This window comes from Dromaius novaehollandiae, chromosome 4 (genome assembly GCF_036370855.1).
Source record: "Dromaius novaehollandiae isolate bDroNov1 chromosome 4, bDroNov1.hap1, whole genome shotgun sequence".
NCBI classification, from domain to species: domain Eukaryota; kingdom Metazoa; phylum Chordata; class Aves; order Casuariiformes; family Dromaiidae; genus Dromaius; species Dromaius novaehollandiae.
The window spans coordinates 56,021,041-56,309,398 of record NC_088101.1 but is presented as its reverse complement, the minus strand read 5'-3'; the positions used below and the strand labels follow the sequence as shown (position 1 = coordinate 56,309,398).

Genomic DNA, 288,358 nt, shown 5'->3' with positions numbered 1-288,358 from the left:
AACTTTCTAATGTTCACCAGATTTGATATCTAAACACAAAAGCACAGGCACTCTAGTTACAAGAACTTAACACTTCTTTCATTTAAACAATGGAAAGCAAAACATAAAAGGCATTAAAAGCAAAATTGTAAAACCTTTTTTCTTCAATATGCAAGCTAGACCACATGTAGTAATGCTTTAGCAGCTTTTGGAAAATAAGCACTTCTTGTTTCTGTTGCAAAATGTGCTACGAGATTAATTAGTCACATTCCCAATGCATTCACGCTTTAAACATTTTTGAACTTGAATAGATTTTAGCTCTGGAATAGCACTTGCTGCTATTCACTCCATCTCATCCTTGCAACCTTCCTGGTCATCCAGATTTAAAGTAGCTGCCAGGAAACAGGCTGGAATTCAGTGAGTCAAACAGCAGCCACTGCACTGGAGAGCAAATAAACCACAGGCCCTTGGCAATTGTTAGATAGCTTCAAGGCAGCATTTTCGCTGGCAAAAAAACCCCAAACCCAGCAAACTCCCAACAATCCAAAGGGTGTTTTTTAAAGCTGCAAAACTGAAACAACGGAAAATAAAGCCTGAAGCTTTGCAAAGATTTTTCTCTTTTTTTGCAGATTAATTTTAATTAAGCCCAAGCAAGGAATCTGCACTTCCAGCTCACAGGTGGAAATTCAAGCTGTCCCTTCTCCATGCTTGGCAGGAGCTTCCTGCTCCCCAGGAGTGGCAGTGTCTCTGTTCTGACACTGTCTTTGCTGGAACTAAGAAACAGCTGTGATGATTTTTCTTGGAAAAAGCACTAAATTAATCATGGCTATGGGCTCAGTCTCATTATGGGCAGAATGGAGGCAACCTTTTGCTCAAGCCATGGTTGAAACAACCTCTATGCGGTTTTTGAGCACATCATCCTTACAGAAAACCATGGTTCTGGTGATAAAATATTTAAACCTGGCTCTCAAAGGGAGTCTAATTCTGCCTCCCCACAAAAGCTCTTCAGCCATTTCAGCTATTCTGTTAAATCTCCACAGAACTGACTGATTTTTACTGCCTTTCGGTGGCGAAACTCTACACCATCCTTCCGCGGTGCAAGCTGGATCCTGGCAGCAGAATGCCGGAGTTCAAACTTAAAGGTGAAGAAAAAAGTCTGAGTGTCTAATGCTCTGCTAACAGCTCTCTTTTGGCAGCTTGCAACCCAAACACTGTAAGCCAAGAAATAAACCAAATCAAAAGAAAGCCCGGCCAACCAACCCAGCAGCAGCAAGGACATACGTTTCCAGAAATATTTCTGGTTTTCCCTTCTGGCTCACTCCTCCCCACGGAGAGGGGGGCACGCAAGCCCCCCGGGGCGGGTTACTGCACGCCCCTGCACCGGGGCGGCACTGCTGCTGGGGCTGCGGCGCCGGCGTTGCACGCTGCCGTGGTGGGGGCTCTCGGCCCGATTCCCCTCGCTGCCGGCTGGTGGCGGGGTGCAGATATGAGACAGCTCATCTTCGAAGCTGCAAACTTCAGGGGAAACATCAAATCATTTTTTGTATCAATGCATCCTAGGAGAAGTACTGTGGCACTGTATCCAAGAAAAATAACCTTGAAGAAAGATCCAAAGCACTATCTCTTAAGCTGATCTTTTATTAATTTTTCACCTACTTTATACATTTATTTATAAGCATCTTGTAAACACTTTTGTCGGGCATTTAACCGTACTGCATACACGCATTGATTTTGTGAAAACTGAACAAACACATTTTCCTGTTACTGTAATTAAATTTTAACAACATGTAAATTTGAAATTCTAGCAAACAACTCAGCTTAATTGATAAAAATATCATATATTTTATTTTATATTATAATTATCAGAGCTACTTATTTCTAGGTTATAGGGATGCTTCTCTGCGTTAACTTCCCTTTGAGGTATTCCCTTATATCACTCAGGATTCACAGACCTACATTTTTCCTTCTTCAGTTTTTCAAAATAAAATATCTAGTATGGCCAAAAGACTCAATATCTCTGCTTTCAAGGTATGATGAGCTGACTTGGGCAGAAGTCAAAAGCCTAAAAAACGGCCCTAACTAATAAGCTCTTTCTATCACATCCCTAAAGACTAAAAATTGCAATAGTCAAAATAATCACATATCATGTGAAGTTAATAAAACATGCAGTAATATGTCTTATTGTCAGTCTGACTTAACTATTCCCATTTAACATGGTCATACACTTTCAGTTCATCCACATGTATTGAGTAAATTACAGTCTAGACTGAATATGCTACGATCACTAGATCACACATCTTTCCTTTAATACTGATCATTTACAGAGGATTATGCAAATAAATAAATAGAAATGACATCCTACCAAATCAGCCAGCTTTATTGCCTTTATAGAAACTTCAGAAGGTTCTTCGCGCTGATGTTCTTTGAAAAATTAATGTTCCTAGAAAATAGAACTGTATTTCTGCTCCATAGCTAAATCTGTATTATTTGTTAATAAAAGAACTAGCAAATAGAAGCCAATATTCATGGGACTGCAGCATAGAAGAGGAAGCAGCACATGGTTTCAAAAATCTGCTCCACAAATACATGGAAGAAAAATCCATTGAGAGCCATTAAACCCAAAGATGCCATCTTTTGCTCAGGAAATCCAAGATTCAAAAATTGCTGGAGCCTGGGGAAGTATTGCTCCACTTTGCCATGATTCTTAACCTTTTTCTCCACGCATGCACTCTCAGCCTCTGCTACAACCAGGAAACTAAAGGAACAAAAAGATACAGCTAAAAGGGCAAAATGCTAATGGATAGAATGAAGACTGCTTAAGATTATATATTTTCCTGCACATTGCTTATCCGAAATGCCCTTAAAAATGAAGTAAGCAATCAAACAAGGAATCTGTTGTGCTGAAACAGCAAAGTAAAAGAAGCTGTTAGAAATAAAAAGAAATTTCACAAAAATTAATGCCATATCCTAAAAGAAGAAAAATATGAAATAGCATAAAATATTAAATCCATTAATACATATTTATTTTGCTAAAAAGAAAAACCCTAATAATGCGACAGAAAAGCAATTTCAAGGAACATCTTGTCAGAGGCACAAAAGTTACTAGGGAAAGAAACTTTTTCAAATATATCAGAAGCAGGATTACAACCACAAATTAAGGCTAATAGACAACTGAGGTATAAACAACTGATCTTAAGAAAGACAAGGCCATAGTATAAAAGTTAATTTAATTCTTTTCACTGGTACACAAAGAATGAGGAGGAGGAGGAGGGAGCGACTGTCTTACATTGAAGTGTCAGATGTCAGAATAATTCAATAGAAGGCATTGTAGCAAATCACCAGTACAATACATCTGTTAACTAGGGAGAGCTAAGGAAATTCAAATATTAAATTGCTGAAATATTAAGGCTGGTAAGCAATCCATCAGTCAAATCAGCTTTACTGAGGGACAGCAAGAGGTATCCAGCTATTTCTAGACAAAATAGGTACTTGATTTCAAAACTGAGTAAATACTATAAGAATGATAGAATTATTGGACAGTAAAGTAAATAAAATAAAACGGAAAAGGCCAATGTGCTCTATGTGAAGGGAATGTGATTTGCAACATAATTTTTGCTTCACAAATCTACTAGAGTTCCTTGAGGGAGTCAGTGGTGTGGGTGAAAGACATGTTTAGAACAGCACGCTAAAATTTACAGCTGACTGAAGAACTGTGGAAGCATCTTATGATATTAACTCTGTAACTGGCAATAAAATGGCAGATGAAATTCAGTGTCAATGAGTGCAAAATAATGCATTTGGGGGGAGAAACAATAACCCTACTATAGATGCACAATAATGAGCTTTGAAAGATCTGTAGCCATTTACGAATAGCTTCCTGAAAGCATCAGTTCAGAGGCAGTTAAAGTGGTAAATAGAACTTAGGAAATATCAGGAAAGTAATAAAGAATAGAAATTGTCATTATGACTCTGTATAATGTCTGGTGAGTCTACATCTTGACTTCTGGGTGTCATTCTGATCATGCCCGTTAAAAAGATACAGCAGAACTAGGGAAGTTTCAGAGGGGGAACATATGTCAGATCAAAAGTATGGGGATTAAAAGTACTGTCTGCTTTGGAAAAGAGATGACTGATAGGAGGAGGATACTATAGGATTATGTAAAATCTTGAACAGCACCGATAATGCAACCAAAGAAGGTTTATTTTCTACTGCTCATAAAAAAATTGTTAGGGAACAGGTTCAAAAAATAAAAAGAAGGTCTTGTTCATAGTAAATAAATAGAGTGTAGTAACACTTGTCATGGAACGATAGAGCTCAAAAATATAAACACGTCTAAAAAGGAATTAAGAAATTCACAGACAGTAGTACTCACAAGAACCAATAAAAGCACAGGTCCAGGGGCAATCTCAAGCCCAAGAAGTCGTTAAACTACTGGTTACCAACAGCTGAGTGACTGTACCTGGAAAGGTACAGCTTTTGTATACTTACCCTGTTCACCCTCTCTCTTGACTCATCCACTACAGGTTGCGCCTGAGACTTGGTTATGGGGTTGTTGGGTCGGATGCAGAAGAGATGTAATATTAGCTTTCATGCTCTTTTTTTGAACCTGTGTCTCCAACTATCCTTCCTTTTTGATTCGCAGCCTGTAAATGCTACTCATCATAAGAAAGATGTGTCAATAGATAGGAATTTTCAGAAGGATTTTAGCAATTGAACACAAAGGTTCTCCCTGCCTGCAGCTTCAGGAACCAGTAGTGTCTTCTGTATAAATCAGTCACAGGACTCTGAGGTGGCAGTTTGCTTACTGTATGAAGCATCCAGTTTGGACAGTGAATTTTTTAAAATAAACATTTCAGACAGAAAGCTTTGTAATTCTTTTAAATAGGGCTCTTGTGAAGGATGTGAAACAGAATTTGTTTTGACAGATAATTTACTGATCGCATTATCTAAAGCTTATCCTATTCCCCACTGAGTTTTCTTTCAGAAATGGTGTGAAACGAGCCACTGAAAAAGCACACTCTTCATTTGTCCAATTGAACTTATTAAATAAATAAGGACACATTGAAATAGCATGAATTTAACTAACCTGGGAAAATTCTATCCATTATTGAAAACATTAGTGTTTATAAAACAACACTGTATGTTCATATGAGAAAGGATTTTTTGTATATGATTTTTTTCCTCAGACCTGTTGTAATGTAGCAGTATGAATCACTAAATGGCTGTCGCGTGCTGCCTTAGAGATAGCTTTATTTTAGTGCTGAGTTGGGAATTTCTGAAAATTCTCAGCTGGATCATGCTTTCCAAATGCAAATGTGCTACTGCACAGTGGAAGAAAAGGAGGTGCTTATTATATCTGTTCTTGTATCTTCATGTTTAATGTTATCAACAATTTCAAGAGAACGAAAAATGGCTAATGCAGCTTGAAAGTCTCACACAAAAAATGGGGAACAGTAAATTTAATTAATCGTTGGTGATGACAAGTAATTGCTGAAAGCAACCTGATCGTTTCTTCAGCCAGGTACAAGCAAACAATATATATTTTAATCCCACCAAGTATGTGGCTGCACAACAAAGACAGAAAAACAAAAGCATTCAGTTGCAGAGCAGTGGCTGTATACGAGGAAGCAGTGAAAGAAAAGATTTTAGGATATAGCAAGAAGGAGGGGAAATAAGGTTACCTGCACAGGAGCTAACCATCCAACACCCCTCCCTTGCCCCTAAGGGCCAAAGTGGTTTTGGAATGTAGAAATAAGATTTTGATACCAATCTAGCAATTATTAGAGTAGTGGTACATTTTAAAAACATCTTCAGTGGTAAACAAAGGTCCACATGTTTTAATCTTCATGGACAGCATTACTGAGACGGGAAGAATTTTCTTCTTCAGGACAGAAGAAATTAGTACAAGGTCTGGCTAGGCTACAAGATGTGCACAACCCTGGTCTGAACATGAAGACTGTGTAAATAAGTGACCATGACACCATTGCACGATGAAGGGTTGGGCTACCTCAGCCAGTAGCCAGTAGCAAATTTGGGGCAGGAAGGGATTTATAACACATGGTTTTTGTAAAATTCATACCTTATGTGTGAGTACGTGTGTGTATATATGCATATATATGTATTTCTTTTATATATATATATATATATAAAAAAAATTATAAGTATATGAACTTTTTATATATTGTGTGTGTGTGTGTGTGTGTGTGTATTTAAGAAATGTTGTGCTTTGATAGAGAGCACATCCATAGTACCTATCTATACAGGTTAGATTGACATGGATACTTATTGCTTCTTTCATCTTACGAAATGGTAAAATATTACTGAAAATTACTGAAATATAAAAAAGATATATTTTCAGGACTGTGAATATGCAAAAAGTAAATATATGCTATTAAAAGGAAGTATCGGGAATTCTTTATGCATTGAACAACATAACATATAAAACATATAAAATGAATCTTTCCTAACACTGCCTCACATTTCCACACATTTTAGCTTCTCAACATCAGTCATCAGGAAAGCCAGCTGCTATTGGTGAGGCAATAACACTGCTACAAACTTCTCTCCAGTGGAGTCCCATCAGTGGCAGCTGTTGATTCAGAAGTGCGTGCTGTGACTAACACAGCAGTATCAGATCACTCTCTTTCTTTTTTTTGCCCTCCGCTTGGGCTCGACTGCTCTTCAGACCAGCTTCCCTAGCATAGTGGAAATTATTTTAATTTTATCTGGAAGAAAATTAGCAATTCAACCAGATGGACTGCAGCCTTCTAAACCAGCATCATCTCCTTATTGCCTTTTGATAATGAAAGCTTTCAGATGTAAAATCTCCAATTGTTAAAAGTGAGAAAAATGAAATCTTTGAAGAACTTTCTGAAATCTTTTTTGTATCACTGTAGACTCTTGACTATGAAGCGACAATATAATGTCTGAATACAGTGTCTGAATTTAGCAACGGAACATCATAAATCGTAGCTACTTAAAGTGGACCTGATCAGTATGTTTGAGATTTCATTTGCTGAAGCTCTGAAGAAAGCTGATTCTGTAAAGCTAGATAATATATACACTAGAGAGACTTACAGGATAATTGACTTCAGTGCAGCAAAATATCTGTTTATTACTATCTTTTCCTATATGTTCACAATCACAGACTCAGCTGCCATTATATTGAACACATTCTTGGTTTGATCACAGTGAAGAGAGGAAAACACAGTAAAGTCTCTTCAGCTCCAATTTTTATTACCACATGTTATTTACCAAAATAAAATCATGTTCTTCTTTGCCTACTACTCCCCACTACTGCAGTGGTGCTGAGTCAGCACCAACAAAGTCTTCGTTATAATATTTTTTCCAGACTTTTCTCTTGAGCCGAACAGGATACTGAGCCATATTCATGTTTTTCAGGCCTTTCGAAAAGTTGATCTACTGGGGTTTGAGTTCTATATTCTGATCTATATTTAACATTAACCCAGTGATTATTCCATTCTCATTTATTCCCGTGTGTTCTTTTAATGACTTTTACTAATTAAAATGAACTTCCTGAATAAATAACGTGGCAGTAGACTGTACGATTTTCTATGGCTAGAAACAGAACCTGTCTGTCATATTTTACTCATTGGATTGAATATATTCCCTTAGACAGTTCTTAAGTTCTTAAACTAAGATATTCTGAGAACTTCAGTGTTTTCCACTTGAATGCACTTTAAAGTTACAACCATAGGAAAACAATTAAAGACACTCTCTGTGTCATGAAATTTCCTGGGGTTTTGGATGTTTTGAGGCTTTCCCTGATTGAGAAGGTGAATCTAAATGACTTTGGGGTTCACAAACTATACCTAAAAGAACAGTGAATGATAACATCATAAAATGATCTCCATACCAGATTAAATTGAGTCAGTATCAGAATAAATATATAAATACACATAAATAAATAATAAATAAACATATTAGCACTATCACTCACTCTGCATAACGATGGGTGGTAAGAGATCAGAAAAGAAACCATAAAAAATGTTTTCAATTCTAATTATGATGTCAGCAGGCAGGCAAAAGGCGAGAAGCTGGCTGAAGCTGCAGTGGCTTAATACAGATATATTAAGAAAATATATATGCATTGTGTATGTTGATACTGCAATGTATATTGTTGTATATTTTTCACTTGCTAAGTGTGCAAGATTAGATTTCTGTGTTGCCTGGATACAGTGATTTTACTCATAGTGATGATACAACAGGTTCCAGATTATTATGAAAAAAATAAATTCATGAAAGTATATTTTCCCTTGTTGACATATTGGTTACACAAGCACACCCCTGCTTGCCTTCATTAGTTCCAGGCTTAAAGCCAACACAAGATTTACTTCCCATTCGGTGCTATTTTTATTTATTATTTTTTCCAACTTGTCTCTTTTTATTTATAGCCAGTAAAGCTTAGCCTCAAACACTCTAAAAGTTCCCCTTACACACTTACCTACCTTGGTGACGGTTTTGATGAAGCTATGTGACAGATTCAATGCACATTCCTGGCGCAGTTTAAGTGACCTAATTCCAACCTGCATTGCTACAGTTCAAGAAAACGGCAAAAACAGATTTACTCCCCTGTTCATTTCTGGGCATGGGTGCTGCATGTAAATGGCTGTGCATCCATACATTGAGAGGTGGCACCGTGCATGCCATCCACTTGACTTAGTGATTTGCTAAAGGCTACAGGAAGAACCTGCCCACTGAATGGAAAATTTCCAAGGCCAATTTCAAAGCAAATTTACAGGGCCTAATTCCCAGGATATGATTACAAAACATATGCCTAAATCCCGCGAACAGTCAGATTTGGCAGGTGTTCTCGGTGCCAGCATAATGGTCACCAAGTAACACACCGGGTGGTTTTATGGTAGAGTTTGCTGTGGTACACAGGAGGTTTGCTTTCAGAGCACGGCAGCCAGGTGAAGCACCACTGGTGCTACCAGTATTTTGTAGAATTATATCACTCGGCCAATCCGCATGTCAGGAGGCATTAAAATCCACAACACATGCAGGTGTTTCTTCATTAGCGTTTTATTTTGGATCAGCAATGCACTTTTGAGAGAATCTCCTAATTGTCTCCACTCAGCGCACATTGGGCACCGCTATCTTTCCACTTGTCTCTGCTGGCAATCCTTAGGGAAAGCATTTTCTGGAGCCCTGTTGGCGGGCAAGAAACCACATGCCAGGAGCATCCTTAGACACTCATAGCCGCTAATGGGCATCAGGCCTCAGGGTCAGGCTAGAGCTGGCCTAAAATAAGTTCCTGAAAAGCCTATACTATATATATCAGTCCTCAGCATTGTGTGCTTTGTTCTTTAGATCCACTCCTACTAGGCTGCATTTCGTATTAGTGCAGCCATAGCCTGACAGGTCTGCAGGCACCTTGCACGGGACCTGCAAAGAATTCAGAATTCATGACACATGCGTGTGCACAGGACAGTAGGCTAGTAGTTAGCATACTTCAGGTAAAGCTGTGGTCCAAGTACCCGTTCCCTTCTCTGAGAACAGTTTCTGTACTTTTACAATGCCAGATTAATGGCACATGGAAAAGGAGCAGGGGGCCCGATACGGAACTCATGCCCAGGAGCGCGCTCCAGCCAGCATAGCTACAGAGCAAAGACCCAGCTTGTTCTAATTCTCCCAATAACGTTTGGTTTCCTTACTGAAAACGGGAACAAGCTCGGCGTGTTGTGGATGGGAACAACCCCCCACCATCTGGAGCAAGCATTTCCAATATGGACTGTCCTCGCTCAGCCTTCAAAAACGGCTAGCTCTGCCATGCTTCCCTGGTCACTGCCGCCGGCTATTTGGATACCAGAGACACCTGACTGTGCTGTGTAATCTCTGCTTTTAAAGATCACTGAAAGGTTTCAGAAATTAAACTGTAAAGCAGTTCCTCTGATCTGCAAAGAGTGCTGGGTTAACTTCTGGACGCTTTCTGTTCCACAGAGAGAGTCACGCTCATAGATTTTCCCTTAGACCGTTGTTTGGCGTCACTTGGGCTCCCTTCATATCAGATGAATGGCAACAACAGAATTAGAATCTCTAAACATGTCCCTTTTAAGTCAGATATAGTTATTACATAAGATAAGCACAAGACACTAATAAATCTATTGCAACAGTCTGAGGGGTGATCATAACAAGTATTGACAAACTGTCTCCAGGAATACACAGAGACAGCGCATCAGTTCCAATGCAGCAGGATACTTTGGATTTCCTTGAAATTCTCTTTTCCTTGAAGTCCAAAGTTTCCCTTTCTAAACCTCAAAAATAATTAACAGAGCCAAAATATAAAATATGAATAAGACTATTCCACATATTGGGCATTTAAGGAGACAATAATTTCTCAAGCCACTACCTATATCATGGGACTTATCTGCTCTGACCTATTTCCATGAATGATACTCAAATAAAATAAGCAGTAAAAAGTAATTTAATGAGGATTATAGGTAATCATAAAAATCAAATTTAAAAGGAATGTGACAGATATAAAATATGACAGACACGCATATTGTCAGTCTGCTAAACTTATTTGCTATTGTGTAAGTTCCCAGAGTCCAAGGAATGTGCTGCTGACAAAAGACCTTGACTTAAACATCTTTCTATATTAATAAAATAATAACACTCAATATGGCTTTTTGATTTAATTACAGTCAGATGAGTGAAAAATGGACTGAAAAATCACAGGCATAAGTATAAAAGTTCTTTTGTTGTGTTGACTCCGTGCAGTACAAAGGAATGCTATTGCCTAAGATTAACTGATGATTAATTGATTAATCAATATTTTATGGTGGCTGTTCTTGCGTCCTTCCAATGATATTAATCCTGAAGCTCTGATACAGCAATAGGAACATCTGTGTATTTCATAGCATTGAGTCAAATATCACTTGCATAGTCATACAAATACAGTAGGGGAGAGTAATGAGCATTAATAACTAAAATATGATGTTAAATAATTATACTGATATTCCCATGAGAGAAGAAGTATCAGCTCAGAGCCTGGCTTGAAAAAAAGTAAGTAAATAATCCAGCTGAGATAGGAATGGCTAAAAGTTTGGAAACACTATTCCTGTATTTCCTTTCTGTTTGATGTCCTGCTTTCTGAGAGTAAATAGACATCAGCTGATGTGAGCTAATCCTACTTGTACACAGCCTTCATGGCTGACCAAACCAGCATACTGTGAACTTCCATACTCCGGTCTACTCGACAGAGCAAGAGAATCCCACCTGTGGGACTGCTGGCTGACATGTGCAGGACCATTCCCAGTGCTGCAATCCTTCAGGAAAAAGCTTTTATCCTTTCAGAGACTTCAGTCTCTGTGCCTTAAAAATAGATATCTACATATGTACATGTATGATACATATGTATCTACATCTGCTTATCAGTAAAATAAGACCTCTTATATCCAGAATGTGCTAATAATCAAATGAAATGCATTATTAAAACCAAATAATAAATTAACTAAGTTTAATTTCACAGTTGTGTATATTAAATTATTAAACATATGTTTAATCTTCTTCGTACAACTCAATGAGAGGTGTATTATCATTTTCTCCTGTGAAGTAAATATTTGGAAAATCTAAGACTTTCAGTTAAACTTGGGATTTTTAAAGAGAAGCCATCTTTTAGATCATGGCAAAAAAAGAGCAATTGATCAGTGCATTCTACAAAATTATACATTACAATGAGGATGCAGAGATATTGTAGGTTATAAGCACTAATATTTCTTGTACTGAACCCTCCCCCCTCCCTCAAAAAACTCCTCTAAATTAAAGGCCAGTTTAAAAAACAGTATAACATGACAGTAACACTTTCACCGGGTATTCTATTATTATGTTAATTAGAGCATGTAAAGGAGAGAAGTCAGGAGAAACTATCGTTTTCTCTGCATAGCACCAGGGATCTCCAAATGGCAGATACTTTCAAGATCTAGTTCATTATCATATAATATCTTGCATCCAGAAAAAGCCTCCATTAAGTGAACATTAAGGTAGCAAAATACAGTATCAATAACTAGAAAACAGAGGAACTAAGGTTAACCTGGAAATATTAGTCAGGCTTTTCTGCATTTGCACTATTGACATGGTTTGATAAATACACCACAGACTAGAGGTGACAGAGAATTTGAAATACTCTGAATGTTTCAAAATAATGCAGGTACTTAGTAGACTGCAGTGCCTGACTTACATCTGAAGAGCTATGTATAAACCAAACAGAACATGAGAGATGCTGGGCTACATGTAACTGCTGAATCCTGACTCCCAGTGGGGAGCCAAATTGAGACCACATAAATAAGAGTGTAGACAAAATTACCCTCTTGGTCCCAAATCGTGGTCCTGAGCATGTACTTTTCTAGGCCATAAGTTCTCAGAACAGGGGAGCAGACTGCTTGCACATACGTAACCGCGGTGCTGCACACGTTCCTTGTGGTCTTCCTAAAGGTCACACTGCAATTCAAACCAAAATCCTGGACCTGGAGAAGAACTTGTCAGATGATATGACTCCGTTTTAGCTAAAAAAAAAAAAAAAAAAAAAGATTAGAATCATCACCTCTGGTCGTAAACCCATGCAATTCCTGTCATATTGAACTTGAAAAGAAGAGTATGGGAATTATACAGGTTTTCTAGTTATGTGTAAAATTATTATATCTGAACATCTAAATGATCACTTTTAAACATCATAGGTGAAAATGGTTTATACATAATATTTATACATTCTTTCTTTAAAGAGCAGTGAGGTATTCTCCACTCCCCCGCTTCTCTCCCTTCTTTTTGCTTTTTTCTCTCCATCTTCATTTTCCCTTTGTCTCTTTTCCCTCCTCTTCCTTTTTCTTACCTTCATTTTGAGATGTCGATGAGGGTGAGCTCATCCAAGGAAGTGATATTTTCACTTTGCTCTGCAACCAGGGAGATTTGTGGTCATCCTAATCTCCACTGGTATTGAGTTTGAAAGCCGGGTCCAGCCGCTGAGGAAGCCATCTCCTGCTCTTGGGGGCTTCTCGCTCGTGGCTGACAGCCCCTTTGCTCCTAAGGAACACAGCTGCCAGGGCACAGCATCATTGCAAGAAGTACCAACAACCCCCAAACCAACCAGACAAACAAAAATGTACTCTCCAGCGCGTCTGGAGGTAATACCTTGGATAGCTCTAAATCACAATTTAGTTTAAGACGTATGAGTTCAAGCAAAATAGAATCCAGTGTGCTCTCTTTTAGCACAATTATTTTGAAGTGTGTGCTAATAGAAATAAATGAGCAGCTACCGGAGGTTTTTTGTGACTGTTTTTTTTTTTTTTTTTAATTGATGAAATATGCAGCTATGAGCTGGAAGAGATACATACTTATATGGGCCAAATCCTTGAATAAGAACATGCTATTTTTACATCCTCATTTCCTGACTGCAGCTGCACCTTCAAGCCAAAATCAGGAAGCCTGTAAAATAAGTGTAGAGTTTAGCTCTTAAATCCATATCTTAGGGCCTAATAAAGAGCCATTTGGGGGGTTTCTTTTTAAATTTTGAGCTAGTGGAAGTATTATGCTTTTGGGACTCAGGATGTTACTTTACGTGCCCAAATTTGGACCTAAAAACCAAACACTGAGCATGCTGCTTTAAAATCTTTGTGCAGATATGAATTTCTTTAGATTTCTTCTCTGGGTTTAAAAAAGATCACAGATGTTGCTTCAGTTTAATTCTGAAATATTAGATTGGTTTTGGTATTTTTGAGACACTTTCTGTCTATGGACACGTTACAACCAAATTAGGGATCGAACTGAACAACCTCCCCTCCCCAACCTTTACTGCTGCAAATGGCTAAAGAAAATACTTGAAGTGCTTCCTTTTCCCCAATTTCTATTTTAAACAAAGCACCGCTGAATGCTTTCAAGGCCGTTTGCCTTGGAGTGCACATTTTCACTGTGTTTTGCGCAAGAAAATTTTAGCGCTCCGTTCCCCGTCCCTCCCCACGTTGGACGACCACGGCAGCCCTTTGCGCGGCAGCCCCGGGCCCCAGCGGCTCAGCTGCAGCAAACGTTTGCGGCAGCAGCGGCAGCAGCTGCTGGCTGCTTGGCAGCCTCCCAGCCGGCCGCCGGGCCCCGCTGCCATCGCCTCCGCGGGCGCCCCGTGGCCATGACGCCGAGGGGGGCTGCTGCAGAGGCCACGGACCCCTCCAGCTCCTCTCTGCAGCAGGAGACTTGCTGCACTTGCCTCCACCCCCATTCAAGAGGCTTCAAAAAAAAAAAAAAAAAAAACTTGGAAAATTTTTACTGGTACAATAAAAATAGGGTCACTGCCCAGTGATAATAATTTCCTTACAGTGTCCGAGCCTCCAAGACTTAGCCCTCCTTGAACACGAAACTTTCTTTGCTCGGTCGTCAGGCAAGCAGGCTGTCTGCCAAGCCAAAAAAATGTTGGTTTTGTGCACTTTCACACCTGACCCATATATTTGTGACTAGGTTTTCAATTATGCCCCAAGGAGCTGTGATTTCCGCGGTTCACTGCCGCCTGGAGGAGTTTGGGTTAAGCTGGAAGAACATGTCTACTTTCAATTGCCTTATAACAGTTTGGAATAGCTTTCACATGTCGTTTGGCACCCCAGACAGAGCAATTGGACTGGAAGCTAGCTTTAAATATAAATAAATGTGTACGTGGGGGGTAGTTTTTGTTTAAATCAGCGTTTATTAAAGCAAAAGAGCATTGATATAAATAAAATATGACTTCTTTTCTCAGTAAACTGTGTCCACATTGTTTTATTACTTTTAATCACACAGTACAAACACAGCTGTTTTTTTTTTTTTTTTTATTTCACCAGTTTCCTCACTTTAAAATGATCCTATTGATTTTAGTATCATGAATAATATTCATGGGATATGTAAAAGCTTTAGCATTTTACAAGCTTTACTGTATTTGTTTACTCTAGTCATTTGCAAATTCAAGCAATTTTAGCAAATACTAGAACTCTTAAGTCTTTAGTATCTTGAATATTCATATTTGATCAAACTTCTGGCTACCTAATAGCTGTGATAAGGTCCATAGTGTTTTCAAGTATGATAACAGACATTCCATTAAAAGTTATTTCCTCAGCATTCCAGAGACACTAAGAGTAACAGGTCCTATTTAATAAGAATTTTCCTCCTACTTTATCTTATGTCTTGCTAGTTAAATGCAAATTCTGTCCTGATGCTGTGATGCTGCATATACACTCCCAGAGTACTTCTCTAAGTAAATATTTACTCAGTAAGTATTACTACATTCTGAGAGCACAGCTTATAATTCAAATCATAGACTGGATACACATTGATTCTCAGCAAAGGCTTTCATGCAAGATTTTAAAAATACACTGTTAATGATTTAGCTCTCTATTCAACAAATACGATACACGTGCAAGTAGCTCCAGCTGAGCACCCTCGGAGACAGCCCAGATGGACTGTGCAACCATTTGGCAAAAATCCACATGAGGCCGGCATGCTTCTTCAAATAAACCTGTTAAATGGCACAACATAGAAGGTCCCACTTGGATTTATCTCCAGATTCACACATAAGGTGCTGCTGGGAAGGGAGAAGGAAATTCATCTTGATGCACGCCTGTAACCTACTATTTTGTCGTCACGGCCAAACTTCAACGGGTCTGGTCTTGGGTTCAGTCAAGAGTATGCATCCTCACGTTTTGAACACGGCTCCAGAGGCACTGCCAGAAGCTCGTTCAGCCCAGTGGATCCCTGCAACCCCTGCATCCAGGGCGTAACCCAAGACACACAAGATTTTTTTTTTTTTCTTTTTTTTTTTTTTTTTTTTTTTTTACAAAGAACTTGACTGTGGAACTACAGTATTTGCAGGATCAAACCATCTTGGTTCCTAAGCTTGCAAAATTGAGCCAATGAATCATACAAGAGCAAGTAGTCCCACCTACCAGATTTCCTTCCTTCTGTCTGTATTAGATTAATCTATTACAAGGACTAACCGTCCAAACTAGCTTTCACTTTTAGGCATTTTATCCATAAGCACTCAGAAATAGTAATAGTGGGGAAAAAAAGTCTTTCAAAGCTGAAAAGAAGCTATTTGACCTGAAATACAAATTCAAAATATCCCTAATTTTCACAATTTAGAAAAGTTTCCTCTCTTGCAAAACAAAGTTCACATAAAAGATGAACATCAAACAGTAAATAAGTTTTGCTGGAACAGGTTACATAGAATTAATCAATACCTTTTTCAGACCAAATATTAATATTCTATTTTAAAACCCTCAGACCAAATATTAATATTCTATTTTAAAACCCTCAGGCCAAATCCAAAGTTAATATTTTATTATTTAGTTTCAGAGCTATATGGTCTGAGAAGTTTTCCTTTTGTCTATAGCATTACCTTAGCATTACTTCTATGTTGTTCATTATATCACCCAACATTAGACTTGACCAGAAAATCTGAAATGTGTAGATACAGCTGTTGGAAGACTCACCTGAGAAAAAGTTTTCAAGATCCAGTTGATTAAACTGTTTTCTAAGACTTCTAAGAATTGGGTAGCTGCAGTTCATCTTCAAAATTCTTTACAAGCAACTAAGTTCACAATCTGAATTTAAAAATTGCTGAGAATCCTGTCAGTTCAGAAGAAAGTTCATTAAAACATACCCTGGCAAATTAAAGCAGCCCTCCATCCCTCATCTAGAACTTAACTTCCTGCTATATTTTTCACTAAAATTTGAAACAAACATTACGAAATCATTATGATCAACAAGTCAATTATATCCTTTCCTCCATAAAAATAGGTCCTTTTGCTTGTTTTTTTCATCTAAAATAATTCCTCTCAAGATCTTTCCTTCTTTGTAAATGAAGCATTAATTTGTATGTCTTTATCATACTTTGTAGATTTTCTTTAAATTTCTGTGCATCACAGGCTTTCTTTTCTTCTTTTCTCTCTTGAAATGCCTCCAGGCTTTTCACTCTCCTTTTCCATTTTTGGAGTTTTTTTTCCTGCTTACATTTTTAACTTCTGTGGAGTTACTCCACCCTCTTTTTTTCTCTCCATCTCCATCTCTCCATCTCTCCATCTCTCCATCTCTCCATCTCTCCATCTCTCCATCTCTCCCCTCAGTTCTCTGCAGCTGTTGCTACTCATTGCCATTTGGCTTTATCTTGGGGGAATTACCAACACTTGCAATTTGCCATTGGCTAGTGTGTTTGGGCAGGGAGAGAGAGAACTAAGAGTTATATTTAAGATTAGTTGAATTAGTTCAACCTAAAACTAGAGCACAGGCTGTGAATAGCCAGATTATCCTGCACTCACCTGGAACTGACCTTGCCCCCATGCTGTTGCTGGGAATGATGAACTATTGCGTGTTCTGAGTAGGTATCTTCCTCTGGAGTCGTTTCTGAAGAATGCCTTAAGACAAAGTGCCTTAAGTGGTGAGTCTAGAGCCAGGAGCATCTACAGTCAGAAGAGTAACTCTGTTTTCTAGACAGAGATGTGCAGTGTGAAGTCTATCAGCAAGTACTGAAGAACCACAGGTCTCCTGTCACCTTGCACTGCCTGGGAAGGTGCCCCACCTCCTGTGGGAGAGCAGAGAGCACTCCTGCAATCACTGCCCTCCACTCACTGCCTGATAAAGAGGCTGCTTGTCAGGCAGATGAAAATACAAAGGGGACAGGGAATTTTCCTGAGGTCAGACCTTATACTAGTAGATGTAACAATAGTAGAAAGTGATGGGAGAAGAGGGGTTTTTGTTGTTGTTGTTTTGGGGTTTTTTTGGCTCCTTTTATGCAAGGGGGAAAAAGAAGAAGGGGGAGCAGAGAAAGTGTGTGCAGAATGTTATTATCTAAGCAGAATGTTTTTATATAAAGCTAAACTTAGCAAAATAGTGGAGTTAGTTGTTCTTGAGAAAACTTCCAAGGGAGCTCAGATAACCCCAGGCAGTTCTTTTTGACTTACTAATTTTTCATCTTCATGGGAGGGCATTATTCAAGTATGTAGGTAGGGGACTCTGGCCTCAGGTTTACTGAACAGAGCATGAGAAACCACTGAATGGGAATTGCTGGACGTAACAAATCTCAACATGAGATGCTGACAAAAGCCACAGATAGCACTGTGAGGAATGACCTGGTTTCAAAAATTGTTCTAACTCCACAAGGAGAAGTTAGGTGAGAAACACCCGGTCCTCGCAGGCAATTAGAGGGGAGTAGAGAGGACCGTTTGGGAATATAACCTTGCATGGCCAGCTATACCCAAGTAAGTGTATCACTAATACTAAAAAACATTATCAAGGTAACTGTATCAGTAACAGCCATGAGTAATAATACTGTATAAGTCTGAGATTACCCAGGTAACAGTATCAGAAATACCAAATTTGGTCCAAATGTAGCAAAACTGGGACCAACAGGGAAAAACTAATGAGGAGCAGGTTCTTTGTTTGGAAAGAGATAAGGGCAGAAAAGGGGAGGGGGAAGAGCAAGCATAGGAAAACAGGGAAATGGGGGGACAAAAGGGCCTGGTTTACTGTAGTCAGTCATAAGCATGTGTCTATTAGCCTGCTCCTAATGGTGTAGTACATCATACACATGGAGAAGTGTGTGTGTGTATATATATATATAAGATATATGCACACATGCACACTCACATCATGTAAACAAAAATTAGCTCATCTCTCTTTTTCTCAAAGTTTTGCAAGGTAATACAGAAGCAGAGGAAGATGACTTGAAATCTATGAGAAGGAAACCTACTCTACGAAGTCTCAAGAAGAAAATTGATTTTCTTCTATTGCTACAATTGCATATTACAGATTTGATAGAGAGCTTTGTCTCCTGATATGATGTGGTCTGTGTGACAGCCAGTGATTTAGAAACAGGAGAATTAGAATGGTAAGTTTGCCAACATGTATGTGTTTAGGCTATATAGATAGTTGATTTTAGAGAGCATGTCTGGGAAATAAGTTTTCATATAAAGCTTGAACTTTTTACCAATTTATATATTGTATAAGATGTATATACTACCAGTGGAAGGGGAGTTGTTTTTGTATCTGTATGTTGATATACATAGACACAAACACACACATTCAATCACAAGTACCTATAAGAAGCTTTTAATTGCTATTTATATTAAATGTACTTCCAGTTACAAGCTTAAAATGGATTTTTAAAGGGTTGTCTAAGTTTACATCTGCCGTTGTCTCGAAAAGTTGTAAAATAAAATCATTTTAAAAAGGAATTGAAAATATTTAAAAGTACTGCTTATGTACCTATAGCTGTGGATATCGAGAGGCAGAAGATAATCTTTGTACTTTTACTCCATGTGGCTGCTATTATACCTAGATGAGTGGATTCCTTTAATCTTTCTTTCTAACATCAAGGGCTTAAAGATTGTTTGTTGAAATATCAGGTAATTTCAATCAGGTCTGAATGTAAGTTAATCAAAATTCTTACCATGTATCATGTATCCCTCAATCTTGGCTATATTTGAGAGTCCTGGATAATGAAATTACACTTCCAGTTTCTAATTTATTCCATCTGGAATGCAGTGGAAAGACTAAAGGATTAGTTACTAGCTGTAAATTAGGGAATCCCTGTCAGCTATACCCTCAGATTAAGCTTGATACAACACAGCCAGAGCTCTCTTTTATATTTTATTCAGTGCTATAAATCATATAAACTCCTCTTTACTCGCAAAGCTTGCTCCTGCCCTTCCAAATTGTGGTTAATTTCCACTTCTTGAAAGCTAATCATGTCCATTTTAAGGAAAATAGCAAAATATGGACTGCATAGATCCCTGCAGTTTTCAAATAATGAAGTTTTCACAAACCAGAGCTTGTGATATCTGCTTATGTTCAATGTGATACTGGGGCAGAAAATAAGATTTCCCAGGAAGATAAATTTAACTTAAGATAGACTATGTATCAATAAGAGTTGATAAGCTTCAAAATATTTTTTTATATGTCATGAATCCAATTGGTTTTTAAAATTGTCATCACCTTTTTTACTGAGTTAGTTACCTTCAAGATTTGTGATTGACAGAAGCCCTCTCTTCTGTAGAGTTCATCTCCATGCAAAGAGCTATTTCAAAGGCGTTGTATCACCTTAGTTTCACATAAGGTCTACCTGAGGCCACAGTGAGGTCAGCACTAATGAAAACTTCTCTAATCCTAATGCATCTCAACTCTGACCTGGATGATCCATAAAATTGAATAATCAGATTTTCTAATTATTCTAACTATTCAGTTAGTTTGTAGAGGCCAATCAGTTTCAAACAACAACTCTGCACCGTTCAGCAGACCTGATACTGTTGGTTCATTTAACATAAGATCACTTAGTTTATCATTATAGATTTTCTCATGTCCTTGACTATAGAAAATTTGAAGCTTTTCTTATACAAGTACAAAAGACACAATGTTATCTAGAGTCTTTGTATTTCCTTAACATATAACTAGCCTGATGTTAAAGCAAGGTGCTTCCAGAGAAGAAACTTGCAAAAAGTCTTGAATGTTGCCTCATTAGTAATTGTACATTTCATTTCATTGAAGACATAGTGAACACTTAAAGTCGCTGGAGATATCTGTGTATATTTATATCTGAAGCAGGGGTAAAGACTGTGGAAACATGCAGATTTATTTGCTGAGCAACTTTGTGTCTTTTAATTTAACTCAGATACTTAAGTATTATAAAATACATATACATGAATATGCATACATTCATGCACATGCTTATATGTATGTGTATAAGAATACACTTTCTTGTTTTGCACTGGTATTTGCATCAAAGTTAAATGATTCATAGGATGAGACATCAAAGCTGTTGAAATCTTTGGCTGAGTATGAAAAAGATCACAAACTTACAAATTCCTTTCATAGTGTCATTAGATGCATAGAATATTATTCCAGATTCTTAAGGATATGGCATAAAGATAACATAGCAGTCTCTTTGAGACTCACTTTTCTAGAGAAGAAAGATTAGGGCATACTTATTTCCAAGGTACTCTCTTTTGACCTTTTCTTTATAAGTTACACTAGGAAAAGTTGTATTATTTAACTTTTCCATCACTCATTTTCTTAACATGAGTTGAAAAGAAGAAAAAATTATGTCTTTTTCAAGAATTAGCATCTGTAATAGCAGTATTAATGCTCGATTTGTGTTCCTTGGGTGTAAAGCATGGGAAAAACTATTACATTCACCTTTCAGATTTTAAGAGCTATGTTTCTCTAAACCAAAGTAAAAATACATCTAATGAACCCATTCTACTTGCATGTGACATTCTTTTCACAGTGAAGAACTGTTACAAAATGTAGCATATTATTTACAAGTGACAGTCTCTGATTAGAAAGGCACAGGGCTGAGATCAGAATAGGAGATGAAGGTCAGGACTGAGATACATTCATTCATAAGGATGCAATAGAAAGCTTGAACCTCATTTACTGAGGGCTTTGGGTCATGGACTTCGTCCATTCTGGACGCAAGTGTCCAGCGTGTGTCAATGAGAATGTAGCGCAAGAAATGAGAATACAATGTTCTTTATGTCCAAGGAGAGTGCTCCTACATTTTCAGGAGTGCTGGATTCATTCAAACAATGAGAACACATAGAAATAAACTAGCAAACCATCTTTTTTTCTTTTTTAAATCTATTTCATTTTCTCTCAGAGCTATTCATATCAGCATCACCTAGGATACCCTAGCAAGATGCATCTGCTCACAGTTCTGGCTAAGCCCAGGTGGGAAAAGTTGCAGAAATTTGGAGGCAGGGATAGTCATCGTCTCTCAGGCTAATATCAGCTTTTTTTTTTTTTTTTTTTTTTTTTTTTAGGTTATTTGTTTCCTCTGTTCTCTCAAGTACCCACCAGAGTTTCAGATTTGAAGGAGCAGGTGACACTGCATATGGGAGTAGTGCTGTATCAGTACAATTACATCAGACTCCTCTGTAAGGAAAACACCGTGTATTTCAGAGAATTTAAGTAAATTCCATGGGCTTCAAGATACAGCATATGCTCAAAGTTAACTGTTGTTCAAACATTTTCTTCTGGCAGAAGGACTCATTACAATGGTAGGTGCTATGGGAGGCCTCTGAGGTCTTTCTGTTAGCATGGGAATAGTGTATATTACTTTAACATATACTATTTTGTTGCTTGCTTCAGAGAAGTGAAATTGGAAGGCAAATAATTGTAAAAAGCTAAACATTTCCTTCTGTCTTACCTTCCCTGTTTGGAGTCAGAGTCCATGTGGAGTGGAGTTGAGTTTGAGAAATTCATGAAGCTGAGGACCCTGCTTGTCGTTTGTGACCACTGCTGTTCAAAGACCTGGATCACAAGGTAAGTAATCAACTTTTCTAATAATCTATCATTTCTCTGAGTTTATGTAGAAAAGGAAATACCCCAATATTTTTCAGATGAAGAATAGAAAAAAGCCCCACTGTTGTTGTTGTTAGTTGTTATTGGTTTTTTATGAGTAGCCTAGAATCCACTAAGATTAAATTTAAAATTTTAGTTTGCTCCTAAGCTTTTGCTTTTTAAAATAACTTTAAAAGAACAACACGGAAATATGATACCTTTAAAAGGTATCCAAATTAATACATTAGTTCTGCAGTAATTCATGTAAAGCAGCATGAACCATAAACAGTGAAGAGATCTAAATATGTGGCAAATACCAATTTATATTGTTCCAGTTCTATGGCTTCTTTTCAAGCACTCCCTTTTATTTTGATAATATTCTTTGTTAATGATATGCCAACAGGCTCCAGTGATAAGAGGCAGTTATGTCTTAGAGACCTCATTTTGATACAAGCACCGTCTTTTGTTGCTTAATAACAATATGTTATTGCTGAATGAGCAAAGACCAGCCTTGGTTTTAATATAAATTTAATATAATCTTAAATTTTTCAACCTCTTTTTGTTTTCAGTAGCAGGTTGTGGCTCCATATTACCTTAAAAATAATATATCCTACTGCTCATTGAGCCCAGGTTGCTCTTTAACAATGTCTGTCTTCTACTCCAAATAAAGTTAAATCCTGATTAGGATAAACTTACAGCCTAAGCATTCACCATTTCTAGGATAGAAATGAGCATTGTGCAACCATTATGCTGATTTCACCATATGATATATATGTACATTTGTCTGTTTACATAGTGAGTGTATAAACATATTAACTTCATGTTTAAATTCAAATAACAGCTTCACTTATTCTGAAGTAACTAAATAGAGCCTTTCATTCACTCTGCTCAGGAGTGAAGATTTGTTAGACCCCTGTGGAAGTAAATCCTGAGAGGGACAGATTTTCTCTGGTACTGAGGTTTTTGGTGGAGGGTGTTTTTATTTTTCTTTGTCTTTATTTAGCATTTTGTTGGTACGCTCCTACACAAATGCAATTACAATAAATATAAATATACAGAAAGCATAGCCAGAAATAATATAAACTAAGACAATATGACAAAAGGAAACTTTAAAAACACAATCAAAACATCTCCTATTCTTCTCACTTCTCAGTTACAAGATTGTACTGTGTATTTCTACAACACATCAAGTCCTGCAAATACATACGCATGCAATTTTACTGAGATAACTAAACCAATCTACCAGGATGGAACTCACTAAAGCACAAAATCTCTTGCATGTATAAAATGGTACATTTTGGGACATACATTCTCACAAATTCTTGTGAGAGACTGATTTTCAGAAAAATCTGACACTTTCACTGAGGTTAGAGGTTTTATAACCAGAATGCAAAGCAGCAGAATTCCAGCCATAGCCATGAAAAACTGCTGATCTATGAAGAAACACAGATAGGGAAGAAAAAGATGAAAATTTTTCATGAGGAATTACTTCTCACAAACAGCTCTATAGAGAAAAGGTAGACCTTTGTGGAAAAGTAGGATTTATGCCCCATAAGGAGTACTTAGTCTTTGGAAAGACTTTATTTATCCTGAAATATGACAATGCTGACATACTAAAGAAATTATACTACAAATAGTTTAATGAAGATTTTTTTAAAAAAAAATGATTCCAATACAAATTTTTCAAAATGTCAGTCTGCTTAACATTTCACAACGTCATTTTGTTTTGAATTTTCACATATAAAATCAAAATGTTTAGCTGAAAAGCACATTCTTAATATTAAAAACTATTTAGAGAAATCTACATATTTTTTGTCAGAAAAAATGGTGATGTATAAAAATTTCTAATAGCCCTAGAGAATTATCTGACCCTGGAAAAATCCAAGAGCATTGTTGAGTTCTGTGGAAGATATGACTGCTCTAAATACTTCACACTCATACCTGAAGAGCCTTGTAAATGATATGTTATGTTGACACAGACGGTGACAATCAAATTGTGTGAATCATACATGCTGTAGGTTTAGGCATATAAATAACTATGGTCTTCAGGTAGTAATATTCTGCAATGTGTACTTGCACCAAGTTTTTTGACAAAACTTTTCCAGAAAGGTATTTTGTATGCTAACCCTGATGACTGGAGCCCTGACACTCTCTTGGCTGAATCTTGATTAATTGTGTGGCCCACCCAGTCTGCGCTTCCAACCATTATTATTTCAGTGGCAGTCACTGTGTGGGCACCATTCATGTGAGAGACAAAGAAAACTCATTTCTCAAGAATTGACACCTATTATTGAGCCCAAAGAAATTACTATGAGCTAGGTATTTGCAACGCGGGAAGCATCTAACCTTGTCTGGCAGTAATAACTTCTCCGTATGAATAGATCCTCGTGTACTCATTCAGAAAGAGCCAAAGCTGGCACGCCACGCTTTGTGACCCCAAGAGAAAAAGACAGTAGGCTTCCTGGGAGGAAATGATCATCCCTGCTTTTTACTCTCTTCTCCTCCTTTTTCCTTCTACTGAATTATGAGCGATGTTAAAGTGTACTTGGATGATGTAGTCAATCCCCTAGCTATTTAATTAGTTATTTAATTAAACTAATACTTGGCCACTGAGATTAGGTTACTGCTAATTTATTAGAATCTAGGAGTAGATTGTATCCTGTTTTTCATTAACTTTATTATAAAACAACTAAAATAAGTTCCCATTTTACTACATGTAATAGAAGGTCAGTATCTTACTTAGCTTCCATTCTAAGCAAAAAGGAGTAATGAATAAATAAAAGCAAGTATTATATTCTGTTTTGTAGATGGAAAATGAAGATTGCAGTAGTATTCTCTCTCAAATCTACCTTGGATGGTACTAATAAGAATGTATTTGATCTATCAACAATCACACACTTCACTGAAATTGATAGCTTGGTAGATCAACTCTTTTTCAGGTTAAATGAAGGAATAATTAAATGCCTTCTTATGTGGAGATAGCTGAAACAATAGAAGTTAGTGATAAAGTCACTGGTCTTCAAAGAAAGAAAAGAAACTCAGAGCTCAGAAAAGTAAAGCTTTTTCTGGAGCAGATAATAAATGCTATGGCAAATGGAATTTATTCCAACTTTGTCCAGAGATGTAGGAAATAGTTTGTTTTAAAAAAAAAAAAAAGAAGAAGAAGAAGAAGAAGAAGAAGAGAGAGAGAAAAAGATAGTCACCCAAAATATGTTTCTGACTGTATAAATCTGTTTAGTTTGTCATCTAGTCTGAAACAGATCCTAATCACTCGCTGGTCACTTAGACTACAGGCAGTTATTTCATTCTTTTGCCTTACACTGTATACCATACCATGTCAGATAGGTGACAGATGATTGCCTGGTAATTTTCAAGCACTTAGTAGTACTCTTAAGCTCCCCTGGGAGAAGGAATATTATTTCAGTTAAACCTGACATTTTGAGGTGCCAATATCCATTATTTTACATAAACTCAAAAATTTCATTCATGGCTGGGGTTCACTGACAGAAGGAAACACAGAAAGGTTGTCATGTATGCCCACTGAAACCTCAAAGTTGGCCGCCCAAGAAATTCCCATTCTGGTTTTCCCACGTGGTCTCTGACAGACCTCTTGCTTACTCTAAAACACAATGTGAAGAGGGGAATTTAAATTTTGTTTCAAAAATGCTCAGATTTTTCAAAGAGTTGGTAGGGCGGAAAGAACATTTTCTACACTGGTCTACTCTTCAGTTCAAGATCACTTAAAGGAATAAACACTATGTGTAAGCATTTGTGGGACTGACCCCAGGTGTAAAATACCAGCAGACAGGCCATGTGAAAAAAAACAAGCACAAAAACCCTTAAAGTTTTATGCTGTTTAACACACTGTGAAAGGGGATAACACATAAAAGTCTAAGCGACATTTCCAATTTAACTTTAACTTGATGCAATTCTTGTTTCAGCTGAGTGGATTGCATAGCTCTGTGTGTCGCACTGGGAGCAGTTAAATGTTCCAAGCTATAGCTGGAAGCTCGCAGAAAAGTCTTTAAAACAGATGAGAATTTCTGAAAGTTCTTCATAAGCTCATAATATTTCTAAGGTTAAATGTGTTCTCTGAACCACAGAGACCACAGAGCAGGTCCAGACTCCTAAGATCAATTTCTGACCAACTCTGGTTTTAATATTTACTTTTAAAGAATTACACTAATGTAATTGTAGATTTCTTAGCAAAGAAGACAGTGCCTTCATAATGCACCATTTAAAATAGCTTATTCTTTTTAAGTTTTGTTTGCCTTTAACAATGTGTAAATCAGATTATTTTTAAACCAGTAAGACTGGTACAAGCTGGATTGTAATACCTTTATTGCATTTCTAAATAAATATTTCCTGTATTTTCATTACAAAAATCTATGTAATGCATAATAAATTCACAAACCTATTCTTTCTTTCCACAGGATGAAAGCATAACCCTTTATAGGGCCTTGATCATGTCAGCACTCCGTAATCCCAATTAAATAATGCAGCACTATTTCCATGAGTAAGGCTTTGTCCTGTTGTCATAAGACTGAATCCATAATTATATAAATATATTGGACAAGGTCTTTTTCCCTCCTAAATATGACTATACTACGGGCTGTTCTTTTTATTGTTTAAAAATGTCTTCAGCCAATAGCTTTTGTAATTGATTTTATACATGTATCTGTGTAAGTTAATTTAAGTACTTCTTGCAGCCACCTTCTGGCTGGCCACAGTACCTCAGCTCTTGGGCATAAACTGTAAGGAATATAAACTAGATCATAGAAAAGCAATGGAAAGTTAAATGCAGAGGTGAACTGAACAGCCTTCTACTGCAAAGATTTACCTGGAATTCTTTTCCTACTGAAGTGGATCTTTAAATGATTGGACCTGTTAATAATCTTTGATTGAACTGCTGAAATGTAAGAACCAATAATTCTTAATTTATTCTATTTATATCTGCACGCATATTTAAAAAACAGCTATGGCATTTCGTACTAAGTATTGCTTGGCTGCCTATTTATTGATGCTGCTTTCAGGAGAAAATGGAAATTCTGTTTTGTTTATGCAGCTGAAGCAAATCAGTTTTGATTTTTTAGCAAAGATATTTTAAAATTCCACATGTAAAATTTCAGATGAAGAAGTTTTAAGATGGGTTCTATCAGTTTATGAAAAGAGACTCTATGGCAGTTATCTGCCATAGAGGATTCAGTGACGCAGAAGCCCCCCTTAGTCTTGTGCATCTTGACAAATGTTCCAGTACAAAAATTCTTTTTTCCTAAAGTTAAAATCTTGCCATTTGATGAAGTAAGCGTTCTTGACAGTGCTTATTGTTAGCGTTTTTCTTAAATTTTCAGTGTATAAACATTGTACTCAGTCCTGCTGCCCTTATTCTCAGAAATAGTTTCTGTATAATCGAGCACACAATAAGGTCCTAACTGACCAACATGCCCTCAAGTGCCTAGTTTCATTTTTGATAAGTCCTATTGATTTCAGTAAATGATTTAAACACACAAAATTAGCCACAAGCTCAGGTACCTGTAGAAACTGTGATGAAGGGAAAGCAGCATAGCTTAAGAACGTTCCCTACGTTGTCCCTACAATTAGATTCTATACATAATTCATAGCATTCTACTAGCATAGCCCATCTAGTCTAGTCTACTAATTTCCCTAATATATCTCTTGAATACATACATATATATATATATAAGTATATAGTGTATCATAGGATTATAGGATAACTCAGGTTGGAAGAGACATTTGGAGGTTTCTACTCCAATCCCCTGCTCAAGCAGGGCCAGCTGTGGGATGAGAGCAGGTTGCTCAGGGCTTGATCCTGTCTGGTCTTGAAAACCTCCAAGGATGGGGACTGCACACCCTCTCTGGGCTCCACTGCTGCACTGCTGGACTGTCCTCATGGGAAAACAGTTCTTCCATATATTCAGTCTGATCCTCTCTTGTTTCAGTTTCTACCCATTGTTTGCCATCCATGTACCACCAAGGGGAGCCTGGCTCCCGCTTCTCAATGCCCTACCCATATGTACTGGGGGGCTACTGTTGGGTCCCCCCCAAAGCCATCTCTTCTCCAGGCTGAGCAAGCCCTGGCCCACAGCCTCTGCTCGGAAGGCAAGTGCTCCAGCCTCAGCCACCCTGGTGGCCCTCCCCTGGACTCACTCCTTCTTACCGATGTCTGTTTTGTATTGGACGAGATCCCAGAACTGGACTCAGTGTTTCAGGTGTAGTCTAATGAATGCTGCATAGAGAGGAATAGCCCCTTCCCTCGCCCTGCTGGCCATGTCCCTGTTCATACAGCCCGGAAGACTGCTGTCCTCCTGTGGCCGAGATGCACTGCAGGCTCACGCTCAGCTTGTGGCCCTCCAGCACCCCAGGGCCTTTTTGCAGGGCTGCTCCCCAGCCCAGCAGTCCCCAGCCCCTATGGCTGCAAGGGCTTGTTTCTTCCTGGACTTTGGATTTCTCTGCTGAATTTTGTAGGGGTCCTGTTGGCTTATTCCTCCAGCCTGTCTAGGTTCTTCTGAATGACAGCCCCTACCGACAAGCATATCAACTGGTCCCCTCAATTTGATGTCATCTACATATCATGTGTGTGTATAGTGTGTATATATACTACATTTATACACTTACATACTTAATAGTCTACCCACCGGTCTATCAGATATAATATTCCATATGTAATATTTAGCACATAATTGTGCATGTTAGTTATAGGACTCTAATTACACTTTTGGCATGTGTCTGTCACCTTATGCTCTCTCTGATCTTGCAAGGAACACTAGTTCAGCTTTGACTTCTACAGGATTTATTATGATTATTATTATAGGATATAGGATTACTATGCTCAAGATTTTGTGCTTTAATACCTTAAATATATTTACAAAAATACTTAGATACCAAATATAGTACCTTTTTTTTTCCAGGTCTCATTAAGATGTATTTAAACATCTGTTGGAGTATAAGGGGGTCTAAATTAAACCAGAACTCAAAGTAAATATGACTCATGCTCTCAAAAGTCAGGTGCAAGTTCAGTTTATTAACAGTCTCTAAATGTTTTCTTCTTTACTGCACATCCTGCATGGTGTTTTCTTTCACAAATGCTGGTTTTGCCAGAGTTGGTGGAATGATAATTGGCACATCATTAAACGGTGAAAATTTTAAAGCTATGAAATGGCAAGCCGTAGTCAGATCTATTAGAGATAAGTAGAAGACCTGCAAGACTCTTGATAAGTCAATTCAAATTTTCACAAACATTCATTAAAGTTCAGTAGGCCACCAATGTGCCATCAGGAATTTCTTGAATTGGGTGAGAAATTGAAAAATTTCTTGAAATTTCTTGAACTTGAATTTCTATGGGCAATCCTGAAACATGTACTGCCTTGTAGAAGGTAAATCACAAGTGCACATTTTCACTCTAATTAGAAGATCTATAGCTGCACAGTCAAAGAGTATATTCTTGCTGTAGTCAGCTGCTGGGAAAGATGAGCTTCCCAAATTAGCTTACAAGTGTGTGCTGACTTTAAAGAAACACTTCCTTCCAGTCTGTCTCCAAATGCTTAAGAAATATCCAGAAGCCCTAATAAGTTCATCTGATAGGTTTACTCATATAAATAGATACAGTTACTCTTAGCAAAGTTTTTTATCTTCTACAAGCATATTTTTTGTATTTGATCATGTTCTGAAGTCTCCTTGTCCTCTCTTATCTGCACTGATTTTAAGAAAGGAAAGGGTTTCTAGTTAAACGCTGTAAAGTTGGAATTCTAGCTGCTGCAAAGTTGTCTGAAGACTTTTTATCATCTGCAGATGACCTGGATTTTCAGTGATTCTGCACATTTTCTTCCATCAAGGAACTGCTTGTTTTCTTTTCTTGGTATCCTTGAACAACTCTGAGTAGAAGACAAAATGATATATTTATCTTCCTCATTCTCTTTCCCCTCAGCTGAGCTGTCAAATCATAGCTCTTGTCCTTTATATTGTGTTTTTTGACTTTGTACAACCCAAAAGAAAAGAACCAGTAGGAAGGGGACAGAGACTTTCCAGAATTTGCGCAAGGGGTCAGTAAAATGAAACCAGACATCCAGTCAGATACTGAGTTAAGAAGAAAGGTTATAAACGTGTTGTTAAAGACAGCTGTGTAGAACCAATAAATGATCAAAGCAACATTTAGAGATCTGTCTACGGATAGAGATGGCTCTGCCAACCTGTGCCACAAGCTTCACATTTCTGTTCCACCAGCAAATAAAAGCCAGTCAGCTGTTGACTGAAAGATGTTCCCTAGCTGTAGAGATCCCAGACAGTCTATCTGCTGGCAGGCTGCTGAGCATTTTGAAAACGAATGTGATGAGGTCATTCATCTCAAACTCTGAAGAGTCTAGATGACATACACCATATACTGCGATCATGCCATGGAGACTACAGATCAGAAGACTGTGTGCGTGCATGTGTGTTTGTATGTATAGTAGTACCAAAACATCTCATGTTCAGGTGGAAGCTTATATTTAATATGAGAGCAACAATGTACCATAGATTTTATGCAAAATGCTAGATGATTTACTAATGGCTCATCTTTAAAGAAGATTAAGGATAATCTAAATAGTACTCATAATTTTTTGCTGTTTCTTGGTGTTATTTTATTACTGAATAAAAAGAATACATGGCATTCTATTTTTATATAAGAAACATATGTATCTGTGTGTCACAATAAAAAATTCCAGAAAAGAACCAGCTCTGGCCTGTATTTCAGCAGAGTTAAATGATGCTGAAAGAAGAAAGAGCTACAGAATTATAGTTGTTATTTTGTCAGTTTCTCTGTAACCCAGCTGCTTCATTTTTTTTTACCTCTTTTCCACAACTCAGTACTTCAATTCTGAGTTCTTCATTATTTAACATAATTTTGTTCTTTTAATAAGTTTTCTTCAGTCTTCCATACACTTTCTAGATTTTTCCTTAAGCTTTTAATATCAAGCTGAAGTTTCTGGAAGACTTGATTTATTTTAGCACTTTCCAAATCCTTTACATTGTGTTTCTGTTCTTTCTTCATGACTTCACTCTTTGTGCCTAATCGGTCTATCAGGCCATCTTAGGTATTTTTAGATAGCTGGTATCTAGGCACCCTATTACTATTAAAGATATTACACAGAGTGCTCTAAAATCTCACTGTGAAGAGAAATATCAACTCATCAGGAGGAGCTGTGCTGCATCTGTAGTCACAAGTAGTGCTGACAAAGCGCTGGTCATTTAAGTTCTCATACCCTCCAAACCTGCAGGACTTTAAGTGCCTCACAATTAAATGAAGCAGAAAGTAGTGATCAGACATAATTCCATTTTTTTATTTGCTGGCACTTCTGTAAAGATGGAGATAACAGGCATTCTGCGTCTGTGGGTCCACACAAGCACAGAGCGGATGTTGGGGAGGTGTATGGAGAATCTCACCATCCCACAGAACTTGGAGGGAGCTGTGAAGCTGGTCAGTGAGGATGCGACATGTTCTCATTTTCTCACCCAGGCCATGTCCAGTCTAGGTGAAAGCTGCTGCCCCATTCTGCTCGTGGGGCAGCTCCTTCTCACAGCAGCACCCATTCCAGAGCTGAGAAAGCTCAGTACAGCTTGAGATTAGACACTTCTGTATACATAAAGCTGTGGTAGCTCAAGAAGGGAAATACATAGTGCTGAACTAAATGGAGAAGCTTTAGTTTCCATATCATCCTTATTATCACCTGCTTTTCCATGCAAACTGGTCAAAAGTGTTCATAATTTGTCATCAAAGAAGCTGCCTCACACAAAATCAATCCTGCTCTTTCTTTTCTTTTTGCTCCCAGGACTCCATTTGCAAAACTTCCTGATAATATTTCCTACCTAGAAGACCCCAGGAAGGATGAGATTCCTTTCATTTTTCACTACTTTTAAGTACTTCACAAGAATAGCACTACCCATCCTCCCACTGCTTTAGTCTCTCAGTTGAACTTAAAGCTCTCAGAAGCTATCGTTGTGGTGCTAAGACCCTGAAGCTTGAACTGGATAGATTTCTTTTCTAAAGCTGAGGCAACTACTGCTTCTCATTGCCTTTTTTCCAGCTTGCAAAACAGATGAGATGGAAAAAGACATCATGGGCTTGAGGTGATACCAGTGAGTAATTGTTACCTGATAAAATCGCACTCAACCGCCAGCTAGTGCTGGTAAGAGGTCGAGAAAGAGACAACCTGGCAGAAGTTTTGTGCTGGGAGAGCTCTGCTGCTGTTTCCTGTATGTTTTTTCACTGGAGATGCAGGCTCCTCTGCACAACCAAAGAATTGGCAGCAAAGTGTGAAATCAGACCCACAAACCTTCAGTCACAAGGGTAAGTGTGAGTTCAAGAGGCTCTGAAGCACCTCAAAACACCATCGATTCACCCAATGAAAAGAAACAAGGAAGATACGTCTGGCAGAAATAGGTTTCCAACACCATGTCAAATTATAGTTTGACCACACACATACAAAGAAAGATTGATTCAAATAATTTAAAGCAAATGTCACTGCCAGTTCCTTCAACGTTTTAGAACTCTCTTAAATCTCACTACCATGTACCTTCTTATATTCTGAGATTGAAAGGGGGAAAACAAGATTTTTCTCCTTTTTCTACTCTTATTCAGTTTTCCAGTTTTGATTGAAGTTGTTATTGAACTGAATTAGTTGAAAACTGAACTAAACTGACTAAAGAATATATTCTTTCTGCACCTGCAGAAGGGGCAACATGTGTCAAAAGATGGATTAGCACTTCAGTAAAATAATTCCAGGTCTTAGGCCAATAACTTCTTCTACCTTATTGTTTTTAGCATTTAGAGCAAATATTTACTGCTTGTTCTTTTCTTCTTATTTAAATGACAGTTATATTAACATAAGTTCATACAATTGAAAAATTAATTTTACCTACCTCCCTTTTTATTTTTAATGTCTGTTGATTTTTACCTGTTTCCACATTCATACAAAATTCCCTGTTCCTATTGTACATATTTGTAATTTTTGCTGCTCTTTGTTTATCTGTTTGGTTTCTATTTTCTTTTGGCCTCATACTTCCATATTCTTGTTTCCCAGTTTGTTGCAGTCAGGAACACTGCTGAAGTAAGTCTTGAAATTTGTAAACTAAGTTTGCCCTTTGAAATTCATCAGGGCCATGACTGTCTTGTCTGGTTCTGTCTTATGCGTAGTGTCTTTTGGAAATGATTGTATTAGAGTCTGGAAGTATGTTAACAACTAAGCAGAGTGACCAATGAGTGGTCCAGTGCTTTGACTCACTCTCTCACCTTGCTTTATTTAGCAATGTAAATGTAACTATATTGAAATAAGGCCATGTTCTGAAATAATGTTCTTTAATCGCAGTGTGATGTGGAATCATGCCAGGAAAGACTGTCAATGATTTCCTGATTTCTGGCCTACTTCTATGGATAAGTCTGGATAGGCACCGACCAGTGTGTTCTGAGTATTTACCTTACCTGCTTGTCCCTTCAACCTTGGACTAGCTGATGCTGCATCTCTGTGGTGGTGCTCACTGTCAGCCTTTGAATTCTCATATCTTGGACATACATCTGCCTCATTCAGCAGACATATCTACTTTCTTCCTGCCTTGTGTAGGTGTCGTCTCGTTTGGGATAGGCTGTTAACATTAATGATTAACTTTGCACTATTGTAGAAAGTATTACTTCTCGTTAAATCTTGCATAGTGCCTGTAATATTTCAAGAACTAGAACACATCATGAGAACTGACTTGCTGGGACTCAGTCTAAAGTGCTCAAAGTGTGCACAGAGGTTGTACCTTGCTTCGCTTGTTCAAAACATGATTTGGCCATGCTCTACCTTGTCAAATGTCTCATAGAAGTTCGCATTCACTAGTGCTGGTTCTCTGGAGTTCATTTAATTAACCTGGTAACCCACTACGATTTCACAGTCCAGAACAATCCAGATATTGTTGCTGCTGTTTTTAAGCTGATACAAAAATTGGTATGTCTATCACCTGGCAATTCTGTACTTGCCTAAAGATGAAGGCAAATGTGGCAAATAATCCATATAAACATTTGTTTTTGTAGATGAGGTTACTCTAAACATGCCTAAGACATGCCTAAACTGTCAAATCCACAGGTCACCCTCATCCAATAAAAGTTATGCAAGCTGCCTTTTTCTACTTATATCATGACATACTGCCTGCAAAAAAGCACTTCAGATTGTGCTTCTTGATCCTTTCTAAGTCATATTAAAGTGTATAGATTTTGGAGGTCTATCTTCAAAACCATTTCCATCCAATGCTGTTTGTGCTGCTCTCAGTGAAGGGTAAGTAATGAGCTACATGTGTTTATTTTACTTAGATGTTTCTATCAGGCAAATCAGTCAGTGTATAGGGAGATATAAAATAAAGTGAACAGAAAGACAAATTGTTAGTGGATCGGTCACGTACAGCAGATGACATCCATTCTGTCAGTGATTTTTTGCTATTCTGGGAAGGTCAGACAGTCCTCAATTAACAGTAAAACCTCTGTTCTGAACAAATTAAGAGTAAACACTTTTTTGGAGGTGCGGGAGGGAGAAGAGAAAGGTTTGATCTGCATAAAAGCCTCAGAAGGCTACAAAAAGGGAACGGTTATAAAAGCTAACATGCTTCTCTAGCAAAGGGATAAATACAACTTTATAATATTAGGAAACCTTAAAATGTCCAGACAGAGAGCACTTATTGTTCCAAATATCCACATACTAACAGCCTCCATAAAAAGTATACTAGTCCTTTAGGTAGGTGCCACTGAAAAGACCAGCAGATGAAGAGGTACCTTCTAGTGACAACCAGGAAAGCTCTCTGATGTGCTACAAACCCAGATAAATTATTTAGGATTCTCTATTGGAGATACACAGTATGATTCATAATGCCGTTATCAAAGGCAATGAAATAGATTATTCCAATGAAATGGACTATTTTACCCACCCACTGAGGAGGTCTGCTCAGCGCTTATTAGTTTCTCTTTGCACTGTTCCAATTACATTCTATTTTGTTTCCTTTTTTCATGACAAACTCCCCTTTCAAATTAGGGCAATATTAGCATACTCTTCATCTAACTGGTTATATTTAAATGTTTTGAGACTAGAGTTTTTCCCCCTTTTTGAGCTTTTGCTCTCTGCCTCTAGGTTTTTTTTTTGTTGTTGTTTTTGTTTTTTTTTTTTTGTGACCAGTGACTTATTTTCTCAACCACATACTTACTTACATCTCCACCTTTCTCCTCAGCTGCAATTAAGAAGGTTTAGCTACTTCCTAACTCCTAGAAACTGTTTGCTCATTTATACAATCAACAGAGCCAGCTGCTACACATTTGCAGTTAAGAAAAAAGACATTGTAGTTTGATTGCATGTATCATCCCACAGAGGGGGGGATCGAGAGTCATGGATCTGGACATGTGCATCCATGCATGAATGCGTGCACATGCTGATTACCTTAAGTACTGTACACACAGATGTGATGGGAACTTTAACTTCAGAACCTGATGTGCTGTGTTTTTAAATACTGAAAATGCATATTCAGACTAACTACTACAAAATAATTCATAAAGCTGAGTCAAGAGTTCATGTTCTAAGTTTTATTTAGAATAGGTTAAAATATGAATCTTTACATTTCCATTTCCTCTCTGATGTACTTAAAGCATCAATTTTTCAGGCAAGAAGTTTCATACATTTTATTACTGCTTCTGAATATATGCTTCTTTTCAGGAGTCCTGTGAACTCTTAGAAATTGAGGGAAACTGGGCATAGCGCAACTTCAAAAAAAGCTCAAAATTCCAAATTAATTGCTGTCTATTGGCTCTCTCCAAGTCCTGAGAGGTCTGAGATGAGTTGTATTTCAAGGTTTGGCTGATCTTGTCTCTCCTGAAATAAACCATGATTAATGAACATTGTGATGAAGTAAATCTTTATTAAAAGTAACAGTTAAACAATTAACAGAATGAACAGCCAAAAGCAATACTGAAAGGTAGAAAAAAAAGAATCTCTATGACTGAGCATTCTTATAAATTAAATATGAAAGGGAGCAGGTCATTAGAAGATAATCAGTTTTAGACTCTTGCCTTATTATTCATAATCACACAACTATTGTCCTGGCTGTATGAGCCCCCTATCAAGGCTGGAGTAGTTGCTACTGAATTATCTTCCAAGATGGCCAAAAAAAGAAAAAAATTGCAATAATCTGGAAGAAAAACTGAAAACAGAGCAATACATGAATTATGATGCATACCAACAGCCTCACCGTTTCAATCCACTCAGTGCATTTCAGTGTGGTTGCTGTATATACTATCCACTGCCTCGGAGAAATTTCTGTGCGAATCCACTCTTCATAGATATACTTTCATTATTTATGTTATTTATGAGACAAGAGTACTATAAATTCCTCTAATTACATGAGAAATGGTATCTGCTCTTGGAAGGTTACCATCTAAATAGAATAGACAGGCAAACAGGAGAACAAAGGAAGTATTGGTAATGACATATTAAAGATTAGAACCTGAGGCACAGGCTGAGGAGATGTGGCAATAATATTTTGGGAGGCAGGAGGGGAGAGAAAAGACAGAAAAAATGTCCATTGGAACTGACCAGAAAGAAACTTCTTTTTCAGTCAAAAAATTAAAAATATTTATCTTATATATGTGCTTCATTCAACATGAAAAAATAATATTTTTTGAGAAAAACCACAGAAAGAAAACTCAAAATTTACCAAATGTCACTGCATTTCTAAGGAAGATGTGTTACTGCCTTCTACCCTTTCTGTTAGTAACTGTAGAACTCTCCTAGAATGAATTTTCTCTTTGCCTTATCTCCATCTTACCAACCACATTCCCAATCACAATACTCCTTAGTAGCTTTAGGAAGGATGAAATAAGATAATTCTTTTTTTTTTTCTCTCTCTGTTGACTTTAGTTCCACTTTGCAAAAATACCTAAAACACTGGAGCTAGGGCTAGAACTCCACTATTTCTAGTCAGCATTATAGTTATTCTTTCCTGTCTTCAATGGATATTAAAGTATTCCATGCAAGACAGAATGGCTTCAGGGGAAAACAGTTGGAAGCCATCTACACCAAGGTATTATGTAGTACCTCAGAGGATAAAAAGATGTGTTCCAAGTTCCCCAGATGAGAAGGGAATTGAGAGAGGTCCCACTAACTCCCAGGAAATTATATGTTATATAAATGGTGTCACTTCATTTCTGATGGGTTAGGAAAAGCAGGTTTTACTTTCTCTTACTTTCATCAAAAAGGTTTCAGAATTCGCCAGAATAAGCCATTTTGATGTTTGGGAAAATCTTCAACCATTCCATCTACTCCAAATAGCAACTTTTGATAAAAAACATTCAGAAGTTTTAAGAATAAATAAGTTGATTTGCTGAAAGCCATATGTGAGGCTTCTGGTAGGGACAGAAGCTGAACCTGGGTCTCCTGTGCTCTGATCGTATCACTTGTCCACTGACAAGTGAATTCAAGGTGCAAAAAATGTGAAATATAACTACCAAAAAAATCTGTAATTTTATGAGGTTTTTGTTAATTCAGACTCCTCGCAAACATCAACTATCATTTTCATTTTCAATATCTTGTTTTCTGTTTCATTTGGATCTTTCATGTCATATCACAGAGAATCATGTTTGACTGTAGAGCCAAAATACAGGATGACTGAGAAACGAATAAGGATCTATTTTAACGTCAAGGTCTTGAATAACATGAAATTTTGTTTCCAGGGAAACTGCAGATTCTGCTTTGGCAGAGGCTACACCACAAAGAATCAGGTGCAAAAACCAAATTGTCTCTACAGATGAAAAATCCATGCACAAGATTCCTTTGTTTGGTAGTCTTCTCTTTCCCACAGTGGAAGGAAAATGAAGCTGTTTTCTTTCTTCCCTTATATATCAACCAACAAAGAAAAAAATAGTTTTCTAGTGTCAAAACATAGGAAAATCAGAATTCAAGTATTATTGCAATCCGTGAAAGATAAAACTAAAAACTGAAACTATTTCTAGAAATCCCAGTGAAGCCCATTCTGCTCTATTAAAACAATGAAAATCTAGAATATCTTCATCAGTTTGACTGAAGTCACATTTTTGCTTTTAGTCACAGATTTTTATATGCTAGGAAAGAGCTAGGAAAGAACCAGTAAGAACTTGTGTCACCCCGCTTCAGTTTACTGTTATTCTTATTCACATCAGCTGAAAAGTAGACACCTAGATTGTGATGTCTCCAGTATTATTCAAAATAGGGCTACTTTATAGCATAATGCCACTAAAACCAAAGGTATAAACCTAAGGAAATATGATATTTTTATTTTCTGCCACTTTTCTTCACAAAAAGAAAGGAAAAAGTAAATTCCCATAGTAGACCCTCTCTGCTGACAATACATTTCTTCCTGCATAAACTGTCACCATCACTTCTACAAATTGCTGATGAACTGTTTATTTCTGTTAGTACATTCATTCTTATTACGTTTAGTAACATAATTTGACTAATAATTTTTAGCTTTTGAATTTTGACAATATATTAATTTCCCAAAACTCATTCAGTTAACATGAGATTACAGCAATAATTAAGAAAAAGATGACTCAGTGTCTCCATTTTTAGTGCAGCATAGTGGGATTATACAGTGCATTTCGCTTTTATAGGAAAATTCCTATTTTTCTTAACCTCTATCATGTCCTCCAGATTATTAATACTTTGGACTTGATGAACCAAACTCCCGGATACTGGAAATGATTACTATGCCTTAATGGAGTAGTGCAGATTTACACCATTACTGGTATCAGCTATAAAATCCCAGTCAGATAAGCCTCCTTGGACTACTCAAATATTCTTGTATTCCTCTAAATTTAAATAAAGTCTGCTGTATTTTGCATAGAGAAACTACTACATAAATCACATGATTTCTAAAGTCTGCCACTTTTACTATGAACTTCACATTCCCCTAATGACTGCTTCAACACCATCAGCATATTATACTCTTCATTCTGTTCACTGCTCACCATACTTGCACGTAAGCTTTGTTTCAAGTGTGCATTGATGGTAACTATTGCTTTTATTAACTCAGAACAGAGAACAACTATGCATAACAGGATTTAACCTTGTGCACAAGCAATAACTAATGAGAGAAGGTCTTCAGAAACTCCTATCCTTACAGCTAAATGTCTGCCCTCTAAGCTTCTGACATTTTAGTGATAGATACCAAGTCCACTTATCATTCAAGCCAAGAACCTTCATTATTACTAGCACTGGGAATAAACATTCATCATCTAGGCTTTATTGTCTGCAAGAGCTGCTTTTATGTGCTTAGTTTTAGAGCCCTCTTTAAAACAATTTGGCTTGCATTGCAAAGTGAGAAAAAGCATTACCTTTCCTATTAGATGGCAAGGGCCATATTTTGAAATCTGGCATCTAAGCCATACCTTTCATAGGCTTCACTGATAAAGATGTAAATACTCTTCTAAAGGCGATGCGTGCCTGAAGCAGATTGAGCAGAAGTCACTGTGTAACAAACGGCAATTACAGTGAAGTCCTTGATGTTGGGGTGGTTATGGCTGGAATGCATGTAGTTCCCTGAATACCTCTAGGAAAGATACCAATCTTCAACCTGTGCCTTTCTCCCTGGAATATGGTCAGCAAATAAAAAATAATTTGTTATATAGAATTAAAATGTGATTTCATTCTACACCTTAAGTGATTCTTTGGGCTAAAGGATCAAACTGCACCTTTACCCCTAAACAGCCTGATGATTTGGGCCCCCTGATGAGTCCACATGACCTAGGTTTAAATCACTATTCCAGCAATTGTTAGTGGAGACCATTAGCACACATCTCCTATATCACAAGTAGGCATTACTTGTCTATTCAAGGATTGCACTCCTTTTTATGAAATTCCTGCAAAAACATCCTATATGAAATACCATCTTCAACAGATAACATCTGGCATGGAAATAACTATATCAAGCTGTTGCTGTCTTCCATATTCCTATTGGCACTGTCGACGGCTTTCACTGTATTGGATTAATGGAACTTCTTTTTTCTACAAAGTTTCGAACCCAGGCAGTTACACAACACTATGAAGAGAGACAGAAAGCCTCAAGGCCTTAAAAATTTAGAGTCAGATTTTAAGGGGAAGAGTTTTAACATAACGCTCCATTAAAGTCGTATGGAACAGCACATGGATAACTTCTGGGACACACTACACATCCTAAAAAAAGTCATTATGTGACAGAGAGCATTAATTTCAAATGACTCATTTGCTGATTTCCTTGTTCCTTTCTCTGTTAGCTCAGTGTATCTTTCTAGCTTGGCACCAAAGAACAAAGATAATGTTTTAAAAAGTGTTTCGAAGGACCTGCCTGATTTCTTGGCTGAATCAGCAGCCCAGGTGGGACCAAATCTCAGGCAGTATGGTGACCTTGAATAACACAGAAGCCACAACATAATTTTATGTGAGTAGAAATCCCAGTGAAGCACTCCTGCAAGCTCTGTTCTTTGCTACAATTTTAAATGCTTCTTTAAAAACAAGATCTGCCATTCATATTAATTTTATTGACATTAGCTGTAGCTATAAATGAAACAGTTGAAGAGATGGAGGCGTTCTTCTGAAATTACTGTCAGCTGTGAAGAATGTGGTAAAGCCTGTGAAACTGTTCGCTTTAGTGATTTCAAGACCTGCTTCTGAGAGAATGAAGTGTATCTTGCCCTGTCCAAAAAGGGAAATAATTTCTGTGTAAAATGCTTTGAGAGGAGATATGTACTATGATGGGTAGCATATGATTCAATAATTTCTTAATTATGTAGAGGTAAAAGATATGAAAGTAAGTGAGAAGAGCAGATAGAAATTGCTATCAGTCTATGTTGTAGATTTAATTTAAAACACAAGCCTGATCTTTACGTGAACGAGATGTCCATTTTATTGCAGCTAGAAGGCAGGTGGCCCATTTATCGTAACAGTTTTCAGAAGCTTGCTAAGGACCATTTCAATGATTAAAATGGCTTCAACAGTATCAGAGTTACTCTTTTTTATTCTCAACTGCAAAGATCCTCACCTGAGTTTCTCTCAAAGCAGTCAGTGGAGTGCCAGCCTGTAATGTCCATTCCTCATGTACACGTGAGCGCGATGCAATCCAGGGAGAAAGTACATCGGTCGTGCTATTCCTGCCTGTAACGCCTACTCATTCTTGTATACCTGCGTCCTCTACAGCTTGTCTCTACCTGACTGCGGAGAGCTACTTTGAACTGTTTGAATTTTACAAAGTGGCTTTATGGGCCAGCTAGGCCATAGTCCAACACTGCTAACAGAGAAGGATTGTATAGGCAGCAGTGTGTGATGATAAAAAGGAGTTCTCTAATCAGGAAAATAAGATCCACCAAAATGTAGGTTGAAGATGATAGTAAATATATGGCTTAATGTTTCATATTTCAATGCTACAGAGCAGTGGATTTTTCTACTGAAGCATTTTTAAATTTTTCATATACTATGATAGTTATCCCTTATATCTCCTCCTTAACAAAGAAACCTCTCTTAGAAATAGAGTCCCTAGAGTTTTGAGGAAAAGTTTCCACTTTTCATTTAAGAAGTAAGAAAGGAAATGGCACAATGTTTGTAATCCAAGGGGAAGAAATATGTGCTAATCTCATCCCTCCAACTCTCTGCCTTAGTGCTGCAACAGATTCTGAGAATAAAGCACCTCAAGTATGCCTCAAGGTGATACTTAAGAAAAAAGAGTTGAGGTTCACTGACTGGAAATTTCAACAGTTAACATTTCCCCTGTTTGGCAATGCCATTATCAAACTTGCAACATGCCCTGGCAGAAAGTGTTTTTAAAAGTTCCTGGGCAGAAGAATAACTAGCAGAATGAATAATGTAAAAAAAGAGAATGTATGTTATCTTCTGGTGGATATTGACAAAATGCTAAGTATAGAAATATTTTAACCTTTTTTTTGTTTGTTTTTTTTTTTTGCTATGTGAGGAAAATTTGCTCTAGCAGTGCTTTTGTGAATTTGTATCAGAATTCCAGCATTTTAAACAGAATTCTGTACAGATGTACAAAAGGTACATGCTTCCTCATAGACCATAGTTTATGTTTTTGGGAAGGCAATTAGGTTCTTTTCTGTTTTGAGATTTTTTGACAGTGTATATGCACGTATACAGAGAGACCAAAAAGCAGGCCAGAAGTTTACTTCTGGCTGTATGGCTCTTTCTAGTCAGCAGCAGAATGGGAATGATATAGCTAACATAGCTACCCATCTTCTCTGTGCAACAAATGTAATGAATGAGCTTTATCATAGAAGAGACAGAGTCGGTCAGACAACGTGAAAAATATAATTTATGAATGCTTGTTACGAAGCTCCATTTCCCTGATGTTGTTCCTATCCATAGCTTTGTGAAAATCAGGACAATTTGTTTGCAAAAGTATGAACTCTCATTTGAACAGATACAGTTATAGCATTGTTCTGTATATCTGTTTGTAAATGATTTTTTTTCCCCTGAGGATCTATTACTTGAATAAATGCTCACAGGTTTATACAAGTATGAGACTTCAGGCAAGAGCTGTTCACACAGTCTTTCTATGCCATGTGTAGATTTAGTACCAAGGAACACATGAAAAAATGTTTGCTTTAAATGAATACTAGTGAACAATAGGGCTTGGATAGAAAAAAAAATATTTTCTTTAGAAAAACAACTATATGTGCAAAAGTTACAACACATAGAGTAAGATGGTTGGAGGACGGCAAGCTATTGAAATAGAAGAAATTAACTCCTAGAGGTTCCAGCAATTCTGTATCTGCCCTTGCCTGATTATGACAAAATTAATCAAATGAGATAAACAACATACATCCACACCCTTTTTAACTAGAAGGACAGTATTTGCATGGCATCCAAAATTCTTGTAGTGGTAACAACAGGGATGCTAAAAGTGCATGCTAAGAGCTGCTAAGAAATGTTAAGGGAATTCTAGAAAGCTGATATATGAGACATAATTTAATCATTTCAGGAAGCCAGGTTGATAGCTCAGTCCTTCACAAGTAAGACTTCATGCATATGAGCACAATTATAGAGGAATCAACACAAATGCACTGCTCCTGGGTATCTAGTGGTACAGCTGACTCCTGGTCTGTACCTGAGGTTATATAACCTTATTCCTGATTATCCCTCACCCTTTCTTTGTTATCAGTCTCCACAAAGGTAGTTTAATATTTTCTACAGAAGAAACATAAGTAGGATATTGAATCTACGTGGCTAAGGTGCAGTAGTATCTCACTAGATTTAATGTGTCTTCCCTGCTCCATATCTTTCAAATTTGGTATACTCACAGTATCATATTCTTTCACATAGACTCAGAAGCCTGTATTTACAGCACTGAAGATACATATTCCTTACATCTTTAAATATTCTTTTTGTGACAGCTCTTTACACTGAACTTCTGATTTTCATAGCTGGTGCTGAGTTTATCTTCTATTGCCAGTATTAGACATTCTGGACATGGAAAAATTGAATGTCATCCAGTTAGCTCATTACATCATCTGCTGATGGTCTGATTTGATTGTACTGTGATTTCTTGCATCATCAGCTTTCCTGTATGAGATTTTTCTGTTGTGCCAATTCATTTAACAATTATTCTTGTATTTTCCCATATGAAAATCCCATGTGAAAAGAATACAGAGGGAGGAGAGAGGGATGACTAGCTGCAAGATTTATAGTTGTATACATATGAAATTCTTGTTCAGCAGAATACTGCCTTTTGCATAAGGTACATCTGCACCGCCCTTCAGTAAATCACCTCCTGCATATTAGTAGAAGTGGAATGCTTACTATGTGGTTATTAATTTGATTAATCAAAGAGTCAAACACATTTTTGAATCAAGGCTTGGGGTATTTCTGAGGTTTCAGTCCAAAATAGACCTTTTGTGTGATTATTATTCCTACATCTTGCCCTCTGTAGTCTCTCCTCTCCATGAGCAAAAAGTCTTCTTGTGGCAGCTGTTAAGAGCTTTCAGAGACCTAGTTGTTCATATACCCTTATGGATTATATACTGATTTGTACATCCATCTTTAATTTAAACTTAGTATGGTGAGATTTCTTCCCTCTTGTAATCTTTACAAACACTTGGTCGAAACCTTACTGAGCTGTTGTAGCTAAAATTGTTGTTGCTGTGGAGCTAGCATTGCTGTTTGCTTCCACACAAATTTTATTTATTCTCTATTGAAGCTTCTCATTGACCCTACAGATTTTTCAGAGTTTTTCATATTGTCTTTAACATATTCTAACCTTTTTCCATTTTCCTGGATGTTTAACTACTTAGATGTTCTCCCACAATTTCAAAGCACCACTTCCTTTTCCATTTTCTTTCAGACATGTAAGTTGTCTGTGGGTTGATCAGATATATTGTTGCTTCTGTGGTAGACCAAAGCCTACTTAAAAATTTGCATGTAATTTTCATTCTTACTTAAATATGAACAGAACTTGCGGACTGTTTCATGCGTTCTAGAAACATTTACTATTCCAGTTAAATAAAACTCAACAATAATTCTTGGATTTGGGAGAATCTATTTCAAATATTGTGCTAGCTAAAATAATTTTATACATATCATAAATACAGGTGTCTTTTTTTACTTTATCATTAAACTCAGGTGTTCTGACATCTCCTACTTAGTTACAAAATTGTGCAAGTCACACAATTTTTATCTTTCATGCTGATGCTAATTTTTATCTCTTCAGCTGACACATCATACTAAATGTCTTTACCTTTTTCTGCAGTAATGTCAGGCAGGTAACAAAATCTATCTCTGGATGCCTGGATTTCACAAGTCATTCTGTATGCTAATGGAGTAACTTCTACATCCTTAGAAGACATGTTCCCACGGTTTATGCCTAGCAGTCAGGTTTTAGCAGACTTGGGTTACTTCTGCATTTTTAAAGGATTGTGTAATGCTTTGGTATATTTATTTGGATGTTATGATAATTTAGGTACTGTATCTGTTAATTCCTCTGGAGATTATGGTCTCTGTTTTCATTATAAGAAAAAAGCCACATATTAATCTTTCTTTGTTTTCTGTTTTTTATTTTCTCTTTGAACTAAAATTATGAAGCGAAACATAAAACTATGAGGGATAATAACAATGACTTAAATGTTAAGGTAAGCTAGATAGTACCTCCTATTAATAGTTCTGGGAGACAGCAGGGAAAATCACCTTAGAGAAGTTTCCTACTAAATGCCTGTCATTTCCTGAGGGCGGCTTGTTAATGAACTACATCAGAGCTGGAATACAAAGTAAAAGGCCAGGAACTGTGGCATTTGCTATTTTCAGCAGCTTCAACAGACGAGCCACCTGAACTGCTGTAGGGACAAATGTGGAATTTCTCCCCTTCTGAAAGATTCTTAAGAAGGATCCTTAAGAAGGATTGTGCCAAAGAAAGAGGTCTACCTACTCCAAGCTGGCACGACTGTGCCTGACCACAGATTAGAGTTCCCAAACAGACAACTGAGAGTTGAGCACCCAGGTCTTCTGACAGCAATTTCATGCATAGGTGAAAAAAAATGGTATTCCCAAGCAAGGGCCACACATCTTCAGGTTTTTACCATAATACCCATTTTCACATAAGAATCTGATATTCCCTGATCTCTTAACTTTGTAGTAACAAAGATAATTCTTTTTTTGTATTTTCTTTACAAGAACTAATTTGAAATAATGAATATTTATAGCAGATTTGGTCTACAGAGCCCAAATTACCATTTGCTTAAACTGTACATAAATGGATTTTGGTTCTTGTTTTTAATTACTGCATCTTTAAAATATTCAGTTTAAAATAATTACAGAGTACTTTCATTTCCTTAGTCTTTATACTTATGCCATGCACTTACTTTATTGTGCAAAGCTTAACATTTCTAGATACTGATGGTTTTAAAGTTATTAGAGTACTTTCTTGGAGATCTCTTCTGATACTAAACATATCTTTATTTAAATTTAATTAGACTAAAATTCTAATTAAAACATAGATATGTCATTTCAGGAACAAGACAGTTTGTGGGCAAAATTTTGCACACTGTATGCTTGCCCTAAGCACTTGCTACAACTGGGCAATTTTTCTCTTCTGATATGCAATATACTAACTTTCATGTTTTTTTAAAGAAGGGAACACAGAGGCCTCCCAGAGTGCAGCTTACTGAAATATAAACATTACTGTCATTAAATTTACAGTGGAACTTAGAATAAGTGTAAGGGAATTGATATTTTTAGCAGAAGTATAAAAATGTTATGTAGTTATAGCAAAGGAATTTTGAAAGATCAGACGCTATTTTGACTTTGTATACCCAAATTGCCTATGGAGTGTGACTGTACTTGATGGATTGGTTCTTCAGTAATGGGAAAGGAAGATTTTAAACAATACAGGCAAAGGTGACAACATACACAGATGGAGTAGAGTACAGGGTGATTACATGTTGCATTTTTACACTACAGAGAATCAGACACAAGCAAGTAAAAGAACTGAGTAAAAATCCAAAATATCTTTTTTATGTTGTTTGTTGATGACTATTAGAAAAAGACAGAAACCTTGACTAGAAGAAAATGAAAATGAATGATTATGTGTGTTAGCAAAAGTAAACACATCATAAGCCATATTGTTCAAGACTTTTATAGTCCACTTAGAGCTCAAGTAAGAACATCCATTACAATGACATCAATTAAGAACTTTTGACCTTTGATATTTAACAATACAGATCAGATAAACATATTTTTGAGATGCTTGAAAAGTGTATATTTATTTGGAAAAGAGTATAAAAATTGCCTTCCTGCCTTAGTGCTTAGCAGAAGTAATGTTAACAACAGTTCAAATCAAAATGCCTTTTTAAGGATGATTTGCTAAGTAGTGCAGAGAAGCTATTTAAATCCTTACTGTTCTACACAAAGAAATGCTCCTGGAATCAAGAGACTGATTCTTTTGAACCTGATAAATTGATGTTCACATTTTAAAAGTGCCAGCTTACAGTTCTTTCCTACGCAAAATATAACTTTGAAAATGCAGGCTAGCATAAGTTAAAAGCACAGGCAGAGAGCAAATTATTACCTTTCCATGAAATTAACATGATTTTCCTGCTTTCCCCACTAGTAGTCACTTCCTTCAGGGCTGACATTTAAGAGCTATGAAACCCATATCTATATTATTGTGTTCAAAATCTTATTTCAGCTCTCTGTAGTTCCATGAGCGCATAGAGACTTTGCAGAAATGAAAAATGAATCAGCAGAAGCTTTATTATTATTAGCCTTTGGGTTTTTTTAAGTTTCCTTCCTGGGGGGATAGACCGTTGAAAAGAGACCTAGTACATTGTTGGGAGAAGCTTCACTCTTCCAGAAAAGAAGAGTTAAGTGGTAGTTGATACTGGTATCTTAGTGTCACAAATTCCAACCAGCCTGAAGCTTCTCTGAGACATTTAGCTCCTGGGATCATATGTAGTTAAATTAGAATTTTACATTACGTGACAGGATTCTATGGTGAGAAAAGAGAACTAAAAGATGTGGTCCCACATACTCAAGAAGACGAAACAAATTTCCCTCTCTCACAAATCTACTATTTAAATCTCTTAATTTTTAGTGCTAGCCTTAAAATTTTTAAACAACTGAGATATACATGTCCTTTTTATTTTCTCCTTGGCTTCTCACAGCTTAATCCACCATTAAGAGAAGTATTCAGATTATGGAGCAGGTAACTGTTAAAACAGGGCATTATGTATATAATTCTGTATTCAAGATTATTATAACACCAAGAACTGCTTCCTGTTTACAGGTGAATACAAGAGTGACAGTTTGGTGTATTGCAAGTTTCAGTACTACAATTGCATTGCTGAGCTGGAAAAGACATTTTTGTTCACCTAGAAATAAGTGGTATGGTGAGAGAGAGTGAACATCTCTTAGCAGCCTTGTGGGGTGGGTCTAGCCCTCTCCTGCACTCTGCTGGCCTTTGAGAGGTTGGCTAAAAGCTTTATTTATGTTGCCTATGATGAGATGGGAAGGGATGGAGTGTGAATTGGGTGTTTTCTTGTGCTCGTAGTTATGAAATGAGTACTTGATGAACAAGACTAAAGCAAGCAGATGACATGAAGAAGTAGGTCATGTGGAAAGCCTGCAACAGAAAAGAGAAAAAGAAACAAGATAGAAAGGAAGTGAAATGGTTATCTACTGGAAATTAGTGAAAGCCAATTCTACAGAAAATATCATCTGACCAGTCCTATGGAAGAAGATCCAATGACTAGAGATTCAACTAGGGGTATCAGTAAGTTTCAGGCATGACAAAGGAGAAGAATAAGAAAGTTATGCAATTCAGATCTACAATACAAGGTCTGTAGGCATCTACTGAGTGTGAGGCAATGTAATACATTTGGAGATTCTCTATTAATAATAGCTGATCATCTAAAGAGGCTTCGGAGAGTGAAATGATGCAGGAGTAAGTATTTGGGTGTAGCACAGGAGCTGAGAAGGAACATTGGCTAAGCAAGGAATTCACTGATCATCCTTTATGCTGGGATAAATTAAATTACAGGAGCAAAATCCATATGCCCAGTGAGGACAGAGGCTCAAAAAAAGTGACAATCTAGGTGATTTTCAGTCACATTTTTCCAAGCCCTGTCAAAGATGATTACAGATTGACAAGTTCAAGGATCAGTGTTGTAAGGAGTATGTGACTACTGGGACCACTGGTGGAACAAAGAAAGCTTTTTTGATGAATTGATTCTACCTCACTTATTAGTCATTTAGGATTGAAGTTGGCATGAAAGAACAGCTTTTACTAAGGAATATAGAGAGTGGGATGAGATAAATTAATGATTTCCATTTTTGGCTGTAATGATCAAGATAAGGCAAAACAGATAAATGAGGATACACTGAGGAATTCAGGAACAAAAATAGAGGTGAAGCGCAAGACCTGTTATAGTAATGTGGATAACCAATGACATAATGATAAGACATTACAAATAAGATGATAAAAATAGAATTTGAGATATAAATGAAGGTAAAATTGGTGGTGTCCCATTGCATGGTAATGACATAAAAGATTCTAGAGTGATAATGTGGGCAGTTTAAGATCAGTTTGGGCCAAAGTCACTTTGGAGATGAATAATTAAAGGTTCTGTGATAGTAGATATTGGTAGGAATTGCATGAGTTTTTGCGACATTGAGTTCACATGCAGATGGAAGCTTCTTTATCAAAGATATAGCCAGTGCTTGCAACTGTCAATATGCATGGAAAACAAATGTGACAAGATTGGACAAAAATCTCAGTTTTATTGCTCCAATTAACAAGAAAAGACTGTCAATCACAGGAAACTGAAAGATTTAGTATTGAAAATGAAAGTTTGAAAGGAAATATTTTTCATTATTCATGAGCCTGCATGACTGAAAAGTAGTAAATATAGTCTTTACATGTGGTGGAGGGCATGAAAAAGAAGCTAACGTGGAAGGTTATAGTCTTAACAGTTAGACCCTGCATGCAGTGATATAGAATAAATATTGAAGGCTTACTTCAGTGTGGAAGTAAAAGAAAATTAGAAAAAATGCAATATAAGTTTTATCAAAGATAGTTCATATTAGAAATGATAGTAATCTTTGACTTCGATAGAACAATTAAGTTCTTCAAGACAAGGAAAGACCTCATACTATCTCTTTTAATATCCGCTTAGTAAAGCTTTTGATGTGATACCACATAGACACATATATATAAACTACCAATTTTATGTGGCTATTAAAGGCCTGAAAAACAGTAAATTATTGCAGATGTGCAGCTGACAATACGTTAATGAGTGGGATGTCTGTAGTCCATTGAAGGCCTAATGACGATCTGTGCAAGAAAGATGTAATATACAGTGAAGCTGTGCAGACCAGGAAATATAGCATATAAAGACTTGGCATTTGACCATGAAAACATGCTTAATATTTGGATAATCTAAATATCTATTAAAATGCATAATACATGCATGACAGAAGATAGTATCAAATAAGAAAACATATGGATATAAAGGATAGTCACGACTTGCAGTCCTTGGTAGCCAGCTGCTGAAACCTCTTGTGTGCTGTTTAATCATTGCTACACAATGTTAGGCTTGTTATTTGCCATACTGTGGAATAAAGGACACTGAGCAACAGCTTTGGTATATAACCAAGCTTTGTGACTGGACAAGGTTGAATGAGTGTCATTTCCAGACTGACATTAGAAATAGCTTCTGAGCAGTCAATTGTAATCACTGAATAAGGAGTCCCTGCAGCGCTAGTAATGACCAATGAGCCACAATGGCTAGTGGCCAATAGAAGAGAGGCCCTGAAAGAAGCAACCAGCAAAAAGAGATATTTCCATTAGTGATAGGGATGTATAAATGTCATTGTTTAGTGCCATTTTCTATCTAAAATTCTGTATAAAGTTCCAATTCATTCATGTGCAAGAGGGAATTCCAGCTGACACAAAGCGGGGCTAATAGGACGACCAGAGAACAGGCTGTCTAGAATGTAAGAATAAACACAGAGGCTGGCAACCTTTCAAAGATAATTAAGAGTAGCCTCGCCATGACATTGGCCAGCTCCCTTAGCACTCACGGGTGCCATTCTCTCATGTCCAGGGACTTCTGCCTATCCAGTTTGTTTAAGTGTTCCCTCACCTGATCCTCCTCCACCAAGGGTAAGTCTTACTTGCTCCAGACTCCCCTGCTGGTCTCAGTGGCTTGGGATTCCTGAAGGCTTGTCTTACTAGTAAAGTCTGAGGTAAAGAAGGAAGTCAGTACCGCTGCCTTTTCTGGGTCCTTTGTCAGCTGGGCCCCTGCTTCATTTAGTAGCAGGCCCACATTTTCCCTAGCCTTCCTTTCACTGCTTATGTACCTGTAGAAACCTTTCTCGTTTCCATTCACATCCCTTGTCAGTAGCAACTTCAGGTCAGCTTTAGCTCTTCTAACCCTATCTCCACATGTTTGAACAGTATCCATATTCCTCCTGGGTCGCCTGTCCCTGCTTCCACTTATATCATTATTCTTTACAAGTAAATAATTAGCTTCATTCATACTGTGCCTAAAATATTTATCTTTTGTTTAAACTGTGAACCAAATCCTGACTTTTGCGCCTTTACTTCTGTAATATCATGGAGATAACTGTTGTCCCTTTCCAGCTGGCCCAAATTATGATGTGCCACTCAAAGAAGTCACCAGTAAAAGCAAAGAGATAGCAGAGAGAAATGCAGCAAGCTCTAGGAAATCTTCAGCTCCTTAAGATACATTACTATATGGAAAACCTGGAGCTACTATCATACCGTTTTGTAATCCACCATAAGACTAAATTGAGCATAATGGAAACCTAGGGCCTAGGGCAAATTTTATCTTGAGAAGATTGTATAGCAAAGAGTCAGAAGCTATATACAAACTCTACTATGATTTCTGTGATGTTGTCAGATGAGTTTTACCATGCTATGTTTATCATTGTCATTCACTGGCTGTGGAGATCATTAGTGCATATTTATTGACATATCTGTGTAAAAAGTTCACTATCATATTGCTCACCTACTTCAATTGCTTAGTGACAACACACAATGCTATTAAGATTAACAACCTCCTGATTAATATCCGGGAGAACATTTGCAATCAAATGTTCTATATCAATGAGGCATGTGGAGAACATTTTGTCCATGAGTTCAGCAGTTCATGGAGTGGTGCCATTACTGAAATAAAACCACCCGTTCTTCAGTTAGAGCTCTGTTGTAGTGTTTCAGAAAGCTTAATCATGTATAAAACACTATTTCTCATGTCTTAAAATAAACGCTTGTAATATGGTTCAGAATTTGCACATTGGCAGCCAACCTTGACCACACTGCGAAACAGAGTGCAATACAACACGATCTCTGTGCCATGACTGCAGGCAGAGAACTACAGAAGAAGGTCAGTGGACGTTTTGCCCATTATTCAGATGAAGACACAGATGTAGAAATGAACAACTGCTGTGTTGCTTTGGAAAATGAATATCACCATTAGCACAGTACAAGACTGGGGGTTTTGCTACTTTTGCTATTTCTGACCTTATCTTTAGAGACAAGTATTTCATACTGTCTTTAAGCATAGTTTGCAAAAAAGGTGGCTTTGAAAAGCAATTTAATTGACTTTTTTCACAAATAGAGAAGTTTCTATGCCATTTTTTGAAATATGCACAATTTCCTTTTAAATTTATTCTTATAAACATGGCAGTTTCCTGGTTTTGAAGCAATTAGTGATCATTTTTTCATTATTAATTGGATCATCAGTTTAGCTTTAACCTTACTCTACTCTCCTCAAACATTTAGGAAAATGCCTTTGAATCATGAAGGTACACAGTTCTGCAATATTTTATGGGACACAGAGGCAGATTTTAGAAACAAGAGATACTTTAACAAGAAATATCTTAAAGAGTAAAGAGTGCACATGCTGTGCAATCTGTCCTGGCTGCATTCATGATCTCAGTTACTGCAACTGGTTCTTTTCTGTATGCATATAAGGAACACACAATGTTATTACAGGGCTATTTAATAAAAAGAGATGTCCGTATATATGTAAACAAGTAGGCAATAGATCAAAATAGAAGTATCTAGCACTGAAGAAAAAGCATCATTGTTCCTGGGGTTAACAAAGCCAGTAGATCCCATGCCAGCTCTGCCCATGCAAATCTTTCCAAATGTCTCCAATGACACCTTCTCACCAAAATCCCTGCTATAAGCTCCCCCACCCACAGGGGTTTAGTTGTCTGGGTAGCAAGGATCCATGGCCTAGCCCTGATGTGGCCCAGCTGTGTAACCTTAGTTCAGACTGCACAGAAAGAGCCACGAGAAAGTCGGAAGAGAGGATAAAGTGTAAAAGTAATCCTACAGAGGTAGGGTTGCTGAAACAGGATCATTAGTAAATCAACAGGGAAAACAGCAATGAGGAATGGTATAAAGTCCCCAAGGAAAACAGGTAAGCTGGTTAATTTTGTTGGGAAGTGTTGTGTTGAGCCATCACTGCCACGAGCTGATGGGAGATGGCAGCTCAGTAACATCGAGGCTCTGCCTCCGGGAGCTGCAGAGGCCAAACCTTCCCCTCCAGACGGGCACTTGCCTGTCCAGAAAAGGCTTTTGGTGTGCCGTATCAGGGAAGGTGTCATCAGGGTAACGCTTGGCCAAACAGCTCCCTAAATCTATCTGTGTTTTGTGTGTGCTAGCCAGTAAAAATTGCTTTATACTTTAAAGTTGTGTGTACCCCACTTGCAGAGTGCCTTTGCGCCTGGACAAACAAACCCAACAGAGGGGCCACAGCAGCAGGGAGAACGCCCTTGAGCTGCATCCTGAAGGCTGTACGGCAGCCTCCTGCTAAGGCGTAACTTCTCGGAGCATGTGGCTTTCAGTTCATCAGGCAGGATCCTACTCAAACAAAATCAGCAGGTCTTTTCTCACTGCGCCTTACCAAAGTCCGGATTCTCAGAGCAACAGGCATTTTGTATAGTCATAACCCAGCTGATGCCACTCCGTGGCTTGACACTGTGCCTACCACCCACACTCTAAGGACTCTTCTGCATGAGCTAAACTGTAAGAGCTCTGCAAACTGCACTGTCATTTTAAATGACAGGAGTGATGGTTTTCCAGCACTGAGCAAGTAGTACTCTTTCTCATCTAGAAGAAGGAGACAGCTGGAGAAGTGTGATTTCATTTAGCACATCAACACAAAATGCTGGGACTGTTTATGGAAGTTTTAAATGAAGAATAAGAAAAGATGAAATATATGTATATAGTTTTTTGGAGCAACAGTGATTGAGCACTGGATATTTTTCTGAAAGACAAAGAAACGGTGAGAGAGTTGTCTGCAGGAGAATAAACTAATAATTGAATGATGACATTACACTAAAGGTTTGGGGGCCTGGATTATGAAGTGGCTGCAACTTTGCCTTGTTTATTACAGACAAACTGCTGTAGCCTGGTATAAAGCAGTATAAACATGACATATTTTAATTTATAATGCACAGCTGTGAATTGATGTTGACCTTAACCTTGGCATTTGGCTTTAGCATTTTATTTCTCTCCCTTGTTGCATTAATGATGAAGCTTTTCTCCCTTTGTAATTATCATTGATAACTGATTGCACACCCAGAAGAAGACAACTTTTTTTTTTTTTTTTTTTTTTTTTTTGGACACTGACTGGAGCTGGAGGCTTTATTTTTTGCCTATTCAATTCATATAATTATAATATGTATATATCTGCCTCATTAACATAGCAGACCATCTACTTTATTGTCACATTTGAAAATGTCAATTTCCAATTCAATCTTAAGATCCTTCTAGCATAATATTTTCTCTTTATGAATAGATATAATTAATCAGAAGTGTCATAGTAAGTAATAATGTCTTCCACTGTTCTGTCTTCTCCCTGGTAGCATGATATATTCTCTGCTGCCTTATTTACCCCTATAGAATATATCTCTTCTTCTTTTTGAAGAAAAAGAATAAAAATATATATCTGTAAATATTGTTAGCTAATTTCAACGTTGTTAATTTTGAGGGGAGGACCTTTGCATATTCTTTCTCATGCATCCAAAGACAAATATGTCCTATTCAAAAATCATAATGACACACACAACCACATCAGGCTAACCTGGATTTGTAAAATGAAGACAGTAGTAAAGCATGGTTGAAAGTCTCATCATACAGCCAAAATATGGATTTGCACAGACAACGTGACTCGCACAAAGTGATGACGTGATGTAAAATATTTGTGATTATAGCTGCTTACAACAGATACTACGAAGGAATTTCAGACTGTGGCATGCAACCGGATTAATGATTAGCTTTTGACCTGCTTTTTGTTTACTGCTTGAGATGCCACAGCTCATGCTTGGCCACACTGTATGCCACTGGCACACCGTAACCCAGCAGGGAGAAAGGGCCACGGCAGAGCCATTCCCAGCCGGCACCTGTTCTTGTCACAGGTGAAAATTATGGGGAAACAGGCTGGCTGTTTGCAGAGAATCACTGCGTTTGCCTTCTGCCTCCCCCTTTCCCTTTTAGAGAGCCTTAAAAAGGGTTATAGCGGAGACCTGTGTCTGGGTAGGCTTGTTTATGATGTGTCAGAGCAGAAAGAGTTGGAGCTAATCTATCCTTCTCTGCAGTGTGCTGCTGTTGCCTCTTCCTTATAGGGAGGTGCTAATCTAATCACTTTGGTGTAGAAATCTAAATATGGGGGCAGCATGAGAAACCCATGTTCTATTCTTTCTATAGAAAGGATTATATTTTTTCTTAATAGGTCCTTGCCCTCAAGGACCACAGCATCGTGGCTTGGGAATCACAGGTGACAAGTTTGTTTGTTTCTGTTTCATTGGCCTGTGGGCTAATAGCCCACAGATAGCCTAGCTAGCTATCACAATGCTGTTGGTATCTTTCAGCATCTTGTTTTGGTGAGTTAAAGATTTTTCTTCAGATTTATGCACACAAGAAAATGCATGAAAACATAAAAATACCTTAGTGTTTTTCTTATTCTTTTGACTATGTTATTGATTCTAAAGTATGTGTCCTTATTTATAAGGCCTCTGGCAATATTGGGCCCAAATTCTTTAAATTTTTTTTCTTTCTCTTCCTATTGGTATGATTGTTAGGTCAGAATTTCTTTATTCATGTTTTTTTTTTCCTATATATTATTTAGAGACTGTGGGTGTCTGAGCTTTTACTGTGTGTATCTCGCAATAAAATCACATTCCTATTTATATTTGGAAAGCTCACTGTGAATTTGGCTTTCAAAGCAGAATTTTAAAGATGCACTTTCTGTGTAGCTTTTACTTGCTTGGGATGCAAAATCCCTGGGAATCTGAGAACGGCACTTTATAAATGAGATTTACTATTATTGTTGTTTTCACCACAGCAAAAGCTATTGTTAGTGACAATCGAGTTGCAGCCTTATAGCTCCCTGTCCACTGTTATAACTTTCCAAAATTCTCCTTTTGGGCTCAAACATCCTTTGTTTAGGTTAAGCTGAAAAATTTTGTTTGGTTGACTGAAGTTGGTTCAGCTGTCTTTCTGGTAGCAAAACATGTTCTGCAGTACAGGAATCTGTATAGAAACAAAACAGGATCTATTTACAAAATAGGATCTGTTTTACAAAACTGATTTTTGTTATAACACAAAACTTGAAGTTGAAATATGAAGGTCAGATTTTTAGCTGCTGTAAATGTTGTAGTTTCATACACTGAAAAGAAGCTTTGCCTGTTTATAAATGATAGTCCTGAAGTGTCTAATCTCTCACATGGTATATCTCAATGAGGAATTATCATTTGTGATGGACTGATCCTACGTGGTGAGTGGGAGTTAGTGGGATGTGTATATGTGATTGTGAATGCCATATGCAACTCAGAAACTTAAATCATATAGAGTATTGAATTTTTATAAAGTTTGTTAAAAGTTGATTTACAGTTAAAGGGTAGCTTCAAATTAGAATTTTTGAAACAGTGTTTTCTCTCACTCCATTATTACTTACCATTACACAGCAAGAAATTCAAAGAGTATACTATACTACAAAATTCTATACAAAACCATTTAATGCATTGAAACAGAGCCTTTAGGTTTATGGATTACTTTTTAATGAAGTAGCATTGTTTCTCATGGCTGTGATTATTTGTGAGACTGCTACCTCTATGACTCTTTTATGACTTACTGTATTCCAATTGTATATTGTTGTAGCCTGCCTGAGTAGCTGGAGAGAGATTATAAAGCTTTGTTAAGAACACTGAAAGACAGGGTAGTCTGCTGACGTAAATCAGCGTTACATATCCTGTTTCATACAACTTAAGAATGGCTGGAATATTATTTGAGGGAGAAATTGCTTAGCTACCTATATTCAGCAAATATTTTCCTTCATAATAAAATAATTCCTTAAAAATAGTTCAGCTGACCTAAAATTACTCAATAGTTTCTTCTGTGAAAAGGTGGGAGTGAGTAGATTAGTAAAACTTGAAAGAAAATGATACAGATTCTGTTTCTTCCTCTTCCCAACTAGTGGTTAGGGCATTCTTCTAGAATGATGGAGGCAAAAAATAAATTTTCTCCTCTGCTTGAAAGGGATTAAGCCCATATTGCAACAAGGAGCCTTTCCCACACTTCTGTGATATATTATGGGGTTGTCTGTGACCTTGTAAATATTAGAGATCTGATGAGAAAAGAAGACTGGCTCTAGAAACTGATGTGTTTAAGGCTGTTTCAGTCATTCTCTTAGGTTTGCTAGACAAAGTCTTCTGCACCTGGTGGAACACTATTAATTGCAGAAATTGAGGGAATGATGCTTTGGAATATCTTATAGCCTGGTGATTTGGTCTAAAACATCCAAATCTCATTCAGAACAAGAATTTGAATTAAATATGCCCCCAGACTAAGGTATTGTGTTCTCAGCCATTGAATATTTAAGTAGAAAAGCATCAGCTGGAGAAACTGAAACCAGCTTATGCCAGGGTACTTTATTATATAGTGCTTGGGACATTTTGGAGGGAGATGAAATCCAATGAGCCAGAGGGCAACATTGACTCTGGGTCAGCCACCATGGTGGGGAGTTGATGGCCGTACATATGACGGGGTTTGGGGTAAGAGAGAGGAGGCTCATCACCAGCATCACCATAAAATCCTTCAGTTCCACAAACCGTGTTCAGTTAGGGTCTTTTTGTAATTGATATTTTCAATAAATATTTTCAAAATTGAAAAAAAATGTATTTCACAGTACAGAAAATACTTTATTCCATCTACAGTTATTAATATCTCTTGCTTGCCATTTCTGAATTTTAAGACCATGATAGATGGCATTTTTTTTTTCCTGTTCGTTGCCTGTTGCTGTGCTAGATTCCATCAAGTGAGGAATGCCTGGATTAGGTGGAAGCGGCTGAAGTGAAAGGGATTTTGCACATTGCTACTACACATTTACTCAGTTCCCAGCTCCCGCGTGCAGATGGTACCAGCCAAGTGTGCTGGGGAGGGAAAGCTTCCCAGGGGATGGTGAATCTGACAGAAGAAGAGGCTGGGTCCCAGCAAGCTGCAAGCCTCTAGTACAGCACAGACCTGGAAAGGGAGGAGAGGAGTAAGCAGCAAGTGTAGGACATGATGTGACTTCTAGGAACCAGACAAGACTGTGTAGAGTTGTGTTTCAATTGTGTGGCCACAACATAAGAAGTCACTGAAAGGTTGCCAGACTGAGGGAAGGCCTCAGAAAAAAGGACTACCCTTTAGGGACATCTGAGCGGGTGCACTCAGTGAATCCTGAAAGAAGGGGTTCTCAGAGGTTTATTTAGCCTGGTAACTATGACAATAGCTTTCCCAAATACTTTCTGCTAATGGAGAGTCCAAAACATCATATCTCTTTAGGATCTTTCTATGTATTCTGTGGATATCACTGGCGCTTTCATTTCAGGAATGGAGAAACTAAGGAGGAGTGTGGTCCTAGAAGCCTTCACCTGCGTTATTTCTTCAAACCTTCCTTCCTATGAAAGGGATATGAAAATCTGAACAGAAAATCAGGTTTTAGCACTGCTTGTAAACTGGACCATAAAGTGGCACACATGGGGCAAGGGAGCAGAGAAAGACAGGACTGCGTAGCAGAAAACAGGGGAGAGGTAGCGTAACTCCTTGTCTAAACAAAATCACAAAAGGCAAATCACAAGCAGACGGACTGAACATAAATAGATCACACTGACCTACAAAGACATGGAAAATTCAATAGAGGAACGGGGAAACTCCTTGCTCCCCCTCCCTCCCCCAAACTGTGCCCTCTTGAATTGCACTTTTAATAATAATCTGTAGTGTACTCATAACCTCTGAGCAAAATCAATCCCAAAGGGTTTGTTAGCATCCATCTAACACAGAGTGTCTGGTGTGCTTTATTTACAAACCAGAAAGTTTGCTCTTTCTGAGAGATAATGGGAGAGAGTACCTGTAAGTTGTATGTGGAGGTAAATCTGCAAGGTCAACAGAGAACCTAGGAGAAAAATAATTGCAACTTGGGTTCAAGGTCTCAGGAGGAAATGCTGGAAAGGGCATATCATGGTCACCTGGAACATGCAGGAATCCTCTAGCAGCATTTCCGTGCCTGCTGGACCTACTCCAACAGACTTTGTCTCAGCAGGGCGAAGGCTCGTAACCCCGTAGTTGCGCAGGATGAGCAGGGGGTCTCTCAGAGGCAATGTAAACATGCAGTGCTAAGCAGCGTACGATGGAAAGACTTCTCCAGCCCTGTGCCAAAAGAGAAATCCTCAGCGTATGGTCTAAGTACTACACTGGACTTTACTTCTCCCAGCCCACTGTGTGGGAACACAGTCTGCAGCTGCGGCTGTGGTGGCGGCTGACCATCAGGTGAAGGCATGCTGTATGACTGCACTGAGACTGGGCTAATGGTCATCTGTTAACCACAGTCGCTTCAATTAAAATCCAATAAAATCTCAGTCCTCACAAAATTTCCTCCCTGATAATTGTACTGCAACATGCAGCCACCTGCTTCAACAGCTGAGGAAAGCAACAGTCCTTTTCCATGCCTGTCTGCAAACGTCTAGTGTATCAACCTTCTCTAGCTCTTTTAAGCAAATTCTCTAGGTGTGTTCATGTATAAATATATATATTTACATAAGAGTATGTAATTCAGAAAGGTAGCCTTCCTTTAAAAACATTATTGAATACAGAAGGGAAATGATACATTAATTATCATAGTTACATTTTGTATGTTTATATGCAGCTAAAGATGCTAAAATTTTTGGTGGATGAAAAAATGCGTCTTTTTTTAATCTTTATTATTAATGGTAGAATGGCTTGGATGATAGGTATCAAAGAGGGCTTTGATGAGGAAATTACCAAGTGGGAGGGGGAAGACAGGAAGAAATGAGCAATATTTCCATGATGTTTGAGAGGAGCAAATGACATTCCATCTACTAGGGACTTTTTTCCCTGTTTAAACAGATGCTGTTGTCATTTGGCAAAGTACCTCTTCATAAGGTCAGTACTAAAACATTAGGATTATTGCTCTTGATTCGTACTGTTATTGCTTTCTGTATAAATAAAGCGATGGTCTCTTCTTCCAGTCAGTGTGCCACTAGCTTAATGAATTTTGAAAGCAGAAGGGGGTGTTGGAGAGAGCTGATATTAATGAGCTGTACTAACAACATTAGCAACTGAATGAAACTAGTTGTTAAAAAAAAGAGTAGGGCTTACTACATGCTTTTGAACAGCTGCAATGCGTAAATCCAGACTAAACCCAGAATTTTGATATATGCCTATCTGTATATAGTGTATCACAGGAAAAATTCTGATCCTAACCTGAGTTATGTGGCTTGGTTTTATTCATTAAAAAACTGTAACAGTAAAACTTCTGCCTATAAATGACTTCTCCATTTTGAAAGCTAAAATTTCACTTTTAGCTAAGAGGTTTTGCAGGTAAAATTTGCAGTTTGATGGATCCACCCTTTAGGGATCACTTCATCTGTGCATAATTCTATTTCCTTCTCCAGTTTTATAGCAGAAGTGCCTAAGTATCCCAGTTAGACGTCCATTGTGCTAGGTACCACATGTCCACGGACACTCATGTACGGGGAGAAGACAAGAAGGAAATAATGACCCAACAGCAAAAATGAGCATGAAACTCAAGGACAGTCAAACTGCAAATGCCAAAATAATAATAATAACTCACAGTGTTTGAGTTCCAACTGAGGGGTAGCAGTCCTAACATCTTCAAAATAGAGGAGCTGGGATTCCTACTACTACTGTGAATTTAAACAGCTCTCCAAATACATCATGGCTGTGTCTTGTATTTTTTTCAGTTTGAGTTTCTTGTGAGTTGGCAATATAGACTATTGCCTGTTTAACGTTCTGTATTGAGCTGCTGCTGCTCTATATGACTTCATTTCTTACATATCCATGTGACTTTCTTCACTGTGCTCTCCATTTGGGATGATAAGGTATGTTTTAAGGTTGACGTTGGTTTTAAAGATTTCCCTCAAGCTTTTTGGCAGTGACCCTGAATGTGATTCCTCTTTTTCTTATTCATTACCTGCAGCCAGAAATTTTTTCTTTTAGTAATATTTCTTCCAGCAAATATTAACCCTATTTACCAAGCAGCAGGAAATGTTTGGTCAAGCTGAGCATGAATTAACTTTCAGTAGTTTGGAGTGACTCTAGTAAGAAGACTAATTTCTTCATTATCCTGAGCAGAGTATAAAAGGACAGATCATTGAAATGAAAGGCACTAGGCCAAATGCTGCCTTTACTTCCACTCCTGTGAACCCAGAGTATTTGCAGTGTAACCAAGAGCAGTGCTTAACCCAGTCCTTCTCCCTGCTGGGTGACAGACACATTCACAGCTGAAGTCATGGTACAGCACTAATAGCTGAAAAAAAAATTATTTCTACTCTTAGCTGGGAAATAATTTTCATAGGCATCAGGGAAGAAGGTTGTGTAGTGACAAAAGGAGATGAAGATACTAAAGAAAACTTTTGCATAGGTAAAATAGTTTATTACTTCAACCTGTTATATCGCAAAAGGAAAGAGTGCCAAATTCCAGAAGAGAGGCAAGGAAGAGAGATCCATCTGTCTAGCCACTGTGCTGAAGGGGAAATTTAAATCCTGCCTGGAAGGGCAAGTATGCCTCACTGAGTCTCTCTGACCTTAGCAAAGCTTATTTAGATAGCATTAATGTAGAAACCCCCTCTCTGATAGTAAATAGACAGTTTTAGATAGCTGCACCATATATTAGTTATAATTAGTTATCTAATTATATATTAGATATATAATTTATCTTCATTTTGCTAATGCAGTAAAATGCTTGCTCTTTTTAAGTAAAACTTAAATATTTCTGACATATATCCAGACCCCATGCATTAAGTGAAATCTGACTTCTTACAGGAGCGGTAGGTATTCTCAAGAACAGTCGCTAGTACGAGACAATAGTGTGCTTATCATGACTTAGATGGGAAAGGTATCAGAAAAACATCTTCAGTCAACAGCATGAAAATAAATGTACAAGTAAATTTTAAAGCCTGGAAGTGGGGTATAAGCAGAAATAAGCTGTTACAACACAGCTTCAAAAAGCTCATGTATGAAGAGAGAAGGGGTAATTTACTTTGGCCACAGCAAAAATGAGATAATAAAGATAACATTGATCAACACAGGATTTTCTCTGTCTGCAGAAAGGAAAATGTAAATACAGCCTTGCACAGAGAAGCCTGAGAAAATCTAGACTGACTCAGGCATAACACATGCAAAAGAGAAGAGCAACTATTCCACAAGTGAAATAACTCCCACAACAACCTCAATTCCATACGTGCAATGGTCAAAATTAAGCTGGATGTCAACAACTATTCAGTGTGCTATGTAATGCATTCAGATATTTCCTGTTCTAAGTAGTATAAATTGTTATATTCATTTGGTGGCTAATGGTCTCGGTGGGGCTTCTGGAAAGAAAGAAAAAGAAAACTAATTACGTGTTGTATAATCCCTTGCCATGACCTTTATCTTTTGGTCTTAGTCATCCAATTAGGCAATAGTTCTAAGAGTAGTTAATCTCTTTTCAGTATTGGACCACCTCCTTTGCCTTGGGGCTAAAGAGGAGAAGAAAAATGACAAATTCTTATTGTTTGTTACTTGTACAACATACCTGCTAGCTCTACTCTGACATTCATGGCTAAAAATTATCACATAGTTACAATTTTACCATCTGCAGAAGGATACCATTACAAAGATATATTTGCTAAATCTTAGCAGATGAGAGAAGTCACAACTTTTCTAAGTATTAAACTAAGCTTGCAAACCACCATGAGGGAAGGTTTTGTAGATACTGTATTTTTGCTTTATTTATCCTTGCATGTGATATGACGTATCAGCTCTGCTCTAATGTAGTTAAATCAATTAAAACAGGTGGTGTCACTGCAGAAAATAAAAGTCATCATTAAGTATAAAAATGATTTTAAAATTCTGTCCTTACTTCACTGAATGCGCATTGCTAACTCTGAAATGGAAATGACTCTAGTAAAATAGAAGGAATAGACAATCAAAGATACTTGAGAAAAAACGTTTGTACATAACTTTATCACTCATATGCTGATGTTAGTGCTACCATCTTAAAATGAAGAGATTTTTGTACCAAATTGTGTTTTCTAGTGTAAATCCAGAGTAAATGAAAGCTGTTGGAACGAGTCTAAGATTTATCTTCAGATTGTGTGAATCCACACACTCTTTGGCCCTCTTTACTGTGGCTCCAATTTCTGTATATAAATAAATACAGTGTATTCTGGAAGGGGGAAAAAGAGGAAATAGAATAAATGTTGTATGATCTATTGGTACATCAGGAATCATCAATATGACCTTTATTTTATAGTCCAAGTCATCCCACTTGATGATCTTTGGAATTCTAATATATGGCACAGATTATTTTCATAATGATTTCTACTGATGGTGAAATTGTAAATAACTGTATGTAAGAAAGAATGTATCCAATCCAACATAGCTATGTATAATATTGTGTGTAGTTTTTAGCAATATCATCTGCAGCTAGCATTTCATATTTTCAATTTTTTTGGTTTCAAACACCTATAGTACCTAGAGTAAGTTCTGAAGTTACACTATTGAATTTTGGTCTGTTGTTAAATGAGTGACTCCTGTCTATTCTAATACAATTTGGTATGACAGGACCTGGAGAAAGTTTATCTGAGCACCTCGAATGGTGAGTTTAAAACTGATATATCATTCACAGCACCAGCAATGCAATCTCCTATGAGTGCGAAATAAGAATCAGTTTCTGTCAAAATAGATTTTTTTCTGAAACTCAGGATATATTGTCACCAAGACTTGCAATATCAGAAACTATATGAACGTTGTCTGGCTTCATTTTAAAGGCCATAAAATACATTTATCACCTTTAACATCTTTTATGTCTCTGCAATTAAATAATATTGTGCATGTGTTTTTCAGGCACTCCCTATATGAAATCCAGGGAGGTATAATGAATACTATTTATAAGGGCAAAATTGCAAGATTATTGGAATGAATGCTGTATGAACCATACAGTTTAAGGGTGAGTGAATAAAATTTTCATCAACAGTATTCATAATTATCTCAGCTTTGTTACTTTAGGAAAGAGCAAATTACTGAAATATAGCTTTGTTTTGACTCAGCATTTAAGTCAAATATATTGACTTCAGTAAGTCTGGGCACAATAGTTATTTCTCCTCAACAGAATAGGCTGGGCACAGCAGAGGAATGCAATTGTCAGGAGTCTGTCAAGGCTCCCTAATTCTCTTCCGTGGTCTAAACTGGGGCAGCCTAGGGACAGAAGTAACTTTTCCCGAATGGATTATGTTTCGGTAATGAATTGGATGGCCAATTCTAGTTCCAGTCTCCTCCATATCCTCTCCACCATGAGCCGCAGGAAATAAAAAAACAAAACAAAACAGTGGATCTTTTTTAGTTGCACATGTCCTTTAAGAGGACTTATCTTAGTGGGGGAAATTCCAGAACTGCTCCAAAATCTCATATAGGAAGATGTTCCTAACTCTCGAAACTAGAACACTTGTTCAAATACTCTTCAAGAAACACTAACAATATCCTATTTCTGCTTAATGGCTCTTCTTCCAGCATACACAAGGCAACAAAAGGTGCTATAGCTAAGTATAAAGTATCTTATACTCTAAAAGTATAAGATTTGGACAAAAGGTTACAGTATCCAAAGTTAGGAGATGCTCTGTTTGTGAAGTAAAATTGAAAATAGTGAAATAGTCTGCAGAGCATGCCTGCATGACCTGCACTATCGTTCTGAATTTGTTTATAAATAGGAAGGGGCTTCCTGCACAGCTACCTCTGGGATTTTGTTTGTCAATCTCATTGCTTGAAGCCTTTTCAAAGTTACTCTTTTCTGTTTAAACTATATTCGTTCTTTCCAAAAATTGTTTTTGATTCTTATATATGACTTCTCCTCCCCATTATTTATATTTCCTTTGTATTTATTGAAAACAATCCAATGTCCTTCCAAACTCTCTTTTTCCTAGGCTAAACAAGCTTAGTCCTCCCTTCAGCATTTCAGTAGTCCTTCTCAGCGGCTGTTCTGGTACAAATTCATCTCTTTTGAATAGGGGTGACCAAATTTATATATGGTATTCCAGATGGGGCCTTGGCAGGTCCTTGTACAAAGCAATAATGTTTCTTTCTAATAGAATGATCTTACTCTTTACGGTCTCTACACTGTCTTCATGGAGTATCACTTTGATACCTACTAGTTATCCTGCAGTCATTTACACGGCTTGCAAAACTTGTAAGATTTGTAAATTGATTGCACACTGGCTGAACAAAGGATTTCTTTTTTCTCCTGCCCTGTTGTTTCCAGGTGACAAATGCTCACTGGGAGAAGCCAATAATGAGACTATCTGCTATGCTGCAAGAGCTTTGATTTTCTAATACTAAATTCCATCCTATTTCTACCGCTTAGCTTTGGGGTTAGTAAGTTTTTCCTATAGCATACTCTAATTCAGAGTATTGATGACACCTCTGAACACCACCAACTTCTCAGTAAATTTCAGGTATGCAGTTCTTTGTTTTACGTTATTGAACAAGATCCATCCCAGAACCAATCCCTGTGCAACCACTCATTGCCTCCTTATAGCCTGACACTGCCTGTTTACAGACATCTCATGCTTATGCCCAAGGTCCTGCTTCCTTAACAAGTCCACAGTTGCAGTCTATAGTTCCCCCACTTCCCAGGCTAACCAGGAATTTCCCATGTATGTATGTAAAGGACTTGTTTACACAGATTGAATATCCTATATTTCTTTTTTTCCTCATAATCAGTTGTTTTATCAAAAAGATAATACACTTGTCTATCACGACTCACTATTGGTAAACAAATGTTGCATTTCACTTCATTTCCCATTTGCTTATATAACTTTAATTACCTTTTTTCAAACATCTGATAGAAAGTCTTTAATACTGCAAGGTCAAACTTTCTACCTTCCTAGTCCCCAGATGACCTTTTCTGCCTTACTATTACCCGTCATGTGAAATCATTACTACTTTGATGGCTTTATTAAAAATGTTTTTTGCTCATAAGTTCTGGCAGGGTTTGAGGATGGAATTATATTTTTGCCCTGTCATGTTCAGCCTTGAGAGCACTAAAGTCTGAGGTTTCCTTCCACCTGACTCTAAGCAATGCAGTTACCTTTAGTTATCAGTTTGTCTATCTTGCCTAAAAGCATATTCCTTATTGAAAGCCAAGATACAATACTGTTTCTGGCTTCTGAACAAAACCCAGATTACCTTTAAACTTCAACCTTTCCTTATTTCATAGTGAACACATTTCATTTTTTTCTTGTTCTTTTTGTTTAAATAGTTGCAAAATTTATTAATATTTTGCAGGATCTAATTGCCTTTTTGAGTTTCTCCTTAAGCTCTCCATTTCCTTTCTGTGATGAACTATTTTTTTGACTTCATAGTATCTCTGCCATTCCTAATGCACTTATAAGTAAATTAGGTCTGGAGGCTTTTCTTATAAATTTTTTCTCCTTTGTTAAGAACAAACACAGTTTCTGGAAAAGATGTGTGCCTAAAAGCTTGCATGCTAGGATCTCTTAAGTTCTTCAGTCATTTCTTCAGACATCTTTCATTGATTCCTTTAATTTCTCAAAATTTTCTGTCTTGAAGTCAATATTAGGTTGCAGACTGAACTTTCTTTGATTTAGTCAACTCAGTCACCTGAGGTTGTTTTGTACCTTTTTTCTTCTGTAAGGACTTCTTTAAACATAAAGATAAAATCTGAAGTAGCATGATTTCCAGCTGGTTCAGTGAAGAATTGCAGCAGATACCACATCTCAGAATAACCAGTAATCTTTGTTTTCCAGTGTCTGTTTGGACAGTACATTTGCAATAGTGAGAAATGTCCTGGTAATATATATGGCCCTAAACCCAGAATATTAAAAGAATATATAAATGAGACTTTATTTTTTCTTCTGTTGAGGATTCACTGTCACAGGGCAACATTTGTGCAGGGAGAAAAGGAGAAAGAGCCTAAGAACACTCTTTTAATCAACAATATTACTGTCACAATAATTAGTAAGTAAGAATAACTGCAAGAATAGCAATGAGAACTTTTTTTTTTTTTTTTTTTTTTTTTTTTGGAAAAAGGAATGCTAAATCCTTAACTGAAGTCCTCATTGAACATAGATTCTTCCTGAATAAAAAATGTTACTGTTTTCTGAAGGAAACTACACATTAGAAGTAGAGAAAAATACTGATGAGTTTGCTATCAGAAGTTGTAGTTTTCCCAAAACCAAACTGTTTTAATGGAACTATTCCAATTTATGACCAGCTCTATCATATACACTTACTTGAGGAGCTGAAGGGTCTGGTCTTTCTGCATACTAAGCAGCACTGGTCTCCAAAGATTTTAATGGTAGTGGAATATCTTGCAGAATTTGATCCTAAAGTGACTATTTACCTCCCTATACTATCAACAGAATAAAATCCCAGTGCTGAGTAATTTTCTGAAGATCAACAGAAAGAAGAGGCTCTGCCAAAGTAGGAACAGAAGATAGATATTGTCTCATGAATTCCTGGTCCAGCAGAATTCTAGAGAAGAATAGTGAGTCTACTGTATCTATGGCTAGAGGTCAATATCCCTCAGTCCAATAAACTAGTTAGGTACTGAAATCCACAATTTTACCCATCAAGACAGTCTGCTCAAGATATGAATTAGAACTAAAAATGCAGTCTGATTGAAAATTTCCCTTTAAAACTATTCAAAGATAAAAGGAGTACCCTGGAATAGAAATGAAAATTGCATACAGAACATTTTCAACTAAGAAATATTAGTCACATTTTTTGTTTTCATTAAAGAAAAGTGTAAAATCCAGTAATAAGAAACTGAAAAATGAAATTGGAACAGTACTTTAAAAAAGAAAATGAATAAAAATCAGTAGTGGTGAAGAGACAGTGTATTGCTTGAAAATATTTTAATATAATTCTTTCTTATAACTCATCTGATTCTTTCAAGGCATCCTATAAATTGAGTAAGTAGTTGTTTTCTGGAGCAATGAATAACAGTGATATCATCTCTAACATTGTATGGAACATACTGGCGTTTAAAATAGTGGCTTCTGTAAAAGTAGGATTTGGATCATTACACTGTGATTTAGTAGAATCTTATTCCATGAGTGTTCCTGTTTGGCCAGATTGTGAACCATTTATTAGCATTCTTGTTCAGTAACTCACATGTGTCATCCCACCTAAAGGTTTCATAATCGTAGCATTGTGTCAGTTTTGCTGTCAGTGCAATATGGAATTAATCTATAAAAGTAGTGATATAAAAATCTGATTTAGTGTGGCATGGCTGAGTGTTCTGAACAATTTAGGTCTGAGATAAAGTCTTCCAAGTCCAGAAAAACACTTCTGGCAGCCGCACTAGGTCCTTTGGGTAGGCTGAGTGAACAGCCCGGGTCTCCTGACTCGCTACTACACACTACCCACCAGATCATACTACTGCTGTGTGGACATATCGGGTGCACAAAGCCAACGCAATTAGTTCCACAACATCGTAGTCCAGCCTAATATAAACACTGCTATATACCCACCGCATCTGCATCACTATTCGTATCAGAAAAAAATCTATGTGACAGAAACATTGCATCCCAGAGTCCGCTGTCCTACAAAAATGCCCATTTTATCTATAGGAGGGGGGTCAGGCTCAAAACCAGTACATTTTCAATTGCCTTGCATGTGTTAACTCTCTAGTGTTTCATCTACACTGGAGAGACCTTATTTAATATTAAATGAATGAAAATAATTTGAGTGATTAAATTCTTCCATTTTCTTTTTTTCCACCTCCCACCAAATCTATTTTGTTACCCAGTAAAATGGATTATCATTATTGCTATGTAGTGGATATCAGTTGATGAAAACGAGCAGACAACACATAGTGGTCTTATGAGGGTATTTTATTTTATTTTAGAATGCCTTTTATGACAGCATACTCTGGCAGAGCATATTGATTATGCAACTGATCATGTCACATTGTAAAACACTGAGATTCTTGGTACTTCATAAGGAATTAGGTCTAAAAACTGAATTGGACTTCAAATCTGAATATAGTCTTATTGTAAAAACTTCAGAGCCCTATTATTACCTATCCTTTAGGATAACTATGCAGCATGCACTACCTAACTTTGTAGACAGATGAAAAGATGAAAGTGAGGTCTAATCAGATGTCTCTAGCTTTCTGGTAATAATGATTTTTTTTTTCTTTGTAATTCTGATGTCATGTATGAGTTCACTGTATTGAAAGAAAGCTTTTATGCTGCTTCAGTTCATTACCCTGTGCTGATCTTATCACATGAATGTTATTCACTCCTTTCTTTGATAATTAGTATTGATTGGATGCAAGTCCATGAAATAGTAAAATGGCCTTCATTCCTAGTCAGAAGAAAATCTACTTAGAAATTTAATAGGTTTTTTTGCACATCTCTTTTAGCTTGTTTAATGGTGCACTTCTGCTCATAGGCAGTTCTTACTGTAGTTAGATGAGGCAACTAGCTCTACTGGTGCCGATTCACAATTTCATTTGCCTGCTAATGCTTCCACCTGAATCTTTCCAAGCTGCTTTCCTTGAAGGAAGATACAAGAACATGAATGGATTTTTTTTGAAGCCCAGAAAGACTTTTGTAGACTCATTGTTTGATCATTTACATTTTTTCCTCTTAATGCTCTTCTGTCAAGTATGCTATATCCTAGTAATGGGAACCCAACCAATATTCTGGAGTTTTTGCTTTTCAAGAATGCCCTAATAGGGCTGTCTTTAGAAAAAGTTTGCTCTGATCAAAGTAGAGGAGGGCCTGAATAAAAATCCACCTCTAAAGACTTCTGAATTGTCTTAGCATTAACATATGACTCCTAACTTTTTAGTTAACTCCTACTTCCATCATGACATTGTAGGAAAATGTATGACTCGGATCGTATAAACAACGATCTCAGTACACCATAGTGACAGAGTATTTCATATAACAGAGAAAAAAAGAAGAAAATATGGAAAGAAAGAAATTTTACAAATCAAATACTATGATTTAAGGCATAAAGTTATTAGTACTAGAGAAATGCTTTATTTTATCATTTTCAATTGTGCAATTTGCAACATTTTCTTGTTCTTAAACCAGAAAATCCTCTAGCTAAGTATGTTTAGAAAGCAAGGCATGAATCTAAGGAGCTCATATGATCTTATGAGCCTGACCAAGATCAAAAGGCATGACTTTAAAAGTGGAGAGTAAGGATGTCCTAATGCTATTCCTGTTTTGCCACGCACAGATTTGAAATAGGCTCTTAGAAGATTGTGTCACTTTATTTAAATGTCAGAGAATGGTGGAGTCACCAGCTAAGCAGAGCTAACATTTTCCTTAAGAAAAAACTCTATTAAAATATATTTAAGTAGACAAAAACATGGAGCCAATGAAAAAGAACTTTAATTAATACAAAATACATTTTAGTACTTGTGTTTACCACCTGTGCTCATTTCCCCAAAAGAACACCATCATTTTACAAATGGAAAGATGCAGTTTATATTAACATAGAAAAATCTAAGAAAATCCATTCACATTCTTGTATCTTCCTTCAGGGAAAGCAGCTTGGAGAGATTCAGGCAGAAGCATTAGTGGGCAAATGAAATTGTGGATTGGTACCAGTAGAACTAGTTGTCTCCTCTAACTACAGTAAGAAATCTGAGAAAGAGATCTAGTGGGTACCTTGCAGATTTGCGGTCACATTTACACTCCTAATGCTGGAGCACGTCTGTCAGTTATGTATGAACACTGTTAAGAAAATTTTTGCCTTTGGCAACATGTTTATTTCTGCTTTTCCCACACATATAGATCACCTGAGGGACTGAACCAAGTACACTACATTAGCATTTAGCTAGGCAGAAAATGATCCTGAGAAAATGTAGAATGGCTGACAAAAGGAAAGGAAGAAAACTTAAATAATACAGCAGCATATAGCACTAATACTTTTTTTTAGTAGGTAACAGTGACAGACAGACAGTGGAACACCTGGCTGGCCTGGGTTTCCAGGGGCACTGTGCAAATAGCTGACATAATTGCAGGTGTTGTGGTTGCTGTTAAAGTCAGCAAATGCCAGCAGCTTCCACAGAGTAGTAGCTAAGGAATTTTGTTAATTCCAAGTTGTCAATTCAAACGTTGTCATCAGCAGAAATATTTTTTGTGTTCATTTTACTGGATTATATGCATGCTATTCTCTTTTACTCTGCCAGCAAATTGGCTAATCTGCCAACAGAAATATTCTCATGCAGGAGGAAGGAAAGAATAAGAGCTGCCTGTCAGCTGCTCGTGTGAGAACAAAGAGCCCACATAGCTATAACTCACATCAGAAGACAGCAAATGTCCAGGAGGGCACCTATATTGGTCATGATCCTGCAAAGCACATTTAAAATACTGACTCAAAAGTCTTATATGAGGACCACTACATTTTTATGAAGATCAGTTCCACATCAGACCGAAGGGAGCAATGTATTGTCTACAGAAATGTAATTCTAAATTCACTCACAGATTTTACAGCTAGAAGGGATGTTAAGAACATCCATTATAAGCTCTGAGTTAGCAAACACCACAGAATGTCACAAAGTCATTTATGTTATCCCAACATCATCTGAGTGGACTAACACATATAGCTTAGAAAGATATCCTGTTGTCTTGACTTAAATACTCCATGAAGTTGAGAATCCACCTCCTCTATAGATAAAATGCTCCAGAGATTAATTATTCTTACTGTTAAAAAGTGTATCACATTTCTACTTTTGATTTTTGTATCTTTAGCTTGATTCTTGCTATATCTATCTATAATGGAGCAAACAACCAGATCAAGGCTAAATTTGAATTTGTAATTTAGCATATCTCTATTAAATAGATTTAGGACTAATAAATAACTCTCATTTACAAATTCTATCTTGTGGAAAAACATCCGTTCAATCCCATATGCAGAAATAAGAAAAGTGATGCATAGAGGGTCAAGGGCACAAAATATTCCTACAAGAATCCCAAGTTCCAGAAGTGATGTTATGCTTCAACTAGATGCCAAACATTTCTTCCGCTTCCAGTTAATCCTGACGAAGGTGAGCGCATGACATATATACTTACAGTTGCATTTCATTGCTGGAGAATTCAAGAGAAACATGGGACTGAAATTTAATGAATATTAGTGTTTTGCCAACAGGTCCATGGATCTATCTATTAGGAAGCTGAGACTAACCTAATGAAGGAAGCAACAATAGGCCACTATTTGGGACAGTACAGATTAAATGCTTTTCCAAGACTGACTTCCTGGTTTTCACCTTATGTTCTAGCTGTTTGCATAGCTACTCCTCCTGCCACCCTCATGTATTTGTCCTCTGAATCCAGATACAGAGAACAGTGTCAGAGTACCTCTGTGTAATGATGTGATTGCAGATATATTGATTGGTACTGGAAGCTGTGAGGCTGAAATGCAGGCTTTTCACTTTAAAACACTAGATCATCTAGGGAAAATATTTAAAGAAAGATATACAAAATGAAATGTGATGAAGTGGCAATTTGGAAAAGCTGTGCTTCCAAGTGGAGCTATTTCTGCATAGAAGTGTTTATGTGAAGTATTTATGCTGAGCTTCATGAGTGCAAATAGACCCAGTGTGAGAGGAAATCCTTGGCTCTTTGAAATCAATGGGGTTTGAAGATAGATACCAGTAGGACAAGATTTTTTAAGCAAATTTAAAAGAACTCTCAGCCTGTGAGCTGCTGAGAGAACTGAGACAAAGAAGTCCTGAAGGAACACCTATGTTTGCAGCAAAAAAAATGTGTCAAATTTTTATCTTTCATTATTTGAATTTGAATTGATAAAGCCTGTCTCAAGAAGACTGTTTGTAGTGGTGAAAGAGTGTGGGAGCTTCAACTGCTTGAGTTTAGTACAATATAGGAAGTTAAGAAAGCTCAGCAATACTAAAATTAGTCATCTGACAAAAGTATTTTTATCCCACTATCTTACTATTCAGGCACTCTTGTGAGAACAAGTTTGTCCTAAGAAATAGAAGATAAGGCTGTGAATCAGCTGGCAATTTTTTTTAGCCAATGAAAATACTGACTGAGCTATCACTCTTGGATTTTATACTCCAAATATACTTGCATTCCAAATCAACTGTTATTAAGTAAAGAGCTTATTGAACTCATAGCTAAACAAAGGAATCTGCTCAGCATACATATCTACAGAATTTATAGGCTTGCAGCAGGATTAGTGAAATATCGTTATTTGTTTCATCATCATTTTGTGCCATGAAGAAAACTATTCCTTTTTAATTTAGAGTTATTCATTCCTATTTAGTCTCAAATAGGAGTATTTTTCTGTCACTTGTATAAGCTGATATGACATTATTCAAGGCATTTCACTATGTAAAACTCCAAATATTAAGGCCTGTAACAAACAAGGTAAGCACTTGACCATTCCAACTAAAATAGCCTTTGCTATCTGAATTAGAGCACCACATCTACAGTGATTTAGTTTTTTTATTTTTTTGTTTTTTTAATACAAGCATGATGCTATGAAAGCGAGTGTTGAGTTCTGCCTCACTGATATGCTGAAAGCTGAAAATTAGGACAAGTCTTCCCATCAAGAATTGTAAATCTACTACCACATGTGGTATTTGGAAAGTTGGTTGCTGGCTCAAGTGTCCTATCATAAAACAGTTTTCAATTCAGTACACTGACACTTTAATTTGTCTGTTCTTTACCGCTCAGGATTAAGGAAGAGGCATCATTCCAAGCTCCAATATCATTTAGAAGCAACATGCCTTTTGACCTCTGAGTTAAACTGCAAATCTCTTTGCATGCACAGTATTTTGCAGTGCTGAATTATTCCTTACATTAAACTCACAGCTGGTTTATTTTGCCACTGAGAAAACATAAGCACTTGTTCAGCAAAAAGGAAATTACCATGAAATAAATTACTGTTTTTTTCAAGGAAATTAAAGGTTTAGGGAACACCTTGATCTAATGTAGAACTGCATTGCTATTCTAGAACCTGCTAGTCAGCTCAGCACAAAGCATCTTCATTTATTTTTATACATAACAAAGAATATCAAGGTCAAAGCTTCTTTCAGGAATGAAATGATGTGGAATAGTTTAGAGTTTAATTTCCCACAGCCATGTTGAATATAACCTATTATGCCTACTCTTAATGCTCTGACCAAAGACCTTCTTGAAACATCTGTTCTATCCTCTTTGGAAAAGAGCCCCAGTCCTATGAAAAGACTCTTGTAATCAAGCCTTGGTATCCACACAGAAGATTTCCCAACTCAAAAGAATGTAATTTATCCTTATAGAAAAGTCCTATAAAACTTTAACGGTAATATCACAGTCATGGCTTGGTCTTACTTAGTCATACTAGAGTCAATACCAAAGTTGTTGTTATTTTTCAAGGGGATAAGAATAAATGCATGTGTCTATAGCTATTTCTCTAAGTAACTTGGGGGAAAGAAAAATAGCAGTGAATGACAATGTTGTTCTTCCAGAGTTTTGAAACAGACCACAGAGTGGGGCACATGACTCTCTGCCTCTGGACTTTCCAGTGGGGAGAACTCCATCCTTGCCCTTCTCTGCCTTCTCATCATTCAGGAACTAAAGGATGTGCAACTGTTAAGAGTTCAGTTAACCTCTCACAGCCATGTGTGAGACAATTGATCATACCTACTTTAATGTCTAAATGTTGATATCTTAACAAAAGGGGTAATAGGGGATATGATCTGCCTAACAGTTTATACACAGGTTATACAGCTTATATGAAGAAAAAGTTATTTTTTAGGTCACATATATACCTGAGGCTGTAAATAAGTTCTCAACAAGGAGGTGGATTTCTAGTGCAGTTCCTGTTCAGTGGTCACCATCTGTGTGCATAGCAGAGACCGTAATGGAGGAGCTGAGGCCTACTTAAAAAAACACCTATATCCTTTTTTCTAGTCTGCAGTGTACAGACTCTTTCCTATGTTCCAGCTCTGTGCAATTTATCTGTGGTCCCAAAAGATTGCCCATAGCAGAACTCAATATGCATATTTTTGTCACCTGTCTGTTTAGTTTGGAGCTATTCTAAAAAATATCTATGCATTTATGCATGTGAAAACAGCAGCAGTCACTGTTAACGAAACTGCAGATAGCAAAAAAAAAGGGGATTTCTTAAGTGCAGCACAGCAGCAGAGTCAACCTTGAACAAGCTGATGATACTCAAAAGTTTGAGAGAGACTCAACATCCATTGCAAGTCTGGTAGAGATAAGTGCGAGAAGCTATGTGAACTCTGAGACACCACAATCAAATACAACCTTATTTGATGCTTGTGAAAGTAATACTAGCTATGGCTTGATCTGACACCAATTCAGTTACACAACTTTTGTTTGGTTTAAAAAAATGCTTGAACTGATATTCCATGTTGTTGTAGACTCACATCTAAGCTACATACAGTCCTGAGCTGGTAAAATCCACATACTGCTGTACTATGTCATGTAGAGTTACTCAGATTTGCATTAGATTCGGCATAACTTCACTTTTGTGTATTCCTGGGAGCAGATGTCCAATTTAGGAGGACTTCAGGAAGCACTAAGCAACTTAAAATTCTTGTGTTAACCCTTACTATAGATCCAGATCTATTGCCATTAAAGGGCCTATATTTAGTTTTTTCTAAACATTTCTGACACAGTCAACAGGGACTGACAAGCAAGGCAGTTAATATATACATCTAGGAATGTATCTACAGCCACAGAATGGTTTGGGTGTTTTTTTCTCTTGACTGAAACGTTCGGTTCCAAAAGCTTCATCATAAGATACTGAAAATTCACCTTGGTGGTCATAGGCTGGGGTAGGCATGGACCTGTTGGCTTGGGATTGCAGGAGACATGATCAGATGATTGAGGACCATGAAGCAGAAAGAAAGGTGGTATTTTTTCTTCCTTGTATAATCTGTTAAATGGGATGTCCTCCATAGGTTCTTTTACTGAGTATTGTGCATTAAGAAAAAAGTCTAAACTACATACGTGGTCCCAATTAATGGCACATTGAAAAACTTCTGTATACTGGGATCACATCTCTGGATATGATACAGTCAGTTTGGGATTTCTCTCATGTATAAACTGCAAATGTTTTAATGAGTAACCATCCAAAGTCACTCCAAAGGACAGAGTTTCAAGCAGGTGGTAGTTAAGATCTTAATTGCCCTCTGTATAGACACACAGACATTTTCTATCACCACTTAATTATCCTTCATGGAAGAGAGAATTAAAATCAAGGATAGTAGGGAAGACTTCTGACTCTAAAGCTCCAATGAAAGCCTTTACATATGAAATGAGGCATTGCAAAAGATGCATTTTATCTCATCAATTGTACTCATTCAAACTGCTTATGATTATGCCTTACTGAATGCGTTGTTCTGTAAAAAAAAAACTAAGGCAAAAATCCATCTGTAACCTGTCAATATTCAGATAAAGCTAACAGAGGAATTATCTTCTGCTTACTGGTAAGAATGGGGGACTCCACAGAAGCACTTGCTTTATCAGTCTTATTCTTTCCCTTGAAATTAGCCCCAGTATTTCATCTACCATTACCATTTTATCATTCAGCCAGGTTAGCAGGTAAACATAAGAGGTTCTATGGCCATCTTCACCTTTTGTAGGTGTCCCATCTCTCTCTAACAAGGGAATGGTATAGATCACTACACCGAGGGATACACTTCTGGTTAAGACAAAATATTTTTTCCATCATTATTTGAAATGATGCTGGAGGTTAACATAAATTAACTGGACAATGCTAAAACTAGCATGCCTCCTGCAGTGTAGAAAAGACAATTGGCTTCTGGCATTTGGGAAGCCAAGAGAATCTGCAAGTATCACTCAGTAAGTCAAGTTTAGTTACATATTGGCCACCACCCAAGCCCAGCAGCATTTCATTAATTGAGGTATTGGATGTGCGTCTGAACCGGATATCACATTCAGCTTCCAGAAATCGATTAAAAAAAATCAGATATGCTGATAAGGTTCCGGAACTAATGTAATTCGGCTATAGGATTGCCTGTGTAGCTCTATAATGACTATCTGTAGCATCTTCCATAATTTGCCTTTTGCTGTGTTCCATAATTGTTCAAGATTTGAGTCATTTGTAAAACTCTTTCAGGTTTCAGGTGTTTCTGCTATAGAAGTAATCACATCCAAAATCTTTTAATTGACTATCTAACTTCTCCTTGCTGCCCGAGAGCTGACTATTCCCAAATGGTACTTCTGGTTCTTTCATCAGACTTCTGACGTTCCAGCTGCTTTTGAAACAAGCTGCTTGCAACATGCCTTCTATGTCTACCCCTGTTTCTGGATGGTAACATGATTAATCTGAGCCCTTTGTCATTTTCTCACTGGCAAATTTCTTTGCTAGCTTTCCCATAACCTCAAAAGCCTTTGGACCAAGAATTCATTTTCTCAGGAAAAAACAATACCCAATTTCTCATTTCTGTATCAATAACAGGGTAATCTCATTAAAAAATTGATTTGAATACTGCTGCTGACTGTAGATTCTTCCTGTGAAAGAACTGAAAATGTTTTAAATTTTCTTCTATTTTAGCACATGTTGTATGTACCACATTCTGACTTGTAGTCCCATGCTTCTCCAGGATTCCTGAAGGTGGGTCAGCAGTCCCTGTGGATGTTTTCCAGAGAATAACTTAAAGGGTGAAAAACCTGTAATATCTTCCAAAGAGTGAAGATCTCTACCAGTTCTGTGATCATCTAATTTTTAAATGTTTCCTTTAGTATATATCTGCTATATGTTGACACAGTATCATAGGCAAAAAATAGCTTCAGTTGCGAACACTAACAAGCAGCAGATAATTGGGAGTACATGTGTGTGTGCACGTGTGAATGTCCAAAATTAAAAAAACATCCCCCCCCAAACACACACACACCCCAACACTAGAGGAACCTGATGTAGAGGCAGCATAGTAAAGGCAAAGGGGGTACAAGAATGGCCTTTGCAATGGTGTTGCATGAACTTGTGGCATCAGCTACTCCAGAGCTGTCAATCAGCTGAGTAGCACACACATACCCAGGACTGCCTCCTCACACCAAGGGCCACTCACACCATTTCAGCCTGAGGCACCATTAATGGACTGCCAGCAATTACAATAGGCTCCAGGTGAGTGTAGCCAAACCTGTGACTCTTTCTACTAAATCCAATCAGGGAGTGAGATACAAGAAGTAGGACATAGTCAGAACCGACTTTTGTAAATCTAAATTTGTGACCAGCCTGCAGGCACCTAATTTTCTGGGTGTACTTAGTCCATTTCTTGTCTGGTGAAACACCACAGTAATTACTTCTGTTCCTATAAACTTACATATCAGAAAGTAAACAGTTTAAGCAAATTGAAATTAAATTACTTTTTCTATAGCAGGAATATCTTCATAGGGGTAAAGAGGAGAAATGAATGTTTAGCTATAAATTCATAATCATTCATAGTCTGAATTCCATGTGTATCCATGGGGACAAGCTTTAAAAAGCAAAATGCTAGTTTGCTTGCAGTGCATTATATATTATGATATACTCAATTATTGGATGATTGCCATCTGCTGCTGGTGCTGTGTAGAGCTGGATGTCGTAGTTCATGGAATAGCAGTTCACTTTCGAAAGTCTCAGTTTAAATGGATGGAAAATCATGTAACTGATAAAGCACTTGTATAACAATGACATCTTCTTACTCAAGATTTGCTCTTCAAGGGTTTTTCAGATTTCCATTGTATTGTTTCAATGATAAAAATAAACTGTTATTACTCTCTACACCTGGTAACACTACAGCACCAAAACAGCTACAGGGCTGAGATAAATAGCTGGATAATGGGCTAGGGAGGGTTTTCCATCTCACACATCTTCAACAGAAGTGTTAGCTAATTTCCACTAAGGGTGTCAAATTCTGCCTTCAATTACACCTATGAAACCCAAAAGAGGGAATAGTGTATACAAAGAGAATTTGGCCTTGTAGAATCTTTATTGCCAGTAAATATATGTCAGACAAAGAATATATCACATCTGAGATCTTAGGCTGAGCAAGCAGGGCTGCAGCTGGAAAAAAATTAATTTTTTACTGAGAACCTGAGTAAATCTGATATCAAGTCACTGATCATAATAAAGTTTTATCTGCTGTTATAAGGACAGAAATCAAGACTGTTCTACAACTTGGGAAATAAAGATAGCTCTGTTGTGTTATGTTGATTGTATTCGAGCTTAAGTTAAACGGTATAATTTCAAGAAAAACAGTTATTTCATGCATGTGTCATGAACCCAACTCACACATCTCAAAATCTACATTTTCTGAGCTGTTACATCATCACTTCAGGACTGGCTTGTCTGATAAGAGGGAAATGAAATTTACTGTTTCTGCAAAATGGCAAATAACAGGCTGAATATATTTTGTGGCCCCTCTGAAATATATATCTGAAGAGTACATTTCAGAAATTCATGTAGGGAAGAATGGAGAGACCTCTGTGCTGCCATGAAATAAGAAACTATATTGTGAATCTGTTTTCATAAGCAGGGCAAGATTTCTTAAAAATGCTGAAACCTTGGAAAAGAAGGAATATTTACCTGCTGAATCAGGCCTAAAGTAGAGAGAGGGGAAAAAAAAAAAAAAAAAAAAAAAAGCTTCTGTAGAATAAGACTAGTTTTTGCTATCAAACATTTCTGGAATATTTGACTTCAAAGCTACCTAGAGCAAGTATTTTTGAAGTCATTATAACTTTTCACATGCAACTCCCAGGATAATACTACAGGAAAGCTTTGGTACCTTGCAGTTTTAGTGAAAGTTTTGATGTAGCTGCTGTATTTTTTTAAAGCCCTACATTGTGGATTCCAATGATTTTAGAATATTTTTAGTATGTACTTAAAAAAGAATAGGTGTTCTCAGCTCTTACTTACTATGTTTCAAAGATCTTGCAAATCTAAATTCCAGGTGTTTAGAGTGTAATTAAAAGATACCCATATACTATTTTTAGAAAAACATGATTTTCAAAGGTATAAGCTTGGAAGTGTTGAACATACAGAACCCTTCCCTTTCATAGAGGCAAAGCTGATTTTACATAAACATTTCAACTTATTGTTGATCCAAAACCCATGTAGAAACAGCTAGCTACATGCAATAACAGAACCAAAGAACAACAACAACAAAAAAAAAACTTGCAGCACATAAGAAAAGCATTATAATGATAGAGACTAAGTATTGAATCATAAGTGCAGAGATACTACACAAAAGTAACTTAAAAGAAAATGCATTCAGACAAGAATTTATAGGTGAACAATCCTATGAAGTCAAGCACACTCACCACAAGCCAGAGAGAAGTACATGGAGATAGGAGTGTGCTTGGGTGCTACTTCCCCATAAAGTGTTCTGTCCAGTCCTAAGGGCTGTACACAGCACCTCTGCCAAGGAGCAGCAATACCTATGCACAAGGCCAACCCTGACCTGACACAGCCCTACCACCCTGCATGGTACTTCTGCGAAACTGGAGTATGAGAAGGAGCTGCAGGAAGCTTTGTGTGAAGCCTCCACCCACACACCCACTGTTCACTGACTCAGGAGCTGCAGTAAAACCCTTGCCCCTGGCCCTTCCTTCTTGCTTTCTGTCTTAGAGATGTGCCTGTACCTGATCTTGCACTTTCTTGATCCTGACCCTGGTTTGCCCTCAGGCTTGCCCTGTTACCACCTGACTTTTTTAGTAATTGCTGAGCTGTAGCTGACTCTGATTGCTATTGCTAGACCTGCTCTTTGTATTCAAGCTCCTCAGGGCTGTAGCCCTTGTCAGTGAGTCTACCTCACTGTCATCCTCAGTTCCTGGTTTATCCTTCTTTGTGGAACAACCCTGCTTTTATTGCTTCCTGGCACTTCCTTGATAGGTAGGTGTTTTGGATGTGTACAAACAGCACAGTTCATAGCCAACTGGGTTGTCAAATAACTAAGGAAATGCTGAAGCTACAGTTTTGTAGTATGACTTAATACAGAAGTAGAACTTTTTGATTGCCAAGTTGTAAGTAACACAGTTGTTAGCAAATAAGGTAACTAGTGCCTATAACATTCTGCAAGACAGAAAGCCATAAACACTAACATCAGAGAACTGGAATTTCAGCAACATCTTTATTTGTTTTCTCCAGTTAGTAACTATGCAAAACAGCATGAAAAAAATCTTTGTTATAAGCAATCAAAGGAGATAACATAAAAGTCAATTCATAATAGCTAATTCACATTAAGATATTATTTAGGATTGTATACAGGTCTACAGAACTACATAGGTCTATAAGGTTTATCTATAAACATAGATGATAAATGAATTTATCTGTTAGCTTACATCATTATTACATATTTAAATGTTTAATGGCACTTCACAATATGCTTTTTGCAGGTGTAATGTTACTATCTGAATAGAAACACACTAGTGTATAAAAACCTTTTAAAGATATTAGCATTTTAATGTATGTTCCTAAGAAGACAGACTTTCTGTCACTAGTAGAAGAGTCAGAATGCCTAACATTTTTTTCCTGCTATAGGTTTTTCCCTCTAATGAATGCCTGGAAATGCTTTAAAGATTAGAGGAACAGAGAGTGTAGTTGACTGTTGATAGACTCTTAATTGTTATATTTGACCTGTATAGTTTATGATGATGAATGTAGCAGTAAGTACTCAGTACAGTTTAGAAATTATTTCTTTTTCTATTGTGCTGGGTCGAGACTTTATGTGTAGCTATGAATCAGCTTTTATATTTCTATTCCTGCAAGTCCTATTTTTCTAAGTGGAAAAAATGCTCAGATCCAGGAAGTGTCTTGTGTTAGAGTTGCTGTGCATGACAGTAAGCTTATTAAAATCTGATAGATAGATCATACAATCAGCTGCTTATATTACCGGTAAACGGGCATGAAAATCAAAGGAAGCAAAAAGTCTGAACAAGCTGTCTATAGTCTCTGCAAATATTCTTGTGTTATACTTAAGCTGAATTTTGCTTTGGGTTAAGAAACTGTAGGAATGAGTTGTCATTAAAGCTGCAGAAAGCAAGCTGAGCAAGCCATTGCAGTATTAGCCTATACTCACCCAGCCGAAACCACAGCTACTACAACTGTTGACATTTCCTTTCACGCATCTGTGTCTGTTACTCTTCAGCAGGACCCCCACTGTCTGCTTGAATATTGCTGCATATGCACATTGAAGATTATGCACTATCATGCTCTATTTCTAAATTTTATTTTAAAGTAAAGAAAAACCCTAAGGCCTTCTGGATGCCTGCCTTTAAACAGTATAAAGCTTGGTTTAATGATGACTAGAAATTCATCTCCTCTAATACATGTTTCCTAGTTTGTTAACAAACATATGTTGGTTAGGAATACAAGTTCACCACCTTTTTTTTTAACTAAGTAGTACAGATGACAGTGTAATTGCTGTTTGCTTCTCAAAAATATTCTAATTTATCATAATATTAGAAAAAAGGAATGTGTCAAAAAAACAAAATTATTGAGTGGGTCAGACAATATTCTTAGAATTTATAAGTTTTCCAGAAAGTGTTTAGCATGGAGTATGAGAAAATGAGCTATACTGTATCCATTAGTCTGACAAAAAATGCAAGCCTTCATGAGACAAGTGGTTAGGCAGACTGGTTTTATGTTAATACTACTAATTAGTCTTTATAAAAAATACAATTACATTAAAAGGGTTAACTGAAAAATGAATGCGAGCTGAAAGAATGAATATATTCAACTGTCTAACTCATTAAATTCATCGCAGCATTTCTGCCTTTCTGACAAGGCTAATGAATGTGCTAGCTAAATTTGGATAGTGAAAGTGGCCACCCTCAGTCTTTATTTGCCTCTAGAAAGGAGGATTCTGGATTTTCACTTATTGAGTTTTCTCAGACCCCTTTAAATGTTTTTTTTTTTTTTTTTTGGGGGGGGGGGGGTTGTTCTTATGTATATCTTGCAGAACTGAGTATGTTTCAGTGCATAGGATTCATCCTTCCCATACTAGGAGAACCTTGTAAATTAGGGGTTAGGCTGAGGGAAGGCTTCAGTTGCAAATAATCACTTCTGGCCCAGCTGACCCCTGGGCTAGGAGTTTGGCTAGAGAAGTTGAGAAGAGCTGTTTTTCTCCCTTTTGTATCCTCATGCTGACTGGTATAGCAGAAACTCAGATTATAACGAGATTGGCATGTTAGCCTGGGTTTGAGCTCACAAGACCAAAGCTGTTATTGCACATTCTACATATACTTTCCATCTCACTTTAGAAGCAAAATAGTCATCTATGGGGAGAGTCTTCCTATGGAAGAAAGGACAGAAGGTGTCTTGCACTTCAGTCAGGAAGTATGGGCATGATCAGCACTCCAGGATGGAGCATGGAAGGACTGGAGTGTTACCATTGATCAGGCTCTTTGAAACACTTGCTATTCACTCATTTGTCTTTCCTTATACAGCTTTTCTAAGTCCTTATCCAAGGAGATGGTTTCCTAAAGAATGACATCAGGTTAGGTAAAACTAGAAAAGCATGGCATTCAGTGCATGTGTCCTGGCTCTAGCTAACAATACACCACTGTCTATCACCAGACTCTTGCAGGAGATGTCATGCCAGTCATCTCCTCAGACCTTCCTGGGAAGTCACCTCGTTGCTTATGGAGCAAATGATCTAAAGAAGGTTCCAATATTTTAGGGTTGAAATGAGGACTGGGAAGGAGCCTGATCTTTCCCAAAGGATGTATAAGGACTATATAAAAAGCAGGCAGCACTAGTTCAAGCTCTGTTTCTGGAGCAGGAAGTCGACAGGAGTAAACCATGCCATTAGTATCTGTTGCCCACTTTGATATACTGAATTGCTTGCCTTCTGGATTGGAAGTATCTCACATTTGCAAAGTAGGGACCATGGTCCTGCTCGTTTCTCTTCTGTATGTGGTAAAAGTCTGAAGTGTCTGAATGGTCCTGAGCTTGGCTTTCTGTTTTTTCTCAATACCAGCAATCAAAGCAGGCAAAGTACTTGCACAAAAAATATAGTGTGGGTATTACAGAGCCAAAAGAGACTGGATGTGATGAAGACACACAAGGTGAGGTGTATGTGTTAGACTGATAGTGGTGGAACATAAATTTGTAAAGGTTCACTGAAGTTTGTTCCTGCAAAGATGGAGGGGATCTAAACTGACATCAACCTGGGTGCTCAGCTGGGCTGGCAAACAGCCCAAGCTTGGGCACACCTACCTTGAGAGGCAGCTCATGTGTAGCCAGTCAGATAATCCACAACATGTGCACGAAGGAAACCAGCAGAGTAACTCTGTATTGTTTATCAGAATCCTGGAGGCTTTTCCCATTGAGTGATACAATAGCAGACAACATAGCCTCATGGCATTTTGGTTTACCCTGCATCTCTTCCTGAGTGTTGCTTTTCCCAAAGCAGTAGAGATGAAGATGCAGTTCAATCATATTTTATGCCTCAAAGAGAAGGGAAAATGAACTGGCATGGGCAAAATGTTTTTTCTACTACAATGTTAAAATGCAATGTAGACTTAAAACTGTCTTTTTCCTTTAGAAAGTTTTTGCTGTACTATATTTCCTTCCATTACTACAATATAAAGTCTGCTAATCTAGTACAGTGCAAATACTGCAGGAATAAACTTAATTTCTCCCACACAGGACAGGTCATAGTATACTAACTTCTGCAATATACACAAGAAAACATAGATGCTATTTATTTGCCACATGTCCTTTCAGGAAATAACAGTAGTTGATTTTGCTAAAATATATATTTCACAGAAGTCAGTGCTAGCAGAAAAGTACCAGACTTGCAGCGACTGGAGTCATGTGCTTACCACAGACCAGGTAGATGGCTCTCATAGCAGCTGTGCATGCGTCTCCTGATCATTCACTGTATGTGCAGCACTTGAATACAAAAGTGTCCATATCTAATTGCATCCCTCTGACCCAGGCATCTCCTCAATAATTTAGTATGATGGTTGCCACTGGTAGCAGTGTGTTCCATGATGAAATAACCTTTAAAACAGCGAGTACTTCAGAAAATTAACAGCCAAAGGGCTTTACATTGTACAAGATTGCTTCAAAGACAACTCCAAAGTTTTTAAAGTTGTTCTCTGGGGCAGGCATTTTTCTCTTTATCTCTGTGATATTCAGTATGAAAAGCACTGGCTAGCACACTCTTTCTCCCACTAACAGAAGTAAGAGAAAAAATATTAACAGCTAACAATATAATAGATAACCCCGTTCTGTTCTGTAATCAACACTGAAACATACTACACAACTAAAAGTAGGGGACTGGAAACTCTAGAAGAGGAGGACAAAAAAAGCTCTGCCTAGTGTTATAATAGCCTTTTCATTATTGCTTTATGCTGTACACAGTTCATACTAATCCTTAACATCAACTTAAAAACGCATCCTTCCAGGCCTATCTTCCAAATTCTCCAGCTGTCATCTCATAAAGCAACTCTATAGCTGTTAATTTTTTCTCATGATTAAAATATGATTAGCATATAGAGAGTAACAGAACACTGAAAACACTCTGAAAATGTATAGATCAGAGATGTTGTTTCCCATTCTGTTTGACCTGTACTACATGGTTCGAACAGCATACAGCAGGAGAGAAATTCATTGAGTACTGTCGGATGCTTCATAAAACTTTTAGAAGGGGTTTTCTAATATTCTAGCAAATTCCTTCCTAATATCAACATGAAGAAGACTTGACAGGTGGATCTAGTAATAGCTATTTTTCTTTCTTTCATTTTCAAGATTTACTGAATATTTATCTATACTTTGAATTCGAAGTGCCTAGTTAATAGGATACTGAACCACTTAGCATTACTTAGCAAGAAGAATTAAGCATTTCTCTGCATTAAGAGGAACATGTTAACTAAATCAAGAAAAGTTCATTTTGCAAGTAATCTCAAGTATCACACTTGGAGCTTTGTGGGTTTTTTTCTATAGAACTTTCCAACTTTTTCCCCTCTACTGTGACTTTCTTACTTCTCAGGGAAAATAGGGCTTTTTGGTTTTTTGTTTGTTTGTTTTTGTTATCATATTATAGCATTGCCCTCCTGTTGATTTTTCACTTTTCCAGATGGAAAGACTTGCTGATAACTGTAGGGCCAATTCGTTGCTGAGAAATAACAGCTGCCACAATGCAAAAGTGAAAGAAGGAGCATTACGTAAAGGCTTGATTAGAAACTGAGGCTTGGAAAGGAGAATAATAACCATGTAAGGCTAAGATTATGTAGGAAAAGTCCTGAGGGGAGAGAAATAAATGGAAGAGTTTAGGTTTAAATGTTGCAAGACTTGGGATTTTGGAAATCTGAAACTGAACAAGAATTTTGGGGTATTCCTTCAAGATAATCTTCACATGATGTTAGAATAACGATAATGTTTCAAGAGCAAAATGAGGGAGTAGAGCCCAAGAACAGATGAAGGAAAAACGAAAGACAAGCCTTCAGAAGGCTAGAGGCTTTCAGAAAATTCTGGGATGAAAGATTTGAGTTATACCAAGCTCTGTGAGCTTGTAGTCCTCCCAGAATTTAAATTGGGTTTAAGATGCTGCTCAGACACATCTCTAGCTAAAGGTGCTGCAAACTGATGAGTGACTAACAGACAAAGAAAAACCTGAGACAAAGGCATGATCCTATGCTGGGTTTGAAGAATCCTGCTGTTTGGTGATACTCAAAAGAAATGATGCATATTGAGCTGATCAATGTGATATCCTTGGTCTCTTTTTTTTTCTAGTAGAGTGAAGTAAAGATAACTAACTTTGCATAAATACAGGTTGTCTCTCTTGACTCTGGAAGGATCAAAGATTATTTTCATGTCAATATATCTAAGTGAAATGTTTGAGTAAAGCTTTCCAAAGGAAGACCTCAGCTCAAATATCAATGTTATTCAAGGCTTTAGCTTATTGAATTCATTCCCTTTTAATATCCACTGGAATGAAGGTGTAGCTAAAACTATTTGTTAGTGTTTAACACTGTTACCCACCTCTTTCAGTACAGTATTTGGCAAAATCTGACCTGTAACTGAACATAGTTTCGACTGTCCTTCACTTTACAATAGTTTCTGTTAATCTAGTTAATTAAACTAATTAGTAGGTAGTAGTAATAGTAATTAAATCTAGTAAAGCAGCATTCCTCAAACTGAGGTATGATTCGATAAGAAGAGCAAACAAGGTGAAGTGCACTGCAATGTGCTCTAATTCAGATGTCATTGCTACGTAGCACAAAGTTGTTCAAATCGACTGGAGTAAGGTGTGGGTCAAAGTGTTAAGGGACACTTAGTGATAGTACACGTTTCCTCATTTTCACTTTAATTTCACAGATCATCTCTGTCCCCATTCCAGTATCTTCTGATAGTGGTACTTCTAATGAAAGTAACAATAATATTCACATATTTGTCTAATAATGGTCATTACCTTATAAATTGGACTAAGGTGTAAGAAAACATGCAGTTTAAAATTCTGCTATTGTCAACACTAATTCTGAGGCTTGTAGGGAACACTTACTAAGGGAGAAAACTAAGATACTGCAAAAATATGAATTGAATTGTTGGATGCTGAAGAAGGGTAAACAGCTCTTCTATACTAAATACTTTGTGATTCAAAAGAATTTTTCTCTATCTGAGAGACAGGCTTAATGGAATTTGTCAAATAAAGGGCACTAAAAAGTCTTTTGACTGTTTTTTCTATATACTTATCCTGACTGGAAGTACATGAACTTCTGATGACTCTACCTCCTCAATTTCAGAGAATACAAGGAGAACGGTTATGTATGTGTTAGAGCCAGCCCTGAATTGCTTTTTATACTTGGAGGTACATTTGCACACACTAGATTTCCAATTCTAAATGTAGGGCCCTATGAACTCAAGGTTTTGGTTTCAGTTAAATAACTTGCTACAGTTTGTGATGAACACTTGGAGTATCTGGTACTTGCCAGCAAGCATTAAATATGATCGAATGTAATTGAGAATGCAAAAGAACCTGTATAAAAGTCTATAGAAAAAATACTGCAATGTAATACAGAATTCACTCTTACAGCACTGGTGGTAATACTCAGTCCACAGCTGCAATTAAAAACTTAGTGAAGAACAAGAGTTTCTATTTTCAAAAATGTGGGAGAATTATGTGCTGAAAGTATATGACAAGAATATTTGAACATCCAACTTAACATGAAGTGTTCTGAAAGCTTATTTGATTTCTGTTGTGGCCTGCTGGCCTGTCTTAGTGTGATGGCATAGATGTGCTGGACGGATATAATGGTAAACCATGGTCATAATTCTCTTGCCACATGAATGCAAATCCCATTGAAGTGAATGAATTTCCTGAGAATAGGATTTGGGTTCACATTCAGAATTCTATTCTCCTGATTTATTTTTGGGTATTTTTTTTTAAAAAAAAAACTTTTAAATGTTTTAAAAACCCACTCCCTCAATTTTGCTATATTCACCTTACTTTTCCTGAATACAAAAGGGAGGTGTAGAAAAAATATTTACTTCTATGTTGTGCTATCTAAAAACTGGGTGAGAGGCAGTAGCATTCAGATAGTGAAAAGGGGTTACAGTCTTAAGGGTTTTTTGTAATGTAAATCAGTAGAGGAGGGAAATAAATTGTTCTACATTTCTTTTCTTCAAAGACTTCCCTCCATCTTTTAGGAAGAAAGACATAAGAGATTATTGTGCTATAAAATCCATGAACTGCAATTCATTTCCTGAAAGTCTATTCACTGCACAAAAACAACAATCAGACTGCCTTTCTGTGCCAAGCACCAATTCCCTCACCAGCCTCCTTAGTGGATGTTAAGTTCCTCATTGTTCTCGGAGCCTAGCTCCCTTTTTCCCTGCAGCCACTCAGCAGACTACTGCTACTGCCTGTCTGGGGCATTGGCAGGTATTAAATGGAATTAGAGCCCACCACCCTTCTGAAGGACTCTGATACAAAAGTCAGTGCTTAAAGTGACATTCCAGGCTGGGATAGCCTACATCACTTGGCTTTCTCCCTTCTATTTTCAGATGAGCATGTCCCTTTTTTGTTGAAGAACTGAGCCACTGATACCACTTTTTTCAGGCACTCCAGGAGGACCTAAATGACTAAGACTTTCTCCAGTCACAAGACAACTGATGAACTGATGGATGCTCTGAAAGGTGGGGGCCTCTGTGCCACCCCATCACTGAACTTGGAGCTGCAAGACTCTGCTACTAGAGTCAAACTCCCACTGATCTCAGAACTCAGCCCAGCTGTGACCCAAAGCAGCTGTTTGCAATCATCCTCTGGCTTTCTCCCTCCCCTGCTACCAAATCATACCTAGAGATGACACCCACATGTTTTTTTTAATACTAGATAGCTAGCTTTAAGACTTCTTTCAGTAAGGAACAAAGTCTGACCTGAGCTCACCTGGATGAGAAAAAAAACAGGCAGGTTGTCTTGCATCATAGCTCATTGAATATTAGATGAGATGTATTTGATAAGCTTTATTGTCAATATTTTGGGTAGTTGAGGAACTGTTAAATAAATACTAAGTGTTAGGTCCAGATGAGTCCTGAGCTGCAGATGTATATAAAACAACTAGTAAAAACCTTGTAACACTGATCCTTATGGAAGGGGCACTGTGGAAAAAGATTAGATGGAGGAATGATTATCTAAGGCATGGATAAAAAGGAAAGAGGACAGGCATTAGCTGAGGAACACAAATGCCTCACTTGCCATTTCAAAGTGATTTTTTTTTCCTAGCATACTTTTACTTAAGGTATCAAATGGATTTCTATGTACAGATCTTTCTTCACTGATTTGTATGGTACATAAGCAGGAACTTTAAGTAACTTTGTGGTATCTCTTTGCCTAATCTTAGTGCTAGACACATGTTTAGTGATGATAGAGCTCACTGACTGCAAAGAACATATTAAATTTATACTTTAATTCTATCTTTGGTAACTTTTTGAGAAAGAATATCCTTAATGTAGAAAATTGCAAGTCACAGATGGAGAAAATTCATCCTAATGAAATAAGTTTAGAGTACTTTAGTTTCAAAATATTTTCTTTCATATCTTATACCTTCAGCAAATGCTGACAGGCTTTTCTGAGGCTCCAGTGATATTCTTAAACCTGGCAGCTATCCATCCCCTTGAAGATCTTTCCTCTCTGAAGCATCTCATCAGCCATCTATTTGGGAGGCTTGGTTTCAGTACACTCCAGATTCCAGTAATTCCAAATATACTTACCTTGCTGAAATTGTTTCATCTCAAAGTTTCCCACATACACGAGTAGCCTGAAAATTTTCCTTCAAGAATGAAAAGATAATTCCTGACTTTGTTTTTTATTTAAACCATTGTCATCTGTCTAGTTGATGTAGTGAGTAACAGTGTATGTCTTCTGAATGAAAAATGAAACGTCTATGGCATCAGTTAATTGCCTATGCCTCTTTTCTAGGGCAAAAAGTTCAATTTACTCCTCTCCTCCCCTGCCACGAAATACTGGGCAATGACAGTGCAGTTGCAAGAATCCACACTATTGATAGCTATCATAGCATTTGCTAGTGTGTTGACATGATTTAATGAGTTTGATTCCTCTGTCTCACTAGTGTCTTCACTGACTGCAAAGAACATATTAAATTTATACTTTAACTCTGTCTCATAAAACTAGAACACTGGTAACTTTTTGAGAAAGAATATCCTTAATGTAAAATCTTCATTTTAAACTTCAGCTTACTGGGCAAGAAACAGGGGAAGGGGAGGAGTCTTGCTCCTGAGATCAAAGACAATCCATATGAATACTAATCCTAGAATTTCCAGAGACTGAATATAGGTCCTTAGTGACTACATTAGTTGTTGTTGGCAAGGCTGCAAATAACTATTTCTAAGGCTGTTTTCAAGCTCTCTTTTTCTACAGTCTAACATAGATAGAGGAGGCACTTTCTGTTGCTAACTTAAGGTCTGCACCTTTAATGGAGCACTGCAAATGGCACCTGATTGCCACCTGAAAACTTACTCCTGCACTTCCTAGACTTCTGTCGGCACATGCAGACAACGAGAACTTACAAACCGTGCAGCATGCTTTTTAGAATTGCCATATGCCTGGATGTGCAGCCAGATTGCTGCTCTGACTTCAAGTAGCTTCTGCACATCCAGGAAACTCTGGACACGTTCACCATGTGTGGCTCAGTTCTAGGGCACATACATATTAAAGGGGATGCTTTAGAGAGCTGTCACATTTGCTATAGCATTACAACGGAGTAGCTGGTCAGGAGATTGGTACAGTAGGTCCAGCACTGTTGCCGTGCATGTCTGTAGTATGACTGACAGTCTCAAAGCCTTCAATTGACTGAAGTGCTGATAAAACTGGTGATGTGTACCTGTAAAACTGAGAAGGGATTAAGCCATTTTCCAGAATTTAAAGGCTACTGTAGAGCAGAGAGAATGAACAGTTCTCCAAGTCTGTGGTGCATAGGATGTAAAGGAATGGCCTTAAACACCAGCAGAAGGATTCTAGTTAGACACTAATTAGATTTTAGTGTATGTAACAATTACAAAGCTCTGGAATAGATGGCTTAGGGAAACTGCAATCTTCACCAGTGGAAATACTTAATGACAAGTTAAACAAGTACCTTTCAGGAGATACAGATGATCCGGCTTTAGAGAGGACACTGGGCTAGATGGTCTCCCCAGGTTCCTTCTAGGTTTATTTCCCTATGATTCTCTGTACAGTAATTACTGTGCATGAACAGATCATCTGTGCATGGCAAGCTCAATACGTCTGCTTCCTGGAAGCATTGTACTCACTGAAACAAATGTAACAGTTCTACTCATTTATATAAAAGTCTGTTCAGAGCCATTGTGTAGGGAAAAAAGTTTCCTAGAGAAACCAGTCCTAAAATGTCTTCCTTATTATTTACCGAGTGTCTCCTGTTTGAACTTGAGTAACATCTGATCCTCCTGACATCAGTGGAAGCTGAAGATACCTAATATCCTACAAGTGCTAAAGATGCAATGTTATGCCTTTCCTAGGACATCATCATAGGATCCCATCCCGTGGGAGCTTAAGGACATACATATCTAATGCATTTAATTATGTAAAACAGCATTTGCATTAGTGTTTTCAGGATCAGTTTCATAACAATTCTTGGTATTTTACTGAAGCAGTTATTCTTGTTTAAGAAATGCATCAAACCACTTTCTTTAACCTTTTCTTCATGAAAGGAAAAAATATAGCTAAAGCTGAATTGCACTAGCTATTGGATGATATTTGTGTCTGTAGCTGCAGTGTTAACATGATAGGCAATCATTGTAAACAGCTATACTGAACTGTTGTACCTTTAACAATTTGAAGTTCCTCAGCTTCAGAGAAGTGATTTTCAAAGGAAAGCCTCATGGAAAGCTATGTGGGAAATGACTATAAGAAGTTATAACCAGTTAGACCAACTGACTTTTCAGAGCCAGTGAATCAAATCTCAGAGCATGAGATCACTTTTGAAGCTTTCCTAACCTGGTAAGCACTCCTCCACTTTACATTATTTCTGCATGGACAGATGAATATTGTATTAACTTCTGAGGTTTGCACAGAGTACACAAAGAAAATTCTATCAATACATACAGAATCATTTTAAAACCTACTTTATAAAAATGCAATATATAGTTAGCATAATCTGTTCAGAGGTTGGAATCTTGTATAGCAGCTCAATATCTTTAAAATGAAGAATATAAAGTGGATGACAAAAATGTCTCTCACTGTCTTCCCTTGATTTGTTGCTGCTGCTACTGATTTATCATTTTATTGTAATAGTAGCTAGTAGCCCTGATTAGAATTAGGTAAATTCACACCCTGAGAAAAAAAGAATTTGTCCTGTTTTGTGCTCATCCCACAGGGAGTTTTGTGGCCTTGGATCCTCTCTTGCTTGTAAATGAATAACACTCTAACATAGGTCAGGAGTTGGGCTGGGTGTAATTCAGTACAGAATTTAGGCCTAAAATGATAAGGCAGAAAAAAGATGGAGGATACACACAGAAAGAATAAGCAGAAGAAGGTCTGGCAAAACCATCTCATATTACTTGTGTTTTATACTTGCAGATGATCTTGTTAAAGTTCCAGCATGCTAAATTAGACTCTGTCTGTGCTGAATCAACAGACCCAGAAAGAAAGCTATCAAAAAAAAAACAAAAAACAAAAAAAATCTGAGTTTCACTAGAATAATGAAGGTTATCAGATCTATTCCTCGGGCCTTGGGGGATGGAGAGGGGATTTATTCACAGGAATATTCTGATAAAATATTCTGATAATCATTTTTTTAAATTAAATGTTTAGTTTAAACATTCGACATGTTGGTACATCCCAAAATGTTATTAAATAAGTTAAAAATCTATTTTTTTAAATCAGCCCTGCAGGTAAATTGTGCTGCATCTAAGTAATTAATAACTTTTTGAATACCATAATCCAAAATCCAAAATCCCTCTTCTACAAAAGAAAAATGTATGACAAAGTTCAAAAGGCTGAGATCTGAAAGGGAATGTCTGCATGTGGAAGCAGTGAACAGATGTTAGAAGGATAATATTGGTATGGGTTCATAGCGTCTTTATCAGAAGGTGCTGAATATCACAGTACATCTACATGCAGCTTCAAAGACACCTAGATCAGAAACACGACAGCCTTAAAACAAAGGACAACAAAGGACAGACAAAACACCCAGACTGAAGTGAAGGACAAAGTGAAACAAAGAATAGATTGAAGCCAGCAAGAGATGATGGCAAGAAAATAAGGGACTAGTTGGAGCCATCAGACCTCCAGATAAGGAGACAAAAGTCAGTGAGTGAAGAGAAAAAAAAACTATACCATGGTCAGTTCTGTGGGGTGAAATAAGGGTAAGGAGATCTGCTTTCTTTAGGGGATTATTTGTGGTCATGGACAGGGAGTCTCCTTGGTACCGGAATAAGGTGCCTGAGAGCTGTTCCTGCACCTCAGTATTTCCTCTTAGCTCACTGGCTCCTGCTTGGTATGCTGAGTATCTATATCCAAGGGCAATGTCTTTCCTCAAGCTACTTGTTGCAAATGAAAGCTGTTAAAACAGGTCCTGGTTTCCCATCTAGAGGGTAAGGAGCTCAACACTGAGGAACCATTTGAAGACCTCTCTTTTTATTAATTTTATGTCTTCCAGTTTGGAGGAAGGGTGGCAAGAAAATATGTTGACTTTGTCCCTTTAGTAAGCAAGTACCTGGCCAGAAAATGGGATAAAAAGGGTGGAGACCAAAAAAGAGACAGATTTATATAAGATACATTTGCGATTGCAGGGACAGATTCTTAGATAATATACATCTGTGTAGTTCCAATGAACAAGACTGTTTTATACCCCATTGAAAATTGTATCTGCTATCTTGGTAACTTCAGTAATGCTTCTGTGATTTCTTAGAAAGAACATTTTGCCGGCATCTCTGGTGCTAGGATAGCTCCTCATTATAACCCCATTAAGAACTCCATTTAGAAAAAATCATGAGAAGTATGCCTAATGCTACTTAGCTCAGTACCCTGTGTTGACTCCAGTTACAGAACTCTCTCTGATATTTCTAATGTAATGTAAAGACTATGCCTCTCTGATATATTGATGAGTTGCTGTTTACCCATTGCTCTCCATGTTTTATATATGTTCCAATTGCTTGTGAATCCTACAGGATGAAAGTCAAATACGAATGACATAATTAAAACCATAAAATACATCACTTAGTGCCACATTCACAAATACTCTCTGTTTTTTTGATATCAGTGATGCAAAGCATCATAAACCCAACTTAACTGTCTCATTAAACAAAATGTTTTAGATTCTTCACATCACTAAGTAGTATGAAGTTGCCAGAGACATTGCTGAATCTTCCTCAGTATTTTTAAAATACTCCATGAATGCTGTATTTTCTTGATATCTTGTACGTCTTAGAGTGTAAAAGACGGAACTTTTTTGTAGCAGCAGGCCAAAGGAGAATATTAGGTAGTTGTAGTCTATAAACTTGTAATGGCCAGATGAGAAATCTATGTCACTCTTATGTATGATTAAAGTATTTGATCTGTATCTGTATTCAGGAACTGCCTGTTTTAGGATGACATTCGTTGTTGCAAATTAGTAATCAAGCTACGTAAATCTGGAGGAAAAAATGGAAAATTAAGGACGTAGTGAACAATTCATACATCTCTGCCAGTCATAACAGCTGTTAGCAATGGCTGTTAGATGCTTTCATCAGCTTTGCTTTCATCCTGTGACTAACCTGATAGCTGAAAAGAAATGTACAGGCTTTTAAATTTTCTTTTAGAATTAATTTCATAGGAATGGTTACTTTAGAAAAGAGGTGAGTGAGAGGGCATGTAAGAGGTATACCAAACAAAGATGAAAATGGGGAGGTAAATTATACTGTCAGACCCTTTCTCACAATCTAAGAACATTAAAAGAAACTGGAAGACAATACACTGTAAAGCTAAGTATATTTGAAAGAAAGCACTACATTAGAGTTATCGCAGATGGTATAAACTCGATCCCCTATTTATTGAAAATATGACAGAGTTTCTCATTGGCTTTAATGAGCTTTAGTCTCTTTGTGAGACGAATTTGAAAGCTGAAACAGGGAATATGAAAGGAACTTTTGCCTAGTGGGAAAAGAGCAGGCCTTGTTCCACTGGGGGCTGATTTTGCTGTATAGTCAATGGAATACATTGCATTGTGGGGAAGCAGCTCGGAGCTGGGTAGAAACTGTCTTTGATCACAACTAAGAAGGGAGAGAGGCTTCTAGATTCCAAGTCTTTTGTCACTAACATGAATGCCAAGAACAGAAAGAAAACACAGAGCCAGAACTTATGTTACAAGATATGCACCTGAGGCTAAAAAGGATCCATTTTGGTATGCAAAGGATCATCTGGCAGATCTGTAGTGCTAAATGGTACTTACCTGCACAGACACAAAAAGTCCATTGGGGCAGGCAGGGAAGATAGTTATAGTAGCAGAAACTTATATTTTCTTCAACAAAATGTTTTTGATCCACAGGAGGAATGAACACAGCAAGGAAGATGAAGGTCTCAAAGGTTACTACATCTTCAAAGGAGATTGAGGAATGTTTGAGCACTTGGAAGCTTGAATAGAGCAGGGATTCCTGCCCTTCTCCCCTCACTGCCTAGGGAAATACCATTTTTCAGACTGAGGTTGGTCTGAACTGCTAAAAGCAAAAATAAGAAATGAAGGCATGTAGCTCTACACTTGATTATCAAACGTACGAAGAGTAGCTGATAAATGAGGATATGGCAACAGGTAAAACAGATCAGAGATGCTCAGTTACAGGTGAGAAATTCAGAAAAGTAATGTAATTAAAGGCTTGGATGGGACAATAAACAGCAAATAGTAACTGAAAGGCTCATGCTCAGTTCAGGACCCCAGGCATCAAAATAGTGAAACCAGAATTATTAGTGTAGAACCTGAAAGTAACACAGCAATCATAGTAGAGCACAGCTACTGAGGGACAAATTGTTCAGCAAAGATAGATATAAAAGTAAAGATGATGAATACCACTGCATGTGGTGCTGAACTAGATGCAAAGAAGAGGGGAAAATCTAAAAATCTGCTTGGAGACAAACACCATTTTGGGAAAGGTTAATAAAACAGCTTGCATTGGGATAGTACTGTAAAAAAGTCCCTGGAACAGATCTGGATAGAAAGAGATGATGTAGGAATAAATCAGGAAAATTAGTACAGAAGAGAATCTTTATTGAAGACCTTAATTTGCTAGTAATAGACCTGAGAGCATAGTTACAGGTCCAAATACTCTTGAAACTCAGAGCTGACAGTTTTTCATCGGCTTATCACTAAAAAAAGGTGATGACAGAAGTGATTTTGGTAAGAAATGAAAACGTGAAGAAATGAAAAGGCTAGTCACAAGGGGTAAAAAAGTCTGTATCAATATCATAAATCTATTCTATTTATGTTAAACAGAAGACAAATAGAGTTCCGTGATAAATTTTGGATTTCAGAAGGTCAGACCTGATAAGTGAAAGGAACTGATTAGTATCTGGACTAAAAGCTTAAGGGCTTGAATATAAGAGGTTCAGTATTTCCTGAAATCAAATAAATCTGATTGCTAAGCAAGGTAAAAATGTTATCAGAAACTTAAATAGATTCAAAATCCCTTCACAAGGCATATTAAGAATAAATGGTGAATTTAGAAAAAGTGGGACAAAAAGATTGATTTAAAAGAAGTTGTATGTTAGAAATCAAGAAGCATAGGGATAAAATTAATATAGCCTAAAGTGGGGCTGAGCTTGCTCTTAAATATTAAAAACAAATAGTAAATGTAAAATGTCCTTTACACACGTAAAGCTACATAAATAAAAGGAGAATAAGGAAAAAGTAGTCATTATTCAGTGCTGATGATACTGATATAGTAGATTATTTAGATATAGTTTAAAAGACAAAATGAAACCTTCACCACCTTTTACTAAAATGGGAAAAAAGTGTTGAATAAAAGAGAAGACTAGGCTATTAGAAATGAGGATAGAGAAATTATCATTACCACATTGAAGCTGAAATCATTTTCTAAGTTTAACGTATTGATATTGTGAGGAACCAATAAACTCTTATTAGGAAATTCTTGGGGGAAAAAACTTCTCAACAATGGCCAAATGAAATATCTGATTCTGTAGCAAGGGTTTTTAGTAAATGTTTGTGTACCCCATGACTTGGTATGCATGCAGATAGCTAAAATGAAGATGTCAGCTTCATATTTCTTTTTTTAAATAATTATTGCAGAAAAGCTGAAAGTCTCCTTCCTGATGAAACTTTCAGGCATCAGTAAGAAGGAAAATGGTGGCAATACAGAAAACAGCGGAGATACTGTACAGAATGTTCCCAAAGAATAGATGAAACTCAGTGGTGTAAAATGCAAGGTACCATTAGGCATTAATAATTCATGTTATCTGTATCTCACTAGAGAGAAATAACCAATGCACAGAAACAGTCAAGTGGTGCCTTAGTGAGCCGGGTGTGCTACAGTCACTGAACACCCTGTAAAGGGAGAGGAAGAGGGAGGGTAGAAGAAGCAGCTACGTAATGCATTAGAGCAGGCACTTCCAGTAGTGATAGGGAGGAGACTAGAAGTTCATCCTGCTCAAGGAAACAAAGGTTGAAGGGATGAGATTTCTCTCCATAAATAAATTGGGTGAAGAGATACAAATTAGGAGAGAGAGCTACCTGAGGTAAATGATCATGTTGGTAAAGAATGGGTGGGTTTAAACAGGTCACAACAAAATTCATCTAGAAAATGTAAGTGTTTAACTAGTGTAGGAGTGATAGTCTGAATGAGGCTTCCAACTGGAGCAGCAGCAGCTAAAAAAATTTCTGATATAGCATGATCGTGATCAGTCTAAGAAATGAACTGCATAATAAAATGGCCTGTGACATCTCGGGACTAGACCTGATGACTGCAAGGACCCTTCTAGTTCCAAATTACAGTACAATTAATTTTAATTTTTCCAAACCCTTTTCCTGCACAATTCTTCCCTCCACTGGGACTTTTCAAAGACTTTTAAATGTATAAATAAATTATGCAAGTGAGTTCTCCTTTGTCACCTTTGTTTTGGCAGACTTCAAGGTATTCTTTTATCTTAGGCATGATTTCTTTGCAAAATTAAACTAAATATTCAAACACACAAAGTAAAAATCAACAAACTGAAGAAGGAAGAAAAATTAATCTGTATTGAACACATATATTAAAATTTGTTTTAAGCTTTGTTCATCACTCCTTTCCGAGAATTTTCAGGATATGTTATTTGACATTATTGCAGAAAGGATGAAAGGCATTCAAGCTGTCATAAGGGAAAACCAAAACCAAAAGCCCAACAAACACCAGAAATCACAGAGAAGACTAAATTCTTTGCTGTAGCGATCAGTTCTATTTCAAAACTCGTTCACCTTTAGTTCCTGCTGTGCCTCTTTAGCAAAAATATTAGTGCCTGGGTCTCTGTCTGGCCTTTGCTGTAATTAGTGCTAAAGTTTTGTTCAAAGCACCTCTGAACAAGTTGTCATCTTTCATTGCTGCTTCAGTCTTCAGCAAAGCTAAGCTTCTCTTGAAAGTATGAAACATCAAATGAGTCTCAGCATTTTCAGAAACAAACCTTAGTTTGATGCTCTCTGTGTCTTCCTCCCCCTGACCTAAGCACTCTCGTGGTTCAGTGGAATTTAATTCCCTCCTCTGGGAGCTCCTGCCAAGAACTGGGAATACTGCATGGTTTTTGATTTCTTGTGCTGCAGAGGTACAAGCCACAAAATTTCAAAGACCCTCCAGATAATTTTATCAAAGAAAATGACATCACTCAGCAGTCCTGAAGTTCTACTTCAGAGCAGATGGGGCGGGGGGACTTAAAGAATCCAGGCTTCCAATGTAAACTCTGAAAGTATTTCAGTTATTTAGATTTTAAATCTCAAATATTGTAAAAAGTAAAACTTTTCTGTCTGTGAACTGTCTGTACAGAAGAATTTTTTCCCCTGTACTTGTTAGGAGTGTAGGAAACTTTAGTAGCAAAGAAACAGAATAACTTTTCTGACATAACAAACCTGCCTATCTCTGCGCACACACATGAGCTTTTATGGTCATATGCTGACATGTAACTCACTACACACCACTGCAAGCTACAAGTTCAAGCATTTGCTAGAGGATCCCTACGCCAGTAAGATTTTCTTTGGCTTTTGTGAGGTTCTTCATCTGGTAGATGAGTTCAATGCCTATACTGCAATTAATTAAAGATCATAAAGAATTTGCTTGAGTCTTTCAGTGATATTGTCCAACAGTGTATTGTGATACATCTTGCACTAAAATTCCACTTCATTACCAATTGATTGCTAAGAATGTGTTTTTTTTGTCTCATTTGTTAATCAGTGTATTTTCCTCAAAATTCAGATTTTGTTCTTGCGTTTGATTTTCTGTTCATATATAACTTTAAGTCCCTTCAAAAAACATATTCATTACCACTAATGACTGTTTATTGTCTGGTCTTTTGGTTCGTATCAGGTCTTAAATATACCTCTGCAAACCGGTAAATCAAGATTGTCGTTTCTGTCATTTCCTTGAAGACAAATGGCCCATTACATTGATGGTAGAAATCATAGCACTGTCCTTAGGAAAGTTTATAGGAAAACATCATTATGCAGACTTCTGGTCCAATCATTAGTTTTCCTGCATCCATTCTCTTCATGCATTACAGTTGCATGTCAGAGAAATGCAAGAACTCTCAGAAGTTTCTTTTCAATTCATCCAGTTAGTGATCATACACGTCCTAAAGCATAAAAATGTCAATAGACTATCTTTTCATCTTCTCTAATGTAACTGTGGAAGATCTTATGGTGAATTCTGAACTTTCACACAATCCATGTGTTTATTTAAAAAAAAAGGCAGATTCTACAACAGATTAATGATACATACTGTAAATAAAGCATTTCCTTTTTTAACTTTCAATTGTCTGTCTTGTAATTGGAGCATGGCTGATTTTGAATGACAAAATGAAGTGAATTTTATTTTACAGTTAACCTTAAAATGCTGCTAATGTAATTTTATTCATCCTTCTCTTGTTTAACCATTCTCTTATCTTTAAGAGGTAGGAGTATTTTCAGGTAAACCATACAACTTGACTTTCAGTTCGTTACTCACTCTTTGGAATGGCCTTGTGAAATGCAAGTAATGCCTTTGTTTCTGGATATCAGGTTTCAACAATATTGATTTCGAGAACTTTTGTCATCCTCCCATTCCTCACCTTCCCTGCTTTTGTTATTGCTCCTTGTCCTGATCCAATATTGGGGGGGTTTCGTTACGATCCCAAGGACGAGATTAAGACACTAAAACCGGTCAAATATTGTACAACCTTTTAACTTTATTTTCCACGAAGTGGGGAGAAAAGGTGGGGAAAAGGTGGAGGGGAGGCGAAGGGGAGAGGGGAACAAGAGTAAGGGGAAAAGATAGAGAAAGTTGGAAAAGGAGAGAAGAAGCTAGCTACCACCACTCCGAGTCCGATGATGTTCTGCTGACTCCGTTCGAATTACAGCTCAGGCTGGGTGCCTCCGAAGAGGGACCCCGAACAAAGAAATCCCTGGGCAATTATACTTTCCAATCTAAGCTCTCCGCCCTTCACGCAGTAGTTTGGACCAATAGTAATATTTAGGTCTGGGGTCTCCTGCTCCTTATTGGGTCCCTAGGTAGGTTGTTTACCGTTGTGGTTTCTGCTGACAGATGCGTTTTCATTCTTCGGGTCCTGCCCTTATCTCTCAAGGCCCTGGCAAATTATTACGTCCCCAGCAGTGACAGTAGGTGTTATTTCCCAAGGTCCAGACAAAGGGAATATGATCTGGACCCCAAGATAGCCCCGACCCCCCCATCAGCATTTTTTCAGGAGCGAGAGGAGGCCCTGCTGCCCAGGGTCCCGGCGCCCGAGCAGGCCTCACTTCAAAGCCTTGACATCCTCCCTCCTGGAGCGTGAAGCATGGGAATGCAAACTGCTGGTAACCCCCTTGTCTTTCCTGCACCAGCTCTGGGGCCCTTTCTCACTGAACTAGGAGTGCGGCCTAAGGCTTCAGCAAATTTAGCTACTCATGCTAAGCAGGTTTTATAGAAGTTGTGCTAAGTGGCAATAATTTACAGTCCAGGTCCCAAAGTCTCTGCCCGATCGTGGTCTGGTTCAGCGCAGGCTCGGTGTGTCCCGGGTGGTCGCAGGGAGACCATTTCAGGGGTCACAGCAGCTCAGTCCTGTTTCCACCGGGAACAGGTGGCTTGTTCGGGGTTATGGTTTGCTTGCACCTTACGTACCAAGAAATGTTTAAGGCAAAAGTTCACTCATCTGTCCACCACACTCCTGCAACTTGCCAGCTGCATCAAACCAAAGGATTGTGTAGCCATGTTCAACTTGGACCAAAGCTCTCCTAATATTCCTTTCCTCCCTCTCCTTTTTTTCCTCCATGTGTGCATATGTTTTAAGCTCTGTTCAATCCACAAGGGAATCTTGTAGACAGCAAACGGAGCAGTGAGCTGTGACCCAGCTTGCCCGGGCAGGAACTCCATAAGCCAGGCTGTTTCCAGAAGCTCTGTATCTCCAGACTGAGGCTTTTGCCTCTGAGAGGCTATTTACAGGCTTGAATTTTTCCAGAGAGGTAGGAATAAAGTTTCATTGCTCACGATCATCTGACAGGTATGTGCTCATGTGTCTGCAATCACCCCCTTTCAGGAAAAGCTTCAGTTCTTATTTCTAAATTATGCCGGTCCAGGTGCAGTTCTTGCAGTTCCTGCAGTTCTTGTTAGTTATAAATGTTGCTTTAACTTGTTGGAACAGATTTAAACAGATAGTTTTCCACTGTATGACTTTACCACTTCCCAGTTCATATTAACTGCAGATCAGCCTAGTAGCCTTTCAAAAACAGTTGTGCAATCTCGGTTCCAGATTAGCTTGGGTAAGGTGGTTGTGCAGTTGTTTCCCCATTTTATATACAGCAACCAAGAACCCAGGCTGTAGGAAGTAATGCAGTAGAAATCTGTGTGATAACGAGGCCCAATTTATATATATTGATCTGCTCAAATGCTCCTACATGAGCTGTAGGAAGACTTGCTTGCTTCCATACAGCTTCATATTTTACTCCTTTCTTACATCCATTGCTTAAGACTTTGCAGATGAAGCAGCAAATTCTTGGTACCGAGACAAGCTTTTAGTGTTATAAAGGTTGAACAACAGTTGATGCCTTTTTTGCCAGAACTGTGGTGTTCTAAGGAGAAAAAATACAATTATTTTACCAGACGCTTAGTTTCTTTAGACCTGCTCCTTGTTCAGCTTTTCTGCTGCAGTCTCAGGTAGTCTTCAGCCTATTGTTTAAAACCAGGATATGCACTCTTTGCTTCAATACCACTGCTGCTCATCCTGATCATGTTGCCGAATCTATTTTTTCCTGCAAGTTGTAAGCACTAAAATATAATCTATGATAGCTTTAGAACATGCCCAGAAATCATCTTGGGTTTGTAACTGCAACATCTGCACACGGAGAGTACTTTCTCATGTTGCGTAACTCCAAAGATGTTAGTTTAAAGTAGCACTACCCACATAAATGGCTGACATCAAGGGTGATCATTTTTGTGCTAAGGACACTTTACATTATTCTAGCAATCTCATTTTGCTTGAGGTCTTTTTTTTACCACTGTCTGTCTCATCTGAAGCTGCATTACTAGAGGTGAGAATCAGTCATTAGAGAAATGAACTGGATAGGGAAATCAGATTTTAACATTCAAACCTGACATCTGAATTTGATGCAAGGAAGGAACGTGAAGCACAGACACATCTACATATGTTCTAGGAATTCTGTTTGCTACATCTGCGCGTGTCAGCTGAATGTAACTACTTCAACGATATAGTGCATCCACAGTAGGGCCAACAAATATCGCCAACTGTGCAGGTGTTGCACAAATGATCTGAAGCTGTGCAACCAGTCTAACTTGCTCAGGATGCATTGAGTGTATTATCTTCAAACATTTCCAGTTCATGCATATTTGGTGTGACTCTTTCAGAAGGTATCAGACTCACCATGCATGTGCTAAACACCACCTGTGTACGTATGCTTGTTCAGGAAAGTCCCAGCCAGAAATAAGACAGTCTTTTTCAAAAGTTATCTGGCCTCTTTTCAGCAAACCACCAATGTGGACAATACAAACAGTTTATAAAAAACATAATTTTCCCCTGTAAGTTATAATGCAAGTGTAAGCTATACAAAAATGACTATTATTCTGGCAAGCATTTTGTGGGATGGGAAAAAATGGAAATGACATTATTAACCAAAATGAAGCATATTTAAAATTGAAATTTTTGTGCTTCAAGTTTATCACCAGGAGTTACCCTGTTCAGAAGTGATAAAGGTAAGGGTATTTGTAACAAGAAATTGGTCATTATTTAACTGAATACTTAATCCATTATAGAATACATGGCCAGTTAAGCAGTCGCTATCCTGTGAACAAAATGTCTGGTTTAATGTCATGGATTATTTGGTTAACCAAATATTTTGCTGTTGTTCATATTTAAGGGCATATTTAAGAGCTGAAAATTATATAGATGTTTATCACAGAAATTGAGCTTAATTGCCCTTTAAAAAGGTGCTATGAAAGACTTCTAAGCATTTTGCTATAGAACTGTACTTTAGCAAAAGGATTTAGTGTCTTTTTATTGTCTACTCCTAACATCCAACAGGATAGCTTAAAAGCACAGGACAAAGTTATAAATTTAGGTTGAATTCTATTCAGCCCTGGACCTCACAGTAGCCTGAAACACTGGAGTTAGTCACTGGTTTATCTGTCCAGCAGTAACTTTTATACAATCATACATATAGATACAGCTCTACTGTCTCTCACAAATTACTCTTTTTTTGTTTCATTTCTCATTCAGGTTTCAGACATACCATAAATAAGATATTTACAACATATTTAATCAGATATTTGGCATCATGTTCATTTGAATACCCAGAAGTGAAGGACATGTCTTTTGAATTCTGCAAGTATTGGTTATTTTTTTAATCACTATAATGGCTACAATGAAATAATAGCAAATTAAGAGTCAAAAGGAAGCAAAACATATTCATGTATCCTATAAAGCAATAATGCTTAAATGTTCTGGGGTCAACCTGAATAAGAAACAATCTTTCAAGTTGAAGTGACACATGCAGAATCCACAAAACAAATGTAATGCTTCTCAAGTGGGAATACATAATGGATATCTGTTGCAAAGTTACAAATAGAATTTTAAGCAAAAAATTAAATCAAAATATTTTAGTATGGGAGAAAAATTAATTCTTAATAGAGGAAAACCCAGGTTTTATTCTACTGATCTGACTGAACGTTTAAAAGGAAGACAACTTAAGAAGGAACTTTCTCATTTGGAACTTCACTTGCATTTCTCTGCCTTTTAATTTTGTATAAAAGATTACACGGGTTCTATAACCACATACTCATTTAGCATGATGTCAAATCCTTACCATTTACTATACCATTATTGCTTAGTTTTTAATAACTATGTTATTGCTAACAACAACAGATTGCTCTTATTTGTGCTATTAACCCTACTAATTTTGAGTAAAAGTACTACAGCAATTACTTTAATTGGCCTATTCCCCAGTCAAGACATCATTTGGACACAGTGGAGTCGGTGAGAGCTTTTCTGCTGACTTCCGTATTTGGTACCTGACCTTCTGGAAACAATAGCGTAAAAAATATAGCATGTTTCTGCCTTCTTTGAATGAGGAAGAAGCAAGTGTTTTGAATCAACTATGCGGATAGAAAGTGTACCAAAGGCACTATGGAGATTCTTCCAAAGGAAAATCTTCAGTCCTAAATTTGTAAGATCCAAGGTCTTCATTTCAGTCTGCAGTGTATCATAATCATCTCTGAGATAATTTCTTCTAGTCCTTGAATTAAGTGGTATAAATTTACCTGTGACAATAGAGTACAATGGAAATTAGCTTCTTTGTTTTCAGAAGGACAAATTAGCTCATATAGAGTTCTCTGCTGTATGTTTAGACTTCAGATCCTCAGCCTGGCTCTTTTAAAGGTAGCTTCCATACCTGTTAGTCTGCTACAAGTGACAGCATAGACATACCTCAAACTTCTCTATAAAGTCTGTCAATGATATGGCTTGAGATTCTAAGCAAGCTTCAAAGACTGGGCCAATGTCTGATAGGCACTTCTGGGTCTTACTACAATATAATGGAAAAATGAAATCTCATTTCAAAAAATGAAATATCACTCAAGAAAAAATTGTGAATCACTTCCATTCTGATGTTGAGTCATGTACTGACAGTTTCCAGAGATCAGAAAAAGGAGTTTGAAATTCTTTAAAATATTGAACAGAAAGGCTTACATTTCTTACAGGAGCACATATGATGAATTGATTCAAATACTATTCTATTTCTATCACTTCCAGTTAAAGTATAGGAACTGCCATTTGATATTTTCATCCACATTAGCAGATAATGAAACTGAAGCCTATCTTTAGGCTGTCTTGCAAGCAAATATCCCACATTATCAAATAATCACTGTGAACTGTGGATAGTTGGAAATTTAGGTGAAAAGAGAAGAAAAACTGGAGCACAACATGAGCCAGGAAAGGATTTTAAATCAGGATGAGATTTTATTCAGAGTGTAATGAAAATCAGACTTAGAGAAAAGAGGCCCTAGTGTGGGTACTAAGAAAACGCCAGCCCTGGTTTCATTCTTTGTCCACAAAATTGGAAACAGTAGCCACATGGAGAGCATTATAAGCAGATAACTTGCCACAGGATGAACTTTGGTCTCAAATACTCCCCATAACCAAGATAAGTGAGAATGTGCTATGATTGTAAATGAAATGAGTAAAACAAATATTTCCTTTTTTTGTGTAAAGGGACAAATGAAAAACTGTAGAATAAAGTTACCAATGTAGTGCAATCCGTGTTGTTCCCTGTACCAACCATTATAGGAATTAAAAAAAAAGTCACTGCTGTTGCAATACTACATTTTCTTGAAAACAGGATTTTTTGTTTTTCTTTGGTAACACTATTTGAAATGTCAGTGAGGTTGCCTAATTGTATCCCCATGACTCAAGGTTTGATGAGAGGGAAAGGATTTGGAACTGGTGGTTGTCATATTAAATATTTCATTATAGAAATGCTGTGGTCAGGCCTCCTTTTCCCTTCCCCTCCATTCTTTTTGCCCATGCCCAAAAAATCAATACTTATAGAAAGTGAATGCTGGTCATTGTCCCTGTGACCACAGTTAGTGAAACCATGACAACAGCATTGAATAGGAATAGCACTGTGGGTGGTAAAAAATAGTCTTTTTTTTTTTTTTTTTAAATAATATGGTGAGTCATTTAAAGTAGAAAATACGTTGTATTATGTTCCCAGTTCAAAAGGATATATTTGATATCATTAGATACCTTGAACAGTGTTACCAGGGTTAGTTGATGTGACACTTTGTGTTGCTGTATGTGACACAAGCGGAGAGCCCATATGCAGAAACCCTTTCTTGGCAGTAACACCTATCACAGAGCTCAAGGAGAAAATCAAAACCTAGAGTGAAAAGAAACCCCCTATCTTCATGTTTATCTAGAGATGCAGAAACTGAGAGATGGGCTTCAGTTCAAAGAGAAATCCCCTGCCACCAGAGAAGAATTTAAATTTGCCATAAAATATCTAGGGGAAGCAGAAAAATATCTATGTTGGACTGAAATAGTCCTATCTACTGGGAAGCTCCTGACTGAGTTGTTTGAAGAATATAAAGGGTTTATTGAGCTGTGGCAGGTAACAGAAGACAGCACCTAGCGGGCTGTCAACATACCTAAGCTACACTTGGAAAGGAACAGCTTTCTGCTTTTCCCATACTCAGAGCTTTCTTTGAATTATCATAAATGTTACTCAATGGGCACTTATGCCCTGAGCTCAAATATGAAGATATTTGTGTGTTTTTGTGCCATCATTAACAAAGATAGTCTGATGTGCAAAGATGTTTTAAACAATATGGAGGTCCAACACACTTTCACCGTAGTAGCCATTAGTAGTGGTAGCATCCAAAGCTGTGATTTACAGCACTTGCTACCCTGCATGAGTTGGCACTCATAATGAGCATTAATTGCTCATAAATTTATTCAGCTTTTAAAGATGTCCTGCCCTGGATGTATTTGGATGTATGCAACACGCCAGCAGGTGAAGGTAAACTCGTGTTTCGAGCTGAAAGGCCAAATAGTATTAGCTTGTGTCTAGATGAGGTGTAGCTCACGAATGTCCGTAGCTTTTTTAAAAACCCAGACCATTGCATCCAAAAATGAGCCTCAGTACTTTAGGTCTTCATTAGTTCAAATTAGTTCTTCTTTACACCTTGCTTCATTTTGAGATGTATGTGCCTTCAGTATACACTTAGTGTACATAGGCTGGAAACTAATAACAGTTTAGCTAGTGAACTATAAATTCACTACTTAAATTAGTTGATATTAACCTCAGACAAATCCTAAGAGCTGACATTCTCATATTTGGAGATGAGAGCTGAACAGATCTCCTCTTTAATATGTGTTTTTTGTTTGTTTTCGTTATAGAAAATTAATGAAGTAGCTGCATGAACAAGAGACCATCAAAAACACTAATTTCTTTATCACTGATCTTTGTAAGAAGGAAAGATAGATTTTTTTTCCCCATTTCATCATGAGCCTATTACAGTATCTTCCATAGTAACCATAAAAGGAACTTTACAAAGACTTGCTTAATTACATACAGACTATTACCTTTTTACTAGGCTAGAATTTCCTCAAAATGTAAACTATTATTTCTATTACATTTCTATAAAGGGAATATTCAATATAGTACTAAAGAATGGACAGTAGGAGGACATCATTAAACTCCTCTAAAGCAAAAGCTATATCTTTTAAATTACTGTAGAAATAGTTCAAAGAAGGGAGATTTTTTTTGATTCAGCTGCACTTCAGAGGTGCATTTTGGACGATGCATTCAAAAAGGGTCAGCCTAGTGGTTTTAGAGGAGGAAATAAGGCACTAATAATTCCCATTTGTGCTCTCACAACAGGCTAATGATTGAACCGTTATCGTCTGTGTGTTTTGCTTCATAAGCAAAAATATGTACAAACCTGAGTCAGCAGTATCTTTTAATGTAGAAATAGGGATTGTCCAGCTCTACAGAGAAGGCTTGACAATTCAAAAAATCAGATCAATCTTTCTAGGGCTCCTGCATTCTCTCTGGTAACTGAAGTGATCATTCTAAGAGCTACAGCTTCTCTTTGCCACTGGCAAGTACCTTCAAAGATGTTGCAAATCCAGGAAGGATGGTGTTCTTGCAAAACAGATGTATATTACCTCACAAGGGGCCATACTGTGCACAGAAATTATGCAGATGTATGCAGAGAAAGAGGGCAATCAACTTTTTTTCTCTTCATCCAGAGCCTATGAGGCTTACATTAGGACACTGCATAATTGTAGCCTTTGGATGTGGTGGAGCACAGGGATTTCTCCTTTGCTTCTTTCTTAGGAGCGTGAGACTGCCCAAAAAGGAAAGTGGGAGAAGAATGCCTCTTCGAAGCCATCTATGTCAATTTGAAATATATAGAGGAGAGAACACAGGTAACACACTTTAGAGATCAATTATCCAAAAAGCATTCAAGTGCTTGGGCTTTATAGCTAAATACAATTAAGAAGGTACCTTATATGCAAATTATAAAAACACACTTGACTTACTCATTTGCTCTCAAGGCATTACCAAGGGAAAACCCTAAGGTAATCATAATTACCTCTAGAAACAAACTAAACAATGTCTCAGCTTGTTCCCAAGGGCAAATTCCCTGCATCAGTTTCTGATTTGTGAAGTCTTTAAACTTAGTCATTAACATGTAATTTAAATATAGGTTGTAAACCCCATAATTCTGGTCATGTAGAGTTACGCATTGGAATTTAGCTATGAAGTCTTGCAGATGCTTCTGAAATTGAGAAATTCTGGAGTTCATTATACAGACACTGGAACAATCTTTTGTACTTTTAGTAAATCTTCTTACTTCCAGCAAAATTCTCTAAAAACTGTCTACTTGTACTTTAAACTCTGAAACACCATTTCAATAAAATGTTTCAATATCCATTCAAAGAAACTTAGTTTATTCAGATATTATGTAAAATAGAGTCCTAATGAGGAATGTTAAGGACTTGCATTCATCTTTTGTTTTAGAAGTACTAATATTACAAAAAATCTCTGTACAGGACTTGTTCTTAAATAGACTATTATCAGTTCTACTCTTCATTCAGTATGATCCTGGTCTAGCAACAACTATAGCTGCTAGAAAGATTCCTGTTGATTCCATGGGGTTTATGCTCTAATAAAAGCACAAGCAAGCTATTATGTGTCTGGTAGCTTTATTTTGAAATCACATTGGAATATATAAATGAAACAGTATTTTCTAGGTATTCAGTCATATTATTAGCTATATTTTTATGTCCTGCAAATAGTTAAATACTGAGGACACTATAGTAATAATATTTCCTGCATTTATTAATATATTAAATGATTTTAAAATAAATATTGTAAATATAGAAAGATTATCTATTTTTGAGGTTTCCCCTTTGGTTGTGTCCCTAAATAAAAGTGTGCAGGTGAAAAAGAACTACTTGTTCTAACAAGGATAACTTACCATGATAAGCATTTAAAGTTCAATAGTGCAAGACTCCCAGTGTATTCTTTTCCTGAGGAGACTTCAGGAGGGGAAAAAAAGCGAAAAGGATCAGTATTCTGCATTTTGCTTTGATTCGTTTTTCTGAAGGTTGTTGTTTACAAAGATTCTGATCTTTGTTGCTATATAATTTTTAACTTGGCTCTTTGCATTGTGTCTAAATAGTAACATGCTTAACACTACAAAAGGTTTGGCTCATACTTCAACTAAAGCAAAGAGGACCCACTCCAAGTTCCACAAAATCTTTTCTCTGTCTTTAAAACAAATTTCTTCTGAAGAGAATAAATCACACATGGAAATATTTTACAGTAATTAATATTTACACTCCTACCTTGATTTCTTGCTGTTCAGGTTTCAGTGAATCTACTTGTCCCAGCCAAGATCAAGACTCCATTGTGCAAAGCAAAGTAGTTGGAAATCCAAAAGCTCTTAAAGGAAAAGAGAAAATAAATAATATTACCTAAGATGAACACAGCCACAAAGCAACTGATAAATTGCCAAAATGACACAATATCTGAAGACCAGGAAATAAATCCAGGTCTCCTGAGTTTCAGTCTTTTGACTTAGCTGCAATATTTAATACTTCCTCTTTGAAATCATACATTCCTTTAAATTGTTTTAAATACCTTTTTTTCCCTGTGTTCTTTTTTGTCTCTGAGAATACTGTTTGCTTTTCTGTCCTGCAGAAGTTCTGTGATATATTGTCCAGAATGTTTGCATTATAATTTTCTCCAAAACTTTAGGAATAAAAAGCAAACAAGCTTTGCTGTTTGCTTCAGGTTTTCAAACTATCATAAATGTAAGAGGCCAGAGCCAAATAATGCCATGCAAATTTTGACTTCTGCTAGTTTGTGGCATTCATCTTCTTTTCTGCAAAATGTAGTGCATTTGTCTGCTCATAGAAGTAACTTTCAGCCTTTAAGGAAACCTATAAACAATATTGAGACCCTTTCACATGAATAATAATGGAAAAGAAGAGCTGCTCCACAGCTCTATATTTTTCTTATGGTTGGCAAACATTTCTAGATATTCTTCCTAGTACTACCTGTACTACTCTTACACTTCAGTGTAAGGTAAGATACTCAGCTAAGGTTTTATATTCTACTAAAAATAGTTTTCTTTTGTTTTATATGGCTAAATAATGCCAGTAATTGGATCAATTTTTATATTTCGTTATGTAAATGACAACTATAGGTTATAGAGCATCACAGAGTTAACTTCTCTCAGCTTGAGGCATGACTGAAATTAATTTGTAGTCTTAGTTCTAAATCTTGGATCCAAGTTGAATGCTTTTGCATGATATGCAATAACAATTCTAAATGAGTTTCTGCCAAATATATTTTTAATGTTTGGGAAAAATAAAACTAATTCAAGTCTCAGTGGTATTAACAAAAACATAAAACGTTAGTATGGTTTAAAAATATATATTTGTGTTTATTCCTGCAAAGTATATTTCATTAATGCAACATCTGCCATGTATTGCATCTGCAAGAGACTCCGGATATGAGCTGAAAGATTATCTGCTTCATCCTGGTGATTTATGTTTTGTTGAAGCTACTATAGATTGCACAAGCTTCTCTGAATCCTAAGCTTCCAATGAATTAAAAGCAAGTACATTAAAGTGGGTAGTTTGGACTAATTACTCATTAGTTTGGCATTCTGTAATATGGGGGAGCAGCCTGGTGGATTAGGTGGGAGCCGGGCATTGCTGATGTCAGCCTCCTGATGCAAAATATGTGCATAAATTGCAGATTAGTCGCTTATGATCTGTAAGTTACTCCTGGGATCTTGAAAAGCTGCATAATGATCATTTTGAAAGGATTTGGCTATTTATACACCTTACATTCTTCTGCTGAGAAAAATATTTTGTGCTATAGCAGGTGGGATCTGCCTAGAGGAGTAGAAGCAATCATGTGGCTAGACAGCATGATATGTGTGGTGGCTACTCATCTACTATCATCTGCTTGCTAACCTGATGAAGCATACAAGTGACCTACTGTTGATGTGCAAGAAGCACTATGCTTTATAGCACTGGGCTATTGCCTCTCAATTTTGTCCTTCTTTACTATGTCAATACTCTATCCCAATTTATGTACCATTCTTTGAGTTGATTACATTACATTAATTACATAGCTTTGTTAGCCATAATATTCTAATCAGACTTCTGAAGGTAGAGGTCAACACTCAGGGAAGTAGATGCATATTAAGTGATTCATAGTGATGCAGATATCATTCAGCTTGGTAGCTGCAGCACTTGCTATTCATAGGCTTTGGGTGGATTTTTGTGCATTTAAGGCCAGAGGGGGCCATTAGATCATCCAATCTGACCTTATATGTGATATTTGCCATTGAATTTCAGCCAGTTGATGCTAACGGCATATTTTCTAGAAAGACATTTGATCTCATAGCAAAACATCAAGAGTCAGGCTCCACATTTTTTCTTCAGTTTGATCCAGTGCTCAAATATCCATTCTGTTGAAATGCATGTCTTGTTTCTACCTTGACTGTTTCTGACTTACAGGTATTGGGGTTTATTAATGCTTTTCTTTGAGCTAGAAAGACATTTAATGCCAAGTATTTGCTCCTCAAGGAAATACTTATGCATTGTGTCAAGTCACCTTTCAATCTTCTTTTTGACATGCTAAACAGATTAAGTTTAAGCCTCTTCCTTGAACGCATTTTCTCAGCACTCAGTAATTTTTGGTTCTTTTCTATGCTTCTCCAGTTTTAAAAAACTAGGACAGCAGTACACTATGTAGTTTTCCAGTATTGCTCTCAGCAATATCACCTTTAGATGAAGCTCACTCCTCTTTGTTTACAACCAAGGATCAGATTACTCTGAGGTTATTGTAAACTGGTTTTCCCTTGTAAATCCTTTTCAGTATTCCCCTGCCTGACTGAGGACTGCAATTCTTATTAGACGTATAAAGCAAAATTTTCCTGAATATCTTCAGCCTACTACATCACCTAAGTGATCCGAGGGGACTGTTTTGTTAATGTCACTTACCAGTCTTCAGGTTTTGTCAGCAATGTATCTAAGGATTTTTTTCCAAAGCAGTTATAATGTTAAATAGTAGCATTGGGCCGTTCTCTGCAGAGCCCCATTAGAAGCATCTTGAGATAACACTGATCCTTTACTAACAACTATTCTGATATGACAGGTAGCTGTTCTAAATTCATGTAATGTGTACTTTATTGAAGCTACATAAGGTTAACTTGTTTAAAAAAATACTCTAGGTCAAAAACTAGTCAAACACAAAGTTTATTACAGGTATTTACCTTCATCCACCAAAATTGTAATCTCATCAAAATCAAATACAATCTATGTGAATATATTATATGCATAATAATCCAGAAAAAAACAATGATTCTGATGGATTTTGAAACAACTGTCATTGCCGCCTGTCTCAGTTTCACTAGGACATTTGCAATTTTATGGTTGTCATCCCAAATTTTGTAATGTGCAGCTTTGTCATCAAAACTGCCTATTTCTTCCTCCCCTTTATACTCTGTAATACTGTATCATGTACAGTTTCTGAGCAGAGTAAAAAATAATGTTGCTTGGTTTCTCTTGTATTGCTAGGTACTGCAATATTCAGTACAGAGAAGAGTTCAACATTGTCAGAAGAAGATAAAAGGGGAAAAATTTACAAACAAAACCAATGCACAAGTGTAGCATGTGTTTGTGTATCACCACAGTTCCTAGTCAAGCTTCTGTTCAAGAAATAACTAGACAGATTTAGAAAACTGCTGGGTTTACTTTGTTCATTTTTAATGTTAAGTATTCAAATAAAAATGTACCAAAAGAATATGGAGTTTTCAGAGGGAAACAAACACATAAGTTAGGAAATGCCAACTGAAGATCCTCACCCATAATACTGTTTCCAGAAGTCTGCCACATTTAGATTCAGACTGTAGCAAGAGATCACACAGCAAGCAAAGGCATCTTGCATCATCATCATCATCTCAGTTTGGCCCAACTGCCAAACTCGCCCAGAGAGCAAATTTGGAAAAAAAATAATCAAGATATAAAAACGAAAAGTAATTAAAAGTAAATAAGAAATAAAGCTTCCAGAAGTTTTTAAATAACTGGGAGCCTGACCTCAGGTCTCTGGATTAGGAACCACTGCTACACTCGTTGCAAACAACTCGGTAGTATCTTGTACACATTGCAATCAAACACAAGTAAACTAAAATATATTGTTGCTTACGGTAAAAGAAACAAACAAACAAAAAAAGGAAAATGAAATACTATCATCATTCAACTTTAAGCCACTCTAAGAAAAGTAGTTTCTTAGTGTAGCTATTCAACTGAGATTACCTGGCTTTTTTTGTATCCAATGTTGTTACTGTCTAAAATGTTGCCTGCATGCAGGCAACCAGTGTTGTCTGAGCTGCTGTCAGAGGAAAACACATGAATACTCTCTGTTCTCACACATAAATTTGGAGTTTTGATAACTTGAAAGTAATTCAAGACTAGAAGAATATTACTTTGTGTAAAGAAAAACTGTATTATTCAAATCCGATAAAGCAAAATGCTGGCCTTAAAGCCTTGTATCATCCATAGACCAGCAAGCATGAGCTCAACACTGGTAAAGGTTGTTTGCACATCTGGCCATCCAGCTATGCATTGCAGTAAGTCACTGACTCTTAGTAAGTAATGCATCAAAGTAACTTGTCAAAAGTAGTAAGATCTTAGGTGCCCTCCTTCTTGCCTGAGAATCAGTCCAAAGTATCCAGCTGAATTATGGGTTCAAGGAGAAACTGTGTATAAAGCCTTTCCAATGTAATCTACCACAAGTGACTTATTTTATTGGCAATGAAACAACTATAGTATAAATACTGGGTAGGTGGACAGATTCCCCAGAACATACACTGGGTTGTGTTATCAACTCCACCTTCCAGGAGGGGTGTGGAGGAAGCGAGAAGGGGCGAGCAAGACTGAACATTCAACAACATAGCAGCGCAAAGTACCAAGAGGTTTATTTAAGCCAAGACTATCCAGCAGCACACAGGAGACTTCAAAATCTGAAAATAGAATCTAATTTCTTCACTTGCCACATGTTAAGGGAATTAAAAAGACAAGTCTTCAGATTTCTCTTAGGTACTTTTCTGTTATTGCCTAACTGCTACTGTATTCTATGATTGTCATGTTAGAGGATTATAACCGTAACAGATACATCACAGTTAAATGGAAAGAAATGATCTCCACATTAGAGGCTTAACTACCATTACCCCAAAATTGTTTTTGCAGGTTCTTTTGAGATTTTTCAATAGAGCCCACAAAATTAAGATCCTTACAACCCATAGAACTGCCATAACAATTGGGCATCTAGTTTTATGGGTTCCTTAGGAAATTCTAGCTGGTTTCTTTCAACTTAAGGATTACATTTTTAATATTTCTGGAGAGTGGTGCAATCCAATAATTAAAGATATTATTCTGTGTTTCAATAGGAATAAAGACAGAAATCTCAGTATGCTTTCCTTGAAGGTTAGTTATCTATAGTAATAGAGAGAGGCTAGATTGGTAAACAGTACCATGTCCTCCTTAACTTGTACCATTCAAGTGTGACACCATTACAAATACACTCTTCAGTTTAATGTAGGCATAATAATGATAGGCCTTGAAGAATGAATGGTTTGAGAGTGACTGACCCAAAAGAGGAATAATGTACAATATGTCTGTCATAGATATCATGTCAACATAATTAAATTTCTAAATGTAACTAATCTAGCATTCCAAATAATTTTAAGTGTGCATAATTTTAATTTACACCTCTGAAAAGGCAAGGTAACAGTCTATTAAACAGGGATGGTAAGGATTTACCCGTTGCAGTGGTTTAAATGTCTTTGCAAGGTGCTGTCTATGGAGAGTTACTTACCCATCTTTTCCTAAGTATCCTTTTGGGATGCTGCTAATTCATCGGTAACAGGTATGATTCATCAAGATACTTCTGAAGAGCAAATATATTTGAGTGAGGTTGGTCCTGATCACTAGAAATTTGTGCTGAAATTAATGCACATGATCCAGCTTGGTAATCAACTTGCATTGTCTCTCAGCTAAGGACAAGACCGGGTTGGAGACCTTAAACTGTATTTTTTTTAATTTAAGTGCCTGTCTTCAGGAGTAAAATGAACTTCAAGTGTGTTACTTAGTTAAGGACAGACTAGTTGTTTTAGGACACAAATGAATATATCTGATGGTTCACATGCATTCACACACCTATTGTACATTGGTTTATCACAGACTAAGTGGAGGCAGTGTGTATATGTGTGTGTATATCCAAATGTTCTTTATTAAGATAATGCAAAGATATTATTGTTATGAAACAGAATGCGATATCTCAAACAGTTTTTTGTTATGGATTCCTTCCCATTACTCCCTGTCTCACAGGTGAATAAATCCATAGTGCCTGATCAACAGATCACATAATCTCTTCTGAGGCCTGCTTGAATATTGAGGAATTTAAGTATGTGTGCTTTTCCCTTTAAATGTATTTATGCCAAAAGTATTCTATATTGGATTCTTCTTTCTTGTAAATGACATAACTTCCTGTAACAAATTGGAATTTCCAGAATTTTTTACAAGACAAATCTAGCTTTGCTAACAGAAGGTTTCCTAATTCATCTGCCAATGTATAGTGATTATTTCTTCTATCGTCTAAATCTTTAAGGGATTGCAGTTTTATTGCCTGCTGGGAAAAGACCTGAAGTTCATTGCAACTAACTTTCAGATTCCTTAGGTGCCACAGTTTTCTATTATCTTCTTGAGTGGACCGCAGTATGCTATTACTGACAGCAAAAACCTTTAAGAGGCAGGTCAAACAAATACTTTGAAAGAGAACCAATGCAGGTGAAAGTATGTAAAAGTCAGGTTGTATATGTCTGATAAGCTTGGAAAAGACTGCTTTTGTGCTTCTTATCAAGTAGATATCTGTGACCTATTCTACAGAGCACAGGCAAAGAAAAGAACAAACGCTCTTTCCCACTGAAGTAGAACTTGGAGCTGGGACATACTCTACTCAACTCAAAGGAAAATCCTCATTAATGATGTAGGGTGAGGTGCTCTTCACACTGAATGCAGGTCTCAGACTTTGCAGCTTTCCCATGCAGATAATTGAGCCTACTGAGCTGATCTTTAAGTGAGATACTTTCTATGTTTTATCTTCATAAGTTCATGGAATAACTCTGTGAAATAGCAATCAATGCAGTTACACTACTCTACATACAAAATAAACTTTGGGTGCCATTTTAACACATTTCAGTATAAATTTTAATTGCATTTATATTTCTGGTGTTCCTCAGGGCATTGTTGTTCCTACATTTTATTTATATGAATTGTTATTCTAAGCTCTTGCCCTTAGTACCTCTTACTTTTATGGCAAAAAGATGGCACTTTCTTTTGAATGATGAGTCATCCAGCTTTGTACTTTCACATGTGTGTGTATATATATATATATGTGTGTGTGTGTGTGTGTATAAACATATATATAATATATATGATACATAGTTGCTAGAGAGCAACTATGTATATCTATGACCTTCACTTAAGCAGCATATAAAACATTGTGCTGTATCCATGACATACAATGACAGCTTTACTGGAAATTGTGTTTCCATACAGCTGGTCTCATAGCCAGTGATGTTCAGACTTTTTCCAGGAGGTTGTCTGCCCAGTATTAGCCATGTGATGTCTTAAGGGCAGATGTTATATTTGAGGTTATCCTGAAGGTGTACTCTGTATTCCTTTCTCTTTTACATTTCTGGAAGGGTCAAACTTGGTTTACTGTGAGGTCTGAGGAGGCTTTAGGCCACTTATTAGTCATCTGCCACAGCACAATGCCACCCTCCTCCTTAGCACAATTGCTTGGCTTCTGTCTTTCTCCTCCAAGGAGCTCTGCTGTTGTGCTGGGAACAGAAGCCACATAGCCAAGGTCTGAGCCCCACTCAGTCATACGAATCCTAAGGCAGAGCCAGTATATCTATTTATAGTGAGGCTTCATCTAACTCTGGACAGAAGCATGCTCGAAGTTCAACTGACAGGCAATGTTAGTGAGACTTTTAAATTCATTTACAGTATCTCACTAGCTTGGGCTTGCCCAGTTTGGATGTAAGGCAAGTTTAGGGTGAAGTGTAGGTTCAGTCCTGTGCTAGAAATACAGTGCAGTCTAGCCACTGCAGCTAGAGGTTAGTAATTTTGTCCTGTATGACAATGTTCTTGGTTATTTTTGTTCTCTCATCTCCTATTTCTTTCTTTTTTTTCCCCCATAATGATAAACTGGTAAGCTCTTCTGAAAGTTAATCCCTTGTTAGCTTTGTTGCTTACATGCTAATCTCCTGTTAGCTTTGCTGCTTGTATTCCTGGAGCTACTTTGCATTCCTTAATCCAGAGCTGAATTTCTTTGCTCTAAGTACTTACTTTTGTACAGTATGTATTTTTAAAATAATTAGCTCCATGATACTCCACATAGAACTTAACATGGATTGAAGACATCTTATACAAACTGATGTTTAAACCGGCTTTTAAGCCACCTCAGATTTTTTCCAACATGCCTTTCCATCCAGGGATAGGCAAACCGTATGTTTATGTTTCTTAAGATTAATGCTCAGCTCTAATTCTACCATAGTATTTTTGAGAAGCTTACTTTCATGCTTGTAAATGCATTGGAGCAAAATTACAGGCCTTACTCCATCTGCCCTTTGCATCCATTTCTAGTTTGAAACACTTTCCAGAATGGTCAGAGAACCAAACCATTGTAACTACTGTTGTAACCAAAAGCCTAAGAATTCTCCTTTACTCCAGAGTTCCCAGTTTTAGCTATTTTGTGGAGTTATCAATTTTTAACATAGCATTGTTGCTTACAGTCATGTTTAATTTCTAATATGAGCTACTAAATCAGCTACTGTACTCATTTGTGTAATGAATGATACTAATTTACGTTATAAAAACATTATAAATTTAAATAAATGCATAATCTGAGATGGCAAGCATTACTTTACCAGTTGGCTGCCTGAAATAGGCATATTTACATTCTGTTAACATATCTGACTGAACAAATGTATTAAGACTAACTGAACTCCTTTTAACTAGAACTACATTTCCAAGATGTCTTTACATGGTAAAAGAGAATCCATGTCAGGCAAAACTCCGTAGCATAGGACATAAGATTGAAGAACTTGCATCAGTTATTAGGACTAGCAGTTATCATAAGCCCCAAAATGATTTTATATGCACTACAACTCTTACTGTGTAAAGCCACCATCCAGTCACCAACCACTTTGAGAAGGCAACTTGCGTGCATGGCCTAAGGAATATGTCATAACGGTAGTGTTGTCAGCTTGCCACAAGGTTTTTCTTTTTATTATGTTTCTGTCTTTTGTTTCTCCCAGGATGCTTCTTTTTGCCTGGTTATTTAGCTTATTAATGTATTTTTATGGCCAATCATGATTTCTTAATGTTCACTTTTATCTGTGGTTGCATGCTCCACTGTATACAGTGCACATATGCTCTTAAAATGCAATGCTGATTTGGCTCTGACAAGTTTTTCAAAGAAAAATGACCAAAAAGGTTTCACAAATGCAGATGATAACATCTATCAACAAATATTAACACATGTCATGATACCAGAGATAACAGTGTAGTAGCACATAGAGCAGATTAGCTTACTGGACTTGGAAGAAAATCATGAATTATGCTTTTCATATTTCTTTATGTGTACTAGAAAATATATTACTGAGGGAGAAAATAATTTGTGGTGATTAAATTAATTAGACTACTGGGATTCATCTTTCAAGAGGTTCTTTCCTTTTCAAGCTTATATAACCCTAAATTGTGACTAAGCCATCATATTAATACAGTGCTGAAGAGCACTTGCATTTTCTTTTTTTTTTAATGTCCCCTAATTGGGAGAGATGAATCAATCTAGGATTAATTTTAAAGTGCTTACTACAGAGTAATTTTTTTTCATTTGCACATGATAATGACACACAAGCATGACTTGACAGTTACCTTAAGCTCAGCTGAGAAATGAACAGCTGGTTGTTTGTTTAAAAATTAAGTCCCAGTCCTTGCTTATATAGTGAAAGGTTATTGCAACACTATTCTGCATTGCTGTATTTTTGCTCACTGACTTGTTTCACAGTATATGGTGATACACTCATCAACTGATATAATATTCATTGCCCATCTTAATTGAATTGTTGAAGAATGATGGAGGACACTTGATTGTGAGAATACTGATTATATATTTTTTATTTTTTACTAATTTCAGTCCCCTTCTACAAGTTTGGGGATATAAAAGTTGATGTGAAGCCTATGAACTTTTAATGTATAATATCTCTTTTGGTTTTAATCCCAGTGGTCTTCCATTGGCACAGTTAGCACTTTCTTCTTATAATCTCTTCGGCTGCTAGAAACCTATCCAGATCATACACTAATTTATATGTAAGGAGAAATAATGAACGGAAGGCATAGTCATTCTGGTACTACGCATACGCTGCCAGGCATAATTACATCAATCAAGTAATTTTATCTGTTGATATCAATTAAATGTCATCATAGTCTAAGTGATAAGTATAGAATGGGTTAGTCTTGCCTGTACTAATTTTTACCATGTGAATAGCGATGTCATGAACTTAAGTATGTTGTTTTTTGAAGGACTGACTCCTGGTGATCACTTCCAAGTTCTGTTCTGGTCATGGCAAGTCTTTCTGTTGAGTTTGAGTTTCAGATAATGAAGGAACAGAAGTCATTGCTTCCTGCACACTCTGTTTATTCTGTATCATCAGAATAAAATTCTTTTTATCACAGATTGTCCTCTGGATCCCACAACTTACTGAATATTGCATATTACCCTTTAGCATTTATCATGGGATATATTATTCTTTCATTTATGATAGTAGGTGCTAGAGCTCAGACATCACAGCACATATGAACTTCAATCACTTGGCAAGAAATGTATAAACAACACTCAGTGATCAAACATATCTAACAAGTTTGTAGATTGGGGCAAATTTTTAGAAATTGTGATTGCAACCTGAGAAATAAACAGCACTTCTGACATCTGCTTAATCAACCATGCATTTTTACATATTTCTGATAAGTTTGTGTCAAGAATAACTTGTTTTGACATATTTCAGACAGTTTTGACAAATAAAATTCAGCAAGTCATTTTACTTTCCATAAATGTCCTTGAGCTGAAAGACAGCCATTCTTTCAACTTCTTTATTGTTGACCTTTTCTTAAACTGCAGGTTTTTTCAGTGTTTGAGAATAAGATTTAAAATAGCCATTAAGGAAACAAAGCAAAACTCAATGTAACCTCTTAATCTTATAATAAAAAATCATTGATTATTAATACAAAGAGTATTCTTATAAACATGCTTCCAATTGTCTGTAAGAAGCCCTTGAACTTCATTGGTAATTCCTGAAACAAGCTGTAACTTTAGACTGAGCTTTAGTATATCTTTAAGAACGGTGCTTAGTCTTGATTTCAAGTGATAGAGAATGTCTAGAGAAGCTTTTCCAATAGCTCACTACTGATACTGTTGACATTTTGCACTTTATTTTCAGTTTGAATGAACCTAAGTTCAGTTTCTAACCATTGATGCCCTTTATGGCCTTTTCACATATATCAGAGAGCTCTCTATTATCAGACATCTTTTCTCTACACCACTTGTTGACTGTAATCGTGTCATGCTGTACTCTTCTCTTGAATTAAGTAAGCTTCCTTAGCCTTTATCGTAAGGTAACTTTGAACTCATGTTATTGTTGTGAATAGTTATCCTTTATACATTCTTTTGGTTTTAACAGGATTTCAAGAAGTGTAGGTACAATACACAGACATAATGTTCCAATTTTGGTCTCACTAGTTTCAATACCAAAGCAATAATATTGTCCTAATTCAATTTAATATCCCTTTACTTATGCATAGAAGAATTGTGTTAGAGACCTGAGCTACCACATGGCAATGAGAGGTCATATTAAATGAGTTACTAATGTAACTCCTAAGTCACACATAATCGCTACTTTTTCATTCTAAATGTGTTCTCTAAATTCTTTCTTTAGTCTTGGCTTTCATTTATTGTTATTGGAGTCATGTTACTCATGTTACTAAATTAATGTAAGTAAGTAATATGTTTTCAAAATGCAACAGGATGCAAAATGAAACTTCAAAGCGCCAGGATTTCACCCCATCTTGTGAAGCTCATTCTGTTAGTTGCAGCAGCTGTAACTAAACTCACAAAACTAAGGGCCTATTATAAACCGTATCTAGGAGGGTTTGCTTAATCCCATAAACATTTGAGCCCTGTTTTGTCAGCGCTGTTAACATAACAGAAACAAGGTACTGGGTCACAGCATTGCAGATAAGAGCTGAATCATATGTAGGGTGCTATGCCTATAGTTTGTAATAAGCTGTTTGAGATGTATGGTTTACAATTTTGGGTAAGAGGTCAAAGGGCATATTAAAGCTGGATGGGGAAAGGGTGAGGCGAGAGGTAGTCCTTATTAGCTAACCACAAGAAAGCTGAGGCATGACTGACAGCAGTGGTTCTTGAAGCTCTTAATATACACAGCTTATTGAAGCATGTTAGTTGTCATGTTAGGAAGGGGTTAGTCTCATGAAGTTTATAAGATACAGGCTGACAGTTCTCATGAGTACTATCATTTTTACTCTCCCAACCCGTATTTGGAAACAAAAAGATATAGTGAAAAAGTTCATCAGTCCAATGTCTTCACAAGCTTGAAGTGGAGTGAAGAAGATTCTTTTCACTGTTCATAAGGCTTCTGATACTGTATTCCCTCTTTCCTCCAATACAGACATATAGGTAAAATTTAAAACACATGTAGAAGAAATGTTAAATTTCTAACTATATGTAGGAGAGAAGAGTACCTTGTGATGACTTAAAAGACATGTTTACTGGAGAAAAACTCTTTTTCATATGGGTGTTAAATAGTTTGCAGCACTCAAAATTCTTTAGAGGATGATGAAAATGAAGTGCTACTGGGAGATATTCATAGCCTGTAAACTGAAATGCCATTCACCAAAGCATTATCTATTAAAGTCATCTGGTTTGGAGAGTCTCTCCTGGAGACTTTCAAGAGGGTGACTAAGGCCTGTCTGCAGTGGAATTAATCAGCTTTTAAACAAATAAATACATATCAACAGAAATCTTTCCTATATTAAATATAAAGTAGGAGCCACATCGCTAGTTTAAAATATGTGATCCTTCAGGAACATTAGCATTAAAAGTAATAGCTAAAAGCCTAGGAAACTCAGTGTCATCCTCCATCTACAGTAACTTAAAATTACTTTCTGTGATGAATAAATACCAATACAGATGCAAAAGAAGTCATTAAGAGAATTATAATATTTTAGTCTGATTATTATAGGTCGTTAAAATGTTTCCATTAGCTTTGCTTAATATCAGGAGATGTTTAAAATTATACTCATATGCCTGATGTTTGGAAAATAATTTACATATTTATGTTGTTGTTGCTTACTTTATTAAATGAAATGTTCAAGATAGTTAAGCTTACAAAATTCTTTCCTCTGAAAGTGTCACATGCAAAAAGCTTGTTCAATATTCATATTTATTTTTGCTATGCTAGAAAGATACATCTTACTGTAAGTTACTACGTTTTGTTTTTGACTTGCTAGAACCTTTTGATATTTCTAGATCATAGGGAGAGCTAATGAAAGCTGTAGTCTCAGGAACTGTTGGTTGACGCAATAAACAGCAAAAAGGAGTTTCATAACAGACCAGAATTCTCTTTAAAAACATGAAAATGTACTTTTTTTCCCTAGGATTTTAAAAAGGTCTGTACATTTCCCTTGGTCTATCCATCTCCCACAAACTGGGTCTAGGACCCTTTTTGTCCTATTTCTTTCATCTCACACTTTCTAGAGGAAAAAAATGTCTTTTACACTCAGGCAAAAGAAGTTTGAAACTGCTGAGAACAAACAAGGGATGACTAAAATTGTGTGGTCGCAGTGTTCACCTCAGAGTACATGTACGTGAATGCAGCTAAGAAGGCACATGAATCCTTTCTTAGTATCACTCCTAAAGAGATTATTTACAAGTAACTGAAATATTGCTTTCAGCTGAGTAACTCTGCAATGGCTGATTTAAAGTAACTAAATATGGATTTTAGTTTCACCTAATATTCTTATCACCTTTATCCATTTATAAATTGCTTAGATTATCCACAATAAACCAAAGAATATTCAGTATTCCTTAAATGATATTCTTTTGACTAATCAAAAGTTAATTTGTATTTCCATGAAAAGTACACAATCTGAACAAACTGGTGTTTAATAGAAATATTTAGTAGTATCTTAAAGTATGAAAGCATTTCCGTATTTCATTATAATTATTACTGGAACAGATTAAATCTTATTGTATGCAATAAAAATACTCATTATTGATGTGGAAATGATGTACATTTGTCTTCTCTTTCCTAGAGAAGAAATAACTACCATTCTCAAAAGTGTCATTTTCATGTAAACCTTTCCATAGGGAGAGATGTAAAAGACATTGACTAAAATAACCACCTGTACTGCTTGATCTGTTTTTTCATATTCCTCCTTTCACTTATGAATGAAACATTCATACTTAATACTAGTAAGTATTTTGCAAATCCTCAATTTTGATGATCCTCAAGACATAGTAAAAATTAACTGTGATCTTGATATGCTGGGCTCTATCCCTGGATTAGCATCAACAATGGCAGTTATGAAGACAGTCATTGAAATTGGGCCTGTAATTTTTCAAAACTATGACTTTTCAGTAGTTTTTGTATGAAGTTTCTTGCACTTCATCCCTCAGAATATTTTGTCTTCCTCACCAGTTCTATAACAATTATACCTTTATGTCTGCATCTGCAGAAATCAAAAGTCATTTTTGTGTGGCAAGAGAAACCTGCTATTCTAGGCAGTCATTAGCAAATGCAAAGTTCAGCGTTCTCAGGAGAATAATTGTACTGATTGTACTGCAAAATGCAGACCACTTTCCACGCATTCACCCGAAGAACTAAATTTGTAAACTGTATTTCCATGGATGCTGTTCATCTCTCCTAACTTCTACTACGTAACAGTTTACCTAGTGTGTAATAAGCTGCCTGTACAGTCAATGAAAATAAGTGCTCTCAGGGAGTGATTCATCTTATCCTAAAGGCTCGTACCTAAGATAGCTGATATCTTTGACTAGTTAGAAAAAAATTTTACTCAAACCTAATTATGTGACATGAATCCACCTTCTATCCCTAGTGAGGATCACTTTGTCATTCACATCAAACATTTACTTTGGCCTCACTTCTAGACTGAGATATTAAAATGCATAAGCAATTTCATATTCTTAACAGATTTATTTTTTATTTCCTTTCTTCTTTATAACCAAATGCCAAACTTAGGGTTTTCATATTAGGGAGGGAATGGATTATGATGCCTCTCCTCTGCTTCTTACATGTTAAGAATTACAGGTGTCTATGGGCATAGCTTATAAGTTTTATTATGCTGCTATTTGCCAACAATAGAAAATATCAAAAAGCTTTTTAGCCCAGATGTTCACGGGCAAGAACTAGACAGCTGATCCACAAATCAAGTCAATAGTTTCACTATCATTCTTCTAATTATTTAAGTAATTCAGTATGCACACTCTCTGAAAACAAAATAAAATGTACAATATTAATTTGAAAACTGTATGAATATGCAGTTTTTATAAACTGCAAAGTAAGTAAAGGGTAAAGTTAAGACTGTATTGGTATTTGCATGTGATTTTGTTGTCCATTGGGGAACTGTAATATTTCTTTTGAATTTTTCTGCTTTTCACTTTCCTAACTCAATTTTTCATAAACCCATATAGCTGTTGTGTCTGTAACTTTCCTTAATGATATTACAGATGATATACCATTGCTTATAAATAAAGTAATTTTTAGGATAACATTAGCCAAAACCTATGAAACAAACAAAAAAACCCCACGAGGGTTAAGTAAGTAATCAATCAAAATCCAAATCAACTCAAAATACAACTTTAAAGATCTGATTACACATTTATTCATAATAAAATCTTATCCTGATTTAGTCTTTAAACACACACATATGCACAGAGATGGGAAGGGGCAGGGAGATCCAGAGAGAGATGGAGAGATGGAGATGAAGATGGAGGGGAGGGGGGCAGAGAGAGGGAGGGAGAGAGAGCACCTGCACACTACAATGATACTTTCTTGATAGATCAAAGAGATGTCTGTTTACAAATTCTTTAATGCATGAACAGATTTATCAGCACCATGTGTTATTTACCTGCCTGTAACATTTTTTCCAGCCTCCTCACTTTCTTTTTAAAACATTTATTTTCAGAGTCTCAGAGATATTTGCACCATATTTCTTAGTGCCTAACAGTTCAAACAATCCCGTAAAGTCTGTCATCCCTGTTGCTTATATCCCTATCTCCTTATCCTACAGCTGTACTGTAACAGTCAGGATCCCAGGCCATGCTTACCTGTGCTTTATCAATATGGGTGTAAATCAACAAACTGGCAAGGCAATCTGAGCTTACATCTCCTTTCAAATATAGGAACCCCTACTGCTGATCTAGATATCTTATACAACAAAATAATTATATAGATAGATATATGTTTATAAAGAAAATTATTGTTTATGCTTAGATTGCTTTCTTAGTTTTCCTGAATATGTGGATTATCCTATTCTGGATGTGTGAGTCTGTTTATCCAAGATACCATACAGTATATTCATCATAATATTGTGAAATTAATTTATGAACAAAGCAAAATGAATGTTTATAATAAAACAGATATTCAAATGTTGGTGTACATGCAAATGATTGTGTTGTTTAATTCCATATAGTAATTTTTTGTATAATACTTCTTGAAATCTTTGTTGAAGCTACTGAAATAGGACAATGATTGAAAACTTTACATCACTTAAATTTATATATATTTAAAATAGGTTTGTTAAAATTATATGTAATGAAAAATACCAAAATGAAGAAGTACCCAAGAAAGTATGAAGTTTTGTAGTCAATCTGGTGTCCCGTCGCTTGTCTATTATACAGTAAAAGGGGTATAAAACATGCAGAAAAACCCTATGTGCAACAGTGAGCACAGCTTGCTTTGTTGCAAGTACTAGCCTGTCTTCCTGAGGAAATTCAGTGTCTTGCTAAGGAAGAATAGGTTCTGAAAAAAATATTAAGGTTGCTTCAGTTTAAGAAGCCATTTTTTTAAAAGAAAAGAATGATAGGTAGCTAGATAGTTTTATCTTCTTTACTCAGACTGACCAAGGTGCAGAACAGGAATCAGCAACTGCTGCACTAATGCAGACCGTATCCCATAAACAGATTTTTTCTAATGGCAAGCATTAGGATCTGTGTGATGCCAAAACCTAGGGGCCTCAATGTCTTGAAAAGCACATCTGGTAAGAGGTAATACTCCTATTGATCTCTAAATACAGCAATAGCGGCTGCCTCGCACAGACACTTAATGGCAGCAATTGATTAATGGCAGTTTACCTCTCTAAGGGGCAGCATTGTCCAGCTCTAAGTTTGTTCCACATGCTTCATTATTAATATGAGAAAGAAAAAATATAAGCCTCACCTTTCAGCCCTGACTTGGATGTAATGTGGCTCATTGGTTAAGGAGATAGCAATGGGGCATGAATGAAAAAGAGCATTGACAGCTGAAAGCCAGAAGAAAAGATACTGTTCCATTTGATAGTAGGAGTAAATCCATCTCTGAAAATTAACATTTACAACTTCTGACCTTTGATTGTTAAATGACCATATAAAAGCACTAAAGAGATTGTCTTTTTCAAAAACTGTGTTTGTACAGAAGATTGTCATCTTTTTTCTCAAAAGTGGTCCTTCCTACTAACTTTGTCACTTCATGCCTGTGTCATACCCTACATATCCATCTCTTAAGGAAAAGAATCATCATAATACAGATCAAGCTCCAAGTCCACTACCTCTACACATTTCAAGTACAGGAATTGTAACAAAATTCTGAATTTCTTGCAGAAAATTCTGACATTGCAAATTTGATTTTGATCCCAAATCACAAAGAAGTTCACATTTTTTTCACAGCATAAAAATTTTAATTAAGAAATGTCAAAACATATTAGTATTGTCAGTTTTAAGGAAACATGTACACATTCCCCAAACTAACATATTTCATCACAGTTTAATAAAATGACCAAACTGCTTTGTTTCTAGTCAGTTCAATATTAAATTGTACTTATCAATAGGATTCCTTTTTCCACAGGAGCTGTAACACAGAAGCCTAATGGGCCATTTTTCTCACTAGCCTGTGGTAGTCAGATTGCTACCATAACATTACAAGTTCCAGTGATGGGCTTGGTCAAAACTAAAACCCACTGCAGTATGTGTGTGTAGTTTTAGAGGATATATTTTGGGGGGATAATTTTAGGGTCTTAGATAAGACCATTATGCTGACTTGGAAATGCAGTTAATATTTTGTTAAGCTTATTCCTTTTCAGTATTAAATATTTAGTTTAAATTTTCAGCTTAAAACAAATTCTAAACTGAGGTATGTCAGCTGATATCTGATTCTAATTTTTTTTAATGGACAATTAGGACAAAAATTCCAGGCAACGAACCTCAACAGACTTAAGATTTACCTGCAGAAAATGTTGGGGGATTGTGGTAATTGCTTCCTATCAAAAAAGCCCCTATCCAACAAAAATTTCTTAAATAAAATTCATGGCAACTCAAATCAGTAGCAGATGATACCTGACAATCAGAGACATAATTTTTTTATATGGCTGGACTGGGCTGCCTCACTCATATAACTATTCTGTCAGAACTTGATTGGCTGTAACAAAGGTCAGGTTTAAATTTAAGGGGACTACTTTAAAAAAAAGAAGAAGAAAAAAACCCACACTGCCTTGAGTTGCCACCTGGAAACCTGGGAAAGTTATATTAAACTTTCTGATTCTGAATCAGCTGATTTTCCCTGCTCACAAATACAAAATGAATAGCAAGCAAACAAAATTCTTATCACAGAGGGAAAAAAAGAAGAAAATACTAACAAAGTATGTAAACAAGAAAAGAGTAACTAATTCCTAAAGCATTTACTGAAAGGCTTGTAAACAACTTACAGTTTTTTCTCTAGGGAAGTGTTAGGTTAGCATTTCCCCTCATAAAATTACCTCTACTCACTCTTTATGGTTATTGCAGTGCTTCTGGGTGGCAAGGTCTGATTTGAGCTAATCTGATCTGTTGGTTTGTCATGTTTCTGTTAGCTGCTCCTCACTTTGCCCGATGCTTCCACTATCCAAACCTCACAGCACTCCTGTCTCCAGAAACACTCACTGGGCAGCCACTTGCTCCTCTAATCTGCTTTTGCTTGCTATTGTTTTACGCCCCCTCACTCCACTGTCTGCTCCTGCACTTATCCTGTCCCTGCTAACTGAGCCTCATGCTGCTTTTTGCTCTGATAACCACTCTAGCCAACTCCAATAGCTCTGCTAACTGTGTTTATCATATCACCTCCCAAAAGGATTTCTGTAGTATTGAAAAATGAGCATAATCTTCTACCTCACTGCAGCTTTTAAACAGATTCTTGTCTTCCTACACATCTTGCAGGAAAATCTAAGTTCACAAGAAATGCAAAAGTCACCTTTTCTGTCTCCTAAACCTTAAGACGACTTTTACCCAAAGTCTCCTGCTCTTCTTGTCCCAGCCTCTGTCCTTTGTGCCCTAATACCAAAAGCAGTTCCTTTTTCTAAGTTTAGGGCATTCATCCCAGGCACGTTTAGACAGTTATCTAGCTTAGATACATGCATGCTATTATAAATACAAATTTTCTTTATAATTTCCTTTCTGAAAGAACTAATGCTCAAGGACAGTAACACAACAAATACAAAACCACCATATTTCAGGCCTGCACATGTAATCCTTTTCCATTTATCTCCCCTTCTCCAGCACTGCATTCTCCTTGTCCAGGCTCTTCCCCTTTCTCTGTAATTTCGGGCCATATAGGGAAGGGATATTTTCCCCTCACTTTAGGCCTTCCTATCAGGCTCATATTCATAACATGTCATTATACAGCAGCTATACCTATATATAATGAAGCTACTTCTATCAGCACAGACTCCAGATAGCCTCAGAGTGTAACATATATTGAAAATCCTTTACCATTGCAGGTTTACTGGGTCACTTGTTATATTGTATGGTCTAGTAATTGCATCAGCTGTGTGAAGTTTTCTTTACCCAGTGAGCTAGAAAAAAACACTTGAGAATATGAATGTTTTAATTTGTATGGAACTTTGGAACAGAAAAGAGGTAAAGCTGTCAATGTTGCTGGTTCCTGCCTGTGGTCAGGAATTCAGGTGACTGAAAATGGAGATTTTGGATTCAAAATAAATCTAAGGTTTTTGAGAGAGTTGAATTGCACTGAAACAATTTCTTAGTCTTTCCAAGGAAGCAGGAGCTCCCGGTGGTTTTCAAATTCTTAGTAGTTTTAATGCTCTTTCTACATGGTGTAAATGTGAAAGGGCCACTGTATGTGAGGCTCAGGAGACCAGCAGGAATCCAAACGAGGCTCCTGTGAATTTATCTTCTAGATTTAGGAAGAGATTTTTAAATGAAATGTTGTTTCTTCTAGCACACTAATTAATACATACCCCCCTTTATTCTAGTGCAAAATTTCTGTTGAATTCTTAGCCCCTAATACACTAAGGAAAAAGGTCTAACTCTTCTAAAACAGATATTTTTGATATGTATACCCTGTTTCTATAAGGTAGAGGCCTGTGGTGGGAACCTCTGTAATCTATCATACCAATGGCTCTGTTTTTATTTTATTCTCTGTTTGTCATTCTCTTCCTCCTCACTGGGGGGGGGGGGGGGGGGGCGGGGAGGAAGGGGCAGGAGATGACTTCAGTCCCATACCATGGTATCATACTATGTACACTAGGTAACTTAGATCATTATAGGGTTAATTACAGAAGTGGTGGCTAGAGTAGGGTAGAGGTACTGGCAGTGGGAAGACCAGGACACTATGACAATCACATTGAAGCATTGTTTCTGATGGTACCACAGTTCCTAAACTAAATGGTAGAAGATGCACTGTCTTGGAAGTATAGGCTTCTCAAGTATATGGCTCCATCTTGCTTTCCAGTAAGTTGCTGCTACTGTTGCTTCTTAGCTACATCCTAAAAAGTGGACATTAGAATACTCATAAGAGTCCATATTAAAGCAGATTGGGGTTTTCAGGGTGATATAAAAGGCCAATTCATTTAAAAGTGATGTTTTTATCTGAAAAAAGCACTTAAGGTTAGTGGAGCCTTACAGATTAATGATAACACGAGGGGTTTCAAAACCAAAATAGGATACATCTCTTCTTTGTTCACAAGAAAGGAGACAGAAAAGCTGAGACATGGTGGCTCCTCCATGCTTTTCTTCCCCAGCTCATGATAGGAAATATGGGCTTGCATGCTCCAGAGACACTGGACCCCCCAAACCCTGGTACACATATGGAAAAAAGAAAGTTTCTCACCTTGAATCTTCCTACATTCACCTGCTATCCATGTGAGCCTCTTTCTGTGTCTTTTCTCTTTTTTGATTTCCTTCTGTTCCTGTTCTTTCTTCTGAACTCTTTCCCATTTGCAAATGTTCTGCGTTGACCAGCTGACTCTCACTCTTTTCCTCATTTCCAACACTCCAGTCTGTAATTCTTTGCAACAATTTGTATGAGTAATTTTTCTCCTTTATATCATTTGAGTGCTTTTTACATTTCTGTTGTATTTTGATGATTTTTTTTCAAACTTTCTGATTTCAAATATGAAGGGTTGAATCAGGAAGTTTTTCTTTCCACTCCAAAGATTTCTGCTATGGATGGGATTCAGACTGATGTGGCCTGGGTGCAGGTTAGATTCAGTGTTTAATAAAGAGTTTCTGGAACTAACTGTTCATCTGAAAAAAGCTGGGGAGCTTTTGGGCCATTGTGTTCATAAGGTGACAGTACAATCCATTTCAGCAGCGAGTTAGGCTCTCAGTTGCTTAGGTAGTGCCTCTCCATGATTTTCTGTTTAACCTTCCATGAGATACAGTGGTTGTTAAATAATAAATAGAGTAAATTTTGGGTAACTGAGACTAGGAATGACAAGATTTGTGATTTGTCTAAAAAAATGTCAACAGACTGTAAGCAGATCTCTTGTTTTGCTGAATTACAGCAGCTGTTCTGAAGTAAAAAAGTCTAAGTCAAGGGCTGTTGGGCCAACCTCCCTATATACCTGAGAAGCAGGGCCCAGACTGCCCACTATATGCTATGATTGTTATTTTCCAATGATAATGAGGATCTGATGGATGTGGATAATAGATGGTCTGAACTCTCTTGAACTTAGAGGCTTTTATCAATCTTAAGCATCTAGTAGTTGATTTGAATATGATATACAGTTCCTATGAATGTGAGTAACTTGACTTTTCTCAAAGGTGCATTGCAGATGTAACAGAAGCAAAAGGAACATGACAGACTTTTTTCTGTTTTAAATATACAATGCTAAGACCTCTCCAATATCACCAAACTATCATCTGATATTATCATCAAAATATCATCTAAAAATTCTGTGAAATTAACTGCCCAAAATAAAAAGATACTTATGAATCCAGTCTCTCAGTCCCTCAGTTTTCCATTTTATTACAGTGTTTTGATTATAGAATTCAAAATATTTTTGAGTGACACAGAAAAATCTCTAAAGAAATGAGTGGTTCTGGCTTCGGAGTCTTCAGTGCAGATGTGTGTGAATAAGTCAGGTAGCGTAAGTTGAGTAGTTGGAATCTTACAAAAAAGGAAAGAAAAATTAAGTATCTGCTCATTAATTTAACATTACCTATCCTGCACACTGCACAGTGTGTACTTTTGTGGAAAAAGATATGTGATCACCTATTTGACGACTGTATCATGCATGAGAGTACCAAATTAAGGCTGCATGGTTAATGCTCTGGGAATTAAATGCAAATTAATTGTACCAGTATATTACATTAATATTATTTTCTGCAAGGAAAATGTTTTGTGTGAACAGTGAAATGTGAAAAGTGTACACATGCAAACATGTGGAAAATTTTCCTTTTTATGAAGTACATCATCTTGATTCATGGCTGCACTTACTGCTTCCCATAGCTGCGGTGGCGGCCGGCTCTGATGGGGATGGGAATTGTGACCAGCAGGATGAGGCTTCTCGCAGCAATCCGGGGTGGGCAGAAGCATCCACCACGCAGCCGGGGGCCGCCGCTGATTACGGGGCTGCAACTTTGGTACGACACTCAACTCCTGACAAAGCTGACAGCATGTCTCCATCGCATGTGTCGGGCTGTGCTGATGCCCGAGAGGTGCCCCACAGCTGCGGGGACCACGGCCTACCCCAGCGGTGGCTTCGGCGCCGACGACGCCCGCTGCCGCCCTTGCGCCACAACCGCCGAAATGGCGCCGAGGCGCCGCGGGAGGCACGCGGCGAGGGGAGCGCGAGAGGAACTACATCTCCCAGGAGCCGCCGCGCTCCAGGGCGCCTCCGATTGGCCCGCGCGCGAGCCCAGTCAGCGGGGAGGAGGGGGCGGCGGCGGCGCAGGTAGTCTCCAGAGGGGGCCGGCGGCGGGGGGAACATGGCGCTGGGTACCAGGGCGCCGCGGCGGCTGCTGCACCTGCCGGCCGGGAGCTGCCTCCCCCTCCTGCTGCTGCTGCTCCTCCTCCTCTGCGGCCAGCTCGGGGGAGGACAGAAGAAGAAGGAGGTAGAAACGTTTCCTTCTTTCGCCGCCGCGCCCAGCCTCAGCCGGGCCCCCCGCGCTCGCCGCCCCGCTTCCGCCGCGTCCGTTGGCGCCGGTGGTGCCCCGGGGAGGGGGCGCTGTCCGCCCCGGGCGCGGGCCGCCCTCCTCCTGCCCGGCTCCTCCTCTCCCTCCCCGGCCCTGCGGGGGGCGCCCGTGCGGCGGCGGGCCGCGGGAGGTGGCCGGCAGCCGGCGGCGGCGCCTGCGGAGCGGGGCCGGGGGGCGCGGCCCGGGGGTGGGGGCGGGCCGGTACCGCTGCCTGGCGCCGAGCCCGCGGCGCCGGGGGCCTCAGCGACCCACGACGGGGCCGCGCTGGGCGCTGCGGCGGCGGCGGCAGCGGCATTCCCGCCGCGGGGCGTCAAAGAGGAGCTCACCTGAAGCGAGCGAGTGCGAGGAGTAAAATTAAACGGCGTGTTTACGGTGCCAACTAAAATAAATGCCCCGAGTGAATAAATAACGTTGGAATGATCGCGGCGGGTGCGTGCGCACAGCGAATCCTGGCTGTGACCATCAGCGTGAGCGATTTCTTCAAGGTGCGCTCAGGGGAAGCGAGGCAGAGGGAGGCGCAGATCTGTTTTGCTTGCAGTAGCAGCAGCGTGTTTTCAACAACTTTGATATTTAAATATGGAAATGTGCAACTAATTGCTTTTCCATGTGGCTGTTTACTATTTTCCCTTTTCAGATTTTAATGTTACTAGAGATTATCATATCTTTTTCTTCCTAGCTTGCATTCGGATTTGACTTAAGTTCTCATATACCCAGTGCTAGGCCCATGCCTAGAATCGCTATAGTTTTTCTTTAACTTAATTTAGGGAAGGAGAGGACCTTTTAAGCATACACTGTTGCAGTACTTCATTTCTTGTTAAGATTTTTTTTTTTAATCTGTTTTCAGTGTTGCCAGAGAACTTGTGCTTCATGGTGGTGGAGGGGAGGGAAAGAAGAGTTCTGCTAACAAATCATCTCTTTGAATTAGCTGCTCAAACAAAGAGGAGACTGGTCAAGAATTTTTTTTGGTTTTTATTTTATTTAAAGAAATAGGTGTTCTATTAAGGCTTACGGGCCAAGGAACTAAAAGCCCAAAGGTTAGTCTGTAAAATCCATTCTTCAAATGTCTAAATAGTGGTCTGACTTTGTAGTCTTACCAAGTTAAATAATAATCATAATTGTTGAAATAAATCTCTTGTGTATCAATGGAGAAAATGAACACCTTAACTCTAGATGCTCTTCTTTTTTTCTCCTCCTTATGCGCCATAATTTTAAGCATCTGGAAACAGTAGGCAGTAATGTGTTGCTCTTCTGCTGGTATAATTAACTTTTTTCCCTAAAACTTTGACTTACTAGCTTTTTGTTTTTGAATAAAATGTTTATCATTTGACACCCATGATTCTCTCTTGCTGGCATTGCAACTTCTGTTGGCACTTTCCTGTGGTATGGCAGCTGTGCTAGCAAGATAGCTGAAATAATCTTTTTTTCTTCTTAAATGGAATCCTTTCTTAATAATCAATAATGACAAATTAAAATGGACATCTACAGATGCTTTCTATAATGTTTTCCAGTTTTACTGCAGAGATGGTACCTAGCTATTCAAACTGGCACTTCTCTTTGCTCTGAAAAGCTTGTTACTCAGTTTCTTCCTTTTATCTGATGTGATTTATTAACTAACACTTATCAATCTTCTGCATCTTTTTACATCCATTTTTTATTCACACTTTATATTTCTTTATTAATTCTATGGACTAAATACTGCTCATACAGTCAGAACAGTTACTGGTTTTATGCAGACTTATATCTGCAACTACGTATTTACAGAAATCAGTGCAATATTTTAAGTGGCTTCTCTCTAAATGCAAGTTTAAGAGAGCATATTATAGTGATTTTTTGAGGGTTTTATTCTCTGTACCATACATTATGAGTGTGTGTGTGTGTCTGTATTATATATGTTACAGCTGAAGCCTGTCTCCTTTCTTTTCTAATTTCATATTTTAAGCTTGTCATAGTTTGTCATATATATATTTACATACATGTATGTATGAAAGGTGAATTTTGAACTTCCTTAGAGTAAGGAGTTGGAAAATAACATTTATAAATTGAAAAAGCACAGAATCTTATACTGTTTTAGGTTCCTTTTCAGAATACTGTCCAGAAGTATAGTGGGAAAAGAGGAAAATGATGGAGGTAAAATGAACCTAATTTCTTCCATGCAAATACTGAGAAGATTGCCATAGTTTTCACAGAAGTCAGAAAAATGGCTGAACATACAGTGAAATGTTTCAAAATGAACACTACAAGAGGGAAGTTAATAGGGTTGAAGTGTATATTTCGGGAGATAAAAAGAAGTCATATCTCAATTTTCTTCTTTCTAGCTTGCTTTGTGTATGTATGTGTTTGGGGGTGATGCTATGGAAGGAGAGGACTAGAGAAAGAAAACATCTTTCCTGATCAACTTTTTTGAGAACATGGAGTATTTGAAAAGTCCTTCAAAATGAAATATTCAAAAATGAGAAGGACTTGAGGTGTTGGAATAGGGGCTTTAAGCAGAGGAAGTAACCTTAGTGAAGGCAGGGATTTATTTGTTTATTTTCTTTTAAAGCTTTGATTACATGGAAAAGTATGCATAAAGTGCAAGTCGTGAGTGCTGTCTGTTTGGATCAGTTACATGAGTCCGGAAGATGGAAATAATAACTTCATGGAAAAGAGAGGATTGAGTTCAGCTATTAGATGCTTTGAAGAATTTTTTAGGCTAGCAGAGAAAGAGATGAATGGACAAAACTAGAGAAAACTGGCCTTTCTGGCACAGATTCATTGTATTGAGCATGAAATACTATGTTATAACTGTTTTTAGAGAAGAAAATATAAATTCTCAAATTACTGAAATGTATTGACCTATACAGTGAAATATTCTTAATGATAACTTAAGAATCTTCCTTCTGTAGCAAATTAGTGAAAGCAGCTGAGTTCTAGCTTAAATTTGATTAAATTTCTAAGAATTTAAACAATCATTAGAGATTTAAATTATTTGAAAACAAATCATCTGGTGTGATCAGAGTTATAATTCTAGAATGGCAGCATGAATATACAAACATACAAACATTCTTATTGCTTTTCTTTAATCTTCTTGTTCGCTTTTCTATGTTGTGGACACCCATAACAGCCTTTGCTGCTGAGGAGATAAGTAGAAAACGTTGGACCCTTTCCTTAAAAACACCGAAGTTAAAATGCAATAGTTGGGAAATTAGTGAGAGGAAGAGCAACACTGTAACTTTCTCTCCTGATTCACAATTAAGGGGTAACTGAATTTGGAAAGATTGCTTTTATGATTTTAATTCTGGTGCTCTGCAGTGTATTTATTTAAAGAGAAGCAAACAAACAAAATTTCCTGTTTGTGTAAACAGCAGCAAATGACTGAAGAAGTGTTCTTCTCTTGGAAAACATGTTTGTAACCTGAGAAAATAATAATTTACTGTTTCCGCAATCTCTGAGATAATGTAATTTTATTAGTATATGGGCATTTTCTGTACCACAGATTTCTAAGGCATATTTCCAGTCCTTTTGGTGGTCTTTGCATATACACACAGAACTTCTATGTAGTTAAAACTACTAAAAACTAAAAGGAATCAGAAGGAGAATATTATCCTTCAAAATATTCCAGTTGGCTTCTTATTATAAATTGCTTCATATAAGCAATTTACATTTCACGTTGCTTCATTTGTTATCATTCATCATTATGTCCAGATAGATAAGTAAGAATATTTTTTTTCTTGAGTAAAGCACATAGATGGAAAATGTTGCTTTTGCAATGTTAAAAGCATTTCTGATATAGGTTAAGGTTTATTTTTGAGCTTTTGCGTGGAGAATTCAGAAGCTCGGTTAAACCACTGAAATGTAATTGGAGTAGCTACTTTTCTGTGGGCAAGTTAGTTGTTGCTTCTAGTTTAGACATGAGGAAGCTATGCATGCTGACTTATATCAGCTTCTTTCAAGTGTAAGTATCTAGTGTAAGCATTCTGTTAGGCTTAAATCTACTCAACATCATTATACCTCAATAACATCTTCTTTTAATCTTATTCCGTAATAACTCAGCTGCTTCTGTAATAGCTTATTTTGCCTGGGTAGTTATCCCTGTCACTGACCTCTGCCTTTCCCTTCCTACTTCCCTTACCCCTTTCCCAACTGGGTATAGAAGTTCTGATAACTGTGACAAATGGTAGAATGTTGTTCTTCCAACTCTGTCATTAGACATTGGGATACTCTGTCCCAAAACTCAGGTGTATTCTTATTGTTCCTGACAGATATCTATCTGATTTGCCCTTAAAAACCTTCAGTGCTGGTGATTCTACAACCTCCCTAGGTAGCAGATTACAGTGCTTTATTGCTAGACCAGATTTCTCTGTGTTGAATCCCCACATTTTTGAGCCAGCTATTTCTTGTCCTCATTGTGACCATGGAGAATAGATTGTTCTCTGATGCATAGTCTTCTCCACTTAGGCAGGAAATAAAGATTCCATTTGACAATTCTTCCAGGTTTCCCCCTCCCTATAAATGGAAGTGACCCTCCCCACACACCTTTGGCTTTGAGTATTGAATGTAATAAATCTCCTGGGAGAATCTTCAATCCATCCTTCAGATAATTTTCTGTGTTTTATCAGAAATCAACTGGGATAGATAGGCAGGATCCTCTGTTGCTGAATCATGTGTTCTTGTTTTCCTTTAGGTTAACATTTTGAGCTGTTCTTGTTTTTTCCAAGTTCTTGATGATTATTGCTGTGTTCCTTCCCTGGCAGCTGGGATGTTGCGTTCTGCTTTAAAATTCCTTTCTAATTCTAACTCATTTTTGTACCATAAATGTAGCAATTCTCGCCTTTACAGATCTAGACCTGTGAAATGTGCAGCAAGACCTTCTGCCTTTAGACCCTGCTTCTCCAAAATGGAAGAGATGCTACTACTTTTGCTTTTTCCTCTGTCTCTTGATGCTGTTTTCAGTATCTGTTGCATTCTTTTCTTCTGATCAATGTTCCTAACTATTTAATTTAAAGAAAGAAATGGTGAGGAGCATGTGGTAGAGCCAGTGACAATGGAGAAAAAAGAAAGAAGGAAGCATTAGAAAAACAGCCTTCTGCAGAGGAAGTTGTTGCTGATAATATCTTGGAGATTCCATTTATTTCAACACCGAGCAAATAATCAGTGTTGGATAAAGGAAAGGGAAAAGATGTATGAAGAGAGAGGAATATTCAGCACGGATTCAATGGCACATGTAGTATAAGGTACAGATTCTTGAGTCTCTTGGGATCTCTGATACTATTTTAATAAAGTAGTGATAACTAAAACTTCAGTTTCCTCTCTTTATCTTTTAAAGTTTTGCTTAACATTAAACTTGAATATAAAGCCTATTTGATCTTGTAATCATTGAAAGTTTGTGTTTGGTCTCCAGGCTGTGGAATGTGGCATGCTTTTGCTTTTGAACAAGCATGCAGGAAAATGTTTGGCATTTACACCAAGTATAAGCTCCCTGTTAAAAGCCTTATTAAAAATTAAGATGTGGCAAGGGTTGAATCTTTGAAGGGAAACTCGGTCCTGACTGTAGGTTCAGTTTCAAGTAGTGTTAAAGGTGTATTTAAAATGGAGGATTTGTATTCGTGTAATTTGCTGTTTTATCTTTTGCTGCAATATGGAAAAAAGAGGATATTTTAATCAATACTTAAAACTTTTAAAAGACTGTCCTGGGTTTAAAGTGAAATAATGGCAGTAAGTCATATCTGAAAATGTAAAATCCTTTGAATGCAATTCTAATTTTTTTCCCCCATCCTAAAAAGCAGGGGGGGAAAAAAGGTGTTTGCAAGAATTATTTTCTGCTGATTTTTGTGAGCAGCAAAAACCGTTATATCCCTTTCTCTACTCTCCCAAAGTAACTAAAGTTTTAGAGAAGTTCGACAAATATACTAGCAGTTCTTATTTTAATAAGTCTCTGTATAGAAAATGGTAATGTCTGTAGTGATTGCATACAATAAATTAAATAAAGAATCTTTAGAACAGCCTGACAGTGCTTGTGTAATTGGATTACTAAAACTTTTTTCTGTCCCAGATGTCTCCATTTGGCATCCTTGCTGTCATAAGACAGATCAGTGGCTTAATTGATCTTTTCCCCTGTTCTGTCCTATAACCATTTATACAGCACATTTTGTGCAACCACATGGAAAATACAGATTGTACCTGCTTGAGTTCTAAGTGCTCTGGAAAAATCAGAGGGTATCATTAGAGGGGGGAAAGCATGTTTTTTTGTTACTATTTTGGATCTTTGAATTTATTGATTTCATTTTTAAAAGTGCTTTGAAGTTCAAATTTTGTTGGCTAAGCTAGTGACGAGAACTAAAAAAATGACTTTACTTGTGTTTGTCTTCCTCTTGATCTAATAAATCTGGAAGTAATCCTAATAAGAAGTATTGTTCATCTTTTCAACTTATGCTATTCATTGATATTATATCTTCTTCAATATGTTTATGTACATACCTGTATATATGTAAAATTTAATCACCATTCTGATTTTTAATGCTGAAACTTGCAATAATGAGAGAGTGCCAAGAAATAAATTGAAAGATATTTGTACTGTGCTCCTCAAAGCAGCATTTCAAATGGAGAGACTCACATTTCGTATGCTATTACTACAGTACAGAGAGTCCTTCATATTCTGAGAAAAATAAGTAAATTCATGGTTGGGCTGAATGGATTACTTATCTTATGAAAGAATTCAAAAACAACTGGCAATCTTTTGGTTACAAAAAATAATCCCGGGCATTTGAGAGAGAGAAGATTTACACATTTGTCAATACAGTCATCTTCATGACAGTACGCTTTCTTTATGGTTGCTAAAGTGGGATGACTTCTATCATTTCTTTGGGGAGACTATTCTCCCATCTAGTAGGATTTACTGTTAGGATTTTATTCTCTTTTGATCATTGCTTCTTATATACCACTTTGGAATACCCTAAACTTGCCATCTTCCACTTAAGCAGTAGCAGTTCTTAACCTAATTTTGCTGTTCTGTTACCTTTTCTTGCTCTTCTCTTCGGAATCTAAAGCAACTTATTTTTGAATTTCAGACATACTGGGAATTGTGCTTGGTAAAGTTTGGCAAAATTGTGTAAAACATTTGTATATCACGTTCATAGCATTAGCACTTCCTCACCACCCCTGATTATAATTGTGCAGTCTCATTGTGGATTTGCATCTTGAGCTCACAGAATTGCTGAAGGCTATAGCATCTGCTGCTTTAAGGGTAGACACTTTCTACTCAGTTTCAAAGTTGGCTTTTTCGTAATTTTTGAATCACCATTTCTATCTGCCGTACTACTACAAAATTAGGATGTTCAGTTACTTTTCTTTTTCATTTGCCTTACAAAGGCCAACTCAGACAGAGTCTGGTCCTGAATCCTGTACATTTCCACTTACGTTTAATTTTTCTAGGTTTTGATGTGCATGTGTTGATGTCTGAGCTAATGTGCATGTCTTTTAAAAGGAGGTTTTTGAGCTTATAAAGCAAAAATGTAGCTAATGTAGTAAAAAGCTAACTAAAGTCTAAGTTTTAGCTTTGCTTTCTGTATTAATAACTTAAAAACATTTGGATAAGCTTGATTTTTTTTTTATGAGCTCTTTGATATTGAGCCTGTTTTCTGCAACTTACGGAAGTAATTGACAGTTGTTCAGCTAATTGATTTGCTAATTCCCTTAGGACAGTATATTATCTAGTCCTGCTGGCTACACATGCAGGCTTTTTTTAACACGTTTCCTTACTTAGCTCCTGACAGTGGCTGAGGTGCATTCTGAATATAAACTCTTAATTCAGACCTGCACTGTCCTCTAAGAGTCTGTTTAGAATAATTATTACATTTGTATTGCAAGAGTTTTTCTTCACCATGCTGAGGAACATGGTTGTTTTAACAATAAAATGTGGGAGGTATTTATTTGGTTGCCACAACTTAAGCTTTTATTGATAATTGTAGGTGCTCTGTCTTTCTCTGCTGTTGCCTTCAATGCTCCAAATTATTAGTTGAAACATTTTGTTCTTTTGCCTTCTTTAGTTAGCATTAATGCTATATGACCCACCTCTACTTTTAGTATTAAGCTAGAACTAAATCTAAATCATGTTTAAACCAGAATTAATGCTGGGGTATTAAAATAACAAAAATGTGAAAATTAATCATTTTTACTTTTAATCCTATTGAAGTATTTTTATGTAAATCTTCATCTTTCTATAGAAGACCTAAGTAGAGACTCAGATTCTGCAACATAGCTTGATATGGGGAATGATAAAACTGAGCAGGTGAGATTTTGGGAAACGCTTCAGCTTTCCATACTCTGTTTTATGAAGGTTATCTCACAATATAAAGAAGGTATTTGAATACATGTAGAAATCTGTTTTGACTGGAAGAGGTGACATGCGCTTTTCTAGATACCCTAGAAGATACAGAATGAGATTCAGTGAAGGAATAAAATAAACATATCAGCAGATGCTTAGGTAGTTGTTAAAAGAGAAATTCAAGCTTCAGCCAGGTTAGGCAATTGTAGATCAAGTTAGACAGTTAAAGAAGAAGCTGGGCATCTCGCCATGGGTTGCAACACTCGCACACTGTATAGTCAGTTATCTTGAGCTAGGCAAGAGAAAAGCAGAAGGATATGTCTGAAATCTTGTCCTTCTTTGGAGTTTGGATTCTAGAATCAGAACTACAAAGCTGTGCTGTCCACTCTGTATCCAGAATTTGACATCATTTCCTAATACAGGTGTCCTGGGAAAGTATTGTGCAGACATCAGCTATAGGAGAAGGTAGTGGTGAGGACTATTTCTGTATACTGGTTCTTCAATCAGGGTTATGTACGTGGTCCTTAAAAGTTATGACAGTAAAAAAGTAAAATGTGAATGTAGTCATTAGGTTACAAAGTATTGCATTCTTTCTGGCTCCATTGATGTTGCTGCATTTTGTTATTTTGTTTGTTTATTTACACACTGGCATAGTTATGGTTGAAGTAGTGCAGGCATACCTATTGTTAGTAGTTTATAGGGCATGGTTTCAGGGATTTCCCATGAGAAGCAGGGCTTGAATACTCCCAGGTTGATGAAGATCACACTGAATCTCTGTCTCCTTACTTGGCCAAACACTCTAGCCATTAGAACAGTGTACAAATGCACACAGCTATTATAAGTGGGGTTAGCTTTCAAGCCTGTTTTTAAAGTAAATCCTCTGTGCCTCCTTTCAATGAGAGAGTTTCAGGTGTGAATTAGATATGTTCAGATTGTGTCTGAGATCAGGTTCTTAGAGAAATTAATGAACTTGCTACCTACTTTATTGATGTTGGTGGGGCCATAGACTTGATCTCACTGCAAAGTCTGAAGCAGTTTAGGGCATTTTCACAAGCCTAGAGAACATCGAGGATTATTCCTCCTCCTTTATCACTCTGAGTATTCTTTACATATAGGCTGTGCAACTTGTAGAAAGTCCAATTCATACCCAACTACCAATTTAAGTTGCTGATGTATGTGGTTAGTGAACTTCCTTACCTTCTATCCTTCTGTCTAGTTGGTCAAAAGTAAGTCAGCTAAACATGCATACCTCATATCCAGTGTAACATTACACATCTTAGTGACTTAAATGGAAACCCCATCTCATTTCGACTTGGACAGTCTGTTTTAGAAAACAAAGGCAGCGCTGCTTGTTCAAGTAGAATTACAGCAGTTTCTGGAATAATATTGGTATCTTCTTGGATGAAACTTTTTTTTTGATTGGGGGGACAGGAAAAGTGCATATGAGAACATAAAACCAATTAAAAGCTGTCTTTTGAAATGAAGGAGGGCATAAATTTCCAGGTATTTTTATTTATTTTAGCTTTTATTGCAGTCAGCAATCTCTGAGATGTTGCTTTGCATTAGTTCTTTGAAATATCGTTCCTAGAAGATTTCTTTTCTTTGCTATAACAACTAGACTAACAGAATTAATGGGATGTATGAATAGGTTAATATGACATTAAATGGAATGCTTTACTATAAAAGCATGAAGAAGTAAAACTTTATTTGCTCTTATATTTGTACCTTTCTGACCTTATTTCCAATAAATTCTTTAAGTTTTCATCAACTGTTTATATTGTTGTTATGCTGTAAGAAGGCTTTCAGGCTATCTATGATTATAGTAGTTAAGTGTTGCAAAAATCAGTTCTAAGTGGATCATTCTTTCTGGTGGTGGATGACTGAAGTTAGTAAGATTTCTTCTTACCAGCTACCAGGCATATGCCTTAAATAGAACTGCTGTTAATGGTACATAAAACTTCATTAATAAACAGATTCCTCCTGCATAATCTCTGAACTGCTCAGCAAGTACTAGATTCTTCTAGCTTCCCTCATGCTGAAATGTGACTTGCTCAATGAGTAGCCTGATCAGATAGGAGTGTTGAATCTGATCTGCTTATTCTTTTCTATGAGTAGTTGATCTGAATTTGAGGCAAAATGCCTATGAAATATGCTGACACAAAAATTGTGTGTAAATATCTTGAACACACAAAAGATACACTCCTAAAAAGACGAGTTGTGATCATTCAATCAAATATCGTTTTGATCCAGCATAAGCATTTTGGTCATGCTGCTGAAATGTGTCATTTTATTACAGTTAAATAGCGATTGTTCTCTTGGTACTTGGTAATTTCATACAGGAAATTGTTCCAACAGTATACTTTTTCTTCAAGGAAACATGACATGGTGATGCATTAAAAAGTATGAAAAGTGTTTAGCAGGTTTAAATATTGAGATTTAAGAGAAGCCAAAATCAATAATTAAATGTATTCAGAGATGAGGATTTTAAAAACTTTTACAAATCAGTTAGAGGCTAGCGACTGGATTACTAAGTTGTTTGAATTTGTTTTTATCATTTTTGCATCACACTTCTAAATATTATACTCATGGTTTGTATTCTTGGTAACATATGATGGCTGAAAGTTAATGCATTTCATTGGAAGCTTTTTTTCATCTATGGCTAATTGCTGCCGAAGCTTCTGACCTTAAGTGGAAAGTGTGTGGCAGGAATTTCACTGGATTTCCAGGAAGGATTGAAGTCCTAGGAAACTTGCTGAAGAGCAAGATGTGGGACTGTTAGGCCTCTTCTATCCACAGCAGATGAGTTTCCTTAGTTATTGACAATAAGACAATGTTTTAAATAGAGAAGGGAGAAATCGTCACCCAGCTGGTTGGATAGGAATGATGTGTTCATACGGAAGTTACTGGATAAACCTTTTCATTCTGTTGTTAGAGACTCGCTCTTCTCTTCTAAGCAAGGTGGGGAAAGCAGCTCTTGCCCATATTTATAACTTTTCTTCAAATCTCTGTTTATTGATAGCAACGCACTAACTTCTTTAGTGGGCAATTTGTATAGAAACTAAGATAACACATTATTAATATCTGCTGGACAGGCTCCAGATATTATCATTGTTTTTCATTTCCTCTGGTCTTTTTTGGTTGTGGGCATTGCTAACTATTTTCCACTTAAAATGCATGATAGGCTTTCTCTTTCTCTCTTTTTTCTTTTCTATTTGGTTCCTCCAAGCTGGATAAATCAGACAATACTATATATATATTTATATAATTATGTATATTTATATATTTTTATACACACATATTCTGGTTTGTCCTGGTGTACATGAAATAGCATTTATCCTTAGCTGACAGCTATGGATTTTTGCCTTCCTACAGCTCTAAGCCTGGATTCTGGAAATGATCAGTGTGTAAACCAGACTTCGTGGAGAATGTAGCCTTTTGGAGTGCCAAATTTTGATCTAAAACGCTCTTATTTGATTGTCTATTGATTCTGTTAACATTACTAAATTTGTTTAAAACTAGTAGGCATCTGAAGTTCTGCTTCTGTCCATATGGAAGACAATGCTCATCTGATTTGGTGGCTTGTATTTTAGCCTATTCTGTATGCAGAAACCAGGTTTGTTATGAACTTGCAACACTCACCAGCAGGATTTCATTTGCCAATGAAATGTGGCATATCATTCTTATATATAGTAGCCTTGTGGTTGGAGCACAGAACTGGGAAGCTGAAGCAGTCAGAACAGTTGACACTGTTTTACAGATATTGAGCGATTATCTCACTTCACATAAAGTACCCTAAACACTGGACTGTCTGCTGTTCAGGATACTTGAATCCTCTTAAGGTGGTCTACGTTATTGTTTTAGTTCCAAGCAGGCTCCTGCTCTGAGGTAAATCAGCTGTCTTCCACCCTTAATGCATTGCTTACATTTTGGACTGTTTTCTCAGTGTGTGAATTGGATTCTATTAATGAGATGAAGCTAAAACATGCACTACAGGAAATGCAGGTAATGCACTCCAACTGCAAAGGTACATTCAGCTTCTGGAATCGGCTTAGAACTAGTCTGAAGCAAAATACTCAAAAATGTTGAGGATGAGGGTGTTAGGACTTCAGCAGCAGCTGTTTTGTTTTACAGACCCAGTCTTTGCAGTTTGCTGCTCACTAATGTATATGTAGTCAACCTCTCCTTTTGCACAGACACAAAGTTTCAAAGAAGGTTGTGGGATTCACTGGGCCAGAGAGGTACAACAAGAGGGAAGAAGATTTTGTAGCTGAATGATGATCATTTGGAAAAGGGAAGTCCTGGGTTCCCAGAACTATTTATACATTTAATCCAATAACTGTTTAATGTAAAATATTGTAATACAATCTGTTCTACTAGGCTTACTTGTCCCACCATCTGGAGATGGGAGTGTTCCTGCTAAACTTCAAAGTTTGGGAATGCATAGAGGGCAGTAAAGGGCATCAAGGTTACTACCGTGTAGTGAGAGTTCTTCAAGATAACCCCTGTACATTGACTTTCTCCATCTAAACTGCCCTTGCTTTCCCATTTGTAATTGCTTGTATCAGTGTAGGTGGCTGAAGGAATATAGTGTTGCCAAAGTCCAGTGCTTATAGTGCCAATCCCTGAACATTTGGAAGTAACAGCCTTGCTGGGAGCATGAAGGTGCTCTAATCAGCGCTTCTCCCTGTTACTGTTTGTATATTCCAACAATGCGGAGGAGAGGGAGAATGCACACACAAATTGGCATATAGTTACCCAGTGGCAACCAGGAGATGTTTGTTCAAATCTGAAATTGCTAGCTCTAATCTCCCTTCCTGTTTGCTCTAGAACAAAATTTCCCAGTTAACTGCTTCTGGTGTGAATTAAAACAAGCACTGTATTGTATCTACAGATACCAAGCAAGGGAGAATTTACCACCAGATTATAGTGGTATTTGTGGTTGAATTTATAGGTAGTCAAATATGGACATATTTGACTCTATTTTAATGGAATGTAAGATGTAGAGGGAATAAAAGCTGATGAGTTTATTTTAGTGCAAAATGTTTTATGCTGTAAAAGACATTAGTGTGGGGGCTACATCAGAAAACACTGAGGCCTGAATTCATCCCACTTAACTTTAGACTTTTAATTGAGATTTTATTATTGGAGGTTTAGCAACCCTAAGCACCATCAGTGATGGAAAACGAGACAGTTCAGACCATGTAAGATCTGAATTTCTCCCTCTTCACTCTATTTATAAAAAAAACTTAGGGTGAATATGCTGATAACTTACCCACTTTCATTTTAAAAGAGCCTGAAGTTAGGTGAATTGGAGAGGTCATAAGTACAAGTATATATTGCATTTTCAGGTGAAATGTAGTTTTAAGTGTATTGTTCCTCTCTGAATTCTGAGGAAAAACACAATGAAGTAAAACTTTCAACTCTAATTGCATGTTTCCTGTCCCACCTTATTCAAGTAATGTAATTACACTTTTATTACTGTGTTTGTCTATTGGCATCTATCTTAGTGGCTGAAAAATCCAACTGAAGCTGTTCAGTTGTAGCAACATCATTTTTTCGAGCAATGAATGCATTGTGCTCTCATGCAGAACTCATGCTTGCTTGGCTGTGAGAGAGAAAATTACCAGTTCATTAGCTGATGCAGCAGCTTTGTTTTTTTCAGCATAATTTGTAGTTTGCATTTCTTTTCTCCCAAGAAGTGAAAATAAAACTTTTCCTTAATTTAGTGAACTGCTTTGATATTAAAAATTGTCTGGAGGAAACAGGTATTTTTTCTGAAGGCCCTGCAATGAATCTTGAATCTACAGAGAGTTGAAAGAAAGTGTTTTAAAAATGAACTCATAACAGAGAAACACTTTTAGCTGGTTTTGGTCATTAACGCCTTTAGTCACTTTTCCTAAGAATGAAAAATAGATAGGCCTTTAGAAATTTAGACTTCATGGGATGTTCATGTTTCTGTGAAAACAAGATGATGTTTTGGTGAACACTCCTATCAATTTTTTCCTTTCCTAATGTGGATTTTAATTCAACTTCCTCTTTGAAATTCAGTATAAATTACTGAGTTATGCACTGTAAAATACCTGAAGTTTTAATTTTAAACAAAGGAATTAATGCTGAACCTAGATGTTTATACTAGTTTCTTAAAACATTAAAACAGATCTTCTAATTATTGTTTTTATTGTTACTTGTATTAAAGCTTCCAGACCATATGTACAGTTGTGATTTGGACAACAAACTTCTGCTTTAGTTTTATTAATTACACTTTTTTATTTAGATCTAAATTGTGTGAAGGTAATCTGTGAATAGTCTTTCCTTAAACTGCTCAGAAATAGATCTGAATCTCCAAAAGTAATTATTTTATATCAAAAGGATTAAGGGCTTTATCCATCACTGGAGATTGTCTATCTCCAGTTGATCCACAGAAGCCATTCATTAGTTTCAGCACCATGCTGTGTCCTTTGTCTCATAATGAATGACTTAATAGGGAAGGTAACACTCTGATTAAAGTAACTGCTGCTCGAGGAATGCTTTATACTTCTTTCCTCTGTTAATGTATGGGTAGTTGCAAGTGTGACCGCAAGGCGGGCAAGAGAGGGTTGGATACCGGCAGAGAGAGAGACTCGAGGTTCATAAGGGGTTAAACAGGATAGGTTTAATAAAGGACTTATGCTCCAAGCTGCATGAGCAGCTCTGGCAACCACATGGAGGGGTTTGCTGATGGGAGGCTGCTGGAGATGCGGGTTGGACACAAGGGTTGGATGTGCAGGTGGACTCGTTGTATCCTAAGGGCCCCTTAAATCTATTAGAACTATGTTCTTACCTCAGCTGTGCTAACCTCAAGTAGCTACTGTCCGGGAAGCAGCTAGACATTGTTAACAGAACAGAATATGTGTGCCTAGCCCTGATGGGAATTTGGTCAGTGTGTAGTTGCACATGCTGGGCCTGCTACCCTGTGCTCTGCCAGTCACTGCCTCCTTGCAGATCTTCCACAGGTGTTCTCGCTGCAGCAAGTATGTAAGGACTTCCTCCAGCTGGCTGACAGAGGAAAAAGGAAAGCATTTCAGAAAGTTCTGTTGTTTGAAAATATTGAGTCATGGAGAAGGAGTGCTAAATGTAATGGTTCTATCATATTTGTGTCATTTTTCTCCTAAGAAACAGAAATTGCTAGCAAGCTCTGACAATAAAGTGACCAATAAAAGGATGGCATAATGGGATAAAACTGTGGAGAATGAATGTCAAAGATGTATAGGTAGCTATTAGTAATAAAATGAGACTGAAATAATCTAAAAGAGGATAGATGAAGCTTTATTTTTTCCCCTTCTCACAATGAGAATGTTAGTCATGTTCAAAACTAGAATGAAAAATTATAAGACAGCATACTATCTGGAAATGCATATTCATACAGAGATAATGGGTACAATTTAAAAATTGCCCAGTTTTAGAAGTGGAACTTACATTCAGTTGCCTAGTATTTCTAATTTTGTTTTAATTGTTTGCAAAATATTTTACCAAAACACAAAGAAGAAAGAAGATTGCCTTCCATATGATGGAAGGAGACAAGGAAAAATGAAGTCTGAACTTTCATCCAACCTTTTGAGATCAGATAGATGCGTCACTTGAATGCGTGTATATCCCAGTTCTCATCCCTAGCAAAGGAGGAAGCTGTGAATGTTCGTGTCTGGACGCAGAGCGTATGAAGCAGAGTTTTTCTTGGAGTGGATTCTTTTTTGATGAGTCCTGCAAAGCCATGCTCTGCTCTGCTCTGCTCTGGAAGCTCTCTGTTCATACCTTGTCGTAGATTGTCCATTAAATTGACTAGCTCTCCTTGCTGCTGTCATCCATGTGCAGTACTATAGATACTTGTGACAGTCTTTTGTAGGTATTGTTAATACACTTGAAAAACAACAGTTTATAGAAGAACTTATACCTCACAGCAAGTTTATCATATCATAGTTGTGTGTGTAAATGTACCTGTATGTATATACATATACATATATGTGTATATATGTATATACACACTTAACTATGCCAGAAGCATTTTTAGCATTCTTATTAATAAGTACACGTTGTTTCAGAATATGATACGTAAGTAACTTTCCATGTGTGATACTTGGGTTTCCAAAAATCAGGTTGAGAACTAAGATTCTTCTACAGAGGAAATTTCCAATCCCATTAATAATTGTACAGTGTCCCTTTCTGACTCTGGCCCATTGAGAGAGGCAGGCAGAGGGATACTTGGAAAAAAAACACAACTTTACAATTAATTTCTTCATCAGAACAGTTTGATCTTGACACTGAAGTTAGCTTTCACTAGTTTCGAGTGAAGTAATGAAACAATATATTACTTTCTAATATACTTCTAGAAAATTTAAATTTGATATCTTTTCCTCTCCATTTGAGACAGAGTGAGTGATAAGACTGTCTTTAATGCTAAAGCATTCTCAGGAGACTTGAGGTATTTGGATTCAGTTGTTAGATGTGTAACTGGTTTTGTGTGTAACCCTGCCCAATGTTATTTCATTAATTCTCCATTTTATAAAATGAAGAGGTTAGTGCTTCCCCTAATTTCTGCTCTTTCCTCTTCATAGCCAAGAGGATGTATTAAATAGATGAACTGCCCTTTTAGTTTCAGAGGTATGGCAACCCAGATTCTTTCTGTTCTCTCTGGGAAAAGCAAATCTTTGCTTGATATGTGCTTTGTTCTAAGTAATTTTTGTGTAAATTATTTCTTTAGGAGCTTTTAGTTAATAAAAACATCGTAGACCCCTTCAGAAGTCCATCTTTTGTCCAAGACAACTCTCAAATGTTAATGATTTTGATATTTCAATACCTTTCTTGGTAGCACACTGTCAGTGTCAAATTTAGTTAAATGAATTTTGAAAAAATGTTAAATGCCTGTGATTTCTCTAATGTTTTGTCAACCTACAATAGCGCTATTAGGTCTATAATAGAAAGTTTAATGAACTTTTTATTCTCCATTTTATGGAACATCATCAAGCAAAGGAAATTGGACATATAATAAAACCCCATCAAATATACAGGGGAACACGTGGTGAAACAACAGGTTTCCCTTTCTGTCTTTTGAGGCAGTATCTTTGATTTCTGTAACAGTAGCAGATATCAGAAGAAAAGCCTGAAGATGGGAGTTTTCTTCCTTACATTGCTGTCCCTTATAATTTTTGACACTTTTATCAATGAACTTTCCTACTGTGCCGTGTTGAAAACTGCCTTTTAAGAAAATACAGGGAACAAGAATATATCCATAAAGTTGACTGCTCTGATAGTGGATGTGTACTGCATGCATACTGTAGTAACAGTTGCTTTGAAATATTTAAAACAGCAGTCCAAAGAATAGGTGATTTTTGTCATCATTTATGCATAACGCTTGGTTCTGAAGAAAAATGTATGTGAACTCCTGCGAATTGAAGGAAATTCCAAACTTCCCCTCTAAAACCAGTTTCCAAGATACCAAGCACATGCTGATAGCATAGATTCCATTAGCTGTATTCTGAAATCTTTCTAATGAAAGAGGAGGTGTGACAAGTGTTCTGTCTTCTTTCCATGTTTCAGAAGAATGTAGGCTCCTTGTTACTGAAGCAAGGATCTGGGTAAATTAATGTAGATAACATTAATGAAAGAAGACAAGAGGATACAGCCTTTTCCAGCAAACCCTCTTTTTGGTAACTTTTTTAAGTTAAGGTAGTATTTCCTTTTGTTGCCCTCCATTGGATATAGAATCATTGTAAGCAAATACTAGAGGAGGGCAGCTGACTCCAGGCGGCTTTTTCCTTCATCCCAGTTTCCTTCAAACTTTTCACTGCATGTGTTCAGCAAGCTAAAAAGAAATTGTAATTACACACTTTTCCCCACCTGCCTCTTGAGATTATCTTTTGTATGGATAAGCTTTTTAATGCATTTAAATTGAAGTTACAGAATGATCAAATCTTTGAGTCAGAGGTCATGCTTACATCTCAGTTATAGCTTTGTTAAAGTGTTCATTTTGAACAAACGTTAACTTTTTTCACTCCAAGCAGCAAAAAATAATATGCAGAATGTAAGCCTTGAGCAACAGCAAAATCTTTTGTACTGGCTTGAAAATTTTGTTTATTCCTACCAAGTTCTAGTTGTATTGCTCACTTTTTTTTTGTAACATCATTTATGAGCAGTCTAAGCCCCTTACTGGAATCTCTCTTTCGGTAACATAGTACGTCATCTCCTGATTTACAGAAGTCAATCAGAGTGGATTACAGTTCTTTATGTTATAATAGATCATTCATGTACCAAAATAAGCCTAGTGAATTCAGACTACATATCTGCTATGGGTCATAAGCCGTTATCTTCCTGATAAGCATGTGGAGGAGAGAGGAGGGAAATAGTGTTATTCCTACCAACTAAACATCTTGTTTAGAGGACTGCTGCCAGAGTTGTGAACAAGAAAATTAAAATAATGCTTAGAAAGTGGGAGGCTTTATATTTTCCAAATTAAAAAATAAAAAAAGCTGGTATAGAACTAATTGTCTAAATCTTACCCAGTATCTCATGCTGCCTTTCAGAGTGACCAGACTAATTTGCCACCTCCTTTCTAACCATTATTATTTCTCAGAGCTAGGAATAGAATCTAGGCTTCCTGACTATCAGTATTTTGTTGCCGACAGGAAAAAAAAGATCAAAAACCCTGAAATGTAAATTAAATAGAAACTTTTCATTTCCTCTAAAGGCTGGATGATATAGAAGTGGCTAGTTACTTGTGTTGTTCAATAACATCTAAGCTATTGAGGTCCTTTTTTTGATACAGAGTATTCCTATGAGGTCAAGGTACTCAAATCCTTTCCATTATGGAGTTGGAATTATTATTTGATGGTGTTGGATTCACTCAATGAAAGATAAAAGAACATGTTTTTTTGATAGCATGTCATTGGGGACAATTCATTGGTTGATGCTCTTGACGCACCTCATTTCTGGATATAAAATATTCAAAAGAATCCACTCTCTTGCTAGCAAAAAGCTGTCAAAGTTGATTTTTCAGTTGTGGATTTGAGTGATGGCCAAAATGGCAGCTGTCGCACATGCAGAAATGTCCTTTGTCAACATGAGATGCATTTCACTTTCTTTACAAACTCACCAATACCAGTGGAGAGTATACTACATTTAGGGCGAGTGTAAGGAAGAACTTTGCATTAGGAGCTGTAGTTGATGCATGGTATACCTGATTTCCATATCTCCCTGAGAGGTGTTTTAGAAAGTGAAGTATTAGTAACTCTCTAACTCCTCTCCAGCTGATTAGTGACGACATATTTTCTAATTATGGAAGCTTAATCTTACTGTAATTATTTTACCCACTTAAAGGTTAATACTGCTATTATTATAATTTGTATTATAGAATACAGATTTTATGATAAGCATGTCACAGTTTTCTTCAGAAGGATTGATGTAATGCAAAACCAGCAATAACTTTTCTCTTTAATGCCCAGGAAGGTGTAGATTTTCTTCTTCAGTTAGAAAAATTGCTATAAGTCAGTAATGAATTTTTATTTAAGTGAATGATGATCATATCTTTCATTTTTTTACGTTCACAATAGGGCACAGTATGTTTACTCAGGTTCTTACAAGAATAGGAATATGATGGGCAGAGAGGTGTATGTACTGTTCTCCAATTTCATATTGCCTACATTTTTCCTTGCTTCCATTATTTTGACTTTTGGGTTAGGTGTCTTGTGTCAGCACAAACAACTGCGTTGTATACTCTGCCTCTGGAAGTCGTAAGATCTGGATGTAGCAGTCACATAGATAATTATAAGCAATAGCAATGGTCATTCTGACCTATAAGCTGTGTTATAGACAGCTTAGAGAAGGTTTCTGCACTTAACGGATGAGTATTTTGGGGAGTGCATCCGCTGCAGTCCTGCCCCAAGAGCTATAGCGTGAGGGTGGTCTGACGTGGTAGATAGCATGGGTTAATGTTACACAAAAAATTCTCAGACAGATGCTCAACACATTCCCTTAAACAAAAGCGCACCTTTGAGATTATGTTATTAGAAGTTGGATGCTCTGCTGTTTCAGGCTTCCCTTTTTGAATGTTTAGTATTCATAGATGGATTGAGTTGGCTAAGAATTTCAGCAGACTGATTCTGAAACAATGTTAAATGAAAAATTTTCCAAACCTCTCAATGTTCAGTTTATACTACGATCTGTTTTACTGTTGTCTTAAGTCTTAGGCTGCTGTTGCTTCCTTTTCTTCTGCATTTTCAGTATCGTCTTAGGTTCTTGGATATACTCCAAATGCATATTATTTAATTTACCACTGTGCATTCCTGGCTGTTGATTTACCTCTTTCTCTGGTAACTCTACACGCTGAGCAGCTGTCTGTGTCTTGCAGCTGCCCTTGCCAAGAGGCAGGCAGCCAGCTCACACCCAATTGCAGTAGAAATAATTCCTTATCTGATTTCCTTAGGACTGTCCATTAAAATGATGGCCACACACTTAATATATTTTTTGAGACCCTTCAGATAGCATGTGCACCAAGATTAGACAGTTACTTGTTTCAGGTTCAACTTTTTGAGTACATGGACTGTGTATATCTGGAAAACAGATTGAAATCCTCAGTCTTGCACATTTACAAACTGATGGGAACATGTGCAAATTATTGTTGCAATAGTACAAGGACTGTAAAATAGTTTCTGTCTTTAAAGTGATCTCTTATACATTGATTTTGTTTTAAAACATAATGAATATACTCTTTAAATACTGTGTAGGTGAATTGCTTTTTATTTCAGTCTAATTATCATATTGTTGTTTATTTCCGTTTCTTGTATTTTTTAAAATGTTTCTTTGTACTTTTCAGTTAAAAACATAATTTTTAGTAGATAGAAGTCCAATGACTGTAATGCATCCTGGACTTTGTAAAAACAGTAGTTAGATACCAATAATGTCTTAACTGTTGTAACTCAGTTTATACTTCACCAAGAATGAACATTCTCTGATCATTCAGATGGTCATTCAAAACAGCAAATTATAAATGATTAAGAAGCTGTTCAATAATGCACTGTTATCACTGCTTTGGAGCAATTAGTTTACAAATTTCTAGAGACTTAAGTTGCATTATAATGCAAAACCTAATATGTACGCTTTTGCAAAAACGGTTACAATTTGATAATTTGGAGAAAAGCTCCTCATTTAAAATATATGGAGCCATAAATCACATTAGGAGATTACTTCGGAAATCTTACAGGAAACTTTTGAAGTCCAATTTTTCATAAAGTAATGATCATATGCTTTTTGCTGGAAAGAATCGTGTACTGTAAAATTAAAGATAAATATAGTTCTGGTGTTTATTGTAACTGGAAACTATGCATTGTATCTGCCAAACAGCGACTCATTTAATTCTTAATCATGGATTAAAATGTAAATAAGTTGGCCCAATCATTGCCTCCAGTACTCTGTTCATTTCGGTGATGATAAATAGCTAGAAACCAATAAAGCTGTCCAGTTAGTGCAAAGTGAACAGCTACAAGGTACCACACAGCTGTAGGAGCTACCTTTACATTTATTCGTGGGAGCGTCCTAGGGGAAAAGCAGCATTACTTTTGCATTCAGGTTCCTGGCCGCCCAAATGGTCTCTTGTTGTTATTGTCCTTCAAGACAGAGTTAGACAACCTGTGTTTTGCAGGCCAAATCTGATGTGTTAGAACAGTTCATGTGGCTCCATTGGTGCTCTGTGTTAACCGTTCTTGCAGTTCTTACGGCTTCATTATCATGTGCTCGGGTGTCTTCGTGTTGCTGAAATGCATATATTGTCACATAAAGTGTGTACTGGGTCATGTAACAAATACTTGTAATATTATAACTTGAAGTTGCTATTTCCCAGAAGTTACCAAATTATTTAGCCCAAGGTGGTGTTAGTTTTCTAGCATATGACAATAATATATATTGTATGTATGTGTAGTGGATATGTAACAGTGTATTGTAATGTTTCTTCAATGTTAAAGGACAAAAAGCTCTGTTATTTAGATATGCTGGTTTACTTAATTCTCTTTTTAAGGAAATGTAACTTTGTGCAGAATTATCATTTGCTTCAGTTTTGAACTTCTGAGAACAACTGTCTGTATTAAATACTCTTTATGGCCTCCCTAACTTAAAATCTCTTCCATCACATTCAGGGCATATCCCTGGCCTTCACTTGCTTTAGTCTTTGTAGTCATCCTTTTCTCCTATTACAGCCATATAAATATTTTAACTTCTTAATCATTTTCTCTTGGCTTGTTTGGGTCATTAATTGTTTAGAAAGGACAAGTAGTTTACCAGCAGTTTCCCATTTTTTTAAATTATGTGAAAAAGAGAAACTTGGACCACTAAGGATATTGCAGATGCTGATTATTTTCCGAGGAGGGATGGTCCACGTAAGGTAACAGTGTTTGATAGGGATTCCACGTAACAGTGACCCACGTAAGGTATGTGTTTGATAGGGATTCCAAATGGTGTGCCTTATTTTTACTGGCACCATACAAACAGAGAGGAAAGAACAATATTTCATAGCCACGGATCTCAAGGTAGCCTGAGTAAAAGTGATGTGATTTTTTTGCTTGATTTTCTCTTACCTGATACACATCCTTAGAAATAAATGTTCTTTGCATAGTCTCCATTCTTGGATGCTCATTTTTAACAGACAAATTAAGAAATAGTTGGATCAGCATGTTGCTTCTGTGGTAACTAAAGCAACTTGATTTAAGTGGGACTGGGGAATGCAACATATATCTTAGAATATGTTTCTGTGGTATACAACGGGGTCTCCAACTTCAGGTTACTTCATCCTCTACATACTATTCAGATCTTTTAATGCATTTGCCATCTTGGCAGATACTCTTCTTTGTGTAAGTGTTAGTCATCCTGACCTCTTATTTCTCCTTAAAATTCCCCTCTGTACTCAAATTTAGGAAAGAATTTATTCCATGTTCGAGAATACAGCTGTCCTATGATATTTTTTGCTGCTAGCATTGCTTTTAGATTACTTCAGATCAGAAAAATATTTATCTTTCCATTATTTAAATTGTTTTTACTTGTTATCTTCCTTTTGTGTTAAATTGTAACTCACTCTATGTAATTGTCTTGGGAACAGTTTGGTGTCTTTATCCACATCGTCTTTGGATATTTGCAAATAAAGCTTGTAAATGAAGAAACAGCCTAATAGTATGTCAGGCTCTTTCCTATAACATCATTTTTTTCCTCCGATAGGAATTTTTTAGGTTTTTAACATTTCTAGAAATAACTTTTAACTCTCCTAGTATAGTTTTTCATTCTGTGTTGTCTTTTGTTTCTCAGTGTAGAATTCTACTTGTCTGCTAAATCCTGTGAGTTTTTATAAAATGCAGAAACACCAGCTGCAGTCTCAGGTCATCACAGAAGAAGAAACTTTTTGCTTCCTGTGAGTTCATTCTTGTTCTGCTTAACCAAAGATTGAAGTTTTTTCCTTCCTGTATCCTAACTGTTCTTTTTCGTCTGTCATTTCCTGCTACTTAATTCCTCAATTTTTTAATTTCCTCTTAGCTTTTTTTTCTTCCTTCTAGAAGCTGAATATCTGCTCTGTCTGTCTGATAGAGGGCATCCCTGCTCAGCCCAGGGAGCTAGTCCTATCTTGGAATGTTTTGACTGCCGTAGGGGAAGTTACTGGCATATCTTCTGCCAAAAATTGTTGTCTAGGATCTGTTCATAGTCAAATTTCAGACCGGCTCCATTCACTTTCTGTATTATATGCTGTATTCCTTTCTCTTTAGTCTTATATTGATTTTCTTCCATTCTGTTTCTTTATATTGTAACAACCAGCACTTCTATTTTTTTCTTTGTGTGATATTTTTCCTTCCTACGTTATTCTTTATGGTACTTATTGCTTAGTGTCGCACACATTTTTGTGTCTTTCTAGATATTTTTTCTTATAGCCTTGTTTTCATTTTTCCTGTGTTTTTCTGGAATATTTTCAACAAATACATTTTCTCAATAATTTTGATCCTTCTTTTCTTCTCTTGAAGAGAGAATTGCTATTCTTGATATGTACAGATAAGTTTAAAAAGACAGCCCAATCAGCTGTTTTATACCTGCTATTCTAAGCCAGATTGTCATATTTTGCTGTCCTTTTAAAGAGAGAACTGAATGAAATAGCAGATAGAATGACTCAAATTTTGATGTATGCCTATCTGAAAATTAGGAAATATGCTTTGTATTGTTTGCAATTTGTTTTTTTATTCTTCACCAAAAGTCCGTTTATCATTTCTCTGGATTTGTTTATGACAGAGGAAAATAGGCATGTCTGTAACCATTACGGTAATGGGAGACAAAGAAACAAATCGAGAGTGTTATTTCAATATTTAGTGCCCATCTTCTCTTTTATCTCACCCTCTAATTCTTATCAAAAATAAAAGATCATGTGGCCATTAATGCTGTTATGTATGTAAATCTGTCATGTAATCAAGACCAGAATGCTTTCTCATTAAGGCACTGAAGAAAGACTACTTCATGTTATGTCATTCTTCCTACTGCGCTTCTGATACAAAAGGCAATGATGTAACTATTTGACCTATAGACAGTGTTTGAGGTCCTCCCAGTTGTTGACACTGAACATTACATTGTTTCTAATTTAATTTACTTGTTTCTCCTCACATCACCTTTTCTTCAAAGTCCAGACGCCTTGCAAGTGAAAACAGAAAGCGAAGTTTTCTACTTCTGGGCTTTTAAGGAGTCAAGTTTCTCCTAAAACTGGAATGTCTGTTTGCTTCCAAGTTGGTCAAATCATCATCTTAGAAAGCTATTTTCTGGCTTGCACTGCAGAAAAATATTCAAAATGTACCTTCCAGGTCCTATCTAGTTTCATCCCAGTATCTGTGAAAAATCCTAGCAATACTCATTATTAGCCTATATTTAATAGTTTCATGTGCTCTACTGGTATCTCAAAACACCACAAAGTAAGAGCAAGGGTAAATTCAAGTACTATTTCTAACTTTAAGATAATAAAGTTCATTTAGCCTTACAGATTGTTGATCTGAAAGATTTTTATTAATTATTTTATTAATTTTATTATTATTATTATTTTATTAATTGTTTTAAAAGCTAGCTTTTCTAATCATGACATAAATTGAAGAAGTCCACAAAAATTCAGGACAATTCTGTTTTTTTGTGCTCCATATCCTTTTATCTTAGAGATGTATTAGGTTGTTCATTTTAGATTCAAAGGTCTTGATTTTGACTCAGGTCTTGAGTTTATATTTCTTCCATGAAAATCCTGAATAGACTGTGTAAATTAGTCAGCTCAAGAAACTCTCTTCCTTCTTTGCTAGACTTGAGGGGAATAAAAAATGGGAGGATGTGGTGCCAAATGCTATCAAAATGAACTTGATCTTTACTGGATGCTTCTGTTTTTCCCTCTGCACTCGTCATCACAACTCCCTCATATGCACGAGGCTAGTAATGGATTCTGGTCTCATCATGATCACTCTCTACACTACACATAAAAGAGGTGATTCTCACTCAGTAAGCTCTAAACATTGCCTCTCATCTTACCCATGTATTAGCAGAAGTCCTTGCAGAAGGCTTTTTTTTTTTTTTTTTTTTTTGCCTGTTTCTGTGTTTTGTCAAGTGAAAATGGTTCAACTGATGTCTCCTTCCAGAACAGCAAACCTAGCATCATATTATGATAATGAGAGGAAATCTTTTTCTCTCCCTGTTGAGCAGTGCTGAAACACTGTGTTGTGCTTTGAATATTTTATAACCTCAACCCAGCCAAGATCCCAATATAAGCTGATAAGAATGGCTGAACTCATTCAGACTGAGTTCCCCCAATCCCAGCATTCTTTTTCTAATGGCATCTCCAAGTGGAAGGCTAGGGATGAGTAAGAACAGAGGAAGCATTACCCCATCACCACCCTTTAATCTCCCATCCGTCAGCTGCTTTCTGCTTGGCTTTTCCCAAGTTTGATGTGGTCCCATACTGAATTTCTCTGCAGGGAATTTTCTGTCATGATTAATTCAACAATCCTGTATCTGGACAGAAAATTATGGTATATCTCTCTACTTTGAGGGTTCCCTCTACCCTTTATGAAGTCTTCTGTTGAAAAAAGGAAGTTTTATTTGGGAAAAGTCTCATCCCGTCTGGAAACTTGAGGTCACGAAAGAAATACTATTCCCTCTTTCTGATGTACATATAAAACTGCAAAGCAGTTTCCTATAGGGAAGTAAGAAATGATTAGACAAATCAAAATAGGCTGGTCTGGTCTTACACCTCTCTAAGCTTTACTTGATGTACTTGATGCAGAATCCAGGTCTGTAGCTACAGCTGTTATCTAAGGGGATTGATCTGGCTCCAAAATCAGAGTATCTTACCAGCTGTAAATTCTGCTGTTGTGTGTCTTCTGTTGTGGCAATATGTTCTTTTTAATCCAAAGACTGGTAAAACCATGTACTGAGTGATATACTTTGTGCAACTTCTATGTTCATTGAGTGTTCTCTCTGCTGCAAACGATAAGATATTGAAGTTCAAAGCTTATGTGCTTGGCTGGGATGTCAGGCAAGTGTTATGGCTCATATCCTTTCATCTCCCTAATCTTTGTAGCATTTTGCTGTCAAAGAAAGTGAGAGTGCATTTCTTCTCTCTTCCTTTCCATGAGTAGGATTGCCTATTAGACATGCCTCTGAATCTACTTAATGCAGTTACTGCTGAAACACCTTGAAGCTACCTTATTCCATGCCTTCACAGGAATCCCTTTAACAAGAGCCTGTTTTGGCAGGAAGTAGATTCCTTTTCTTTCTTGGCCTTGAGTACTGCATAAGGTGAAATTGGCAAATCAGCCTGGACTCAAATTTGGATGTTACTGTGGAGAAATTCGTTTGCAATGAGGATGTACTTATCACCTCTGTTGGGGGTTGGTTAACATATTTACCTGCTTTCACATCTTAATCACAAAGTTGAATTGAAATATATTATTCACAGAAGGTCAGCATTGTTAAGTGTAAGGTTCTTCTTTTGGGGCTGTGCATTGCATCAAGACTTTGCCAAAATGTTGGCCTAACATATAAGAGACGGCCTGTTTTCCTGCTTCAAAGGCCTATTTCTTTAAGGATAATTGGGTCGATATTTGGATCTATTATTGACAGTGTTCTTAGACTGTGAACACAATCTTTAAACTTTCTGGGACTGGGGATAAATAAGTAGCATTGAGTAATTTTCACTTGCATAAAAATAAGTAGCTGTGAGTAATTTTCCCTGGAGTCATTTGGCGTTTGTACTGGGCATAACCCTTTTGTCTTGAAACAGATTTAACATCACAAAACTGGACTGTATTTTACTGTTATGATAAAGGTATATTTAGTCTTTCTAAGCCATATACTGACATACAGATAGCTGTTATGGCATATCATACTTGGCCAGGTTTTCCGATGGTGTATGTTTTATACTGTAGGGCTTCTTCCATCCTGTGGATGATTGTCCTTCTGCAAGTCATGCATCTTCTGAATTTGTGAAAGATTAGAGCTGTTCTTTCAGTAGATTAACTCTGTATCTTCCTCTCAGTCATTTAGATTTGTTACAAGATGCATTATTGTTTTAGAGACTTTATGCTAATAATCTGACTGTCTTCAGCTACTGTTTAGTTTGAGAGTAGAACTCTTATCATCATACGCAAATGCCAAACTTGGAACCAGCTCACAGAGGGATGTGGACCAGGACTATTGTTTATATTTCTGTGAAAAAAAAATTTTTTTCTTAACTTTTTCTAAGAAACATGAGCTATGGACATATTTTCTGTAATCTAGTAGAGTTTATTTTATAACTGTTGCTGTATGCAAAAAAGTAACTGGCAAATTAGTACATGATTTACCTGGGAAAATTATTGAGCAAGTTTTGATAGAAGCCTTTTTAGGCATGTGAAGAGCAAGAAGGTGACAGGAAATAGTCAGCAAGGATTTACCAAGGGCAAATTTTGTATGGCCAAGCTGATTGCCTTTGCTGATTAAATGACTCATTCTGGGGAACAGGAGAGAGCAATGCTATTTGCTTTGATTTTTAGCAAAGCTTGTTTGAATTCTGGCTGGGTTTTAAAGCCAATAATGAGTGTCATTTCTCAAGGAAAGGTATTGATACCGTTTAACATCTTCAGCAACAGTCCTTATGGTGGGGTGAGATGCCCCCTCAACCAGTTTGCAGGTGATACCAAACTGAGCTGAAAAACTGATATACTGGAGGACAGGGATGCCGTTCAGATGTCTCTAGACAAGCTGGAGAAGGTGGTGAGGAGGAGTCTTACGGAGTTCAAAGACAAATGCAAGTCCTGCACCTGCAACAGAACAACCCTGTGCGTCAGTAGATGCTGAGGGATGGTTGGCACAAAAGGACCTGGGGGTCCTGAGGACAGCAAGTTGTATATCAGTCAGCTGTATTTCTTGCAGCGATGAAGGCTAATGGAATACTAACTTGCACTAGCAAGAAAGTAATTAAGGGAAGTGATCGCAGATTCAGCACTGGTGAGCCTGAATCTAGGAGTAGTGTCCAGTTCTGGTCCCCCTTGTCTCTTTCCACCACTCAGTATGAGAGATACTGGTGAGCTGAAGTCCATTGGGTAGACGCTGAATGTTTTAGGAGACTCTAACACAGGACAAATGGGGAGAGATTTGAGAATTGGGTTTGTTTAGCCTGGAGTAAACATGGGCAGGGAGGGAATATTTTTGAAGTCTTGCACTGCCTAAAGGGCTTTATAGAAAAGATGGAGCTAGATTTCTAGATTTTTCAGAAGTGCATAGTGAAAGGACAAGAGATGAAGGTCACAAGATGCAACAAGGGGGAAATTCTCATTGGTATTAGGGAAAAGTTTTCATAATGAACAGGTTGCCTACAGAGGCTGTGGAATCTCCCTCTCTGGAGACTTTCAAAACTCGATGGTACAAGGCCCTCAGCAACCCAGTCTAACTCCTGACGTTAGCCGTGCTTTGAACAGATGATTGGACTGGTGACCTCTGGAGGTCCCTTCTGCCCACATTTTTTTCCCCATGATTAAATAGTAAATGCTCTAATTTTGTTTTTTAATGCAAGGTTGAGCTACTTTATTCACTTTAAGTAATGGATGCTTTATATGATAATATTATTTTTTAAAATTGCGAGTATATGACTCTAATTTTAGTTGTTCTGACAATTTAGATGAAAATCATTACTTACCATAAAGATTTTGGCAAAGATATATTTAATAAGAATAACTGAATACAAATTTCATACATTTGGTACGGTTATTGATATGTTGACTTTTTCTGAAGAAGTAATAATCACCTCCCTCAGCTTGGAGCAGTGCTTTGCAGCCCAGGATGCTGTTGGCCTGCAAGGATGCATAGCTGGCTCATCTTCAGCTCGTTGTCCACCAGGACCCTCAGGTCCTTTTATTTTCAGCTGATCAGCCTCAGCCATCTTAGATATCAACCACTCCTCCCAGTTTTGTATCATCTGCAGTTTTAGTTCTCTAAGTGCGAGATTGGCTGTAGAAGTTTGAGATTTTGAAAAATCTGTTTTGACTAGTTAGGTAATAGAGATTCTCAGACTATGTATGGAACATAACACTTAAAAGACTGTAATACTAAATCTGTGCTTATTTTTCTTGCTTCTAAATTGACCTTTTCTGCTTGCGTATATTTTATTCATCTGCTTTGATAATCAGAATACAGATGGATAGGATATAATATTTGATAATACTTAGTCCTGTGAATGTGTATGTCTGTGTAGAATGTCCCACTGAAGTTGGTATCCATCAAACAGTACTCCCAACTATTTTTTCTGAAGCTTTATACAAAAGGAAAAAATGTGCTTTGTTGGACAGGCAGCATGATGCTATTCTTTTCACCTATGTTTCTGACATGCCATGGTTTTTGAAGAGGTGACAATTCATCTACAGTCTTTAGGATGGCATGTGTGAGGATGAGAGGCAGTATTTTCAGTGGTACTCCTTCAAAATTGGAATGAATTTATGATGGAGATCAACCCGGTATAAAACCTGACTCTTCTTGAGGTACTGTCAATCAGCCTTTCTTGAAAAATTGAGCTAAACCTGTGGTCATATAACAATACATTATAGCAACCCAAAATATTGTTTTATATTTTCAACTGGGAGAACATTGTCTTGGTTCCCAAATCATAGTTTAACTCTGAACCTGCCTTACTACCAAAAATAAACTTTCATTATTTTGAAGAAATAGCTCTTTCTCTATTCTATTTTTATTAAAGATAAAAGCTTGGAGTATGGAGAAACATTTGGAATAAGTCTTACACCTCCAAAAGAAATATGTTGACTATGTTTTGTGTTCTGTGCTTCATATAGTTCAAGGGAATATGTAAAATCTCCACTGTGACAGAAGATCAAATGAAACACAAAGAATAGTACAAACAAGCCAGAACATCAAACTCACTTAGTTCAAGGTACTGTTAGTTGAAATTGCAGAGACGCTAAATATCAAGAACTTAAACATACAAGGAAGGTACTTGATGAGATGATGTTACTGCAAAACACTGTAGACATGACCTTGTGAATTTACAGTCAGAAGACACTGGTTTTAGCATTTTAGCTTAGATTCTATATTGTCCTGTCCTGTGTTAGATATTGAAAGCTGTAACTTTGTTGCTTTTTTTCTTGTTCTGTGAAAGTGAATACCAATTCTAAGCTGTTGTGAAGAGAGTGAGCATGATTCCAGAATAAACAATTGAGAAAATATTCCGCTGAAGAAGTTTTGTATGCACAGAGTACTAGCACAGGTGTGACTATTGATAGTATATTATAGCCAGTTTTGGTATCAAAAAAATACCAGAAGAATATGTTGACAAATAGCAAAGCATTTAGAAAAGAATTGCAACAAATACTTGTAATGTGCCTAAAAGTGAAAGACTCAAATTCAGGCTTGTATAAAAACAAACATTCAGGATGGCCTTTACCACAACCTAAAACTATATAGGGAAAGATCTGTTAAGGTGTCTCTCATCTAGCAGAAAATTAGCTGTTTAGTTTGACAGCTGAAAGCCTTAGGCGAGTGAGATCAGAAATTAGGTGCAATTTTTTTAATGTAAGGTATTAAAAACTGCTGGTTAATTTACTTGGGGATTTAGTCTATTTTGTGTCTCAGTCTTTAGAATAAGATTCTTCCTAAAAGTCTGCTTTGAACTGTATAAATCATGGAATTAATACAGCAGTCGGGTGTGATTCTAAGGGTCTTGTTTTGCAGTAGGTCAGATTCAGTGATTGAAATTGTGCTCTTTGGCTTAAACTATGAAAATTATCTATAACCGGCAGAATTTTCCTAATTGATTCCTGTTCTGCAGTTCATCTTGTATGCTGCATATTCTTTCAGTATGCCACGTGTTTGTATCAACAAGGCATAACTGCCTTGCAGAGTGACAAATTAGCTTTTCTGCTATTTTTTTAATCATTGGGGTTTTTTGGTACTTGAAAGTTAGTGGGACCATTTGTTAGAATATTAGCTGAATGTTTCTCTCAAAGTACTCAGCACTGAAATTAGCAGTGCCGACACTCTAAATGTCATTTGTAGATCTGAAAGTCAGACCAGATGAATAATTTAAGTCATGCTTTCATAGATGTTTTGAATTTTACACAACTTGAGGAAAGCAACACTGCACCAATGTCTAATCAATCAATTCATTTATAGAGTTTTCATCACAAGCTTCAGAGTTGGAATTAAGATGTTTTTATTGAAGAAACATCTCCAAAAACAGTGCAGCTTAAAACATTACAACATTGTTTTGGCTTCACTACTTCTCCCTCCCTCTCTGTCATCTGGAATTTCTTGAATATGCTAGTATTACATAAAAGTAGTGTTTGTTACAAAGACAAAGATCATTTGCATATATACAACCATCAGTATTCAGTTCTGTGATCAGTCCATCTTTGTTTGTCAAAGGAGGTCTAATGAATTACCTGAGGTAAATGTGTTAGATTAAGAACTTCAAGAAATTGCACTGGTGCTATCACTAGTTTCAACATGAGTTCTCATAACTGCATGATGGTGACACCACTTGAATGTCATTGCTGACTTCCTCCGTGATCTTACAGATGACTTTATTTGCAAGAGTTTGAGCAAGAAAATGAAAACAAAACTGCCCACATGGTGAGGATGGGTAGATTTCACAGATAACATTATTCTAATCATTGTGTGAAATTGTTTTAATCAGTTACCTGAGGAAGTGATCAGCTGTGACTTAGGCTGTAGGGCTGATACCAATGCTAGATACTAAGATGCTATCTCCAGATGGTTTGAAGTAGTAAGGTCCCTGTCATGAAGACTAACAGATGGCATTATTACAAGAAAGGGAATTGGCAGGGCAGGTAAAGTGAAATCTTACCCCCCCCACCCCCCCCACACACACCCCATTACTTTGGAGAGAAATGCTTTAGGGTTTATAGAAATTTAATAAATATGCATAAGGTGATATTTTGTGTTCCACATCCTTTACATTTATACTGGCTTATTAAAGATTTAATTAAGTTTTCTAAAAAGAGAGAGAATGCATTCTTGCAAAAAAATGCAGATGACAGTGTGGGTTCACAATAACTAGGGCTTCAGGGATAAAATAAAGGGTCTCTATAGTTGATGAATATTAAAGTAATGACTGCTCTGAAAACTTACAAAAAAGACAGCATTTTACTTATCAGATCTGCCTTTTGTTTGTATTCTGGCCCTGATCCTTTAATATTTGTGACAAACAAACCATTTACTTCTGAATTGTTAAAGTAAGCAAAAGCTACAGAAAATATTTTATTTTACTCTTTCTGTGCATAAGCAGACATTTTTGATAACTCCCTACTTTTGGTTATCCTGCAGTGTCATTCTTCATTGTCCATTTGTTTAAATCTAAAACCAAGCACCTTTGAGTAAATTTATTAAGATTTTCCCATTGAAGACACCTCGGAAAACATTACAAAGACTCCTGTTTTTTTAAATCCCTCTTTAAGTCTCTTTTGCTGTCATGCTTCCAAAAACTTGACAGTGGTTATACAATAGATATGGTGAAGACCTTGGTCAACATGATCCACAGTTGCCTTCATTATATTCTCTGTGCAGACATACAGAAACAAACAAATGAGATCTATTATCGCTTGCTGTATTCATAGCTGCTAAACTCGTGGGACAAGAACTCTCTGTTCTGTGCTTGCCCAGTACCTGGCACAGTTAAATTCTTCCCCTTGACTAGAATTTCTTAGCACTCTGATTGTATAAATAACAGCAATACTGAAATAGTAATTCATTGCAGAAAATCAATTAAGAGCATAGAATGAAGACAATGTTACTTTGCTCATTCCTTAGACAACCTAATCTCATCTGTAAAATCTTTATCATTGTAATATTGGAGAAGAAAAAATATATTGTTCTACAGTTTAAAAGGTTGTTCAGTTCTGAGTCAAATACAGCTGCCCTGGATTTTTTTTGAAGGCTTTTGTGTAAGGCCTTGCATATAACTTCTTGCTTCTTCAACCTGTATAGGATGTATTTAAATATACTGTTCAATCATGTGTTGACTATGGCAGATGCTCTCATCTTTTATGCTGATAGTCTCTCAGCCATTTTCCAGATCTTCTTCTTTCCTCCCCTATATCGTCATTGATCCTGTATCACTTTAAAATAAGTAAACATCTTCTGAAACTCTTCTTAGAAAAATAAGTTGCCCAGTTTTCTGAGTCTTTCTTTTCTGTCCTCTCTGTTCCACTTACAATTCCAGTGGTCAGTAGCATGGGCAGGAAGGTAGCAGTCAGTGATCCTTTCCTCATTTTCTTCTCATTCAGTGATCCTTTCCTCATTTTCTTCTCATTCATTCCTGTGGGAAAAGTGGATACTTTCATTTCTGTGCTGATGCAAATGGGGATAAGAGAAGAAGGAGCTGCTAACTGAACTGAGTACGGACTGTGAGGAAAGATAGCAGGTAATAGAGCTAGCTGTAGAGTGTTTTTTACAGTTGATTAAGGAACTGAACTCCCTCCAGCACAACTCTCTTTTAAAACTCACAGTCCCTGTGCAGGGTTTTGCTTGCCCCTGCTATATATCTTTTTGTTTTAACATTTTTAAAGTAAACCCTTTCGTGAAAGTTCTTGTGTTGGTTGAAATTTGCCATTTTTAATTGTCAGAAGACTGGCTTAACTGCATCTTGTTATTTTTCTGCCAATGCAATTTAAAAGTAGCAGAAGAATAAACTTTCCTCTTGTGTTAACCGTATATTTTGAAGTGAAAACTCTCTATTATGTATTTCGAAAAACAGTATTTGTTTTTGTATAAATATAAATTTTAATTTTAGTGTTACAGATTCTGATAACTAACCCTGAAGACAGAGTTGTGTATATGCAAAGTGATTTAGTCACACCACAAACTACTTTTTTTCTTTTTTATGAAGAGCTGGTAGAAAGCTATCAGACCCAGGAGCCCTGTCGTATTTTATGAGGTCTTTGAATACTTGGATTTTTATATTCTAATTCATCTTTTGAACTATATGTTCATGTATTTTTGGCAAAGTAACATTTTTCAGAAAAATACTGACTGTCTCTTTTCACCTTGTTTAAAAAAAAAAAAAAAAGTCCAATTGAATTGTTGGGTATTTGAGCTTGACCAAATATCCAAGAATATATCAGTTAGTCAAATCATTTCAGTCTATTAGGAGTGCTATTTGTACAGTGTATTTAAAGCAGCTCATTTGTGCATGTGATTAATGTTCATACAATTTAATTCCTGCATATGTAGCTTAGTGTAAATATAGTGCAGAACATTTGACTGTTATTTTTAATTTTTCTATTTATTGTGTCCTATATACATTTTATAAATGACTTCCTTATTAGAATTATATTGTTTTGCAGAGTAAATTCAATTCAGTTGAACGAAGTTGTTGGAAGGGAAGACAAATACTTACGTGCCAGGATAGTAAATTAGAAAATAATGCCTCATATTGTTATTTTTGTGTGTGATTCAGAACTAAAAGTTTATAGCAAATCATATGGCATTCTTGCGAAAGGGTAAGTTTCTGTCAAATGGAGATAAAGTGTACTCTCAGTCTTTGTGTCTGTAGGGATTAGGACAGTAATTGCATCTAATTTTTGAGGATGCTTTTCTCCTCCCTGTTGTCACTGACGTATTATTTCAGTGAAGATGTATGGGGATGAGCTGAAGTGTCTGCAGCGGATTTCTTAAATATTAATATAATTCTCATTATGTAGGTTTCATTTCTAGACTTGTCAGAATTGGGGTGTTTTTCCTAATTGTTTTCTTCTTGTCCAAGTATAGAGGAAACAAATTAGTTGTAAAAGTTTGAGAATTTTATTTAGGGATGGGCACATCCATAAAGCTAATATTGAATTCCCCCCCCCAGCAAAAGGGGAAGGAAGTTTTGTGACAAAGGTTAGTACACTTCTGTAGAAAAGCTATTTGCTAGTGCGCAGTTCATGAAATAGGAAATCATGTCTCGCTTATACATCATGGAGTGTAAATTATGCCAGATTAAAATTCAAATATGCTAATAAGCACAAATTTTTTGAGGTATTTTTAAGGCCATAAGACCTTTCAGCCACTTTCATTAATGAAAATTTCCCTAATTAATTATGTTTTTGGTGAGACAGCCAACATGAAATGAATATTCCTGATTGAAATTTTTCCTTTTAATTGGATGAACTTGGTTGATATTCTTGCATGTTCAATAAATACTCATCAATTTTGGTGCTTAAAATTACTGATGAGCTTTACATTCTGTTTATCAGATCTTTGCTTTGTTTTTAGACCTTTGTAAATCTTCCTTTCACAGCAGTTATTGTTAATCTATCAAAAGTATGACCCTCTCATTTCCCTCCCGCTCCCTAAACTTAGCTCCCTAAGCTTATCAAAGATTTTTTCTAGCTTGATCTTTCACTAGTGAGTTAAGTCATCTATTAAGTCATCTTTTTAAATGAGTTTATAATGTTAAATTGACAAATAAATAGATCAGAACAGCATCTTCTGTTTACTGGCTACTCCCTGCTGCAGTCTTCGTGCTTTCTCCTTTCTGATAGGAAGGGATGACTGTTAGGCTGAATAGCTTAGACTGTTGTGCTGTCACAGAAATAACAGTGGCAACATATCTGATGTTCTAACTGGAAAATGATTTGGTTTAACTTTCTTTATGGATCTGTTGGTATAGCTGACTTCCTTTAGTATTTCAGCATCATGGAAAATGGTATAGCATTTGTCGGGAAACTAGGGAAGCAGTCTTATATAGGGTCACAAGGCAGAAAGTGCAGACCTTTGCACTCCTAAAGTGAGATTTTTCTGTGAAAGCTGCTTCTAGAGATTCACGAGGTCACAAAACAAGGCTTCTGAGATGCATATTTTTTTTTCACACTGATTTTAAAAAGTAGATGGGACAGGAGTTGGAGATGGACTGCTGAAAGGTGGAGTGGTAACCTGTGTGTAAATATTGACTTTATTGAATGCAGATTTCAAAACTAGAATGCTTAAAAGTTAGATAATAAATTGAGTTAGCTGTAGTGTATCTTTTCACTTAGCTGCTGATTCGGAAGAGACAAGAAGCTGCATAAATTTTATTCACCAAATGTATGAATGTGTCCTGTAAAGATAACGCAGCCTTTGACTTCACTAATATTTCAGTGTTTATGCTTTGTGGAATTTCCAAAGTATTTTAAATACAAAAGTAGCACTTCTATCTCAGGATGTCCCTCAGCTGCAAGTGGAGAAGGATGGAAAATATATACAGGGATATTGTACCGGGTGCTTGTTCTGTGGCTACAGTGGACTTCAGAATGTGTCAAAATTCATTCAGGTAATCATGGACACAGAGCTGCCTGCTCTTCAGCTGAAAAAAAATCAGTGAAAGTACTTCACAAAATTATCCTTCTAATTTTTCTGAAGGAGAGTCCCTAGGATAGATTTGTGGAACGTACGGCTTTTACAACCATGCCTTTAGTTATCCATTATTCTACGTTGATGAGCACCTTGAAAGCAAACACTAAAAACAAACTGCCAAATACTTTTTCCTTTACCTTTCTTCCCTATCTTTAAACAACCTGCATTTCAAAAGTAGGAGTATTCTTTCTGTTTTCCTTAACTTGAGAAGTAGAATAATCAGCAGTCTCTATCAGGTCTTTTACAGAATTAAGGCTTAATATTTCTTGACTTGTTAGGTCTTGGAATTAGAATTTTTCTCTTTAGAAAAAGCAAAATCTAGCATTTTTTGCAGAAAATCAGCAGTTATTTTTAACCCTGTTAACTGCAGACATAGCAGCTGTAAGAACTATAATTTCCATGTAGTGAGAGAGGGAATGCTATTTTAAGTGATGTTAATGTCTTTTCTACCATATCTTTACATTGGAGGCTTTATCCTACAGGTACTTAGGTCTACAGGTGAAACATAAAGAGAATAAATAATATTAGTGAAACCTTACTGTGTCTCTAATCACAAACACAAAGGCTTCACCTGGTAACACCTATCTATTTTTTCTTTAGTATCCTTTCCCCTTTTATTCGTAGCACAGTTCTTCCCCATCATCTGGATCCCAATATACTCACTGATTCTCAAATTGAAACACTGAGATTGCTTCAGGCAGTTCCCTAAATATTGAAGAATGGATTACTTTAGACCTACCTGATTTCAGAACATCAAACTTTTATATATTGTCTCTAACTTTTTCATTCCCTGTTCCAACCAATGTCACTAGTGTTGATTTTGTTAGCCACCTAATTAGAGATAAGCTTTTAGAGGAGACTGAAAAAGGAAAAGCATTAAAAGGTTTGTTTTCTCTGTATCAGTTGTAATGGTTTAATCTTAAAAGCAGAACTTAAAACAAGGACTGAAATTCATCCTTCCCAGCTCATCCACCTGTTAAATTGAGTGCTGCAAATACATGGCCATAGTAACGTGGAGGATGCGATTTGATTCTCTTGGGCAGAAGCGTGAGAACTCAGCTTTCTTAATGAGAGTGTTCTTATCACTGCTTCATTTATGAAAGGGCAGATGGACCCACTGTTCAATTACTCCATTTGAGAAAGTGTTACTATAAATTTTTTCTTTGAGATCAAACCTGTGTTACAAGTCTACTCTATGACTGGACCCAGTCTGGGAGTCAAAAAGATGTGGGAATTTTTAGCATGTGAATCTCATCTGGATCTACATACAAGCTACCTTCAACCTTGGCAAATTTGGGATAATTTTTTGTCATGTGCACGCGGGTAAGCTTTTAAGAGAGTGTTTTGCCATGCTTTTTTGAGTGATATGTATGTGAAAGATGTAGGCAACTCTTATTTCTAGTGCAGCTGTACAGGATTTTGGAGAGAACCCGTTTGGGCTTGGTTGGCATGCCTAATCCATCTCTGTGGATTTGGTCCTTAGTCTGTTTTTCTAATTGAAAATAGGTGAATCTTGCAAACAGCAAGTGAAGGGAAAACAATTCCTTGTTAGAAACAAGTAAACCCATACCTCTGTTGTATTTTGTGAAAACAGTCCTTGAATTCTGCATCAAAGAATCTAGTTTGGTTATATAGGTGTTTATTATTTTGCCTTTCACTTGAAAACTTTCTGAAAAGGAGTTCACTTAATTTGTTACTGAGAAGTCAATCCTCACTCTCCAGGTGGGATCGTTGCCAGTGGGTCTCCCGTTGCCGCCCCTCTCCATGTCTCTTCCTCCCCCCGCCCAGTACCATGGGCTGTAAGTGGCGATTCTGGCCTGGGCGGGCTAGGACACTCCCTACGGATGAATCCTGCTTAGATGTAACCAGGGAAAAGTTGATTCATCCATTAAAAGGACTGAAACAGTAGTAGCAGTGAACTGAAAGAAGGGAAGGTGTTCCCTCAATAACAGCTGGGACAGCCAAATTTTTTTCTTTAAAGGAGGTGGCTTTAGCACATTCTCTACTATGTTTTGGGGGGGAGGGGAGACATAGTTTTTATATTGAAGATTATAAGTGTCTTTCAATAAATTCTAGGTATAAAGGCAGATTATTTTGCTGCTAAGAACAATAAGCAGTCTTATTTAAAGGCAAACAATGCTTATATGAAGATGCCTTTGCTACTTATAAGTTTTGCAGTTGATACATACCACTACACTGTGTTCAATATTTATGCTCTGACAGAAGAGTTTTATAATGCTGGAAACACTGTGGCAATACTGTACCATCAGGTACTAAAGCATGTTTTAACTTCTGATGTGGCATTGTCTAAAAGTTTCACACAATTACAAACTTAAACTAGTTAGTATATATACTGTTTGGTGATGTGCTATCACTTGTTTTTAAATAGTTTCCTCCCAAGTCATCCATGTTTGAAAGCATTCCAAAAATATCTGTAAAGCAGCAGGGATTATTAAAGTTAACAGCTTTGAAATAGAAATGTTATTCTTAAAAAATCTGTTTGGTTAAACAGGAAAAAATTCGTATTGCAAAATGAAAGAGGTAGTATCTAAACTGAAAAAAAATTGATTTATTTTGATCTTTTAAATTCTATGCAGCAAAGAAGCTGCCTGTATAGCAGTTGGTGTTGTAGGTCTCATGCCAGAGGTCTGCCTAGCACAGTGTCCCTCCCTGACAAGCAGCCAGTAGCAATGCTTAGGAAGAGACAGTATGAGCAAGACAGGTACACACAGTATTTTCCCAGATAGTACCCTCTAGTTTCCATGGTGGCTATTTAGATGATGCTTCACGGTCTGGAGTAACAGTATTAACTTTTTCCACTCTAAAGCTATTTGATAACAATTTTCATTGCAATTCCTTGATTCTAACCATTGAAGTACTTATCTTGTGCATAGACTAGTTTGTGCACAGTTAGACATGCATAGGATTATTTCAGAAAGTACCTACTTGGCTGATTTTGCTTGTCACAAGATAGAAAATGTTTATTGCTTATCACCACATTTATGCTCTGCCATTTGTCTTTCAGTTCAATTACTGTTTGCAGTGTATTGAGAAGTGATGAAGCAGATGAGAAATTTAACTCCATTGTTTACTTCCCCAGTGTACTAATCAGCAAAGTAACCTTTTTTTATTAGTAATAAAGGTTACGAGAGGGAATAGGTACTTCAGAATCCTCTTAATAATAACAAAAAAAGCGAACCCATGACCTTTGCTTACACATTTTTCTTTTGATAACAGAATCGTTCTCCAAAAAGAAGAACAGAAAACCAAAATTTTATCTGACTGGATGGTGAGATAGGATAATGCTTAACAGAACAAATCTTCACATTTCAGTTCCTATGTCTGGGTACATAAGATATTCTTGTTCATACCAGTTCACTTAAAATACTGTCTTGCGTTGTATGTTCTGAACTCGGCATGCACACCTTACTGGCATAGCTCATAGCCAGAAAATTTTTCAACCAGATGCTTTTCACCAGCCTGTAATTCAACAGCACTGTGTACATATTTGTTGGAATGCAGATTTTTGAATTACTTTATCATGAAATGTGGAGCAAAGAGTGTCAGCATTCACTTTGAGCAAAAGGGTGGTTTTGTTAGTAGAATTTGCTTTACGTTCACCAAGAACAAAAAGTAGGTTGGAGCTACTGTTCAGTAAGGCGATTTCTGGTCATGGCCATGTGCTTTGAATACTACGCTTTCCATCTAATGTTCCAAAATTGCTCTAGAGGTATTAACTGAATCTACAACGAGACTAGATATGAAATTTAGCATCAATTTGCAGAGGGCAAAATCTAGGCATGAAGACTTGCAGACTGTCTTTGTCATATTCAGGCTTGAAGTCAATATTCTGATTGCCTGAATTCTATTCCAAAGAAACATTAAGTTCAAGTTAAAGTTGACTTTTATTTTCTTCTAGTTGTTCTCTTATGGTACAGAAAATACTGCAGAACAAATTATTCTGAACGGGTTTTCTTTCCTGTTTCTCTTTTCCCTTTTCTCTCTGCTTTCCATTGTTAAATGCAAGTTATTTGAATTTCTCCCTGCGCAGCATCTCCTCATTCTATATAAAATACATGAGGTACATGCACTGATATGTACAAAACTATTTAATACATGAGCAACCTGATCCTGGATTACCAAGTTCTTTTAGCTTTTTCTGTAACAATAATTTTTTTAATAGTAATTCTCTTGTTTTAAAGAGATTCAGTAGAGCATAACAATTTGCAATAAAGTTGATGGGGAACAGTTGGTAATGTCGCACTGTTTGGAGAAATGCTCAACTTCTCTCAAGCACTATTTGTTAAGATAAGCTGTCAGACAAGAATATAATTCAAGAAAAGAGACCCTGCTTTGATGTTTTCAAAGCCACTTTGGACTCTAGGCTTAGAGAACAACAGAAGAATGATATTTGAGGAAGAGGAAAGGCTTGTATCTATTTTCTATGCTATTCAGCCTTTGCTTTTACTAGACAAATGACATTTCTTCAGGTGATCTAGATGGTTTAAGTAAGGCTGGCTCTGATCGTAGCAAATAGTAAAGGAGTGAAGGGGAAGGAATGGCAGCCAAAGTTATTTCATTTTTTAAAATAAACACAACATTAATAATGTGTCTGAGAAGTCAGTATTCCTTATAGTAAGAGATAGGTTCACAAATTATGTAATAGCTCTTGAATAGCTTCCAGTAGTTAATTCATAGTCCTCTACTGTAAATTTAGCCAGACTGAGGCTTACAACATATTTAAGCTTGATTAAAGCTCTTGGGAGATGTGTGTAAGAATTCCTAAAACTCAAAATGGTAATGGCTTCAACATACAGAAATTAGTTTAAAAGGCTGTTGTAGCTAAATTCAGTCTTAGCAAAAACTCACAAGTCTTCAAAAATGGCAGACTGTATGAGTATGTCACAGCATGTCCTGATGATCTGCAGTTGTGAGACTTGTCCCTGGACTTTGAAAGAGCTTTTGTTTCTGAAATAATAATTGCACATAGGATTAACCTGAAACATCTATTTAAAAATCCTAAACTAGTACTCCAAAAAATATGCTCGTATCCAGTTATCAGAGATCTGAAGGGTTCTAAATATTGAAAAAAATATACAGTCATTTAGAATTAGTAGGTTAGACATCTTATTATTGAATTGAAATATCTGTGCTGATCTTACTAATTTTTAAGTGTTGCATCCTTTTAACATTTTGCAAAAGCTTTTCCCCCCCATCTTTTAATCAAGAACTTCTGCAATATTTTTGCTAGGTCACCCTGAAGTGTTTTCCTCTGAGAAGAAGTTGGACTTTTTAAGCCTTTCTGTTTAATGTACTCTTGGAATCATCCTGGTTGCCCTATATTATGCTCTCCCAAGAGTAATATCCTTACAATGTAAAGGTGACCTAAGCAGAATACATTTTGAGGTTACACTGATGCTTTTGTTGTAGTATCTTTTCTCTAATTCATAATTCATCCTTTTGCTATTTCCCGTTACATTTTTAATTGCTTCCGTGTTTTTAAACAATAGTAAAATAAAAAAGTAGGGGAACGGCTATAATAGTCTAAGGCATCTTTCCTAAGCTTATTCTGTAAACTGTTAAACTGTTTACCTTGTGTTTATTTAGTGCAATACAGTAGAGGTACTCTTTCCTAAAGTTAACCATTTACTTGTTTGCGATACTAACATCCTACTCTATAAATTATATTGTAGGCTTTGCAGACTTAATTAAATATTAGGTGAATAATTTCATGAATAATTCCACTTGCTAAAAAATAAAATGTGTGACAAATTATAAATATTTTGAGATGTATTATTTACAAAAATGAACATTTTTTTCTGTATTTTGAAAGTGCATTTCAGTTTTGCAGTGGGCTTTATGGCAATTAAGGGTCTTTCAGTGAAATCTGTTTTTACCGTGAAAGAGCTAGTGAAGGGTACACTAAGAACTCCTGAAACCACCAGCAAAGAATACATCCACGTAAACCATTATACAAGCTACTTCCTAGTGTTTTTTGTACAGTGAGAAATTAACATAAATTTTATTCTTTTGTGTAATGATCAGAAGATGACAGCTCTGTGTAATAGGAAATCAACCAGTTTTTTCTTTCATTGCTAATAGAGCAACATATGGGCTAAAATCAAAAGCCTTCAGTACTTGTAGTTCTGTGTTACTTTAACTGTTCAGAGTTAAAAGGACATTTTAGGCTTAATATCACAAAATGTAGGCTATTCAGTGTAAAGATGAAAATCAGTGTCTGATTCCAAGAAGCAAACCCTCAGCTGTAAAGATGAAAATCAGTGTCTGATTCCAAGAAGCAAACCCTCAGCTGTAAGTCATCACAGCTATTTTTATTTCAAGTCAGTGGAGCATGATATCAAGTCAGTCATACTGTGCCAGTTTACATGGCTTCTCTAATCGTGTTTAGGTAGTGGTTCTTTGTGAATTAAGGAAATAATTTGTCTGGATCTATGCTCAAGAAAAATGAAATATTGGTAGTATAAATTATGTTTTCATATATACAGGTATCAGGAGAAAAAATGACAACACAAGAAATTAATCACTAAAATTAAATAAACAATATCATTTTTAAATGTTAATTTCATTGTCCTTTCTGCTGTTAAACTAATGGAGTTACTAATTCCATATCTCCTGAATGTTTAGTCTTGTTTAGACCTGTTTTTATAGGAGCTAGTAGTAGGAGCTACCAAGGAGCTGCTGAAGTGCATCTATTTAGTACAATTTCTCTATACTATTATTCTTAATGTAATTAAAGACAAAAAAAAGAAGAATGGTACAGGAAGTTGGAATTTAAACTAGGTACTTCAGATTACGAGAGGTTTACGAGGCATCTTATGTGCCTTGGTCAATACAACCTTGTTTTTTACAATGTGTTTTGTCCTGAAATAATTACCTACACAGCCAGGCTTTCTTGGGGCTGTGACTCCCCTGACTTAAAACAGTGAAGTCTTCATCAATGGCAGTGTTTGAGCCTGCATTAGCTGTCTTTGGTGACATACTCATGGAGGAACATGGAAGTCACCTCAGATGTTCTGAGTGACAAATCATAACTTAGAATCCTTAAAATGTGTTCTTAAATTTAATTCATCCCCACTAGCAAACGTAACATGAAATTGTTAATTATAAACTCTTTGCTTTTATTGATTGCGCTACAGAAACTGGGAAGATTGAGCTACTGGTCTGAAGATGAATTTTTCATCAGGAAAGCAGAATGGCTTGGTAACAAGCAATGCCTCTGCCTTAATAGTAGTAGACAGAATTACTGCCAGCAGATTGAGTCCCCGTCTAATTCTAAGAATTAGAATTAGAATTCTTAAAATTATTTTGAGGCCTTTTCATTAGTATCTGTGTATCCCCTTACAACCCTTGACCCTGCCTTTCCAGAGCTGATGTCTTCCCCATTCCCATGTCTCGTAGTAGTCAGGGGGCAACCTCTTGCCTGAGGAAGAGCTGAAACCTGTCCAGCTGACGGAGGCTAGTTGGCAGAGACAATATGTTTCAAATGAAGAGAGGCTAGTTTAGAAACTGAAGCACTGAACAGCGGCTTTGGGTCTTTGTTCTTTGCCTTAAGTTACTTGTGTGATGTTATTCTGAGTGAAGGCAAAGTAAATCAAAGGAAGTTTTAAAAAGTAGATAATAAATACAGTTTCTGTAATAGGAACCGGTAAAAAATATGATAATGCTAAAGATGATCTGATAAAGATTTAGTGAGAACCAAGGAGAAACTACCTTTTGCCATACTCTTTGGTGTGATATGTATTTCCGAGATTAGCAGTCTGAATCAACAAGAATTTAATATCTTAAATATTTTGACTTAAGAAATAAGAGGTTTGTCTTGAGAATAGCAATGGCATTCAGGGGCAGCCAGAACAAGCTGCAACTGGGGAGGAAAAAAAATATTTATTTATTTATTTATTTATTTCCTCCAGAGAGAGATGGTTTGAGTTGGGCCAAGAGAAACTTAGCAAATTTGCCAGAGGAAGATTAACAGTCAAGTGAGGGGAGATCTATGTGTCCATGGCTGTTGTTATTATTGTTTATCATTTGTCTGCATTGTACCTTGGGAGAATGAATGAATAAAGCTGTGTTTTGAGTTGCTAATCTGCTAGTCACAGAGTATGAAAGGGAAGGCTGGTAGATGCCAAGCTGTGTTAGGTTAAGAGGCAGGGAGGAGATATGCCGGAGCATTGGGAAGCAGTCCCGACCAGGGAATTACTTGGGGGGCTTCTAACCAGATGTGGATGCCAGAAGCGAGGCCTGCCAGGATCTTATTGTTCACAACTTGTCACGGTTTGCCTACCTTTTGGACAGGTGGCATAGTCTGTTCCATCGCATCTGTGGAAACTGGGATATATAGCAGACAAATTTCATTCTTTATTCATCTTCTTTGCTCTTGACTCAGTGGTGTGAACAACTGCAAGTGGAAAAATCTTTTGCTAACCAGAGAGGCAAAAGCAGAATTACTAGAGTTGCTGTCCTAAGTGCCGTATTTCATGGGGGACTGCTCATCTGCTTTACGGGATTGAGGCCAGAACGTTAATGACTCTGCCCCTTCCCCAGCAACAAAAACGGATTTCGTAGGTGTTCTCTTCATGGGGAAATCCCTGTCCTAAATAAAGAACTGCTTTCATTGTGCCATCAAAAATTTCCTGGATTCTGATTTTCTCAATTTTGTTTATAAGGGTTATTTACTTTTGAAAAAATGTTGCTACGCTACCTATTTTCATTTGTTATGACACACTGTAGCAGTGGCAATTAAGATGTGACCATTTGTACTGTTTTCACACATAGATATTAGGCATCTTTTTATTCTGTTAGAAGCATCAGCTAATGAAAATAAATGACGTGGCTGCTCCTCCCCCTCATTGATTTGAATGTTGTGTATGCTTTTATCAGTAGATGTTAGCCATTAGCCATTTGATAGTTACTTTATTTGCACCATAAAAATTGCAGCTTTCTTACAGGAAGAATTTGTCTTCCTTAGATTTATGTTAGTGCTTTTTTTTTTTTTTTCTTCAGTGCTTCTGCTAAAACAATCACTTTGAGTTAGCAGCATAAAGCTAGCAAGTGCTGAGGAATTCTATAACTAAACAAACAAATTTAAACAAATATAAAGTCTTTATCATAGACTCTGGAAAACAGCAGAAAACTAGCAGTCTTGGACAAATTTGAGAAAATGTCTCTATCATCTTTTCTAGAGGTGAATTGCAATTGTTTATGTCTATCAGTCATCACATGAGTTTTCTTGTTCAGTGAGTCAGAATTGGCCATCTCCTCCTATTTCCAGATTTCCTGTGGGAGAAAAGTTTGGGTGAAAAGAGGCAATTCAGTAAAATTTTTGCAGAAGTCTAGAATCCTAATGGTGATTTATTTTGGTGGCAGTGTATGTTCTGGATGGTAATGAAGTGTAAACATATGATGCATATTGGTAAAAGAAAAAAATATTAAAGGCCGAAATTCATGTCATCTTCATTCTAAGTGAAGTAAATGACAAGAATAATTTGGAGTAGGCTGTTGTCTTTTCTAACAATGCTTTCTGGGGTATTAATAGCTTTTTTTTTCCATTAAGGCAACAGGGAAACTGCTGCCTCTTGTTTCTAAATACTTTCTGTCAGCTTTTCTTTTTTGCTGTTTCCCTTTATTTTTAACACACCCATCTTTTAAAGAGGAGAAAATTTTTGAGTGGAGATACAGCCCACACTCAGATTTATTCAACACACTGTTTTGTTTTGTTTTTTTTAATAAATTTTTATTCTACAAACTTTTTACTTTTATTTTCTTTATTTTCTTTTTTATTTATTATAAAAATATCAAAAGGTCCATCCATTTTGGATTATAAAGTTCCTAAGGCTGGTCTGCTAGTTTTAGCATTTGTTTAAAATATATATATTTTTTCCTTTTAAGCAGAACTGGTCAATTTTCTGAATGTAATGACTGAGAAGTAGGTGCCCGTTTGATCTGAAGCCAAAGAATACAGTCACAACCGTGAGATGTGTCACATTTCCTGAATACAGGTGCCGACTTTAAAAAGTGCAATGCAGAGCTAAAATGGAACTTCATTTAACAGTATATTTATGTTATGAATTTTATTATTAAATGAGGTGAGAAACAGGCGATAGCTTTTGCAGCAGCATGCATTGTGCAAATGTCTTATAAATGACAAAACATCATCAGACCTTCCTATATCTGTAAAGTTGTTCTAAACCAGAGCGTCTTAAAATACAGGAAATTCCACAGACTTCCTTGTGAATTCCTGAGCCGTCAGTCCCAAGCTGTCTTGTATCAGTTACTCTGCAAAAAGAGACTTTCTGGAATAGAAGTAAATCAAACAGTGTTAGGATACTTAATGCAGTCAGATCTCTAAGGAGGTTTGGCTTTACAGAAACATGTTTTGTCATTTATCTGAGTGATTATTCACCATCTATTGAATGATGATTTGACATTTGAAAGAACTAGATGACTTCTGAATCCACTGAAGCTAGTAATAAAATTTTGATGATGATTTTATACTCCTGAAGTACTAGTTTAGTTACCTGCTTTACTTATTTGATACCGGTTTAGTTACCTAACGCATTAAAAAAGACAGAAGACCTAAGTGGTTGTGAACATTCTGGTGAACTTCCCAGTATTGCCCGAGAGCCGTCTGAAGGTGATGTTATACGTGAACGAACTCGAAAAAAGCAAGGCAAATGTAGCACAGGTTTCCATACAAAGCTTTGTATGGGACTTGACTTCTTTAAGGAAGTCTCTTCCTGTGTTGTTGATTATTTAGTAGAAATAAATAATGTAGCAATAAAAAGCACTGCTTTATTTCTTCCCTGTTTTTCAGTCAAGATCATGGTTTTGCTTTAAATCACTTACTGATACTTTATGGAGTCCTATTTCTTTTCTTTGAATAAGATCTATTCTGAAAAGTGTCTGGTTTTCTGTACCAAGTAAAACGATGCATCCTTCTGTGTTAATTTAAAAGTTGTTATGTCTTTTTATTAGTTCTTTTCAATTTATCTTTTTGCTTCAGTTTTTGAAGCTTTTGCTAGCATTTTCCATGTTCTTCTTAGCTCCTTATGTTTTTTGAACATTACTAATTAGAGTGCCTCATGTAAAACTAGCATATCTTTTGAAATGAGCATTAAGATTTAATCCAGGCACTGCCAATCCTAAGAAATCTTGGAAATGAGTAGGCTTTATTTTTAGCTGATATCCTTGGTGATTCTTTTTTTAATCAAAAAACTTAAATAAAAGTAAAAAATAATAGTATTAATTGATTTGTTGGTATTCTCATGATAAGCAAAATTGTAATCTGTCATTCAGATTTGTGTTTGTAAAGATCAACTAATGTATAAGAATAGAAATGAAAGTTTAAAACAAATATAAGGCCTTCTGGGCTCAAATAAACATGGTGATCTCAAAGCTTTTCAAAATTTACAATGATCAAAGCTTCTGTTAGTATCAAGACTTCAGTCACAAGCTTTGCCTTGCAAGACCCTCCTTACAAGGGCCGTCTTCTGCTAGTTTTTTGTGGTGTAAGTTCTCTATTAAAAATGTATTTTCCATTTATCCCTCAAGTTTACTCCTTCCCTCCCTCTGTATATGTATCTTGACTCCTTATGTAGCCTTGCTGATTTGTCAAAATGTTACTAGATGAGGGAATTCTTGTATTTTTGTATTTTTAAAAGTCACAGAAAAGATGCCTTGTCTCCTTGCCCAAACAGTTGTTCTTTTCCAACAGTTGAATTTTACCCTTGTCCTGCCCATTGTTTTGTTCTTTTTTCCCAGGCGGTCCCTGTTTCAGTATGTTTTTTTTAAGCTGGTCTACTCTTCCCTTCCACAGTGGCTCCTGATTGGTTTGTCTGCCCTTTTGGCAGCTCATGCTTATTTTATCGCAATCTCACACCTTCCAGTTTTTTGGCCTTAGTTTCTATTTTGCTTGCTGCTTCACTTTCTGTCTCCATATCTGTCTCTCTCTCTTTCCGTTCTTCCTGCCCTCCCTCCAGTTTTCTCCTTTTTATTTTTTTTTTTTTCCCTTTCTGCTATTACTCATTATAGGCAGCTTCCACAGTATCCTTTAGCAGGGAACTGAACACTTAAGACAAGATGGATGGTTGCATTGATCCTGGTATACGGTAAGTGTAGCAGTTCACTTAGAGCATGATTAAGGCAACCACACTGAAAGTAGGCAACCTACAAAACTGTAGCGAGTCTCTGCTGAGCATGTGTGAATTCAGACTTAGTTGAAAAAAAAATCTAAGTAGATTTTCATAGGAATGGTTAAATGAATGTATTTGATACAAGGGCCATCTTTTTAATAAATCCCATAGCCTGGTTTTAAATCATTCAGGTGATTGAATGCCTTCTTTAAAAGAAAAAACTACACACGAGCAAAATATTTTTTTCTTAATGCTCATAGTTCAGCCAAAATCATTTTGTGATCTCAGTCTTAAAAGCGACTAAAAATACGATCTCACAATGGGAAGTGCCTGGGTGAGTTTATAAGAAGGTGCGATCACTTCTGCCTGTAGCAAAATACAAAACTTATATTGACATAAATGCCACTCAAATAAGATGCATGTTTGTAGGAAAATTCTGAACATAATGACTATTTTTCTCTCTTTGTAGCTATGTTTTTCTTTCAGCTTAATATATGAGTGACTGACAGTATCCTGCTGTGATTTTTAGTATATAAAATTAATGTAACATAATGCTGCATTTTCTAAAGCTTCCAGTTTTTAGTGGTATCTTTCTTTTAGACAGTCAACTTTACTGCACTCCTTTGCCTGAAGTAGTAACCTATATGTCTGACTTCATTTTAAATGTCTATTCTCTTTAGGAGTAGATTGAGTTATTTTAAGAGACTTAAAAACTGCTTGTTCTTAAATGTACATATAAGACTAAATTGTGCTATAAGCTACATAGATGTGTCCCCTAACCTCCCCGTAAGTGAACAGGAGCTCAGAGGATGTAAAGGCAGGACAGAGCCACAAAGTTCTTGAAGTTTAAGTTTAAGCGTTTCTCATTCTTGTGCTTGATTACAGAATCTTTTGGCTGAAAAGGTGGAACAGCTTATGGAGTGGAGCTCAAGGCGCTCAGTCATCCGCATGAATGGAGACAAATTCCGAAGATTTGTGAAGGCTCCACCTCGTAACTACTCTGTGATAGTGATGTTCACTGCTCTCCAGCCGCAGCGGCAGTGTTCTGTTTGCAGGTAATTTATACCTTAGTGATGGTTTTTGTCTTCCTCACCACAGTTTTCAAGTGAACATTTTAAGCAATGTGCAGTACAAGTAGGATTGTTCCTTACGTGGGGCAGGTGTTGAGAATTTAAAGCCTCACTGCTTGTAATAGCATCTTCTTCAACTTGCTTTTAATCTGTATGATGGATTTTAGATATCTGGTTAGTTTTTGTATTTTTTATTACAATTGAATAAAATGTACACCACTGATGAACACCTTCTCTTTAAGAAATATGCCTTGTTCTATTATCAGTCGGCCTTGTTCTTTCCAAAGATGCTTTGTGATGGAAGTGATTAATTACCATTTAGTAATATGGCAGTTTTCTAATTCCTCCAGTTAAATGATGTCCAAGGCATTGATACAGATCTGAGTTACCTCACGATTTCACAGCTCTGAGCAGTTCTCACATGCAAGCACCTTTTTCCATGAGGACGTGCTCATTATGGAATACTGTCTGGCGCTGTACTTTGATGTATACTGGTGGCTCCTGTTAGAATACTTATTAGAGTGGGACCAGTATTCTTTTAAGTCCAAAATCTTTCTCTGTAAGTTCCTAGTTCAATAAGTTAACTATAGACACGGGAATAGGCCAAGGGACTGAAAGGTAGTCATGTACTTAATTAGCATGCTAAATCAGAAAATGAGCTAATAAAACCTTCTCCGGCCAAAATCTGCATTAGAAATTATTGCATTTAGTAATGGGTGGGATTATTTTGCAGGGTGTTCTAACCAGTATTTAAATAGGCAGAAAATTGCTCTGTAGGGCTATGAATTAGATAAGCTCTATCTGAAGCAAGATTGTTTCTTGGTTTTAAACAGATGTGCTTTAAACAATAGGCAAAGTTGATAAATGTAACAGCTTGTTGGATTTCTTAGGTGATGGAATGTGACATTTACAATAGAAACTTTCATGTGTACTCTCATAAGATGTAAACCTGTAATTGTATGTTTTCATAGATTTTTTTTTTAATAGATGAATGTTTTTGTTATGGGAGTCAGTCCGTTAACGTTGAGGGAGAGGATGTAAATTGCATTCCCTCAGTTCACCTTCTGCATCTGAACTGTGAAGTGCGAAGAGTAGGTATAGAAGCTGTCCATTGTTCCAAAGTCAAAGGGATTTTTCCTTTACCACCTCCATCGCTTAGTTGCTGCCATTTCTTCTTTGTGTTGCCAGAGTTCAACTTTAGGAGATGGAATGGGAGTTGAAATTACCGTACTGATTTAAATAATTTCTTATTTTCCTACCCAGTAGTTAAAAGTACACAAGATGTACTAAGTTCAGCTTTTAACGGGTCAGTCGATTTATCATTATAATGGAGGTATCAAATTCCTTCCCTGTGTTATGTACAGCTCTTCTGTACAGCATGTGAAAACAGCATAAATATTACTGTTATTAAGGGAGTTAATTTTGCTTACAACTGTATACCGTTTACTGTACTGAAAAAGAACTTATAAACTTCATCCTGTAATATGCCACTTTAGGCATTTATGTATATAGCAACAGTAAATCTTGAAGCAGAAAAGGAGGGAAAAATCAACATATTGCTTTTAGTTAGGTTTGTTTAAATAAATGTGAAGCTGAGATCCACTCTTGCTATGTGAAATAAAGGGAATTTGATGATGTTTATTGTACTGCACATAAAACTATTATCAGGAACTTCAACATCGTCAAATTAATGGCTAATTAATTGACAGCAGCACTGATGAATGAATATACAGAACTGAAAAATGCATGCATTACTTTATCACTAGCTATTCACTAGCCACTTGGCCGAAAGCAAAAATAGATTTTTAACTTAATCTGTAATTTTCTGTGAGGATGCTTATGTCCAAGGTTTAAGTTAATTGTTACTCATCAAAATATTTTCAGAACAATTGCATACAAAAAATCTGTATTTATATTTCAAATATAAATATAAAAATAAATATAAAGTAGCTCCTGGGCTGAAATCTTTGAATAACATTGCTGCAAGTGTTAGCACAGTTTTTTCCCTTAAGAAGTGTGCCTGCTCAGTTTTCTGCACCACTACCATTAACTAAAAAGCCGTTTTTGTCTGTTCTCTTTAGTGGCTATATTTGATGTATCATTATGGATGAGGGTAATGGATGTGCTCTTCTGGAGAAGAGCAGTGAAAGCCGATCGTCGTTAAAGCAAACCATTGTAGATTTGCACAGTTGAGGCTGGTAGAGATCATGTGTGTCCTGTCTTGTTAAAGTGACCTATATCCTTTGTTTTCCTTTATATGTCTGATTTAGCATTTGGCTAAATTGTGGAATGTTTATTGTCAAAACAAGCCCCTGCTTTTACAAATCAATACAACTAATCTTGTTAGTGTTTTGAATGGTTATGCCAGCATTGATGGAGAGGTAGTTTCTTGCATCTAGAAAGTTAGCACGTTGGCACTTGTTCAAACTGAATATAGAATCAGTGTAGGATCAAGTTCTGTACCAGACTAATGGTATACAAAGCTCTCGTGTCCATCCGTTGCTCAAAAGTGCTTTAATTTGGACATGGTCTAGAAGATATGAAGAAGGACTTTTCCTGCCCTTTTTAACACCAGAGTAGTTCAAAATTTTGAGTAAAACTTGCTTGAGTGACACTGGCCAACTCTTATTGGGGTGATATTTAATCCAACTGATGTGAGAGAAAAGGAAAAAAAGTGTTACCTGTCCATATGGTATGGACCTCTATGTGGTCAGCTGACCACATTTCTCTCAGAAAATAGTTTTTTCCATGCACGGCAAGGAAGGCATTGTCACTTCAGTCATGTCGTAAGTCACTTAACAGTTAAAGGTGCGTGAAAGCGTGTGGAAATGATATCAACTTACCCTTAAAATGTTGCCTACAAAGAAATGCCTGAGACTCCAAATATTTGGATGAAACTTGCATATGTAAAATTATCCTTTTAGTCAAAGTAGTTTATAAATTTTTTACTAAAATCAAAGCATATTACATGTTTTGTAGGTATTCTTTATTAAAAAGTTATTTAACATCTGATCTTTTCTCCTTAGCCTCCTGAAGTTCAACTGGAAAACGTTGTTGAAAATTTCTGGCTTTGTATTTGTCATTTTTTGTCAAACTTACCTGTTGATCTAGGCTTGTTTGTTCTTGATATACTTCATATGTCAACATTGCTGTATTTAATGTTTTCCCTTTACTTATCATTTACTTAATTCTCCTTACTTAATTTTGCTTGATTTTCTTTTAATCTTTTGACATTTTTCCCTTCTCAGTATATACTTTTAAAAGTCAGAAATCGTATGTTTGCATTACTGATTGTAATTTATTCTTTGACCAAAACAAACTAGATTAGCTTATGGGTGCTTCTAGAAAGACAACTACAAATTTTGCTTTTTGAGCCAAAGAGATTGGTTCTATACTCATCTTAATGAAATACTTTCACTAGCCTTGTAGGCTAGAAAATGTTTTTATAGGCTACCTGAATCCATTCAGTTCCCTAATGCATGAAGGCTTCTGTAAACCAATAGCTTCGTTACTAGCTGCTGGTGACTCAAGTCAGGCCTGTAGAGTGCGTTTTTCAAGGAAAATATGGGCTTTATCCTAAACTAGAATTTGGATATTTCCATCTAACATTTTGGACAACTAAGTTTAAATTTTCTGGTCCAAAATCTATTCAAAGCCATTTGGTGCCTTCACAGCTGCTTAAGTGGCACAGTATTCCTATGGAGAAAATTATTTAGGTTCACTATGACATAACTGATATTGAGAGATGAATTAACCATAACAGATTAGATATTCTATATGCTCTTGAATGTAAAGGTCAAAGGGGAGATTTTCTAACAGTCAAATGTTGTTTTTTTTTTTTTTCCTCCTGTGTGTGCTTGGAAATATGTCTGATTAAACTATTTAGGTCCCAAGTGATTAAACTGAGTGAGTCTTAACTGACTTTACCTGCTAGGTCTATTCTTGATATGTATGCTGGGTAACAGCACATTGGAAACAGAGATCAAAGGGGAATCTTACAGCAGTAATTTATGAATTCAAGTACTCCCATAATGGAAATGGGGTAATTTATTGAGGTACATCCTGAAGATGAGCAGCATGCCTTGAACAATAATTTCCTTTAGTGACACGACACTGGACCCTTCAGATTTCCATTATTTAAGTGTGTGTTGATCACACTATTGTGATGAATCAGTTTGGAGTTTATGGTTTGGGCTGAACAGTCAGAATTAATCTACCTTTAAATAGTGAGTCCTTGGGATATAAAGCCAGCTTCCATTTTTTGTTTGTGTTTTTGCATTCAGTCAACTGGACAGTCTCTGTCTGGTACCCGTGCCCTTCAGGCATATTACTCAAAAATGACCAATCTGTGTAAGAGAGAGAACAAAAGGATGGTCACTCTGACAACAGCATCTTCAGAGTGATGAAGAAATTATTTCTCAGCCTGTATTTTGTGTATTACATCCAGGAACCATAAAGACTAGTCTGACTTGAATGTATCCTGGGTGAAAATTCTTTTCCAAGTCTGACTTAACTGCTCTTTATCTTCCTGTATCCTGTGATCTGGTTCCCCCTTTTATTAATGCCACATTTTCCCAAAGGGATCAGCACTGTTTTACCAAACAGACTTCAACCATCTTTTTCCCCTCATTCCGTATTAGTGCCTTGGTTTTCTGCTGCACTAGCCTGTTGAAACCATTACTGTACTGACTGTTCTCTGCTTCATTATTATAATTAGCTTGTTCTATTTTGTTTGTTGCCGTACCATCTAATCAATTCCTAAGTAAATTACATGAGGTCTTTATTTAACCTTCTGAGCCCCTGCTTCTTTCAGCCCACTGGCAGCAGTAACCATCTCTGCTTTAGATGCAGATGTATATTGGAGATGAATTGGTTTTTTCTAACGTTTTACATTTTTGTCCTGTTCATGTTTTAAGGTCATTGTTTGGATATTTTCATTTATAGAGGGAAATTAATTTAGAGAAATGACACAGATAATTTCTGCAAGTTTTTCCCCTGCAATTGAAACCTATCAACAGCAGAAGGATATGTTTTTGTTTCATTGTTTTTTCCTGTAAATAGTGTTCCTTCAAAGGAACCTAGCAGTGTCAGAGGCTGGAGATACTGTGTTTCAGTGGATAGGGTCTTTAAGTTTATCTGTGCCACTAGTCTGTAATTTGATAATGGTTAAAACATGTCCATGTAAATTAGACATTTACATCTCTCTGTGAATTTCAAGCTTTCTGAAACAAGTGCATTTTGTTTTGTATGCCTTCTACTACGTTTGGCTATGTCTGTGTATTTCCATCCTTTTTCTGTTTTTGTTTTTGTATTTTAAGATATAACTGAGCTTGAATCATTGCAAATCAATCAAAGCCTAGAACTAACATCATAGATGATCAGGAGAAAAATGAGGAAATGGAACAGAGGAACAGAGAAGAATGAAAATGGAACTGTAATAATGGCAGGTGATCCATTTGTAGATACAAACTGTTATAAACTGCACAAACTGAAAATTGTGTCATTTCAGTCCTGGATGAGATTTAGTATTATTTCACTGTGGAAGTAACAAACCTGTTTCCTGATGCTTGGAAACCCAGTTTTCCAAGGACTGTTTTTGTGAACAGGAGCTGTAAATGGCTTGAATATAGAGAAATTTTTGTAGCTAGTGATTTTTTACCCCCTAGTATTGATGAGACTGTTGTGTTTTTTAAAACATTGGAATTTAAACTGTTTTGAAAGGAATACTGATTGCTCCCATTAGCTGAAGGGGTGTGTGTGTGTGTATGTATAAATGCATACTTGTATATATGCATGTGTGTGTGTATATATGTGTGTGTTTGTGTGTATATATACATATATATATATAGGGCATGAGTGAGATGAGTCAATTCTGCAGTTGTGGCACATGTTTTCTAATGACTTTTAGTGTTCCATTTGAATGACGAGACTAAATTCTGGCATCTGTTGAAAAAGTTTATAGCCACTGCAAAAACCCTACTGGAGAATGAGCTCCAAGTCAACTGCTTATAGCTATTGCTTCTGTGTTTTGTTTCAGGATTATACAAAGGCTAAGTTAGAATTCAACACACAGTTGGTGTATTGTATTGTTAAATTCTGAGCTTAGTGTAGTATGTGCTTCTTGAAGGGCTCTGAATATAGCTGCCTTCTGCTGTTGACTCACAATATGCAGAAAAAAGTGACAAGATATGTGAGAAACGGGTTCCACGTAATTTCATTAGTGTCTATCCTATCAACAAGAGACACCCCAGATGAAGTTTTCCACGCTGCTAGAAAAGAAGGGAAATCTGGTTGGTTTCCTTGTTCAAGAAGATCTCAGAAAACAGTTTTCAAGTAGCTGATCAAAGAGTCGGTCAACAACAAAAAGAATTCTCTGGTTATCAGGAAATTCTGACAAGGAGGTATCATCGGAAAGGAAAACCAGGATCCTCTGCCTTTCAGTCTTTACCTGTCGATCAAGAGCAGGTAGCATGAAAATCATTGCTATGTCTCTTAACTGTACTGAAAGAAAATAATCTTTTGAACTTTTGTTCAAAAAGGAAGAGGAAATGTGGAAGAAGCAAACTGAAAACAGTGCAATTGCTTTTCCAGTGCGCTTTAATATCTCAATAACAGTGTGGATGAAATCCAGTTTTCCAGGACAGTAATTATGTGTCTGGACCATAGGTGGCTCCTTTTTCTTTTTGTGGTCACAGATCTGTTTACTCCGTACTTTGCGACTGCCACAAAATCTGCTTTCATAGCTTCTTTTCATCTGCCAAACACTGGCCAGATATGTGGACGCTGTAAATAGAATATCATGGATTTAAACTTTCTTTCTCTTGTTATAGATACCTAGATCATAAAATTGGTATAGTTTTTAACCAGTATTCATAGTCTCTTCATTTCATAGTGTGTGGTGAATTTTCTGGACAGAGGCTTTAATGCTTTTAGCCATGACATTATGGGTCTGCAGAAAACTGAGTAAAACAAAACAGACCAACCCTAAAACAAAAACCTAACTAAGAATACAACAAGCAAACCTTCCAAATTTATTGTCTTGATACGAAGAAGAAATTAAAATATGCTTTTTAACCTCCTCCTCTCTTTGTTTTGCAAAAACCATTCCAGATAAAAACAGCAAAATAATTGTTGAGGTAAATTGTGGCACTGATGATAATTTACTTTAAACAGATGGCTAGTACCTGGTAGGTCACCTGGTAGTGTGCCCTTTGCTGATTGTACATTTATAAGTGTTTTGTACAGCCTATAGTGTGCCAAAAATTAAAGAGCTTTTACTGCTTTCTTTGGCTAAGAATTCCACAGTCTGTTTTACTCTTTCCCTAGTATTCGGTTTCTGTTTTCCTTAATATGATGTTGGACTAAAAACTGTTGATACTCGCTGATGTTAATTGGGGGTGAGCTGCTTTGAACCAAATGCTTATGCTTTTTAATACTGGTTCAGGTGGAGAGGAGTAACCAACACTTCAAAATGTTATTAATGCAGCTGATTGCATTAGTAGTGTGTCCATAGGAAATTATATAGTAAATATAGAATATTAATTAAGTGTACTTGTAATAAAATAAATGTGTGATGTTCTTTGGTTGTGTAGGTAGTAATCCTGTAACTTTGTATTCCCTGCCCCTTGCTGTTTCAGTCTCACTCCTACAGGCCACTCAGTTATTTGTTATACTCACTTATGCCTGTAATTCACATAGACCCCAGTTCTACTGAGACTCACAAAATTAACTTTATGCATTCTGGGTGGTAAACCATCATGGTAAATGGGACAACTACTTGCAATCTGTAAAGTTATTCGTATAGGCAAATCTTTGAGAGGGGGGGACTTAACTGGAGGACTTAGTAGTAAGTAAATATCTTGCATTGTGTATATGTTTATTTGTTTTACATTTACAGTGATAGGAAGTAAAGAAACCGGACTGGGTAATAGTGCATGCAGGTTTGTTATCTTTAAAAAGCGTGTATTAAATTTCCATCACTGAATTATCTGTATCACCTCTTCACAAGCTGTCTTCTCCCTTTACGTTTTGGCTTTCAGTTCTCAACCAAAGTCACTACTGGAAACAATATTTCTATTTTTGTGTGCTGTTTGTGTTTTGTGGATGGCTCCCTGCAACAGAAAATGCATGTCCAGTAACATTGGAAAACATAAGGGATGCCATGAGCAAGGGATTTTATAGATGATGGACAGGAAAAGGTCTTTATTTTGCTTTATTTTCAAGTTCAGCACTTTCCTGTTTCTAAAATATTTTAATATTAATTTAATTTTGATTAGTGAGTAGAGCTTGTTTGCTTCTAGGAATGAGAAGGATAATATAAAATTATTTGATGAGAGATGGAAAACAGTTGTGTACAGCGTGAGAAAGGTAGAAGCATTGCTTTCAAAGGGCACATAAGTATTGCTTTTCAGTTCTCTATTCACTACTTGAATGAAGAGTTAGGTTTCAATATGTAAATGCAAATATTTGCATTTAGAATTTGAATAACTTTTGTGGTGATTCAATTCAAAGAGCTATGCTGTTTATAGTTTGGTTTTTTCGGTATCTTTTTACCAAAAGTTGCTGTAATGTTATATTACAGAATACCTTGCTATCTTCAGTGAAAGGAAGAAATTGAACTTCAAATATGTTGCAGAGAATTTAAGAGGACTTTTTGCAAAATGTTGCTTTCTGAAAAGGTAGATGCCTGTTATATTAATTCAAAATAGTTTAATTTAAAGATGCAAAATACGTGGAGATCAAGGGGAACAAGAGTGTTTTATCAAATAGTTGGAGCATAACTGGAGTATCTGAATTTCCCAGAAATACTGTTTCAGCAGAAGTCAAAGGTAGACTAAGAAGAATGATAGCATCAGGATGAAGGGATCTTATCTTTTTCAAATAATAAAGATGGTCCAGTTTTAATATAGCAGGTTTAACAGAACAGTGCCCTACCGATATTACTTAAGCTTTTACAGCATCCCTTTGATGTTGTCTGACTGCCCTCTTCAGGATGGCTGTGAATATGTTAGTCTGCTTGATGTAAAATACCCGATTCTAGAATTAACCAAGCCAATGTGTAAATCACACATTTTTTAATAATTACAAATTTTGCCCATTAAGTGTGATAATTAGCAGCTTTAGGTCAATCAGGTAATAAGGGTGAAAGTTTAGTTTCATTGTGCTTCATAGGATTCTTTTTTTTTTTTTTTTGTAAGAGATGATCAAATTTCATTTTAAATCTTTTTCATGATAGATATTCTTGTATACAATATATTCCTTACAGCATTACTGGAATTACAGCACAGCATTACTGGAATTATAATATAGCTTGTGCCTGAGGCTGATCTCAGTTATAAGGAAATAGGAGCTCTTCTCACACCTCTCATCCTATCTTCCCCTTCCCCGCTCCCTTCCTCTCTCAAAATGCAATATATATGTCTAGTGCACAGTTTCTCTGTTGCAGTAAAAGCAAATTTTGCTGATTCAGCTTTTAAATAAATAGCATTCCGGACCATCATATACATGAAACTGATTTTACAGAAACGCTGTTTTGCAAAAAGCTACAAAATGCAGTTATACTATTTTTGCATCCTTCCACATGCAAAGATAATTTGCCAAATGGTGAAGCCTTGGTTTGGACTCCATAATAGATGCGATTAATTTGTAATATGGAAATAGAGAAGAAAAATACTTAAAGCCTGAAAGTAGTGCAAGGATTCTTTCAATTCTTTTTTTCTGAATTCTTTGTTGATATGGATATGTCCTGTGGGAGAATCTGTGGTTGTATGTTCTGGGATTGTGTATTTGGAGAACTTCTTCGCTGGTAAGGATCCCAGCATCCTTCTCCTCTATGCAGAGACAGCGAAGTACTGCTGACAATATTGCAGTAAGGAGGCTTTCTCATAAGTTTGAGTAGTAACAGTGTGACTTCCTAATGATGACAGAAAAGATTTTTTTAGTCCTATGTGTTGTGCAAAACTTATCTTTTATCACTTGTAAAACAGCTTTTATAGAAATAATGCGGAGTGTTTTATGCTGCTTACAAGCTACTGTTCCATTAGTTGCTGTCATTTCTCCAGTGTGTAGCAGTTTTTGGCCAAGTGTAGGCAGACCTCCTTCTATGTTTTTTCTATTTCAGGAAGAATACTGTCGTCACATTTCTTTGTTTTTTGCGCTAATTTCAGAATTGATGTAAATCTGTCCTCAGTGAGTAAATCCTGATATTGTACCTGAGGGCCATGCAGGCATCTCTTTGCATGGATCTGTTAGCACATTTGGGTGATGTCACTCAGGCTACTCCTGTTTTAAGGCTATTCATTTTGGAAAACATTAGTCTTCCTTTTTTTGTTAACGTGCTGTGGGATGTCTTTGGCGTTAGTTTGATTTTACATATTTGTCGTTTTGGAGAAGATGGGCATGAAGCAGATCTGTGTAATTAGCTTAAACTTCTTTTAATTGGTAGTATCAGTGTTGAGAATGATGGTTACAGAGTCTTTCTTGCTAGTAAATGCCATGCTGATGTACGCTTGCTTCTTTTCTTTAACAGGCAAGCTAACGAAGAGTATCAAGTGCTGGCCAATTCATGGCGCTATTCATCTGCTTTTTCAAACAAATTGTTTTTCACAATAGTGGATTATGATGAAGGGGCAGATGTTTTTCAACAGGTAAATGCTGGATACTGTGAAACTTTTAAAATTGTTTTGTACAGACCAGTGATTTTTAGAACTGCATGCTTATTTTGCCAAATAACATAAGAAGACTTGTTTTCTGTTTGTGGGTAGATTCATTTGTAAGAGTTTCATATATCAATGCTCCCTGGTTACAGGTAGCAGATACTAGAGTTTCTATGATATTAGTGAAGTCCAATTATACAAATGGCCACTTTTAGCATTTGCCAAATACAGTTTACAATGTTTGATTTTAGCTGATATTAAATTTACGTGAAATTTTGTCAACCCATTGTTAATGTGGTTTTCTGGAGTTTAGTGCAGTGTGAGTAACTTTCCATTTAAATATTTCCTTTGTTTTATCCTTGTGGAAAAAAAGCTCCTAATTAAAAGTCTTTATGTGGGGTAATCCTCAACTCTAATACTCTTTGTATTTGTTTGGAAGTTCTTCAGGGAAAAGAGCAGAGCTTTTTTTAGATTTTGTGGAGTGGCTATGAAGGGTGAGGAATCAATTTTTAGACAATGGTGTAAGGTCTACTGTGAAATTGAGTAGTCAAGAAAAGTAAAATGCAATCCTTGAAAACTAATGCTAAATACCAAGATGTTTTTTCCTGTTTGATATTTATCCATTGATTGGGCTAAGAATGCAGATTAAGAAGAACAGCAAGTATTCAAGTTCTCTGGATTTTTTTTCACCACCTTCAGTGAAATATGATCCAAAAATTTTCTGGGGAAATGTTTAGTATTTATTGTTCAAATATTTAATATATATAAAAGTTTAATTACTGTGTTTAGTAAATATTTTTGTTTCCAGTAATCATCTTGGAATGTGTTGTATAAAAATGCCTATTCTTAAGATTTTGCTATTAATTTTAGTTCAGATGGGCCTTAAAAAAAAGTTATCTATCCTCCTACATGGTTACAATAATACCAAATATCTTGTTACATCATTAAGCCGATCAATATATAATAGTCCTGTCCAATTTATTCCTTGTTTAAAAAAGCACAAATTCAATTTGTTTCAGATGATGCATGTATTTAAAAGCGTATAAAAATTACACCAAATTACATGAAATGTGTAAGTTTTGTTGACTGTCTTTGAGAAATAAAGTGTTAAGGATAAGGGACGTTAATGACTGATGTCTATTTTAAGGTGAATTTTTCATAAAAACTGTTTTGACTTTGTTTACGTGTGCGAATAACATAATAAGAGATTTAAATTTTACTTACCAGTAATACAATATTGATGCCATAACAAAAAAAAGGAATTTGATTTTTGATTTTCAGCTATTATTCTGTTTATAGAGAAATGACAAAGCAGTTGAAAAGCCAGTGCACACAAGCTCTATACAGTGTCAGGAGGTTTCTATTTATTATAAAATGTTGTATTAAAATATTTTGCAACATTTCTCTTAGCCTTTCTGAGAATATTTTTGTTTTCAAATCAGTTCACTAAAGAAGAGGGCTGGTTTTTGCTTAGATGGGAAATATTTTAGTAACTGGTAGTTTTTGATGATAAGTTCAGTTCTGTACTTCATTACATAATGTGTTTGTAATAAAACTCATTTTGCAGGAATACAAATAAAAAACAAACAAATAAGTTTGTTCTGCATTTGTTGTTTAAGGAACTCCATATTGCATCATCTTTAAATATTTCCCTGATTTTTTTTTGTTAATTTTCAAATGTCTTCAAGTGTTGTATTTCACTATTTCTGAAATGAACTGAATTTTATGTAGCAAAAATAAATTATCCTGTATCAGCTTGCACAGATCAAGTCACAATATAAATATGAAGTTGCAATATAAAGTGGCAAATATAAATATAAATGTACTTGTATCATCTTTGAGTTTTTTTCCCCTATGAAATATAGCTGACAGAACTTACCATCTATCATATTACGGATTTTCTATTTCTTTAATTAAAGTCCTCAATTCCCTTGAGTTTCATTTAAACAGTCTTCCAAACTGTATACACCGTAAGTAGTTCCAGTGACTTCAGCACGTGCATTAGCATTCTTGTCATTTCCAGGAGCAGTTTTGTAGCATGAGCTAGTTATCTGGGCCCTTGTGGATTCAAAAAAGAGTAATCACTACTGGATGGGGTCCGCCTTGAAACCAGGGGAAGTCAGGATGGATAGTTCAGACTAGATAACTTTGGACTGGTGAGAGTTAGGCAAGTAAACAATGTCCAAGCGCATAAACTTTTTTCTTCCTGGATTTACAACCTAATGCACTTCAATAAATTGGAAGAGAGTTGGGACTTCCTTTTACTAATCACACTGCACTGTATGTAAAAACTTTAAAGCATATGATGCTCTTACTCAAAAAAAGTTTGTCTCTGAAACACCCTATGGGATAACTAATCTTCCTAAAGAATTTACCAGAAAGAAACAGGAAGGAGTGTTCTGAGCACATATTTCCACTGGACTATACTTGAGGATGTATGAAGAGAGTAATTTATATTTGGGAAGACAAATATTCTTTATACTAATTAGACTTCTGTTGTCTGATACATAAAAGGTAAACATCTGTAAGCCTAGCATTATTAATCTTTTTGCTATTTTTCCTGCTTTTATAGCTGAATATGAACTCTGCTCCGACTTTCATGCATTTTCCCCCGAAAGGTAAACCCAAGAGAGCTGACACATTTGACCTGCAGAGAATTGGATTTGCAGCTGAGCAGCTAGCTAAATGGATAGCTGACAGAACAGATGTTCATGTAAGTCTTTTGACAATTTTAAAAGTTGGAGCCAAATGTATCTTTGTAGTCTGTAATGGGCTGACAATAAGTGCTGTCTTTCCTCAATGCCCTTTTTCTCTTCAAGCATAGGCTCTTAAAAATAAACAAAATATCAATTACAGTCATGGTAGTTGTGGTAACTATGCAACTTGTGGAATATGTTCCACTCTTGCTTTGTTAAATGTTATGTAGTCTTATTCTAGATGAAAACAAATAGTATTATTGTGATAACTAGTTGTTAATAATTAATGCATGCATGCAGTATTATATACAAAACAGATCCAAAAGGTAGCTGCTCTTAAATTCAGACATACCCACCTGCAAATCTGTTGAAGAAATAATTTTGAAGGTGTTGAACAGTTTATTTTTCTTAAAGACGAGATGATAATGGGAATATTCTGTTCTTAAGTTTTCAGATTAGTAACAGGTCTATTTAAAAATAGTGTTTAAAACTATTTTTTATAATATTTTATGTATTTATTAAGGAGAGGGCTACTTTTTCTTATTTAAGAATAACTTTACTGATTAGTTTTTGCAAACCAAGATTTCAGATGCTTCCTGGTTATTTAAATGGAAGGTGATCTGTATGTATACATTTATTTATTTTCCTTTCTAGATTAGAGTATTCAGGCCTCCTAACTATTCTGGCACAATTGCACTGGCTCTTCTGGTATCTCTTGTTGGTGGCTTGTTATATCTGCGAAGAAATAATTTAGAATTCATCTACAACAAGACTGGCTGGGCCATGGCAGCTCTGGTAGGAAGATTTTTCATACTAAAATGCTTTTTTATTTGTTCTGTATCTTAGAATGGGTGTTTCCATACCTGCGCAGTAAGTTAGAAGGTATTGCACGAATACATCATTCAGAATGGTACTGTCAGTCAAAGATTCATAACCTAGATTTTGGGGCTGACTCTCATTCATGGTGAATAGCAGTTGTTAGTTGTCGTTCACTGAAAATTAGCAAATTAATAATTATAATTAACTGCAGTTTTGTGTTCGAACTTTAGCAGGAAAATGCTTTTAATAAGGAATGTTACTGATGTTCATTACTGGTATTGAACTTCAGAGCTTTTTTTGGTAAAAGTAATGTTGTGAGTGGATATTAACATCAGAGTGTTTGTATCACTTTAGAATAATCAGAAAGGTTAAGAAAAATAACCAAGGCTTTTATGTGTCTGTGATACAAGAACTAAGAAATAAAGACGAAGATTAAATTCTTTGAAAAACTGGTTTTAATAGTACTGACATTAACAGTCTACCATTAACATAAAATACAGTAGGAAGATCTTATAGGGTTAACATTAGAGAAATTTTTAAGCTAGCCGGTAGACTGTTCAAAATATTAATAAACTAAACCATCAAGTCATAAATGCTCAATTAAGTTTGAATGTGCTTAACAGTGTATTGTAGTGTATCCATTTATAATATCATTGTTTTCAAATAACTGAGAAGACTAGTGGAAAAATATGATCTGTGCCACATAGCTGTCTCAATTTTAGATAGGATATAGCTTGTGAGGATGGCAGATGACAATTAAGGTGTATCAGGAAATACTTGCTACTAATTCAATTTCTACCATCGTTATGACTGACAAAAGAAGAAGCATTTGAGAAGCATCAGCTATGGCTTAATTTTTGGGAGCACTGAGTCAGATGCATGGTTACCAAGACTGGAAGAGAATATAGGGTTATTGAGTCCAATCCAACATTTTACAGCTTAATAGATCTTGTCCTTCCTTCTGCATTAGCAAATTAATATATTAATTGAGAATAGTACTTTTTTTTTTTTTTCATTTCGTTCTTGTATTTTGTACAGCATAATCCAAGCTTTTCAACTTTCCCATTATAGTACAGGTCAGTTTATTCACTTGATTTTCACTCGATTTTTCTCAACCTCCATCAGTCTGAATTAATATTTCTTGAATGTGTGTGGCTAGAATCGCAGATGGAATATAAGACGAGTTTATATGTGCGATGGCATTCATATTTTAGCTCTGGTAGGAATAGTCTTCTGCTATATCCTATGATTCTGTTTGCCTCTTCAAAGCCACCTCATGTTGGTAGTTTATTGTTCTGCTCTGACTTGAGCAAGAGGATATTTATCTTCTTGTGACACCTGATGAGTCCATTGGCAGCTTGTACTGAATCAATTCAAAGATGAAGTTGCCTAGTACCTGTTGGATGCTCATTCATTTTTATATCTAAATGATTAACAAGATTTTAAAGCAAGCTTTGTGTTTAGGGTACCTTAATATTTGGCGTTACTCTTGAATTGTGGTTACTGATTATGCTGTTTTCTCTCATGTGCTCTCATAACATTTCTTCTCAGTGTACATGTTGTGCATTCTTTGTTAAAATGAACAGTTTATTAATCTTCCCCATACATTCAGCAAGGAATATTCAAGTGTAGGAGAGATTTTAAATAAACCACCTGCAGGATTAGATTTCAAGTACACCATTTCCCTTTGTAAATTAAGATCTAGAGAGCCTGGGGCAGAATGGAGTTTTCCACCCCTTTTCAGTCAGGGGCAGAAAAACCTGTTGTCTTAGTACCAGACTGTCACGTGGAGTATCTTGAACCCAAATACAGAGTTCCGACAGTTCTCTTCCAAAGTAGTCTGTCATATTTTGTTCCATATATTTTTCTAGATTGATATGTTACTTAATGATAATTTTTTATGATACACTGCCACCAGAAAGCCCAAATTTGATATGCATCAGTCTTTTATTGGAGTCCTAATTAACTATCTTAGAGATGACCTGAATTAAACAATAATTAGCACACCAAAATAGATATTTGTATCAGAATCAAAAAACAATGTGGGACCAGTAGTATTTCCTGTGCTTAATCATGCAGTATATCATTGGGGAGCAATTTTATTCTAATTTTCTACCTCAGAGATTCAGATCAGAAGCTTAAAGTTTGAATGTTTTGGGGAGGTTGTGTTTTTGTCTTGCAGGGGTTAGAATCAGTTCTTCAAATCAAGAATCATTTTATTATAATCTACATCAAATAATGCAGTTGAAGGCATAACTAAATTGATAATTAAATTAAGAAAATTAGCACACTTTTTTTTCTAATACTTCATGTTCTTGCTAGGAACTGTTTAGTACATTTTAAATATCAACATAATCGTAAATTGCAGTGTAGAAAACTTCTAATCACATTCAGCTGAACTCCTTTGGACAGGATCGCTGTCCAAATGTGATCAACTGTTAAAAAAAAAATTGTATTAATGCTTTTCAGCAGTTGTCAGCCTATTGATTGTATTGACAAGCAATAGTTAAGTTAAAAGGAGGCTGATTAATGTCATTTATTGCTGTTATTACTATCAACTGTAAAATTCTATTTACTGTAAAAATCAACCACAGTTGAGAGGATGTTAGTTACTTATAATAAAAAAGTAAATATTTCATTTCAGTTACTCAGGGTGTTCGTAGATTTTGGCTGAAACAGAGAAGAAGTGGATTTTGGCTCAAATGGAGTAGAAGTAATAGAAAGTAGAATTTCTAGGACTCTGAATTAGATGCTGTTTTAACTATATTTTTGACTTCATGTCTACTTTACTACATCATTTTAACATATTTTTTAAAAAAACCTTTGTAATTTTCTTTAGAAAAAGAAATACAGAAATTATCTCAAAAGAAGATGATAAATGACACAAAAGAAAATGTCACAATTATCAACTGATAAAATTATCATCTCTTAATGCTTGATATCTTATCTAGCTACTTCCCATATACTGAGTTTGAGTCAGAGATTCTTGTTAGCAGCACCATTTTGGAAAGGCCATGCATTGTGTACCCTTTTGCTATGAACTGAAGGCATAAAAGTCTTTCTGTATATAATCAGAATTGGAGCTTTCTGCCCCCCTCTCATGTCTCATTCTGCCAGCATTCATTAACCATATGGAAAATAACATTTTTAATTTCTATTGAGTCTTTTTCATAGATCTCTTGGAATTCGGTAGTTGAAAACCAGGGATTCAATATCACTGCAAACATACAAATCTCTTTTTTTTTTTTTTTTTTTTGTTTTCCTTATGTTTCAGAGCTGCTTAGTTTGTTTAGAAGAGCTTTTTATGCTTCCAAATGTTGGATACTTAATTTTTTTATTTAAATGAAAACTGGACAGTGCATCAGCTTTTCTGGTCTCTGCCTCTTTGAATCAACTGCTCCTAAAAAACAGTAGATATTGTCCTGCAAGAAGTGCCTCCCTGTTGGAGTACAGAGGATCCCGGAAATGATATTTTCTTCAGTACTAAAAACAGTTGTGTTTCAAAGATAGATAATATTTCCAGCACTGCTTTAGGAGAACGTTTTGCAATGCCATTTTTAATGATCTATCTACTGATTTTGATACCAGACTCTAAGAATCAAGACCAGAACTTTCATCTTAACGTTGGTTCCAATGGCAGTTCACTCAAGACTGTTGAATTGGTTTGACCTCAGCATTAGACAGAGCAATAGCAATGCCTTTAGCTGTTTCATCTCCTTGTTGAAGTGCTGCAAACTCTGTTAGTATCTTGTATGCCTTAGGCATTTTTAATCGCAACAGCATAACCCAGAAGACTCTTAGAATGGCAAACTGTGATGGTTGATTCATAGTACACAATATTCTAAAAGGTGTCTTTGAGATCACATCCAAAATTTATCCCCTGGATTATTTTAGACTTTAATTCAAATCCTACTATTCATCTATGGATGTTTTTTCCTCTGACACGCTAGCACAAAGGTGAGGAAAGACTTCAGTCCTTAGATATTTGCAGAGCCCTGTCCTTTTATATTGATAACAAGAAGCAATTCAGATTCCTGTTAAGACTCTTCGTTTCTTAAGCAGAGAGAATGAAAGGTCAGACAGTATAAGTTCAGCAAATTTCTGCCATTCTAGATAAGGAATTGCTACATTTTAGACAGCAGTTCCGTGGCTGAAAGGATATCTGTTCAGTTGGCTAGAATATGGATTGCTTGGCATTTTAAAGCAGTTTCTTTACATGGCTGACACCATGCTTTTCTACATGTAATTTTCAGTTCTATTTTATGTGTGTATTTCAATGCTGCCTTTATACCTGTGGACTTCAGGAAAGCAAATTTTGTTCTTGGATTCCAAGGCAGCTGCCTGGAAGTTGACTGTATTGGACAAGATATGTCAGATCATTTGGATGAGGAGAAAAAGCGTGAGCTTACTGTTGTCATAACAGTTAATGGTTATGGGAATGTATTCCGTACAGATACATTCCACAGTACTCATACAGTACATTCATCATCAGTTTTTACTGCAAAGGACTAGTGGCTTCTTTGCCCCTTCTGAGAATATATATATAAATATGTTTTGTTTGATGATACCACTGGAAAAACTGGGGCTGCACTGCATGAGTAGACAAGGCATCTCAAAACAACAACAATAAATGCAGAGTATTTTATGTAAACCTATTTTATATTGATTTCCTTTGTTTCCCTTAGTTAAAGGTTTTAGATGTGCATAGTACCTTTAAAGGTACAAAACCCCATTCTCTTTGCTTGTGTATTGCACTTCCTGTCTTTGAATTATATATCCTTTACTGGGGGTTCTCATAAGTGTTGGACCATTATTTAGAAATTGAGTATAGATCCTGCCACTCTATATCGTTACAAAAGCAAATTTAAGCTGGGTAGAACTGACGACATTTCTTTAAAATAATAATTGTGAAATGGCTAAAATATGCAAGGACAGAACTGTACCAAAATGAAGTATGGAGCCAGCTACCTATGTCTCCTCTTGTTTGAAATTATGCTTGAATTTAACTGTTTTCCTAAATGCATCCTGAAGTTTGGATGCAGAAAAAGCTACCTAACTCTGGAAGCTCTTAAAACGGTTGAACCCTAAACTCGCTAGATAGTTGAGGTGACAAAGAGCAGGTAAGAAGTTGTTCTGAGAGCCTGCCATGGAGAAGGAAGGGGATAGGTGTATGAAAGGACCGTCACTGGTAAGGAGGTGAAATCTTCACGTAATACTCTTGTCTAAGAACTGCTAAAGTAGAGACTCTGTTCTGATCATGTAAGTGAAGCTGTAAATCTTTTGAACTGCTCAGAGGAAAGTGTCTCAGCTTGAATCTTCTACTGTTCTCCACTATTCATCTTCTATACTTTGACAAACTAGAAAACTGGAAATGGGCCATTTCTCTGCATATGGATTGTTCCATTGAAATCCATACAATATGAACCCATTAGATAAATATGAAGTCCTTAATCACAGGTTGCAAATTTCTTATTAATAGGAAGGAATTTGGAAAACTTTAATTTGGGGAAACACTGAATCAGTATAGGAGTAAACTAGGCGCTTTGGAAATTTTGGATCCCAAAGCATGGGGTCATATGGAAGCTAAGGAGTTTGAAACTTCTCAGTGGTAAGCATTGGCTATCAGTGTATCTATCATGTATGCGTAAGTTCTATAAGTAATGAGGTATATATTCCTTCTGAGAATATTTTGCAAGCATTTGAAGTTCTGCAGATTCCAATAATGTGTATATCAATACAGTGTGTGGATACTGGGTGGTAGCAATAGGAGAATATAGAATGGAGCAAAATGATCTTGAATGTCAAGTGCTATCTGTAGTGCACTGAATATTTGCTTTAGGAAAATGATGGAAATCCTGTGTTCTTAGTATACTTAAAATAGATTAAGAGTGGAAGAGGACAAGTGAAAAGCTGGAGAACATTATTTGGCTTCTGGAAAGGTCATTTTGAAATATACAGTGAAGAGGTGCATCTTGGAAGGAGATCATGGCTGATCCAGGATAAAGTTTTCTTGATTACTAGCAAACTGAACTGGTAGAATTTGAAAGATGCCTTTAGGATAAATAATCATGCTGTTAGCACTTTCCTTTTCAATAATATTAATACTTGGAATTAGTTTCTCTACTTTTAAAGAGCAAATTACTTTATGGCTATTCTTTCTTAGGCATTACCATGTTATGAGGTGATGTATTTGTACTGGCAAACGTTAAAAATCTTCAGTCATTTGAGAGAATTATCAGTTATAAAGTATATTACTGTATATAAACTGAATTATTGTATTTTATCCTCCCATATGGAAGCAGATTTGGCCCTGGGGAGCATGAATTAAATGGAGCAATTTAGGAAAGAGTAAAGTGACTATTTTCATAGAAAGCTTGCTTTTAGAGAGCGAAGATTTGTAAACCGTATGCATCTGTTGTTTCTCTTTTGGTGTTTTATTTTTCAGCTTTTTAACTTTTGGCCTTTCAAAACATCTCTTTCATCTCACCTTTATACTCTTTTCTTCAATTTCTACCCTTTTGTTACTTTCACATAAGCATCTTCTGTGTCCTCTGTGATTCATTGACAAAATTGCAATATAAATTTCTCTGCTAAAACAATCTGCAAAGTGTAGAAATAACTATCCATTCCCCTTTTCCAGCAATGGAAGCATGTATTCGCTTCACTTCATTGACTATTATTAATTAAAACACAATCCATCCGCTAGTAATCACTACCAATATGTTGTCATCTCTCATATTAATTACAATACTATTATACTGCAAATCCTGTTACAGGCAAAATGAAACGCCTTATATTTAAAGCCAAGAATCTGTTCTTAGTGTCATTGAAATCTTACGAGTATAATCAGAGAATTATTATTAATCTGGATGTGATTATTAAAAAGAAAGAAAAATAATGAAAAGAATACAATTACACATATTTCCTAGTATCTTTTCCATTCTCTGATGTTAGGCTCACACTTCCGCTGTTTCCTTCTGGATCCTGAGCTCGGGGGCTTTGGTGTGGGGCAGGGAGATGGTATGGGAAATCATCAGGGTCGCAGGTTCTTTGCTGGGAGGAGTATGATGTTGAGGCTTTCTTCCTCCTCGCTGTAGGGTCCACTTGGGGCTATTTTTTTGTTTGTTTGTTTTCCAACACTTTTACAGTTTACTCTTTCTTCCTTGATCTGCAACTACACCTTAAATTGGAATTTACTGTGTAAATATGTATTGTCTTAAATATGTTGGATGCTTGTCCTTTGTTCTGTTTTTGACCAGCTCTCAGGTCAGTATTTCTTTGACTATTGGTGAAATAATGATAGGTCTGGGGTCTCCAGTGTCATTCTGTGCCCCCTCTCTTATCATGCCACACTGGTATGATGCATCCTGTGTTGCCACTTCTGAGACCTCTACTATTATCCCATACCACTGCTATTATCCTGTACCTCTGTTTTTCTACACTACATCATTTTGTTGGTTATAAATATTTCATCCTAAATAGAATAATTACTTTCTATTACTATCTGTATAAAACAAAACAAAAAAAACATGATTATACCCTGCAAAGATAAACAAAAGTAATATAAACTAAGCATAGCCACCTGGTCTTTAAGAAAATTGCTGTAACAGCTAAGTAAGTTAAAATAAAACTCCAAGCAAGCCAAGACAACTTTGGATAAAGCCAAACAAGAATCACTTGTCAGGCCCTGCAAAGCTGGTACAAAGTGTATCACTGGAAATGGCAATATTGCATTTACTGGGTAGTAGAGCCACACCAGCTGACATTTACTTCACAAATGTATTGCTAAGCATTCTTTAAAGAAAAGCAGAACATTCTCCTCCCCACTTTAACACAGTTGTTATTAGTTAAAAATAGTCCACTCTGGTTTAGCTAACCATCATAATAGGTACTGTGGAAACCCAATACATTACTTTCCATCCCTCTTAGTCCTGAATTTTTAGGTTCCTGATCCATGTGCTTAAATCACTCTGAGTATACTATGCTGGTGGAACTATTCCTGTGCAGTAAAAACGTGCATATACATAAGTATTTGTAGAAACTGGACCTAACTTGGAGTTTTTGTAAGAATTGTCTGTGTTAATACGTTGGAAGACATGGTTAGGTGATCCAAGCTTTCCGTTTCTGTTTTTCTCATTTGGCAATCAAAAGAGACTATGTTTTCCTCATTAGGATAGCGCTAATGACTATTGCTATGACTATGATTTTTGTCATGTAGATTCTATAGCATGACCTTCCATAACAAGTTATGTCCATTTCTACAGTTTTCTTACAGTAACTCCACGTTTCTTTCCATAGGGAATTTCACTTTCCTACAGACTCCAGCATTGTTCTTTGTCATAGCTAAAGTGAAACAACCTTATGGGACACACATGTAATAATTTTGTAAGATGGGACAGATCTTTTTTTGATAATTGGTTTTTTTTTCTGATGGTTTTTTTATATCATTTCACACACCTGAAAGCAAACAGTTAGGCTAAACATTCATATTAGATTAGAGTCAGAAATAACTTTATAAAAGGTTGTATAAATTTCAAACAGTTGTTTTCAGAACATTTGCAACGAATGCCTTCTACTGCCATGCATGCTTTTTGCCATATAGATGTATAAATGTGGCAATTCCAAGTGCACATAAAGATAGGATTATTTCAAGTGAGATTTTGTAAATGCTTGTCTTGAGCTAACTGATTTTCTAACAGAAGTCATTAAGAATTTTATGAGAGCAACACTTCTGAAAAAACCTATCCTAAGCATCTAATAGAGGTAGACATTGTATTTGGTTAGGTAAACAATTATGTACCTAAAAGTATCACCAGAAAAATGGATTCCTAATCAGTTCTTCTGGCTAAATAAATGTATTGTTTTTCTATTTTCCAGTGTGTTGTGTTTGCTATGACATCTGGTCAAATGTGGAATCATATCCGTGGACCCCCATACGCTCATAAAAATCCTCAGAATGGACAAGTGGTAAGTGGATTCTTTTAATTTTATTTTGTAGGGAAATAACATATAGATAGGCACTTCCTACAGTGACTATCTACAGCTGTAAAGATTGCAGTTCTGTAGCACTTATCACAGTGGACTAGGGTCTTAATTCTTAAATTGCAAGCAGAGTCTTTTACAAAATTTCAGGCATTTAGAAATTACCACTATCTTTGATTTAAGCACTGAAACAAGTGGCCATGTTTTTCAAAATTCTCTCCATCAGGCTCCCAGCTGCAGTGAATACGTTATAAAACATTCAATACCATACGATTTCAAAAATAAGACTGCCCAAAAATAAACAGGTGTTGTAACTTTTTGTAGAAATGTGCTCCCTCACAAGGGGAAAAAAGAACTGTTGATTTCCCCCCCCTGCCCCCATCCATCAGGCTCCATTTACACAAACTTTGAGGTTTGAAACCTCTTACTTTCCCCTTGCTTGCAGCATTTTAATTAGAGGACATGGTAATTGTTCCCATGTGCTTTTTACTAATTTCCATCATACCTGTCAGTTTTCCACTGAACTTTACAGAATGTTTTTCCCTCTTTGCTCCTTCAGTTTAAATGTTTTACCAGCTTTCTTAGGAAGTTCCCATTAGTTCAGTACTGCCAAAGTTACTATTAAATTCTACCACTGCTGTCTGTGAAGGAACTCTCTCCCTTGCTGGTCCCTGCTCACAAGTTAACAAATACTTATTGAAATTCAGAAGAAGCTCTCTTTGCCAAAGGGAGAAGTACAGTACTATGGGTTTCTACTACTCTCTGTCATTTAGCACTTTTCAAATAAGTTGTTGGAATGGGATTTACAAAACTAAAGTTATTCAGATGGGAAACTCTTCCATACTTTGTGGAATGTTGAGCTATTTTCAGCTTTGCCCATCACTAGTTAATAGAGGCTGGCTTAGGTTTTAAAGAATAAATTTTCTCCCAAGCTTCTTTTGATGTGTCATATCTTAATTGGAGTAGCAGAAAGTGATGGTTTGAATTTGATTACTGATCTGCTTTGTATCAGGAATATAGCAGCATATTGATGTCATAAAATGACATGATTCCATCTGTCAACTTTGTTATGCAGAAGTAGAACTAATAATGTAATAAATAATATCTGTAAAATACTGTGTGTATAAAAATTTAGAATTTTTCATTACTGCCTTGCTGTATTAAATTTATGATGCCTTCCTACAGAGTGACAGAAAGGAGAAATACTGCATAGAAAAAACACCATTCTTGACAAATTTATTTTACCATATCTAGTTTCATACATACTACCCTTCCTAAAGACCTGTTTCTGATGTGTAGCCTACATTAAATCATATTAAAATGTCCCATTAATATTTTTGTTTCCTAAACTTGTGCCATCTTGTCTTAGTTTTCTGAGGGTGAGCTTTCATATCCTGCCTGAGTGTCTGAAAAGCTACTAGTTTGGACGGGTTAACATAAGCAGCCAAATAAAAAAATGTTAGTAAACATGATCTCACATTCTAGTTAATAACCTGCTGGATTGGTCTACACATACTTTCTATTCTGTTTTTGGGCAAGCTCTTTTGTGTCTCTGATTCACCGGTCTTTCATTGTTTGTGTGTCAGTACTGCCACCTCTTTGGAGCTGTCTGTGTCAGTAAATAAAACAAGTACCACCCAGATTCTAAGAATCTGAAAAAGCTGTAGGTGCAGAATCACAAATTCCTGGTTCGTGTAACATACCACTGAGCAGTATAGTTGTAACTTAAAGCTATGAAAATTACCAGTGTAAAAAGCTTCATAAATATTCTGTAAACCTTTACATATTTTATATTGTAATTTTTTTAAAGAATATTATTGAGCACTTTCCTATTTCATTTTTCTAGCACTTATATATGGTCCTCTGAATTTGAACATAAAAAGTCATAAAACTACTTATATAACACTTCTATGGCATTTATTCAAACATGACAATTCATTATAGCAGTATTCTTCATTAAGTTAGCAACAGCTATCTTTATATCTGGATGAAGTTTAAATAATCATCTGGTCTTCAGTGTCCAGGATTTAGTCTTAATTCTAGATTTGCCCTAATGTAAAGGAACAGCAGTACTAGCATGTGAAGATTCTATTCTCAACTTCTACTCTCTATACCCAAGAGCATTGGTAGTTTAATAATAATAATAGTTTACTAGCCTTAATTGTTCTAATGTTAAGTTCAGGTTTCCTAATGCTTAGTTTTTCTCATCTCATAGAAGGAATTAGTCATTCAGTTCTGTAACTAGCTGTGGAGCCTGGAAGGCCACCACACTTTGAAAATGGTAACATTCTGTCTTCATAAACTGTTCCTTGCCTCAGATATCTCCTATCATTTGCTTTGTTCTTGTCATAATTTTCAACGACATTTAATTTCTCCTCCTTAAAGTCTTGTTTTGTCAAAAGATGAAAAGTCATTTGTCCGCTTTGCTTAAGGAACACTACTTATGAGTGCCAATATCTTATAAAGGTAATATTACAACTTCCTAATTTTTTCTTATGCACTGTATTCATGATTCTACACTTGATTACCTTATTACTTTCTATGTGCAATTGTATTCTTTGAATGAAGCTTTTAAAACGTATTTCTGTAATTCTCTATGGGTCTCTTCTGTGAAGTTGATATGATCTCTTACTGAGGTTATTGTAGTTGCTTCCCTTATTCCCCACGGACTTCATCTGATTTCAGTATTTGGGTCCATGTGCAAGTGGTAGCGGTTTCTTATGCAGAAAGCAGAATTGCACAGTAAGTTTGATAATGTTTTTTGGTTCTGTTTTTGGTTGACTAAACTGGTGCTAGTCTTCTACCTTGACACATGATCTTTTCACCTCTGTTATACTTTTGAAGTTTCTCACCTTTTACTTAATAGGGTTTTTTAGGATTAGGCATTTAGTGATCATGTGACACTAAATTCTGTACTTGTTTCTACTGAATTGAGAGATCAAACATCACACTGATGTCTGCATATAAACAGTCTTGGCAGAGCTCTAGCTTTTGTTCAAAGCTTGACCTGTTTAAGACTGCTGGTGAGACAAGTAGAGTGCTGGAGAACACGATAAAACATTATTAAGTCTCATGCAGAGGTTGTTCTCTTGCTGTTTAATTGGCTTAGTAGCAAGGAATTCTCATTAGATTTTCATCACCTTTTAATAAAGTTACAGTAGTGGCTAGGAAAGCATTTACGTATGTCTATGCAGGAATTACCAGTCCTTTTTTGATTTGGATGCAAATTCTACATTTCTTCCTGTGCAAATATGGTTAAGACTGCATCTTTAAAATAGCTGAAAATTTATTATAAAGGAGAACAGGGCAAAGGACAGGCTAGGTCTAAAATACTGAATTAAGGTGAGTTTCAAAGCTCCTGATTTTCCTTCCTTCTCTGAGAAGAAATGATTAGAAGTTGAAAAAGTTTTTACAGGGAGAGGGAAATATAGTACTCTTATTGTCAGATATTAGATGGTTTTCATACAAAAGCTGATGCTGTGTGAAACAGGTAATGGTTTTATTTGCACAGTGTTTACTGGATTTTTTTACATGTCTTATATCTTAAAAACTTGTTAAAATTGCTTAAGCATAGCAAAAAATTTTGTTCTTAGGTAGCAATTTGCATCCATTTAGTAGATCTTTTAAATAAAACACCTTGCAATATCAGATCAAATATAAATATCTGTCCAGTTGCAGAGTTGTTTATTCAGACTTTTTTTCCCTACTTTAGCAGTTTTATAACCACTGATACTTATGCAGGAACTGTCCCTTAAGTACCACTTTTCAAATAATCTTGCTGATAGGGGTATGTAGTAATCTGTATGTTTCTGAAGTCAAATGAAAAAATTGTTAGACTGCTGTGATTCATTTTTCCATTTGTCAATGGAAAAGTAAAGTACTCTGCGTGACTATTTAGAGTGTCCGGATTCTTAATTCACATTAGTCCAATACAGCTAAGCATGACAAAATGCCATTTATTGTAGTATATTCTTCTGCGTTGTACTTACATAGCTTTTTCATATAATTGTAATTAAAATAAACAACTATTTCTTGGAACTGGTTTAAAAAATGACTTTCCCTTTCAAGCTCAGTAAATCATAGTTCCTTCAACCTAAATGGAAATATGTTTGAAATACAGTTCACCAAGACTGTATTTGTAATGCCAGGCTTTTCTGAAAGTGTCCAGATTGATTGGTAGCAGTATCAATATATAAAAAAAGTCACTTTGCTGTGTTATTTGTCATTATAAACTTGTGTTGCTTTTGGATAAAAACCAAAAAAGTTCATACAGGTTATTGTATCAGTGCATAGCCTAAGATACTCAGGTTGGCCTCACTTGTAATACAGCAATGTTTTGGTGCATCTATCAACAATATATCCCATTGTGGTCTTGAAAATACTTGTTAACATTTTTGGTTTGAATAGCCAATTATTTATATTAGTATATGCCATAGAAATGGGAAGTAGGTTATTTACATTATGACTATGTATTTAATGAAATGGCTTTCTTGTGGTCATCCAAGTAGTGAGTTTATCCAGAAGGTACAACCAGTAAAGGCTTCCTCAAGACTTCTGATTTAAACTTCTATCGTGATTTAGTCAAGAAAACAACTTGCAGTGTATGGAATAAAACTAATATAAAAAACCTCTCTATTAACCTATCTCAATAATTCTGTTAATAGACCAGCATATTAACCAATAGGCAATATTGTGTCTAAAATAGTATTGGGAAAAATACTAACCTATATAAGACATCTGTCCTAATTCTTAAGATCTCAAGGGTGATCATAGCTAGCATTTCAGTAACTTTCTATACAGTGACTGTTTCTGTCTTGAAATCAGGAAGGGAAAATCTTGTCCTGTATTTTGCACTTTTTTATTGTGGGAACAAAAGGGCGTGAGAAAATTATGTTGATGGAAGAGTGCTCAGATGAGGCACAAGAACCCCTAAATTCTTGAAACGAACAGTTCTTGAAACAAACATTCCGTAAAAGTTCAAACATGACGTTTTTCCCTAGTGCTATTGTAGTACTGCAGTTTTGGCTGAGTAAAGAGGAATCATGTTCCACATGAAGTAAAACTAGATTTTGAACACGTAATCAGGCAGCAAGTAGCCTCCCATGATAACATCAAATGAAAAAAAAACACATTTTAATTGCTACTTGTAACAGCAGAAATCCAATTTAAATTGACTTACAATCCTTCCAAGTTACAAATGTTTTCTTCCTCCTTTCCCCTCCTTGGTGAAGTATAGCTAGACTTCTAGAAGCAATTTAGTTTCATTTGGAAGAAGTGCCTTGCATAGAACAGCTATATTTATGTCAGAAGTCAAAAAAACCTCAACTGTCTGTGAAGCTGTGAAGTAGCTGAGGATAGGAAGATAGGATGACAATGCAGTCCGAAAAATATCTTTTTTTTAAGGGAAAAAATGGAATGATGCAAGGGAAAACCTGTTCATGTTGTTCTGTTACTACTAGAACAAGAGCTGTTTCCTTAAATCCCATTTGAGTGCCAGAGAGGAAGCTAGTTGTTTTCTCTTCCAGGACTTCACTGGTCGCATAAGTATTTAAAGGTAAGGGCCTTCCCTAACTAAACTGAGTCATTGAGTAATTCAGATTAGGAGGTACCTCTGGAGATTATCTGCTCAAAGTTGATAATACTAGAGCAGGGTCCTCTGGACCTGGTCCAGGAGGGCTTTGAATTTCCAAGGCTGGAGATTCCACAGCCTCTCCAGGCAGCCTTTTCCAATGTTTGACCACCCACATCATTCTTTTAATTTAGTTTTGTTATCTTCTTTATTTCCCTGAGGAACAGTCAGGGTAAACTTTGTCCTTCTTTTCAATGGATGCTGATTTAGCCAAGTGCTTAGTTAAAATATACCACTGATTTTAATAAAATTAGACTTAGCCCTTCACTGCACCTTTTCAGAGCTCCTGAAGGCAGATCTTTGTTTAAGTGGCACAATCACTCTTATGATGTCCCCATAGTATCCATACCAGCAACAAGAAAGCATTAAGACTGAAGTCTTCATGGAGATTTTTCTCTGTATCTGAGTAGAGCTGTGCAGATCTTCTTCCTGTAACTATTAAAAAAATCAAGCATGCCTGTTTTCTTCTAAAATTTTTCAGAATGCTTTTAACAATTTTGAGGGAGTGGGGAAAAGAGAGGAGGAAGGAACTCTACTTTTTTCTTCATTGTACAGCATAATCTTTCCCTATTGCACAGCACAATCTTTCGCTACTTCATCTGGATTATTTTGTGAATCTTTCTTTTTCCCTCCAGAAAGATAACCTATAATACTAGGATGTAGATGTTCCACTTGCTGAAGTAAATTTTCTGCAATTGCAAGTCATCCTGTGAATTACAAAGCAAGTATCAGAATATTTGCTATACTGCAGAGCCTTCTAGTGTTACAGACCTGGTGACTTTTTCAGCTGGAAAGCTCTTTCCTCTCCATATAGTTTTGCTAGTAAGATCTAATGCTGTCATTTCAATATAACAGTATTAGATTTCTCATATGCCTGTGAACAATGTCAAGAGAAGGGACATGTATTTGAGTGTGTTAATGTAAATGAAGCAGCATACTGCAGACAGCCCTTCATGGACTGGTTCCCCCATAGTACCTGTTTCAGACAGATACCTTTTTATGATGGTTATTTTTTACTGAGCTTAAGGAATTTTGATATGTTTCCTTATCTGCAAGGCAACAGTTACTTGCTATTTGATACTCTGATAAATACATTCCATATGTTTTCAAGGAAGCAAAAATTATTCAAACTTCTTTTTGTCCAGCTCTGGTGCCAACATTAATTCCTTTCTTTGGTTAATCTTTCATGTTGATTGGCTGTTCGTGAAGGGAGAAACAGTAGAAGATATAAAGACAAAACTAATAGGTAAAACTGAAAAGTTTTCTCCTACATACTAGTTGTTCTTCTGAGCCTCTAATAAGCAGAATAAGAATAAGCAGTACCACATATCTTCAGGAAGAGTGCCTTCTGCGTTCTAGATGTCAAATACTTTTCCAAGGTCCTGGACATTAAAGGCATATCTATGTCTTTGCTTTTCTTTTCTTTGAATCACTCACAGTCCTTTCTTTCTTTTTTTTTTTTTTCTTTCCGTAATAGGTGTTGATAGCCCGATCTTGTGGCTTAGTATAATGAGGGACACTGTTTTCATTCTTTCCCTCACATATTCTTCTGAAGCATCATGAACATTCAGAAGGTTAATGATGTTAATGATACTACAGTTACTGTTCTCTCTACTATTCCTTTTCATACATAGTAGAAGTGTTTCCCACGCTCTGTTTTTTTCCCTACTGCCTAACAACCTACTTACATAAGAATTCAACAAAGTCTGAACCCAGGTAGCTAAGGAACCATTTCTGCCTTTTGATATGCTCAGATAGGCAAAATCTATTCCTATACTAAAATCCCTATACTAAAGGGTTGACTGCTGGGTGAAGCAGAAATTTTTTCAAGACAGCAGTAAAATTACCACTGATTTCAATATAATAAAGTTAGACCAATGCAAAACACATATCCAGGAAACAGGATTTTTCTTTTGGAGTAGTAGTTCTCTGTGATCTAGTGTTATAATAAATAGTGAGACTGTTTGAATAAATGAAGGGCCTTGTTTCCTGATTTTTGTGTTTCCCAGATTAATCTGTACTGTTTATTTGTAATGTTCATTTCCTAGAATCATACTTTTGTTTATTACGGTGGTTGTAATTATACAGGAAATTAGAATGTGTATTTGGGTAACAGATACTTTCATCTTCCCAATGCTCCTTTTTGCTATACATCTTGGAAATATACTTCAAAGCTTTCAATATTGTTAGAAGAACATGCTTCCTGAATCTGTAATGTGTATGTCATCAGAAAAATAGACTCCATAAAGCTTGTGTTATTAAAGCTTTCTTCTATTCAGTTATGTCCAAAGGACAAACTCAGCCTAAACTTTTGGAATTCTTTAGAATATACTTAATATGTGAACTAGGAGCCTGGCGAAAAGTGAAAGTTGTAAAGTTATTGTGATTAGTCAGATTTTGCTTACAACTATAACTTCTATGGCTGTTACATTATCAGTGCTTGTGTGTAGAAGTAGACATTGCTAAGTGAACTGCCTTGTTGTGGTAAGTGGTACAGTAATAAAGCTACTTTGCAAGTGGTAAAGCTATATTTATCAAAACAAGTAACCAAAAATGCTTGAAAGTGAGTACAGTATCTTTCAACTGCTCCATCCACATAAAAAGTTTCTTCCTTGGGGGAAGCAAAGGAGGGAATTTAACTTTTATGGTATATCTTGATTGCTGCTCAGGATTCAAACTCTATTCATTTCCATGTTGTTTGGAAGCAAGTTCACAAAAAGAAGGGGCTTTAGATGCATTCTCTTGAGGAATTATTCTTGTCTTGCACTACCTTTTAGTCAAGCACACTGCTGTCCTCCACCTAAAAAAAAGCCCTTGCGGCACTGCCACATAACTCTCTTAGTTAGAAAAGCTGGCCTAGAGCCCTTCTTAGGAGTGTTATTCTTTCATGTAGTACAGCTGAGATTAGTCTGCTCTTTAAATATTTTACAAGTACCTTACATTAAGCTAATATGATGTACAGAACTGGGTTGGGGAACAGATTTAATGTACTTCACAGTTTCTTACTATTCAGTATTTACAGTATTAAACTTCCACATTCATTAGACTGTAATTCTTCTTTATGTTTGTACTGAAATGAGGAAGTATTTTTCACCTTCTTAAAAGTCAATCATTAATATTTGTTTCAAAGCTGCCAAAGGTTGGAGCACTTTAACTTCAGGTACAGTACAACTCAGAACAGAATTCTGTACTGAAGATCTTGCAAATCTAGGTTTTGAGCAATAAACAAAAAAGTATGAAATAACTTCTTTCATGCTCACTGGTCCCAAGATCACTTAGCATAGCAAGATGTTCATGAAGAGGAAATAGTATTATTACATAAATAGGGAAGTTTTTTGGATTTGTCATTCCTTCATGCTATTAGTATGCATTAATGGAATGAATGAAGACATTTCTCCATGAATTTTTATCATTACTGTTCTGAAAAAGAATTTCTAACAAAAAATGTTAGTTCATGTGCCTTTTTCTCTTCCATACTTCCATAGTTTTTATTAATCAGACTAGGTAATCCTTGTCAGATAAAAGTTCTCAATGGCTAAATACCAAAGTTATAGAACCAAACTGAAAATTGATTTTTCAATTACTGTTGTTTTATTTGCCTAAAAATTGAGAACTCTTTGATGAATGGTACAAAGCATGAATAAACACTGTGTGATCTTGTCCAATGCTGTCATTTATTAAGACATTATGAATGCTGGAAATGGGGAAAAAAAAGACATAGGTTGTCTCTAGGACACAAATAAGTATACTGCAATTAAAATGCTGTGAGTGTAAAAACAGAACTTTGAAATTGAGCTCTGGAAATGAGCAGAAATATTTGTGCATATTAGTACATACAGCCCTTGTGTGTGGCATAATAGAGAATTGCACAGAGTTTTGTCAAATTTGGCTACCTCACCTTCTGAATATGTATTTAACTGCAAGTATGCTACAGTAAGTGGAAATAATGCAAGTATTGGCAACATCAGCTGCACAGTTTGAGAATGGATTTTTTAGAACCGAACTGAATTAAACTGTTAGCCATTTAATATCTCAGTAATCCCTTGCATTATTATTATTAATAACCACTGGAAAATACAAAACCATGGGGATGTGACATGAATTCATATGCCATTTTAGTTAAGGCTCACAGAGGAACCATAGTTTGTTGCTCTAGGCTTTTCACTATATACTACTTTTCCCATAAACACACTATATTAAACCTAGGCCTACCTATATCTTGCAAATTGTGAGTATATGGAAAAATGGAAACAGTGCACAGATTTTAATTTCTTTCTCCTGTTTTTCTTTCACTGTTTGTTTCGTGCTTCCCTAGTCATACTAAAATATGGGAAAGCTTCATTCACTGAAGAATGATGAATAAATGAAGCTCCCCCCCCCCCCCAGACTCTTTAAAGCTGAAGAAAAACTGCTAGATGAAACAGATAAGAGAAACACTCAGACCGCTTTTACTCAGAGGATTATTTTTTTGCATAAATTGAAGAACGTTGCTTCAAAAAAAGAATAGGAGATACAACACAAGGTAAAACAGAATCCTGAACACCGGCAGAGAACTGGAATAGTAGACATGCAGTAGTAATGTGAAGAAGAAAAGGAAAACTGGAAGAAATTTTCTGGTAGAATCCTAATTAGTGCATATGTCTGCTGATGTGCTTCAACTCTTGCGAACAAGCCTCTTTTCAGTGGAACTTGTTCTCTTTGAGAGTTATAGAATACTGTAAGGGTTTGTTATTAACAGAATAGGCATACCGGCAAGTTATCGAGTTTTGTCCAGATACCTGATATTGATTTGAGTTCTTTCCTTTCTCCTTCCTCTCACGAAATGTATTGCACTTGAGCACTGTTTAATATAGCTCTGATCCAGCAAATAACTTAAATAGTTCCAAGCACGACTACACAGAAGTGGGAGGGGCCTCCTGCCTTCCCTAGTTATGGGCAAGTACATTACATTGAAAGCTTTGCCTTAGACTGATTAAGATTTTGCTCCCACACTTTTTTTAGGGTGCTGTTGAAGCCCCTTGTATTCTAATGAAGCTACTTTTAATTTTTGTATGGAACTGACTGATTTGCCATTTGTTTGTATCAATGTTTGTGCCGGAATTAAGCAGTTCCTTCCTGTCTCTTGTGTTTATTTATAGACGTACTTCCAGTCAGCCTCCATTTTCCAAGGCTTGAGCAAGCCCTTTTATTTCTTCATCTAAAATAGTGTTTTATTCTTTTGGCTTGCTCCCTGCCAGTTCCAGACAGTTCTTGAGTATAGGCAACCAGTATTGTATAACATATTGCAGATGTAATGCTTTGTATCCTGGATCTGACTTAATTTTTTAATAGACAGCTCACATTAATGAACCATATTCATTCTATACTTTTCTAGTGCATGTCTTTTTTCAGCTGAGTTTTTCTGAGATAATGATAACCTAATTTGTGGAAATTCATCTGACTTTCCAAGCATATAATCTTCACTTCTTCCTATATAATGTAGTGATTTTTTCCTCTGTTCCTCTGGCATCAGCAGAATTCATTAGTACCTATTTTTGTGCTTAAGTCATTAACTTTATACTTAATTTATTAATCCCAAGATTCAGACTTCCATCTAGCCTCATATTATCTGTTTCTAAGTAGCCCATTCTGTCTCCCATTAAGCACTCAGCCCATTATAATCTTGGTGCCAAACCCTTTTTCTCCAGCTTCACGTGTAACACAGTATAAAATGATTTACCAAAGTCCAGATAAATGATACCACATTTTCTTTGCCAAGAGGATTATTTACCTAATGAAAGAGATTATGCCTGATAAATCTGCTTTTTTTATCTTTGGAATGACAGTGCCATATTTCATCTCATTTTTCATTTTCCTTCACATCTTTAATTATTCTTTATTTCAAAATTAGTTCAAAGCATTTCATGTTATTGAAATCTAACTATTTTGCTTCCAGAATCTGTATAGTTTCTATGGTTATGATTCTGTAGATACAGACTAACATCCTACGATAGGCTTGGTTAAAATAAATACCTAAATAAATTACTACTAGGCTTTAAGATATATGTACTAGTTTTGTAATTCTGCTCTTTGAGTTTTCCTTCAACTTTTGATATATTATAGATGGATTCTATTAGGTGTATAACCATTGTCTCCGTTTTATTCATCATCAATATTGCAGAAAACGGAGAACTGAAGTCAGAGATTGGGTCATTACAATCGTTTACTGCATATTAACTTTACTTTTTTGCTTGCTCTCTGTTTTAATGGCTGAAATATGAGCTATTTGTTTTATTTTCATTTGCAGGGTCCACATCAGCTTATCTCCTGACAATTTTCATTTTATCTCTAAGCTTCTTGACCTTTTTAAGAGGGAAATGTATTTGCTAGTCAGTCTCGTTCCATTCTTTCTAAGCTCTGGTTCTTCCTTGTATTCCATTTGGGATTATTAATCAGTTAGGTCTGGAATCCTTCCCTGAAAGGTCACCTTTCTCTTTTCTTTCCTTCTTTCTTTCTTTCTTTCTTTTTTTTTTTTTTTTTTTTTTTTTGTATATGTGGGATGCAGATTCCAAAAGCTCAAGAAACTTAGCTTCTTAGTCTCTGGCTCATTCAAGTCCCCAAATTTTCTAGTGTAGATGGCTCACTAATTTTTCATTTCAGTTTGCACTCTTGAAATGGGACAGTCTTAAATGGAAAGTTTTAAATGTGTTGCTATTTATCATTCAGTTTAGTTTGCTGAATCAAGTGAGGTCATTTTTTCTGAATGCATTTTATATTTCCTGTTTCATGACAGTGTCCTTGTTTTCTATGAAAATGGCATTTAAAATAGTATTGCCTCTTGTTTAATTAGTGAATAACTTAAGATGAAATTTGCCAGCTGTCAAGTTCACATCACTGAAGTTTGCTGTTAGTAGTATCTGTTTCAATATCTGTCTAGAAATTTAGTGTCACGTCTCCTGTGAGGTGTTCTCCTTCTGAATGCTTTACCGTTGTTGAACTCCGCAGTATCACAGAATCATAGAATGGTTGAGGTCGAAAGGGACCTTTAGAGATCGTCTAGTCCGGTCCCCCTGCTCAAGCAGGGTCACTTAGAGCAGATTGCCCAGGACCATGTCCATATCCTCCACCATCATACTGGTCTGAGTTATCTGTTGATAATCTGTTCTCCTTCTTCGGAGTCCCAAGATTTCCACTGAAGCTCTGCTTGCCTTCCCCTATTTCTATTTCTCTGTGAGTTCATCTACTCCAGTGCTTGGTTCAGATAAGAAGTGGTCTTTTGAAGCCCACCTCACCTTCATTCCTGCTTTCCACGCTTTGGTTCACATTATGTAGAGCACATGAGCTACGTTCCTTTTGGATGAAGCAAAGCCAGAAGATGCACTCCAGGAGTGCACTCCCAGCTGGTACTGGATGTTTGGTCCATAAGACCAGACAGAAACTAGTCTGAAAAAAAACCACTTGCAACGTGTATAGTGTAGACTTTGAATTTTTGGAAATGTTGTGCTCTACTTACTAATACAGGTGTAACCTGTGAGTCTTCAGCAGCACAACATAAGCATGTTTGCATCAGTACTGGTGGATTTCTTCCAGTGAAATTGTGAAATTTGTTTTGATATGAAGAGTGATTCATGGTGGGAGGTTCTGCTTCTCTGTAAGGACATTTCAACCACTGATTTGTCTCTGATACCTCTGTATCTGGTACATTTTACCAGATATGTTCTGGTAATGGATCCTCAACTGCGTATGTGTCTGTTTCTTGTTGATACGTATATATATGAAAGATAAAGCTAGATAGAGCTTTCCTTTAGGAGCTTTTCCCTTTAAGAGTATCTTTTAGCAGCAGTGAACATTCTTCACTTTCCAAATCCAATAATTCTTTGGGTCATGTCTGCTTTTATCCTAATAGCCTAACAAGGCTTTTCTTACAGAGAGATGGAAAAATAAAGACCAAATACCTGTTCTTCTGCATCTCCCAAGCTGTGACGCAGACACCAATATTTTGTTCTCTGGTTGCTGTTTTTGGCAAGGGATGGCGGGGGGGGGGGGGGGGATTGCCTTGATCACCTTTACTTTCATGTTCTCTGGTGGAGATCTAATTGTCAAATCCCATGGTCAAAGACAAATTGCTTTCCCCATCCCTATCTCTTTCCCACTCAGCAGGAATAAGTCTGACAGCATCCAAGCCTCTATTATAGAAATTTTGCAGGTTACCAACTACAAACCACATAACCTACAAACTATAAAGGGATGAAATCTATTACTCTGAAAAATAAATTTAGTTAGAAAAGAACAATTCTTAACTCCCATGGAGCTCTATGCTGGTCATTTCTCTCTTTCTTGGGAAGACTGATCCTCATGGGGCTCCTCAGAATCTGTTGACTTAATATGCTTTGCTGTCTGCTTTGCTTTATACTTTTAAGGCTTTGCTGGTGTGGTTATGAGGTGAACGTTTGTTTTGAAGAGTCTTGTTAAGTTAAAGATCTTTCCTCTTCAATTTTATAATTTTCTGTTGACAGCAAATATACATCTCAGAATGAATGTTTTGAAGCTCTGACTAGCAAAAGGTAAATTGCTTTTTTCATTCCAAATTTATAAAACAATTTCGGTGTGGAAATAGTGTGTGGTGTCTAAATAAAGTCCAGCCTTGCGAGTCTCTATGTGTAATTATGGCTAACTCAAAATAATTGCAGAAAATTTTAATGAGCTCTTCAGTTTCTCTCCTCTCTTACTTTAGGTCTTGTAGATATAAGGTTGATAAAATTTTGGTTAAATTATCAAATCAAGATTTTTACAACTGAGGAAACATATTAAAGTAATTTAATAACTAAATGTTATTAAAATGTGAAAATAACTTTAAAAAGTATTGTGTCTTTCTTTGTACATAACAAACATTTGAATATGGATATTCTATCATCTTTTTTGTTAAGTATTACAGCAGGTGAAATCCTGCCCCATTTGTGTTCATAGAAACTTTGTTTTTAATATGTTAGGAAGATAAATTCATTTCTGTGTTGGTCCTTTTTTTTATACAGTTCTGTACAATTCTTTTGAAAGTTTAGTTAAATACAAATTCAAGCTGATGACATTAAGATCCTAGACATAAACAATTCAAAAAGGCTCAATCTTTTAATAGAACTCTAACAAATACTGTAATGTGTATATATTTCCTAATTATAATGCTTCCTCTTTTCATTTTAAAGGTCAGTCTGAATATTCTTGATGCTTTTATTTTAATTTGGTCAGCTAAAAAAGGCACAGAACATTTTTCAAACATACAGTAGTTGAATTTTAATATCTGTCCAAAAAACAGTGCATTTCTGTTACAGAAAGTTTCTCAGAAAGGGTTTGCTAGATAGTATTAAAAATACTAGTTTCAAGAGAGACAAAAGAGTAACCTTCAAACTTTTTCTGACTTTCTGTCTCTTATCAGTCAAGTAAAGTGTCAGAGTCATAATGTGAATACTCAAGAAGGCTTTGAATTGTCAATAGAGGAGGCTTCCTCTTTGAGGTTATATTTGCTGGAACAGAAGAGATAACACTATTATCAGTGTTTTTATAGTGTAGCCAATTTCTCATTGCATGTACTGAAATGCAGTTTTTAATAAGGTTTAGATATTAGTATAATGATAAATATGTCAGACTTCTAAAATAAATTCTGAATGTTTCTGTCAGTCCTGATACAGTGTCAACTTCCACTCTGATCTCTCTCAGAGATTTTTATGAACATTTTCTGGGAAAAAAGTAATTTCCAAATACATGTCTAACCTCTTTTTTAGGAAATTGACATTAAATACACATTTGTTTCTGAGAAGTGCATATTGAATTGTCAGCTTTCTTCTACCAGTTGATACTTCAGAATTTAGCACTGGAATGTAAACATGCACACAGAATCAATGCAAGCCTCCTGTATAATATACAAATACCGTTAGAAGCTATTTATGAAGCTATGTTACACTAGGAGTTTTTTCCTTTGATAAGGCATTCAGACCCTGTGTTTTAAGTGTTGACTATATGAGTTAGTTTGAACTGAACTTCAGGGGCTTATTACTTTTATTTCTTATATATTGTATTTTTTTCCTGTGGCTTACCTAATGCACAAGGTCTGAATATGTTTCAAAGTATTGTGCAAATTTTACATGAAAAGATATTAACACTGAACTTTTGCATGTGGCTCACTTCACACTTGTTAATACTTACATGCAAATTAATACAGGAGGTAGCTGCTGCTAGTGGACAGAGAGCTGCAAATGATTCCATTTGCGATGACTTGCAGGTCGTTGTTAGGAGTATGACAGTTAACCCAATTATTCAAGGCCATTTCTACAGGAACTATATGTTATCTTTACTACAGATTTAGATAGTCTTTTAAATCCTTACTGGACTTACATAGTCTGAAGTAATATTTGTGATTTACTTGAGTAAAATTCTCATCTTTGATCTTCCAATGCACAGATTAGCAAATAAAGATTGACGAGCGTGTCGGTGCTGAGGGTTTCACTAGCAATCTGAAGTATCTCAAATGTATGAAAGTAGCTGTTACTTCATAGGGAAAATTTTATAATCTTCAAATACCCTTAGAGGCTGGATGGAGTGTTTTATTCAGGCAGAACTATGGTTCTGCTCAGAACCAGGCAACATTATTTTTGTTACTATCAAAAAAATATTCCATATTTTAGGACTATTGGAACTATTTAGTAGTAAACATAGATCTTCATTTGTTATTACCGGTACCCCTTGTCTTATAAAGCTGACTGTGTTTCCCTGCTAGTATCACTCAAGAGCCTGATAACAAACATGTTGTTTCTGATCATTAGACTCCGAATGATTACCTACAGTGGCCTTTAGATCAACTTTGGATACTGTGCAAAGAACTCTGCTTGTGGAAAGTTCCTGTGTCAGAATATTACTGATTTTAGTGATCTATGTAGCTGATAATATATATTTTATAATATATGAAAAGGTCATCCTGTAGTGTTTATATTACAGAAGAAGGACCATTTTTTTCCACTTCCATTTTGTTGTTCTTAGCTGCCTAATCTCTACTGCTGCCAATCTGCCTGTCTTCAAGAAAGCAAATTTGTTTGAAACAGTGAATTAATGCATCCTTTTTCAATTTTCCTCTTGATGATGGAGTAATTCATTGAATTAAAGAGAGAAAAATAGAAAAGAAATTAAAATTCAACACACAAAGCAGTATTATTTTCAAATGTGTACTTTCATATTTTTCTGCATACCTTAGTAGGTTGAATCCTAGTAGTTTTTATAGTTTTAAGAAAATAAGCATAAAAAGAAAATAAAGAATTGAAACAAATAAGAATGCAGAATCAAGACTGAAGAAAAATATTCTACTTATTATCCAATCTTTAGCTTATATGACCATCTTACAAAATCTTTGAGGAAGTGTCCAAAGTCAGTCATCTACCAGAGAGTAATTCAGACAGAAGTAGTTCAGTTAAGCTTTTCCATTATAGAAGGCAAATCTTTTGCAAAACTAAAGACTGTCTTTAAAGTTCCAGATATATAGGGAAGTTAAGGAACTTTATCCAAAGTGTTGCAACAAAAGCACAGCTTTACTGATAACATCTTTATTTATAATATCACAGGCTAACTTTTAAAAATAAGATTGTAATATCTTTAAGATATCTGAGCAATTGGCATCCATATTTGAAGTTGTTCTTAACTTTTTTTGTTAACCAGCTTAGCTTACCTCTTTTGAAGGACATGCTGTAGATAATGATCAAGAGACCTGTGTCATGAATCTTGAGTTACTATTAGGATGAGACTGAGATATAATGAAATATTTGGATTGACCTCCCTCTAGAAGCATAGTATCTTTCTTATTCAGAGTGATTCTAATCAGCGTTGTCTCAAAGTAGAATGTGGAATTTGATGTCACAGATTAAACAATGGCACTAGAAAGTTTTTGTAGCAAATACTGCAAAATAAGTCATACAGCATTCAACATGGGGAAAAATAGCTTCCTTGGCCATAGATAGTCATGTTAAATATGACTGCTTTGCTCCCTGATGAATGACATTTTTCCTTTTTAGTATAAAACCTTGTATTAATACTGATATTGTTGTACAACACCAGTCACCTCTCTTCAAGAATTATCGGAAGGTGGCACAGAGCAGGCTAAAGGAATAAAAGGTTATTTTAGATGATTCATCTGCAATGATTACAATAGAGTTGAACCTAAAGCCACCTGAAAATTTGCATAAAATGTTTATGTATCTTATGATTACTGACTATATATGTATTGTTTTTTAATTTCCAAAGTTTGTGGGATTTTAAAGATACTTTTCTGTAAGTATACAGTGCATATTTTGAGTGTGCTCTCTTTATCCCTAGTTCAAGAAATATATAATTAATGGAGTAGAGGAAGTGGATATGAAGGTGAGAAAAATCCATCTGATAACTAGAGTGAAACATTCTTTAGTATGGTTAATGAAGGAGTTAAGAATAATAAATCAGCCATAAAATTTTCACCTGCTGTGCATGTGCAAAGATATGTTTGTGTGCATGTATATATATGTACATATCCTTATATAAGGATATGTTTCACTTTATTGCTCTTCTAGCCATTGATACCTCACTAATTTTTTGGCTCTCTTTATCAGTTACTTTTGCATCTCAAATTTAAGGCTGAACTGAGTCTTAATTTTCGGGGGCTTTAGTTTGCCTTTATTTCTGTCCTATGTTCATTATTAATTTATGCAGTGTTGCTGCTGACATATTACTTCTTGATTATTATAATTCCTGCCCAGAATAACTTTGTATCAATGAAGTTACCTTCTTTTTTGGTTCCCTTCATCTTCCTGTGCTCTCCAGCAACTTACTGCTGAATGCCGATTCTGCACTTTTAGATATTTTGAAAATATGGAAACAGTCAATGTTCAGATACATGTAGCTGCATTTGGAACAAACAGGAAGAAGTATCCATTCAAACTGTTTGCCATATGTATGAAGATGTTATTAAAAGAAAATGAAAAAGCATGCCTAAAGTACATTTTCAAATAAAGAAGGAAAATTATACCTGAGACCTAATAGATCTAAAACTTTTTGGTTTAGTAGTAGTATTTTTTTCTCATGTCTTGGGAAGCTGCTAAAATTCTCAAAGTTAAGGGTTCTGGCAGCTCAGTTCCCATTTTTTATCTGGATCTGAGGAATGTTCTGATAAGTGTAGGCTGCCCAGTATGGGGTTATTCTGTCTATGTTTAACAGTGACATGTTTCTTTCAGATCTCTCTGTCTCTTTTCTTTTTTTTTCTTTTTTTCTTTTTTTCTTTTTTTTCTTTTTTTCTTTTTTCTTTTTTCTTTTTTTCTTTTTTCTTTTTTTTTCTTTTTTTTTCTTTTTTTTCTTTTTTCTCTTTTTTCTTTTTTCTTTTTTCTTTTTTCTTTTTTCTTTTTTCTTTTTTCTTTTTTCTTTTTTCTTTTTTTCTTTTTTTCTTTTTTTCTTTTTTTCTTTTTTTCTTTTTTTCTTTTTTTCTTTTTTTTCTTTTTTTTCAAGTTGTGTTGCAGGGAGTGTACAAGGCACACATTAAATGAATTAAAAACTGACTCAATTCTTAAACAGTTTTTGACAGAGAGAGATCAACCAGTAAGGCTTTTGGGGAACCAGAGCTTACTAGTCGTCTAGACACCACTATAAAAATATTTTTGAGTAAATTTTCTATGTGAGTAAGGAATTGCAAATAGGAGTGGCAGTTTTGGTACTGGAGGTCTGAGAGTGTGGCTAGTGTGATGGCAGTTTTCAAAGAAGGTATGGGGGTCCTTGCAAGGCCTGCCCTTGACAAAATGGCCTAGAAGGTGAGTGTGAATGGTGTGCACGAATGGAGCACCCAAAACCCTCTGAGAGGGCATTTTCCCAGCAGTGCATTAGAGAGGATGGCAGCTAGCAGCTGATTAAACAGTAACCAAGGGATTACAGAGAGACTTTTGAAATAAGGGAGAAATCCATTTGAAAATAAGTGTAAAAGGAGCATGAGAATTTGTACCAATGGGGAGAGACCTCACAGTGGGAACAAAGCAGCAGTCAAAACTGGGTTTCATCCTGCCAGAAGTCGCCCCAGCGGCATCATGACTTCTGCTTGGGCCTGGCAGAGCAGCCTCCACATCCGATGCTAGGAGTAGCCTGCATCCAGCTAGTAGACTGAGAGTCTAGGATGCAATAATTAGGGGCTCACACCTGGGGTGTGTGTACGTGAACTCATGGGGTGCATTCTTACTGGTGTGTGCATTAGTGGACTGTAGGGAGCAGTGTGGATACAGGATATATAAAGCCAGAACACTCTTATCTCCAACCGAAAATGTGTGCAAGTAGGGGATACTGCAGTACTGGGAAAGGAGGGTGTGCTCGTAAGCATGTTTCTTTAGAGAGCAGGGTGTGGGCGTGTGTACGCATGCATGTGCGTGTGTATGTGGTTAGAACTTTGGGAGAATATTTAGAGAAGGATGTTTAGAAATTTGTAGCTGTTTATTAAAATTGTGTAAGTGTCTCAGGGAAGGATTTAGAGGGACCTTCCTAGATCATAATTTCAATATAAACATTTACTGCAGTGTCATTAATAGCGTCTGGTTTTGAGTACATTAAAAGGAGACTACCAAGTACAAAGCAATTCTTGCTTTGTCTGCAGCATTTGGTAAAATAAGATAAAATTTGGCCGAAAATGATTCAAGTATGTGTACTTGGAAAGAGATGCAAATACTAGAAGTATTGTCACAAGAATTAAGATTTTAACTGATATATCATCAGAAAGAAACTTTTTAAATTGTTATTTTACAAGACTGAAGTCTTGTGTATGGTTGTGCTAACACTGTCTTTGTTTCAAATCAGGATACCCTTGTCGTTCGCATGATGTGTGTACTAACTCACACCTTTCTGGGGTTAGCCAGATTGAAAGAGCAATGGAAAATGGGATGTGGACTGCAACGCATAGCCCTGCTACATGTAGTCAGGATGCAAGCCAGCTATGCAGATTCCTTTCTGAGAGATTATTGAGAGATCACTGGAGATAGATGTTTAAACACAGAAGAGATGTTTCCTAGTAGGGGGCTTTTAAACTTCTTAGGCAGAAAGATAACAGTGCACTTCCTATAGTGTTGAAAATAACTTGCATTTTAGAGTGTCTTTATCGAGGGAGATGTTGCATTCTGCATCACTTGAAAAAGTTTTAGAATAAGTAAGATTTGCTTAGATTCAAGTTAGAGAGACTCATCTCCTACTAGCAGAAGTTGAGAGGCAGTAGACTTAGTACTTAGGAGGACTGCGAATGTCTGTCCTCTCCTTAAAATCATGTGTGATCAAATCCTCTCCTTTCATAATCTTTGAGAAGAGTGAGCACACACATTATCCTCAGTAGCGTCTAATAATCACAGTTCCTTACTGAGATATGAAGTAAAAATCAGTGTTTCATCTATTAGTTGCCTTTTGGAGTAAGCAAGGAGTATTTTCCTCATGACAAAAAAAAAAAAAAAAAAAAAAAAAAGTCTTCTGGTAAGGAGCAAGGGAAAAGAAGAGTTCCTCCCAAAGAAGCTAGAAATGCTACATCGGGGATGCTGGATTGGATGTGTGCATTACTGCATGGTTGTCCTAAAGTATCTCTGAGCTACGGTTTTTGTTCATGCACTAAGTGGTAGTCACATTTTGGTTCACTAAAGAATTCACTCCCTGGGTCAGTTTAGAAAAGAATTAGGGGAGATACGTTACTAACCTCTAAAACATGGATGACAGTTTACCTCCCTAGCCTGTTACCTGATCATATTACAAAACCCATTCTTTGATGTTGAGAGGTACTCAGACTTCAGCTTCTTTTTTTCTTGTGACACCCGATTTGGGACTTGTTGACTAGAGTTTTGTTGTAATTCATTTAGAGAAAACAAGAAACAGCACACGAGGATTTGCTTGTCTCTGTCGGCAGTAAATTAGTGAATTAATTAAATTCGGGGAACTACAGCAGATTAAAGACTTTCACAAATGTATAGTATTTTCTCAATCAGATTTGATGTACAATCTTGTAATATTATTGTGACAAATATATCAATGAAAATATTTAAGAATTCTTGTGTATTTTGTCCATAGAAAAGCCTCCTAAGCTTTCCTTTTTCATCTGTGTTTGCAGCATTTCATGGATAAGATAATAGCACTAACTTTGTTTTACACCTTTCCCCAAACAGATCACTTTGATGTTATTATACCTGCAACTTTATTGCCAACTTTAATTGCAACAGAATTAATGCCATATTTCAACATAGTATACAGAAATAGTTCAGTGTAGTATATAGAAATCCCATGTTGACCATGGCTAGGTGTAACTTACGTCTCACCAAATGAAATGCCCTTAGTGAGGTCCAAGGATTGTTTTAATTCTCGCATGATATTTATTATGGCCCTGCGGCTTGTTACCATTTCTTGAGGCTCATCATATATTTTATTCTTACTATTCAATTAATACTTCTGGTTTTATTTTTTCTTAAAATCTTTTCAGAATCACCTTCAGCATAAAGCACCAAAAAAGTATTCTGTAATTTGTTAACTCCTTGCACTTACTGTTGGTTTTGGAATGCATGTCAGTCTTCTCCAAACATCTAGTCTGCACAAACTTCATTTCATTTATATTTTACTGTGATACTCTTTCTGCTTAATCAATCAATGTCATGTAGTGTACTTCTTTCTTGCATGGTTTCTTGTAGTGTTTTTTCCATCCCTTCTAATCAGGATGGCCTTTATTTTCCTCTTTTTTAATAATAGTAATTTGAGGCTTAACCCATAAGAGCCTTCAATATCTTAGATATCTTTTTTGGATTTACTTACTTTTTGCCATATCCCTTGTGGTATATCAGCTTTCCTGAACTTCACGCAAGCAGTTTAACTTCTGGATTTTTCTTTTGTTTATTTATTTGTTCTATCCTTTTGGCCTATTCCCAGTGACTTCCTCAGATGAGATAGTGGTCTGTCCTTTCTTTCCTTTTTCTTCCTAATATGTTCTCATCTACCTCTTTCAGGAGCATCATAGTGCTCTCACATTTATCATAGGAATGCTGCTACATAAAATTTGTTGTTGACATCAGTGCTCTTTTCTGGGTAAATTAATACACTCTTAAAAACTGAACAGTCTAGGTTTTTTGCATGTCAGCTACCTTGTCCGAATTAATAGTACTTCATTGCAAATTGCTAGGGGCTTACTCCAAAGTCTGATTTGAAAATCTAACCATAACTTTAATTGTAACTTCAAATGTGTGTGGCCGGGAATTTAGTCTATGCATGCTTAACATTTTAATGTTTTGTGTGACCCTGAGTAGTTTATCTGCTCTAATATTACAATTATGCAGTTACAGTAAAATTTACTCAAAAACTCATGCGGTAAGCAGTGAAACAAAATCAAATTGGGGAGCTTTTTAACCTTCATCTGTAGCCCACATGCTAGAATTGAGCAGAGGTGCTAGAGCTCTGCAAAATTCAGTGCAACAAAAAAGTAAAGATTTTAGAATGTAAGATAAGCTGTGAGTCCTGTTCCCCTCCCCACCATCACCAACCAGTCAGTTCCCTTACATTGCCACACCTAAGGATCACCAAATCAAGTGTTGGTCCTTCGCATCAAAAAACCCTGAACTAATATAAATACAATCTGTTTTTATATATATGTGTGTGTATATATATATATATATATATAGTATATATACTATAATATATAGTATAAATACTATACTGGAGAAGATAAACTAATACTTTTCTCATTTGAAGAAAGCAATGTCAACAAAATTTAGCAGTACGTGAAAAAACTGTTGAGACCATAATAACGACCATAGGAAATTGAATAAAGGAGGATTTCAAAAGATATTAATAGTTTTATGTTGTTCTATAGAATAAAGCTTTGGGTTTTTGTGGGTTTTTTAGCTGTAACTTAATATAGTTTATTGTGCTCTATTACTAAGTTAGAATTTGAATGCTAAGGTAGGTAGCTCCAGTAGATTTTTGGCAGAAAGACTCTTGTCGCAGATCAGTATTGTAAATTCTTGACTAATAAAATGAGTTTAGCTCTGCACAGTGAGTCTATGTGAGTTTCAGCATCTTCAGTAATCCAGATGTGTGTGCACAGTGGAGGTATTTTGACTTTTGAGAATTTACTGTAGATTGTTAATTGGTATTTTTAATATAGCTAACTCTGTCCTTGCCCTCATATCTTCCATGGTAAAGCCATGATCTACTAAAGGAGAGTTATATCTCCTCTGTCCTTTACAACAGAGAAAGAAGAATCACATATTATGAAATGGTGGCTCTGCTCTTTCAGGTATCTACTTTATATTTCACTTGTCTTTGTTAACGAAATTCATTATATGGCCTTTGCCTTTAAACTGAATGCTTATTTGTCCACAGTGGCCTGTTCATTGTTATTTATTTCAAAACACTAAATGCATTGTGAAAACACAATTTAAAATTAGAGTTGTTTTATGAATTTAGACGTCATCACTGAGCTGTGAGTACCTCTGACTTCTGCTGTCTGTAGAATGCGACTAAGACTTATCCTCCTATTTGAGCTGAAATATACTGCAATTCCATAAGGCACAAATTTAATACATGGTAAAATTTTTTCAACTTCTGTGCATCCTGTAGTACAACTGTCAAAGTCGCACATGAACAAGCACATACTACACCTTAATAGAATTTTTCATTTGGCCTCAAGTAATTCCCAGGTTTCTTTCTTCCCAAATAGATGGACATTCTATGTTCTATTGATTATGCTCTTCTAGGTATTAATTTTTTTGGCTTCTTCAGTAGAAACAGCATTTTAAATATTTCTAAATAAGTATGAATGTAATAATCATTCTGAATGTCAGTAAGACTTGCACTGTTTTTTGCAGTCCTAGAACATTTTGGTTCTTGACTTTTTTTTTTTTTTTTTTTTTTTTCTGGAGATAGCTGACTGAAAGAAGCTGAAATGCAGCTTGTCTTGCTGACAGCACTATGATTTGTATTCATTGCAGGCTGGAATACTTGCTTAGGGTAGCACAGTAAATAGATCTGAAGTTTTGTATCATAACATAAAATTTTTAGCTACTGACTTTTATGGTGTATTAAGTTAATGCTTGTCATCCTAAACAGAACTTTAGAAAATTCATCATCACAAATTTGATAGTTGCTGAAGTACAAGATGTTTAATGGTATAGCACATCCGTTGAAGAAAGGCTCTCTCTCTTACATTCTAATAATTAGGAAGCATCTGCCAGTGCGTTAAACAATGAATTTAAATAAGTGACTCCCATAGCTGCCTTCATAAATCATGAATTCAAAGCATTTGTTATTATGAAATAAATTCCTATTTGTCAAGTGTGTCTACTTTCAAATTTTATACTCTAAAACATGGAGTTATTCCTTTGTTCTAAATTTTTCCTGGTAATGACTTAGTTTTCCCAGTTTCTGTGTCATGTCAGCATTACTTCTTCAAATATGCTAACTGGATTTAATATCCTGTGCAAAAAAATTGCTCTGGGCAACACAGAGCAATTTTTTAATTACTCAGCTTTACAGTTCTGAAAAATATAGGCTTATGCTGGAATATTGATGTGAAGATTAAAAAACACTACAGCAAAATTTACCAAGAATTTGTCTTGACCTTTTTTCTGTGAAGAAAATGGACTCAGTTGCCTTTTTAATTTTTTGTTCAATCATATTAGGCCTGTCCCTTTTCTTAGTCCCCTTCTCCTTTGTAATTCTGAAAAGTGTAAATTAATCATTAATTAGCAGAAACAAAGACCAATGAGTGAGGTTGTTCTGAGAAGAAGATACAAATACAGACCTGTGTTTTGCTGAGAAAATTCTAATGCATTTAAGAATTTGAGTATTCTGTTGTGATAGAGGTGGATAAAGTAGCTTGTAGAGGCATGGGGAGAAGAGAAGAGCTGTTAAATATGAAAAATAGGTTTTAGAAAAATAAGAATCAAAAAAGGGGTGTAAATTACTTTTCCTCAAATAATGTGTGCCAGCCTGAATTGTGTTTTCTTAGAAGTTTGATTAGAGATGTCCTCCTTACCCAAGAGTACTGTTAACATGTAGGGCTGTGGAGCTATAGTATGTAATAAACTTTAAGCATCAATGTTTAAAGCTTTAGATCATTGAAATAGTGTTTTATTAGAACAACATCAGATAGTGAGATACACCTGCATCTGAACAGAATAATAAAACTCTTGCTGTAGTGGAAAATATACCTCTTTCTATTAAATGACTTAAATATTGATACTTTAGGTGCTTGAATAATTAGGTACATAAAATTGTTTGTAATAATACTAATTTTTAAGATTTTATTCTGGTTTACTGTCGAATAATGACAAAATCCGAGGACACACATGTGTGCAACAGTTATAAAACTCTTTTGATAAAACTTTTGAGTTTTTGAAACAATTTTTTTCACACAAAGAACAGTTCCTTTTTTTGGTTATCAAAAAAATCCTGCAATATCAATAGCCAAAAGCAAGTATGTTAGTACAAATATGAATACTGTCCTTTAATGGTAGTTTTAGCTCCATTCACTTGTGTTCCTGTTGTGTCAATTAGCTGTCAGTCTTCCTCTGAAGAATAGTCCAGTGTTTACTTAAGTGTGTAACTTAAATGGGAAGCAAAGACCTCCCCCAGTCCTACTAAAGTATACCTTTTAACTGTGAATCTGTTAATCCATACTGTGTTCACTCAGCTCTTTTTAAAATAAATATTAAGGTTTTAAAAATAGATGTACAGGCAGTGTTTCAGTTGGTACTAAAAATGGCTTTGGCAAAAATGACCACCATGACTACCATGATTTTCCTCTCTGACATGTATCTAACTGCTCAATCATATAGACAGTGATATTAATACACAGATTTGTTACATGCTGCTCTAGTTGAAGGACTGAAGTTGGGAACTGTTAATGCAAATATTTGTCATAAACGTATTTTAATATTTCATGCCCAGTTTAGCATGCCTGTAGGTCAACCTTTCTCTCATCTCCCCACTTACTTAGAGTTTAAAACAGCATTGCACATACAAAAATATTGCCCCCATACATGCAGTATTGCAGATTAGATCCTGTATAGCTCAACGTGTGCACCTATGGAACTTACAGTTGGTGGTCAGCTGTGAAAGTTGTAGTTGGAATAACTCGGTGTTTCTCCGCACTCTTTGTAGCTGAAACAGGGGCAGCATCAAACACGATTATCCTTTTTATCTTACATTCCTCTGAATTATTTGCTGTTGATTGGTTTGTGTGGTAATTTTGGAGTTTGCACCTCTCCTTGCTTCTGCTTGTCGTTTTCACAGATGTTTGAATTCAGCCGGGTGTATTTTGGGGTAGTGTCATTGTAAAGCCTCTCTTCACCTCTGCTTCCAGCACTTCACCATTCATGTCAAACTACTTTTTTTGCCTCATAACTTGGAAACCAATTGAAAGAACACTTCAGAATTTCAAAGGAGAAAATATCCTAGTTCTTAGCTAAGAAATTAAAAATATCTCCAAGTTAACAAATATTACCCTAAGATTGGTAAAAGTATTGGTGGTTATGGTGAAGTCTATATCCAAAAGGGCTGTAATTTCTTTTTGTCAAAAGAAATGTTTTAATACAAACAGAGAAAAATCAATGAAATTTAGGGGCATGGATGTTTTCTTCTTATCTAAAAGCATACAAAACTTTGTTAATCTTTGGATCTAAATGGTAATTTAAATAACAAAATTTAGTAAGTTGAATGGCTAGTTGCACATGCTAACTGAAGAATAAAAGGGGCAAAGGAAATTAGGAAATAACAAATTACAATCAATGACATTTGAATCATTATGAATGTGGGCATGTACTCCTAACCCTAACTGCATAGTGAGAAAACATATGCAAAGACAAGTAACCTGCATGCTTATTAAAGCCCGTGGTAATCTTACCAGATGAGGGAAATCTGATTAGTTTCCTGTCCTGGACAGAATAATATTAGGGTGTGAATTCATATGTACTGCTAACACATTAAATCTCTGCGCTGTCTCTGTATCATTTCCAGCCCCTCGTTTACTTTCTTTTGTGATACCCTCAGACTTTCCAGCATCTTCTATACCTTGTTCTCCTCTGTACCCACACAGTTCGTCCTCCAGTTTTTGTTTCCTAATGGGAGCTAAGTGTCACAGTTTGGCTTCCATGTGGTAAGTGACCAGTCAGTAGTCCAAAAAGACCAGTAATAGTTAAACTTCGACTGCAGCCTTCCTTTCATTAGAATTACTAATTTGGGACTCACCTTTGTCTAGCTGTAATGAAATGTGTTATCTCTGAGATCTTTTGCCCTGGTTTTTTAAGTTGATTCAAAATTTGCTAAGGGCAGATGAGCATCACAATTGCAAAAATTTAATTTCCTTAGGCAGCTAGGCTGAACAGTGTCATTTAAATCTCCCAAAGTTACCAGAATGCTATTTCAGAGATGCTGGAAATCTTAACTTCATTGCTAAAGTCTCTCACATGGGTAGTCTGTGTGTTAATGCCCATTCAGGGAAAAGACATTTGTTGTGTGCCAATCTTCCAGGTAACTTGGGAATCAAGTGTCACAGGAGTAGCAACATTTTATTCCTAATGACAGCACAGTTTCTATTTATTTTAAAATTAAACTCGGCCTACAAAGTGATGATTCATTGAAGGTTTGCTCTATTTTCTTTCTTGTTACTATTCAGTAGTTAATAAATGTGGGAGAATTCTCTCATTGAAATAAATTCTTATTCAGCAACCTGTCTAAGCCTCTGTATAGCTGAGCAGAGTGTTCACAGTTTCTGCCTTTGTGGGATTACCTCTACTAACTAATTCCTTGATAGCACTTTTAAATACCTTAAGTATGTAAAGTGATGCAGTATACCTATAAAAGCTGTCTAGGGGCAATCAAAGCAGCAGCATCAACTGGGATTTGTATACAGTTTTAGGTGATGTCAGCTGCCCTTTCCAACCAGCTCGTCTGCAAAACCAGGCAGCGTCTATCCACCTTTGCTCTAGGGTTGGGAACCCAGATTGTATTCTGCTGCTTTGTGCCAGATGGACTTTGTGAAAGCCAGCCAGCACAGTCTGTTTCAGCCAGCCAGTCCTGCGAAAACTGGCTGCTCTCTCGGTACTGTGTTTTGGTTTTGGGCAACAGTGAGCACAGCAGTGCACTCAGGCATGAGAGATGTAACTCATATTCATTTAATAACTGTGAGTGTACCAGGGATTCTGTATAGGATTCTGTCATGCGTATATGTAGGATACACATTTTTTTAAAAATCAACCTTAAATATTTCTGAAATAGGGTAAAAATTATCAGCCTTTTAGCAGTAGCTATTACACTCTCCCATCAAAAGTGGCTGTTACGTTTTATGGTCATGTTTAGTAATTCAGAATCTCAACACCTATGTTAAGTTTTGTACAAAGGATGCTGAGAATGTTTTCACGCACAGAGTCCTATTTGCAGGGTCCAATGCTGATTTTCTAGATAACCCACTGTATTTTACAGTGCAACCAGCTGAGCAAAATCACTAAGAGTGCATAATCACTCCCTGGAGTAGTTGCTCTGTTTATTCCTCACCATTTTGCTTGTGCCTCAGCTACAAACAATAATATGCAATAATGATTCAGCAGGTCTCACACAGTGTGAATTATTAGAGTTACCTCTTTTCCGTAGGTATGAGATCAGTCATTGGCACGTTCCTTGCAGTTTGTTGATCCTGGTCTTGTTGACCTGCAACTGAGCTGGATTGGATTTTGGGTAGAGGAGCGACATTACCTAGACAGATTACTTGAGAGCAACATAATAAATCCAATTTTCATCAGTGTGAATCGTATTAAACCAAAAAAGCAGCTCTGTAGTTTTGTCTGTATCTACAATAGTGGTAATTTTGTTTATATTGCACGTACCTGCTTTTATAATCATTCCCTTGTGTGTGCCTGCATATGTTTTAAGACTGTTCTGGAGTTTTAGTGGACTTTTTTCCTACCTGAATGAGCTGAGTTTTCTGCTCAGTAAATACACCTCACATTCTGTGAGAAGTGGACTGCTTGACATTCTGTTGGTTTTTATTTGAGTTGGAGATGTACACAGAGCTACTAACTGTCTGAACAAAAGTGTTAATTTCTCTAGGCTAGAGCTAAACTAAAACATTCCAGTTCTGATGTTAAATAGAATGAGGACCTCTGAAAAAAATACTGCTTCAAATAGCTGGCTGCGCATTTCTTGCTATAGTCATACAGGGTCTTCATTTTGCCAGAAATACAAATTAAATGACTCAGGATTTCTGTTAGTAGTAAGTGAGTTTAGATTTATTTTGTGTTTAATACTACATTAAATTTTGAAGCAGTTAAGCATCATTTGCCTTTTTGTAACTGAATATCTACAATAAAACAAATTGCCTTATTAAATGCTTGGACATTTTCCTAACTTTTTGAAATTAATATGTGATTGGAATAGCCAAAGGTTCGTGAGTTATTCAGTGAATGAACGGGAGTCAAGATATTATGTATGTCTCTAGTTTTTAAGATATTGCTTCATATATTTAGCTATTTGGTTTTGGTATTGTTTAAACACATTACCCACAGTTTCTGCCCTGTCCAAAAGAAGAGTTTAAAGTAATTTTGGTAAATCATGTCCATACACTGCATTGATAGCCATTCTTGCTCATGTGAATGATTTAGGCCCAAGACAGCATCATCTCAGGTTTTTCACTTCAGTGACCATGACAAGGGCTTTTGAGAGCTGACTGCTACAATGAAAACAGGCTACTGTACATATACTATCCCTAGCAGATAACAATATCTTTTATGATTGAAAGAATATAATGAAATATATTAAGATTCTGTTTTCAGATTTTCAAAGACCTGCCTAGGCTGATAACTGCATATGATTAATCTAATTTTCTAGTCTCCTGTTGGGTTCTGAAGCAAGTTAAAATACTGATCTGCATGTCTGAACTGACCTGATAGTAGGAACAATCCTACTATCTAATAATAAAATAAGCATAAAAGGTGAGCATGCTCCAAGTGAAACTATGCCTTTCTTAGAAAACATAATGTTAAAACAAACAGCTGTAATAAAAGGAGGCTGAAAGCTAGGTTTCTTTGAGCCGTGATAAGATTCTGTTCTTTATCTTGCTGGGCAGGGTGTTGTTCTTGAAGTGTTACATAGTTCACATGAAAAAAAGAATTCTGGAGAGATATGCATACGATCATGAAAACATATAACCAAACATTAATATACCTTAGTGTTTGGCCTCAAAGTGTATGCTTTACTGAGTGTAGAGTTAGTACTCTAGTAACATGCTTCATCTCTCTTTGCATGCCCACTTACAGTGATAAAGCACATAAATGGTAATCTAAGAGAATGTTTTGGAAATTTTGTTTTTTAGACATTTAAATAACTGCTGAAAATCGTGCTAGTCTTGGACATTAATTTAAAATGTATAAAAATCTGATGTGAAAAAGAATATTGTGGGGGGGTTGGCTAGATTAAGAGAAAAGAACAAAATTATTGTATTTAGTGTATATTCTTGGCAAAATTGCTGGACTTTAATTGAAACAGGCCATTCTGAAGGCTTAGTCATAATTAAGTAGTCTGTAGCCTTGCATAATGTTCTTATTTTTTATGAATTTCACCCTGAATGTTAATGTAGGAAAGGAAGACAAATTAGGTGTTTTACTCTATTGGTGTAGAGCTTATAACTTTCTCTTTTTTGGGGTTAGTTAACTAGCATGTTGCTTCACCTCTTTTTATGTGTATTAGTTTGAGTTTGGCCTGCTCCCCCTTCCAGGAGATAGTCCCCATCTAGAGATTACTTCAACACACAATCCAAATTCAGCTTACTGTTAAGAAGGATAATTAATATCAAAAGTGTCTTTAGTTGGGTGATCCCAAGTTGTAGACCTGCATCACCTTAAATGTGAATTGTTAAAGGCATAGTCTGCCTACCTTTCTCTTACTTTTTGCACATCAGAAGCAAATGTTGTAGTGTTATTATTTACTGGGGCTGAAGCTTTGCTAAAGAGGACTGAACGGATGGACACACACACACACGCACGCGCACACTCGCGTGTTTTCTCTCTCTCGCTCTCTCTCTGTCGATGCCGTGTATTGGATCAGGATTAACATGGCATTAAAAAAGGAAAACTGTGGATGGGGGAAACCTAATGAGCAAAAAAACTTGATAAAGCACAAGATAAGCTGAAGTGTTGCAGAGAATGGAATGTCGAGATTCAGTTTTTTGATGAATATCTAGTTTATTCATCAAATCTGAAAAACCATACTGAGATATTTGAAGCTTCCTTGTTCTTCTCCTGTAAATATAACAAATTTGACAACTCTGAGCAGAAAACTTAGAATTAGTTTTGGTTTTAGGCATTTTTTAGAGGTTTACAAAGTTAAGACAATAATGAGAGATGTGAGAAAAACACCATGTGAATTTATGGATAACATCAATCTTACAGTCTTACAATGCAGTATATTAGAAGTTGAATAGATGCACAAGGGAGTGAGTAATTAAAGAATGTAGATTTTCTTTGAATAAAAATCCCAGCCTTTAAAACAACTTTTTAAATATGTTGTGGGAAAATCACCTCAGTAAATATATTCAATGTGACGTAGAACCTTTAGCTCTGTAGACAATGACAAAAGGCATTTCTCTCAAAGAAACAGTATAAACTATGCTGTGGGAGGAGAAAAAAGGGCTGCAGTGGAGAGGTGAGTAGGATAATTTCATAACGTGTTACGTTTGTTCTGTTATTTCTCCTTCTTCCCTCCCCCCATTCCTTGCAGGTCTAGAAAATAGACTGAAAGTCTTATAGCTTCAAAGAGTATTTGCTTAAAATGAGTTGCCAATATATTGTGTTTTTGTGTTGCTGATTTAGTTAGAACTGAGGAAGGTGAAATTACAGAAAGCTCCTACAGAAAGAGCTCTTTAGTCTTCAGAGAAAAAGATGAGGGACAGAGATTGGAGTAAAAATAAGTTTTGATACGTAAAAAACATTTTTAAGTTGTTGAAAGAAGAATTTAACTATTATCCTTTTGCATTTTACAAGAGTATAAAGCCTTGGAAACTTTAGTGTCATTTACATGAACTTGTTGATAGTGTTCTCCCACCCTTTCTCTCAAAGAATAGGGTCTTAGACCATGAGCGGTCAAAAGCAGTGTTGAACAGAATCTGGTCCAGAACAAACATCTGGTGAAAAGTAGGGCTAGGTTGGTGATAAAACCTAAAGTAGACAGGACATGTAATCAGGAATTCTGTTTTTATATCCACCTGGATACATTTACAAAGTATCCGGAAGCACTTTTTCCTTCTCCTTTTCATAAGGTCAACAAGCAGTTTCAGAGTTGGGCAGCTAGTTAGTCCTTGCCTCCATTTATACTTTAACCATTTCATTTTCCTATGTATCTAAACTATCAAAGAAAAAAAGAAATGGTAAAGAGAAGCCAAATCCCATGAACTTTGGGTCCCAGAGGAGCGCTCCTTCCCAATTTGCTAGGGCCAAAGTAGTGGGTTCTGAGACCCTAGAGTGCCTCCCGGCCCAGCCCCATAGAGCCAAGCTGCCGCAGTTCCCTGTCCCCAGGCCCAGCCAAGAAGGAGCCTGAGCTGGTACTGCAAAGATGTAGGTACACGCAACACTAACACGGCTGGCCCCACAAATCAGCAGAGAGCAGTGCCTCAACCAGCAGCCATATAAACACAGTCTTCTCATACACGTGAACAACACAGACAGCCTAATCTTGCTCCTTCTGTTGGGCTGATCAAGATAGAAACTTGCCAGCAGTCTCTTGCACACACGCACACACACCCCCCTCCATGCACACTTGGTCTGTCAGTGGCTGGCCCGCAGTTCACAGTCCCTTCAGCTGCTGGCCTCCAGACCTAGGGGGCCCCATCACCCATGGCCCCTATCTCTAGTTGTTGGCATCTAGACATGTTGTCCTACTCATCAGCTAGTCCAGCTTGAAGTCCACTGGCAGGCACACACAGAGAGAATAGATGAATAGTCAGGAATAAGAGTCTAATATTAAAGAAGATAGGACAGACTGCAGTGATCAGGTACAGGGCTGAGACAAGTGTACTGACCAGCAGCCTGCTTACACTGGACTAACCCCTTCTGTCCCTCCTTCTCTCCATTTTTCCATGCTTATTCTTCCTCTATCCACCTTGTTCCTTCCTTTCCTCTGCAATTTTCTCCTCCCAAATAAGCAAACAGCCCCTAATTATATTTTTCCCATTAGCCCCAATTTTGCTGCATCCATAATCAAATCTGGTATTTTTGAAAAGGTAACATCTTGGCCTTACATGGTGTTATTGATACTGTTACCAAGGTACCACCAGTCTTGCAAGATTTGAATTCCCCGAAGGCTGTGAAGGCTCCCTCTGGTTATTTGTGGAAATCAGCCCTCTCTCATGTAACTTCATCTTAACCATCTGTGAAATCCAACCATTCCTCACAGCACAATCACTAATTATTGTCAGCTTCTAACTCTGTTATTTGTTACATCCAACAGTTCCTCACATTGTATCCAGTAGTTCCTCAGGGTTTGTTCAGTTAGCTAAATCTGAACATCTGCTTGCATACCTTAATAGACACTAATTGCCCAATTATTTAAGCCAAGAAATTCCAGACACTATATAATCAACAAATACGGTTGCTGACAAATGTAATGTACTCTTTTGTAGCTTATTCTGTTTTGTATGTTTAGTTCTTAAAAAAAAAAGATGCTCTGTGCCCTAAGTGAATTAACTTCTTAATTTTCAAATAAGTGAGCTATAAGCTAAATAGAATAGATCAAATAATGAAATATATTTAGAAAAGGATAGTATGAAACGAAAAATACACACCTTGGCTATTCCAGTACTCTGTTTTTTGATTCAGATATTTTTGGTCTCAAATATGCTTTTAGGCATGTGTCATGTCTTGTAAAGTCAGGACAAGTTATTTCTCAGTTATCCATAATGATAATATTTCATGAAATAGCTTTTCATAGTATGCTATTACAAAATCAAACTCAGTTTAATTAATTCCCTCCACCCTGGCATCCTTCATTCACAGACTCTTACAAAAATAAACATTGTGGTGTTTGTTTTAGGAAGGAGTATTGGGGCACCTGAAAAACATGATCGTGTTTCAATTTTGATGTGGACTGCTCCAGAAGTTAATTCTATTGCCTTAAGAATTAAAATACAACTCACAAGGCTTTATTTCCAATTACTTTGTTTCTATTTTATTTACATTACATAATAGGAAAGAAGGAAAGAGCAGAGATTGCATTTAATGCAAGTGTCTTTCTGAACCATGACAACTCTCACTCTTGAATGGAAATCACAAGCATATGCGGTATTTAGGGAGATTTAAAAATATGTTACATAGTTGTTATCCTTGACTGTCATAGCAAGGGATTATTTATATGTGCCATCTGCGGTTCAATAGCACTAAATATTTAATGAGTTTAGGAATAGTAGATAAATATTTAACAATGCTTGTAGAAATTTACATGCTTTGAACAATTGTTTGTCTCTGCCAAACAGAATGGCCCGATGTGGGGACGTGATTATTTTGGTTAGCAATTCAAATGGCCTCTGTGCAGTCAGACCCAAGGTAGTAGAACGTTAAAGCTGGAAAGGGAGCAGTTGTTCAAAATGTCACTCACTTGCATTTCTGTTCCACTATTAGTCCTGCCAGCGTAGCATTTGCGTTTGCACCACTTGTGGTAAATGTGTGTCTGCACAGCTCTTCTGCCTAAATCATGGCTGCATCTGTTCTGATGGGCTCTGGCTTTGCATCTTATGTGGTCCTCTCTCTCGATGCTTCTGAAATTAAAGAGAAATACTGGGTTTATCCATGTATCCATTTATTTAAAGTATTTGCATAAAGCATTTGCAGCCAGATGTACTTCACAGAGCTTCCAGATGTTAAATGGTTTCAGTGTCAAGAAGCAGAGAAGATAGCAAAGCCAGAAACCTTACTTCTCAGTCATTTAATAGTTTATAGTCTCAAGTAAAATTTCACAAGAATGTTATGCCTTGTATGTAGGCAGTTTAGCAATCTTCTTACAGAAGGAAAGAAGTGTGAAATAATGACATCTCACTGAAAATATGTGATCACATCCTTTATTTCAATTATCTGGATATATATTCAAGAGCTTTACCTGATTAAAAGCTGTTGTGGAACCAGAAAAAGTATGGAGAAAACTGACTGAGAACTGTTCGAAAGTCAATTTGTCAAAATTAAAATCCTTTTAAAAATTACTGTCTTTAATTGTACTCTATTTTAGGTAAATATGAGCCCCAGGTGACCATGCATTTCAAAATTTGAATCATCAATGGCCATTGCAGTATATAAATATGCTGTGTGTGGGTTCATATGCATAAATATATATCCATTCAAATAAAATGTGTGTCTTGAGTGGCCTTACAATGTCGTCATGTGCCTGCAGGCTAAGACACAAGAAAATTGCCACACAGCTATCGCTATTCTGTCTTCAAGTAAAGCTATTTGCCATCATTTTTACATGAGCTAATTATCTTCTGTATTCTAAAAACTTCTACTCTGCTTGCTTCTTGTCTGTTGTTTAGAACATATGTCTCTAAGTTTAGTTGCAAAAAAAAGCCTTGTAATGCCTTTCACCAAGTGAAGATCTATTTTTCATTAGAAGTGGGGTGAAGTACTTTCATAAGTTGAGGTGATTCTCATTATATCATTGAATGGAAGTTTTTTTGGTTAACCTTTGTCAGTGGAAGGCTCTCCTTGACTTCTTCACTGCTGTTCCTCTGACTGACCTGCAACTTCTGTGGAGAAAACACCCTGTCACTTTGAATATTCTGGGAATAATGTCTTGGAAAGCTTTTTGAGAAGTGTCGTGATCACCCAAAGTTAGGTTTATTACTAGGTAAATTTTAGGAATAATCTGCCTAAACAGATTTGTAATAATGGAACAAAGAAACTAAAAGATAAATGAATTTTTTTTAAAAAAGGCAATACTAGACAGTGAACATCTATCTTGTTTAACATTTCACCTGGCGTCCATCTCTCTCTCTCTCAAGTTTACCTGAACTCTGTCTCAAATAAAGATAGCTGCTCACTTTGCCTTTATCCATTCCTGTCTCCTCTTTGGAGAAAGAGCAGCAGGCGACAGTTGTCTCTTACTAGCTTTTTATATACATATATCTCCAGAATTAAATCAAAGAACTTCCATCTTCCTTGAAAGCAAGGCTATGCCATTAGCAACTCACATTAAAAACTATATAGACGTAACATTATATCCCTTGAGATGCTTAGCCCAAAATTCATATTCATCGGGTATTTTTCAAATTACAGTCTCTGATTTAGGTCTTCTAGCCAGGTTTTGTTCGTTTTAGGTTTGGGGTTGTTTGTTTAGGTTGGTTCAGGTTTCAGCATTTGCAAATAAATTGTTTCTAGTCCATGCTGTTTTTCTTTCATGACTGAGTATCGAGTTCTAGTTAGGATTGTATCTGTCACCTGATTAATAGCAGTAATAAGATCTTTATGGTTTCTTTGGCTTCTTAAAGACTTATCTTTTCAGGGGCTGGACTTCAGCTGGTCCAGCCAGCTGATAATGCCCTTCATACCTTGAAAACTTCTCAAACAGCTCCTGGAAAAGCTTCAAGTTAAAAAATGCTGAGGAAAACATACACATATAGCATCATGCAATAAAGTTTATTACTTTGGGGATTTAATGAACAGACAGGTGATGATTCCTGATTGAGAATGTTTTTCCAACAGCCATGTCCTTGTTACATCGTTGTACTGCCAATCCTGCTAGTACATTGCTTCAAATGATCCATACCGCTGCTATAACATACCAAAATGTGTCTTCTCAGGTAGACAAGACTTAAACTTTTTAGATTGGATTATGTTTAGAAATAAAATCATTGAAAATCAAATTAGTTTTTATATGCCTATTCTTTGTGGCATTTTAACTGGGCCTCAAGTACTATACTGTTTTGCATTGTAAATACTGTGTATGTATACCACTTTGAAGTGTGTTAACCTGTAGAGAATTCTCAGCATCCTGAGATTGAGATTTTTTCAGTCAATTTGTCAAGTGTGAATAACTAATGAAAAGTCAAGCTTAAAATTTTCTGTGTTGAGAGCGTACTTGCTGGCATTTTTAAAAAGATCATTAATGTACAGGTTTGGCAGCTAGGTACACATGAAACTGTCCTGTCTCATTAACTAAATATTTTATAGTTACTTGATATTCCCAGTTGAAACAAGAAGCCACACAAAATAACTTGAGTGATACTTTTTAACAAAGTTACTATGCTGGGTGACTGAGACTAGCTCCTAAAATGAGATTCCTCCCCAGTGGGGGAAAGAATTGTGTCTTCAGAAGTAGTAGTATAAAATTTACATTTTTGGAGGGTAAGAATCTGCCTCCTGGGAAGAAAGCTAGACAGTTTTAACAGTGAACTATCACAAGGAAGGGAAGGATTTCTGTATATATTATGTGTGTGTGTATACAAATACTTTGGATTTGGTTTAATGTATGGTGTTATGGTGATTTAAATTACTACCAGATACAGAAAGAGAAAAATAATTTATTTTAACAAAGTGTATAATTGAGGCTAAAACAGGAGATGTCAAATTGCTTTTATAAGGAAAGATCAATTCATATTATTCAGATACTTTTGAAAATCAATTTTTAATTGCTTTGATAGATATGGGACAATTTAAAGGATATCAGCAAAAATAGCTTCTCTCATCTAAGTGTTCTATAAATATAGAAGGCATTTAGAGTCTCAGTGGTCATGTGGCAACCAGTCAGTTTTATTAGACTGTGATAAAAACATTGTCTCTTCAAGATAGAATTTATTTCTTTAGTTCCCATTGTACTTTTTTGATGCAATTTAGCATGTCATAGTGAAAGGCTGGTAGTAGTAAAGTACATATACATATATGTATTTTGTAACCAAATAATGTTACTAGACCCTGTTATACTTTTCTTTTAAAATGCCCATTTTTTTCTGAGTTCCAAAGAATTGAAGATATGAAGTGCATGAATACATAAAAATTTATTCCCTTCTTCACTGTGCTTACTAGAACCCAAAATGGTTTATATATTTTTGCCAAATTGCAGTTTAAATTATTTATGAGTAGTTCACGTTATATTAATAAATACAGTATATATTGTAATTATTACAAGCCTTATACCAGAAGATGATATGATTGTAACTAAATGCATGCTTGGATTCAGATCCTGCAAATGCACATATATATATATACACATATATATATGTATGCATATGTTACACATACATTTTTATATATATATACATACACATACTTTTATATCTATATATGTATTGCTTTAGCTTCATGGGAGATAATGACGGAAGGTCACTATTCGCTTGACTGTGGTCACAAGTGAGAAGTCCACTGGAGAGGACCTTTCTTGGACCATTGTTTAATCACCATGCTGTGAAAAATGACAGGGTAAACAGCCTTAATTTATCTGATATTTGGTTACAAAGGTCAAGATCAGGTTGACTGAGTTAATGTTCTTACAAGAATATTTGTATTTCCAGCGGAGATGTGTTCTTCTAGTGACAGTTTTATATGCCAGGAGTAATGCAGAGAGGTCCTTTATAACACTTGGCACAGGAGAGCAAAGAATGGTGATTAAGAATCAATCAATTAAGTAGCATTTTAACTTCATCATTAACTTGTCTTAATGTGAAATATTTCTATTTCCTTCATTATATTACTCTATTTTGCCTTGGTGAGATTTACAGGGGGCCCTGACAAGCAGTCAAGAAATACAGATCGGATTGTTGTCATATATTATTGAAATGAGACTATCTTTGAGATCAGTGATTTTTATCTTGTTAAAGAAAAAAGGATGGTTTCTTTGAGAGATGGAATCATTTAGACACATGAAGTTCTTGCCTGATTTAGCTTTGAACTGGTTATTTGAATGAACATAATATAATTGAATTTTGAAAACAGTAGGTAGCCATCCACTGAATAAAAACTATTTCATCATATCTTATGAACTACATGTTTTGACAGTACATCAACCAGATTTTAACCAGCATGAATCAAGGCATTCTTCTGTATGCTGAGACATCAGAATATTTCAAATCTGAATTGTTCTGAATCTTGACAAAGGTGGTATTCAGGCAGAACTATGGAGAATAAAATTAATAAAAGCAAAAGGTATGGGTTAAAACAAACAAACAAAACCCTGAAACCAAGAGGAGAACAAAAAAGTTTCCCTTTTCTTTCCCTTGTTTGGAGCGAGCATTTTTCTGTACATTTTAGTGGGGTGAAAATTGCATCTATGCATCAGAATAATGAGAAAAAAGATATCTATATATAGATGGATAGATATGGATATACACACACACACTACTTTGAAAACATGGATATGTTTAATTTTACATATAATTAATGCAGTAGTGGAGGAGATAAAAATCTCCCTCATTTTGTACATATTAACAGCCCTTCAAATTTTTGCTTTCTTTTTTGATACAATAGCTAGTTAAAAAAAGACCTTCTAACAATTTCTGAATAATATGCTATGTGTTCTTAATAAATGTACAAAATGAGCCCATTAACAGTAATTATTTGAAAAAAAACATTGTCTTTGTTGGATTGGCATTTAGTATTTGCAGCTAGCATTGCATTTTTTCTGACCCCGTATAAACAAGACCTCTTATTTATGAGTTAGGAATTTTTATGGACATACCTGTACCTTCATGGAGAAGAAAGGTGGAATAGACTTTGTATGAAGAAACTTCACTCAATTTGAATCAGACAAAAATAGACTGACTTTTTAAAGGCAACATTGCGGGGTTCAATTTTAACTTCTGTGAAAACCATGCTAAGGCACATCCTTGATTTCATCACTTCCCTTCTCAAAAATGTATCTACTAAGCAAACAAATATATGTTCTTTACTACACGTTAGTAGTAGTGTGAAAATGAGTCTAACATAACATAATTGTATATGAAATACATTCTGTATATATGTGCCTTGCCTAAATATGCGCTGCTTTTAACATTCCTTTTTACTAAATATGTGTACATAAACTCTGCTGTTCAGCTGTGGCTGTTGCTGCTATATGCATTTCCGTGCAAAACAGGTTTTATTTAGATTCACACACATCTGGTTGTGCCATTTTCAGTGGATATTTTTGTCCTAAAGAGAATTGGTTTTTATTTTCTTTTTATTTTACAGAGTTACATACACGGAAGCAGTCAGGCTCAGTTTGTTGCAGAGTCGCATATTATTCTTCTACTGAGTATCCTTCAAAAAGTGCTGAATAAAAAAACGCAAGTTGAGGCTTGCTCTGACAGTGCATATCATTGACATTTTGAGCAGGTATTGCATTTTGCCTTACTTACTATATGATTAAATAAATACTTGGTGTTGTTGCTATTTACTGGCAAGGAAAACTGGCACAGCTTTTCACTAATATGCACTTTGTTATCTCCTGTGTTATTATGATGTCTGGTTACTACTCTTAAGGTTTTTCCTTTCACTGTTATCTTTTTCAGTAGCAGAAAGTAATTTAGTAATTTTCTCCTCATTTTCACTATTAAGTTAAAGTGATAAGCCAGAGATTATTTTATTTCTTTTAACTTTCAAGGGAGCATACTAGTTTTCTACACAGGAATTTGCCAGTTATGTATGAAGATGATGTGTCCTCCAGTAGTCTTTGTGTTTTCCTTTTTTTTTTTTTTTTTTTTTTTTTTTTTTTGCAACTAATCTAAACAGATCATCTCTTGTTACTGTAACAGTAAATAACCTAGTCCCATTTGTTCTGGTAAGTCTTTTGGTAGAAAGATTCTTACTGATTCAGAGCAAGTTAAATTATTTTTTGTGAATATGTCTTAATAATCTGTAAATATACTCAAGTACTTTCTGATTCCATTAAGCCCTGCTTCTAATCAGCTATGTTCATTGAGTGAAAACTGCAGTCACCATTAACCACGATTAATGCACAATCATTTCATCACAGTTACCTTCCTCTAAGGAGAATAGAGGAAAAAATAACTTTTCCCAAGCTATGAAGTAATAGCCAAATCTGAGTTCAGTGATCATAGCTACTGCCTTATCCTCTCCCTGAAGGCACATTGACTTAGATCCTGCCCTTCCTCTGTCTTCCCAGCTACCTCTGTCTTTGGCATTTACTATCCAAAGAGAACACCATGATATACACTGATCTGTTTTATCTTTTTCCCTCACTCCATTCAGTTACATGACATCAATTTGCTACCTGCTAAACCTCATTTGTTCAGTAGATAGCCACAGCAAATTTAATTGCAAAGTTATGATCATATTTTTCAGAGTAAATGTAGTATCCCCTAATGAATTCCCTAGTTTTTAGATCATACTCTGATTAACATTGTGTCAAAATGAGATTGTAGCAGTTGAAGATTTGGAAGCGCATTTATTTATTCATAATTTCTAAATTCATACTTTCTAAATGTGGGCTCCTTTTCTTGGGAAGAGAGAGTTAAAGGTAAATAGCTTTACTTGAAAATTGCAAAGACAAAACTCACTGATTATTAATTTGATACTTTTTTTTAAGTGTGCAGAGACAGCTATTATATTTTAAAAGGAAAAGATCTTGTATAATAAACAGTATGCATCGTATTGGTGTCATCTTTATGCTTTTTAATATAGCCACATTTTTTAATGTTTTTTGCTTTTCCCAAATTGCCCACAATTTAAAGAAATCTGTTATCTAAAACAAATCCTGTTGGCTGCTTGAGAATGGGAGTTAAATTTAAGAAAACCAAAACTTTTGTTTACAGCCTATTTTGCATGTCTGACTCAGGCATGAAAGTGGTATCTTTTTGTTGGCAGAAATTGTCTTTAAAGTGGGAGGCTGACTAACTATATTAAAGTAGCTGCCGGAAAGAATACTTTCAGTGAGACTGTTCATTGCCACTTGCAAAAAAAATTCTTCAAGGTTTCATTTCACGGCTCAATAGTATTGAGCTGAGGTTTTGGACACAAATTTCACAAGTGACATGAGGTCTTGACAGATTTTAACAGTTATACATGAAAGAATTAATACTTCTTTATCCTTTTAATGCTAGTAGTAATTATTAGCTGCTTCATTGCTTCTTTATTATATTTCTATTCAGAAAATGTAGATATAAAATGTAGGAATTAGTAAAAAAGTATGCCAGATTGATAAACAGTAGCATATTCACTTTATCCCCTAAAGCTTGAGACACTGCATTTTAAAGCAAAGCATTACTGTGCTGAAGATTACATGCTTCATTTGGTTGCTTCTTTTCACTGAGTAGTAGTAAGAACAAGGACAAGATTGTGACTTCCTACTAGATGCTGAAATAGTGTTGTATTTCTCTATAAAGGGAATTTTAATATCTTTTATGTGAAAAGAAAATATAAATTTCCATTCCATGCACAACTGTTCAAGTATCTCTTGCTTTATTCTTGTTAGTTTAGATAGTGATTCTACCCAATCTGCTAGATGATTTCTATATAATGATCTGGTATTTTTTCCAAGCTTATAGTTACATAAGGAGGGGGACATTGGTAGGAAGCACTTGTGAAGGTATCAGATACTCCGTTTCAATTATATTAAAAAGCCAAATTAAACTCAGTAACATCTACACAATGTTACTGTGTTCTAGGTGTATACCCAATATTTTTATAAAATTAAAAAAACCTGGTTTTAGTCTTAACAAATGGTTACTACTTCTTAGGAGTAACACAATGGAAGTAAGTAAGTCATAGCGATAATACAGCACATATAATGCTAAATCAGTAAAACATTTCTAAAAAAAAATATTGTCACTGTTTGTCAAGATTATTTTTGTAAGTAATTTTATTTCTATGACATGTTTTCTAGCAGCCAAAATACTGACATTGCATTTAGCAGCAGATCAGACCAGAAGTGTGTTAGATTTTAAATGCTTTCTTTCTGAACACATTAAAAATTCACACTAAGCCCCTCAGAGGAAGAATGCAGACATTAGTTCACTTCCAAAATCCCAGACTTGTGCCTGGTTGATTCTGAGGTTTTTTAGAGATGACTGACAAGGGCCATCTTACTGAGGCTGGAGACTACAGTACCTTACATCTTCGGTAAAGATTCCTTTTAGAAGCTGGAAAGAAAGATCACCCTATTTTGACATAGGTCTTGTTGAATTTCAGATTGTAGAATAATGAAGAAAAAAATTTAATGGGCTTTTTTTAAAAAAGAGAAGAACATAGTTTATTATATAAGAGGTAGACTCATCAATCATGCTCTTCTTTTTACATTATAGAATGAAGATTTCTAGATATTTCATATGTTTCGCTTACACATGTTAGTTCTAGCCTGCATTGTTTGAGGAGAAATGGTCCTGTGCCTAGGCTAAGAATTTGTAAATATGGCTTAATCTTTAATTTTCCCCACAGATTTCCTGTTTGATCTTTTTAAAATAACTTAATCACTCTATATCCAGGCTTATCCATGTGATAATTGTGCTTTCTCCCATCATTTATCAGTCTTGTCTAGTTAAAGTGTAAACTCTGCAGACTAGATACTGCAAGTAAAAACATGTATTTAGCATTGTGATTTAGTCAAATTCACTCATGGAGCAGAGAGTCAAGTCTCTGTTGTCCATAAATGATTTATTCAACTTGCAGATAACTGCGCAGTGCATAGGGAGTCCCCTGAGCTGGCTGTGGGCAGAGGTGACTCCAGTCAAACCCCAGTAGAACATGGCATAGCTGTGGTTGTGCTTGTTCCAGGACCTGTTCAGTCCAGAACAGTTTAGCTCCACTTTGGCGACACAGAGGTCTGATATATCCAAACTGTAATACATCCAAATCTACAGAGTTGTCTTGGCATCCCAATACAATTTTTCTTATTGCTAGGAATACAGTGCAAAGTTCCCAGTTGCCTGGGTTCAAGCTGATCCAGGGTTGCTAAGCTTTGCTGGACACACACTGATGCCTGCTCCACCAGTCAGCTGGCACTCAGAAACAAGCTATTACCTCAGGTATTGAGCAAATACATAGAGCTGACAGCCAAATCTGTGCTAGTTAAGCCGTTATGGGTAGGTATCTGGCAGCACAGGGAAGGAACATGCACAGGTACGATGGTGCTTGTTGTGTTGCATGCTTCTCATACTGTGATGTATTTAGCTATTACTACACAGAAACTTTGGTGGCTTTGTATTATGCTGACAGTATGGGTGTTACTCAAATTCTTCTGTTATTTTTCTGCTCCCCTTTTCTTTTGCCATGGAGAGTTGACTTCAATAACTGATCTTGGAATCATATAAATGTTGGTTAAAAGGGACCTTTGAAGATCCCATAGTCCAGCCTTCTTCTTAAAGCAGGATTATCACTAACACTGAATCAGGTGTTCCATGGCTTTGGCTAGCCAAGTGTTGGAAAACTCCAAGGGTGGAGATTGCATAACTTCTCTGGGCAATTACAGAAGTGAAACGCTATTCCTAACATCCCATCTGAACCACCAGAGCTGCAAGTCATGGCAGTAGTCTTGACACTATATATAACAGCCTTGTCTGTCAAAAGGCTTTGACTTCCATTTCTTTTTTTTCTTTTTTTTTTTTTTTTGTTTTGCCAACCTGGTAGAATCAGTGGAGTCTTTGGTAATGTTTTCATACGCAAATGAAAACTTTGTCCAGGTTGGCTATCCCACCATTAGTTGGTTTGACATGAGATAGTTTCAGAACATTCTGCATCAAGGTTTTGAGCTACTATCCTCCTCCTCATTCTGTCATTTCAAGCTGTTGAGTTTCTCTAGAACATGAATCTGATTTTCCCTTCCAGACTGTTACAGTGATGGTCAATTGTGTTGTAGCCAATGGCATTACAGTGCTGTAAGGCTGAGATGAATGTGGCAGAAAGGGGATATTATGGGGTAGAACAATGAGATCCAGTATGTTTCAGCTTTTTTATTGCCTAGAAGAAAACAAAAGGCAAGTTTTACTTTTATTCATGCTACTTTACAGACCATTCCTAGCCATAAATTGGCAGGTACCATTTTTTCTTTTTCTTTTTTTTGGGGGGGAGGGAATGGTTTAATAAATTATAACTAAATGCATTTACTTGCAGAAGAAAAGTAATACTGAGTAGAAGTTAGATATAAATTTAATGTGAAGTTACATTTAATCTTGCCTAGTGACACAGTAGTATTTTTAAACATCTGTGTTCATTTTTCTTTGAAATTGACAAACTTTGGTTTCCTTCCCAGGAGCAACAGAAACTTGTTATCATGTGCAATTGAAAATGAAACTTTATGTAATATATAAAAGTATTTATCCCTCAGAGGATGATCACTGCTTCAAGCAACTGTGTGTAATTTACACACATAATAATTTCTGGGTTTATGTAGAATTATATCAATATTGTGACTTTCCTGAGAAGTGAAAAGGTGATCAGTAAGTCACCACAGAAACTGAAATATACCCTCAGTAGCATATATGTGGCACACTGCAGAAGAATTATTTAAAATAAGTGCATAGAATAAGTTTGTTTATACAGTCTTTTTTTGATAAACAGATACAAAAGCAGTAACTTACCTGGAGCTATCAACATGCTAGACATTGCACAGCCTATAATGCAAGGTTTTTGCTTCTGGAGGATTTGAAGATCTCTGAGGACCCCAGGACTGCATAATTTACACAGACGAATAAGTGTATTCATATAAGTAATCCTGTTAAAACAATATATTTGTTGGGTAGATATCTAATTCGACCACATAAAAAGGAGGACAGGATATATCTGAACATATTATGATTTAACAGTATAGTTTAGCATCTTCTCATGTTAACATCAGAGTTTACATCTATGCACGTAAGTGCAGATACACTGGATCAAATCAGGGATGTATCCAGATCAGCGTCCAGTCTCCAACAGTGACTGTTAAGCAGATAGTTAGGGAAGGACTATAAGAAAAAAAACATCCAACCATAATCAGTGATTTAGGGATTTCTGAGCCAGACTATACAGAACATTATAGCTCTTAGCCACTAATGAATACATTCTCATTTCTTTTTAATCCTTTTTTGAACTAATTATGGTACTCACAACATTCCATAGCAATGAATTTTCACAGTGTTAACTTTATGTGGCATGCAAAAATTATTCCTTTAGGTTGTTTTTCTAGCCTGTAATTTGCATGCAGTAACTTTATTGGGTGATTTTAGTTCTTGAGTTATGGGAAATAGTGCTTGATCTTTTTTTGCCTTTTTCCTCCCAATTTTGGCTTTATAGAATTCAGCCTATAGATTTCTCTTACTTTTCTCCTTTCCAAGCTGAAAAATATGACTCTTTCCTCATGCTGTTCCAGGCAGCTATTGTCTGTTCTTGCTGCCCTTTCCTGGCAGAAAGGGAGTCATAGTTAATAAGAGTCAGTGGAAACGATCAGGTGTTAAAAAAAAACATGCAGGGTAGTTTGACATTCTTGGAGAGCTAAGGAAAAGAGTATTGAAATATTGGTGTAACAGTTAGTGAGGGGTAGGGTTATTAAGATACAGAAGCAGAGAAGATAAAATTGTGGGAGCTGTTTTTTTCTAGGGGAAACTATGAAATAAACTGCACGATCACTGTTATTGTTGCGATTAAATATAACTAAATATAAATAGGCTATGCTGACTGCTGTAAGCCAAATAACCATTGGAATATATAGCATTGAGTTGTAATTGTGACTTTGCATGTGAAGATGTAGCAAAAAAGGTAAGGAATAGTAAGGTCAGAGAAGCTGTGTGGAAGTTAATTCTTTATTTCTTTCATTTGTCCCTTTGATAGATCACTAACCAATAGGTCTAATGAATATATCTATTTTCACCAAGTTTGTGTCATCCCGTTGAGAATGAAATTGAATGAAATGGCATGTGTCCTGTTTCTTTCCTTTTGCAGTAATAATAAATCCTTATAATGCATAATAAGTTTAAAAGTTGCAGTAAATATTTTCATTATCAAAACGGTTTCAGTTACTAAGCAAATTATTTGCTCGTACAGCAGGTGATAAATTTAAAGGAATTATTATAGGAATTAGCAGTTACTATTAACCTGACAATCTTTCTCATTATTACTATCAAACTACTTAAGTTTGATGCTGATAAAACATATGCACCTAAGTAAAAATGGAAATCTCTTCAGTTTGTTAATTTGAATTCCCAAGGCAGAATTAATGTGACAGCTGCGTGGGTAGGTATGAGACATTGATTGAAAAGGAAAAAGAAATCTGATCAGTTACAAAGAAAAAGACAAATCTTTTGTATAGGTTTAAAATTACACCTATTATGGAAGACATCTCCTATGCTACAGAGTGAATTTAAATAAAGTGTATTAAGTGCCTTTTTGGTATAAGAAACCTTAACCACAAAACAAATTAAAATGGAAGATGTCATTCTGTGTGTCAGGAAGGCTAGTGCAAATGTAATCGCTGAGGGCAGGAACTTGAAATTTTGAGACATAGTGAATAGAACAGTTCTCATTTAGTTCTCTGTAGTAAGAGACTATCAGATATGCATACTGGAATCAAATTATGCCCCTTAGAGATTATGTGAAAGTGAAAGAAGATGACAACTAAAACAGTGAGATTATCATCAGTGAGCATTTTATATGTTTGATCTGAAGGATAAGAAAGAACAACATAGTGGAAAAAGATAGAACTAAAGCCACACAATTTTTAGGTGTGTTTCCTATTTATTGCTAATTATGGAAATCCATGTCCAAAGTGGCAGAAAACAAATTAATGCATGTTTTTACTCTACTTCTGTTACCCACCCCTACCAATATATTAAATATCTCATAGGCTCTTCTGGCTCTTTCGAAGGCTCCTCCTAAACTGTAATGAAGCATAAGGAGATCCTGGTTGGAAAAATTAAGTTTTGTATTTAATCTTTTGTTCCATTATCTCTTTATCCTATTGCTTTGATCTCAAAATAATTCATAATGTGACCTTTTAAGAAAGATTCTAAAGCCTGTTAGGTGTTAGTGAAATACAAAGGAACTTTAAATTTTCAGCTGGGCATTCATCATTGCAACATACAATATACATACAGCATACAATATAATTCTATTTCACTAGCTAATAAAATAGTATGTGGTGAATTGCCTTCAAATATGGTGTGTGACCTCTGTATGAATGTATGGACTCTGTAGTTCAGTGATTTTCTACCATTTTCAATTTCTAGCTCTTACGATTTTTCACTGGAAGTACAAACCCCTGTGAAGCAAATTTATTTGCCAGCTGCTATGGCAATTACCTTGTTTTTCTTATTTGCCTTGTGCAAATATCTGACCAGTAGTCACAGACCAAGATGCATTCACTGACAACAGCATGATTTTTTTCAAGGACAGTATATTTTTAAGGGTTTCTTTAGCCACTAGTTTGTATTTTTAATGGTTATTTTAATTTTTAAGAGACATATTTGTTTCAGTGGCTAAAAGATGCAGAAACACAAGCTTTTTTGGCCTTTTACATTCACAGATGGCTCTTACTAAATTGAATGGTTCTGGAGTGCATTCAGCTGAGAAAAAAAATGTGTCGATTAAGGTATTCCACAGGTCTTCACAGTGAAGGAAAGTGCAATACCAGCCTAGAGTCATATTGATAATGACTTGTAATATAGAAAAAGAATGTTTGATATTCTTAAAAAGATCTATAGGTGCTTGGAGAGAGCAAAAGAGATGTTGTGTGCATGTGAAAGGATCAATTGTGTACTAACAAAGAGATGAGACAGCATACTAAAGAGTATAATGTTTGAAATAAGTCCTTGAAAATAAAATCAGGTCGGTGTTTGGAAGAGAGTAAAGTAGGTGTTAGAAGAGTGGGAGAAAATGAAATTGCATCATAAATACTGACAAGTAGTTCAAATACAGTTTGTTTTAGGGAGCATATCTGTATTTGAAAGTTAAGAAATGAATCTATTAAGAAAATTCTTTCAATTATTCTAAAATTAAATAAATTAAAGGACTGTTATGCAACTGCCTCTTCTGGAGATGTATACTTCCATGATTTGTATGTCTCTAGAAGAGAAAATTTGTAGAGACAGATTATAAAATTAAGTAAGGTTAGAAAAAAATATATTGCATGGTGGCAAACTTCACTATAAGAATTTGAACTCTGAAATTCCATCAAATATAATTTACAAAACCAAAAAAGCCATAAAGATTGAATGTAAAAATCATCTCACCAAAGTTAGTTTTAAAGGTGATCCTAAAAAAACTACATCAGTATGAGTAATTAGGATGTAAGTGAGGCTGAAAAACCCCAAATAGAGGCATAAACATTTGATAGTGATCTAGTACAAACTTAGGTATCTTTACACTACCTTGTTGCAGTTGAATTAAAATGCATTCCAGAATCTTTCTCTCTGTTGATCCTAAAGCTTTTATATAGGCTTTCCATTCTCAAATGACTAAGAACATCATGAGGGGGCAGATCTATCAGATGATCTCTGCATTAGAAAGATAATCTTTGTGAAAATCTCCTAAAATGAAGCTGGAATTAATCAAATAATAAACGCTTTTTCGCTTTAGATTTTACATTAGTATAAAGTTGATTCTCTGCTCTGTTAAAATGGTAAAGAACATCAGTAAAGGAGAATGCTTTGGTTTAACTGTCACTTAAGTGGTTGAAATGCACAATTCCAGCTTCTTCACTGTTACCAGTTGCTTATTTCAAGGGCAGAGGAGGAAGTATAATGGTGCCATATTTCCCTAAGAAGGCACTGGTCATACTGTATATATGTTCTCTGAGTAACGTGGGCCCGTTCATTTAGGATGTGTTGGAGTTTCCGTGCATGTACCAACCATCTGTGCAGCTCAGGCTCATTGGGTCTGATGCAGGATACTTTGACCTTTCTGTGCAGGCACAGTGGACATACGCAGGGTTTCCATAGGCACAAAAGCCTAGTTGAAACTACTGTTACCATTCCTGCTAAATCTTCTAGGTGAAAATACTCAGATTCCATCCAGGCAAAGTTTTCTGGGCAGAACTGAGATATGTCAGGGATACTCAAATATATGTTATCCCTAGTTCAGACCCATTTTATGTTTTGTTGAGCAGTTGGGGAGAGTAGAAAGCTCTCAAAATGGCTGCTCCAGCTCTATGTAAAGGGAGTCCTAATAGTTTTTTAGGAGAAATGGAAGATATGAAAAGCTGTAGCACTAATATAATAAAAGATATCTATATAACATTTTCAGTAATGCAGCAGTTGTTAGATACGTTACGAGGAATGTAGTATTACTGTACTACTTCTGGCTACCCATGGAGATGGAGCTGGCTCAGCTGCAGAGCTGTGAATGGTTACAGCCTTCTGGCCATTCTCACAGGCTACAAGAATACAGGGAAATTAAAAAAATAAAGATCTAAGAATCTTCTGAGATAGATACCCTACAGAGAGAGCTAAACTCACTCTGCACTTCTTTCCTTTCAACTTAATTCCTGGAATTTCTGTCACACTTTGACTGACTGGTAGAGGAGTCAGCAGAGGCAAAGTATAGCATTCCTTGAAAATGATGTCTGTTCCCCCAGCCATCTTTACCTCTGACCTTCTAATTCTTGCAGCGTGTAAGGATACTTCTGAGCTGAGAAGGGATGAAAGGTATCTGAGCTTGCTTGCCAAGTGGGAGGGAACATTTCTGAGATGAGATCTTTAGTGCATGTCACAACAATTCTGAACTTAAGGTTATTAGGTAAAAGGTTTTGGAGCTGAGCCTAGGAGAATGCAAGTAGAAGGATGAGTAAAAAATGTGGAGTTACAGTGTCTGAGCTGGTGGAGTTTCCGCTTTTGGTGGAAAATAGGAGCACAACATAGAGTCTGCATAGTATAGCATAGAGCATAGCATAGACGAGCTGTGTGGTTTTAAACTGTGGTCTTTGTATAGCAAAAACTGAATGTTCTTGAATGTTTGTGCTGCATCGACCACATCCTATTTGAAATCTCAGAGTATTACTGCAATACTAACAAGAAATCAGGGAAAGTGGCCATGGTATTTGGAGATTTCGACTGTCCAAAGGGCATACAAGTTCAGATAGTTCTGTTAACAAACTCACTCAATGACATTATTGATGTTTCATAGGTTCTTTGTAATTTGTTAAAGCAGTTTATCAGTTTTCTCATGAAAATAAAAAGAATAACTAACCAGTTTATCGTAAGCCACTGACCTGGTCTGTATATTATTTTGTAATTTATATCCTCAGGATACCTCTGCTCAGATACAGCATCAGGATTTCAGGGAGATTCAGCTTTTTCAGTTTTCCAGTTGAGCTGGCTGAAGCACAAGGCGATCAAGTGTCCTGCATTGTCATACAATGAATCAACAGTTTTTCCAGGATTCTCCTGCCTTGTACTCAGTGACCAGAAGTGCTTGGGCATTTATAATTGTTAGAAAGGTATGAGAAGAGAGCTGGACAGGGTCTTTTGTTCTAAATATTATTTGTTAATATTTCCCTTTCGCTCCCCTCACCCAAAACCAAAAAGGTAAGTGTAGTAAGTTCAGTATCCTGTATGAAATGTTCAAAATAAATAAAATGGATTATCAGAGCAAAATAACAAGTGATAGATCTTAACTGTATTGCAAGAGGGTGAAAGCTGTGGTTCCCTTATCTGAAATAGAAGTTAAGTTGCAGCCATGGAAGTAGGCTGTTTAGTGCAAAAGTGAGATAAGCAGTGCCTAAAAGACATGTAGGATTTTAAAGACAATATTTTTTCTTTCAATAATTAAAAAATTGAAATATTCCCCCTCATAAAACAGCCTTAGATAACAGTTTGGTTAAAGTGGTATTCTGAAAACATCACTGAGCATATTTATTCCCACTTCTCTAGTTCTGTGTCGGAGATATATTCAGAATATGCCAAGTCTCATGCAGTAATTCCTGAACTTCTTGAAATAGGTATTTGCTGTAGCTGAAGCCAGAGGGTTTTGAGGTGAAAAAAGGTAGTGGTTTGTTATTGTGAGCATCAGTACAACTAGAATTAAGTCAACTAAAAGTATTGAAGTACATCTTGATTGCCTGTGTACAATTTATGTTTAAATTAAGTTTATCCTAAAATTCAAATAAATTACTTTCAAAGTCTTCTTCCTGTTTTCAGCTTCTGAATTAGGACACAGCCTTCTTCACTGAGATGAGATATACAGAGATTGGTATCTTGAAGATGCCTCCTTTTCTCAGCTCTCAAGGCATGCTGAATCATCATGGTCCATCATTAGACCACGGTTATGGTCTAATTGAGAGCTGATTGCAGATTGAATAACATAAGCTGAATATTAGAATCATTGCTCATTGTTTCATGAACTGAAGCGACAATGCTTTGAAAGAAACCATGAGAACTAGTTCATTTCAGAGCCACCCTTTTTGTCTTGATTAGTTTCTTCATCCTATCATAAGAAATCAGATTCTCCAGCTGGGGGAAGTGTGAGTAATATCTTGTATTCAAGAACTGTACATAGCTGAAGAATATTTGCTAAATAGAACCACTAGAATTTGTGTTGTGCTCAGAATTTTCAGGTATAATTGACTACAGTTAGTCTGCTTAAATCCACCTTGAAATGGTTCAGTTAAAAAAAAAAAACTATAATGTGGTCAGCATTTCTGAAATTACAGCATGTATTTTAGACATATTTAAATATTAATAGGAAAAAGTTAAGACATATGTCTCTCTAGATTATACCTCTTAGGGGGTCAGCAAAGAATTTCTTATGTTTTAATCATTAACCCCCTAGCCAAAAAAAAAAAGCCCACAGGTTTGCTTGTTTGATCATATTGTTTTTACAGTAACCCTTCACAAAAACTATATATGCTTTTCTTTGTTCAATGTATGATTAAAAGTGAACCAGAAGTTTTTAAAGTTTGAGTGATATCCTGTCCCCATTTCAGTTAACAATAAATTGAGCACAGATGTAAGTAGATGAGTATTTTGTTCACTCACTTTTCTTTCTCATGTTATTAAGTGATCTGCAACTAAAAGGTAAAATTTCTTGATGTGAATAATGCTAATGCAGGATTTTATACTCTTGGCAGTAATCTGGTAGAATACAAATGAGACCACAAAACTTTTTTCACAAAGGTAACCAAGTGTCAGTCAAATTATTTTCTCACCTTCTTTTATTCCATACTCACTACTAATTAGTACTAAATTTCTGAAGGAAAGTTATAAATGGTATATCACATTAGCAAACTAACAACCTGTCAGATTTTTTCCCTTTGGGGCATTTTAGCTGAAATTAATAGGAATTTAATTTCCTATTAAAGTATGCTAATAAAAAGTATCCAGAATTTACTAGCAATCATTTTTCATTTTGTAATGTCTCTATCACTCTGGAGCTTATTGATTCTGTCATATTTTTTTTATACTGCCAGTCAGGCATCTTGTTTTTGCAGGGCTAAATGTTATGTTCTGTTGCTGCTGATCTTTTCATCTTATGAATTTTAATGATGAGCCTGTTTTTTATCCTCCTCTAAAACTGTTCTTCCTCCTGTATCAAAGCATTCAGAATCTTTTCAAAAGCACTAGCTAAATAATGTGTTGTCAATTTCTATGAAAAGCATCTGCCAGCTGGAAAAAGGGGCAGCAGAAGTTTAATATGTACAGATAAAATCTTTCCAAATTAAACATTAAAAGAAATGTTGCTGGGTTTACACACACACAAGTTGCTAGACAGGGATACATTTGTCAGGAAGTATGAACATCTGAATTTGAAATATTTGCTAGTCCAAGTTTATCTGAGAGCCACATTCCCCTCATCTTTTCAGAATACTTTCATAATGCACTGTGAGGGAGATAAAGAGAAATTAGAAAATAAATCTTTTCATGACATCTCTTTTTTTCTTTTTTTTGCAGATAGGAAACTGGCGAAGTAACCAGTTGCCAAAACTTTAAATTCTGTGCTGCTAGAGGAATATGATGTTGTAAAAGATTATTTTCAGGGATAGGACTGTTGCTGTCCTTTGTGGAATATTAAAGTAAAGAAAAGACACAACATACAAAGTTAGAAACAGGAGCCAAAAAATGACTTCAGTTAAATATTCTGTGGTAAACAGCTCATGATTGCATTGAAATCACAACTCAGTAAGACTGAATTTTTACTTCAACATTGTAGAGTAGAATTAAAATAAATGCTCAGTGTTGCAGTGTAAAGCTATGAAACCAGTGTCACTGAAGCTAAAAATCAACCAAGTGAGGCTGAAAGCTCAACAATGATGACTAGAGTTAGAAAGCAACAGCTGAAGCAAAAATAGTGACAGTGTGAGTGAAGCTGTAGCACTAATGATGGGACACTCCAAAAGAGAGAAGAAAATCAGCCCAGTTCTGCTGGTTACAGATCTACTCTAAAATTCTCCATTGCAGAGGAGACAGTTCCTTTTGTGAAACTGTTCTTCCTGATGATAAGAAAAATGGATTTAAAATACAGTCAGATAAGAAAATAAGAACTCTGTTACAGAATAGTTGTCTGCCAAATGGCTTTTTAGTGTGTGTTTGTTTTTTCTTAGAAGCAAGCAGGTAAGGGAAATGGCAAAGAACTACTTTAAGTGCAGTATTGCATAAGATAATCAAGCAAATAAATTCCACTTATGAAGCAGTCTAAAACCTTTGCAGAGACTAGCACTTCCCTGAAAGGCTGTGGTAAGTTTCCCTCAAATCTTGTTTTTTTCCCCTGACTCAGCTAACCTAAGAACAAAAGTACCGTTATAAACCTAAATGAGGAATCTGGTAAAATAAAATTATTATTAGACAATGCTACATTAGGCCATTTCTTAATAGGATGAAAATATATGTGGAATCTGAGTCTGGTTTTTTTTCAGTCCTTCCTGTCCAGCTTTCTCCATTCATTCATTTTTATCTTTTTTAACTTTTGAAAGCAGAGAAATAAATGATTCTCTTCTCAACATTATTCCTCTTCTTCTTCGTACTTAGAAGCTTATAAGTAGCACAGGAGATTTCCAGTTTCTTATGCTTAGTGCATGCCTTCATGAATGTGAATTTTAACAAGCAAAATTTTTAGAAAATAATTTTCAATTGACTTTGTCTCGTGGATTCCACCTTTTTTATGTAATTCAAAAACTAAACTGGCCTCATTAGTAGTATTTGTACTCTGGTTAATGAATATTTTGTCAAGTCCAATAATAAGCTTCTGGAATGTTTTTGTTATGCTTTTCATATTGCACACTTGAGTTTAATAGGAATTTTTTATTAGAATATATACTTTACAGAATTTTCTAAAGAAATAAAGATCTAGTCTATGAACTCTGCATTTAAAGATACTAGCTAGTTTCCAAAGCACCAATCTTTGCTTAGTTCTGATGCCTCTTAAATCAATGTTACACAATTTCGTTAGCTGCAGGATTAGGTCTGATGTGAACATTTGAAGAAATCATGTCTAAGGATCAAGTTTTTCACCCTGTGGCTTTACTGGGAACGTGATCGAACCCAAAGATGACATAAGGAGAAACAAGTCTGCAGATAGATTGTATTACTCATAATACCCATTTGATAAGGTTTGTTATAAGTATGTGATGAGTAAACTGTGTACACAGAAAATGTTACAAGTCCTAAAGACCATTTCAAAATATTTTCCCAAAACAAAATCTTTATTATTGAAAGCTCCAAATGACTTTTACACTTCTCCACTAGTTTTATTATGGTCTTCCTTTTATTTTTCATCTTCAGTCTTACCCATTAAAATAATGAACAAGTAAAAGACAAGGTCAGAATAGTAAGAATTTGAAAATAAGAGGAAATAAACTCTGATAAATGGCAGCTACCCATTTCATTGCCACTGTAGTGATCATGGACCACTAGATCGCATACACTCAGTTTTTGGTTGCTTCCACTGCCCAAAGAAACAAGGTCAGAACAGTTTAATCATTGTATCTCCTTGCCTTTTTCCCTAGTTCAGTCAGATCTGGACATGATTTGAACCTAATTTTTGGTATTTGTATTTAGAATCAGTAATGCCTCTTAAATAGCGCAGTGCAGTAGTGTGGTTCCAATAGAATTCCCTTTGAAGCTTTACCCTTAGTGGGAACTCAGTTAAGCTGAAGTCCAGAGAACTTTTCAGTATTTAATATGTTCAACTTCTAATTCTTTTAGTGCATTTCCTTTTTCTACATAATGGGATTATAGGTTGGTGGTATATTTTCTTTTCTTTACAGATATTTCACAGAATCACAGAATGGCTGAGGTTGGAAGGGACCTCTGGAGATCATCTAGTCCAACCCCCCTGCTCAAGCAGGGTCACCTAGAGCACATTGCACAGGATCGCATCCAGACGGGTTTTGAATATCTCCAGAGAAGGAGACTCCACAACCTCTCTGGGCAACCTGTTCCAGTGCTCTTTCACCTTCACAGTAAAGAAGTTTTTCCTTATATTCAGATGGAACTGAATATTTAATTCTGCTTTGTTGATTGTTCCTGAAATAGCTGATCAGAAAGTATGTGCATACGAAATTCATGGATCCTAGAGAGATGCAGTATTTCAGTCCATCACAGTGCTTCCCAGCGGTAGTATAATGACATCGTAATAACTATAACCAGGTTAGTCTCCTGTGACCTTTCTGCAATTCTCTCTACTGCTTACAGAAGATACACTATGGATGAAGCATTCACATTACTTCCAGCTTATTTTTCTTCTCAATTGTTTCGAATTACTAAAATATTTAGGTGTAAAATTATACATGTGTTAATGCCTGTTTCATGATTAGGACCTGCTGGGATTCATAATGGAGGCATCCTGGTGCACAAGTCCCATGAAGTAACCAGTTCCCTAAACACAATCAGCAGAGCGTGCCTCTTAACAATATTAAATTAGCAAGAGTCAAGCAATTACAGACATATTCTTTCAAAACAGCCATTGAAAGAAGAGAAATAGTGATGCTAATGTTTATCTTAAAACCCTCATCAATTCCCATGTTATTGACTATGTACGCATTTCTGATGCTTTGGAAAAAAGTCTATAAATGGCGCTAAGAACAGGAATCTAAAGATGGTCTATCGCAAAATCACTGGGCTTCAATGGCAGTATCTCTTTCTTGCTTTTTTCTGCCATAAGGAATTGTGCATTCCTCTGTAGTAGGCCAGCATCAACAGAAAGATGGAGAATGCCTCAATTTCAGAACAAAATAGATACCAATTTCTTTACTTCCTGTGCAAATAGTTTATGTACAAGGCTATTACACAAAACTTCAATATAACCAGTTATTTCTAAGAGTCAGCCTGTGCTTTATACCTTGTGCAGGTATGAGAACGCAATTTGGGCTACTAATCTATTTCTAATAAGCGTCTAATTTAGGACTGTAGGTAGATGTCTATATGCAAGAGATGGTATTTAAACATACATTTTTTTAATATTGCCTATTGCCTGAGGTGAGCATTTGCCTCTTTTCACCCTCAGTGTTTGCTTTTGTTAGTTCTATTATTTGAGATTTGAGTTTTCTCATTCTATGTATTCGAAATTTAGAAATACCAAACCCAAATCAGGGTGCTAGTCTCAGATTAAGTATGATGTGATTTCTAAATCCTTTTGCTTATGCTTAGTTTAATTGAAAATGTGTAACTGAAATTTATTATTAAAATTATGGTCTGACGTGACAAATACCAATATGGACATTGATAGGAATAGTGCAAGATACATTTCTTGGTGTTTTTGAGTCCTGTATAATGTTACAGGATACAGATATTGCTCCTGTATGTAGGATATTTGATGTATTTCTTTGGTCAATAGAAATGTCTTCTCATTCTTTAAGTTTTTAGTTAGTCTTTCATCCTCCTACATAACCCTGGGTAAGTAACATTTTAAAAAATTCTTCCTCATTCAAGATTCAGTTATCTTTGAATATTGGGGTATTTCTCTGAACACCTGCAAGGACGTTGCATTATGTTGTCTGATTCTGTTTTTTGAAACATACACCAACACATAAATATGATGCATACACAGTTAATAATACTCTATCTCCTGAGGAATAACAGTATCTGCAGACGCAATTATAGAGCACTGAGGCATCTGCAGACATGGAGATGATAAAAGAAAATGGCAGATGGATAGGAGATAGGTTATTGTGTAAGTAACAGACACTATAACAGTCTGTCTTTTGAAATGAAGACTTATTTGATTAAGCAAAGAACATTGTAGTATGCTATGAATACAGTAGAAAACTATCAAAATTTGTAATGTCCAAGTGAAGTTCCTATTTTCTGAAACTGTGAGATCCCATGATGCGCTCCTACCTCAGTATGGCATTCACACATGCCCCCTGTTCAGAACAGGTGTTAAGCACAGTAGTAACCATTCCTTTTTATTTATAGTTTCAAATAAAAATTAAGTGAATGGTTTCAGATCTTGCTAGATTAGTTAATTTGTTTTATCATTATGTACTTGCTCACACTTGTAACACATAATTAGACAGTAAAACACTGAAAGTGACTGAGGACTTTGCCTCTGAGATATTTCTCTGCTGAATAAAATTAAGCAATATGAAACTAAAAAGGGAGATAATGTCTATTTAAAAGCATTTTAACAGCTTTAGTTTGCATCAGATAATGAATGAATTAATAGAACTGTGTGCAATAACACTGAATGTTTTCTGGTTTAGTCTTCATTTTCTAAAATACTTTATTTTCAAGATACAGCATACTGTAAGATAGTGGGGAATAGCTGTTTCCATAATGATTAAAACTCTGTGTCCTGCTTGTGTCTTTGCAATTTCTTGAATCGTCTTTCCTTTCTTTTGTAGAATATGTAAATAAAAATGTTACTGCACATTTTTGCCATAGATGAGTGTATTTGTTCAGTACAGATTGTGATGGGGAACTTTATAAATATTGTTTCATTTAATGAAAGCTTTAGTTTGTAGGATGTATCTTTGTGGCTTTCTTGAGATATCCACACATCTACTGTTTCCTTGACAAAAGCGATATAGATGCTGCTATCACCATGGGGATGGTACTCCTGAATGAAGCTGCTACATCCAAAGGCGATGTTGGAAAAAGGAGAAGTAAGTTAGTTACTGCAATTAAGAAAATATTTACACAACTAAAAGAAATTGAAAAATTACAAATGTATACCAAATTAAGTTTTCAAAAAGTCTCCCTTAAACCAATTTTTACCTTTTGTGGGGTGGAGATTGAGAGAGTATCAAACTTGTGTAACTATACCTGCATTCACATGAAGTTATAACAGTATAAAAATATCTTAAGCAGACTTAGCCAAGCTACTACTTGTCACAGTATCTGCACAATGCAGTACTGCACAATATGAAGGTTTTCTGTCTCTTCAGTTGTATTGCAAGTTAATGAGATAAAGAACAAAAGTTTCAAAACATCATTTTCAAAGATGACAACATCCGAAGGAGTATGAAAATTATTTTACTAGGTACACTTTGCCAGTATCATATGTCTCAGGGGAAGGTGAAAGCCCAACAGCAGATGTGGTACAGGACATATCTTAATATGTAATGTCCAAAGAATCTCAGCTTGAAGTGAAAATTTTATATTTTTCTGATTTTTTTTGTCATTCAGAATATGTAGAAGCTTTTTTTGTCAATGAATTGCTTAAGCACAGAGATTTAAACTTCCTAATTCTTATGTTGAACAACCTCTTACTTACCAGGACATAAGTTTACGCAAATACTTCCATCAGCGTTTGTACCTTTCATATGTTTTTTCAAAGCCCCTCGTATATACCCCTTTTCTAATGTAAGGAATTCAAGACCTTTTAAAGATATCAGACTTTCTATGCTGCTTTGCCATTCTTTCTTAGTTCAGTTCTTTAGTACCTTCCACGCCATACACAGTACTCAGAAAGAAGTAGCTGACTGTTTTATGTAGACGCATTCTGTATTTCTTCCTAATTGCTGATTGAATGTTGTCTAGAGATTTCTGGTCTACATGATTTTGTGGTTTTCTTCAGTGAGCTGTAGATGTCTAAATTTTAAAAAATTTTTACACCAACTTTGATGTCAGTGTCAGGAGAGACATTCACATGCGTTTCATTGGAATGTAATCTTAGATCCTGTTTGACATCTGAGTCTGTGCAGATGGACATAGTGAAATAATGGTGGGATACAGTACAAATTCAAACTCTGTTCTGCTTGTGACCCTGGTGTGAATGCTTTCTGTGTACCTGCCTTCCACTGTTCATGCTTGACAATTTATTCATCCATATCTTGAAACTGTATTTGAAACTCATGATTTCTTTACAAGGAAGTGTGTTTATAAAAATTTTATGTGGGTGGTTTTCTCAAAATAATTGCAGAAATTTTATATTTAAATTGACACGTTAGTTTCCACATAGTCAATTTTAATGAAAAATATTTATCATCAGCTTCACTGGCTTGATGGTTGCTTCATCTTTGCTCAAAGCCAGCACACTTCTGAAGCATGAATATTGTAATTAAATAGCAAAGGTTTGGCTAAACTAGAAATAGTATAAGAAGAAAAGCTTTAAAATTCAAATGAGCTCACTAGAACTGAAAGATTATCTAATGTAGATGAGATGCATCTCAATTATATGCATCAGCCTGTAAGATGCTGCCTGTTTTTTACACACAGTTGAACGAGCTATCATGACTGAAAAGGTTTCGTGATATTACTACACAGGTGCCAACTGGTGTCAAATTTTATTTGTTAATTTCAGCATTTACTTTCCTAATTTGTTCTTAGCCTGAAAAGGCTCAAAGTGCTTGCATCTGGATGCTATCAAAAGGTCTGCATCATTGTTACTTATCTTCAAAACCTAAAGATTTATGCTGCTGTCAAGTTCAGAGGAAAAAAGTAATCTGGCCACCAGCCTTGGATCTTATTACAGTGGAATGTTTTAGCCGCTAAGAACTAGATAAGGTAATTACTATACTGCCTTCACCATTACTTTAGCCTTAGTTGACTAGAGAGAACATGACTCCATTAGTGAAAGGATATTTTTCTAAACATAATTTGTTTTCTGGAAAGAAAAGCAAATACCTGAAATTACATTGCTTCATATGTATAATTTACAGGGTTATTAAATCCATTATCAGTAGCAAGGTGTTTACATCCACAAACATTTGAGTTGCAGATTGCTGCTCCCTTTTCTTGAAAATACATTCATACTGACAAGTTATTTTGCTTAATAACCATAAATATTATTTCCGCATGTGTTCGCAGTCCTGTCAGAAGATAGTGGGCATCAGTAAGCAAGGCAGCAACACTTCTGTATTCTGTGTCAAAATTTTTCATAAATGATTGACATAAATAATATTCTTTGTAGACATTCTAGATTTAAATCTTTAATGTGCTAGTAAACAAACTTATTTTCTTTCCAGTAATATGCCTGGTAGGCCTGGGTCTGGTGGTATTTTTCTTCAGCTTCCTGTTGTCGATATTCCGCTCCAAATACCATGGCTACCCATACAGGTAATCTCTTATTAAATCCTCACTTCAGATAACTTTTTATATATTTTAATAACTTTGTGTATGTTTTAAAATAGCTTTTAGCTAAGAATTTGTTAATTAATTTTTATCACTGAAGTCTGTGGGAGCTGGAAGAAGCAGAAAGCGTGGTGATTCATTCAAGCAAACCAAGAAGGTCTGAAAAGCTAATGGGCCTAGCAAGACTGTTACTGTAGACCAGCAGTTTTGAGCACAGACCACAGCATACAGAAGTACTCCCAGAAAAATGCAAAAGGAAACACATGCTTGAATTTTTAGACCTTTATTAGATATTTATTTGTGTATCTTTATAGCTAAGATATATAGATACATATATATAAAAAACAGAAGACACAAAAAACAATCCAGTGTGTATTCCTAAGTTCTGATTTATCACTAAAAGTTCCACCTTCCTTTGTCAACCACACCAGAAGAGGAAAGAAAGGATTAAGGCCTCTGTAAGGTCTCTGCATTTTGTAGGTAGATGCTTTTTGGCTGGCAGGTTACCTACAGAGATAGTCTGGACTTGTGATTCACATCTCCTTCACATCAGCTGTTCTATTCTGTTTCAGTAGTCTGTCATGAACAGAGATGGATGGCCCATATCATTTTCTCATGATCCTGTTATCATTTTCAGAAGTACATGAAAAAGCCTAGATAGTGGAAGGAAACCAAGGAAAGGTGCAGTTAGGCAGTCATCAGCGATTTAGAAATGATGGACCAGGCTACTTAGTAATACAGTGACATTTCCCTAATCATCAAGTTTGTAGAACAAAACAGAGACCTGTTGATCTTTCTCTTCCAAAACTTTAAGATTGCTAAAGTATTTTTAATGAGGAAGAGTCCTGCTCCTTCATATCCTCCAAGACAGCAGTTTCAATCCATTAGCTTCTGATCCTGTTTGAAACTATGCTTTTCTTCCTTCTGCCTGAGTCTTTGTTCCGTTTTCACCCTTTTTCCTGTTAATGCTCACAGGCAACTAACATTTTATGTACTTTAGCCTTAGTCACTAATAGCCGAGTATACACTTAAGATAGGTACATTAGGCCTTAGTTTTTGCTCTTGAAACATCTGAATATTCATATACGTATATAGCTGACATAGTCTTAAAGTGCTATGCTAGACTTCATAGTGCAGATAATATGCATCTGAGGGCTGTTTTTTCTCCTCTAGCTGGCCAATGCATTTAAAAGAGATTAGATTTGCCTTTATTTCCAGTGAGTTTATAAACCAGTTGACTAATCCTTCACAGAATATTAGTCTGTATTACCATTACCATAGATGAAAGAGTGTGTGGGTGACATGCATGGTACAATGTAGGTATAGTAACAATTTTCTGAAAGATCTGATATGTTGAAATCCCATCTGATACATATTGGTGGTAAGGGAAGTATTAGTACAGAAGATTCAGTGGGTTATATTTTAAAGTTGATAACAAAAGAAGTGTATTAATGTTAAGATTTCTGCTGTTTTTACAGTCACTGTTAAAGAATCATATGAGGAATACTTCTACAGGTTTTCTCAGATACTTCTTAGAGACGATTTCTATGTCTAGGCCTTGTGCATTAGTGCAACAGGCAGCTTTCTAGTCTGTGTTTTGTTCCACTCATAGGATTTAGCCTTGTAAAACCAACTAAACCAATCGCACTTTTAAGATAATAGATAAAATTTTTCTGTTAGCTTATGCTATGAGGCCTGTTCACCTATTTTCTTGTTCTAGTCTCTTCATATAGGTTAATTGATATTTAATCTAGATCATCTTAGCTTTGTTCCTGTCATTCAATAACAGCATATTCAAGATAGGAAGACTTCCCTTTGCAATAGCCACAGAAGGCCTGCCCCTGCTTTTTACTCTTTCCTGTTAGGGGAAGAGCTATATAAAGACCCCAATTGTCTAATATTGCAAGGTTTCATTACTATGTAGTCAATAGTTTGTCATCTGGGATAGTCTGTACAGCATCTCCATATCCTTTCTAGAGACTACCTTTTAGCCTTGGGGAGACTTGGAGTGAAAGATTTCAGTTTTCCTATGTGTGAGATGTTCTTACTTAAAGGGGTTACAAGCTTGGCCTGCAGCTTGTTGGCTCACTCAAGCAGCGCTGCTGCAGAATGCCTACCCGTGGTCTGAGCTCACTTGCATCTTTTCATAACAAGTTTATTCAAATTAAAGAAGGGTTTGTTTGTTGTGTTCCTTTAAAATTTCAGAGCTACTGAAGAAAACCTGAAGGTGTAATAGCTTCATTTTTAGTCTCTTCATCCTAGGAATGTTCTTACAACGTATTAATAACATGCTTATACTGTAGAGACTATGCCACCTGCCAGACCTTGCATGGCTTTTGTGAATATTAGCCCTGGAGATTTTTGGCTACTGTATGATGCTTGGGACTTCTGAGACTGAACGGTATCTTGTGAACATGATTATGCTGTGCGAGTTAGTGTATCTACACAGCACCATGGATGTTAATGCAGACCTATTTGCTCAGTTTTGTTACTTACCTATTGTAAGCGTTAAACATCTTATTTTAAGTAATATAGGGTTTTCCCTTATGTTTTCTTGCTTATGTGTTTGCTGTATGTTTTGGGGGGACAGATTTTCTTTTTTCACCATTGAATCTATATTTGGTAAAATATCAGAGATTCTGGAAGCCAGTTTAAGTTTTAGGAAAATACCTATCTTTTCTATGGCATCTAGCAAAAGTTGGAGCCCTGTGTAGATTTTAGACTCCTCACTTAGTATCCAAGCTAAGAATGAAGGACATCAAGAAGCAGAAAAAAAAGAAGGGAGAGAACTTCTGAATTCTGTCAAAGGTTTAAGTTCAAGAAATTTAATTAAATGTACAATTCATTTGGAAGAGAAGTGCACCTATTTCTGTGCTAAAGCAAGCGAAGACCAAAAGAAATCCAGGATAGTGCTGTAAGGAGTGATTCATCACAACCCTGTTATAATTGGGTATTGCTGCATCATATTGTTACCATGAAGAAATTATTAGATCCATAAACCAAATTCTGTTCTAAGGAGCTAAGTAGATTCGCTATTGCAACTTATTAATCAGTAACACCCATCAAGTAAATTCATGAAAGAATAAACCCTGTGTAGATGCATGGGAACATGAAAAACATCATTTAATAGCTGGCTCAGTGCTACTCAGTTTGGAGTTTTGTTTTGTTGTTTTTTAATAACACTACTGTTCCTGCAGAATTAAGCAAGGTTTTACAGGCTTGCTTATACTGCCCTCGATTCTCCATTAATGGGAATCAGCTAATCATTCAATGTTAAATCCTCACTCAATACAAAATTACTGAAAACTGTCACTAGAACTGATCCTACTCCTTTGCTGTTATCAGCTTTCATTTGGTTGTTTCCAAATGGGTTGTTTACTTATCTCTTCCTTTCAGCATTAAATATTTGAGGTTTCTGTGTGGATTTTTGTCTTAGGGAGCTCTGACCCCACTTTCTGTAGTGCTGTTGTAAATAAACATGCTATTGATTCTTTGACTCTTCAGTGATCTCAACCATGTCATCTTCATGGCAAATCTCAGTTTGCTACAAAAACAGATACTGTTTCTTAAGAAGAGAAGCTTCTGCTTGATTTGTGTATATAGTTCGAAAGAATTTTAATGAAGTGAGTGTGCAGAACACTAAAGAGGAATATAGGACCAAGTATATTAACTCCGTTCTTCTCTCTTTGCCCCTTTAATTTTATATCCTGTATTTTAACAGTCATCTGTGCTTATATACATTCAGCTTTTTGTTTCATTTCCTTAGCATCTTCAACAGAATCCCAGCATAGATATATCTTAAGATGTGAAATTTGTCTCTTTACTTTCACTGGTTGTAGATTTCACCTTGAAACTATCAGTCTTTGTGTGATATTATAGCTCCTCCTGATCCTCAGGCTGGCAAAGCTTTGCCTTTTACAATACTAACAGTGAGGCATACTAATGACCTGTCAGTTAAAAAAAGAAAAAAAAAGAAAATCTTTATGTTGGCATGCCTAAAACAATATTTAAAGAAAACTGAAATTAATGCTATGTACAGAGTCACAAGGATCAACTTTACTGTCCTATTTCAAAGAAAGTCAAATAAACTAAATCACTTGTGTACTCTGTCACTGAACAACCAAATACGTCTTCTGTGAAGCATCATGCATCCATAAAAACTGAAAAAGTAACACAACCTGCTGTGCATCCTCTTTCTCACCACTGACCTGCATGTCATGAAGATATATCAAAACAAAGGTGGATGAAAATAAATCAAGAGTCAAAGACTGGAGAAGGACTGCTATTTCCTTTTCTAATATGCATAAAACAAAAGACTGGTAATGCTGTTATTTCCTTGACCCCAGTAATGCCATTGTCATTGTTCTTTCCAGTGACAAACAGTAAAGGGTCCAGGGGAATCCTAGATAAAAGCACAGATCTATAAATGTGCTCTTTAGGGAGCCCATATGTATGTGGGAGGGGAAAGTAGCACTATGTTTACATTTTTTTCATTCCCTTTAGACATTTTCCAGTAAAGTTTTTATATTTTTTCCTGAAGGCTAGGGTTGGATTCTTTTCCGTTATGAATATGCAGGTAAAATACCCTTACAAATAAACACTCAGAATGGGAGAGGTGATGCAAAAACTGACAATAACATGCACTCATAAATGGAGGTGATTATGGATGTTTCTTACTGAGTAAATGGAATCGTGATGGATACTCATCCAGCGTGGAACAAATATCTCTCCTAGAGCCATTTTTACCATGGCAAGACCTTTTGATGCTTGTACCTACCCACTCTTTTTTACAGGAGCAAGATGGAATTTTTCTTGTTGCTAAAACGTGTATTTTAATTGCTATCATTAACTAACTGTTGAAAGATAACGTATTTGATTATCAAAGAAATGTCACTTTACATGTTGAACATTTTTCCCTTTATAATGTTTTCTGGATAAGACAGGAGTATTGATATATCTAAGAGATCTTTTTAGGAAGACTTTTCCTCACTCCAAGATTTTCAGTGATTAAGTGATATATTAAGTGACTGAGCAATAAAATCTCATTATATTAGCATAGCTTTTTTTCTGTTGAGTAACTACAAGAGAAGGACAGAGAGAATATTCTTAACTATACACCAAATCCATGCACCATAAGTAACTTTGGCAGTCAGGAAAGAGCTTGAAATTACAGTGGAAAATTCTATGCAAACCACACATTAGGCAATTGCAGTCCAAAAAGCACATAGAATATTTAAAAGAATGGGGAAAGACGGTAAAAATGAATTAAAACATCAGTGCACTACTACAGACTGTGATATTTCACATACTGTAGGCAATTACTATCACCTCATCTTTGCTATTTTTCTTAGTTAAATCAGACCTCTTGAAACAAGTTTATTTCCCAAGACAAGGATAATTCTTTTGCTTGACACTGATTTGAGGCGATAAATAGTTTCAAGGTGTTGCCATTAAATTTAAACATTAACCAGCTTCTGTAAGAGCAGCTTCAGCTAGGGAATGTTAGCAGTGTAAATATTTGTAACTTGGATTTCTTCAAGAAGACAGATGGATAAAAGTGTTATCCACTATTTACTGATGCTAAAAAAAAAAAAAAAAAAAAAAAAGTCTCTCAATGAATTTTGTGAGCTTTGACTGAATTTTGCCAGCTGATCTGTGTTGTCTCTTCTACTTTGTTTTGTGGGTGAATTTCTTAGAGCAATTTCATAATTGTCAACATCTCTAATTATGCTTTCAAGTCTACATGTCTCGCCACTTGCAGTTTTTTTAAATCTGATTTTAGATGATTTGCACACCTGAAAATTTGAAGTTTTCATGTAATTTTTCATTAAGTTGCTTTTAATGCTTTAAGGTATTTTGATAAGTGCAGTTAAGTGCTTCATTATCAGATTATCCTTTTTATCTGGATAGTATTGAAAAGGTAGTATGAAAGTCTAGTTAGAACATTAAAAAAAAATCAGTCTTTCAGAACTATATGTTGGTAGAATGGAAAAATACATTATGTATTGACTAACAGAGAAAAGAAAGTAAGCTCCAAGAAAGCCTAATAAGTAAGGGACGGCTTGCTTTCATCAAAAAAACGTAAATGTTAAATCAGACATGAAGTATTCATTTATTACTTAAAAAGTCAGTGCACCAAGAAAAGACCAAAGATGCCTTAGAGGTATAAAATTCCTCATATACACCATATATACCATATGAGAAATGTCCACCTTCATCATAATTAAGTTCATTTTAGTAAACAAATCCTGTATAATATTGGGCATTCGAAGTTAAATACAAGTGATTAAAACTGAGTACTTATGTCTTTAAACTCTACAGGTAAAATATTAGTAAATAGAACAAATGGTATTTGCAGACTGATGAAATTAAATTTATTAATAAACTTGAGTAATACTAACAGCTTTTTAGATGTTATGTTATCCATATTGACTTCATGCATAATTAAATTGATTCGCTTAAGGTTTATGAACTGATAAATCTATTTCTAATAAATACTGAAATTCACATCAAATCTATAACATTACGCAAAAGAGGCTATCTTCAAATCTGAGGAAATCAGGATTGTTCTAAAAAAATGAGGGAGCAATAATATACATTTGTCAAAACAATGCATCTTAAATTTACCATTTTCTATATTCCTTCTCCTAATTTGGCTAGACACCATGTTCTTCAGAAAGAAGCTGTCCAGTGAAATGCAAGAGCAAACAGCTCAGTCTCCTCTGCTTGCCCAAACCATCCAACAACATACTGAGTTCACACATATCCACAGACCTCCACATTCCCGTCTGTGTAAAGCTTCCAAGTTCGGTGCAGGTTTCTAGTCCTTTAAAGAACAGGAGAAATGAATTTTAGGGTGTGTTGCCCCATGGCACAGCTCTTCAGAAGGCAATGCACTATGTCAAACCACATGCATGCCATTCTGTAAGTAGGACCTTCTTTATGTGATTACCGCTTGTAACAATCTTTATTTTTACTTTTATGGTTTTCCCATAAGCCTTCTAGCTTTACTATTTACTCCTATTTCCTCTACCTAATTTGAGTCAGTTGTTGTCCGAAAGGCCACAGTTCGGCCATCCCTTTCTGTTCTGTTTTCCCTTGCTTTCCGCATTGGGATATGGTGGGGCTTTTTGTTTGTTTGTTTTCAGGTCTACTCCAACATATGTTGTCCAATTTCTCATTCTTGATTTTTCAGAAACCTTTCCTTCCCCCTCCCTTTTTCTGCTACTCTGTGGTGGAGGGTTTTTTCCTCCTTGTGTATCCAGCCTCTTAGACTTGTTTTATAACTAACTACTACATAGTTTTAAGTGTTTACTTTATGCCATGTTCTGTATTATCTCTTAATGGCTAAAGATACAGTCTGCTTGCAGACAGAAAGTAAGGAACAATAAATATGGCAGTGGTGTATTTATCCAAAATCGCACATAATATTTACGATATTAATCACAATATTTATCTTTCTCTACAGTTTTAAGCACATCATTCAGTCTTTAAGCCCTCTTGCATCTAGCAAATCTACATGCCTTTCAACTGTAATCTTCAGCCCTTCACTCTTCCCCCTCCCATACTTTTTTTTTCTACCACCACTGTTCCTCTCCCTTCTTACTTTTTTCCTGTCCATGGCCTTATACCTCTAACCTAGGTCTGGATTACCTTCTTTTTTTGGTCTTTGTGCACAGCATTGTATTTCTCCATTCAGCACCTTACAATTCGCCTCTTTGTACAGTTGTTCTTAATGGCTTTTCCCTTTCAAAAATCAATTCACCCTCAAGCATCCAGCTAGTTGCCATCTGCCTTGGTTTATATGTCTTGCCTAGTGAGCTTGTCAGCTTTTTGTAGCAGGGAACATCTTTATACTGTGTTTTAAGCTTATGGTTTTGTATGGATGTTTTGTAATGATTAAGCAGTTATGCCGTGAATAGAAAACTGATAAGTTACTACAACATGTGTATGCTAGAGCACACTACATATCTGTAAGGAAATGAAAGATCTTTTATGAAAAGCTAGAAGCAGTGAAGTTAAAGAAAGTCTGCCATTAATTACTTCACATAGTTCACACTATGGCCATACACAAGACTTTTCCTCTGTTTTCCCACTTCCCCATTTGTGAGATAACTATTCTTTGGTAAAGTACTTGGAAATCCTTTAATGAAAGTTATGACAAGCAATATATTTGTATTTTTAAAGTATGAAGTTTTGTTCCAGGGGAAAAAATGGCAATGTGTATGCAATAATGCAATGTCATCTGAAACTTCTTTGTTTATTAAAACATTAAGAATTTAAGTGTCTGCAGCCCTACAGAGCCTTGCCAAGTCTTCTAGACTCTCCCCTCTCTGGCACCAGTTTAACAGTGAAGGAAGAATGTTTTAAATAAATCTGAAACATCTCCTGGGAGAGGTAGTTCTCAGTTTAAATAGTAAGAGCAGATGCAGAACTTAATTGAAAAGAACAGATGTTTGAAGTACATTTTGCTTTTTAAAATTTTTAATAGGAAAATTTAAGTTTCAGTCACTCAACTTTTATTTATTTTGATAACTTTCATGCTTGCTTAGTAATTACTTAATGGGATAAAAAAAATTAAGAGATCATCATGCAAATGTTGAATGACTTTTCTAATGAATGTTTTGAAGTACTTGTTTATTCTGTTAAAATAATTGTGATGCTATATTTTATATGCTTTTTTCAACACTTAAACTTTTTTCTCTTTTCAGCTTCTTAATTAAATGAATTCAAGAGGGATTCATTTAGAGCTGTTTCCTGTGAAGAAAACTGTTACTGATATTATCTGCTTACCAATCTTACATGTATTCAAGAATCTTTTATTGGTTTATCTGTTTTTGTGGTAAGTTATATAGTATGCTGATAGACAAATGAATGCAGTTTTATGCAATGAATGCTTAATTTATAGAAACATACAGTAATCATCCCACTGGGAAGTGTTAAAGTTATGAATACAGTATACTCAGTGGTCAAGAGTTTAAATAAAGTTCATTATAATGGGTGTCTGTTTAAGGCTTCCTCATTAACAGGAGTACAAGAGTGGCAAGATTTTCTCTCTCAAGTTTTTGGAAGGTTTTGAGATGCACTTTAGAAACTGAACAAAATATCATGGGTTTTTCAACTACTGTTAAGAGAAATACTATGGTGGGAACTATATGCCTCTTACCACCACCTTGCTCTGAAACTACGTTAAGTTCAGGGAACAATAGGATTCTGCCCAGGATTTTTAAGAGGTGGTATACCAACCATGGTAACACCATGCTATGAAGGGTTATGAAGATATAATTAAGTCCCAAACAATTATCTAAATGTCATTTACTTTTAGGCAAGACCATACACAGTCCAAAACCTCTGTCCCCATCCAGGATCCTGCTAGGAGATATTTGTGTTTTCTCAGGGATGTTCAAGATACCAGTTTCCTCTGACAGCTCATGACTACTCACATGCTAATACTCATATCCATTAAATAAATAAAGCAAACCACACACACAAAAAAACAGATGTTACAACTCATGCTTTTCAGGGATATATTAGTCATCATCAATGTGTCAGCTGGTATAATTCAGGAACTGTTAGGAGATTAAAAAATGTTCAGATTTCATTCTATTTTTCCTGGTAACTCCCTCGCCAGAAGTGGCTTCTGCAAAAGAACCTGAGATAACTATCCTGCTGCACCTCTTTCAGAGGCATTTGAATGTCCCTGGGGTCTCTGTTTATTACAAAACTGTCACATGAAGAACTGGAACAACATTTTGATCACAAAGAGCTCTGCAACAACGTAATGTGATGTACCAGCCAAGGTGTCCAGTATCCCTTTCTAAACCTCTTTTTGACTTAAAGCCCTCACTCCATTGTTGCTGGTTTTCCTTTGGAGAAGGTCAGCAGCTACAATAAAAGTTTCAGCATCTTTTCTTGCCAGACCTTAGGCATGTTTAAGATCTGTCAGAGTTTATTGTTGCTTCAAGAGGCTCTCTACTGTCATTACTGCACAAGTATCATCATTTTCCTTTGTGAACTAGCATAGTACTTTCAAGTGTCATTCACACAGAGAGATACCTGAAGAAGCGCATTAAAAGGCTTTGGTTTCAATTGGTCATGCTTTCTGGGTTACTCTCCCTTCAAACACCCCTTGCAACTGATTCATTTCAGGAAAACAATTAACATTTAATGTCATTACAGGTTTAAGTAGTTATTTATCATCCTTTTGAGGGAGGGAATTCTTTTTTGCAGGTCCCAGGTTTTCTGACACTAATAAAGCAGCACTAAATGGTGCTCCAGTGTGTTGTGCATTAGTAAGACAAAAAAATTGGGCAAGATAGTAGAGATAAGTGAAGATGAATAATAGACTGTCTCTGGTATAGACTAGCTTTCAGTATGATTTGTAGATGGGGTAAAGCAAGCAGCAGTACTCCCAGGAGTGTCAGAAGTCTAAACGCAAAGGTACTGCTCAAATGTAGATTTAGAGTATTACCACATAGTGGATTTGTAGACAGATTACAGTTACAAAATGTATTCTTGATGGTGTCAGGCTCAAAGTGACTAAGAGCTAGCTAGAGTTCACTACCAGGGATATTCATATACCTTTTCCAGTTTTCACACTTGACATGCTTCCCAATACAAATGTTCGTACTGTGAGGAAATAATGGAATTAAGCCTCATTCTCCCCATGAACTTCATTTGCATTCAGATATGTTCTGTGCTGAAAATCTTTTATTTAAACCTTTGTGTTATTTGCAGTCAGCAGTATATAGTATTCAGGTAAATAACTGAAATAAATAATATAACCTAAATAATATCAGAAAAGCAGAAAAGTAGAAAGCTTGCTGTAAGGAGTTGCTGGCATTCAGAACAAGAGTAGGATTTTGCTTGCCTTTCCATAATCTGCACTAAGAACCCAAGAACAAGAGTAGGATTTTGCTTGCCTTTCCATAATCTGCACTAAGAACCCAACAGCAGTATTTTTCAGTAGCAAGAATACAAGCAAAAGCTTTTGTGTGACACTGATTATAGGAAATGGCTAGGAAGAGTTTATTCAGTATATACTCTGTGTAACAGAGAAGATGCTGCAGGTGGCTTGAGCTGGACTTAACAGCTATTTTCTGTGTTGCTACCTTCACCAAGGAAAAGTTTCTCCATTTCCAGATAGACATAAAATAAAAATCAGAGTATCTGATGGTCTCTAGCATTCCAGCCTATCTTCCTTGAAGGAGATAACCAGCTTTCTAAAATAATTAGTTAGCCTCACTGAAGCAGAAAGTGTAGTTGCCTTTCTAAATCCTATCAGCATATAGTTTGCTGCATATACCACCATCTGCTCCCAGCTGGAGTAAATGCAAAATATTGAGAAAGGTGTTTTATCATGAGCTACACCAGTTAATGTAGGACATTGGGTCACACCTCTGCAGAAAACTGGCTAAAGTAAACAAAACAGATAAGCCAGTGGTAAGAACAGAGGATTATTATTAAATATAGAATCAACTTCCAAAACCAAATCGGTTCCATAAGTCAATTAACATGTTGATATGTAACATGTTACATATATGACTGCTCTCAACAATGAAATCCTAGAAAACACCTAAGACTTTTTACACTGCTGTTCTTTATTTTCAGTTTTGATGGGAATTTTATTGTAATGATATCGGAGACCAATAATAAGCATGCTTTGTCCTTTTTACAGTCTTTCTCTTTGAGTAATAGCTTGTCTATCAATTGCTGTGGCTGTTCAGTTCAGTATGAAATATCACATCTAATATAGAGCTAGATGCCAAAAATTTTACAAAAAAGGTACAGATGTTCTAAGCCTTGATCCTGTAAAGATGTATGTATAAGCACATTCAAATACAACTCTTTTGTGAGCTGGGAGAAGCAGATGCATACTAAGAGGCATTAAGGAAGGTATTTAGATGTGTGTGCATAAGGTACAAAGCAGGAAACACGAACCACTTACCAGTTGCTGAAATAACCAGGAACTGGAGAGCAATATGCTACCTTCTATGTAGGGATAATGATTCTTCAGAACCTGGAAATGAAAAATAATATTCATGCCTACAGTATTTTTGTTTTCCAAGTAGTTTTATTTTTTAATAAGCAATACTGAGTCTTCAAGATAAACCACTTCACCTTGTATCTATATTTCATTCATACATAAATAAAACCCATAATGTTCCCTTGTTAAATCCAACACAATCCAAGCACTGGATATTTGTTGAAAGTTTCCTATTTCCTTTCTATGTACAGTTAATGATTAAGGGTAACTATCTCTTAGTGTTACTAATTTGTTTTTTCTTGAATAACTATACCGTTCTTAGTACACAGTCAGCTTTTCTTGATCCAATCCACCATAACAATAACAGGATACAGCAAGAATTAGAAAATATTATTTGTATCCTATGTCTGATCCCTTTAGTTCATTGCTCTAAATTGTATAAAACATGCATTATATGTATCCTAGTTAGACTCAAGAAAACATTAAGTGTAGCAAATCTCATTATTGTTGACAGAAAAAGACAATACTGAACAATTAGCCATGTCCTCAATGTAAATATTTTGGGAACCAGAGCATAGAGGATTAATTGGGCTTGTAGATCTGATGTGCAACCTCCTATGCAAATAGGATTACAACTTTATGAAATAAATCAAATGATAATGAATAATCCTGGTTTATTAAAGGAATGGTTACATTTTGCATGAATCTTTCCTTATGCAAAGTAGTTGTCTTCCTGCTAGGAATAACTGATTGGTAACCAATTTGCTCAGTTTAGTAGCCTGCTGGGCTGAGTTCTTACTCATGCTTCCAGAGGGCACACATTATCAGAACTGCACTGATGATCAGAGTCGTCTTGAAAGTCCTAATCAAGAGTGATGTGGCAAGAACAAGAGTTTAGAGTTTTTCTGATGAAGATACTAAATCATTCTTAGTATCATACTAAAAAGCAACTTTTTAATTTACAAGTTATGGCTCCTATGTCAACTATTTCAGCTACTACTTTCAACACAGTAAGCCAGGACTACAAAAGCAAATTAGAACAACCAGCAACATGAAACAGAGAAATGTGGGGAATGTGGAACATTTCTAGTTATAAATGCAAGTTACAAGTTCCCGTTTGTTGCGAGACGACCAACTATCTTTACAGTCCCAGACTCTGTGGGTTGTGTGTGGCGCAAGGGAGGGGAAGAGAGAGAGAAGGAGATTTACTGCATGGCTCCACAACTTGTTTTAAAGATCTAGATTTACTGCACAATTTACAACAGTACAAAGCAACAATTCTTATCAACAGAAACTTAGTTGAACTGGAATACTTATTTTCCAGTGCTAATTGATCTTACCCAGGTGTTGCCTGAGTGGCCAACAGCCACTCGATCCCAGGGCAGTAACTGCAGGAGGGTGTCCCCATCCGGAGACGATCTGCAAGTTGGTAGACTTGCTGTCACCCACAAAGAGCCAAAGACAGCCTCCAGGGCCAACCTATTTATACCCTTCAGGGGAAGGTGGAGTCGCTAGGCCAGTTGCAGTTCTCTTCATGCAGTCACAGGCCCTAGCTTTTAGCTGCTTCAGGGTTCAACTCTCCTCCATCGTTGTTATGATGATTGCACCCACAGTCATGGGGACGGGGAGAAGCCAAACACCCCCAACGGCAGGCTAGCTGCCTTGAGCACTCTTCAGCACTGAAGAAAGGAGTTTGAGTGACTGCAAATGACTGCTTTACTCTTGCAGTGCGGGTCCCAAGGAGAGATCCCATAGCTCAGGTAAGGAGGAGTTAATTCCAGTCCACGATGATTAACAGTGCCCCAGCAGTGAAAGCAGGTGATATCTCTCATGGTCCTGACAAGGAGATAATTCCAGACCACCACAATTAACACTGCCCCAGCAGTGAGAGGAGGCTTTGTTTCTCAGGGTCCTGGCACCCAAGCAGGCCTTGTCTCAAAGCTTTGACATCCTCCCTTTCAGAGTGTAAAGCACAGGAATGCAGACTGCTTGTAACTGGCACCAGATGGGGGGGGAAGCTGGGAGCATCCCACCACACCATTATTTCCAAACAGATAGGAGCTCAAGAAGAGGATAAACTAGGATGTGAATTTAAAAGGAAAAAAAAAAAAAAAAGTCAAAAGGAAAATTTTAAAAGACCCACTAAGTCCTATCATATACATACTGTCCTATACTCTCCTTTCCCTCTGTTTGCACATACTTGTTATAGATACTGTCCTTGATGGTACAAGTTGGTTGGTTGCTCAGTTTAGTGTATGCATACTGTATGCATGTGTTTCATTAAAGGGGAGCACAGGCAAAAAGCCAACCACAGCCTTGGCCAGGCAGAGCCCTGGGGCAAAGGAGGATACCTCACGGCCCTGAGTGCACTGAGCCTGCTCCACAGGCAGAGGTTCCCTGAGCACAGAGCCGGATTGCAGGCTGGGGGAAGAGTCTGAACAAGATGGGTATCTACAACATAGTCCAAAATTTAGGGCACTCTCCAAAGGAGAAAAGAGCAGACCCACAGCTAGAAGTCAGATGCAATAGAGACCACCCTTTCCTACAAGCACAGGAGAGACTGTGGAGCTTGTTGCAACCTAGGAAGAAGAAAATCACCCATCCTACAAGGCTAGAGTGGGTGAGATGACTTAAGATGACATACCTCATGTTTTGTTCCATCTTACGTAAGAGATCTGCATCATTCTTCTTCAGAGTACCTTCACAAAACCCAGCCCTTGGGGACTGCAAGCCCATTGGCATCCTATCTTCAAGAAAAAGATACAAACAGCCCAATTCCAGCCAGCTATGATCAGCTGAAGAAACTCCCATCTCAGACGAACACAATGCTTGGAATGACCTTCCATGCCAAACGCTCCATTTCACACACAAGAAACCTGTGTTTGTTCCCCTCTACTTCTAGCACAACACATAAAGAGCTGTGAGTCCATAAGGCTCGCACTGAGTGCTGTCATGAGAGAATGCTATCTTAAATTATGTCACATAAGTGAGGTTTACCTGCATATGCACTTGGAAATAGTTTGCCGGAACAGAACATGAGGCTTTTCCCAAGACAAGCAGCACAGAGTCCCAGTAACACCGGGAAAGGATTGGAAACCAGTTGCTAAACCTGGGCCAGCCACTGCATCCCAGAAGAGCTCTCACCTAGGGAGAAGGCAGCAGGGTGACTCAGCTCTCCACCATCCAAGTCATATACTCCCATTTCTCAGGACATCAATATCCACATCCCAGAGGCTTACCTTATTCTCCAAAAGCACAGCTTCAGCTGTACTCCCTCTCTTTCTCCTGAGGACTTGCCTCCTGCCTCTTCCCGCTTTTTTATTCCCCACAGCTGGGCCCATTTTCTGCTGCCCCTGCCTAAGTCATGAGGTTAACCCCGGTCTTGCTGCGGCATGTTTGTAAATCCTATCAGAGCATTATGTAAATTTTGGTCGCTACCTAACACTAGCTGAAATGGTTACAAATGCGAGTTGTTGCTACTTTTAAAGGTAGCTAAATGAAAGTTACCATTGGCCATTTTAAATTTGAAACATTTCCTCTAAAATATACTTATTAATTGATATAATTAATAGAGTCAATAAAATAATAAATATATCCTGCTTTATGATTTTAAATTTTTTAAGGGCTTGCTTTTGTTCAAAACAGGGAATGGTTCTGGAGTTCAAAGCCCACAGACAGAAGCTTTGAAACTATCAGTATGATCCTAACAATGAAGGACATCGTTCACACTTCTTTTTTCTGATTGACATCACTGAGCTTGCTAATATATCTGAGCTATTGCCAGAGTCCCTTGCAAAGGGTACATTCATTAAATTTTAAAGCTTGGGTGTGCAGTGAGTGACTGCCTGTGAAATGAAAGCTCTGTTCTAGTGAGATTCAGAGCTGAATGTGACAAGCACGAAGGAAAAGTGCTGCTCTTGTCAAATCCTTGTTAACACTCCTTAAAGCAGATTTCTGCTTAATCATCTTCAAATTCACTCATCCCCTAAACTGGAGATGCTGGCTCATTTATATCAAAAGCAAGACTATTTTGTATTTACTATTGCACCTGGGCACCACTTACAGGTTGATTGGCATTAGCTGATACCTTTATTTGAGATCTGCAGGATTCAAGTTATAAACAAACATGGGTCTTCTATTTTCTTTCTAATGTATAGTTAGAAAACACTTTTCACAGGCATGTTGGGTATGAATTATGCCAAATATTTTATCACTAAATGTAATGGATTTTTTTTTCTCCTTCTTTGCCTGATCTGATTCCTGTTTATCTAATAATTAGTGTTTGATTGAGACTAATCTTTGCTAATGAAAAGGAAAAAAATCACAAAAGAGAAAATTAGCGGGCATACCCTCACACGCAGGTCAGCCGCTGGCAAGGTCTGCAGCTGTTTCAGGGTGAGTCCCTTTGCCAGCCTTGCTGCCTGCCCTTCCTGCCCGTGTCCTGGGTCACAGGGGTACACGCCAGCAAAGGATCGCTCCACGAGGCAGTATGTTGTATCAGCGCTAGCTACCAGAGTGAGAAATGTAGTTACGCTGTTGAACAACCCTGTGGCTGAATCCATTTCCTTCTTCTGCCCTGAAGTGAACTGAGAAAAGGGTTAAGAAAAAACACTGGAAACATTAAGGAATGCTTCTGCCCTCCTAGCTCCAGATTTTAAGCTCTTTCATTCTTTTCTAATTGCAGAGAAGCGCTAGAAAATTTGTGTGAATAAGAATAAAAGTGAAATTCCCATTGCAGAGTTAGTAAGTAGGCATCGTGCTATGTTACACCGCTCTCCGCAGGGCCACCCAGGAGGGCATCATGTGGGCACTCGCAAGCACCCATCAGTCCCCAAAGTCCTTGCACTGCCCCTGCAGGGATCTAGCACAAATCTCAATACCAACTAGTCTATAAAACAGTTACTTTAAATGCTTATTTACTGAACTCCAGGCGTGAGACCTTAATTAAATAATACTGAAAACTTTTAAAGAAAAATCCTGATAAATGCATAGAAAAACTTGAATAATTTAAAGTTTCAGTAATAAAATCTGATTCTAAAATAATCTGTTTATAGTGATAGTATGTTGAACAGTGTTTACATTTGTTATCTTATCAGCGTGTTCCTAAAGTAAACCTTCATAGTTGTTTTGGCAGACATTAAGCTCTGTTAGCAGGACTCTCTGTTTTCTGATATTTCTCCCGTTTGATAGCCAATTGTACATCAACAGCTTCCCTGCTTTGCCCTGATAAGGGTTGTTTTGTAAGCAATATAAAGAAGCATTACTGACCACTGATTTTTTTTTTTCACCAAAATGTCCATTCGTGTTTTATTTTACATTTATTATCTGTCGCTATTCTGCTTGCACCCAGTCAGGATTGGTGACATGCAGTGTATAAGTGCATGCACCTGCTGGCCCAGCAGTTGTGATTTCCCTCCTTTCTCCTCAGAGTACCACAGCACTACGTGGATGAGGTACATGAATCCATTTGAAATATTTGAAAATACTTCTGACTCGATGTTTGCAGTGAAGTTCCAGGGATTTGGAATTTGCTACCTTGATTGCTCTGAAGTATCACAAATTTGATGAGCTTCATCTAGGCCTTGTTATGGGTCTTGTTTACCATTCTAGACATTTAAAATTAAGAAATGATTCAAATGCTAATGAATTCATATTGTAAGGAATATGGTTCACCTTTTGAGAACAGGAAGGGTGTTGCAGTGTATTATTTTGAATTGCTATATGTGAGCATCAGCTCTGCAGATACTTATTTTCTAAGCATGTAAACATTCCCACTGATTTAAATACATCTGCATTATTTTGTCTGCATCTCATAGGACCATTATACTGTGCTGCTAAACAGCTGTTTTATCCTGGAGGTGTTTGCACTTCTTTGAGAGACAGAGTAATGCCTGCATGTGCCATTTGTAAAGGGTCTTGGGATCCTTTAACGCAGGACAGTACTGAGCCTTATCCGAACGTCCTTCAATGTCTTTGCAAGGTTTGTCCATCACTAATATTATAAGGATTCTTCTTACTACTGCTTCATTTGGGCCACAGCGGGGGAAATTCAGCTCTAATATCCTCTGCACTGATCCATGGAGGAGCATTAAAGGCAATAGGGAAAAGGAGATGAATGAATCTGAAGAATGAAGATAAGTTGCTTTGATGATGATGTACTGCAATGTTTTGCTCATGACTCTCTCTGTCTCTTAATTTACATTCTTTTTATTCTGCAAAGAAAAAGGAACTGTGATTCATAACTACCTTTATTTGCTTTTTGTCAATTTTCTTGGGATTTACCCATCATATGAAAAATTTTAATTGCATTGTCAGTATTCATTAAACTGCATCTTAACTTGAAATCCATTTTCTGTCATGAATGGAAAACTTCAAAAATTCTCTCTCCTTTAGGAAAAACTATTTCAATTCCTTTAACCATGAGAATTGATGTTTT

At 36.3% G+C, this 288,358-nt stretch overlaps 1 protein-coding gene across 8 annotated transcripts; it reads left to right on the top strand.

Moving 5' to 3' along the window:
* Positions 1 to 134,135: 134,135 nt before the first annotated feature.
* TUSC3 (tumor suppressor candidate 3) lies at positions 134,136 to 278,937 on the top strand. 8 transcript variants are annotated; one of them, XR_010389060.1, is made up of 10 exons: positions 134,136 to 134,319; positions 184,630 to 184,799; positions 195,343 to 195,460; positions 198,042 to 198,182; positions 198,820 to 198,960; positions 207,862 to 207,951; positions 248,758 to 248,901; positions 259,736 to 259,927; positions 264,689 to 265,070; positions 267,444 to 267,526. XR_010389060.1 is itself a non-coding variant. In XM_026105379.2 (10 exons), exons 1-10 carry the CDS (start codon positions 134,194 to 134,196, stop codon positions 278,661 to 278,663), a joined length of 1,032 nt encoding a protein of 343 aa, XP_025961164.1. In that variant the 5' UTR covers positions 134,136 to 134,193; the 3' UTR covers positions 278,664 to 278,937. The 8 variants fall into 8 exon arrangements, 4 of the variants coding, with proteins under 4 accessions (XP_025961164.1, XP_064367184.1, XP_064367185.1 ...); XR_010389058.1 differs by having other exon boundaries at positions 259,736 to 264,031; XM_026105379.2 differs by lacking the exons at positions 259,736 to 259,927; positions 264,689 to 265,070 and adding exons at positions 269,831 to 269,921; positions 278,648 to 278,937 and having other exon boundaries at positions 248,758 to 248,821; positions 267,452 to 267,526.
* Positions 278,938 to 288,358: the final 9,421 nt, after the last annotated feature.

Excerpts from the sequence above, each read along its gene's own strand:
- TUSC3 (XM_026105379.2), top strand. The coding sequence starts at position 134,194 with ATGGCGCTGGGTACCAGGGCGCCGCGGCGGCTGCTGCACCTGCCGGCC. Across the intron at positions 198,183-198,819 it reads CTGACAGAACAGATGTTCAT|ATTAGAGTATTCAGGCCTCC; the intron begins GTAAGTCTTTTG and ends TTTCCTTTCTAG. Across the intron at positions 198,961-207,861 it reads GCTGGGCCATGGCAGCTCTG|TGTGTTGTGTTTGCTATGAC; the intron begins GTAGGAAGATTT and ends TCTATTTTCCAG.